The following is a 288,358-nucleotide window of genomic DNA, read 5'->3' as shown; positions in this document are numbered from 1 at the left end:
AGAGCGTGGAGCTGCTGTCTCAGGCTAGCCGAGGGCTGTGCTTAAAGGGACCCGACCCCCACCCCGGACAGACAGTTCTCAGGGGTTCCCCGCTTGCAAAGCAGTCCTGGCTTGGAGTGCCCTGAGTGCCCACACGCGGAACATCACAGCACTCGGCCATCACCCCGGCTGCACTTGCCACAGGCTGCCATCCGAGGGGAGGGGGAAATCGGGGGGCTGCAGGAGAGCTTTGTAGCCAGACACAAAACCCCATCTTGTTTTTCCACGAGCCCCATCTTGTTCCCCCCCCCCCCCCAGAGAGCAAGAGAAAGGCAGTCAGCCTTTGATGCCCTGGGAACACAGGTTTGCTGCCTGTCCCTGACTCTACCATAAACAGAAACCAGACAGTAAATGGGCTAGCTGACGACCCGGGGCCTCCCGTCGCCCTGATGGCTAGTACCAGTAATTGACACGCCTGCACTGTCCCAGAGAGGAATCTTCGCCCATCACATACCAGAGGTGCCCATTGTCTGCATTTTCCCAGGTGTGAATTATGCTTTGCACCCTTCCTGGGAAACTTGGCATTCAAAGCCATTTTTCCTAATTGGCCACTTGAGCCTAGGAAGAAGCCTTCATGACCCAAGGGGTATGAAAGAGGTTCAGCATCCCACCCCATTTGAGCTCCAATCATCTATACCTGCTGGCAGGTATTGATTGTCTCCCGAGGTCTGTGGGACGCCCAACCTCGCCCTACTTCTTCCCGAGGGATTGAGAGAAAGACGCTGGCCACGCCAAGTCTGGAACGCAGGGGTGAGAATATGTACCTGCTATGTGTCTATTTTGCATGCATTTAATAAGAGCTCAGAGAACCAAAGGGTTTCATGGTACCTGTAAGTGACTTATTAGTGTAATTTCTGTCCTGTCCTTTGTAGTGGCTGTGTTATCTGTAACACAGTAGTAGCATTTAACAACTAAGTTTACCCTGTAACAATAAAATAGTAACTGTTTAAGCTTTAACCTGACTCCTTCAGTTGCTGTAACAGAACCAAGCACAATTTAAAAGAACTTCAGCCGGTCATAAGGGACTCACTGCCCTGACCGTCGGCTGACAGAATTGGCGTAGTCGGCAGGATTGTGCTACTGGTTCACATACAGCAACATGAAGCCTGTCATGATAGACATGGATTTAGTGGTATAGAGAAAGGGTTTGCCCAGGAAGGTTGGGGCAACCCAAAATTGGATAGAGAAATGTTAGAAGAGGATTGGAGAAATCCTGAGGAGTTGTGGGTGCAGTTCTGTAAGTATAGAACTGCCTGCAAGCTAAAGAATGGGACAAAGCCTGAGTCTGTGGAAAGGAGCCACTTTCCATTTAGCAAGGAAAACAGGATCAGGCCCAGACAAGCAGGCAGAAACGAAAAACAGGATCAGGCCCAGACAAGCAGGCAGGTAACAGATAAGATTGAAAGCCTTGTGGTAGAACTGAGAAAAAGGCAGTAAGTACTGGAAATCTAAACCCTTAAAGCATACTTACAAGAGTAATATCTGAAACAAGTCGAGTTTTATTTTAGAGATAAGAAAGTGTTTTAAGAAAAGAAAACACAGAGAATTTAAACTCTGCAGAGAATGGAGAGAATTGAGCAGTTGTGCAAATGCTAAAATGGTATAGATAGAAAACTGTGGTTTCTTTACAGTCATTCTGAAGGAAAAATGGGCCCTTTTTCCAAAGGAATGTCTGTAAATAATCCAGGCAAATTTGACTCGAATCTGTACATTTGATTAGAGAGTCTGCTAAAAGAACTCTAAAGGGAGGGGGTTCTATAGGAACTGAACTACCCCAATGAATAAAAGGGAATGTAATTGTTGTATAGCTATGTAGAAATAGTGTAAGAAAGGTTCAGAGAGAATGTATGTGTATCTGTGTGTAGATATATATATATATAGTGTAAATAATATGAAGTTTTCAAGGTCCAGCAATCTTGTTTGTAGGTTTAAAACAAATTGGTTTGGTTTACTTTTAGTCCAAGTTGTTTAATGAAAGTACAGGAAAACTGTAAGCATAAAGAAAGAGTTACACTCTATGCAAAGTTTAATGTGGCTAAGTAGTGTTGTAAACAAAGATTGCGCATTTTCCTGTAAACTATAGAATGAGTAAAAACTGCAAACAAACTAAAATGCTGTGAAAGCTCCAGGAGCCACAACAGGTTGTGATTTCCTTTGTGGTGTAAATACCCTAGCTGGCAGCACAAAGAAGCTTTGCAGGTAATAGCTAAGTTTGATTAGCAAACTACCTAATATCAGAAAGTTCAAATTGTAGCCCTCCAGAAAGAAAGAAAGAAATAGGAGGTTGGGTATACTAGGAAAAGTTTAAATGTAAGCAGTCTTTTAAGAAAGCAGAGAGAAGACTGAGAAATTGGCATTTGTAAAAGATGTTACCCCTTTTGAACAAAATCTTGCAAAGGTTCGGGCATAGCCCTTGGTCTGATCAAGTGTTAACTGCTATCCATACAATTTCAGACCTACAAGACAAATTGGCTAACTGCTTGTGTATATGTAAACCCTCAACTCCAATGAAGAGGGAAACAGCTGCAGCTTAACTTCTATGGAAAACCTGTAATGAGGTGGTCTTCAAAATTGTCTGAATTTAAGAATACAAATATGAAACTGCAAAAATGTAAAAGCCTCTGCTGCAAAAGTGGAGAGGTAGGAATGCATGTCCCTCAATACCCAGACAGAGCTAGATTCCCTTAAGGATGGGTGCTGAGAGTTAAAGCACCTCTCAGATTTATTTTTTTTCTTCCCTCAGGAATATGTTTAAGAAAAGGACCAGGAGGTATAAGGCTTAGTAAACAAGCTCACCCTCCTTACCAAATTAATAGTAGACAAACCTGTCTCATTGGGAAAAGTCATTTAGCATGTGAAAAAGGGAAGGCAAAAAGTTTGGAGCCCTATATGGGAATGGTTGAAGGAATAAGGAAAGTAAAGCAGACATTGGAAAGTTACTAGGAATGAGACATTTTCTTTGAAAGGACAAAGCAAGTGATTTGAGGGAATGTAAAGATAAAAGGTGGACTCCATGGGAGTGTGGAAGGAATTAAGTGATGGTTGTAATATGTGAAGGGAAATCTTGTTTTAAAAATGACACCTTGTTTCTTTGCAGCCTCTTCCTTAAGCACTGTGCAAACGATCTATGCAAAGAAACAATCTAATGTAAACATTTTGTCTATGGACCCCTTTGTTAAATCTGCAAAGGAAAATTAGGGATTCTACTGAAACTTAATTGGCTAACTGCATAAAAGAATGAGCTCTATATATTGTAACTATTTTGTGGATTTCAAATTGACTAGTTTTATTTTGTTTTGGATAATGTCCTCTTGCTTAAAATTGCAAACTGACAAGGCACAAATTGGTTAGTGCTTCTGTTGGGCATTCAACTTTTAAGGACATTTAACTTTCTAAAAACCAAATTATTAGTTTAGAAACTCAAGCTTTAAAACTTAACTGTCTCTTTCAAGGCTGAGTTGATAACACTTTTGGCTTGCTTTTAAATTCAACATTATATGTGAATACAGGCTGCCTGGTTATTTCAAAGGAAAGTGGACAGGGAAGGCTGTTGCTGTTTCAGCAGACACATCCACTGCACCCGTCCACAAACAAAGAAGGAACAGCTCAGCTTGCAGAGCTGGCAGCAATCATTTAGCTTGTGAGGCAGGGGCCAGTACCATCTACACTAACTCCTATGCTGTATGGGCTGGAGCCACCCAGTGGATAACTAATTGGAAGAATAATAACTGGGAAATAGGAAAGCCTGTTTGGAGATTGGAATATTGGAAATGGATATACCACTATGCAACCCAAAATGCCTTAAGCATAGGTCATGTGGCAGCTCACCACAAGAATAACACCCTGACTGCACAGCTAAATAACCTAGCAGATGCAGCAGTACAAATTTTTGCTGCCCAGGTGGATTGGGAACGCCTGTACATTTGGCTACATGAAACCTTGGGACACACAGAGAGCGATAAGCTGGTGTGGCAGGCACATGCCAGGGGGTGGCCTATCACCCACAAACAAGCCAGAGATCTGGTACAAGCTTGCACCCTATGTGCTGAACTCAGGAAACATAACAGAAAGGCAATGATTTGCCAGGCTAAGAGATGGAAAAATACTATGGGCAACCTGGCAAGTAAATTATATTGGTACACTACCCACCAGTAAGCAAGGGTGGAAGTATGTTTTAACTGGAATGGAAATTGTTTCAGGAATTGGTTTTTGCTTACTCAACCCCAGTGGCAACAGGGTTGTCTACGATCATGGGACTAAACCACTTAATAGCCCTTGTCCCAACACCCCAGTTTGGGAACACAAACCCATGTACTGCACTCCTATAAGGGAAAAGGAGTCTGGACCACTGCAGATGCTGGGCTAACACCAATAACTATTACTGAGGCTTGGATTTTGTATCCAAGACCAGCAAACCTTATGTTTTATTACAGGAAACTGAGGCAATAGCCCTGAACAGTGCTCTAGTGGGATGGATCCCTCCCAGTGCTGGTGTGGATCCGGGAAACCACCATGAACTTTTGTATATATATATATATATATATACCGCTTGCTGTTGTAGCGCTTGCAACCACTGTTGTTAGTTACAGACTATTGAAATGAGACATGGCACTCCAACTCGCCATGGTCTTCTTCCTCATCCCAACTGCTACTGCTGTACCAGAACACCTTACTTGACTCCTCCATTGGACTGGGAATCGAGTTTGTCCCTCTCAGCCCAAATGACTGGTGAAACAAAGTGACATCTTCAGATGGGGACCGGTATGGTTCAATGACAGCGACTACCGCAATCCTCTAAATAACTCTGGGGGGAGGTCAGTGGGGAGGCAAGGGAAGTGGCAACAAACGGTATGGGATAACACATGCTATAACTAAAAATGTAAAGCCTCATGGCTAGATTGTCTAGCCCAACACCTAGGACTTTCGTTAACTCCCTTCCTTCACTCTATTGTAAATACTATATTAACCATTTTACTTGTTGTAATTGCTTGCTGCATGCTTCTATGTATTGTTAGGCATTTTGTGTACACTGCTACCTCCTCTGCACAAATCTGGTATATGGCATTGGGAAGTGATCCTAATCAATCCCTTGATCCAAATTATCTGATCAGACCCTGCTGATAGGGCAATTTTAGCTTCCTCCAAGGAGGGCAAAGGGTGCTGGCATCACCGCCATCTTGCGTTCTGGGACATAGTGAGGCGTGTCAAGGGGGTGGAATGTAGCCAGACACAAAACCCCATCTTGTTTTTCCACGAGCCCCATCTTGTTTCCCCCCCCCCCCCCCCCCCCCCCAGAGAGCAAGAGAAAGGAAGTCAGCCTTTGATGCCCTGGGAACACAGGTTTGCTGCCTGTCCCTGACTCTACCATAAACAGAAACCAGACAGTAAATGGGCTAGCTGACGACCCGGGGCCTCCCGTCGCCCTGATGGCTAGTACCAGTAATTGACACGCCTGCACTGTCCCAGAGAGGAATCTTCGCCCATCACATACCAGAGGTGCCCATTGTCTGCATTTTCCCAGGTGTGAATTATGCTTTGCACCCTTCCTGGGAAACTTGGCATTCAAAGCCATTTTTCCTAATTGGCCACTTGAGCCTAGGAAGAAGCCTTCATGACCCAAGGGGTATGAAAGAGGTTCAGCATCCCACCCCATTTGAGCTCCAATCATCTATACCTGCTGGCAGGTATTGATTGTCTCCCGAGGTCTGTGGGACGCCCAACCTCGCCCTACTTCTTCCCGAGGGATTGAGAGAAAGACGCTGGCCACGCCAAGTCTGGAACGCAGGGGTGAGAATATGTACCTGCTATGTGTCTATTTTGCATGCATTTAATAAGAGCTCAGAGAACCAAAGGGTTTCATGGTACCTGTAAGTGACTTATTAGTGTAATTTCTGTCCTGTCCTTTGTAGTGGCTGTGTTATCTGTAACACAGTAGTAGCATTTAACAACTAAGTTTACCCTGTAACAATAAAATAGTAACTGTTTAAGCTTTAACCTGACTCCTTCAGTTGCTGTAACAGAACCAAGCACAATTTAAAAGAACTTCAGCCGGTCATAAGGGACTCACTGCCCTGACCGTCGGCTGACAAGCTTCCACCCCGAGAAGCCCGCAGAGACAGCCCAGTCCTCCCCATCGGGGGCGCGTACCTCATTCCTTCCTCACATCCTCCACTTACCCTTCCCTAGCCCCCCCTTCCTGATGTACAAAATAAAGAAAACGTGTGTTCAAAAATAGAATCTTTCTTTATTGAACAAAACTGGGGGAGACTGGGAAAAGGAGGTGGGAGAGGGGAAGAGAGAGGCTGGGAGAGGGGAGGGCAACTAAAATGATCAGGGGTTTGGAACAGGTCCCATATGAAGAGAGGCTAAAGAGACTGGGACTTTTCAGCTTAAAAAAGAGGAGACGGAGTGGGGACGGGATAGAGGTCTATAAAAGCAAGAGTGGTGTGGAGAGGGTGCATAAAGAAAAGTTCTCCATTAGTTCCCATAATAGAAGGACTAGAGGACACCAAAGGAAAGGAATGGGTAGCAGGCTTGAAACTAGTAACAGAAAGTTGTTCTTCACAAAGCAAAGAGTCAACCTGTGGAACTCCTTGCTGCAGGAGGCTGTGAAGGCTAGAACTAGAACAGAGTTTACAGGGACGTGAGATCAAGTCATGGAGGTTGGGTCCATGGAGTGCTATTAGCCAGGGGGTAGGAGTGGTGTCCCTGCCCAAGGTTTGTGGAAGGCTGGAGAGGGATGGCATGAGACAAATGGCTTGGTCACTGTCTTTGGTCCATCCCCTCCAGGGTCCCTAGGGTTGGCCGCTGTCGGCAGACAGGCTACTGGACTAGATGGACCTTTGGTCTGACCCAGTACGGCCATTCTAAGCTCAGGGCTCAGGGTCGGGGGTCTCAGTGGACCACCTTGATTTTCATGCAAATCTGCTCCTGGGTGGCCAGGCTGGCTGCTCTCCTGCCCTAGACGGCCACTTTCCTGTGCCTAGTGTGGAGTTCGTGGACGAGGTCCATGATGTCCGCACTAGACCAGGCGGGTGTCTGCCTCTTGCGGTCCTGGGCAGGCTCCCGGGAGCCGCCATCCTGGTCCCGGGAAGAGGCGGAGGGCTGGGGGGCATCGGGTGGCTGGCTCATGGAGTGCCAGGTGCAGGGTCTGCTGGCTGGGTGCTGGCAGGCTTGCACATGGCACGGGCATCGTAGCCAGTCCGGGCTCCGGGGCCGGGAGGAGGGCAGACGAGTTTCCCTGGTGGTGCCCTGAGTGGCCACCAGGGAAAGCTGGGGAGGGTTAGCCTCCCACTAGTTCAAATTAAGGGGCTACACAGCCCTTAATTCAAACTAGTAAGTTCGAACTAGGCTTAGTCCTGGTGCAATGAGGTTTACCTAGTTCGAACTAAGCACTCCACTAGTTCGAATTAAGTTTGAACTAGCGGAGCACTAGTGTAGCGCCTATGAAAGTTAATTCTAACTAACGGACGTTAGTTCGAATTAACTTTGTAGTGTAGACATACCCTATGATTTTTAAGCTCTTTATGGTGACATGCTGTTTGAACACCTGGGATTGATGGGATAACTGCAGCATGCACCAATTACTTCATTCTTCAGCGAAATGCAGCCACGTGCAGAACACAACAAAGCAACTCTTCAAGAGTGGAGAGAAGTTAAGGTGCAGAGGGAAAAAGACTACCCTAAACAGGGGAAAGGAATTAACCAGACTGGAGTTTAGTCTAGAATATCAAGGCCAACACATACCTAGTCTTGTGAAAAGTGCTTGCCATGAGATTTTCAATGACCACAAGTGGTTCGGATCTCAATTTTATCCTCTTTTATGAAAGCAGATGGGTAATTCCAGCATTACAGTGCCCCTGACATCATGCCAGGACATTTATTTAATACAGATACCATACTGACTAGGCCCTATTTGCTTAGTTTGAGAAGTCAGATGAGACCACATCCTGCAGCATTATGGCTACAACTCAAATGTGGAATAGAGAGGTTCCAATACTAATCACTCAGCCAATACAACATATGATGGATGTCTCACACCATAATAAAATCTTCTAGGCTTATACAGAACATCCCCTTAGAGCAAAAGGTTGACATGGTCTTCACCAAGTCAAGCAGCCTTGGTGGGTGGTATACTCCTATATATTTTGTTCCCATTCAGTAGCTCCAGTGTCCTTCCACAACTGCTGCTATGGTTTTTGTTTTCATAGGATGCAAATCATTATACAGTGCATATAAAACCACATCATCTTCAGTCAAAGAGAAGCATTTCTCATTTAACTCCAGAAGTACATGCTAACAAGGAGGTGCCTATTCAGTAACTTCCTTTCAGGCTGTCCCACCAAACTGGGTGAACTGCTGGGTAGTCTTAGGCTGAAATCCCTTTATTCAAATATGTGCAGTCAGGTTCATTGTCTGGTTAGGACTCATGCAAAATTCAATGCAGAATCCTCATCCTAACCCTAGTATTGCGAACCCCAAATGTACAAAAATCAAACTCCCCAACAATCGTGAAATTGGCTTTAAAACCATGAGATTATGTAAAAATAAGAGTCAGTGTCCTTTTTGTTTGTCTTTTGCTTTTCAAGCCTTTATGGTGCACTGGGGGTCACCTTCTGAAGTGTTCTCCACAGGCACAAGGGATAGAAACTTAACTCTATCTTTAAGAGGAAAGGTTGAAAACATCACGTGTGTTTTCATATGTCAGTGGGGCCATGTGACTTCAGGAGCTTTAGCTTTAGGAAAGCTAATTACAGTGAGACTCATGACAAAATCATGAGAGTTTGCAATACCATAAGCCCCTGACGTAGATATTTGCGCACATCAAGAAATCATCAGAGACTGGCACAAGTGACAGACTCTTTTCTGTACATGCCCAGCACTGGAAATGGCAGGTGTGGTGAACTTTGGAGAGTAGAAGCCTAAACCCAGGAATATTTCTTACTGAATGCATAGTTTTCTTTGAATTTTCCTATAATTGCACTACCCTGATCTGCATTTTGCACACATGTGCACCAGCGGTACTGCATGTGCAAGGTTTGCATGCCGCCAGCCTCACCCAAGGCTTGCCCAGGGAAGTCAACAAGGAATTCTTTTAATTGACTTCAAGGAGCTTTGAATCATGTTCTTCGTGTTTAAGAAAATAAAAATCACATCCAATTTGTTCATCGAAGAACTTATAGCTGAGACTGGGGAATCTGATGACTAGGCCATATCAACGCTCTGGCAATCAATCCTCCGAGTTTGATTTAGCAGGTCTAGAAAAGACCCACTAAATTGAACGCTGAGGGTGCCCCCATTGGCACTGGTACTCCTCGCTATTGCAAGGAGTAAGGAAAGTCACTGCAAGCTTTTCTCTCATCAACCTCCCGCTCTGGGGCTGCCCCAGAAAAATCAGTGCAAGGTATGTGAATTCACGTAGCTGGAGTTGCATATCTTGCGTTGATTTTCTCTGCCAGTGTAGACCTGGCCCAAGACCTTTCTTACCAGAGACTCATGAGGCACAGATATTTCAAGAGGATCTGAAAGATCCCTCTTAGAATAAATTAATGAAACCACAGAACAGAATGAAACCATGGATAGGGCTCCTAGGCTCTACTACAAAACAAATAATAATTATTATACAGTAGCACTGGAACAGTTTTTGGAGTGTGAGTGCTGAGTTGTAGCCACTGACCTCTTTCTGTGTCCCTCACAATCCCCTAGAACTGAGACTGGTGGCTGAAATCCGAGGGCCAGCAGCGGAGCTCCCATGTGTAGGACCCCAGGCCAGGACCTGGGCAGGACCCCAAGCCAGGGGCTGGAACCTTACATGCAGGGCTACAGGCCAGGACACTGGGCCAGTTGCAGAGCCCCCAGGAGTGAGAATGGTGGCTGAGCAGGACCCTGGGGTCAGAAACAGAGTCCCTAAGCAACAGCAAGCTGGTGACTGGGACCTTGGTGGCAAGCGTACGGGGCTGGCGGCAGAGATACAGGGCATAAAACATGGGGGTGTTACAGCATCTCACAGACCCCTAGTTCCGGCACCTATGTAATTATATCCATCTTTGAAAATGATCCGATACCAACCTGAGTCTCCTTAGCTGTGCTGACAGATGGCATTAGATAGCACTCCTCACTAAAGCAATGTGCAAGCACAGTTTTACAAACCCCTATGAGGGAAGACTGGCCAGTCGGATGTTATTTTTTGAGGGGCTTGAATTCTGTAGTGCTCAACATCTCTGAAAATCAGGCCTTAGGTGATTTATCCACAGTGGAAGTCCGGGGTAGGGGGAGGGGGAGGAGGGCTGGCTCTAAGGCTGTCATTTGGCCATGCCTCTCTCGCATGCCCTCAGCTCTGCCTTGCACACGGATTCCACATCTGGACTTTTTCCAGCAACTACGTTCAATATTCAAAAGTAAATCTTGAATTGATTTATTTTATATGCTTCTGTAGTGCACAAAGTTCTAACCGGTCCTACAGGTTAACAATTTCAGGATGCAATAGTTCCCTCTTTTTGTGCCCTTTCCACACACAGAAATTCTTTATACAAATCAAAATTCCCCCCAGCCCCAACCCTAGTAGTATGCATGAGACCTCTGACAAGCGATCAGTACAAACAGCATGTGAATGATAAGCCAACAGTACTGTCAACTCCCTAAAATACCAACATAGGATCATGCTTTCTGCTTTACACAGTTCTCCCAGCATTCGCTGTAAAGTGCTTATACCATGCCACAAAGGTCACAGAGCTGCCCCACAGGGGCATAGGGAATCATTACACAAAAGGTCACAGAGCAGCAAACAACAGAAGGAAAAGAACATGGGAATGGGAGTCTCCCTTTTACCCAAACGCAGCATCAGCACACAGGGGGACGCTGGAAATCTTTGGTTTCAGTATGCATCTCAGTGTGCTGCGGGCCCAACTACGAACAGGTTACACTGTTGAGCAGTTAATACAGCGGGCAGCATCAACGGTTAGAATTAGGGATGTTAGTGTTTAGTCGTTTACATGATTAACTGATAAGCCTGGGCTCGTCAGTTAATCTTATCGACTATATGGATCCCCTTCTTGCTGCCTCCGTATCAGAGGCAGCAGCGTGAGGGAGGAGAGGCTCAGATAGAAGTCAGTGTTTGGAGACAGCCAGCTTTTAAGTCACCTGCCCCCTGTGCTGCTGCCTCCGATCAAGAAGCAGCAGTGTGGGGAGAGGGAGCCACGTGGGAGATGGTATTTGCAGGCAGCCAGCTCCCTGCACATACCAGCTTCCGCAGAGCCACATCCCTCTTCCCCCCCCTCCCCCCCACACACACACGCTGCTCCCTGCTGCCTCTATCAGGCAGCAGGGAGAAGACGAGGGACAGATGGGAGCCAGTGCCTGTGGGGAGCTGGCTTAAAAGCTGGCTCCCACCTGCCCCACTGCATGTAAACACTTGCTAACATCCCTACTTAGAATCAGGTCCCTCTGTGGCCTGGTTTTCACAGTTGAATCAGGGAGTATGGGAGCATACGGCATGTCCTTATTTCCCTGTGCTCGTTACCAACATCACAGGGAGAAGCACAGAGGTAGACATCGTCTCTTGCAAAGCTACTATTGCTTCTCCAAGACACAGGGCCAGGCAGTGGATGGAACTTCACCCCACAACATGTTGTCCAAGTTAGCTACACTGGGGGAAGTGCACTGCACCAGATACAGGGAAGATGTGAGACTCACAATCTCCCTCCAGGTCTGCTCCTCAGGCATTGCAACAATGTGCTGCCCGTTGCTCTGGGTGTGTAGCATAGTCACAATTTAGCCTCGAAGAAAGAATCGCACTTGCCTAATCCCTGAAGGACAAGTGCCGATACCCTTATTCACACTTCAGTGGGACTGCTTGTGGAGCAGGCTGTGCATTATAAGAGTGTCAGAATTAGGCCCTGCATGCTTAACAAACTCACTGCCCATGGCCTGTGGATTCCTGCAGGTCTGCAGTCTATGTCTAAGATTTCCAAAGGGGTCAGCACCTTCATTCAAAAATGTTTAGGGATCAGTAGATGAAAGAAGTTTGAAAACCACTGCACTATGTAATGGACTTTATTGCTGCCAGCTTCCCCTGGCTTGACCCAGCTAAAAGTGAGGAGCCACAAGGCTCCCCAACAGGAGAGCAGTAAAAATTAGACTTCGGGAAGAGAGAATGTTGGGAAGAGCCTCATCCCAAGATGAGCTACTTTAGATGTTTTCGTGTAGGTAGGGCACATGATTTTGAAAGCTGAGTCACTGATTTTTCTGAGGCTTAAATTCTAATGGGGATGCTACTCAGACTTAGTTGGAGGGTCTGTAACATCCTGAGTTTACACAAAGCAATAGCAGAGGCAGTGAACAGGAAATGCACACTGTTTCAAGCTAGAAGCACTCCACTGAAAGGAGATATGTATCACAAGGATGTATTATTTCCTACTTACAGAGGAGGTAGATGGATAAGTACAGTAAAAACTTTATTGTCCCACATGCTGTAAGAATGGGGGGTGCTTGTTAGTCAAATATTCTGATTAACTACGAGTTTGGAGTCTGGGAGGGGGTATGGGCTCTGAGCTAGGAGTGCAGACTCCAGAGTGGGGCCAGAAATGAGAGGTTCAAGGTAAGGGAGGGGGATCTGGGCTGGGGCAGGAGGGGTTGATGGTTCCAGCTGGGAGTGCGGACTCTGGGTGACGCTAGGGATGAGGGATTTGGAGTGCAAGCAGGGGCTCTAGGCTGGGACCTATGGGCTTGGTGTGCATAAAGGGGCATGGGGCTTGGGGAGGAAGTTTGGGTGCAGGACTGGACTCAGGACTGGATCTTGGGTTGCAGGAGGGAGTTTAGGTGTGGGAGGGGGCTCAGGAGGACTCCTAGGCTGCTGGACCCAGGCCGCGCTCACCTCAGCACAAGTGATGACGTGTCCCTGCTGCTTCTTGGTGAAAGCACAGCTAGATGTCTCTGCACACTTCTGCCTGCAGATGCCATCCTCGCAGCTCCTACCGTCCACAGCAAGCGCATGTCACTGCTTCCAGGAAGCAACGCTAAGCCAGATAGGGAGCCTGGCCCTCCTCCTCACCCCATGCCAAACGAACTACAAACCAGACTTTCAATGAAGATCAGACATGCCAGCTCATAAAGCACTCCGGTTGGTGCAGGGCCAAATAACACAGCTTTTACTGATCTGTGCTACAATATAAGTATAAACCTTCACGTATTTTAGTTAGCTTTCCAAAAGGCCTCTGCTAATACCACTGAGTAAAGTGTCATGAGGAGCCTTTTCAGCAAGACTATTAAGATAGAAAAATCACCTCTAAAGTGCCACACAAAATGCTCTAAAATTCATATGCATGCTCTCAGATTAGCCTAAGCATTGCTATGCCAGTCGAGGGTTCAGGGCCGGGGCAGGGGTGTATATTTGGGGTCACTCTATCAGGTTTTTTGAGATATAGCCCTTTCCTCCCTTCTCCTCCCTGTTGTCCTGCTGCCCCCCAACCTAATTTTAAACTTTGGTGGTGCCTATAACTTTCCTTGGGTCTTGCCCACAAACATAGGGGGAAATATAGGTAGAGTCCACATGAAACCGATCTCAGTGGAACCCCGATTTCAACTGAGGAATGCCATCAAGATCCAGATACACAATGGCTGCATCTAGATTGGCATGATTTTCCGGAAATGCTTTTAACGGAAAAGTTTTCCGTTAAAAGCATTTTTGGAACAGAGCGTCTAGATTGGCACGGATGCTTTTCCGCAAAAGCACTTTTCCGCCATTTTTGCGATCGGGGCTTTTTTGCGGAAAACAAATCTGAGCTGTCTACACTGGCCCTTTTGTGCAAAAGCTTTGCGCAAAAGGGACTTTTGCCTGAACGGGAGCAGAATAGTATTTTCGCAAGAAGCACTGATTTCTTACAGTAGGAAGTCAGTGCTTTTGCAGAAATTCAAGTGGCCAGTGTAGACAGCTGGCAAGTTTTTCCGGAAAAGCGGCTGATTTTCTGGAAAAACTGGCCAGTCTAGACACAGCCAATGCGTTTCAGAATGCATATGCAGATTGCCTTGAAAATAACTATCCTACTTCAGGCACTGTGGAAGACTTACTGTGCAAACTAGAAGATGTTTGCTCAAGGGGTTCCCATGATTAAGACCCAAAGGCATAAGGAGACACCCTTCTACCAGGATAAAATATGTATCAGCTGATTGCTGTACATTTCCAGTAGATGGCAGTGGTGCACATGCACAAGATCCAGTACAATACATATTCCTGCCACCCCTCCACAGTTCTACAACTCCCCACAGTTTGTCCAAGTGTTAAAAGCATTAACTCATATTAACAATATCAGTCCCACAACAATCCCAGCATCTATCTAGTGAGCTAATGTAGCTTGCTTGTTTGGTCAATAAAATAAACTACCTTTCAAATGAGCCATTCCATCCGACAGCAGTGAGCCACTGACTGCATACCAATAAAAAAAGTCTCAGGCAGGTTGCAGACCTGTTTACTAGCCCAAAGTGTAATCACTGGTGCCAATGGAAAGACCACCCCGCTCCCACAGACTTCCATGAGCTTTAGCTCAAACCCTGTGTTCACTGACTGTCCTCCAAATCTAAAGTGACAGTGGACAATCTCCTGGGCACCAGCATGCTTCTTCACTGCTTGGACAAATTGGGGTCATTTAGTTTTACTTACCTAAGAGAAGGGAGAAGCTTAATTGGGTTATGCTTGTTCAGAAGCCAAACGCAGGTCTTCACTCTCCAAAACTGTCAATCTACAGCCTTTCCCCCAGAATTTAAATCTACACACCCACCAAAGCTCCAGTTGTTCTCCGATTGAAGTCAACAGAAGAGACTCATTTCAATGGCAGAAATGGGTCCCAAAGGAAAAGGAATGGCACCTTAGGCAATTCCTAATAGGGTCCCCGATCGCTCTTCAGTTTTCCCCCTAGAGGGAATTACGGTTTGTATATGTTCTCACTGTGCAGGCTGCGGACTCTGACTCACTCGGAGAGTCTAAGTTCTGTCTTGTTTGCTCAGAATCAGAACTGAACTTGCTCAGAAGACACTGAGTGCCAAACTGAATTCCCCTGAAGGACATGCAGGTCTCCAGGTAGCCACACATTTTAGATCATGTTCAAATGTCTTTCATTTGCCTGTCAATAAGAAGTAATACACAACAATGAAAGGTGACCCCATAAAAGTGGGGAATTTTGATTTCATTCTCAGCACAACCCAGAAGTTTAGCTAGTACAAATGCTTCTTGCGTCTGGATAGGCTGAAACTGGAACCAAAAATAACCAAACCCAAATTGAGGGTAAACATTTATCTGAAAAAACGCAGCTCCTGCCCAATCTGGGAACACCGGGTTAGCTGTCCACACAGATCTTACATCTGGAAGTTAGTTCACAGGGATCAGGGTTTCCATCTATCACTGTGAATGGGTGGCAGGCATATATATTCCATACTGGTCTATGTTCTCAGTTCCTTCAGTATGGCAGTATCCCAGCGGCAGAGCGATCTCTGAGAGCAGCAGCTTATACACTGTCAGTGTATTCTACCTTACAAACTCACAGAAAATCAGCGGCTTTGTCACCTTTTATAATGAAATAATATGCTCTAAATATATCCTAGATTTTTTAAAACCCTAAAGCATGGGAGGGAACGTGTTAGATACATTGAGAGATCATACAGAAGTGAAAAGAGTGGACAGGGAGGACAAAATATTTTTCAGGCCTAGGGGAAGTAACGGAAGTATGTGGAGAGAAAATGTGAGACTAGGGCTGAGATTTCAAAGAGCAAGAAGAAGGTCAATCTGAGCAGTTTCTATTCACAAATTCTTGCCTCAGGGACAAGGATACAGAAACAGACATCCAGTACTGCTCCCATTGAAACTAATGGGCATTTTGCCATCAGCTTCAATGGGAAAAGCAGAAGGCCTCAGGGAGAAACTCATACTTAAAACATGATGTGGATGTGGAACCCAATGAGGTATAAATGCAGAGATCTGCAAAGATCAGTGGAAACAGAAAGAATGCAGAAGCCCTGAGTGTGAAGGAAGGCAAAGAAAAATAACTCAATCTTGATACTGTGAGAGTAGCTGAACTTAACTCAATCTAGCCATTCTTCTCTTGGCCACTCTACAGCATTTGATTATATTCACTAATGCATCAACAGCTTGCCGCTATTCCAGGTGATTTCCCAGATTTCCACAGCATTAATTCCTCAGAAGCCTGATTTGTTGGACAGAAGTCAAGATTTTAGCTTTCGGATCTTGGGGCCTATTCTTTACAAAATATTAACTTTCCAAGTATTCCCACGTTGCTGCCTTGACAAGATTTCCAGTCTGTGCCAGAAGTTTAATCTCTCCTAGGTCATCTCCGTCCAGGCTCAGTTATGCTGCAAGGCCACAAACGAGGGGTTCCCCCTCAGTGAAAGCATGGCTGTGGCTTTGCCTGGACTACCAAAAGTTATGCTGATTGCTTCCCCCTCACTAGATTTGCATCCACACATGAAGCTATTTAGACTGCAGTGTACACCTACCTAATGTTACCCTGTGCTTCCCCAGTCTGCTTGTGGAATCCTTCCGATTCTTCTCCTCTCATTTAGATTGTAAGCTCTTTGGGACAATGACCATTTTTTCTATATATATATATATATGTGCCTAGCACAATGTGGGAGTGGGGCCTCTGATTTTAAGCCAGTGATTTTCAACCTTTTTTTTATTTGGGGACACCTAAAAATTTGCAAATTAAGGTGCAGAGTAAATGAGCAGTCAAGTACTCTGACTCGCTTCCTCTGCCCTTGATGCCTCCATATGAGAGGAAGCAAGGGTGGGGAACAGGAGCCAGTGCTGGGGGGAGCTGACATAAACCTGGGACAGAGCACCTTCATTTATATCACCTAATCGTGTAGTCAATATAAATTGTACCAACTACATGATTAGTCAATTACCCACTTCTTAACCTCTTCAGTGAAAACCCCTTTCAAAATCCATGGATCTCTCGTGGTCTGTGGACCATAGTTTTCAGTAATAATGACAATATTTCACTGACCTCTTAGATATAGTCTGCAGACCTCTACAGGTCCATAGATCACAGATTGAAACCACTGCTGTAGGCACCTTTGTAGTATAAATAACTGAGATAAATAAAATAAGCAGCAGCTATAGCCCAGTTGGTAAAGGAATCTAGAGAGACTGCTTAGTAAAATGGAGATGTAAGCAAACAATATGGAGTAACCACCAAAAGACTGATATAAATATAAACTGCTGGAGGAATATGATGTGTACTTGGAGAAAGGTATTGTGGGAGGCCACAGCTGCCTTAGCTAATTGAAACGAGGAAGATGGATCTAGAATGGATAGCCATGTCTGCTTCCAAGCAGAAATCCCCTATGTTCCCAAGAGAAAAAAGGAGCACATTTCTCTCTCTTACTCATGCATACTTTGCAAACCTCCAGAGGCTATTCTATAAACTGGAACGATAAAACAAAATGTCAAGACAATAAATGGGGCATTGAATCTCTGTTGTTTGTTAGAGGGAGGCCCTGTTTGAATTGAAGGGAATAACATGTTTTCACTTCATAAACAGCAAAGACTTGCAGAGGAAACGTCAGCTTCTAGAATCATCTAAGGAAAGATAACATAATAGAGCAGCACAAAATTACTTGGCCAGACCACTATTTTCAGAAACTGCAAAGCGAAATCCATGCAACTATAGGCATATTAGGGTATTTTCTTTACATGGATTCTCTATGTCATAACAAATACAGTGATTTAGTTTTTCTGTGGACTGCCAGAAAGAAATAGCAGAGATCAATCTGGTTAAAAAAAAAGTCTGCTGGTACTATACAGGCAGTCCCTGGGTTACGTACAAGATAGGGACTGTAGGTTTGTTCTTAAGTTGAATCTGTATGTAAGTCGGAACTGGCATCCAGATTCAGCCGCTGCTGAAACTGATCAGTTTCAACAGCGGCTGAATCTGGACGCCAGTTCCGACTTACATACAGATTCAACTTAAGAACCCCAGGCGTCCCCAAGTCAGCTGCTGCTGAAACTGATCAGCAGCTGATTCCAGGAAGCCCGGGGCAGAGCAACTCTGCCTCGAGCTTCCTGTAGTCAGCTGCTGGTCAGTTTCAGCAGCGGCTGACTTGGGGACGCCTGGGGCAGAGCAGCTAGGGTGCTGCTGGGTTGGTCCAGTAGCGCGGCCACTCCTCGGCACTACTGGACCAACCCGGCAGCACCCCAGCTGCTCTGCCCCAGGCGTCCTGATTCAGCCGCTGCTGAAACTGATCAGCAGCGGCTGAATCAGGACTCCTGGGGCAGAGCAGATGGGGTGCTGCCGGGTTGGTCCAGTAGCGCCAAGGAGCGGTGCTGCGGGACCAACCGGCAGCGCCCCACCTGCTCTACCACAGGCCCCGGGCTTTGCTCCACATCTCCCTGGTCTGCTGGGGGGGGCACTAGCTGGAAGCGCTGCGGTCCAGCCTGGATCCTCCACCGCTTTGCTCCGCGTCTCCCTGGTCTGCTGGCTCCCCCAGCAGACCAAGGAGACGGGGAGCAGCTTTTCTCGCCCCGGAGGAGGCGGGCGGCGGGACCAGGCGTCCCACCGCTCCAGTCCTCCGGGGCGAGAAAATCCCCGTTCGTAACTGCGGATCCGACGTAAGTCGGATCCACGTAACTCGGGGACTGCCTGTATTCCCATAACATATACCACAAATCCAAACTCCTCCCAAAATACCAAAATCACTGGACAGTTCTGCACAATGATCAGCAATGAAATCACTAACAATGTTGCCTGTTAGCTTTAAATTACAGCCTTACCATGCCTTTCCTTTGAATGGGTGAAATTCACAGCTATTGTTTCTCTGCAGACTCGAGAAAATCAGCCTTGAACAGGTTGTAGAAGTGGTAAAATTGGCTACTTGGAAACTGTGCTAATGTACTAAACTGAGAAACAGAGGGTATGTCTACACTACAAAGTTAGTTCGAACTAACAGACGTTAGTTCGAACTAACTTTCATAGGCGCTACACTAGCGCTTAGTTCGAACTAGGTAATCCTCATTCCACGAGGATTAAGCCTAGTTCGAACTTACTAGTTCGAATTAAGGGCTGTGTAGACCCTTAATTCGAACTATTGGGAGGCTAGCCCTCCCCAGGTTTCCCTGGTGGCCACTCTGGCCAACACCAGGGAAACTCGTCTGCCCCCCTCCCGGCCCCAGACCCCTTAAGGGACACGGGCTGGCTACGGTGCCCGTGCCAGGTGCAAGCCTGCCAGCACCCAGCCAGCAGACCCTGCACCTGGCACGGATCGAGCCACCCACCCGATGCCCCCCAGCCCTCCCCCACTTCCCGGGACCAGGATGGCGGCTCCCGGGAGCTTGCCCGGGACCGCAAGAGGCGGGCACCTACCTGGTCTAGTGCGGACATCGTGGACCTCGTCCACGACTTCCGCACTAGGCACAGGAAAGTGGCCGTCTAGGGCAGGAGAGCTGCCAGCCTGGCCACCCAGGAGCAGGTGTGCATGAAAATCAAGGTGGTCCACTGAGACCCCCGACCCTGAGCCCTGAGCTTACAATGGCCGTCCTGGGTCAGACCAAAGGTCCATCTAGCCCAGTAGCCTGTCTGCCGACAATGGCCAACCCTAGAGACCCTGGAGGGGATGGACCGAAGACAGTGACCAAGCCATTTATCTCGTGCAATCCCTCTCCAGCCTTCCACAAACCTTGGGCAGGGACACCACTCCTACCCTCTGGCTAATAGCACTCCATGGACCCAACCTCCATGACTTGATCTCACGTCCCTGTAAATTCTGTTCTAGTTCTAGCCTTCACAGCCTCCTGCAGCAAGGAGTTCCACAGGTTGACTCTTTGCTTTGTGAAGAACAACTTTCTGTTACTAGTTTGAAGCCTGCTACCCATTCCTTTCCTTTGGTGTCCTCTAGTCCTTCTTTATGGGAACTAATGAAGAACTTTTCTGTATGCACCCTCTCCACCCAACTCCTGCTTTTAGAGACCTCTATCCTGTCCCCCCTCCGTCTCCTCTTTTCTAAGCTGAAAAGTCCCAGTCTCTTTAGACTCTCTTCATATGGAACCTGTTCCCAACTCCTGATCATTGTAGTTGCCCTCCCCTCTCCCACCCTCTCTCTTCCCCTCTCCCACCTCCTTTTCCCAGTCTCCCCCAGTTTTGTTCAATAAAGACAGATTCCATTTTTGAACACAATTGTCCTTTATTTTGTATATCAAGAAAAGGGGCTAGGGAAGGGTAAGTGGAAGGAGGTGAGGGAGGAATGGGGCAGCCAGATGGCAGCCTGCGGCAAGTGCAGCCGGGCTGATGGCCGAGTGGTGTGATGTGCCCAGTGTGGGTACTCCGGGCAATCCAAGCCAGGACTGGTTTGCAAGCGGGGCACCCCTGAGAACTGTCTGTCCGGGGTGGGGGTCGGGACCCTTTAAGCGCAGCCCTCGGCTAGCCTGAGGCAGCAGCTCCACGCTCTAAGTCCTCCTCTGATGCCCTGCCGGCACTGCTTCCGGCCATCCTTAACCCCGGTTCAGGGTCCACTTAATGTGGACATGCTAGTTCGAATTAGCAAAACGCTAATTTGAACTAGTTTTTAGTTCTAGACGCGTTAGTTCGAATTAGCTTAGTTCGAATTAACTAATTCGAACTAAGTTAGTTCGAATTAGCGCTGTAGTGTAGACATACCCAGAGAGGTCCAATAGACAGAACACTGGTCCAAGACTAAAGAAATGCCAGTCAGGCTCTGCAGTTGGCCTGCTAGGTGAACTTGGGCAAGTCATTTCGCCTCTTTGTGCGTCAGTTTTCTCACCTATAAAAATGGGGATCGTGATTAGAAGTGACCATAAGATGACAATTCTGATTTGTAGTCACTGTCAGGGTTTCAGTATTTTTTTGTGTTTCACAAGTTTGCAGAGGCAAAAGTGTAATTAACCAAAGCAGAATTTGGATAGGATGCAGAGCTTCATGGCTGTTGGTCCAAAACTCTCTAAATCTGATCATTTTCTGGGCATGCTTCAAAAGGCTTTAGTTTAGGAGAAGCTAGAGAGGGTGAAAAGGATCTGTTTGATTCACTAGTTAAGTTAATTGGTGAATGTTTATGATTGTTTAGTGCTGCTGTTGGCAGGCTGAGTCTGTTAACCACAGATGACATATGAATGCTTCTGGGCAGTCATTATTTCATTCCAGTAAGACTAGTAATTGTCAAGATGCCTGGAACTCGGTTAATTATTGTTTAAATCTAAAAAACAACTACAGAGGCTCAGTGCTGTAGCTTAGCCCTGACACAGAATTACCTTGGAAGTCCCTGTACACAAGGGAACCACACCAATACTGCTTAGTTCAAATAATTTGTATAGGATCCTGCACAAAATAGCACAGCTTCTCACACAACACACACCATCTGCTGTCCATACTAGGTCAAGTCTTTGGTCTGGAGACATGAGCCATTCTTACACAGGCTGGATTCTCCACTGCAGTCATTTGCATGCAAAATCGGAGTGAAATACCACCCTTCTGATGTGATGGCATGTATACCTCTTGGTACCCATTGCAGTAAATAACTATACAAGGCTCAAAGGAGTGGAGAACTGGGCCCTCAGTCCTTACGAAGGTTAAACACTCATTAAAATCACTGTCTAGAGACTGTGAGACGCAGCCGTTTGTTAGGTAAGAGCACTGTATGCAATCATTTACCTCTAGCCTATGCTACACATTATGTCAGTATAACTACATCTCTGGGGGGTGTGGAAAATCCACTTCCCCAAGTGATATAGCTGTACGAGCCTAACCTTTGACATAGACAGTGTGTTGTGTTGACTGGAAGACTTCTGTCAACCTAGCTACCATCTCTCAAGTTACTTCTAGACTGCAATCTTTTTTCGGAAGAAGCTTTTCTGGAAGAGATCTTCTGGAAAAGCTTATTTCAAAAGAGAGCATCCACACATCAAAAGCACCATGAAAAAGCGATCTGCTTTTTCAAAAGATAGCGTCCACACTGGACGCTATCTCGCATGTAAGTTGTTATTAGACTGGATGAAGCAGCCACCAGGGCACCTGTGTTATTTCCTGGAGGCCTCTTCTTTCGAAAGAACTCCCTCTCTGCGACCACACAAGCCTTTTTCCAAAAGAGCTTTTTCGGAAAAAAGCTTCTTCCTCATAGAATGAGGTTTACCGCCGTCAGAAAAACCCCTCTGTACTTTCGACTTTCTGTCGAAAGAACTTGAAGGCCGTGTGGATGCAAGTATTGTTTTTCCGGAAAAACGCTGCAGTGAATACATACCCTCAGAAAGGTGAAATATCTGCACCAACAGGAGAAGCTCTCCTGTCAACATAGGAGCATCTGCACTAAGCAGTACAGCTGCACTGGTGCAGCACTGAAAGTGCAGACTAGCCTCCAACCAACAGCATCTATTTCCCTAATGCAGCTACTTCCAACAATGAACAGCCTCCTAGGCAAGCGAAGCAGAGACCCGGAGCATTAACTTACTTAGAGCTGCACGCTCATGGGAACTGGGCTTTCTCCCTTCCCACTTTAGTCCACGACGAGACTAAAGGAAAGTATTAACAGTGGAAAAAATCTTCATCCCTGTATTTTATGTCATGGGCTGCCGAAAACTGTCAGTAGCTCAAGTTTCGCAGTGGGAAAATCAGAAATCCTAGGAAAACCTCACTTGGTTTTCACAAGGCATTTAATCTTGTTTTATTTAACTGCTTCTCCAGGCCTCCTTAGAAATATATTGTCATTGTGTTTGTATTCATCTGAGACACTGGCATTTTGCTAGGCTAATTCAAATATATATACACCTCTCAAAACTGACTTTCTTTTGTACTTTTTGGACTCAGAGGGTGGACGGTTTTCTGCAACAAATATACAGTTGGCATTTGGACTTGTCTGTATGGATCTGGCCAAAGCAGCCCCAGGCATGAGTTAGTGCTAGGGATAAGTCTGACAGATTGCTGCATAGTATGCAGAACATTTTCAGGGACAGGCCTCCTCCAATCCTAAGTAGGAACAGCAGCAAGCCCAGAAGCCACAAGCCAGCACAGCTCCTGCCAATCACCCTGTCCACAAACTAAGACAGGGCTTCTTCCCATTTAAGAATATCCTCTCTTCCTTCATCAGAAGAGGTAGGGGCTGAGACTGCTGCACTAACTTGGCTCCAACCTAGCCAATCTCTCGCCACAGGCTAGGGCAGTGTCAAGGGAAAATGAGAATGTCCACTAGAGTAACTAAAAGTTTCATGCTGGCCCTGAACAGCTGTTCAGTATGTAGAATGAACCTGGTTGGGCAATCATCAGTCCCAGCCCTGCCTTCTCCATATCTCACTTATGGAGCAGATCTCCTGGATGGAGGAGCTTCCAAAGGATTAGGGAAGAGGTCGAAATGGGCCGGGATGGGGAGAGAATCCACACAGTGCTGCCTGATTTCCTGCCCATTCTATCCCAGTCCACATAGGCCAGGTTTTCAGGCCCTTCCCTAGCTGAATGGAGGGAGCTGCTCTGGCTCAGGGTGCACAGTGATTTGGTAATAAGACGCCTTAAAACAAAACAAAATGCCAACAGAGAATGGCTCTGAGGCTTGATACAATTATCTTAGCTTGCTCTTCATTCTCCTCTTGTTGTCTCTATTTTATCCAGGCTGATTGGCAGTTTGACCCTGAGTAAGATGTTTCCATACTGTGAAAACATAGTATGGTAAGATTTTAGTTACATGGGAATGAAGTCATTGCAGCATAATAATAAAAGTACAAAAATAACAAACGATTCCCACAGAATCCGGAAAACACTGAAGTGATCTGATGGACTTGGAAGAGAACTTTACATCTAAAAATGCAAATTAACTGGAGAGTAAAAACTTTCTAACTGATGTACAATTTTGTATAAGGAACTCATTCTGCAGATTAATATATTTAATAAAGCAGCACAATAGATATTCGAACAGGATACATGAGGCCCTCTCACTCCTTATGCTTGAAATTAAAATATAGCCATGGTAAAAGTAGGGCAGGTACAATTAATCAATTACGAACATGTTTTCAGTGACCAATGAAGAAAATGCATGACTCTTGATGAACAAATTATTACAATGGCACCCTTCATGCTGCTTCACACTTAGGGTACGTCTACACAGCAGCGTTATTTCGAAACAACAAAGTGAGCATCTACACAGGAAGCCCGTTATTTTGAAATAATATAAAATAACAGGCACCTTATTCTGAAATCTGTAGCCCTTATTTCATGAGGAATAGCACCTATTTCGAAATGGGGCATGTGTGCACAGCGCAGTGGGAGTTATTTCAAAAGGGCTTCCCACAGGTGCCTGGCTGGCCACTCTGTCCACACCCATCAGAACTCTATAGTTCCCCTTCTCTTGCAGCCCTTAAAGCTGTAGCTACAGGGAAAAGGGGCTGTGACACAACGCAGGCCTTGCCAGCCCTGTGCCACAGAGCAGCAGCCTTCACAGCTTTGGCTGCCACCGTAAGCCCCCCCCATGTTCCATCTGAGCCTTCCATGGCTGCAGCGGAGCAGGCAGGCAGCTCCCAGGACCCTGCCCAGGGATGAAAGTGGCGCACGCCTTACTGGTCTGGTGCAGAGATCCTGAACCTCACTGAGGTCTGGGGAGAGGAGGCAAACCTCCATGATCTCCACAGCAGACACAGGAATGCCAACATTTATGGTCAGATGGCCAATAGCCAGGGCCACAAGGGCCACGTGCACACCCAGGAGCAGGTGCGCATGAAGATCAAGGAGCTCAGGCAGGTCTATGCCAAGGCCAGAAAGCATAGCTCCTGCTTTGGGGCGGCACCCCACTCCTGGCCCTATTATGATCAGCTCCACCGCATCCTGGGGGGTGGGTCAGTCCCTTCCCCCTGTAACAATATGGCTTTTCTGTAGCCATGTTGGAAGGCCTGTGCTAGGCCTGAACCAAAGCCACCTTCTGCAGCCAGACTGAAGAGCAGCAGCCAGTACTATAAGACCTGGAGTCACATACTCACAGTTCCATCTAAATTGTATTAAAAAGAGTCATACCAGGTTGTGAGGAGGGATGTTGCCCTGATAGCTCCTCCACTGTCACCAGATAAAGAAACAGATCTCAAGATGGTTAAAGAAATTTGTGCGTAACACCATTCTGTCTGGCAAGAAACTGCTTAACAATAGAGGATGTTGTGGAATCCTCATCCTATGAGCATTGTCACTACACTTTTCTATTGTTTGACTGTGTGATCTCTGTCTGGTTTGTAACTATTTCTGTCTGCTGTATAATTAATTTTGCTAGGTGTAAATCAATTAAGGTGGTGGGGTATGATTGGTTAGGTAATTTTGTTATGATTGGTTAGTAAAATTATACTACAATAATTGGTTACGGTACAGCTAAGCAAGACTCAGGTTTCATTATATAAACTAGGGTTCAAGAAGGAGAAGGAAGATCATCAGAAGTACTAAACGAAGAAAAGGCTGGAAGAGGACCAGGAGGAGGGGGGGAAGACCTGGAAAAGAACTCGCCTCTGAGAGACAGCCAGAGAGACTGATCTTGCCTGACCAACAGGGGAAGTCTGCCTGCCTTTATCAGGATTGGTGAGCATGACACTGTGTGCTTAGCATGTGCATTCTGCTTGTGTGGGAATTGTCAATAAATAGAGGATAAAGATATTACTGTGTGAGAATCTTTCAAGTGGCTAAAGGTCCTGCCAACCGTGGGTTGTTACAGCCTGAACCTTAGGAACTGGGTAAGGGTGGGTGTGTAAATTCACAGGGTTGCACTTGAGCCCTAGGAATTGGGTAAAGGTGTGTGTCCCTACAGTGTGGAAGGGATAGAGAAATTTGTGCGGGTAACACCCCCTACTTGTTGTGGACTCTGGGCAGGAGACGCCTGTCATTGCCCTTCTGGGGGCACAGCTGGTGTGGAGCAAGAGGAGGAGCTGGACAAGGCCAGCACCAACTCGATGCCTGCCAGCCAGGACATCATACTCGCCCGGAGCTGGTATCCCCCTCCCAGGATGTCTCCCAGGCTTCGTCCGAAGCTGGGGAAAGCCCATCAGGTGAGTGCTCTAGACACACACAGGCGAAGGCGGCAAGGGGCTGCTGCATGCTCCTCACTTGGCCTTCTCGGCCTGGGGGTTGCACCGCAGCCTGTGGAGCTCCAGTCCAGGGCACAGAGTCCCAGAAGGCTGCAGCAGACGGCCCTTGTGCTCTGGCTCACAGGGTGTCTGGAGAGGACTGACTTACTCCCAACACAAGCCACCCCTAAAAGGAGGCTGGGGACAAGGTGACACACACATGCAGAGCAGTGCTGCACATAGCACACCGACATGCCCACACTGTCGGGGCAGCATCCGCTCCCAGGGCAAGCACAGCGAATGCGCAGGACACTGAGCCCCTGCCAGGGGAGCCTGCTGGAAGGGGAAGCATATGTAGGGGACCTCAGGAGTACCCTCCCTAGCAAGCGGCATCTGCTGCTCACACACACCTGCCCCCAACCTCCTGCCCCCTCTCCTCCAGTGGCCAGGGATACAAGTCCTCTCTCTGTGAGGGATGCCACCACTGCTGCACCCAGCGTGTATGCAGCATGGAAGGAAGGTGAGCCGCCCTGTCCCTTCCTCCTGCTCTGTCCACAGGCTCCTGGCCTGAACAGCACATTCCCATGCCTGAGGGTAGCGAGGCTCCCCCTGGGACATCTGTGTCCTTGCAGGAAAGGGCCTGCTGCCCAGCCCTCAGGTGGCATTGCTGGAAGACCTGCAGTTGGAGCACATCGCCTGCCTGCATGGCCTGCAGCACTCCCTGGACTGGCAGGACTGCAGACTGGAGGTGGACCTGAAGCTGCAGCAGGCTGGATCATGTGCTCCGCCTTCACTGTCACCCTTGACTGCCTGGTGGCTGCTCCTGCTGCACTCTTGCCCCTGACCCCCCTTCTTCTCCTAGCTCCCCCCGTTGCTACCAAGGGCCCTGCACAAGAGGTTGTGGGACCACCCAAGGCAGGCGCTAGTCCCACTCCCATCCCTGAGCCCCTGCTCCCCCCTCTTCCACCTATTAAATAAAGTCTGTGAGGCCAATGTTTCATTTATTCTGCTATCATCATGTCAGTTATCAGTAATATTAAGTTGCATATTGTCAGTCATGCAAATGGACATTCTTACATGGCTACATGAACAGCAGCAGCAGACGACAACTTTTTTTCCTCCCCATGCAGCACCACAACACTTGAGTTCAGCCAATGCACTCTGTTACATTTAAATGGAAGGGTTTGAGACCTTTTCACCATAAAGCCCTTGGCTCTAGAATCCATGCCTCCCTTTGGTCTTCCAAAACCCTTGTTTGCTAACCATTAGGCACAGCATAAAGCCTATCTGTCCATTTAGGCTGGGCTGGAGTATATGTCAGGTGGACAGTCAGTATTTTATTGCATTTAGTTTTGTCTGATTTGGATTTGTCCATTAGCCAGAGGCCACAGCTGGGCAAAAGGTGAAACAAATATTTATGGAATAATTTGTGTGAAAAATATTGCAAAAAGAAATGAAATAATTAATATTATTCACCCTGTTCTACTGGAGACAAGGTGATGGGCAAATCTGTGATATACTGACAAAGAAATAAGCATACAAACAGATTTTGCGAATTCTATTAGTTAAGTAAACAGTCGTATAAATCTGGGTAACTTGTGATTTTATGACCATTTTAAGTCTTTTTTTTATCATTTCCTTTTTTTCACCTAGCAATGCCCCTTTTTAATTGGCTCTCACCTCCTTTCTGAATTGTGCATTTCTTACACAGGCATTGTTTCTCATCCCACCCAAACTCTCTGTCCACAAACATGCTAGATCTTTATGTGGTAAGTGCTTTCTGCAGTGAAATTACTGACAAATCTGCTCCCTGGGACGGGAAATCACCATGTCTCATGATTCAGAGACAATGCGTTTTACAGTCACATAGGAGTTTGGGAAGCAACTTCATTGCTCCAGCACTTCAAGCCTTAGCTGACCTGATGTAACTTGAAAGGGATATTCTTGATCAAGGGAATGAGAGCAGATGACTGCAGCTTTTAGACAAAGAGCAGAATAAAGAGATGAGACGCCAGAATTCCCCCAATTCCAAGTGAGTATTCCCATGCACACAGACTTTGCCTGACCCACTTTTCTCTTGAGCACGTGGAAAAACAATGACATTGGATCAGCCTCTGTTATTTTTGAAGTGATCTTGACACTAAACCCTTCCACCAGAACAAAAGTTCAAAATCATTGGAACTTCTCTTTCATTTTACTCTGTCTTGTAAGAACCATTTGCACGCACCTCCCCCCCCCCCCAAAGAAGAAAAAAATGTGATAGCAAAAAATGTCAAGAGACATTTTGCCAATTATGTCTCCTGACAGGAAGCATTTTTCAGATAAATGTAGGGAGTGCGTGCTCATCTAGAAAGTTTGCTTACAGAATTTCACTTCTTGCTCTGTTATGCTCTTCTTGTGATCAATGCTCATTGAAAGGAAAATTTTTGTGATTTTCCCTGGCAACTGGCATCAAATATTTAGAACTTGGTGCTAAGTCACTTAGAATGCCAGACAGAATTTAGTATGATGCTAATCAGTTTGCATCTGTCTCCTCCTGTGACTGTGATGTTCCATGAAGACAACTAATCCTTTTTTAGGGAAAAAAATGCAAGCTGTTAATTCAGTGTGGTGACCTTGTCAAAATACTGAAATGAATAACAGTAACAGAACTTTACACAATGGGTATTTTTAATACCATGGGAGTTAGGAAATAATGCTAAATGCTTAAACTCAAAGACCCAGTTTCCTGTGTTGGCACCAGCTCTAGCATTAAATGTTCACACATCAGGCATTTTTAAATCTCAGCTTTAAATAAACTTAAGTGACATGCATTTGAACTTAAATAACATCCCATTTCTTTTGTGGGTGGCTGCAGTTCAAGCAAAAAATTACTGTGCCCTCCATCTGTCAGGAAGAACATTTCTGTCTGCACATAATCCATTTAAGTCTCAGCTGCATGGCTGTAGTTTATGGGTTCTCTGAAGCAGCAACTGATTCATATGAGTATGTCTTCATTTTTACACCATTTCTCCTTGCTTGGGATAGATATATTTGTTGCATATACTTCAACTAAAATAATATATGCCCCCAAAATTTCAAGCCTTTTTTCTCTACCCTACCAGTTTAAATACAGCCCAAAGCAGCAATAACTAGTGATGGGCCTGAATTGATCTGTAAAATAAGGTAGCTTGTACTCAGTCCATGTCTATGAAAGATGATAAATTCAAAAATGTCCAAAAACTTTGGGAAGTTTCAAATACAAATACAGATCTCCACTCACACTGTCTCTAGTAATGATAGAGCTGTTACCAGTATCTGATGGGTGTTCGGTGCCCTACTTGAAATGAATTGATGGCTTATATCCAGGTCTTCATAAACAAGTATCCTCCTCATTCAAATCACATTTCAAACTGCATTTCTGTCCCCTCACCTACAAGAACCAAAGGGCTGGGAGAGGTAACAAACAAGGAAACAGACCCCTGAAGCTGGGCAAATACAGTAATGAGCAACAATGTAATCCTATTTCTGTCATTCTAGTGTGTGCTCTTTCTTAAGGTTGCCAATTATAGTTGGATGTATTCCCAGAGGCTTCATCACATGACATAATCTTTAATTAAAGATTAACCTATAATCCCTGGAGACTACTGGACAATCCTCCCCCTCCTAACCACAGATACAGTATATTTATGATCTTCATTTTGAATTTACACTGTGTTAGGCCAGGTCTTTGACTTTGTGAAACACCCAGTACATCTTGAGAGGGGACTCAAAAAAAAGCCCACCCCACAACTAATAATCAAGTTAAACATAAAAATAACCAACTGGCTGGGAACCAACTGGCTAAATAGCAGTTCTGTAGAAAAGGACCTGGGGATTAGAGTGGATGAGAAGCTGAATATGAGTCAACAGTATGCCCTTGTAGTCAAGAAGGCTAATGGTATATTAGTTTGCATTAAGAGGAACATTGCCAGTCGATCCAGAGATGTGATTATTCCTCTTTACTCGGCTCTGGTGAGGCCACATCTGGAGTATTGTGTCCAGTTCTGGGCCCACAATTACAGGAAACATGTGGATGCGTTGGGAGAGGGTCATGGGGAGGGCAACCAAAATGATTAGGGGAGTGGAGCATATGACCTACAAGGAGAGGCTGAGGGAGTTGGGTCTATTTAGTCTGCAGAAGAGAAGAGTGAGGGGGTATTTGATAGCAGCCTTCAACTTCCTGAAGGGAAGTTCCAAAGATGCTGGAGAAAGGCTGTTCACTGTAGTGATGGATGGCAGAAGAAGGAGCAATGGTCTCAAGTTGCAAAGGAAGAGGTCCAGGTTGGATATTAGGAAAAACTATTTCACTGGGAGAGTGGTGAAGCACTGGAATAGGTTACCTAGGGAAGTAGTGGAGTCTCCATTCCTAGAGGTGTTTAAGTCTCAACTTGACGAAGCTCTGGTTGAGCTGATTTAATTGGGATTGGTCCTGCCTTGGGCAGGAGTCTGGACTTGATGGCCTTCTAAGGTCTCTTACAGTTCTATGATTCTATGAATTCAAATTGAAACTGAACAAACCTAGAGGTGGACCCTGTGGACTAGAGTTGAGGCATACGGCAATATAGGGAAGCTGCATTTCTAGAACCTGTGCACATGCACCTCATCTATGAACAGGATTTCAGTCACCATGGAAGTCAATTTGGCAAGCATTAGCTGCTTTCATAAAACACCAGGTGTAAAGGAAACAAGGAACAAGGTATGTTAAAAGAAATGCTGACAATCAATCAGATCAGGGTGAGTATGCTGAGCGTCCAGTCTCAGGAGGAAGCCATGTCCAAAAAGTATATCCAAAATCCTTCCCAAACAGAAAAGTTCAGGTTAGAAAAGAGAGGGAGGGAGGAGGACGGTTCTGCAGAGATTGGCAAGGTCTCCCCTAACCTTACTGAAGTTTAGTATGACTGGGAGTATTTACAAGCTCAAGAACTGGGCCAAACTGAGAATGTAAATATTTGGTTTCAGTTCCCCAAACTTATCTGTATCTGAACTGCCAACCAAATCCCAACTTCAAACCAAAACAAATGAAAAGCAACAGTTACATACAGGCCATCCTCGCTATAAGTCCAAGATATATTCCAAAAAACTTGAACTTACAGCAAAACAACTTAAAATGGGGGATTTTTTTCCCACAGCTGACTTTTATTTGCGCAATTTGTTTTTTTGCATGACTTAAGAGCGGGGAATGGGAGGACTTAAATGCATCAGTTCCTACAAATATCAACGACTTTAGTGTGGAATGGATGTATACTCGGGTGACTGATAGTGGGGAAGCCCTGTACACTGTACATCCTAGAGACAAAATTAACACACAAGGTACTCGGTATGAGAAAATGAAGTAACTTGTAAAGTAAAATGAATTTGGTTTTGCTTGAATTGGACAAAACTTAGGGTGTGTCTAGACTACATGGCTCCATTGACGGAGCCATGTAGATGAGTTTACTAGACATAGCTAAATGAAGTGGTGATGTATGCCTCGTGCAATGAGGCTTACAGGATCTGACGACAAAGGGTGCTGGGGTCGGCTGATCGCCGTCTAGACTACCGCGCTGTGCTGACAAACAGCTGATCGGCACAGTGCGGCAGCCATTTGGATGTAAATGAAGCAGCGATTATTTAAATCGCCGCTTCATTTTGCTATGTCTAGAAAACTCATCTACATGGCTCTGTCAATGGAGCCATGTAGTCTAGACACACCCTTACTGAAGAAGCTTGGTTTGAAACCTGATTTGGCTCAGTGATCACATGGGATGTTTCAATAGCACAGTCAAACCAAGGAGATGCCCCCACATCCTACCCCCCACTTCAAAAAAATACTGCTGTGGACACCTCACAAAATGCTGAGTATAATAAACCATGATCACAAATGCAGAGACACCACAGTCATTAGCAGAGATCAAACCCATCAACTTTATCACCAAAAGCAAATCCCATGGAATTTAGTAGTAAAGGTAACATTTTCAAAAGCTCTGAAGTGACTAAGTCACTCATTTTCAAAAATGACATAGGCACTTTAGACCTACATCCTACTGATTTTTCAATGAGACTTAGGCTCCTAAGGCCCAGATTTGCCAAAGATATTTAGGCACCTATCTTCAAGTGAAACCAATGGGAGTTAGACACCTAAATACCTGAGCATCTGGGCTCTAAGTACCTACATCTCTTCTGAAAATGGGATTTAAGCACCTATCTGAATTGAGAATTTTTGAAAATTTTATCTTTGCTCCTTTAGTTAGCTGTGCATAAGCAAGAGGATGTTATAGTCACTGGGATCATCCACAAGAGTGAGACATGACCACACACATTAAACCAGTATAGGATAGCCACACTTCCTCTAAAGCAGTGCTCATCCCCAACTGAAGATGAGTGCTCAGTACCTCAAGAAAATGTTCAGCATCTTGAAATCCTTCCTGACGTATATTCATTTGAGGGCTTCAGAGGAGTCATGCTCTTTCCTCCAAGGGTGAATTAAGCCCACCAAGCTTCTTACAGAAGCCACACAGAAAATTTCCAGTGCAGCCAGAAACAGAACTCAGGTTCCCTGACTCTCACCAAAGTACATTAACTAAAAGCCCATCCTTTCTCCCCAAATCAAGAGAAAGAATTGCAATGCAAGCTCTTTCATAGACTCATAGACTTTAAGGTCAGAAGGGACCTGTGACGCCCCAAGCCGCCTCGCGGCGTTTGCCCTGAGGGTTCGCAACGGTCTTTGAGTCTCAGTTCCCGAGGTCCCTCTTGTTCGGACGCTTGTCTTCGGTTTCCCCCCTGCGGCAAGGCAGGAGGGGAAGGGGGGCCCGGGCCCGCCCACTCTCACGGGCCCCAACCCAGGGCCCTAAGGGTTCTGGTCCAAGCGGCCCGAACCCGGCTGACGGGGTACGACCCCTTAACTCGCCAGCCCACCAGTCATCCCTGACTCTGCCCTGGGCTGCTTCCTTCCCCTTCTGCTCCCTAGCTCACCAACTCGCTGCGGTCCGGTGTATCCGCCAGCCGGACGGTGGGCGGCTGCTGACGCCGGGGGGGTTCGGGCCGGGGTTGCGGCGCCTCCCGTGGCCCCTCCTCGCCCGGTGCTGACCTCCCTACGGCGGTCCATCTCCGCTGTCCTTCCCTCTCGGGGCTCCTTCTCCTTTGGACTCCTCGTCCAATGTCGGTACGTGGTGAGGGGGCTGCTTTTCGCCCGCGGTCGCGCCCATCGGCCCGTTCGGCTGCCTCATAGTCTGTCATTAACTCCACGGCTTCCTGGAGGGTGGAGGGATGATGTCTGCGGACCCATCGTTGTCCGCCAGCGGGTAGGATGTTAACAAATTGTTCCAGGACGACCTGTTCCGCGACCTGGGGTCCCGTGTGCTGCTCAGGCTCCAGCCAGCGCCAGGCAGCCTCCCTTAGTTTCTGGGCCATGGCCCGGGGACGGACCTCGGCACTGTAGGGCTCACCCTGGAACTTCTGGCGGTGCGTCTCGGGCGTGATCCCCATTTGGTCGAGTATGGCTTCCTTCAATCGATAATAATGCAGGGCCTCGCGGTCACTTAGACCCCTATAGGCTAACTGTGCCGGGCCTGTCAGGTATGGGGCCAGCAGCGTAGCCCAGTGGGATTCTGGCCACCGAGCTACCGTCGCCACCCTCTCAAAGGTGGCGAGATATGCCTCGGGGTCGTCGGCCGGCCCCATCTTAGTTAGCCTGATGGGCAGGCGTGCCACCTCCCCCTCTCCTGCTGGCCCCTCCTCCTCGGGGCATGTTGGACTCAGGGGAGTCCCCATCGTCGGTGGATATCGCCTCATCCACTCTTCCTGCTGCGCCTTCATTTGTTCGGCTACCTCCCGGATCAGTTGTTTTTGCTGCTCTTGTTGCTTGGTGGCGAGCTGCTGGATTAAGGCTGCCTGCTGCTGTTGGTTCTGCCTTTGGGTCTCTTTAACCCATTCCATAAATTGCGCCGGATCCATGGCGGGTCCCAACGTGGTCACCACTTCCCTTCTCGAAGAGACCACAAAACAAACCCCTCTGTTAATGTTCCCTATGCTTTCTCGCCCCCCTTCCTTCCCCGAGGGTTTTTTTTTTTTTTTTCCAAAGCCCCTTACGTCCGGGGTAGGACCCCCACTATGCCCATATTCTCCACCACGTGTGACGCCCCAAGCCGCCTCGCGGCGTTTGCCCTGAGGGTTCGCAACGGTCTTTGAGTCTCAGTTCCCGAGGTCCCTCTTGTTCGGACGCTTGTCTTCGGTTTCCCCCCTGCGGCAAGGCAGGAGGGGAAGGGGGGCCCGGGCCCGCCCACTCTCACGGGCCCCAGCCCAGGGCCCTAAGGGTTCTGGTCCAAGCGGCCCGAACCCGGCTGACGGGGTACGACCCCTTAACCCAGTCATCCCTGACTCTGCCCTGGGCTGCTTCCTTCCCCTTCTGCTCCCTAGCTCACCAACTCGCTGCGGTCCGGTGTATCCGCCAGCCGGACGGTGGGTGGCTGCTGCCGCGTCGCTCCTCTAGCCGGGGGGGCTGTGCTGGGCTGCGCTCCGCTCCGCTCGGCTCGGCTCCGCTCGCAGTCCGGCTCTCCCCCCCCTTCCTTGGGGCCGCGGGCTTCATTTTAAAGTTGGCGCTGGGGTCGCGACCCCGGCGTCCTGCGCCGTCCCCGCCCCTCACGCCGGGGCGTCTGCCCGTTGCCGAGGCGACGGGGGCCTGGTCTCCGGGGCGCCCGGATGACGTCCCCCGGCGCGCCCGAGGCCGACACCTTCCTCGCCGCCGCCGAACAACCCGGACAGCGAGGGGAGGCACTCGGCCTCCCGCCGTACAGGGCGGCCGAGACGGGGCTCTCCGCCACGGGCGGTGCCGCCCCGTTACAGGACCATTATGATCATCTAGTCTGACCCCCTGCACAGTGCAGGCCACAGAATCTCACCCACCCCTCCCAGAATAATCCTCTCACCTATATCTCAGATATTGAAGCCTTCAAATACTTTGAAGACCCCAAGATGCAGAGAATCCTTCAGCTGTGATCTGTACCCCATGCTACAGAGGAAGGCGAAAAACCTCCAGGGCCTCTGCCAATCTACCCTGGAGGAAAATTCCTTCCCGACCCCAAATATGGCGATCAGCTAAACCCTGAGCATGTGGGCAAGACTCATCAGCCAGACACCCAGAAAGTTCTCTAGTAACGCCTATCATCCCTCCATTGACCTATTTCCCACTGATAATGAATGGTCAATTAGTTACCAAGATCATGTTATCTCATCAAACCATCCCCTTCATAAACCCATCTAGTTTAATCTTGAAACCAGATAGATCTTTTGCCCCCACTACTTCCCTTGGAAGGCTGTTCCAGAACCTCACTCCTCTAATGGTTAGAAACCTTCGTCTAATCTCAAGTCTAAACTTCCTACTAGCCAGCTTATATCCATTTGTTCTTGTGTCCACATTGGTATTAAGCTTAAATAATTTCTCTCCCTCCCTGGTATTTATCCCTCTAATATATTTTAAAAGTGCAATCATGTTCCCCCTCAGCCTTCTTTTGGTTAAAGTAAACAAGCCAAGCTCCTTGAGTCTCCTTTCATAAGACAGGTTTTCCATTCCTCGGATCATCTTAATGGCCCTTCTTTGTACCTGTTCCAGTTTGAATTCATTTCACACAACTGCAGTAAATTCAGCTGTGCTTTACAGTTCAAAACCAACCCTTTGATGCACTGAAGCTGACCTTTTTACAAGGGGTTAGCATCATTTCTTCGAATACCCTATCCCTAAAAATAGCTTAACTTCCTAAACATACTGTAGCAGTTCCACACACTCCCAGAGCCTATTCAACTCTTTTTTGTTTTTTAACTGGCAACATGTATTTAACCAGCTATTAAAAAAGGAGGCCCAGATGCCCCAAAGATTCTTCCCAGTGGGTCTTAGATGTTTGTGGAACACAATGAAAACAATAAAATCATGCTATTCCATCAAGATCCTGGCAAGACTTCTCAACACAGGGTAAATTGGCATGGCACTTTAAAGTCCACATATTACACAATGGTTTACAGGGTCACCTATAAGGAGGTCACAAGCTCCTTAAAAAGATAATGTACATTTTAAAAGTCACTCATTTAAAGGAAAATTGCAGGGATTTGTTCTAATTTTCTTGGAACAGACTGAGGCTGGACTGTGAGTCTGCATGCACACACAAAGGGAGAGAAGGATAAAGGGAACCTCCCCTCTTGTGTCCCATACTGGCTATGATTACAATGACCACATCAAGTCAAACCCCAGGGCTGCTTGTGACTAATGGCACTACCCACCCTAAAAGAAGTGGAGAGAATATAAGGCCCTGGCCCTTCCTCACCTCTGCACAGCAGCTAGCCTGTAGAAGAGGGGAACATGTTGTACAACTTTTAAGATGTGCAGCAGCATCCATACTCCCTTAAGTGCATGGGAGACTTAATGGCTCCTGGATCACACAGTGCAGAGAGACCACTTTCAGATGTCCCCAACCCTAAAGGCACAAATGATCCCATACATGAGTATATAATAGAGAGCTAAAGGGAGCTAACACAGTGACATTTCCAGATCACAGAACTGGGCCTTACATCAACATATCAAAACAAGATGGCAGCTTCCAGCTACTTTAGTAATTTCTATTAATATGATGTTTATCCATTAAAAAAAATCTTTGTCAACATATGCTTCATTAACCAGACAAATGGATAATCATATTTTAATTAATTGCAATTTTCCTTTCAGTAACAGCAATCATATCCTGAAGTTGCAAAACTAAAGGAATTTTAATGATTAAAGCCATTCTCCATATTCAATCCTCCCCCCACCCCAATCTGCTTTGTATTCTGATAATATGTAAAACAAATAATGACACCTCAATTACATACTTCACCAACTCAATGTTATTCTCAAATCTGAAATCCCACCATTCCTGATCTGGGTTAATTTAGCCCTTCTTCAGTAAGAAATTTCCCCACACAACTACTATATGTTAATCTTAAAATAATCAGAACATGCTCTCAGGTTTCCAGCTTAACTCAATCACTATTTAATACAGTCTATTTCATTTGAGGAAAAGCCCTAGAACTAGTTTACATTAATAACACAAATTCTCCCTTTAATTTCCATCAATTTTGATCACTTGAGGTGGATATTATTAGATGGCTCAATCATTAGCTGTATACATTCAAATACAGTAAACTTCCGATAATATGGCACCTTTAGGACCCAGGAGGTGCCGAATTATCAGATATGCCGGACTATCAGAAGGGGGGGCTATGAGGGGTCTGGGGTGGGGTGGGTGGAATGCCACCCCAGATCCCTCATAGCCCCCCCTTCCGATAGTCCAGCTCTGCCCCAGGCGTCCCCCAAACTGACCAGCAGCTGAATCAGGACGCCTGCGGCAGAGCAGCTGGGGTGCTGCCAGGTTGGTCCGGTAGTGCCACCCTTCGGCGCTGCGAGATCAACCAAGCAGCACCCCAGCTGCTCTTGGGGATGCCTGGGACAGAGCAGCTGGGGTGCTGCAGGGTTGGTCCCACAGCGCCGAGGGGCGGTGCTACGGGACCAACATGGCAGCACCCCAGCTGCTCTGCCCCAGGCGCCCCTATTCAGCCGCTGCTGAAACTGACCAGCGGCTGATTCCAGGAAGCCTGGGGCAGAGCAGATCAGTTTCAGCAGCGGCTGACTCCAGGAGCAGCACCCCAGCTGCTCTGCCCCCGGCTTCCCCGATTCAGCTGCTGGTCAGTTTCAGCAGCGGCTGAATCGGGGAAGCCGGGCGCAGAGCAGCTCCAATTGCCCGGCTGCCCCGAGCACTTCCGGGTTCCTGATGGTGCCGGACCATTGGATGCCGGACTAATGGAGTTTTACTGTAATGAGACTGCTCTGAACTAGACATAAGGTAGCCACGTTAGTCTGCAACTAAAATTTTTTTAAATGGTCCTGTAGCACCTTAGAGACTAACATAGATAGATAGATAGATAGATAGATAGATAGATAGATAGATAGATAGATAGATAGATAGATAGATAGATAGATAGATAGATAGATAGATAGATAGATAGATAGATAGATAGATAGAATCATGAGCTTTCATGGGCACAACCTACTTCTTCAGATGACAAATATGGAGTAAGAGGCACAAAGCTTCAAATAAAAAGCAGAAAAAAGGGGGCGGGGGAAACAAACAAAAACCTGTCAATTAATGAGTGCCCGGGAAAGTTAAATTGTTCTCCAACAGGTTTCTGTGTGCTTCAGGGGGTAGCTGAGTAGTGGGCTGTGCCCACGAAAGCTCATGATACCATCTACATGTTTTGTTAGTCTACATAGTGCTACCAGACCATTTGTTGTAGGTTTCTGCGTGTTACTATTTTGAGTATCTCAGATATTCAAAATGGTAACACACAGAAACCTGTTGGACAACATTTTAATTTGCCTGGGCACTCATTAATTCAGTGGTTCCAAACTTTTTTTACACTGCAGGCCATTCACACACTTCTGGCAGACTGGTAACATTTTATTTGCATATTCATTATGCAAATAATGAATGTTTGAATACTCAAATAAAATGTTACCTGTCCACCTAGTGCCAACCCAGCCCCTTGCTCCCCAATGCCTAATGCCCTTTAACCTCCACCCCTACACTCTGTGCCCTTTAACCTCTGCCTCTTACAGCCCATGCCAACACCCTCTTGCCCATGACCCCACCGCACCCTCACCCAACACCCCTTTGCCTCCACCCAAGCCCTGCACTCCTCAGAGCGAGGCTTCCCCCCTAGGGAGTGTGGCCATTATTGCCGCACAGGCAGGCGGAGCAGCCATTGGTGGTGTGTGCCCTCCCTCCTCCTTCATGCCCCTTTCCTCCCCAAGCGCATCTTGCACTCCCATGGAGGGAGGGAAGCGTGGAGCCTTGGCCAGGCCACCATTACCAAGAGGACGGAGGGATGGAAGGGTATCCTGCTTCTCCTCCTGCTGCCGCCTCAGTCCCAGCACCACTGCCAGCAAAATCAGCTACATGGGAGGGGGGGAGATGAGTGTGGAGCTACAGCTGGGGTGCCATTACCAAGGGTGAAGGAGGGAAGGAGGCACTTCCTGCTCCACCTCAGCACCACTACTGGCAAAATTGGCCACGCAGGCAGGGAGGGAGGGAGCGCGGAGCCCCAGCCAAGCTGTCATCTTATCTGGGTGACTCCTGCTGCCCCTCCTCCTGTTGCTGTCTCAGTCCCAACACAAAAGTCAGACACCTCAGCTTCCAGAGCTGAGCCACTGCAAACAGCCGGCTTCAGCTCCGGCAGCTGCCATGGCCCAGCAACCAGCGTTTTGCAGAGCAGCACCGGACCATGGACCAGTGGTTGGGAACCGCTGCATTAATGGATTTGAAGGTGGCTATTCTCTTACAAAGTAATTTCAGGAATCAACTTACGAGGCCAGGGCTACTCAACATTGGAAGCCCCAGGAGCCACAGTGATACTCACAGCACATGCTGAAGGCAGCAACTTAAATGTGGTTGCATATACATGCAAATATATGCAAATAGCTTCTTTCACACTGATGGGCACAAATACAAAGATTAAGGCAATACCACACAACACACAGACCCCACTGAAGTTAGTTCTGCTGATATTAATAAAATGCATTTTCTACCTGATTTCCACCCATATGACAGCCCTTTTAATGAGCAATGAAAGTGCAGTAATTTTACTACTAAAATGCCTATCAACAGAAGACCATTATATTGACTACTTTTTTGTGCTGGCTTCACAACAGTCCAGGAATTTAACTACTAAAACACATATCAACCCAAACTGCACCACGGGCCACAAACAAATGGGCTGCAGGCCACATGTTGAGTGCTCTGTACTAAAGAGAGAATCTGCAGAACAGGCCTTCACATACAAATCTAACACTAATTCTCTCTCATGGCTAGAACAAATACATGAATAGATGGGCCATTATATACAATGCTCAAATAACATCCAAGCTAAATATCAGGCACTTGCAGCCCACTCTATTAGTTTCATTTAGCACAGACACTTTGAAAGGTTTTTTTTTACCTCCCCTATCCCCTCTTTCTCTGCTTTTATTTGAAGCTCTGTGCCTCTTGTTTCATATTTGTCATCTGAAGAAGTGGACTGTGCTCACAAAAGCTCATGATACTGTCTATATATTTTTTGGTTAATCTCTAAGGGTATGTCTACATTGCATTCCTCTTTCGAGAGAGGAATGCAAATGCAGATGAACAAAATTGAATTTCCCGTGCTTCGTTTGCATAATCGCATCCGGGTGCTATTCTGAAATACCCTATTTTGAAAAAAGAAATGCAGTCTAGATGTGGTTATTTCAAAAGAAAACCCTTCTTTATAAATAACCCTTAAACTTCATTTTATAAGGTGAGGGAGAGGAATAACTCTTGCGCAAAAAGCCCTCTGTTCGGCCCTTTTCTGTAAATGTACTTGTGCAAGAACGCGCGTGCAGTGTAGATGCTCTGAAAGTTTTTGCGCTAGCGCAAGAAGCCTACAGTATAGACGTAGCCAAGGAGAAAGATACCTAAAAAGCCCAAGTGATAATAAAAGATGACTACAGCTAAACATTGTGTTATTTCAACATTATTATTGACATGTTCTGTACAAGCATAATAGGCACCCTGGTACATTTAGACTGGATAACAAGATCAAGAGTGCATTTCAGTAGTAGGCCTCAACTCACAATGAGAAAGCCCTATATTTTGCAGCTATTCTTTCAATAGTGGTAACCTCCTGCTCCTTAGTGAGGTAAACATTTGGTTACAAGCCAGGAGAAGTACATCTGATTTTCCCACCAAACAAACTATTGAAGCAGTTCCCTAAGCTCCTCAGCTCAGCCTATCTTGGGATCAGAAACTTTTCCATTCAAGTCCAGGTGGCTCATCTACTATTTCTAATATGTGTGCAACCATTGAAGTCAGCTGGATAGGATGTATGAATGAGCACAGAGGAGACAAGAGGAATGACCACGGTTGTCCTTACTTCTATGGATCAAGGCAGAGAAGCAACAATGTAAAATAGATTCTAAAACCATGGGCCACATCTTCAGCCAGCACACATTAGAGCCACTCCAACCAAGTGCCCAGGGCAATTTACATCAGCTGGAGACCTGATGTCTCCCAAGCAGCGAAAGCTCTGGCTTTTATTAAGTGCCCACACTGCACAAGGCTCCATCCTTATGCAAAGGTGGTTATAACTTATAGCGGATACCTCTGTTTTCCCCCAAAAGGCAAAATTAAAATGTCTTTGACTTTATTTACAAAAGAAAGAGGACTGGCCACTGGTTGGGTGACACAATCAGTCGGTCTTTGAGGAGAAACACGACACCCGAAAAAATCGTTCCGGTAAGGGAGCGCAGCGTGGAACATGTACAACCAAAGTGTCGCACGCGCGCCCCCTGCCCACTGCACCGCGCACTGCAAGCGAACCCCGCGGGAAAGTTTCTTTCCAAAGTCCCTCCCGAACTCCATCCGAACCAGCGAGAGGGGTGCTGCTTCCCACGCACAGAGCTCCCAGCCGCCGGCGGGGCACCAAGAAGCTGCTGGGTACTGGTGAGGATGGTTCATCAGTCATCCCCTTCCACACTTTCCCGACCCTCCGCAGCCCCGCTGCCCACCCAGCCGCTGCTGGCTATTGTTCCGCACAGCCACAAAGCTCCCTGAACGCACACACTTCCTGCCCCCCAGCCAGAGGAGAGTGGAGGAAGACTCGTAGGGCTCAGAGACAATGAATCTTAGCAGCGAGTCGCCCAGCCCCAGAGCTCTGCCCCCGTCTCGACGCAGAAAGGAGTCGGTCTCCCACACGCCGCAGCGCGGGTCAGAGCTCCTCTTACCTAGGCTGCTGCCCCAGCCGAAAGAGCTCAGATGCAGATTCCAGCTGTTGCAGCGCGCTGGACGCCTCCAGGTCTGATCTGCGAGCCCGGCCAGAGGCAGCTTTTTGGAAAAGCTGGGAAGAGGGGGGAGGGCGGGAGAGAGAGAGAGAGAGCGCGCGAGGGAGAGAGCGAGAGAAAGAAATATGCAAAGGCAGGAAGTGGAGACGGCAGCGGCCAGTGCGGGAGATTAATGGGAACCAGTAACCCAACAGCCAACAAAGGAACCTGCTTCCTAATCACAGCTTCCCTGGCTTCTACTGCAGCCAACGCCACAAGAGCTGCACAAAGGAGAAGTCGTTGCCCTCCTCAGCATGTCACACACACACTCCAAGCTGATTTTCAGTCCCAGGGTGGGAGACGCTTTACATTGTCTGCAGAGAGCATGTGGATCGCGGCCAGGCGGAGAGGACCGATCCCTCCAAGAAGTAGCAAAGGGCAATACAGAGTGGCCCTTGGGGGAGAGGGGGGTTATATTGAAATGAGGCAGACATGTAAACTATTGCCCCGATTTGTTTTTAAGTGGAATCATGTATTTTGTTTGTATCCTTTATATCTTAAAAAACCCTCTTTCCTTAGAGAAGCCACCTTCTGTGCTGTCAGGAGAGTAAGACAAACTGCAACCTGATGTCATTTTCTGTCTTTCATACATAGACACTGATTCTCTTAGACCATATGGTTTTAATTATGGGAGAAGTGGATCTGATAGTATGCATGGAAACTGAGAGAGCTTGGGGTGAGAGAAACCACTGTAACAAAAACCTAAAAAGTTCTCTAAACTCATAATGAAAGAGTTGTAAGGTCCCGGTTTAAATCTCCAAAGGATGGGGAGGAGAAAGGAGAGGAAAAGGCATGCATATGAACTTCATTAATCGTATCTGTTGTGCAATTCTAGTCTGCTAGGGCTAGCCTTACTTATAACCATACTGTAATGAACACCTCCCTACTGGATGGGAACAGAACTGTTCAATAAGTCCCATAAGTCTCATAAGTCCCATAACCACTAACAAACAAAACAAATGTGAAGCCATGATCCGGCCCTGATCCCACACTGATTCAGCTGTGGGATTAGGAACACACCAAAACTTAAAGGAACATAAAGATACTGGAATGGTGTACCTGGCAAAGAACACATGGTGCCACTTTTCTAGATGTCTACTGACTGCCAACTGAGCACACCAGCACCACGTCCTTAGTACTGTTTTCAGTGCAGCTATGCCAGTTTACCACTGAGAACCTGATTCACATTTAATGTAAAATAAGTGTGGATCACTCTCACCCCATAGAAGACACACATTGCCAGCAATTCTCTGCAATAGTCAACTGATTCATTTGTATCAGAGGGGTAGCCGTGTTAGTGTGAATCTGCAAGAACAATGAGAAGTCCTGTGGCACCTTATAGACTAACAGATTTATTGGAGCATAAGCTTTCATGGGCAAGGACCATCTGACAAAGTGGGTCTTTGCCTACGAAAGCTTATGCTCCAATATATCTGATTTATTTGTGAAATTAATAGGGGGTGATAAAAATACAAAGGTCTTGCAGACAGAAATATACTAAGGATGTTAAGGACTAGTCTATTAGTCGACTATCTGATAGAGGCAGCAAAGTGGGGGAAAAGAAGGGGTACTTCAAAGCAGCAGCACTGCACAGCTGAGCTAGGGATCAGCTGTGCACTTCCCCTTTGAAAGCTGCTTCAGCATTTCAAAGGGGCAGCCGCACAGCTGATCCTGGGCTCAGATGTGTGGTGCTGCCCCTTTGAAATGCTGAGACAGCACCACATAGCTGAGCCCGGGATCAGCTGTGCAGTGGCTCCCCCTTTGAAACACCGCTTCGGCATTTCAAAGAGGCAGCGCCATGGAGCCTGGGGTCAGCTGGGGACTCCCCAGATGATCCCAGGCTCTGTGCGGCATTTCAGCTGAATCCAGGATCAGCTGGGAACTCCCGGGTTCTGGGGAATTGCCACAGGGAACCCTGAGTCAGCTGGGGAGTCCCCAGCTGATCCCGGGTTCCACTGAAATGCTGCACAGAGCCTGGGATCAGGTGCAGAGTCTTAGTCTCTCGCTGACCCCAGGCTCCATGGCTTTGAAATACACAAGAGCCCCCACTGGAGACTCTTGTACATTTCAAAGCAGGCACGCTGCATGCAGCCTCGAGTCAGTGGGACTTTCTGCTGCCCTGGGGCTGCATGCAGAGTTCCACATTCCTCCTTTGAAATGTACAAGAGCCCCAGTAGGAGCTCTTGTACATTTCAAAGGAGGAATGAGGAAGTGCCTATCGAGTAGTCAAATGCCTATCGAGTAGTCAAATTATAACATAATTTAAATTTAAATTATATCATAATGTATTATATGAACAACAGAAAAATAGAGAATGGTGAGCGGTGAGAGAATATATCCCATGGCTGGGCAGTGACCAAGCCAGAGAAAACATCAGTAAGGCACAGAATCAGAAAAACACAAGGACCACATTTGTAAAGCTATTCAGGCACTTAACTCAAGAGGAAATGGGCACCTAATACCTTTATAATTTTGGCCCTATGGCATTTGCTTAATGTTATGGCTGTGCTTCGGTCTAATTGACTTCAGTGGGACCTAATCACATACTTAAAATCAAGCACGTGCTTTATCTGCTTTCCTAGCTAGGGATGCTTTCCTGAAACAGGACAGAGGGAACAAAGATTTTCTTAACTTCCACAGCACATACATAAATAAGTTACTGGTGATGAATCTTGCTATCTCAAGACAATATAGTTCCACATGACAAGGAAATATGATACAGCTGTCTGGCATGTCTCATACCCAGTTACAGTTCTGAGAATGAATATAAAGGAAATAAGTGCAACATTCATCTGGTTTCTAATGCTAAAATTTATTTCAAAGCAAAAGCTATTTCAGCTGTCAGCCTTCTTGTAGCATACTTATTTACTCAGCTGCAAAAGGTGTATTGTGTCACTGTACGTCAAAAATGGAGGGAGTGTAAGTTGCAACATTCAGAGAATAACAGCACTATTGTTTAAGAGGCTGCTGTTAAAATAGTCTGAAAAATCATGGTAGGAACAAAAATGAATAAATTGATCTTTTCTAATCAAGGAAAGGATACAGAAGAAACTTTTGTTAGTTCCATCACACATCTCCACAAATTATGCCCATGAAGTAGTATTTCAAAATGCAGCATACTGAGATGAAAATAGATATAACACAGTGACCAACAGAGTGAGAAGAAGCAGTCCCTACTCTAACACCGACTCATTGTGTCACCTTGGTTACATCACATAACAATATGTGCCTCGTTTTACTCATCAACAAAGGAGATATATGTGCATTGCAAGACTTTAGTATTTGTAAAGCACTTTGAGAAAACTCAGATAAAAGGCAATAAGTACAATGTATTTAAATATTAAATGAATTGTTATTTTATGTGCACTGCAGTTTATCTCTTGCTCAACAGAGGTTGGTCCAATAGAAGATATTATCTTGCCCACCTTTTCTCTTTGTTATTTTTATGTGAAGCCTTATATGTACTTATATCCCTAGAGGTTTTTAAGTCTCAGCTTGACAAAGCCCTGGTGGGATGATTTAGTTTGGGATTATCCTGCTTTGGGCAGGGGGCTGGACTCAATGACCTCCTGAGGTCTCTTCCAGCCCTAGGATTCTATGATACTAAGCTAAAAGGCTTATGTCTACTAAGTTTCTTCTGAACCAGAATCAGCCTATAGTCAGACAGGGTATGTCTAGACTACATGCTTCTGTCGCCAGAGGCATGTAAATTAGACTACCCGACATAGTCAATGAAGCCGGGATTTAAATATCCCCGGCTTCGTTAAAATAAAAATGGCCACCATGCCATGGCGGCTCAGCTGATCATTGGCACGGCGCATGAGTCAAGACGTGGATTGGTTGACAAGGGAAGCCTTTGTCAACCACTCCCTTATGCATCATGAAACGAGGTTTACAGGAGTGGTCGACAAAGGCTTTCCTTGTCGACCAATCTGCATCTTGACTCATGCACTGTGCCTACGATCAGTTGAGCTGGCATGACGTGGTGGCCATTTTTATTTTAACGAAGCCGGGGATATTTAAATCCCAGCTTCATTGACTATGTTGGGTAGTCTAATTTACATGCATCTGGCAACAGAGGCATGTAGTCTAGACATACACACAGTGAGCCAAGACTGGGTGTCCCAAAAGAAGGTATCCATGCAATTGGAATTAAATATTCAACTCTCGGGTGAAAACCCATGGTGCCATATGGGGGTAATTCAAAAAGTCTAAAAGAGCCAAAATGGCTGAAAATTTAAAATTAGGAACAGACTACTAAACCCCATGATGACTGAACCTGGGTCATACAGTAAACAGAAGGCGCTTTCAGCCTTGTTTGCAGCTGGGTTTTTTTTAGCTTCACACTGACTAAACCGACATCCTAGGCTTCAGAACCATGCACAGAATGATGCACAATTCCTTTAATCCTGGAATTGTTAGACATATAGGCTGTGTCTACACTGCACCCCTTTTCCAGAAAAGGGATGCAGATGAGACAAGTCGGAATTGCAAATGAAGCGGGGGATTTAAATATCCCCCGCTTCATTTGTATAAACATGGCTGCCGCTTTTTTCCAGCTCGGGGCTTTGTTGGAAAAAAGCGCCAGTCTAGACGGGGATCTTTCGGAAAATAAAGCCTTTTCCGAAAGGTCCCTTATTCCTGATTTTAAGAGGAATAAGGGACCTTTCAGAAAAGGCTTTATTTTCCGAAAGATCCCCATCTAGACTGGCGCTTTTTTCCAACAAAGCCCAGAGCCGGAAAAAAGCGGCAGCCATGTTTATACAAATGAAGCGGGGGAAAATTTAAATCCCCCGCTTCATTTGCAATTCCGACTTGTCTCATCTGCATCCCTTTTCCGGAAAAGGGGTGCAGTGTAGACACAGCCATACATCTAAGGGACACCTTTAGTAGATGAAAGCTAGGGCAGCCACACATCACCCACCTTTTAAGTTTCCTCGAAAGTGGTGAAAAAATGTAATTTCACAAGCACTTACATTGTCCTTTGAAAAAGAAACAAGGTACTGATGTCTGAGACTCTAACTTCAGATTTTCAATGTTCATTTTGGACACCAATAGTCTCATTTGGTGTCTACAATAAGCGTTGACTATCCAAAGAGAGAAGCCCAGCCTCTGGGAACCAAGACTGAGGAAGATCTTTCTTGGCTCTCCTTGCCATCATGTAAAACAAATGAAATAGATACCCTGAAAAAACACCTGAACCAACTTGTTTTTCATCCTGTTTGCCAGGGTAGGCCCCAATTCAGCAGAGTGACTAAGCACATGCTTAAATGTGTGGCAGAAGAGGAAAAGACTGAAGTTTGTGCTTAAAATTCTCTCTTCAAGCAAGCTGGGAAAGGCTTGTTTATCACAGAGTGAGTATCTGGCAAACAGCTGGCTGATGCTCTAATGAAGCAATTAAGAGATGCTAATAAAATGTAAATTAAGAGAGGTCCTTTTCTTCATTGCTGGATACATCATAGCTAGCACAAGCAAAGCCTAAAAGAGAGATATGGATGATTGAAAGTCAGGGCCTCTGCACGTGGTTGTTGGCTCCAGCCAAGCTGTGTTCAGCACAGCAACTGAAAGTAAAGAAAGTTGGTATGCTGACTTTGCTCCTTCCCAGATGCCCCCCAATAAGTTAGAGAGCTGCAGAATTGCTCTTTGCTGTAACAATCTCCAAGAAACTAATAGCTGAGAATAGCCAGAGTACAGCAACACTGTGGCTATGACCCTGTAAAATTGATCTGAGGGAATGGTGCAGCCCTGATTCCAGATGGCATGGAGATAATCTGAGTCTCACTACAGTGGGTGTTCCCTGATGGACAGATATGCCTATTTTACAATCTTTTTGCTACCATCTGGCAATGTATCTTTGGCCCCTGAGTAGAAGACAATCAGGCCTCAGGTTACGTTACCATCCTTCTAGTTGCTTATAGCAGTGTCTTCAGTGCCACAATGTGCCTGTAGTGTGGATAAGGTCCAATTTTTTTAGGTAAGTGACTGGCAGTGATGTCATATAAATGACAGGTTTGAGGGGCTTGTATCTCAGTAACAAACCAAAACTCTTTACCTTTCCTGTGCGTTTGCTAGTTCCAGTGCAGTCCTGAGAATTAATATTATTTTTGGTATGGAATAGTGGTAATATTGTATTCTCAGACTCTGAAATGCCACAGCAAAAGTAACTAGTTAAATGTCCTTGAAAGTGTTACTGCCTTGTTTATTTTAAATGGCAACTTAATGCAAGGGCAACTTACATTATAGTTACATTTTTTTGCTGAACCATGACTTGAAATTGTCAGGCAAACACAATGGCAGTAATGCTCCAAAACCGGACAAGGATCCTGTGTTTTTTAAGTAGATGTGAAACTTTGTAGCCCTGGTATTACGTAGCAACCCCTACCTGCATGAAGTGTGGTTATTTTTCATTTCATTTTAAACATACCACCAAAGAGCAAAAGATGCATGGAAAGTGATTTTGCAAGAAGTGTAGCTGTAGCTATGATGTGTCACACTGATTTATAAATAATGTCAGTATTCTTTCTAGCATATAATGTCACTGAAGTCTGAAATGTAATATAATTGTACTGTAATACCCCTTATGTAAAGGATTCCTTTTAAATCACTGTATAATATTGCTTAAATGAGATTAAAGTCTTTTTACATATAAAGGACTCAAGGGGTATGTCTACACGGTAGTGTTATGAACAGACATTATTCCAAAATAACATACTAGGTGTCTACACAGCAAGTCCATTATTTCAAAATACATTCAAAATAACGGGCTTCTTACTCTGACTTCTGTAAACCTCATTATATGAGGAGTAAGGGAAGTTGGAGAAAGAGTTCTGTTTTGAAATAAATGCTGTGTAGATGTGTGCAAATTTGAAATAAGCTATAAGTTGTGTTACTTATTTCTAGTTTAGCCCTGCTATGTCGACGTACCCAAGGAGTTAGGTTTGTTTACCTTACACAAACAGGGGCTGAAGGGAGTTATGACTGCGCTCTATAAAAAAGATATGAGTGATAAATGCCAGGGAGGAGTTATTTAGGGTTAAGTGCTAATGCTGAGACAAAAATAAATGGATTTTAATTGGCCATCTACAAGCTTAGGCTTGAAATCAGACCAATGCTTCCAATCAACAGATAAGTGATGTTCTGGAATAGTACAGGCAGTCCCCGAGTTACGCGGATCCGACTTAAGTCGGATCCGCAGTTACAAACGGGGCCCTCTCCCTGGTCTCCAGCAGACCAGGGAGAAGAAGCAAAGCGGTGGAGCACACGGGCAGCGGACAGCCCCGGGCTTCCTGGAATCAGCCGCTGATCAGTTTCAGCAGCAGCTGACTTGGGGATGCTTGGGGTTCTTAAGTTGAATCTGTATGTAAGTCAGAACTGGTATCCAGATTCAGCTGCTGTTGAAACTGATCAGTTTCAGCAGCAGCTGAATCTGGACGCCAGTTCTGACTTACATACAGATTCAACTTAAGAACAAACCTACAGTCCCTATCTTGTACGTAACCTGGGGACTGCCTGTACTTCAAGAAGAGGCAAAAACAACCTAACTTATTTCAATACTGAGTTTGATGAAATTATAGAAAGGATGGTATCATAAAATTGCCTACAATGTTATGTGGCTCATCTGTGATTGCTAGCAGCAATCCCCAAAGGGCCAGAGATGAGAAAGGCTACAACTTAAATTTCTGAATACCTTGCTTTTTATTGCATTTGTAGCCTGCTTTATGACTTGGATGCATAATTTGCACAAGCATAACTTATTTATCATACAAAACAATAAATCTGCAAGCTAGAATCTGTAAATCTATATTCATACTATATGTAAGCAAATAAAAAGTAATTTTATCTAAGTTTATAGACATTTTTAAGTTGTAACAATAACTGCAATGTACTAAGATCAAGAATTTGAACTGTGCACCAACTAGGGATGTCACTGGTTAATCGTACCTGGCAGCTGCTCCAGCTCAGCCAGGTCCACTGGGAACACTCCAACCATGCCTTGTCCATGGTTAGTGGACAGCTGGGATGGAGCAGTTCCCCACCCACCAACCCACAGTGTGGTGCAGTGGGCCCAGCTCAGACAGAGCAACCCCCATCCATAGTGTGGTGTGGCAGCTGGGCCTGGCCCTACCTGAGCAGCCACAGCAGTGTGGGTTTGTTAGTTTTTTTTCTTCTCACTTGTATGCAGCCCAAGTGATGTAGGAGATGGAAAGAGCATTGTTTAGCTCTGGGAGCCCAGATGCATTTACATGTTTGATGATTAAATATTAATTTTATTTGTAAACAGAACACCTGTAGTCTGCATTCACCTCACAGCAACAGCTCTCACCCTTTCCAGACTACTGTACTGCTTGCAGGAATCTGATTTGTCTTGTGTATCTGAAGTTTCATCTCCCTTAACAGCACTTGCTTACAAAAATCAGACCTAGAACTACAAAAGCCTCTCCCTGCAGTTACTGAATACTAGCTTACTTTCTCATTTTTACCAAATAATCATAAAACCAATCATCCGGAATGTAAATGTTGTACTTACATGTCAGCATATAGCAGAGTATACCCAAACCACTGTCTCTATGGCGTTTTAACATGTACTGATTTCACTAGTGCTGTTCACGTAGCTGGTTAGAAATCTAGGTATAGCATGAAAACCTCTGCCTGCCCCCGTGGTACATGAGACCCACTAGCCGCCAGCCCACAGAAGGAAACCGACACAGGACTGACGCTGTTTGCAGGAGCTCCACTTAGCGGGGCGCTCCTATCGCTAGAACGCCAAGAGGCGGCTTGGGAGCTGTGCGCAGCACTGTCCTTCCCCGCGGGGAGCAGCTCCCGACAGCGGGGAGTGCGTGGCCCCCGGGAGCCGCGCGCGGCCCTGGGCAGAGACACGGCAGGGCCGCCCCGGCCCTGGGAACAGGCTCGGAGTGGGCGCGCGCGCACCCCAGGGCAGCCCGCGCCGCCGGGAAAGCAACAGAAGCGGGGCCTGCCACCACTCGGCGCAGGCGCATTGTGATGCACGAGCAGCGTTCCACTCACACGCACTGCAAGCCCCCCCCCCCCGGGAGGCCGCGCCGCCTGGTCCGTACAGCCGGCGCCTTGCTGCTTCCAGCCCACCTGTCGCCTCCCCCGCCCAGCCTGCGCGGAGACAAGGTGAGCGCCCTCAGTGCGGGGAACCACCGGCTGCTGGGCGCCCGAGGCCCTGCCTAGCGGGGCAGAGGCTGCAGGAGCCCGCCCAGCCCTGCCTGTCTTTGGACTCCGTGGTGGACTGGCTGCCTGGCAAGGCCCGTGCTCTGCCCCGCTGAGCCTACAGCAAGAGCAGCCTCAAGGGAGATGCCTACCCCTGCTTCCCAAGCCCGGGCTCAGTCCCCTGCGGCCCTCAGCCAGCTGTGTTCTGACGAGTCTGCCTGTGTCTCTCCAGCCCGGGGCCTGAGGAATGGCGAGCGACCGGCCGGCGAGGCGGACCTGTGGTATCGCCCAGCGCACGGCAGGGCTGGCTCAGGAAGTCCTGGAACGGGCTAAGCGGCGGAAAGTGAGCTGGCCAGAGCCTGTGGTCAGTGCCTGGAAACAGCAACTCCTCCCAGTCTTGCTTTTAGTAATGCACCCCTCGGAACACGTAGTGTGGCTTTCCCTTCAGCTCCAGAAAGAGCACGGAAGTAGTTAATCCAGAGCCATGCGTAAACCTAAGTAGCCGCGCAAATTGAAGGGTTGATTTACACAGGGCAGTTATGGATTTGGGGAATGCTGCCTCCCACTTGAAAGTCTTATTTACTGAACCAAACAAATCCATGTGGCTATATTAGTAGAACCTCAGATTTTCGTTTCTGGTTATTGTGCAAGGTCTTTAACTGCATTGATGCTGCTGCTTATGGTGCTATAACATAATGTTATGGTGGGAAACCTGGCAGCCTTCCACAGACAAGTTATCACTTGAATACTGTCTCTAGTGCCCATACTTCTTATTTCTACCATTGTGGCTGAGAATGTAAGGTCATTCTCCCTATTTAGGCAAGAATGCAAATAGAAGATTAAGTTACAGGTCAGAAGAAACTGGGAGAGTCCCATCTGTCTTGGCAGACAGCTCTTGGGCTGGCTTTGAGTTCAACATATGCCATGATAAATATCCCATCACTAGCCACTTATGTTTGCACATCTGTTGAATTGCATTTTTGCTTAATATAGTTCTGCATTCTTTCTATATTAATAGTTAAATGTAATGTATATAATCATTTGATACATACAACTACATTTTTATCTTCAAAGCACTATGGGGATCTAAAATACGCAGTTACTGTATATGACCATGTAACACCCCTGACTATATTAAGTTTTAATGTGCAAGATGATTTGAAAAATAAAGTGAGCAGCTGAGACTTTGTTGAGGAAAAATATCCACCATTTGGTGGCATATTCTAGTAACACTGTGCTTTAAGTAATGGCACTATTTGAATTATGGTCCCATAACCCATAGCTTTTAAAAATAAATGTTGTAAGGAGTCAGTGTATGTTGACTATAGCTAGGCTTTTCAATAGCACCTAAGTGACTTAATAGCACAAGTCTTTTTAAAATCTCACCCTATGTTCCTTTGGGTATTTGGATGACCTGCTTAGGGCATACAAATCATGTTTGTTTCCAACACCATAAAATCTCTTCGGAGTAATTAAGGAAGGCTAACTTGACTGCAGAGCAATAATGTTTTAAATAGTCAAATCCTAGTCTTGCACAGTGGTGTTAGCTCCCTAAAAAATCCCCTTGAAATTTCAATAGTGTAAAATAGTGTTTTGTTCCTACCTGGAAATGTGTGCTGTCACATCTAGCCATGCAGGTAGCTGCGTTTTAGTGATGGATGAATAGATGCCAAAATACTGCAGTAATTTATACTTTAGTTTATTAATTATGGTTTTAATTTTTTTTAAATATGAAAAGTACTTTAAACAGCGTCCTCAAACTGTGTATTTTCTAGGTGGTGGTTTGGTTAATTTATAGTGCTAGAGAATTGCATAACACCTTCAAGACAGGTAAAGAAACTGGGCCCATCTCTGAATAACTTAAATAGCATTTTTGTATACAACTGCAGCCACTTAAATTGGAATAAGGTGGCACATTCTCTGTTCCTCAGTATGTTCTCCATAGTATCAACCAAAATAAAATCAGTGGTGCCATTTGTCCTTTCCCCCAATTACTCATAATTTCTCTCCTAAGTCATTAGATATAACTTATTTTAATCATCAACATACTGTATTTGGACAAACAGTCCCTGATGGAAAAGATGGCAGTAGTCAGTTCAACAAAGAATAAAATATCACAAGAAGTGGTAGTGACCCCTTATTACTAGACTAACTAAAACCACAATTACAGTAAACTTCCGATAATACGGCACCTTTAGGACCCAGGGGGTGCCGGATTATCAAATATGCCGGACTATAAGAAGAGGGGGCTATGAGGGGTCTGGGGTGGGGTGGGGGGGATGCCACTCCAGACCCCTCATAGCCCCCCCTTCCGATAGTCCGGCTCTGCCCCAGGCGTCTCCCATTCAGCCGCTGCTGGTCAGTTTCAGCAGTGGCTGAATCAGGGAAGCGGGGCGCAGAGCAGCTCCAATTGTCTGGCTGCCCCAAGCACTTCTGGGTTCCTGATGGTGCCAGACCATCAGGAGTTCCGGAGCATTGGATGCCGGACTAATGGCGTTTTACTGTAATTGGAATACTTTTCAATCAAAGTGTGACATGGGAACCATCTTTACAGGATCAGAGATCTCTGATGGTATTCAGGGTCAGCCCTATTGCTTGGAGAGTCACAGACTGAAAGAAGGGGCAGTGGGTTGGCTCTCCTAGTTTTTCTGCCTTGTGGAGTTAAGTCAGGCTGCTTTGTAAGTTGCAGAATCAATATAAGACAGAGGCTTGCAAAAGCGTTGAAACCCAACTTGCTGACTTAGCATTGTCCCAAATCAAGACACTGCTAACCTTGAGCTTTGAAGGTGACATGTTTAAATATTGTAAACCCTTTGAAATGGAGGCAAATTGAATATAATGAAAAAGAGAGAGCTGTATCGTATAGAAGGATTTAAAATACCAGTGATTATAAGCTAATTCATGTGAAACTCCATTTCAAAGAAATGTTATATTTAAGGCTGGTCTGTACTGAAAACTTATATTGGTATATATGCTTTTCTCATTGATATGAAAAATCCATAGCCTGAGAGACATAACAATAGTGACCTAACCCCAGGTGTAATTCTTCAATCAAGCTAGCTACTGTCTTTTGGAGGAGAATATAGTATATAGTGTCTATCCTGAATAACTACAGTTGTACCAGCTCAGTATTATAAATATAGACATGTTCATAATGAGTGACTCTATCCTTGTTCCATAAGGGCCTGATATATGAATGTCCAGGAATTACACATGTACAGTGTTGACATTTTAATTAGCTATAACACATGAGGACACTATAATATCCCGTAGTACAGTGTCAAACTTGGTTACCTTTCCATTTGATTAGTAATTCGCTAAGCACTTTTGAAAATCCCATCTGGCTTGTCTTGTGCTTCTGTTTAGAAGGTAACATCCAAATAATATGATTTGTCCTTTGAATGGAATGGGATTGGATTTGTCATAGGTGTCATATCATGTGGAAGTGAGTTCCATAGTCCTTGGATCAGCCTCTGAGAAAATTGTGCCCTTGCAGAAATGGGCTTTCCACTTCAGTAAGTAGTCCCATAATGCTGAAGGAGTGCAATTCCATTTTTTGTAAGGATCCAGTGGCTGGACTCAAGCAAGATAAAATCAGACTGTAAATAAGAGAGTGTATTTTTAACTGTGAGAGTAATGAATAACTGGAACGGTGTACTAAGGGTGGTGATGGACTTTCCATCACTGTCAATTTTTAAATCAAGAGTGGATATTTTTCTTAAAGATCTGTTCTAGCAATTATTTTGGGGAAGTTCCATTCCTGCATTCAACTGGAGGTCAGACTAGATGTCCACAGTGTTCCCTTCTAGCTTCGGAGTCTATGAATTCATCCCTTAAGTAAATTAAATTCATCAAAGTTGGGGGAACAGAATTTGGCCCAACAAGCGGATGGCTGAATAAATGGATGATTCAATGATGCAAACACCTTATAAAGCCTAAAATGGCATGTTCAAATGTGTTCTGTTCAAAACAAACAAGAAGTTATCTCTTATATTTGTGAATTAACCTCTGTAAAGCACCTTAAAAAAACCAAAGTGTTAATGATTAAGTATGGAATGATCCCAAATCAAGTGACGTTTTCATTTCAAATGAAATTTAAATTAGGGTTATTTGTCTAGGGCAAACTTATTTTCAATATTTGTGTTAATGGCAACAGTGTGATTAACTTTATATCAAACTTTTATTCCTCACCAGCCCATTCTACTTTAATTATTTTTAACAGAAAACAGCAAAAATAATATATATTCTTATATAGAATTATCATTTCTAATGGGTAATAACTTAGCCCTCAATCCAGCAAACCACATAAAAATGTGTCTAATTTTATAGTCCCATTGTGCCTTAAGTTAAACACATGATCATATGCGTTCATGGAACAAACAAAAGGAGGTATTTCTTCACGCAGCACACAGTCAGCCTGTCTAACTTCTTGCCAGAGGATGTTTGAAGACCAGGACTTTAACAGGGTTAAAAAAAAAAAGCTAGATAAATTCATGGAGTTTAGGTCCATCAGTGCTTATTAGTCAGGATGGGTAGGAATGGTGTTCCTAGCCACTGTTTGTCAGAGGTTGGGAATGGGTGATGGGAGGATCATGTGATAATTATGTGTTGTGTTCACTTCCTTTGGGGCATCTGCCCAATATTGGCCACTGTCAGCAGACAGGACACTGGGCTAGATGGACCTTTGGTCTGACCCAGTATGGCTGTTCTTATATAATCAAAGTGAGAATGAAATCTCCAAGGCTGCTTAACAAATAAATTAGTGTCTAACTTAGTGCTTAGTCCAATAATTGTTTCATATAGTATAGAAGTAGGTTGACTGAATAATCCCATAGTAAAGATCTTCACTGCTTCTGATTTATTTTACAAGGGCTATGGTAAAGCCAGTGTCGCATATTTTTAATTGACTATTTAACACACAGTAACAGGCTACACAGACAGTTCAGTTTCACTGTGAAGAAACAGCTCATCAGCATTTTGTTGTGTAAGCTGCTAGCATCACTGCAGTAATAATGTCCAGCTCAACTGGGTATTTTGAATTAAAACCAAACAAGGCTTAAGCTGCAGAGGTGCCTCAGAAGGTTTTTTGCTTTGAAACAAATAGCATTACATAATGACTGATACACATTTGTTTAATCACAGGAAGAAGATTCTGAACGTCTCAATGTAGCATTTGCTTCAATAGTGGAGTTCATGAGTCAAACCACAAAGGAATGTGAGGTAAATTTTATATTGCAAGGGATGGGGGGAAATATCCATGTTGTGCCTGTTAGTGGCTCTGTTCCAAAAACCAATAGGAAAACTATGAATTAATTAGAGATTCAGAGCAACTTCACAAGTCTATCAATAAGAGCTTCGGTAGTAACTTCTAGTATGGATGTGAATAGTTAACTGGTGCTTACTGGGTAACTGTTACCCAAGAGTATCCTGCAGCACACTACAGGCAGAGGGCTGCTTGAGCCCCATGGGGCTGCTGGCTCCCAACCCACATGGGCTGGGAGTCAGCAATCTCACAGGAGGGAGAATGGGAGCAGAAGTAGGGGGAGGAGGGAAAGGCTTCCAGCTGCCAGCCCACACCGGCTCCCCTCTGCTCCACAGGAGGCTGCCAACTCCCATCCCACGAGCCTGTGCGGGAAGGGAGCCAGTGTCCTCTCCCTTCCCTCCCCCTGCTGCTGCTTCCGGCCCTGTGCAAGGGTGCTGACTCCCAGCCTGCATAGGCTGGGAGCCATCAGCCTCATGCCAGAAGCAGCTGGTCTAGAGCGGGCTGGGAGGAGAGAAGCGCTGCAGCCCAGTGTCCCTCCCACCTGGTCCCATTTAATCAGTTAATCAGTCAAACTTAACATTTAACTGCTTAACTAGCTAAATAGGATTTTACATCTCTAACTTCTGGGGGCTTCTCTAAAATGAGAAATCTAGGGACATTTCCCACCCTCACCAATAGCAGCTGTGTGAGATCAAGTTTAGACTGATGATCAGTATTTTTACCACTGACTTTTAAGCCTGCTCTGAGTTGGTTTAGATAATATGTTGGCATATGCACCATCACGTGGCCTGTACTAGCATTCCCACTGTTACTAGCATCAGTGGAATTGTAATGGAGTCACAGCCTAAGGTGGTTGCCCATTTCTTCTGCTCAGCTGGAGGAAAGATTTGATTATAGGGTAATGATGACATGCTGGGTAGAAAGAGGAACTTCAAATGGCGGGGCTAACCAGTGTATAAATCTTACCTGTGTTAGGGAAATAGCTCTTGTTAACAACTATCAGCTGTTGTAACATGCCCATGCATCTGTACACACAGTTGTTTCTAGTGTCACACATTTATTCCACCAAAGGAGTTTTGATTTAGACAGCATCTTTTATAATTTCAAAGCATTGTGGAAACATTAGTTTAACCATCAAGCACTACAGGAAGTTCTCTATATTACAAGAGAGAAAAGTGGTCAAAGTCCTCAATCTGGCTGCATCTTAATGGAATCAGGAATCAGCAGCAGAGTTGGGATAAAAATTTTAATCTTAGGCATCTACCCTTTGGCTCAGTCCACTAGACTGTGCTATACCATGTGTTCTCTGGGAGGGGGAAATTCTGTTATCCACAAATCTAGGATCAGATTCGCAAAGTGTGTAATAGTAATTGCGAATCAGTGGAATTTGGATTCCTTAGTGACTAACTGACTTTTGAAAATGTGGCTTAAGCGGCTTAGTCATTTAAGGACTTTGGAAAATTTTACCTAATGTCTAAAGTTTTTCTCCCAGACTTTACTACAGAGAGTTCACTCTGACTTTTATGATGCAATGATATGTGACATGTTATCCGTTGTGTCAATGTAGCTCTTCTATTTTAATGTAATTTTTGGCATATGTGCAATATAAACAAAAAAATGTAAACTACTTCCATTTATAACCTCCAGGAGTAAATAAGATAGTAGAATTGGAAACAAATGTGTGTTGGCCACACGTCTGTTATGGACTATCCGATGGAGGAAATAAGTAAAATGGAGCAAATCTACACAAGTTTCGTGTGTTTTGTTTTACTGGGAACAGTAGATGGCAGTAGAGTCATTCTCAAGTGCTTTATTTGAAGGGGTTGGTTTCAAATCATTTGGCCCTTCAGGGTATAGTCCTGTTTATAACATGGGAACAGATCAGCTGATTTAATTCAAAACGTCAGCAACAGTGCGTTTCCACTCTTTTTAGTTGTAATTGTGAAAGAAGGGACTTCCTAGATAAGTTGTGAAGTTTGTGCTTTTAACTGTCTTTCAGAAATATTATAGCCATGTGCCTGCACGCAGATGCCAAGAGAATGAATTTAAACACGTCTGCAGATACCACAGCACACGAGCAGCAGAAAACTTGCTACAGACATTGCAACAGGAGGTAATTGTAGTCCTCATCCAAGACATAGTGATCATCTGCCTAATATTCTCTGGGCTCTCCCTGTGCCTGCCTCCTCTCTGGGCCCTTTGTTACGCTACTCTGAGTTTCAGTTTAAGTGCTCATATACGACAGTGATGAGTGTATAAGAATAAGTATAAGAATCTTGAGAGATATGATCTTTCCCTCTAGCTGAAAGGGTGGGAGGAGACGCAGGCAGTGTAACTCCAAATGCCTGCTAGTAAGAGGGAAGGGAGTCAGTCCTTGAAAGTGGCTGGGTATGCTGTATTCCCAACCCTTGCCTAGCAAAGGAACAGGATCCCAAATGCAGATCTCTGCATGGCCATGTGACACACTGGTATAACACACATCTGTGGAACACATATTCAGCTCCTAAGGCACTTTCACTCTGTCTTTACATTCCCTACAGTGGACAGTCCACTCTTCACAGATTATCCCTATGCCCCCACACAAGCCTGCTTTCCTGCATGCCCTCTACACCCTCCCTTGTCCACCTGTCCCCTCCAGAGTCTGTACCCCTGCCTCATGCCCTTTAGATGCACGTCCCCTATGCAGCCAAAACAGACTTACATGAAGTGGTGATATCTTTGTCCAGAAGGTCCCTAGAAAACAGGACTTTCAAACTTTCCTTAAAGATGAACATGTCTTAGACACTTCTGTGAACTTACTGCCACGAAAAAAAATTTCCTGTTACCTAAAATCTATTTCACTACAGGTTGAAACTCCTTAATCCAGACTTCCATGGGCTGGCTACACTACTGGTCCGGTGTCCTCAGGTGATCCCATGAGAGAACTCCCGGGATAAGCCGTGAGGCTAGGCCCAGGAGTACTGCCAAACTAGTGGGCCAAGATGGAGGCTTGGGGGCAGCAGCGCCACTGAGAGGAATGGAGCATGGCTGCTGGAGGGGAGCACAGAGTTCCCACAGCCATAGCGAGGGTGCTGGGGAGGGAGCGCAGGGCTGTCGGGAGGAGCAGGAACCCCCCAGGTGTTGATTTGACAAGATTTTAAACATTTTATTAATCAGAAACTCTGATGCTCCTGGAGGGAGTGCAGAGCCGCAGGCAACTGTGGGGTTGCTGGGGGCAGTGCAGAGCTGTCAGGTGGAAAACACAGCCCTGGGGGAAATACGGAGCCCCAGGCAGCAGAAGGGTGCTGCAGGGAGCATGAAGCTGCCAGGTAGTAGTGGAGCTCTGGGCAGCAGCAGAGCCACTGTGTGGAGAGTGGCACCTCCACTAGGGATGTTAAATTTCAATTAATCAGCTAATGGAGTAGTCAATGTAATTTCCATCAACTACTCGATTAGTCGATAAGGGGGGCGCTGGCTAGCCTGCTGCCCTTCTCCCTTTGAAATGTACAAGAGCTGCCCATGGCCTCTCCTGCAGAGATGGTGCTGGGGCGGAACCAGCTTTTAAGTTCTGGCTCCTCCCAGCACCGGCTCCTGCTCCCCCCATTTGCTGCCTCTCTCTGATAGAGCAGCAAGAGGTGGGAGAAACGACCAGTCAAGTGACTACTCATGCTTATCGGGTAGTCAACTAGTCGTTTACATTCCTAGCCTCCCCCAGGGAGAGAGTAGAGCTCTGGACAACAGTGGAGTCCCTGGCCACTGCAGAGAGAGTGGAGCCCCAGCTGCAGCTTCAACCTCCTCTGTTCCAGCAAATTCCCTGGTCTGGGACCAGGCAGGTCCCGAGAATACTGGACCAGGGAGGTAAAACTGTACTTTTAGCCTATATCTAGTCTTAACTGAAAAAATTCTGAAGACAAAGACTGGAATATTTTGGAATATTGTTTTTCACTTACGATATTACAGCAAGATCCCAGAAGGTAATGTCCATAAAACCTTTATTACCCATTACCAAGATAGCTTCCCCAATTATCACCTCTAATACCATTAACTCACAAACATCCCACTCTCCCCACCTCTAATATCATCAATTCACAGACACTTACCTTCCTTCCTTCCCCCCCCCCCCCCCCCGCATCCCCCTCCTGTTCTGAAATGTGATTTGTCCTTTTCATATGTGTTCATTTTTTTAATTGTATCCTTTGGTATATATGGTTGTGACTATTTTCTTCCACTATTTGATCTGAGGAAGTGGGTCTGGCCCACGAAAGCTCATCATCTAATAAACCATCTTGTTAGTCTTTAAAGTGCTACATTGTCCTGCATTTTGCTTCAGCTACCCCAGACTAACACGGCTACATTTCTATCACTTTATTACTGTATACATTCTTAGTATGTTACAACAGAATCAGTTTAGCAATCAGTTTCCACTCAGATTTTTCATTAACATCTCTTATACGCACTCATTGCATGACTATTTTGAACTCCTTTATATTTTAAAAAATTGCAGTCCACATTTACAAAAAAAGCAGCCCTCCCCCCACCAATCCTGCATACAGGCCAGCACTTAATGAGGCTAATTGCATTGGGACAGCAGCACTGGAAAGGAGCACTGCCAAATCATGACTGATTTTGACTTTAAAATTCAAACTTAGTCCATGTTATTCAGAACTTCCATTTCTCAGTGTGTTATTAAACAGCACCTGGCTTTGTTTTCACATTTTTACTAAAAATCTTCCCTGCAATTTATATCATTTTCCTATTCTGGGTCCTTGTCAGACTCTCCACAATAATGTATCATGTTGTAGAGCTCTATTGAACAGTGGAATCAACAGCATTTAGTGAGTTTGCATGCAAGGCTGATTTAATTTACTGCCTGGCATAGCAGATTATGAGGTTCATATTGGGATAATTACATTAAAATAATGAAAAAAGAGGACTCTAGTTAAGGACCTAAGACTAAAGTTTTAACCAAGACCCAGTTTTAATATTTTAGGTGCTATATTGGGTAAATTCACAGTTTTAGAACCTTTTGCATTTTGGAAACAAGGCTATTTCACGTTTCTCATGCCCTCCCTTAAGGGGACTCCTCCAGTTCCATTTTGGACCAAAATACAGGTTTAGCCAAGTTTAGGTTTTGCAGAACTTATAAGTAATGTTTCTGTGATTTTTTTTTAAATCCAATTATATCAAAATGTCCCTGTCTTTCTTACTCTCTATAGCAAGATATTTATTTAGAAAAGGATGCTTCAGGGCACAAGCTAAAAACTAACTGACAAAAGATCCTCCAGAATGGGACATTATACCGAATCCAGAACTGGTAAGCTCTGGAAGTTAATGAGTAATGACCACTTTCCTCTTTTGCAGAAAAATGAAACCTCTCCAATGTCGAATGCAGCTGAAACCCCCAAGCAACGTGTAAGTATTTAGAATTACTTAATCAATGAATGAAAATTCTGCTTCCTTCTGCATAAAATTCTACTTCATACTCTATATATAGTCAAGTAAAAAGACTTAAGGACATTGCAAAAAACATTTCGTCCTATCGCCTGCCCTCACATCTGATGGAATGTACATGTGCAAAATGTCCCTCCCCTGCATGTACATGAGAGTGCTGGAATATACACAGAAATGGAAACCAGATTCTCAAATTTTGGCATGTGATCAGTGTTCCCGCTAACATTTTCTATCATTGGGTGGGTTGAATTTTCTTTTCGGTAGGTTGAAATTTCTTGTGTGCACCACCAATATTGAGTGTGTGTGTGTGTGTATGTGAATGTTCACCACTAATACAAACAAAACACATACACTTTTTTATATATATTTTTGCAGTCCATATGTATGGAAAAATATTAAAATGAGATATTTAACACGGAGCAATGCTTATGATATTTAATATGAAATCACATAAAAATGAAAATTAACACTACCCTTGGAGTATACATATCATCAACCTTTCTAACAGCTCAACTAGTACTTGCAACTCATAAGAGCCAAATCTCATCTACAACATAGCAAAGATCTGGCCTTACTGCATACAGTACACCCCACCAACGCACTGATTGAGATCGACTAATCAATCACAAGGGCTCAACTCGTCAATCGCGAGGCATTCGAGGGGCCTCCTCATTTCCCCCCCACCTCCAAGAAGCCCCACTACCTACCTCCAGTGACAATGGAGGTAGTGCCAGCTTCCTGCTGGGTGGACAGAAGTCCTGCAGCTGAGCGCCACTTCCGGGGGTTCCGGAAGTGCACTGGCTGCTCCCCTCCCGCAGGTCTGTGGCATGCCGAGAACTTGCAAGGGATGGGGGGAGTCCCCAGAGGATGCGTGCACTGGGGCTTCCCTCCTGTGTGGGAGGGGGGAGTCAGCCCTAGAGGAGGCGCGTGGCTGGGCTTCCCTCCTCAGTCCAGTCTAGACTGGTCAAATGTTGGAAAAACCTCTTCCTACAGAAGAATCGGAAAAAAAAGCGGCAGTGTAGACTAGAGTATATAAGGGTTGGGGATAGCAAGTGATGGAGAGAAGGAGAATAGAGAGGGTGGGGCTTCAAGAAAGGGGGAATTTTGGGGGAAGGATGGGGCAGTATATCTTGGTTTGTTCTGACATTTAAAAAGTGATCTTGGGTGTAAAAAGGTTGGAGACCACTGCAATACACCATGTATTAATTAGTAACACAGTATTTTAAAAAATCATTAAGATTTTTAAATCAGAATTTTAGATATCTGCAACATTCCAAAAAAAATCTGTTAAAATGATCTTTTTCTTTCTTACCTGAAGCCATTAACACTTATGTAAACTTTGTTTGAAATGTAATCATACAAATGTCCTGGCACATGCACACACCTCTTGCAGCCTGCTTTCCTTCCCCTCCCTCCAACCCAGACAGAGAGGACCGCAACAGGTGAGTCAGGCACTTGAAACAAACTCCCCCCCCCAACTCACTGCACAGATTTCAGCACTCACCCACACCCTCTTCCCCCACCTTCCCCATGCAGTCAGCCCCTTGTCTCCCTCTTCCCAGGAGACTTGAGAGTGCTGAGTTTCTGCCTCTCTGTCCTTGTGCAGACAGGACTCTCCAAGCCCCTGTCTCCTCTGATCTCCCCTCCAGCCACTCCCTTGCTACATATTCTCTCCTTATCTTCCTTTACCCTGGGAGCTGCTTAGTTTCAAGCATGGAGCGACTCTGTTTAGCTGCTTGCTCAGTGAGACAATGCCTTTCCCCCACCAGTCAGCTGAGCTCCCTGCCTACATAGGAGTTTTGAACTTCTGAGCAGAGCTCTGAAAACAGCTATGCAACCATATAGACACACAACTTATAGTGAACTTAGCACATGACTATTGAAGGTGACCCATGTCTGGATTTTGGATGGATGTGAAATGTGTGAGGAATGGTGAGTGGATGATTAAATTATTTTAGTGATAGAAATGTAGCCGTGTTAATCTGGTATAGCTGAAACAAAATACAGGACTATGTAGCACTTTAAAGACTAACAAGATGGTGTATTAGGTGATGAGCTTTCGTGGGCCAGACCTACTTCCTCAGATGAGATAGTGGAAGAAAATTGTGACAACCATATATACCAAAGGATACAATTAAAAAAATGAAAACATATGAAAAGGACAAATCAAATTTCAGAACAGAAGGAGGATGGAGGGGGAAGGTAAATGTCTGTGAGCTAATGATATTAGAGGTGATAATTGGGGAAGCTATCTTTGTAATTGGTAAGATAATTAGATTCTTTATCCAGACTCAGGTGTAAAGTGTCGAATTTAAGCATGAATCACAGTTCAGAGGATTCTCTTTGAAGTGCAGTCTTAAAAGCCTTTTGAAGCAGGATGCAGGTAATTAAGTCGTTGAGACAATGTCCTTTCTGGTTGAAATGGCAAGAAACTGTTTTTTCTTTGTGATCCTGTCTAATATCTGTTTTGTGGGCATTGATCCTTTGGCGAAGTGTCTGAGACGTTTGTCCAATGTACATAGCAGACAGGCACTTTCGGCACATGATAGCATAAATTATATTTCTGGATGTGCAGGAATATGTGTTCTTGATCCCCAATTATCACCTCTAATATCATTAGCTCACAGACATTTACCTTCCCCCCCTCCCCCATCCCTCTTCTGTTCTGAAATTTGATTTGTCCTTTTCATATGTGTTCATTTTTTTAATTGTATCCTTTGGTATATATGGTTGTGACAATTTTCTTCCACTATCTGATCTGAGGAAGTGGGTCTGGCCCACGAAAGCTCATCACCTAATAAACCATCTTGTTAGTCTTTAAAGTGCTACATAGTCCTGTATTTTGTTTTAAATTATTTTAGTCATTCTCTAACTTACACCAGCAGTAACAGTCCAGCAGTCTTTCAGCCACACCTTGGTGTACTTCTGGCACCTTTCCTGTACTAGAGCAAAGCCAGTCAGGGATAACTTTGAATCAGTTGCGCTGTCTGAGAGGTGCAAAGGAACCATGTTGAGACCATGGATATGGCCTAGAAAATTCCACTGTGGAAGGAGGACAGGTGGTGTTTCATAATTCTCTTTAAAGACATTAACTGCTGATAGTGCTATCTGCTGCAACCTTAGGAAGTTAATTTTGGTTGTGGGCATCAGTCTTTGCACTACGTTGATTGAGAGGTATAATTCTGATGCAGTAGGTTTAATCGTTGGCCTGAAGGAGAGAAATACTTTATATTTCTCAAAGGGTAATTATTGAAGCAATTTTAGCAGCCAATTGCTATGGCTTCTGGGCCACAGAAATTGAGCAATAAGGACTTATCAGAACCCCAAACAAGTTTTTTTTCCTACTAAATTTGTGTCAATATAAGTAATATGCTTATTTTTGACAACTCTAGTTTCCCAGTGTTAGAGGATAGCTGGTTAACCTATGCATTCTTACCTATGTATTCTTTTTTTAAAAATGAAAGGATTTGAATATGAGGTTTTTTTATAATCACAGCTTGCTACTTTCTAATGTTAGTATTAAACAGAAAATGTTTTTGCTACTATTAATGTCCATCCTGACCATATATTTTGAAAAATGTTAATAGGTCATTAATTGAAGCGTAACTATATAAGCTAAAAAATTACATCTCTGTGAGCAGTTAATACAGCCACAAAGTCTTACTTATCTTTTTTTTCTCCATTAAGGCTAGAAAGGCTTCCAAAGATCTCTACATTGAAGTTTCCCCTGGCACCTATTCTGTAACAGCAACCTCAGAGGATATGGCTAAACAGACACATGTGGTGGATGTTAATGCAGGACAAAGTATTGATTTAACTTTCAGCATATGATATATCTATGATTGCCAAGAGAGAGATTAAAAACAATACCAAGGCCTCCTAATGAATTAATATAACCACCAATGCATACCTTTTTCTCTTTAGCACTTTAAGAACTTCTTTTTCTGGATCTCTTCTGTTTTATTCACTTGGTCTACTTATTGCACACTGAATGCTATTACAGCCCATTGTGTACGTGGGCATTATGAATGTTTGTATAAATATGCCTTAATTTCAATTATGTGACCTGTGTCACCCACAGTTTGAGGTTATTTTTAAGTAAAAGAAGCAATCAGTGGAATAAAGGACAAAAATTAATATTTGAGATGAGAATTAATTTAACATCTTTTTAAAATAAAGAACTAAAGTAATGTATGTTGTATTCATATTTGCTTTAATATAAAGAACCCAATCAACTGATGTACATGTAGTTCCACTGAAGGCCATGCCAATTTGCACCAGCTGAGGATCCGGCTTACAGTGTGCCATGTCACTGTGGTTGATAACTGGTCACACTGGAGCTACCATTCAAGACTAAAGGTGCACATGGTTGCAGTTTAAAAAACATTAAGCCCAGTTAGTGTTACATAGATACAAGTTTCACCAGTACTGCTCATTTTCACTTTCAATAATCTAAATGCCACTTGAACAAAACACTTGGGTCTATCTTTGACTCCCACTTAAGTTCATTATCTTTAAGGCTTTAATTCAGCAAGACACTTCAATATGTGCCTAATTTAAGAACATGAGTAATCCTGCTAAAGTCAGTGGGTCTTCTCATGGACTTGGTAACTTGCTGAATGGAAAACTATGAATAAAATGGGTGTCATGTTTTAGTATGCATATCCAAATTTTACTTAGTTATTCTAATGAGATTCTAGTTGATTTTATTTGGGGGAAGCTTTAAGTGTGCTAGCAATAATGGGGCTAGGATTCTACATAAATATTTGCTGTTTATATCTCTGTAGCATTTCTTTTGTTCTGTCCTGTCTGGTTATTTTCTCTTCTGCTTTTCATCTTGAAAGATCTTTTCTGCCATTAACTTGCAGTGTATCTCCGCTCTTCTCCATCTGGCTTCCTGCAAGAGAGACCATCATGCTGAAATCCCTGTCACAGACCTTTTTTGAAACCATGAGAACAAATGGGAGGCTTATTAAAACCTTGCCCTCTCACTCTCCAATTGTTCAGGTTTTCAGTGCTATTACCTGTTTTTTCACTCTTCCCAAGATGATATGCTTCTAGTCCAGCACAGTGGTAATTTAATATGGAAAGACACTTTTTACCTGGACAGGGGAATGAAGGTGCTTAGATTCCATTTAGATGGAAATGTGAGTATTCACTTGTTTACAATGATGCTACTATCCAAAAAGCTATTCTGGCTATATACATTTTGTTTGCTTAAAAGAGAAAAGCAAGGCTTTGTAGCAGAGAGATTTACAAGGAAGGTATATTTTATTCACTGTATACAAATCACCCTATATAGATGGGTGCTTTACCTGAGATTGTATCTCTTTAATTTCTTCAGCTATACACTTATTAAATTCCCTCTGATCGTGTGTCTCTCTGACTTGTTGCAGGTGAGCTAGTCTTTGCTGTCCTTTCTGCCTGTCCTCTTCCGCCGTAGCCTGCATCTTCAGGCTTGTCCTCTGCTGTGTAAGTTGCTTTGTTTTCATGGTCAGATTCTGCTTTATGTCTTGTTCATTTACCTTCTTATCTTCATTCTCAAGATATTGCAACTTCTTGTTCCTAGAGAAAGAAACCCCAGTGAGGTAAGAATTTTTGTGAAAATATTTTTTTCCCTGCTCTTTTCCTATCCTCAAAACAAATAGACCTGTCTAGTGTACATGTACATAAACTCTTCAGTGTAATGTAAGTGTTTTAAAAATGATAAAACCTTCAGATAGAGTTTCAGAAGCACTGAACTTCTGAAGATAGGCCAAAGCTGAGCACTTAAGAAAATCCACCCTAAAGGTTTATTTGGCTGTTACAGCTGTATATTTGTAAAGAACATGGTCAAGAAGTTTAAGGCGCCATCTAGAGTACAAGTTAGAACTGTGCTTTAGCTGCATTCAGGGACAGTCACATTGTACAGGGCATCTCTGCTACAAGTCGATCCCATGTACATCCATTCCATGCTAAAGTTGTTGACACTTGTAGGAATTGATGCATTATAAGTCCTCTCATTCCCTGCTCTTAAGTCATGCAAAAAAAATATTTGCACAGATGGAAGTCAGACGTAGGAAAAAAATTCCCCGCTTTAAGCTGTTTCACTGTAAGTCCAAGTTTTTTGGAATGTATCTTGGACTTAAAGTGAGGACTGCCTGTAACTTGGTCTTAGGTTATTTGAACTGTAAATTGTGACTGTCTTTTGGGGAATGTCCAATGGAGTAAACCCTTTCAATTTTTAATCATTCAGAGAGGGAATTTAATTTCTGTTACTGGCACCAATACTGCAGTGAACAGCATGGTCATCCACTGATACAACTCAGTCTTTTCATTTAGTTTCTTTCTAGTTCTTATGAACACACAGGGCCTAACCAGGCAGTCCTTCCACATGGAAATCTATTGATGTCAGTAAAAGAAACTAGGGAGGAGGATAAATATATTACTCAAGAATATAGGGGAGTTATCAGGATGGTGAAAGTACAATTAGAATTGCAGCTAGCAAGGGATGTGTAGAGTAACAAGAAAACTTTTTACAGGCATGTTAGCAATAAGAGAGTGATCAGAGAGCGTGTGGGGCCCTTACTGCATGAGGGAGGTAACCTAGTGACAGATGATGTGGAAAAAGCTGAAGAATTCAATGCTTTCTTTGCCTCTGTCAACACGGACAAAGTCATCTCCCAGACTAATGTACTAGGGAATGCAGTATAGGAAGGAGATGGACAGCCCTTGGTGGGGAAAGAACAGGTTAGTAACTATTTAGAAAAGCTAGACATACACAAATCCATGGGTCCGGATTTAATGCATCCGCGAGGGTACTGAGGGAGTTGGCAAATGTCATTGCAGAGCCTTTGGCCAATATCTTTGAAAACTCATGGAGATTGGAAGAGATCCTGGATGACTGGAAAAAGGCAAATGTAGTGCCCATCTTTAAAAAAGGGAAGAAGGACAATCCAGGGAACTACACACCTGTCAGCCTTACCTCAGTCCCTGGAAAAACCATGGAGGGGAACTTCAAGGAATCCATTTTGAAGCACATGGAAGAGAGGAAAGTGATCAGGAATAGTCAATAAAGGGCAAGTTGTGGCTGACCAGTCTGATTAGCTTCTATGATGAGGTAACTGGCTCTGTGGATATGGGGAAGTCAGTGGATGTGATATACCTTAACTTTAGCCAAACTTTTGATACTGTCTCCCATAATATTCTTGCCAGAAAGTTAAGGGAGTATGGATTGGATAAATGGACAGTAAGATGGATAGAAAGCTGGCTAGAATGTTGGGCCCAATGGTTAGTGATCAACGGCTCACTGTCAGGCTGGCAGCTGGTTTCTAGCAGTGTGCCCCAAAGATCTGTTCTTGGACCAGTTTTGTTCAACAGCTTTATTAATGACCCGGATGAGGGGATGGATTGCACCCTCAGCAAGTTTGCAAATGACACTAAGCTAGGGGGAAAGGTAGATATGCCGGAGGGCTGGGATAGGGTCCAGAGTGACCGGAACAGATTCGAGGATTGGGCCAAAAGAAATCTGATGAGGTTCAACAAGGACAAATGTAGAGTCCTGCACTTGGGATGGAAGAATCCCAAGCATTGTTACAGGCTGGGGACTGAATGGCTAAGTAGCAGTTCAACAGAAAAGGACCTGGGGATTACAGTGGATGAAAAGATGGATATGAGTCAACAGTGTGTCGTTGTGGCCAAGAAGGCTAAAGGTATATTTGGGTACATTAGGAGGAGCATTGCCAGCAGATCTAGAGAAGTGATTATTCCCCTTCATTCAGCTCTGGTGAGGCCACATCTGGAATATTGTGTCCAGTTCTGGACCCCCCACTATAGAAAGGATGTGGACGCATTGGAGAAGGTCCAGCAGAGGGCAACCAAAATGATTAGGGGACTAGAGCACATGATCTATGAGGAAAGACTGAGGGATTTGGGTTTGTTTAGTCTGCAGAAGAGAAAAGTGATGGAGGATTTGATAGCAGCCTTCGACTTCCTGAAGGGAGGTTCCAAAGAGGATGAAGAAAGGCTGTTCACAGTAGTGACAGATGGCAGAACAAGGAGCAATGGTCTCAAGTTACAGTGGGGGAGGTCTAGGTTGGATATTAGGAAAAACTATTTCACTAGGAGGGTGGTGAAGCACTGGAATGGGTTATCTAAGGAGGTGGTGGAATCTCCATCGCTAGGGGGTTTTAAGTCTCAGCTTGACAAGGCCCTGGCTGGGTTGATTTAGTTGGGATTGGTCCTGCCTTGGGCAGGGGGCTGGACTTGATGACCTTCTGTGGTCTCTTCCAGCTCTATGATTCTATGAAAAGTGACACATCATGTAAGGCAGTGGTCCCCAACCATTTGGGGTTGCCGGGCGCCAGGGGGCGTGGCCGTTCACCCGCCGGGCGCCCGGGGGGCGGGGCCCCCCCCCATAGCCGCATTCCCGGGGCTGGCGCTGGCGCTCTCTTCCCCCTCTCCCCCAAGCGCCGTGCGCCCGGGGCCGGCGCTGGCGCTCCCTCCCCCCCCGCCCCCTTCCCCAAGCGCCGCGCGCCCGGGGCCAGCGCTGTCGCTCTCTCTGCCCCCCTCCCCTAGGCGCCCCCGGGGCCGGCGCTCACAGTGCATCACGCGCCCCCGGGGCCGGCGCTCACAGTGCACCACGCGCCCGGGGCCAGCTCCGGCACCGCGCATGCGCCACGTACCCGGGGCCAGGCCAGCCCTGAGCACTTGGCGGGCGCAGACAAATGCCCCCGCGGGCACCGTGTTGGGGGCCACAGATGTAAGGGTTTGTGTTCAGGCTCTGTCCATTGGGATCTGACTTCTTAGTCACTTATTCCAAAACTAGTAGAATCAGATAGCTGACATGACCCATCCATTAACTATTAAAGCACAATGTTCTTGTGTCAAAGAAGGCTACAAACTACAGTTTCATAAGAAAGGTATACATCAGTTACAACAGAGCACAATATGGACATTTATTGATCATTTAAGCTACACATGCATTCTGGTCAGATAACAGAAATTGCTGTGCATATTTTCTGTTAGGAATTCTTCACTGGAATTAAAGCACCAGTGTGTATAGAGCAGATTTTCCAAGATAGCTCTTTCTGTTTTGTTTCTGTTCTAAAGAATCATACCATACTATGAGCAGATTTGTCCTTTTAAAACAGAAATCATAAGTTTGGTGTGGACAATGCTTTACACTCTCTTCATGGTCCATAGAACCAAAAGAGGGAAGAGGCAGGATAGCTAATACTTGACCTGCATGTTGTACCTCCGGTGTTCCTGGGCAGTGCAGTACTTCTCCTCAGCCTGCTGTTCTCTTTCACATTCCCACATCTGTTGCTGGATTTTTTTCTTCCTTTTGTGCTCCATGCAGGCGTTTCTCTGGTGTTCATATTCTATTTGATTTTCTCCAAGTTTCTCTAATAAAGGAGTGCCCTGTGTCTGGGAGAAATGATGCATGAAAACTAAGACCTTAGTCCTCTTACTTCTGACTTGATTTCAGCATTTTGCAGCCTGTAGCTGAACTCTAGAGCTGTATTCTCTCTAAATTGCCTGCTATTTTGAAAGGGAAAAAATTATTTCAAAATTAGATCTACAAGACTGATTTCTAAAAAAAGAGCCACGAGTTTCAGGTTTTGCAGCTGATATCCAGAACCTTGAATATTATAATACCTAATTATAATACTGTTTCACCATAGATTACTTACCCCTAGTGATGGCTTGAAATCACGGTGGATTAAGACATCTTTCAGTCCGAGATATTGTCTTGGTGACTGTTCAATAGTTTCAAATATTGCACTCTGGTTGGTTGATGCAACAGGGTATGTGTCCAAGGAGAAAATTGTTCTAGATTCTGTTTTCCCTTTTGTACACTTACTGCTAGGAATGCTGATTCCTGGGGACATAGATACTATATTTAATGTGCATAATCAGATTTTTACATTAAAAACAAAAAATGGTAGTTGTTTGTAAAGAAAAATGTAATTTAAATCTAAAAGGAACTCTTCTAGATGCATGATTTCTGGTTCTAGATATCAGTTACTAAAGCAGATGTTAATTGTGTGGATGGCACCTTGAAAAATGTGGTGGGGTAGCTGGGGAATTAGGAATTTAGAGTTACATATATGTGTTCCTAAATATGATTCCATTTTTGTGTGACTTTCCATGGACACCGTACTGGAAAAAAGAACCCTTTCATGTGATGAAGAGAGCAAAACATTGTGCAGATTTTGCATTTATAGAAACTAACAAAAGGGATTTTTAACCACTGCTCGGTTTAGGCCCCAATACAAAGTTTTGCTTTACCCTTTTAAAAAGGAGAGTGGGGCCACAAAATATTTAATTCTTAGTAGTCATTAAAGGATTAATGATATATGGTCACATTTGTTTTCTGTTCTCCATGCACAACACATGATTTGCCTACCATGGTTGAAATAAGATAAGTTGGATATTTACAAGTACATCTATGTCACTACTATCAGAGATATGGGCCCGCATTGAAGTCTAACCCTGAATGAGATACGTCAGCCTAAAACGGTCCATCAAATCTTTTCAGTGAAGAAGTGCCTGTTGACAAGTCACCAAGGAAGGGGATGAAATATACCTGGGTTCCTAGGCTGTAGCTTGGGGTGGCTTCTCTTCCAATAATTCCACTCAAGTCTTGCACCATCTTCCCGTTTGAATTTGTTGAAAAGACAGGGTTTTGTATTAACAGCACTATCCACTACCATGCTCTTAGTTAGACACCTCTCCCCCTTGCTTTCTAAATCAGAAGAGGAGGAGGAAGTGTCAGCAGCAGGAGCTGCTGGTTCCTTTTCTTTTGGACTTTCCAATTCCAGAAGCTGTGCAGTGGGCTGCTTGTTGTTCGACTCTTGCGCTGTAGTGCTTCTTTGAGGGAGCAAAGCTGTGGCTAGCAGGCGCCACCAGACACTGAATTTGGGATGGGAACAGCAGATGCACCCTACATGTACTGGTGACCAGCATGCACTGTAACAGAGACCATGAAAAGGGGGGTGAATTAATGTGCATAGCCAGGCACACCCGTACCTATTTTGCCCAGCTAAAGAACATGAAGGGATGGGTGAAGTGAGAGGTCTGCACAGACAAGTGTAAGAGCTAGTGGTGCTGGGGGCATTCATGAGTTTTAATCTGCTGCTGATGGGCATGTGAATCATCTCTACTATTCTTTCCCATGTATCTGGTGAAATCCACAAGGCCACACCCAATGGTACTTTGACTTTCTTGCCATTCCAGGAATAAACTGTGATTTCTTCATCCTCTGAGGCTATTGACAAGAAAAAGGTAAGAAACCATTAGCTAGTACTGGTTTGCTTGGGAAATACTAGTGTCTTGACTAGGGATGTGAATGGTTAACCAATTAACCAGCAAGCATCACCCTTGCTGTGGGATACTTACCAGTTATGGTTAATTGGTGCAGGCTGAAGCAGTTCCCCACCTGCCAGGGCAGGAGGCTGCTCCAGCTTAGCCAGAGCAGCCTCTGTCCATGGCAGGTCAGGGGTATTCCAGCCCAGCTGTTTAACCAGTTAATTGATTAAATGGGATTTTTCATCCCTACACTTGACTGATCTCTGTAATTGAATATGCATTTCCTACCTTTGTTAGAGCAGTAACCCTCTCATGTCCTACCACCATTTCCTCATTTACTGCTAGATTGGGCAACAGCTACTGAATTTGCCATTGTTATCATAGACCTGGCAGCAGTTTTCCTGCAAACCTATTCCAATGTGAAACAGCCACAAATGGTAACTGGGTAACTTTTGTTACTGCAGTGATAATTCAATGACATTTTACCAGTGTTTTGATAAGCAAAACAGGGCAGAATTGTGAAACATGGGTGCATTATTAATCTGTCTAAATTCCACATGGTTGTGCTCAGATCAGCACTTGTATATACAAATAACCCAGTGCCAATTTGAGCATTCCAATATGCACCATCATCGTAACGCTGCCCCCTTTGAAAACTAGGCTTCCTTGTGCATCAGGTCTCAGGAATGGAACGCGTTACCCTTTCCCCTACCTTTGTTTCAGTAGGAAGTTAAACTGAATAACTGCTAAAAGAGTAGAGAGCACAGATGGCAAAGGTGCAAAATTTAAAAGTCTATTTTTAACAAAAGATCAATCTGAAAGTAACTTTCACACTCAAGATATTGCTAAGGAGCACTCTGTAGGAATCTCACTACTTCCCACTACGTCCCTGGCAGCCTGTGCGATTTTTAAAGTAAACATTGCAAACTGTACTGATGCTTCTGATGTTGCAACAGTACCAAAAATACTGTCATTTTTACCATTTTAGGGGCTTCCTTCTTACCTCTGAGGGGATCCCTTGTTTCAATGCCCAGTAGGGTAGTTCCAGGGCCATATCTGACCAGGTCAGGTTCCCAGGGTGCCAGCACTTTGTCTCCAGGGAGTATGGAGTGCCTCATTCCATTGACATACTCAAGGATGTCATCCCTGGCTGTTTTTTGTACACAGACTGTGTACTTGTCACCCAGGACAGGTGGTTTGTCAAACTCTACCAGAAAAGTTCCTCTCTCGTCCTGCTACTGGGAGCAAAAGAGAATTACGAGGAAGTCCACCAGGTAATACATTAAGGCCTTGGAATACAGGCAGCAGTCCTTCCACGGCAGGGACTAGACTAGGCCTGAACTCCAGGGCAGCAAGCAGCACTTGCTATGGTAGTCTGCCATATGGAGAGCTGGAAAGAACTAGAGGGCTATTTGTGTTCAGCAGCCACAGTCAAATACACCCAGTCTCCACCACAAGTCAGTCTGTATTTCCCCCCCACTGTAAAAGACACTACAGGCTTGAGACTACGTGCCCAGCTGTAATTCTGCTGCTGCTGCTTTCACTAACTCCCCTGTATGCAGAGGGCAACACCGTATCCGGATGCAGTTCAGAGCTCTTCTCTATTCATGTATGAATCCTTTCCTATTACATATTGGCTACGTCTAGACTGGCATGATTTTCCGGAAATGCTTTTAACTGAAAAGTTTTCCGTTAAAAGCATTTTCGGAAAAAAAGTCTAGATTGGCACGGACGCTTTTCCGCAGAAGCCATTTTCACGATTGGGGCTTTTTTGCAGAAAACAAATCTCAGCTGTCTACACTGGCCGTTTTGCGCAAAAGTTTTGCGCAAAAGGGACTTTTGCCTGAACAGGAGCAGAATAGTATTTGCGCAAGAAGCACTGATTTCAGACAGTAGGAAGTCAGTGCTTTTGCGGAAATTCAAGCGGCCAGTGTAGACAGATGGCAAGTTTTTCCAGAAAAGCGGCTGATTTTCCGGAAAAACTGGCCAGTCTAGGCACAGCCACTGGGTAACAGGCATTTTACCTTTTAAAAAACGGTTAAGGAGCTTTGCATCAGCAAAGTGAGGCAAGCCACTCTCCTGCTCTTCAAAAAGAATAGGCCTTTTTTCTTTTTGAAGTGCTAACCACAGTCATTAGTGGCTATGCAAAGACATGCTGTGCCTTGGGTTGCAGAGGAATAAAGCTGTAAGTGTATACACAACACAGGAACAGTTTCCCTGCGGTATTGATGTTTATCTGTCTATTCACAGCAGTAGCTGGGGCGCTGTCCCTGACAACACAAAATACATCTCACCCTGGCTCAGTGCCTAGCGGGATTGGCATAGAAACAAGCCTGCCCTGCAAGCTGCTGAGAGTCCTGACGTGTAGCAGGCACCAAATTTTCTTCCACTTTGCAGGGTGGGTCCAACTGGGACCATGTGAAGTTCCAAAACAGGTAAGTGCGGGAGGAAGCCTGGCAAGCCAAAGTGAGGCACTGGCGTGGTACTGTTCACAGCAGGAGCTTCCCTGAAGAGCTCAGTCTGGTAGGCCCTGTCTCCCAGGTAGCTGCCTTGTTTTCTGAGTAACAGACAAGCTCCACTTCCCACAAACCAACAGTCCCAAATGCCAACTGGGATAGCTGCGGGCAGGTGAAGAAAGCCCAGCACAGAAGGCGTAGAGGCTGCAGAATAGCAGCTAGAGAGGCTGCATACAGGTGTCATGTCAGCCAATTGCTTTGTTCCCCAATCTGACACATGCAATACACCATACATAGGGCTAGGAGGATGGGCTGAACCACTGTTCGGTTAGTCCACTGCTAATCCAATGGCATTTTACCAGTATTCTTCTGCTAAGCAAATAGGGCTGAATTGTGAAACACGGGTACATTGTTAAGCTGTTTACATTCCACAGTTTGGATCAGCATCTGGCTGTACAAATAACCCAGTGCCAATCTGTGCATCCCAACGGGAACCATCCTCTGAATACTGCCCCAGCTGGAAACTAGGGGTTCCTGTGCATTACATCTCAGGAATGGAACATGCTACAGCCCCCAGAGATGGCCTTTCAGCCACTGGAGCTGCACAATCCCAAATGCAGATGCTCTTTTTGTGACTTGTCTCCTGACTTCATGCAATGGCCTACATCAGAACCAGCACAGCCCCCCCTGTATGATGCATAGAGCCCACTGCACAGCTCATCTGCCTATGCACTCCCACAAGCCAATTCTGCCCAGAGTGGGCATTCAGGTGGTGGAGAGTTAATAGTGGGAAGAAGTATTCTGCAATCCCAGTGAATCTTCTGTCTGGGGAAGAGTCCCCTGGGTGATCCATGTGACTTCCTACAATGAACAGGTCTCAATGTGTGTGTGTGTGGGGGGGGGGGAGGGTTTGTCAGTGCATAGAAAATAGCTACCAAAGAAAAGGGAGCCAATAATCACTTGCCTCTAGCTCCTGTTTTATCATACCAAGATAATAAAACCCATCCATTTCCCTTCTTGCTAGAACAGGAACATTAGCAAAGTCCACTGTTTTTTCCCACATCATCAGCTCCTTACATGCTGTGTCACGTAAATGGGGACAGTGGCTGATCCATGGGCAACTGGAATAAAATGAAAAGGGTTAGTGGTGAGAGTAACAGATTCCATAAGTCAAGCAAAAATAATCTAACTTTCAAGGGACATCTGGTGGACTGTTTTGTTCCACCCCCTGGTGCAAAGCCGGGAGGAACTCGCTGCTTGCTTGTTCAGAAGAATCCCTCACTTGTTTAACACCAACACAGCTGACTTAATTTATTCTTGGATCTGACTTTTAATACGCCTATCATCTGTAGAAGTAGGCTGTGCCCATGAAAGCTCATGATACCATGTACATGTTTTGTTAGCCTTTAAGGTGCTGCAGAACTATTTGTTGTTTTTTAAGTTTTTCCAGTTACAGGCTAACTCAGCTACCCCTCTGAAGCTTTTGAACAGCTGACTCAGACAGCCCCTCTCAGCCTGACACCCACTGAGCGGTTTGGTGGTTGTGGTAAGATCTCACTGTGACCCTGGATTGATATACCCTACAGCAACAGTTGCTCTTATTTGTGCTGGGAGCCAAACTAGCTTCAAACTACTAAGATCAGGTTGAAAAGAGTAGCCCAGGTCCCCTTGAATCATCCCCCTGTGATAGCCAGCCCCTGCTATCGGCTATTCTCAGAAAGCCCAGCTCCTCTGCCCTCAAAAGAGCAGTGTGCCCCAGTTTACCACTTTTACGTTCTCATCACATCTGTACAGCAGCACTTATAATAAAATGAAAGAAAGTTAATTTAAAAATAGAGATTCCACTAGACAAAAAATAGCGCTGGAAATGTCTAGTTACAATACAAAACAAAGTGCAAGTTACAACCTACGCTTTATAACCAGTTACCTTGCCCTGCTAATAAGTTCCCCCACCCAAAGCTCAGTTTGTTACAGAGCTAGCTAGCAGCATAGGAATTGGGATCCAATTTTTTGTGACCCACCCTCAATCAACATGTTTCCCCAGTGAATGGGTACAGAGTCTTTTTTCATCCTGTGGATACTGAAACTATTTTTTCCTCTTTATTCACAGACATGGAAATCCCCTGTCTGTTTTAATGGTCCTTTTATTTCCAAGTGGTTTTGATTATTTACAGTAATCTTTGATAGATTTCCAATTACACTTCTGGAATAGGGCATTATTAGACAATTGAGCCTTGTGTTACATTACCAGCTGACTAGGGAGGGGTGCCAACTTCCTCCTGCTTGAATGGGCCATCACCTAGTCATACAATTCCCTGGTGACTAACTTTACTCTAAGACCATCTGATAGTTTCAATATGGTTATATATTGCTTAACTATTTCCCGTACACCCGTCTCATGCTGGTTACGAGTGGTGATAAGTTACAAGCTTTCAGTAGAGGGCTCACCTGCTACCTTTCATGGAAAAACACCATGAAAGAGATGTATTAGATGTAGTGAGTTTGTTAGAACTAGGAAAGGAGTTGTTTGTAAAGGACAGGGAGCCCTTTTCTAGTTGGCACCAATTGGCCTTGTCAAAGAGCATTTCCTTAGTTCGTAGGCTTACGCCATCAGTTATTTTCTGTCATCTACAGTGTTGCAAGCAATTTTAATCAGTAGTGGTCTATGAAGCTAACAATTAACAAATTATGGCCCTACTCAAACTATCTTCATTTTGCTAATTTGTCACGAAGGGCAGAGACTTGTGTAGCCCAAGGTCCAGTGTGCTTCAACAGCAGCCCTGGGAACTACAAATTGTGGACTGCAAATTGCGGCATGTTGGGAGAACTTCCTGCTAGGATGTATCCTCTGCCCTAAGCAGGATCTGAGCAAGGACTAAGCTAGAAGCAGCAGGCAGGCTGCATGTAGAGAGGAGGAGCTGCTGAATTGTGATCCTGTTCTGTGTTTTTTTACAGGTAGGACCAAAAAGGGCTACAAAGCACCCTGAAAGGAGTTTAAGTGATACAAAGGGAGAACATGGCCTTGGTTGTTGTGGGGCTTAGTTCCTGTGGGAGTTGGACCATGTTGGAAGGGGGCTGTATTGTATGTTGTAACCTCTGCCCCCAGCAGGGTCTCAGCAGGGACTGAGCTGGAAGCAGCAGGCAGGTTGCATGCAGAGAGGAGAGGCTGCTGAACTGTGATTCTGTTCTATATTTTTTTACAGAATAAAGCCTGTTCCTGGTGGTTTGTCTGAGTGGGTCTGGTCTGAGGTGCGTACACACACAGTACACAACACAAAGCACGCCAAGTAGCCTCAGGCCTGGCCTCCCACAGGTGTGTAAAAAGTCACAAGGCTTCCCTTATGCTGAATAACCTCACACTGGGCTAGGGAACAGGAGGAGTTGCACTTGGCATAAGAACGCAAATGACAGACACAATCGTTTATTGTTACCTTTTGGGGATGAGCGGTCTGGTAACCCAAGCAGGATACACTGTGAAAGAACCTCTGGAGAAAGGATTGACATTCCTTAAGAAGTTGCTACAGGGCAGCTTTTCTAGTGCTGTCACTGCTCTGCAGTACTTGTGCTCTGTAAACAAGGGGGTTCCTGAATGCTCCATGCCCTCAGAAGCAGTTACCTACAAGATGGAATTGTGATAATTTGGTGTTTGAGGAGAACAAATGATATAGATAGTTTTAAGCTAATGTGCTGAGTAGGTAAATTATGACCATAATGACTTACAATTTCTGGTGAACCCTAAAGGACTTTAAAACATTTATGAATGTGTTTTACATAAGACAATGGATAAAAACTTTCCCTACCACTGAAATGCAGCCACTTCTGGTGTGAAATATAGCAACTATTGAACAGCGCAGGGCAATAGGAACTGAAGATATGCCATTGAAATTACAGGGGGAATTTAGGTAGGAGGAAGATAATTCACCAGTTGACTTTGGCCAATAGAAGGCAGTTTGATTAACACGGTTATACTATCAAAACCTACTGATAGCAATAGGATCCTTTCCATTGAAGTCAATGGACTCTGAATCAGACCTTTGGATAAGGTGATAGGCACCTTAAAAATATAAGATAAATATAAGATAAATTAGGAAATTCTTTGGGAATTTTGTTTTAAATCAAGTCCGCAGGACAAGTGCCCTTAAACACCACTGAGAAACTCACTGTTGTGCCACCTCAGGAATCACTCACTGCACCAGTCGTCTTCTTAAAAGTTTCCTATCCGCATCATGTCCTACCTTAATGCTATATATGTTATAAGCTATGACAAATACCACAGCAGGAGACGATATTGCCAAATAAACCCTGACACAGCTTTTGAACAGTGTGCAAGATTAGTGTTCCCTGTTAATCGTGTTATAGTGATGTATTTTAAGGGGAAATATTTTGATCTTGCAGCTGTTCTGTCATGTTTTATGATGACAGGTTATGCTTTTAGCAAGAGAAAGAAATCGTGCTAAGATCTGACAAGTGAAGAGATAACTGTTCGGTGGCTGTCAAGTTGAAATTTACAGTGTGATTGCTATCTCCAGTAACCTGGGCAAGATTTAGCAGAGACACTTCTATTCTAGCTAGATTAATTTTCAGACTGAAAGTCAATGGGTTTATGCTCCTAAATTACATTTGCAAATGGAATTTAAGATCCTATGTTCTTTAGTTGCATTTAAAAATATTACCTGTGGACCTTACTCTCACATTTTCTCTGGTATAAAAGACTATCACTTGGGTAATCTCTTATGTAACAAACTGGTGTTTGACATAAACATCAAATGAGACCATATATTGCAAAAGGATCACAGATTGCAACAACTGTAATAGTCTAAGCAAACTTGTGTCTGCAAATGAGCAAAATGTCAAAGATATTGAGAATTTACTTTACCAGCATACTGATTCTCAAGTTATTACATACCAGCATTAATGAAATAATAATGTAAAATTAGACTGTGTGGATTTTCAAATGAGTTTTATTTTTAATTTTCTGTTTTAAAAAGCTTTAGAGTGAAGTTAGTGCTGGGGAAAGGTATTGGCCAGAAAGCCCTTAAGAGCAAAGTCCCTTCTTATCCACAGAACAGATTCTGTATGGGCTGAGGAGAGCAAAGACAAAGGTGACTAGTATAAAATTATGTTTACTGAGCAGCTTTAGTTATTTATATACAATGGTTCTGGAAACCAAATATATTGAATTTACCGTATATTGCGAGAGCTCAATCTTGTCATCTTAGAACTGGCTTGACTTCAGAAATCCTGCCCTTTTGCATGTTTGGTGTGAAAAGTCCTCTGGTGCTAGTGTTTTCCAGTTACTAGACTGGTTGCCATAGCTTCATTACCAACAGGAAGTGACTGTGCTGAAGAAAGCCACACGTGCATACATGAGTGTTTCAGCTAACTGCCAAAGGAACAGCACTGCCAGAGATGATCATTTGTCTACCACATACCCATTCTATTTTAAAAGTGACAGACATAATCCTATCACAATACTGTCTTAGTTACAGTGGTGGGGTCAGAATGTAGGAATGCATTGTGTTTAGCCAGTCTATTTTGGACCCTTGAATGACCAAGTACAATTTTATTGTCACATATACCTCCAGGATTAAAATACACCCTCTCCCAATTGGAGTAACAAAAGTGCTGCTGAGCAATTAGGGTAAAATGGCAGTGGTCGAGCTGGTGTCATAGCACCTTACAAACCAGCATTCACTAAGCCTCACATCCATCTACCAGGTAGAAAATACAATACACTGTGTATTACAGTAGCAGCTCAAAGCCCCAAAAAAGATCAGGACCCCATTGTGCTAGGCACTGTATAAAACAGTGAGAGGAAGTTTCTACCTCAAAGAGCTCACAGTATACACTAGACCGGTGTTTCTCAATTGGTGCTCTGGGGAATCCTGGGGTTCCGCGAAGCAAAGTGAAGGGTTCTGGAAGGAACCAGCACTCCCTCGCCCCCTCTGAAAGAGAGAGAGAGCTGGCTAGCCAGCAGAGGCATGGGCGGCAAGTTGTATGGGCTCGTGGTGCCCATGCTCCACCAATATTTGGAGCTGGAGCAGGCCCCGGCCCTTCCACGTGTCCTTCCACCCCAGTCCCAGAGTGTCTCTCCCCTGACCCCGTCCCTGCCGTGCGCAACCTTCACTGAGTTCCCCCTTGCCAGCTGCTGCTGCCCTGTGCAGCGTGCTCAAACTAGTGGGTGGGGAGATGCCAGGGCGTGATGTAACGTCACAGCCCAGGATTTTAAAACTGCTGGGTGCTGCATTGCACTGCGCAGCTGAGTTGTGGGTTCCGAGTCTGGGGACGGAGTGCAGACTCCAGCCCCGCAAAGTGGAAGGCAGAAGGTAGGGGAAGGGCTGCGAGAGGAAGGGGCTTGTGCAGAGGAGGAGGGGAGAGGGGGAAGAGAGGGGAAGGCACCAAAGGGACAGGGTAGAGGAGAGACAAATGCCAGGGGGCCAAGTGCAGACAATAAGGAAAAAGGCAGGAGGGGAGGTGTCAGTGGGAGGGGGACAGGGTGATGCTGGGAGGGGAGAGGGTAAGGGCATCGGGGGCTAGAGCGGGGAGGGGGAGGTGCTGAGAGAAGGCTTGAAAGAAGGGGTGGGCATGAGGAAGGCCGGGATGGAGCAAGTCATGTGTGAGGGCACAGGGGCATGAGGGGAATGGGGGCAGAGGGTGGTGATGGGGTGGGCATCAAGGGAAAAGAGGGTAAAGGAGGTAGGGGCAGTGAGGGAAGAGGGGCAACAAGAGGGTGCAGGCGTAAGAGAAGGTGCAGGTGCCAAGGGATTCTTGGGGTGAAGCAGAAGGGCAGACACCTGCAGGGAAGGGACCAGCACCAGAGGAGAGAGGCAGGGCAGGTGTGCAGAGGGAGGTGTTGGAAGAGGGGATGAGAATGGGTAGCTCACATGATCAGAGTGGGGCTACTGGAGGAGTGGGCACAGGGGGGAGAGAAGGGCTGGTGGAGGGGGGCAGGTTGCAGGAGGGCTGAGGGCAGTGAAAAGGGCAGGAGTAGAGACAGCAGAGGAGGGTGAGGAGTTGGGAGGCAGCAGGCACCAGGGGAGCTGATGGAAAAAGGAGAGGAGACATGTCAGCAGAGAGAAAAGGTAAAGGTTTAAAAATATTTATTAATAACTTGGGTGCCACAGTGGCACATCCACACAAGCCACATGAACTCAGTACAACACAAAATTCATTTTGCTCATGTGAGGAAACTCTTAGGCTATGTCTACACTGGCGGTTTCTTGTGCAAGAACATCTTGTGCAAGGGTTCTTGTGCAAGAACACGTCCACACTTCATGTGCGAGCTGTGGTTTTGCACAAGAGCATCTATGGCAGTGTGGACGCTCTCTTGCCCAAGAAAGTGCTGATGGCCATTTTAGCCATATGGTTTTCTTGCACACGAAATTCATGTTGTCTGTCCACACTAACCTCCTGTGCAAGAACAGTTGTCCAAAAAGGCTTATTCCTGAGCAGGAGCATCATAGTTCTTGCACAAGAAGCCCTGATTTCATACATGAGAATGTCAGTGTACTTGTGCAAGAACACACGGCCAGTGTAGACAGGAAGCAAGTTTTTGCATAAGAGCGGCCGCTTTGGCGCAAGATCGCGCCAGTGTAGACACAGCCAAGGGGAGGGAGGGAGGGAGTCAGGGGCAAGGAATCAGCGCTGGCTCAGCATGTCTGCATGGTTTGGGGGAAGGTGCAGGGGAAGGTGCATCTCAGATGGGTTGCAGAGTGGGGATGTCCGGGGAGCTGGGCTGGGCTGGGCTGCAGGGTGGGAGGCGGCGTGGAGCTCAGAGCTCAGTTTGGCTGCAGGAGGAGAGAGGTGCCAGGAACCGGGGCTAGACTCAAGGGGAGGGAGGGGCAGGGAATTGGTGCTTGGCTCAGCAATTTTGCGGGGATTGGGGGAGGTGTAGGGAAACGGGTCTCATCTGTGCTGTGGGGGAGGCATGCAGGGAACCAGTGCAGGGCTCAGCTGGGCTGAGGTGGATGGGGGAGGGCATACTGAACAGACGAGCAGCTCAGCTGGGCTGTGAGGGGCTGCAGGGAACTGGTGCTGCACTCCCTTGGATTGTGGGGGATGGTTTTGGGGGAGGTGCAGGGAACCAGCAGGGGTGGGCAGCTCAGTTGGGTTGCAGGGGATAGAGGTGCAAAGAAGCCTAGTGGGGAGGGGAGGAGGCAGGAGCCCTGAAATAACCTCCCCTGGTCCAAAAATCCCTCATCTGGGACCGCTCAGGTCCAGAGGGTGCCAGACCAGGAAGGTCCAACTCCTACCCAAATCCCCTCCTTGCACCCTCCCTCGTAGCCCCCAATCTGCTCCCTCCCCCTGGCAGACACCCTACATCAAGCCTGCTTCTGCACCCTACCTACCACCCAGACCTTGTCTCCTTCCGCCCCCACCTCCCTCCCAGATCCTGCACCCCATCCCTATCCCACTTCTTGGCAGCCCTGCCATCCACCCTAGCACCACCCTGGCCCTGACCCCAGCACCTTGCCATCCACGCTAGCACCCAGCAGCACCCTGTTCCAGCACCCTGCCAGTCACTCTAGTGCCCAGCAGGACCATGTCCCTGACCCCAGCACCCTGCCACCTGCCTGCCCCAGCACCTTGCCCCAGCACCCCGCCACCTGAGCCAGCATCCTTCCACCCAGCAGCACCCTCTCCCCAGCCCCCGCCCCCACCAGCACATTTGGGACCACATTAGTGAGGCTTGGGGTTTTTTGGATAGTTGGGGGTTTTTTTTTTTTTTTGCATCTTACTTGTGTGGCACCAACTGACTTTTCTGTGGGTCAGTGATGCTTGACTTAAAACAGGTTCCTCACCCCTCATAAATAAAGACAATGCTAAAACCTTTTGAGTTTGACAATATTTTATTTAAAAATGAAGCCAGGCCAACAACCCCCAATTGGGGCCAAACCCCCATCTCACTGCAGCATCATAACACTCCTGTACCACCTGACCCCAAATCTGAGCCTATCATACACTGGAACCCCCTGTCCTGAGCCTCTTACATCCCCAAACTCCTGCATCCCCACATCCTCAGTCTTCTGCCACAACACTCCTGCACCATCCACACATCACAAATCTGCGTCCTGAGCCCATCATACTCACAACCTTCTTGCCCTGAGTCCCTCACATATCCAGCCCAAACTCCTGCACCATCACATCCATAAGCCGATGGCTTGCTCAGCACCCCAACCTTCCACCTGAGCCCAACACTCCCAAGCCTCAAGCTCCCTCCCCGAGCCAACATCCCCTTCTCCTGCATCCAAATTCCCTCCCAGAGCTTGTACTTCTCACCCCTTCCCACATCCAAATCCCTCATTCCCACCCCACACTTCCTGTCTCAACCTAGTGAGAGTGTATAAGGGCTGAGGATAGCAAGTGATGGAGAGGAGGGAAACAGAGAGGATGAGGCCTCAGGGAAGGGCAGTGGGGAGTCTTGGGAAAGGAATGTGATTTTCATGCATTGGTTGGTCCCTCTCTCTTTTTTTCTTTCTTTTTTTTTTTTTTTTTTTTTTTTGCTTGACAAACCTAGGGATTCTTTGAAATTCTGAAAAGCTGAAAAGGGTTCCTCAGCCAAATAAAATTGGGAAACACTGGACTAGACAAATAAGTGGGGGGTGGGTAGAGGAGACAGATAGATTGAGTGGTTTATTTTTATTTGCACTGCAGTAACACTTAAGAGACCCCAGCCACACTACATTAGGCAGTGCACAAAACTGTAAGGCTATGTCTACACTCACGGCTTTTTGCGCGAGTAATATGCAAATGAGGCTAAGCGTGGAATATCGCTGAGCCTCATTTGCATACCTAATGAGCCACCATTTTTTTCAGAAGAGGCTCTTGCGCAAGAAGGAGCATCTACACTGCCCCTTCTTGCGCAAGAAAAGCCCTCTTGCACAATGCTGTTCTTCCTGAAAAGTAATAGGTGTAACAGCATTGCACAAGAGGGTTTTTCTTGCGCAAGAAGGGGCAGTGTAGATGCTCCTTCTTGCGCAAGAGCCTCTTCTGAAAAAAATGGTGGCTCATTAGGTATGCAAATGAGGCTCAGCGATATTCCATGCTTAGCCTCATTTGCATATTACTTGCGCAAGAAGCCCTGAGTGTAGACATAGCCTAAAGGTATGGCTACACTACAGGACAAAGTTGAATTAAGTTACACAACTTCAGCTACATTAATTGCACAGCTGAAGTCGAAATAGCTTAACTCAGCTTTAGGAGCTGTCTACACAGTGGGAAGTTGAAGTAAGAGCACTCTCCCTTTGACTTTCCTTACTCCTCGTGAAAGCAGGGTTACCTGCATTGGCTAGAGTGCCCCTTTCAGGTTGAATTAGCTCTCAACTTGACCGCTAATTCGAACCCTGGAAGATCGACACTGGCAGCCTCTGAAGCAGTGGTCCCCAACCTTTCCAGGTTGTCGGGCGCCAGGGGGCATGGCTGTTCGCCCGCCGGGCGCCAGGGGGCGGGGACACTTGCGCCCCAGGGGCGGCCCCCTCCCCATAGCCGCATGACCGGGGGTGGCCCCCCCCATAGCTGCATGCCCAGGGTCGGCGCTCCCCCCGCCAGCGCCGCGGGCCCGGGGCCGGCGCTCCCCCCGCCCAGCACCGCGCGCCTGGGGCCGGCGCTCCCCCCGCCATGCGCCCGGTGCCAGGCCAGCCCCGAGCACCTGGCGGGCGCATGGAAATGCCCCCGCAGGTGCCATGGCGCCCACGGGCACCGTGTTGGGGACCATGGCTCTGAAGTGTAGACATACCCTAAGAGACCATCCTTGCCCCACAGCACTTCCAGTCCAATTTTCCTCAAGGTCACTCAGCAGGTCATAGTGCCACCTGACACGTAACCCTGATTTCCATCCTGAGTTGTAGTCAAGGGGCCATCCTCTGGCTTGATATTGCCTCCCTCCTATTTTCAGGAGTGTAAACAGGGATTTCTTAACTTGAAATAATATACAGGTTGAAAGCCATGAGCCTCGCCACAGGATCTGGCTTGTGCACGGGAGCAAATAGTTCCATGTGCTGTCACTCCCTCTCACCCCACCATGATGCACTGCTTGGAGGCTTTCTCTGCAGCACCCATTAGCCAGAATCTTGGGAGCAGTGGGATGTGGGGCTGGAACGTGGTGCCTGAGAGCGGCAGAGGACACAAAGCCAGGTAAGCACCCCAGTCCCTCTCATGCCCAGACCCCAGGCCCCCAGCCCGCTCCTGCTCCTGCACCTTCCCTGCACCCTCCTTTGCTCCTGTACCTGCTCTCCTGGCTACACACTGCACCCTCCCTTGCTCCTACACTTTTCCCCCTGGCCAGACACCCTACCCCCAGCCATTACTTCATCCTGCCTCCCTTCCAGACCCTCCACCCTCAGCCCACTCCTGCACCTTCCCTTCTGGCCAGACACCCCACCCCCAGCCTGCTCCCTCAGGGCCAGGCCTCACACCCTCACTCCCTCCTGCACCCAAACACACAGCCAGCTCCAGCAACTTACCTCCCACCCAGATTCCCCTCCCTCTCCCCTACTTGTACCTCCATCCCTGACAGCTGCCTCCTGCACACTGAGCTCATTTTTGGCTTCCCAGAGCCTAGGGGGCAGGAGGGGCTCACAAAATATACTAATCCCAGGACTCCAAAAGAGCTAATCTGGCCCATGGGAAGCCCTGAACCTTGGTCCTGGAGCACCAGAGGAGTGGGGTGTTTCAGTTGGGGGCCACATCAGTGAGGGTTGAGGATTTGGGGTGGGAATTGCTTTTCACGTTTGTGTGGCCCCACACTGATTTTTCTGTGAATCAGTGGCCCCCAACCCAATAAAGGTTCCCCACCCCACCATCAATAAAGACAACATTGAAACCTTTTGCTTTGGACATACAATAAGATTTTACTTTGTTCTAAATAAAGTTTGGAAAACTAAAATGATAAAGTTAAAGCGCTTCATCTGTTTAATTATTTTGATTAATATTTCCTTTCTTACAAGTTATATACACCCCCTTATGTTATAGGTGCAGTAGCCTAATATGAATAGTTTAGCATTTAAGGTATTTAGAGATAAGCAAAGCCTCTCTTTGCTCCAGCACCCTGTCCCCTACCCCAGCATCCATTGGCACCCTACCCAGCACCCCATCCCTTGTCCCGGTCCCCCCTGGCATCCTTCCCCAATACCATGTGCCCTGCTCCCACCAGCACAGTTGGGGCCACATTAGTGAGACTTGTGGGGGGTTTGGAGGAGTTTTTATTTTGTGTCTCACGTGTGTGGCCCCAACTGACCTTTCTGTGGGTCAGTGACCCCTGACTCAAAACAGGTTCCCTGCCCTTCTCAGAAATAAAGACAATGCAGAAACTTTTTGTGTTTGACATAGTATTTTATTTAAAAATGAAGCCTGGCCAACAAACCCCCATCTGCCCACAGCATCATAACACTCCTGCACTCCCCCTTCCTCCAGACCCTTGAGCTGAGCCTATCACTGGAACCCCCTGCCCTGAGCCCTCACATACCCTAACCCAAATTCCTGCACCTTCATATCCACAAGCCTGTGGCTTGCTTAGTACTCTAACTCTACATCTGACCCCAACACTGGCCTGCCTGAAGCCCCGGCATCCAGCATCCCCTTCTCCACCTCCTCCTGTATCCAGATTTCTTCCCAGAGCTTGCATCTCTCACCCCTGCCCACACCCAAATCCCTCATTCCCACCCCAGAGCCTACACATCCTGCTTCAACCCAGCAAGGGTAAGGCTAGACTGCAGTAGTTTTTCAGGATTCCGGAGATATCCCAGAAAAACTCTTCTGCATCCAGGGATGCGTTTGTTCTTCCACTTTTTTTAGTGGAAGAGCAAACGTGCTCTTTTGGTCACCCCTGTATTCCTCTTTCCACGAGAAGGTTTTTTTTCTGACATTTGGTCCAGTCTAGACAGGCCAAATGTTGGAAAAACCTCTTACTACAGAAGAATTGTGAAAAAAAGCAGCAGCATAAGGGTTGTGGATAGCAAGTGATGGAGAGGAAAATAGAGAGGAAGAGGGCTTCAAGGAAGGGGCAGGGTGGTAGATCCTGGCTTGTTCTGTTATTTAAAAAGAGATCTTGGTCATAAAAAGGTTGGAGACCACTGGTCTAGACAGTACTGAGTCCTGCCATGAGGGGTGGGGACTGGACTCGATAACCTCTCAAGGTCCCCTCCCTTCCTAGTATTCTATGATTCTAAACATAAATATAGAATGGTTCTCGCATTCAGGTATTCTCAACTTCTCACCACTGCTGGAGATAAGCCACATCCATTCTGATTTAATTAGTACTGATGTCACACTCCCATCTCTGTATCTTTTTTTTCCCTTTTTCTCTTCAGCATCTGAGGAAGTGAGTTGTAGCTCATTAAATCTTATGTTCTAATACAGGGGCGGGCAAGATCCGGCTCACCAGCCCTGATGGCATGGAGCAGCACCACTCAAAGCAGCTAGCTGCTTCCCCACCCCCAGCAAAACTGGCCAATAAGAGCAGAGATATTTTGCTGGGGTGGATGCAGCGCACAAAGCCTCCCATCTCTCCTGTAGTGCAGAGAGCCAGTTCCCTACCCCAAGCTCCCTTCTTTATCCAACCACCATCCCAGACCTCCCACCACATAGAAGTGAGACCCTTGACCGATTACAGAAAATCTTGGGAGTACCCCTCCCCCCCCCCCCGCAAAATTATTGCCCATTCCTGCTCTAGTACCATAATAAATGTGTCAGTCTTTAAAGTGCCATTGGACTCCTTGAAACAAAATACAGGACTATGTAGCACTTTAAAGACTAACAAGATGGTTTATTAGATATTAGTCTTTAAAGTGCTACATAGTCCTGTATTTTATTTCAGCTACACCAGACTAACACGGCTACATTTCTATCACTGGACTCCTTGGTTTTGCTGAAACAAACTAACGTGGCTACCTTCTGAATCTTAAGGGAATGAACGAAAAAAACCTAGATGATGGCAGAATTACCTCAATCTTACAATCCTGTGGTCCAGAAGTTTAAAAAATAAACATGCTGCCTTCCTTCTCCTGAGGAATTCAGGTATGAAGTCACTGGAGGATTTTGGTGCTCAGCTGTTTTGAAAAATAAGGCTACTTAAGGAACCTGAATGTGGATTAAGAATCTGAACCTGAAGAGCCGATTTTTGAAGCTCTTGACCTTCAAGTTTTGTTTTCATTCAGAAAGGCCAAGGTCATGACCAGGTCCCAAGGTGGGCTGTAGCAGCAATAAAGCTTTTAAGCCTTCAAAGCTAACAGTGACGATTTCAAAACTTCAACTAGAATGGAGAGAGATACATACACATCTGTGTACTAGAAGGCCTGTCCCACACTTAAAGGGTATTGCAAATAGTGATTAGTAGACTAATGTTTCTTTTCTGTGTCAGGTAAGACTAGATTTTTGCTTCCATAAACCCAGTAGTATATAGATGACTTATGGGCCCAATGGAAAAAGCCTAATCTATTTTAGGTTAATGCCATTTTCCTCAATATTTTGCTGCCTCCACGTTACAGCTGCTCTCATTAAGATATGTGGAGAGCCTTTTCATTGAATATCAGTAAAATAGAACTATAAATAATACAGGAGCTGAACCCTATAGCTCTCTGCAAACTATGGGCTAAACGTTTCACATCCTTCTCACATGAGTAGGCCCTAATTAGAAAAATGTTTCTGAAATGCAGACAGTGATAACGGAAACTGCCAGTGATTTAAGAGTACAGAGCAATAATTTAGGACAGGAAGTGAAGGAAACATCCCAGTGAAAATGCTGAGGCATATAGACATCCCAGGGCCAGATTCTGCCCCCTCCTCTTCATAGTATTTTACTGTGTCAGTACATGCATTCATATTCAGTGATTGTCAACAAGATAACTCATGAACTAACTCACTGACAATATGGGTGACAGAACTTCATTCACAAATTGGAATTTGGCCAGGAAAAAAGAGGTTTAAAGCTAAAATAAGAGTTCTAAGTTTCAAACACCAACAATAATTGGTTAGCAAAAAGATAGACCTGTATTTCCAAAAATAATGTATTTTTCCACATTCAGGTAACTATTTTGAAAAGCATTTTACCTCTTTTTATTATTATTAATAATATTTAGCATTCATAGTGCTTTACACAAGTACAGCTGCAAATGTTTAAAAAGGTCAGTATCCTCATTTTATAGTTGGGGAAACTGAGGCAGAGTAGCCCACTGACTTACTGACGTTCACTCAGTGGGCCTGTGGCAGAAGTGGAGATGCAGGCTAGTGCAATACATCAGCAACATGGGGGGGGGGGGGGGGAGAAAACAGCTGCCCTCTGTATTTTAAGTAAGAGAGTGGCAATTAGGGCAGAGGGTCTTTGGGGAGGCATGGGTGGGATGTACCCATTAAGTTCCTGGGAATGAAGAGAAGCTGAGCCCCAATGATCAGAAGGTTATGCTTTATTTAAAACGGGCAGATTGAGATGGCGTTCACATTTGCTTCTTTCTGAAAAATTACAGATAGTCATACTTTTTGTTTCCAACAAAGTTAAAGGCGTTTTTCTAGTTTCCATGTGGTAACTAAAATAGTTTAATCTACAGGAAAATGAAGTGTAGTATTTCTAATCTTAATGTAAATCCCTATAGGTTAATTTAATCTCCTTCCTCAATAGTCTGGCAGGGATGTGTGGTTTGTACAGTCCATAAAACATATCTGTTTCACAAAAATATTTGTGTCACCAATAATCTAATTATTAGCCTCAGCTGTGATTATTTTTTCTTTCCCGGAGCAGTTCAGATAGTCCTCAAAACTGGATCTCCCTGGCAATTGCCTTAGGAGGATGGCCCAGTTCCAAGCTATTCTTCTCTGTTACTGCAGAATCATGGTACAGAACAGATTGTAGATGGTGAATGTATTTTATTGCAGCTCGAAGAGTTTCTACTTTGCTGAGCCGTTTCTCTAAGTATTCCTCAGGTAGGTGACGGCGGAGTTTGGCATATCCTTCATTGACACACTTAACCCTCTGCCTTTCTCTTTCATTCCTTTTTCTGATGAAAGCCGGACCATAAGAGTAGTCACCTCTGCCATAATTAGCCTGGGTCACTTGGTAAGGAAAGTTGCAAGGATCAGTGTAGAAGTTCTCTGGGATCAACTGCTCAGATGTAAAAGGAAGTAGTGGCAAATCCTCAGAGCAAGTGAACTGGGTGGGTGTCTCAGGGTACATATGAAATGTGACAAAAGATTCCCCACTGAAAGGCCTAGTCAGTTGTACATGCTGAGAGTCGCAGATGGACAACTTGTCCATAAAGTTACAGTAGCTTTTACTATCCATTGGGTTTTGTGTTTAACCTGGAAATGTACATTTGCATATTAATTGAATGATTCATATGCAACTTAAATGGGTTAGGTTCTATTACTGGCAAAGAGTAATTACTATTGGGGCAGGGATTATCTTTTTGTTCTGTCTGTACAGTGCCAAAAACAATGGGGTCTTGGTCCAGATCTTAGGGCTCATTGGTGCCACAATAATACAAATTATAAATAATTTTTCCATAAAGAGGGATTTTAACAGATTTCTGATATTATGGAATGATGTGGGAGGTCGTCACCTGGTCTTTAATAATGTCCTATTTGAATAGCATCCTTCACATATACACAAAAGGGTATAATCATCAGCGTATAGTACAGACATTTACTAAGCACTGGCTAAAGGTAAAGTAATCTCTTCAGGCCTCCTAAAGGAAATCACAATCAAGCTACACTAAGACTTCACATTTGGAACACCTGACCCTCTTAATTTCCAAACATATGTCCAACTCAGTCTAAAATTGACAAAAATACTTATTGATACCATTATATAAAACAGAAGGGGCTGAATTTTTGTTCCGTCTTCCCGCGCCTCTAGTGACTTCAATCTCTTTCAATTCCCTCTTCAACCCTCACCACTTTCAGTTAGCATTCGGTCTACTCCAATAGATCCAGGCACTGCTGTGCATGCATCACTCCCTGCAAAATTAAACATCTTCTCTGTCCCATCATTCCCTCCCCCCAAAACCAACATGACAACTGAAGTGCCTGTATCTTTCACCAAGTCAAACAAAACATTCACCGGGAGTTTTAAACTTTCCCCTTATTTTGTCTTTTCAACCTACGTTTAATGTCTTCACTCATTGTATTGCGTTGCAATTAGATTGAAAACTCCTTTTTGCATAAACTCTGATCTTATTTTTGTCTATAAAAGGGGAGACTGGTTCCACATAAAAAATACATCTTCTCTGAAGGAGACTCATTGGATTCCTGTACCATTGGTGGTTTTGCAGAGTCCCCTTCCGCTGATAAGGAATCAGCTTAATTGGCATTAAATAATGATAATGAAAGTTACTCAGATTATGTTCCAGCTGTAAAGGGTTTTATTTTAGTTTTGTTATGGAAAGGAGTTTCTATCTGGTAAATAAATGAGCTAGGGATGTTAAATTTTGATTAATCAATTAATTGAGTAGTCAATGGAATTTCCATCAATTACTCTATAAGGGGGGTGCTCGCTATCTCGCTGTGCCTCCGCCTTCAAAATGTACAAGAGCTGCCCACGCCATTTTCCCGCTGCGCCTCTGCCTCCCTGCCTAACCATGGAGACAGTGCTCGGGGGAAACCAGCTTTTAAGCCAACTCACCTCAGCACTGGCTCCTGCTCCCGCCTCCTTGCTGCCCCTCTCTGATAAAGGCAGCGGGGGCGGAAAGCAACTAGTCGAGTCATTATTCAACTACCCAATAAACATATGCTTATCGGGTACTCGATTAGTCACATCTCTAAAATGGACTTCTTTTTGGAGTACTGCTTATAGCCACACTACCTTTAATTCACGGGGCCCATTGGAGTACCAAACTCCCCCTGTACATCTGTCTAGCAGCAGATGTATGACAGAACAAATTGTTAAGGATTTATATTTAACCAGTCAAATCACACTTGGAAGTTTGAAAGAGACAGGAAAATCATCTAATACAAAGTTATTTTGTTCTGCCATAGCATCAAGGCACTATAAGAGACATTCAACCTCAACCCTCCAATACTGATTTTTTAAAAATGCTATAATTTAAAAAAAAAAGCTGCTAATTCATAAGACCAGTATTTGTTTCCAATATTTGTGTACAACCCTGGTCCTAATACACACCAGCCTGATTTTCTTTTGCTACCATCCACATCATCTAGGTGTCACTCACCATCTAAGTAATCACGCTCCATCATGCTCCCTAAGGAAAGACACAGGATGACTAAAAAGCATTCCTATAAATGCCAACCTCCATTATCCATTAAAATACTGCAAGGTACTTCAGAGGGATTGTCTGCACCATTGATTCAACTCCTTCACAATGATTTGGGGCTATTGTAACAGATTTTCTAATACTTTCATCCCTTGCATGTCTCCAAGGGAGGGAATAGTGTGATCAAAGTTTGGGTCCATCTTCAGATTATTCCCATGTGTAAAGTCATGTTCAATCAAAATGTGCGTGTACTGTTTTAATTCTGTTTTGATTTTATTAAAACTTTCACTGAATTGAGAATCCATATTCACCAAAAGTTCCTCAAAAATAGAAGCTAAATATGTTCTAGAACAAATATTTTCATAAGCTAGCTGCTAGCAAAAACATTCACTGAACACAAATTCATGTTCTGTTCCAGAAGACAAATTAACTTGCTATACATGGGAAAAGGTTGGAGGTAAATGTATCTATTATAGAAAAACTTAAACAACAATGGTCCTGTAACACCGTAGAGACTAACCAAAAATATATATAGATAGTAGCATGAGCTTTCGAGGGTACAACCCATTTCTTCAGATGACAAATATGGAGCAAGAGGCACAGAGGGTCAAATATAAAGCAAAAAGAGGGGGAAGGAGGGAAAAAAACCCAGTCAATTAAAGTGTCCGTGCTAAATTAGGTTAATTATCTATATATTATAGAAAATTCAAAACAACAAATGGTGATTGTTCCTTTTGTTAATATTCGAAGAGAATCATTTTATTCGATTATATTCTACTAACACGTGAATGTTAAATATTACCCTAAGCTAAAATCTACATGTGCGCTTTAATAGCAAATCAATTTCTTTTTAAATCACACATTCATAGCACTGGCACTAACATTTTTGCTGTGCATCAGAATTACACAAAACATTATCTGACATCCTAATACACAAGACAAATACAAAATCAAAGAACATGAAAATTGTTTCATTGCTAGAGATACGCACCTGCTCTGAGATGGAGAAAAATCTCAAATAAACCAAGGAAATAGAATTTCAGGCTGCTCAAAATGTCTGTAAAATATCAGAATTTTGTATTGAAAAGTTTTTAAATTAGTATTTTCAATTCTTACCCTCCAGAGTAACTTATTTTATCAAATGGGTCTTTTAAAATACACATTAAAATAGAGTATTGAAAGTACTCATTAAATAGCTGGTTATTTACATCAATTTTAGTTTATATTTATTCAAGCCATAATGCTATATATTTTCAAAGACCTATTTCTTTCTCTGATGTCTCCTACCTGAATTATGTAGTTCCAGTACTGTTTGGTGGAGTCAAAGACTGCTGTAATTTATAGTCAATTGACAATATGCAAAGTAGCTTACACTTAGATCTGCTCTTTTCTGGTTTAGCTTTTTCCACCCACACTGTAGCTATAATGGCAACAAATATTAGAATTATGGGATAGAAAGTTTACATGTATTAGCTACAACTGAGCTACCTTAGAAAATAATCAGCAATATTCTTTATGTATACGCCTTTGATCCATATGCTATAGCAATTTGCTGTAATAAATGCCCATTTCATTCAGTAGAATTTTACATCCAAATATTTAATAGAATAAAAGCCAGTGAGCACTTCAGTTAGATTTCCATTGTTAAATAGAGACATGTCAACATATTTGAGCAAGAGAATATACCAAGTGGGTAGCTGCAACTAGATTGATTTTATGGTAGTGTCACAGATGGTCACGTAGCTGTTTGCGTAGCTGAAGTCACATAGATTAGCTCAATGGCAGGGGGTTAATGTAGACAAGCCTTTAATCTAGTATCAGGATAGAGCCTGAACAAAGAACCAGAGAAATCTAATAGATTTTTAGCATTCTTACCAGCAGGTACAACTACTGTGGGCAGCTACTGTTACCTATTGTGCCAAATGACTTTATACAAAAAAAACTTACACTAAGAACTTGTGTATAATACTAACTAAAATACAGTATGTATAAATTAACTCATTTTGAAAGCCTCAATTCTAGAGTCTAGTATAAGGAGCTGACCTTTTTTTAAAAAAAATTCCGGAGCCATTTACTAATCAGACCTTATATAGATCATAAGATTGCAGTCTCTCATCTTGAATACTTGAAATACATAGTCAAATTAGTGACAGCTAATCCACTACTCAGAGACACATGCATACACATACTCCTCTTTCCTGACAGCAAGTAGTCCTTGGGCACGTTAGAGTGTAACGAAAATATATAGTACCATGAGCTTTTATGAGCAAAACCTACTTCATCAGATGAGATGGACTCCTACAATTGACTCCCCCCCCCCCCCCACACACACACCCTAGTTATAAATAACTTGGTTTCTGTTATTTCTACTCCAGTTCATCATCTGATGAAGTGGGTTTTGCACACAAAAGCTCATGATACTATATGTTGGTTAGGTTTCTAAGCTGTCACAGGACTACTTGTTTTTAAAATTACAGAATAGCATGGCTACCCCTTTGAGTCTTCTTTCCTTGTGCAGCCCATTCAAGTCTTAAGAGAACACATTCTGCTTGAAGCAGTCCTTGCATCAGAACAAAGATTAATCTTTGAGATTCAAAGTGTCCTCATGCTTTCACACTAGGGACCCTTCATGTAACTTCACTTCTTGATGGCTTGCAAGGGAAGGCAGGCAAAAAGCAGTGCTTCTGCCACAGCTGCTATATGAAGAGACAGGCAATAGGCATCCTTGCAACAAGAAGTTGCAACTATTTCTCCTCTATGGACGTCAAATGCATCATTATCCCAACAAATTTTGAAGTCACCAATTTGGATCCTGGGGCAGTGGAAGGGTAGGGAGGAAGAGGTAGACTAATAGTTCCTGAACACGGATTACTTGTGCTGCCTGCCAGCCAACTGCTGTTAACCATTAATTGGTTAGTGGCTACAACATGTTGCTGAGATTTCCTTTTTTGGTTTGGATTTAGGGTTTTTGTACATACCCATTATGATTCTGCTAGTATTGAAGTGTGTATTTGTGAAGTCAGTACTCCTGAAAGGGACTGAAATAACGAAAGACTGCAATCTCTGTCTGCAAAGGGTAAGAGCAGTGCAAACATCCGTATCTGGCCCTCCTAATGCGTTTCGAGTGCTGATATGGATGGACTAGCTCTTTAGGTGTAACAGACAGTTTATGTTTCCATGCCCATTCAGTCCTCCACCTTGCTGTCTAATATGCCAAGAATACCATTCAGTACTAACTGATGATTTTATGTGAATGCTCACTAGAAACTAGACAGAGGGAACCCATTTCACATAGCCCAGAGCCCTCAAAAGGATCAGCCTGACTGAGACTGGATTTGAATCAGATGTTAGAGGCACTCTGTATACTAGCAGTTTGAGGACTTCAATATTTGAGATATAGATGAGAGGATTATTCTAGAAGAGGGTGGGTGAGATTCTGTGGCCTGCATTGTGCAGGGGGTCAGACTAGATGATCATAATGGTCCCTTCTGACCTTAAAGTCTATGAGTTTACTGAACCATCCTATGCCTTGCCCAAGCACTGAACATTCACAAACAATGCACATCATTTGTAATTGTAAGCACATTTTGCAAAGTTATTTTAAATATGAAATTTACATGCAGTGCGATGAGGGACAGAAATGATGAAATACAGACACTGCAAATAGGTTTTTCAAAAATCATGATAATCTTTAATTGTTCCATTCCAAAGAGGATATAAGAAAGTTGCCCTTAGCCAGTAGCTGTATACCTCAGCATCACAGTTAAAAAAATACACCTAACTCCCAAGACAACAGAAGATGCTGAAGAATGTGCGCCTTATACCATCAATCCAGACAAATACAGAGTTAATTTTTTAAATATATACTTTTTCATACACTGACTCCTGAGACTTTATCCATGAAGAGACAGGGATGAGATTTATAGATAGCGTACACAATATACTAAATGGCCAAAGCAAAATGGTAAAGCACTGTCTTCATATGCATGGCATTAGTTTACTTACATCACGATACCTTAATTGTGCAGCTTATCATCAATGGTCATTGTCCATTTAAGTTTTGCCTTCAGAGTGCAAAGATCAGCTGCCATACAAACATCTTCAAAATAACAGCAGAAGAAACCAAATGATGAACACTACTTGCCAATGTCTGATAGGAAAACTACACTGCAAGATTTAGATTTCCAATACATCGCATAAAACAGTGAGGAGAAAAACCAAGTATATTTACAGAAGTTCACTGGGTCAAGTGGTTAGTGTGTTATAACTGATCTTTTGTTACAGTATATGCTCCCTGGTGCTTTTTAAATTGTATAAGTTACATTTAAAAACATCTTAAATCATAATAAATATGATACCATGATTACATCCAAATATACCTTAGTGAAGGATTTTTTTTTTTAGTTGTTAGTAAACGTCATTTTTAAAAAATGTAAAGAATTATCAGCTGTTGGCTAATTAACTTTATTTTGTTTATTTTTGATAGCTTCCACTCCGGTATATTCTTACAAAGTTAACACTTGTTTGTTGCAGTAACAAACTATTCAAAAGAACCTTCAGAAGTGGTAGAGTCAGGAAGACATAAGTCAGTTCTTTCTGTTAGTCCATTTTACTTTCTTCTGGTCATCACTGAATTAGACAATTAACTGAGCACAACATGACGGTCAAAGACAGATTTGCGCTGCTCTTGGACCTGCAGCTTCCAGCGTTGCTGGGCATACTCCACTTTATTCAATACATTGGCCCGACTCCGAGAACGTGCCAGCACATCGTGAGCATTTGCAAAAGGTTGGTGATCCTGGAATTGCAGAAAGCAATATTTATATTTCAGCAATTTTAATGCATAAGTATTTGTTAGTTACAATATTCTTATGGATAAAAGGTTATTTAAGTTTGGTAGGCAGCAAGACTGTAAACTTAAATTGTTTTCTAAAAAATGTTGATCTGGATTACCTATATAAAATAAATTAGTGTTATGGTTTGCAGTACCTTTCAATATGGTTAGTGTCCCAAAGTACTAAGTTATGGTCATATGGAATCTGATCATACATTAGTGAAGTCCCTGGGAATTTAAATCACCAAGTTCAATGGGAACAGTCACTGCTGACTTGTAGGCAAGCAAGAGCACCACCACAAACTCAAAAATAACATGCACCCAGCTTTACATACATTAGCACCTGTTTGAACACACAGCCTGAAATAGCTGACCAAGACACTCAGATGCTCCCATTTGTTTTATGGTGGTATTTCAATTTAAAACTGAACTGAGGAGTCTTTCCTTAGCCAGCACTCTACCAGATCCTATCCTGTTATCCTAAAGTAATTTTGGATAGTCATACAAAGATGCCATATAATACCTAAACACTGATGTTTACTGTCACTAAACCAAACCCATTGTGCTACGAGCGTAAATACAGCTGTTTAAGTGACAAAGAAATGAGCAACTGAGTGTTTGTTTAGCATTTAGGCTGTCCCTTTTCTAACAGTATCTGCAAAGCTGAATTTATTTACTGGAAAAAAAACCCAAGTCATAAACAAAGACATTTGGAACAGAAACTTTTATTTGGCTACCAAAATGTTTTGGACAAAGAAAATTATGTTTTAAAAAACTACATTAGAAAAGGTCATATGTATGGTGCGTTTCAGATGAAAAACACTATTACAAACGATGTCCTGTATTAACCCAGCAAAAAAGAGATTCAATTTTGAAGCTTGAGTATTTCTATATCTTGCCTTGTTTTATTGAAAAGAAAGTTTTCACAAGTGGCTATTTTGTGACCTGATGTTGAATACAGCAACTCCGTGATCAGCTATACATTTCTCCCTTAAATGGATTATTATTAATTATCTATATTGGGGTAATACTTAAGATGCCCCAGTCATAGACCAAGGCCCCATTGTGTTAGGCACTGTACAAAACAAAACATTTCCTTCCCCAAAGAGTTTACAATCGAAGTATTAGAGAAGAGACAATAGATGGATATAGATGAACCAATGGGGGAGCAAAAGACACATTAGAAAATACTGGTTAGCTTGATAGAAGGTCTCAGCACAGCAGATGACTAACAACTTTATTAACAAAACGAAAGATAGTTTTATGGAGGAATTCAAAGGAAAACACTGGAGAGGCTTTCTAGACTTTCCCTAGGAGCACCCCCGTCCATGAGGGGCAGCACACGAGAAAGCACAGAGGTGCTTGTTTGAAAGTTTAGCAAGATGGAGATGAAGCCAGGCATCACTGACCAATTGAAAGCAAGAGATGACATCTCGACTGAGAGGTGATGATAGGTATAGTGGAAGACAGCTTGCAAAGGCCTTGAAAGTTGAAACAAGTAGCTAACACTTGATTCAGAGAAGGGGAAAGCCAGTCAACCAATGAAAAGGGAAAGGGGAACATGGTGATAACCAGGAATGATGAAAATTATTCCTGCATCATTCTGAATGGATATAAACAGGCCCATTTGTCAAGGCCAAAGATGATATTGCAGTAGCCAAGACAGGAGATAGAAGCTTGGACAAGAGTTTTGGTTTTCTAGGTGGAGAAGTAAGGCCGGGTTTTAGAGATGTTATTCAAAAAGAAGGAGCAAGAATCTGACATAGATCTAGATTGGGACAAACTGAAGAGGTCATCTAGGTTACAGGTACCCATGGCAGCAAAGATGGAGGTGTTGTCAACAGTGATTATGCTGCAGAAAACTTCTTACTGCATGTGGTCTACTGGGCATTTTAAAAATTCCTGATATATAATGCAGCTTCATAGTGCTACTTGCAAATAACAAATACTCAGTGGTGCCTCTTATTACAGACTTTAACAGGAGCAGATTAATGCTGAGCACTTCTGAAAATCCCTCCTTTACAAAAAAAATCTTTTCTGCCCCAGCCTGGTCATGACATCTGCATGGATGGACTCCTTGGTCCATCCAAAACTCTGCTGACTGATAGAGGCTGACCACCTAGACGGCCATGCAGAATCAGAGCCTTAGACTCTAGCTCTGCATTGCATTATAAAAGTCAAGCTACAGTAAACAAATACTAAAACATCTTTAGTATCTAACTGAGGTAATCAGGCATATTTCAAACCCCAAGTACACTGTTGTGAAAGTTTTGTATTTTCAGAAATTATAAATTACCAGATAGTTTTATATTGCAATTAGGTATGCAACAAAGTTCATACAGAGGTTTTTTTCATATTAAATGTTGCTTTTAAAAAAAGAAAAGAAAAAAGAAAAATACAGGGGCAGAAGATTTGTAAAAATGTTGGTCTAAAGTGTGTTTTCACTGCCTGGAGTTTAAATGCACCACACACAAATAATGATGACCATCCCAAACTGACAGCAAGGAATTCTTGTGTGCAGGATGTCAAACTGAATAATCACAATGGTCCCTTCTAGCCTTGGAATCTGTGGTTCTGGTCCTCTTATGATTAGAGAAAACAGTTTAAAGATTTTAACATGACATTGTTTTCATGATTATCAGTTGTACGTAAATGTTTAATGTTGACTACTGTAGTTATTTTTCCAGAATAGAAACATTTATAATTGTTTACATCTTTTAAAAATAAGATTGCTTATCAACATGGCAGGGTAGTAAACCAATATGACAGAATTCTGAGATCTACTTTTCAGTTTATGCAGGATGACAGTAGTTCTTTCTATATTAAAAAGTGTTCAAATGACCACACAAAGTATGATGGAAGCAAGTTTCTCATGCACTATATAAATAACAAATACAGAGCATGAATGTAAACCAAGTCTAATTCATTAGGGCTTGACTATTGACCAAGTTTGCTATGGATTTAAAACTATTAATGTGACTGCCACACGACACTTTTGGGTTTTTAAACAGACTTCACTATAAACAAAATGGCCATGAGTTCCCTAAGTTTCTGACACACCTTTTAGTGTCGCTGCATTGTTAACTTACTATTTACTTTGAAGCAATGTTAATATTCTTAAAGGTCATGTTTTAATGGCATAACAAGCACCTTTTAATCTTTTTATTCTGTTTCCTATTTTGTTTTTTTTTTAAACCGCACTAAACTGGACTTTAAGTGGTCACAGCTGCTGGCAGACTTAGATAAAGCAAACTAAAATCCACCTGTTTTTGTCCCCCCCCCCCCCTCCCTTTAAATTCCTTTAAAATTACAGTATGCTCAAAAATGTGCTTTAATTCTACTGTCAATGTTGTTTGGTTGTACATTATGGTAAATAAATCAGTATATTTTATAGACTTGATAAATTGTTTTATACATTTAGCAGTTACTTTAAGCATGGATTAGAAACCTTACATACTTAATAGTTCTTAGACTGTTTAAACAATTATGTTTGCAAACTTCCCGTGAGAAATTTAAAAAACAAATAGTCTTGCAGCACCTTAGAGACTAACAAAAAATGTAGATGGTATCATGAGGTTTCATGGACACAATCCACTTCTTCAGATGAATGGAGTTTAAGGGGTCCAGTTTTCAAATAAATAGCACAGAGAGGAGATAGTGGTGAAGAGGAGGAAAAAGAAGGGGGAAAGAAATTGTCAGAGTGTCCATGCTAAATTAAGCTGATAAGATCATTTCATTTCATCCTGTCTGCCACCAGTGCCAATACTAGATGCCCCAGAGGGAGGGAACACAACAGGAAATCCTCACATGATCCCTTCCCTGTCATCCATTCTGGAAGTGAAGAAATGGTCTTGGTGATGACACACTACTTTCTACAACAGAGGAGATTTTCAGCACTCTCTTGAAAGATAGCTGTTTTTCCATTAAAAACTCTTCACAAGTAAGTGTTCAACTGCATTCATTCAAGTCAACTTACCCCAATGTCTTCATCACTTTGTATCAGTTGTGAATGTCCAAAGAGACGTCTCTTCAGTATAGGTTCTACCAATGTAAGGTACACCATATACAGTAACAGCAGGCCCAAGATGGACAAATAGATTATTATTGTAACCTGCACACAGTGAAATACAAGCACAATTTACACTACTACTGAGAACTTACTCCACATAATACTCTCAAGACCAGGGCAGCCAGCCAAAGCAAAAGAACAAGATACACAAAATGCCTATAAATCAGTCAGTAGGTCTGCTTTACAATAGTTAACCTTGACAATGTTTCTAAATTAAACAAAAACCCTCAAGAAATTACACCATAGACACGTTGACCCAAATAATATTAACATGTCTGGCATGAATGACCCCCCCCCCCCCAAAAAAAAAGGAAGTTCTCAGTTTAAGACAGAATTTCATCTTAAACTAGACTTTCTTGAGATCTCAAGCTCCTGCTCTGAAAAAGAGTGGTGAGAAAAACTTCATCTCAAAATAAGACTAACATTCAAGTTTGGGTTGTGAGCTGGTGATTCAGGGGGCTCTCTTTACAGTCAAGCTTGTTTGCCTCTATTCAGTTAAATTAGGCTTGTGCAAGAAACACACTACAGGCAGTCCCCAGGTTACGTACAAGATAGGGACTGTAGGTTTGTTCTTAAGTTGAATTTGTATGTAGGTCGGAACTGGTACATATTGTAGGGGAAACTCTAGCCAAACATTTCTCCAGAGCTCAGTTTTATTCTCCCACACCTCACTTCCCTCAGTCCTTTATTCTCAAGCTGAGGTGTCTGCTAAGAAAAGCCGCTCTGCGTCTCCCTGGTCTGCTGGGGAGGGGGGCGCTAGCTTCGCGTCTCCCTGGTCTGCTGGGGGGAAGCAGCTAGTGCAGGGTTACCTCACCCCGTTTGTAAGTAGGGATCGGATGTAAGTCGGATCCATGTAACCCGGGGACTGCCTGTAATAAGGTCAATGGGAGCGGGGTGGCGGGGAGAGGAGACTCAGTTTCAGTGCATAACAAAATTTAAAATCCATGCTTCAAAACCCACTTTAAAACCCTCTCCATAATCTGCTCTCCCAAGAGAGAGAGACAAAACACATGCAGGGGAGGAAAAATGAAGGTATGAAGGAGGCAGACAGAGATCAGGTTTGAGGACATCCTAGAAGTTGGTTGCCTGCCCAAACATTTTGAGCTCATTTTTACAAAATTCACCCTTTAAAGCTAGCACGGGTGATTACCTAATTTGATTTATAAGGGTCTGGCATCACTATCAACACACCGGAGAATAGTTAGCCAACTGTGTTTGCCAGGCTAGCAAAAGATTCAGTTTAGTAACCAAGCACCCCCCCCCCCACACACACAAGATACTAAACCCATGAACTGATAAAAATACCCAGAATGCTTAGAACAAGAAGAATCCCCCTTTGCAAACGTCATGAATGGTAAGTTGAGACTAAGCCACTCAACAGAGTTCCTTTAAGCCTGACAATTCAGCCTTAACTATTAGTGCTACTGCAGTTCTGAGTAGGGATGTTAGCTGTAATTTAATTTAATAATCGTGTAATCGCACCAAATCTTAGCAGTTACACAATTATTCGATAGTCTCCGGGGGTAGGGCCAACAGCTAGTGCACTCCCAGACCCATTCTCAAGGAGCCCCCGACATCTCACGCTGCTGCCTCAGCTCCCCCCAGCTCTGGCTTTTGCCTGCCCCCCCTGCCTCTGTGGAGTCAGCACGCATGAAGAGCCATCTTAAAAGCTGTCTCCCCACGTATATCAGCTCCCGCCTGCCCCCTTACCCTCTGCATAACCAATAAACCTAGGGCTAGCAGTTAATCGTTTACATGGTTGTATGATAACATCCGTAGTTCTGGGTTTGGGAGATTATGTGTTTTAATTATTATAATGCCTCCACAATGCTCAGAATGTTTGGGTTTTAAAGATACATGTACCATCTTTTATAAATATATTAGCTATCTGAAATGTTTTATATATAGCAGTGGAATGGCAATTTTACTTTAATTGTGACAGAGCTTCTCTCTTCATATTTGCATTCACAACGTAAGCAGTATGCCTCCACATCAGGTCCAGGGACAGGCATAGGCTCGACCACATGAAGACAATCGCTGGAGAAAGAAAAACAGCTTAGAGTCAGTTTGGTTAATTTTACCCCACTACTTAAACAGTTTTCACTGCTCTGAAAGCATGCAGATTCCACAGCAAGGGGCAAGAGAAGCTGATCTTTGCTTAAGAGTCAGAAATTCTACAGATTGAACCTCCAAAATCTGGGATTCTCTGGTCCAGGAACATCCATGGTCCAGCAAGACCACAGATGTTGCTGGATCAGAGAGCCCCAGTGCCTGTATGTGTGAACCCTATCCCCGGGGAGCCCTGGTCGGGTGGGGAAGAAGCAGAGCCACGCGGCTGGGGAGCCCCATCCCCAGGGAGCCCAAGCCGGGCAGGGCAGCATCCGGACAGACAAGCCCTGTCTCCAAGGATCCCTGCCGGTCGGGTGGGGGAGAAACGGGGCTGCAGAGGCTGAGGAGCTAGCAATGGTACTGGTGAGTGGTAAAAGTGGGGCAGCTGGCAAGCCCTGTCCCAGGGGAGCCCCGGCAGGAAGCGCAACAGCAGGCTAGCGGCAGGGGACCTTCCCATATCCAGCATTCCTTCATTTGGAACAGGTCCCAAGGGTGCCGGATAAGGGAGGTTCAACCTGGATCTCAAAAAGTTTAAGATTTAACTTTTAAACACTGAATTTAGTTAAGTGAGACAAATGAAATAGCGACTCAGCTGCTCAGGTTTAGTAAGCCAGCTAGAAAGTCTTATTAAAGCTAATACAGATGGTCTATTCCAAGGGTGCCCAATCTGTGACCCAGAGCCCACGGTCTCCTTCAACCCAATCTAGTTATTAATGTCCAATTCATTATCCCCGCATTTCTCAAACTGTGGGTCCCGACCTCCTGGGGGGTCGCGAGCAATTTAGAGGGGGGCCGCGGTATCACAAAGTTTGAGAACCCCTGCATTAGCCTTTTGACATAGTGTTCACATTATTTTAGTCCACTCAAGTGTGTACAAAGACAATACTATACACAGAAATATGTATGAACCAAGCTGAACTTAAAATATAATTCAATACAGATGCCTTTACATCTTATTGAAGTACATGAAAGCTATTGTGGTCCACACAAAGCTTAGCTATATGTGGTCCTCCTGTGCAATAACGTTGGGCACCACTGAGAGATATAAATGAAGATGCCACAATTAAATTGTGCAGCAGATTTTACTTCCCCCTCCCATAGGTCAGCACTTCCATTAGTTTTCTCAACATCTCAAAAACAATAATGGAGAACAAACATTTACTTCCCTGATTTTTAGCCATAACCAATACATAAGGAAAGCTCATGAACAGATCATTTCACATTCAGTATAACCAAGGAAGGAAACTATAGGAGGAGTTGTTTGTATTTTTTTCTTTTAAGTAACAAAAGCAATCTTGGACCCTAAGGGACAAAGTGTACTTTGACACAGACATCATAGCAAGGTAGGAGTCACTTTGCCAGCTTCTGTCCCTTTCTCCCTTCCTCACGTACATCAAACAGAGATTGTTTTATTCCCTTACCCATCTATTCAGGTTTAAGTCTCTTTGAGCAGAGACTATATCTTCTTACTGATCTGTATAGCACCTAACATTTCAGGAACTATTTAGAAAAGTTGAGAACTAAGTAACATCTCGAACTGTCTGAACAAAAAAGTTTTTAGTCTGGTATGTGAACAGAACTTCCATTTTTGCTAATGTGCATTGCATACATGTATCAGACACAGAATAAAGTTAGTCTTTTATTTAAATTAACATAAAGATGAACATTTGGGGACATGTTCAGTAGAAAGAAAAATAAAGGGTCAATCCCACACAGTATTTGGTTAAAAAATATAAAAAATATAAGGCTAGATCTTTGGGATGATCAAACTTTGGGCATATGACCCACAGTCATTACAAGTTACAGCACTGGACTCCAATTGTCCCAACACGATTGCTCTCTGCCAACACATTGTGTAATTCTAGGTCTTTCATTTAGTTACTGTTTGCTCAGAGTTCTTACCCTGACTCCCTTTTGGTGCATAACACTAATTTGGTACATAGCTTGAAATCACAAGAATCAACAGAATTGAACTGGTAAGGGAAAGTTTCCTTGAGTCCAAGACAGACTAGACTAGAGTGAAATTTCTCTATATAAAATGTATGCTAATTAATAAGACACAGATTTGGTCATGGACATTTTTTAATAAAAGTCATGGAGTGGTCAAGGACAATAAAGAAAAATTAAAGGACATCCATGATCTGTCCAAGACTTTTACTAAAGTTATTAACTCAGCTTTGGGGCAGGGATGTCATGGTGTAGACAACCACATGATTAACCAATAAGTCAAGGCTTATCTGTTAATCTTATCGACTACATGCATCCCCACCCCCAAAGAGCACTGGATCCACCTTGCCTCCCCCTGCACGTTGCTGCATCTAATAGAGAGCCAGCAGCATGGAGGGTGAGGGGGACAGGCTCAAACTGATAACGCAAGGGGAGCCATCTTTCAAGCAGGTTCCTCTCACGTGCTGGCTCTGCAGAGCCAGCTGCCCCTCCCAATGCAGCCTCCTACAGAGACAGTGGGATGGAGAGGCAGGCAGGAGCTGTGGGAAGCCATCTTAAAAGCCAATTCCACCCAGCACCAGCTCTACAGTGTGCCCTCCCCCTCCCTCCCCCCGCCATGCTGATGCCTCTAACAGATGCAGCGTGGGGGTGGGAGATAGGAGAGGCAGGCAGCAGCTCCTGTCCATGTGGGGGTTCGAGCTCCCCATGGACAGAGGCTACTCCCCATCCCAGAGAGCATCCTCTGTCAGTAGGGAGCTTGGACTCCCCGCCACAAGCAGGTGCTGCTACCACCACGCTTTACTGCCTCTGTATCAAGCAGGTTCCCCTTGAGGACTGGCTCCGCCTGCCACCCCGCACTGCTGCCTCTGATAGAGGCAGCAGCTCAGGGTGACAGGGGGCTCCCCAGGAGCATGGCCAGAAGCACACTGGCTGCCGCCCCTGCTCCTAGGAACTATCGAAAAGTTGTGTAACCATGAAGATTTCATACAGTAACACGACTATTCAATTACATGGTATTTAACATCCCTACTCTGGGGTCCCACCACCACCTACAAGGTCGTGGGGGGTCCCCTCCAGCTCTTGGCCCCACAGGCATCAGGGGGACTCTGCAGCTGCCAGATGCTGATTCTGAAGTCACAGAAGTTGCTGGAAGTCACAGATCTTGTGACTCTCTCAAGCTCCATGAAAAAAATTCTAGCCGTACTCATTAGGCCAGAAGAGTGTTAGATGTCTGCCCTTCATCTCAGCACTAAATGCCAACCTACTTTGATCAGTCTTTCAGGCACTAAAACCCACTCAAACATACTTCCTTCAAAAGGTTAACACTTTACTGACATCTGAAAGCAGTATATTCAATTACTCAATTCAAACACTCCTTATGCCAAGCTAGTGCATTAGTCTTTAGGGCTGAATGTTATGGGCCTGACCCAAAAACCAGTGAACACTTTTGGTGAGCTCAAAATAGCCCCAATTCATACTGACATCAGCACCTTGCACGATCATGTTCCAAGTCTGAACCTGGGACAAAAATCCTGGCAAGACACTCTAATGGTAAGTTCATCATTATCACATTACAGACATCACAATGGACATAAAATTTAATTTACTGTCTGGATACTCCAGCTGTAAGCGGCCACTATATGGTAAATAATGTATACAAGCACATTAATTGATCTGGTTCTTTAGTATGATGTAACTAACTCGCTATATATCAAATGAGTGCAGTATATCACTGTCCTACTCAGAAATAAAACTAACTCATGCAGATGGAGAAGTTTTAGTTTCCAGCTTTCTTACACATGAATGCACTCTCCAGCCATCATACTTAACTGAAAAAGTAGATCAGAAATTAGAAATAGCATCAAGACATTTCAAATGAAGCCCACAAATCCATAGACTGTTCTCAAATGGTCTGATTACAAGATGACATTTAAAAGTTGGAAAGTAGGTTATCTATATCCAACCTCCTTTATATACTAGCTTTTCTTCTCATACAATTTATTGTTCAAGTTTTTTAAGCTAATTTTTCCTTCAGTTCATCTCAATACTTAAGAACCTTAGGTTCAATTCTGCTCCAGCTGAATTCAGGGAAAATGTCTACTTAATGAAATAGGAGCAGTAGGCATTCTTCTAGATCCTAGATCACGCAAGTCACTGAGAAAGCATTTTTTAGTTACAGAGAAGTGAAATAATGGGTAGTACAAAAATAAGCAGTAATGCTTGTACCAAACAGTTTTATCAATGTACTGCAACTGACACCGTCTCAGTCTGTTTTATCACTGCACCATGACAATATTATTTCTATTGTGACAAATTAATTTCTGTTCTGTTCAAAATATATTCAGATCACCCAATTCCCAGCCAAATGATCATGCCTTCTCTCTATATTTATACAAACAATTCAAAGAAGTCAAATTAAATTATGTCAACCCCACCAAAAAAACAGGGAAGAAAGAAAGGGTTCCTCCTTGCTATAGGTGAACTTTGGTGTATCTGAAGAAGAACCTCAGTTACCAATATATGGGATAAAATTTCTCCCCATACTACAACAAAAGAAACAACTATGTCCTACATAATCATTAATGAAGGGTGACTCAAAGAAGTACAGTATAACACTAATGAGAATACACCTTCCAATTTGTGAATGCCATAAACTCACCAGTCTTTCTGTGAAACATTTTTGTTGTAAATATTGCCAGGATGATCTTTGTAAGGAGGACATATGCATTTACATCGGACATCCTCAAAATTCTGTAAAGAAAACACATTCTTAGAACAAATCATTACCAACCATCAAAAAAATCTTTTAAGGAAATATATAGTTGATGCAATACATATTCTATATTATACTACAACATATGTCCATTGCACCCAGGCACTTTTTCTTAAATGTAAGAACTTTTAGCAGTTTTGGGGACAGATGACAATTTCTAGAAAACAGACCAATTTCCCAAGCAACTGTATTTACTTTGGACTGCAACAGTAGCTTGCCTTTTCTATTTTGCTTTGGAAGAACAGGCTGAATTTGTAAAATATACTTTGTTTTCTATAAAAAAAATTCAAGAGTTAAATAGATATTCCTGAATTAATCAATTTGTGATGGTATCTATATAATGAAGATACAGAACAGTTTAAGAAGAATTATGGAAGAAATATTCATCTTGAATGAAGAATGGTAAAGACTTGGACAAATCTTTCTTCACTGACTACTGTTCTTACTTGAAAAAGAAAGGCTTGTAGGGGAAATTGTTAGACGGATCACCAGAATGCTCTAGTTTTAGGTGGATGAGAGTGACAGTGGCAAGGAGGTCACAGTGGAAGGTGGAAAGGGGAAATATCAAAAGACATTCTGCTCCCCAAAGAAAGGGGAAATTGGAATGCTTGCAGAAAAAATGAAACGGAGAAAGTAGTAATAAAACCCAAGGAAGCACAAGAGTAAAATTACAAAAAGAAGGGAAATAAAATTAAGTTTACTATGGCACGGGGCAGTTGTAACTGAGGTTTTCATATTGTAGTTTATTATTACGTTGGGAACACAAAGCCTCCCGTACATTACCTCCTATTCGCTAATATACATAGGGAGGAGAAATCCCTCAAATCCATACACACAAAATTTTGAATGGGTCAGAGATGATATCATTTATAAATATCTCATAAGTATATCATGCATAAACACAAATCAGATGAATTTATTTGGGAAAGTGACGGGAAGCCAGCAAAAGCAAAATGGGTAGTTTGCTTGAAAAAAAATTACTTGAATTTCAAAAGTATTGCAGAAGAGACTACTAGCTAAAAATAATTGACAACAAACATGTACAATGAATAAAATCCCAGTTTGGTCAATGACCTCAGAGTAATGGTACATTAATTTAGCTTGATTGATCAGAAAGGCATAAAGCATGCTAGAGCCAATCTTGATCAGAATGCAGGCCAGCCACCTGCAAAAGATAAGAAGTGCTGCATGTTTATCTCTCATTGCATGGAAGTTGGAGGACTAACTAATATAAAAGGCAAAATATCTGGATAAAATGGGAACCCTTGGCTCACAAAGAGTATTCACAGCTAGATAAAAATGACAAAGATTAATGTTATAAATGGTCACCTGCTAGAAGATACTAGCCATCAGCAGAGCACCTAAAGAAACTTAGATAAAAGAAAATCAAGACAAACTAGATCAAAGAAACAGCACAAGATGGAAGAGATCACAATGGAATCTTAGAAGACTAGAGAGCTTATACTCGGAATAATGCATAAAACTAGTACACCAAGATACAAACAAATATTGAAATAAGAGGTATGTGAGAGACACCTATATATATCTTTATACTCTTTGATAGATATGCGTCCACTTGTCCTCTTATTTTTGACAGATTCACTTTGGCACTGCCTCAATACAGAATGTCAGAGCCAACTAATTTATTAAATACAATATTTACATGCAAGATTAACTCAAGCTTAAATTTTATGACAGGTAAACAAGAAGAAAATGTCTATTAGTCTATTATTCATGTCAAACTGAATTTTTCTGGTCAGTACACCAGAATATAAAAAGCTTCATTTAAAAAGCTAAAGCCATCCATCATTTTACCAGTCTTGTATACAGACTGTAATGAAGAATCAGCTTGTCTACCAATTAAATGATGGCAAATTTACTTTCTTGCTTGAATAAGCTCAAGTCATCTTTTAAATCTGATCTGGTGTGCACAACAAATTCTTCACATCCTAGTTCAGGTTTAGCCAAGACCCTTCCACCAGAAAAACAAATATAAGCACTTACTCTGGTAAGGAGACCCATATATCTGTTTGCCTGAGCATGTGGTTCAGTTACAGACCAATCAATTAGCTGGCAATGGTTCTCTGCCAAAGGAAACATCTCTTCACACTAACTCAGTTTTCTATGCCTTCAGCGAGTTATGCTGGTTTAATAAAAATTAAGATTAAAATTTACTCTGGTTTATGCCTACATAACCATACAAGAATACAGGTCATGATGTAGAACCTGATGGATACAACTAGGTTAGGAAAACTAAGACAAACTGAAGACAGGAAAAGGAGATGGGTGTCAAAGATTTCAACGAGAAATTGTGTAATTCAATAATAAAGAGGGAACAAATAATAACGCTTGATTGTAAGGGTGACTGAGAAAAAGGCACAGAAAATGCAACAATCAAGACTTTTGAGGGGAGTGTAGGGAGAGAAGACTGATTTAGTGTCTGATATCAAAAGCTATTAGGGATGGAGTGAATCATGCCGCTCCATGGGTGCCCTCAGATAGTCACTCCAATGCACCCCAGCTGTCCAGAGGCTCGCCCCACGCCGACACTTCCACATACTTGACGCCACCTTGCCAGCCAGCGCCCTGACTGAAGAGGTCAGGCTTTGCTTCCCTGCACCACGGCAAGGCAAACCCAGGCCCCTAACGCCAGGCTCCTAGGCACAGGGCCCCATCAAATCCCGATACATCCACTCCGGCCCCTGCTTCGAAAGCCCCGCCCCCATCTGCGGCCTCCGCGGCAGCAAGAGCCTGGCCGAGCCAACTGAGAGTTCCGCCCGGCCACTGGGACCAGGGGCAGCTCCTAGAGCCGCGGGCGGGCGGGCGAATCTATTGCAGGGGGCGGGGAAGGGGCAGGGCCGCTCCACTGCCAGTCATGGGGGAGGCTGGTTCCGGCGGGGAACAGCCGGTAGCCCCGACGCCTCACCGCTCCGCTCACCTTGGCCCCCGTCACCAGCCCCACGAAACCGGCCAGGGCCAGCGCCGAGCCGAGCAGCCCGCAGAGCCGCGCACACGCCGCCATGTTGGGCTCCGGGCCCGGCTCCTCAAGGCCGCTGGACCAGCCCCCAAGGCCCCGTTCGCAGCTCCGCTACCATCACTTCCCGCTTCCGCTACGGGTTGGCGTCACGTGACGCCGAGGCCTTGGCTACGGCACCCCCGAGGAACTACAGCCGCGCGCGCGCGTTCCGGACGGGGTCTGGCGGACTCGGTGCACTCGCCAGAAGGGTCCGGCTGGAGCGGAGCGGAGCGGAGGCGGTTAACGATCCGCCCTGCGGCCCTCTCGCGTCACCAGAGGAGGGGCCTGTCCGGCTAATGGCCCATGGGCCCGGCCAGCGGTGGCCCCTCAGAACACCCCTTCCCCGGGCGCGCCCGTCTTCGCTGCCTGGCCCGGCGCCTGCCTGGCGTGCGGGTGCCACGTCCGGTTACCTGGTGCCTGAAATGATTCATCTAGAGCAGGGGAGGGGAACCTGAGGCCCCGACTTTCCTGGATCTGGCCCCTAAGGCCCAGGCTCCCCGGCACTGAGGAGCCTGCAGTGACATTTCACCGCCTCCTGGCGGGGCTGGAGCACACGAAAGCTACAAGCCTGGCCCCACTAGGCTCTGGGTGCAAGGGAGCGTGGGCAGTGTCTTTCTCCTCAGTCAGGGGCATAGACTCCTAGGGCTGGAAGAGACCTCAGGAGGTCATCAAGTCCAGCCCCCCTGCCCAAAGCAGGATCAACCCAATTAAATCATCCCAGCCAGGGCTTTGTCAAGCTGAGACTTAAAAACCTCTAGGGATGGCGATTCCACCACCTCCCTAGGTAACCCATTCCAGTGCTTCACCACCCTCCTAAGGAAATAATGTTTCCTAATGTCCAACCTGGACAATCCCACTGTGACTTGAGACCATTGCTCCTTGTTCTGCCATCTGTCACTACTGAGAACAGCTTTTCTCCGTCCAATCTGGAACCTCCCTTCAGGAAGTCAAAGGTTGCTATCAAATTTCCCCCTCACTTTTCTCTTCTGCAAACTAAACAAACCCAAATCCCTCAGTCACTCCTCATAGATCATGCTTTCCAGCCCCCTAATAATTTTGGTTGCCCTCTCCAGTGCGTCCATATCCTTTCTATAATGGAGAACCCAGAACTGGACACAATACGCCAGGTGTGGCCTCACCAGAGCTAAATAAAGGTGAATAATCACTTCTCTAGATCTGCTGGCAATGCTCCTCCTAATGCAACCGAATATGCCATTCGCCTTCTTGGCTACAAGGTCACATCAGTGAGGATTTGTGTGTGAGGGGAGAGGTTCCTGCTTCTCACTTGCCTGTGGCCCATGACTGATTTTTCTGTGGAGCAGCAGCTCCTGACTCAAAAAGGGTTCCTCACCACTGATTTTTGAAGCATTGCTTGCAGGGCGGGGGCAGAGCAGAGAAGGCTTCTGGCGTTCCTAGGGTCCTAATTGGCCTGGGGCCGGAGGAGCAACAGGGCCTCCACGGGCTAGATCCAGCCCACGGAGGCCCTTTACATCACTTCTGATCTAACTGAAAAAAAATCTTCGGGAGTCAACTAGGGATCTTAAGATGTGGTTAACTGGCTAATTGAGTAGTCAATAGAATTTTTATCAATTACTCAATTAGTGGCTAAGGGAAGGCATCCCAGCTCTTACCACATTTAAACTGCAGAGCCATGGCAGGGGTAGATCCTGGACCTGGCTCAAAAATCAGGACTGAGCCTAGCTGCCTCCTTGCCTGGCTGTTAGTATGTTTAAACTGCAGAGCCACAGTGGAGGTGATGGCGTGGTGGTGTGTCAGGAATGAGACTCCACTAGCCAGTAGAATAGAGAGGGTTTATTGCTTCTGCGAGGTACAGAACAGCCTAGGTTCTATGTGAGCATCTAAGCGAGGGGCCAGGTAGTTACAGACCCCTTGGGGTAGGGGTCCACAGGCCCCCGAACCCCCAGTACTCAGCTTAGTCTCTTCTCTCCATGTTTTCCCAGCAAGACTGACTCTTCCTCAAATCATACCCTTCCTTTGTTCAAAGTCCTTCCCTCTCCAGTGAGAACCATGGTCTACACATCAGGGTCCTTGGGGCAATCCGCCCCCCCTCCCCCCCGCCTGCTGGGCAGTGCTTATAGACAGATGCCAGTAGGAGTCCTCCACAGCCCACATCCCAAACATAGTGCCCAGCGAGTAGACCGTACCCTCACTACATCACAGGGAGTAGATCCTGGACCCAGCACACTCCAGGACTGAGCCAGGCTGCCTACTTGCCCAGCTCTTACTACATTGAAACTGCAGAGCTGCAGTGGAGGTGGGTCCCAGACCTGGTACAAGCTGGGACTGAGCTGGGCCGCCTGCCCAGCTGGAGCAGCCTCTGTCTGCAGCCAGCCCGGGCCATCATGGACAGTGGCTGCTTCACAACAACAGCCTCTGTTGGCAGGAGTCCCAGTGGACAGGGCTGCTGCTGAAGCAGCCTCTGCCTACGGTGGGCCTGGGCCCACCACAGGCAAAGGCTGCTTTGCAACAGTCTCCCCTACTCCCCCCTCCACTGCGGTTCTGCCTTTCATAGAAGCAGCAGCACAGGAGGGGGGCAGGCAGTGCTGCAGAGATGCTGCTAGGGGGAACCGGGTTTTAAGCTGGCTCCCACTTTCCCTACCTCTGATAGAGAGGTGGGAGGGGGGAGGGAGAGAGAAGCGAGTAGTCAACTAGATTAACTGATAAGACTAGGTTTATGGGTTAGTTAACTATTTGCTTACATCCCTAGAGCCAACTCACAATTCAAAACATTTTGTTCAAAATGAAACATAGAGGCTACGTCTAGCCTTGCATGATTTTCCGCAAATGCTTTTAACAGAAAAGTTTTTCCGTTAAAAGCATTTGTGGAAAAGAGTGTCTAGATTGGCACGGATGCTTTTGCGCAAAAGCACTTTTTGCGGAAAAGCGTCCATGCCAATCTAGACGTGGTTTTGCTCAAAAAAGCCCCGATCACCATTTTCGCCATTGGGGCTTTTTTGTGCAAAACGGTTCTCAGCTGTCTACACTGGCCCTCTTGTGCAAAAGCATTTGAGCAAGAGGGCTTTTTCCCGAACGGGAGAGTCATTGTATTTGCAGAAGAACACTGACAATCTTACATTAGATTGTCAGTGTTCTTGTGCAAATTCAAAGCGGCCAGTATAGACAGCTGGCAAGTTTTCCCACAAAAGCAGTTGCTTTTGCGAAAAAACTTGCCAGTCTAGACGCAGCCAGAGGGTTTATTTGTTTAAAAAATTATGTAAACAGTAAATTAAAAAAAAAAGTCATTTTGAATCACAAAATCAAAATCTTCAGAGGGGTAGCCAAGTTAATCTGTACAGGATAAACTTAAAAAACAACAAATAGTCTGGTAGCACTCTAAAGACTAACAAAACATGTAGATGGTATCATGAGCTTTCGTGGGCACAGCCCACTTCTTCAAAAGTGTGTATTTCAGGTGAAATGTTTATTTAAAAAATTTAAAAGAAAAACAAATGTTTTTGGCTGCTGGTTTTGTTTAACAAAGGATCTGGCAAAATGAAAAATAAATTAAATATTTAATTGTACCTAAAACGTTATTTTTTGGCAAAAAAAGTTCTCCACATTTTTTTTGCCCAACTCCAGGCAACATCTTTCTGTGGCTTCCAGCTTCCTTTTGGAAATATCTTAGAATCTGGTGACATCTACTGAGAAAATGGAGGTTGTTAGTATCAAATTACCGATAAATGAAATGGAGTTGTGGACAATTAGACTAGTTAATTATCTTCGGAAACTGTTATATAACTAGCTAGCTATTTATAATGTATTTGTTTTGGTTATGCCATCCACAGAAGGAAGTTAATTAATAAGCAGAAAAACGGCATGGAATCACTGCAGTTCTTGTACATTTGGTCCTCTGTCTTAAGTGTACACATAGACTTAGAGCTCTTTAAAGATTAAGCTGTCACTTGGTACCATTATTTCTATTTTCTATCTTTATTTTCTTTGTAACCATTTTTAAGATCTATATTTGCAGTTAAGAAATAGAGCAATAGCCATTGTAACCATATGATTTATAAGCTTCTTTAATAAACCTGTAACTGTTCAAGTTTCAACCTGACTCCTTTAGTTGCTGTAACAGAACCAAGCACAATTTAAAAGAACTTCAGCCGGTCATAAGGGACAGGTATAGGAAGAGCTTGGGCATTTGGATCGTGTCACTCCCAGGTGACAGATCCGTTGGGGCATCTCTCAGTCTTCCCTAGACTGCCCGCTGCGAAGGGATCCTGTATCTTAGCAGCTGAAATCTGAGATGTAATAAGCTCTTCCTATAAATTCTGGGGCGTCTGTCAGCCTGTTGGCTGCCCTCTGCGACGGGACCCCGGTCCTAGCAGTAAAGTCACTGACGTTAAACCTTTTCTTGGGTGTAACACACACGCACAGTGCCCTGACCATCGGCTGACAACATGTATTCCCTGCTGTACCTAACCCCGCTATTATCTTGTCCTCTATCCCTCCGGAGGCCACTCATTTCTCTGTTATTGATTTGTCTAATGCATTTTTTAGTATTCCCATCCATGAGGACTCACAATATTTACTAGCCTTTACGTTCCGAGACCTGGACCAGACTCCCACAAGGACTGGCTGTCTCTCCTACTCTCTTCAGTCAATTGTTGAAAGCTGACCTAGATACCATTGAGTTACCTGGGAAGTCTGTGTTAGTCTAGTACATTGATGATTTGCTTGTCTCCTCCCCTTCTGAGTCTGTTTGTATACAGGATACCCTCCACCTCCTGAAGGAGCTTGCCCAAAAGGGTCACCGTGTTTCCCGTAACAAACTGCAGTTCTGCCAGACTCGGGTAATGTACTTAGGACATTATCTCTCACAAGGGGAGCGGGCCCTGACCACAGACCGTGTCCAAACGGTCTTGGATATCCCTAAGCCTGTCACCAAGCGACAAATGCGAGGTTTCCTAGGTTCTGCAGGCTATTGTCACCAATGGATCCTCAATTTTGCAGAACTCTCTAAACCCCTGTCTGCTATGGTCACTAATTCTACCCCCGAATCTCTATCCTGGGACAATGCCACCTCCCAAGCCTTTGACTCACTCAAACAGGCACTGTCCCAAGCCCCTGCCCTTGGGCTTCCCGACTACCAGAAACCATTCCAGCTCTTTTGTCATGAATCAAATGGTTGTGCTGCTAGAGTCCTCACCCAACCCCAGGGTGGAGGCTACCGGCCTGTTGCCTATTACAGTGCTGTGCTGGACCCGATGGCAGCAGGATACCCTCCATGCCTCCAAGCTGTGGCAGCAACAGCACTCCTAGTTGAAAAATCGGCAGACATCATTTTGGGCCATCCCCTTACTGTTACAGTACCCTACAGCGTCTTAGCCCTCCTTCAACGTGGTAAGACTCAGCATATGACTTCTGCTCGCCTCACAAGGTACAAGAAAATCCTTATTGCAGCTGATAATATTACTCTGGTCCATTGCTCTCCCCTTAACCCTGCTTCCCTTTTGCCTGTCTCCTCTGATGGGGAACCCCATTCCCTTCCCCATGATTGTCAAACTGCTGTGGATACTGTCCTTACCCCTTGCCCCAACCTGTCTGATGCTCCTCTTTCCAATCCCGACCTTGTCTTATTTGTTGATGGCTCTTCGTTTTGACTTTTGGATGGGTCACAGGGTATGCTGTTTGTAGATCCCATTCTATGATTGAAAGTGGCCGTCTGGAATTCTCTGGAGCCCAGCCTGCTGAACTTTATGCCCTAACCCGCGCTTGCCATCTTGCCTCTGGAGTAGCTGCTAACATCTATACTGATAGCAGATATGCCTTCGGTGTCTGTCATAAATTTGGCATGATTTGGGCTCAGCGCAGATTTCTTACCTCTTCTGGCACGCCTGTTGCTCATGGTCCTTTAATTTCAGCTTTACTTGATGCTATCCTCTTGCCCTCCTCGGTTGCTATTATTTGGTGTAAGGCTCACACCTCTTCCTCTGATTCTGTTTCCCTTGGCAAAGCTGCTGCGGACGCAGCAACCCATCATGCAGCCCAACATGGACCCTGGGCTTCTTGGGCTCCCCAAGCTGTCCTCTCCCTGGAGCCTCACCGCTCCTTCCCCCTTCCTGCCCTCCAGGCTGTGGCTTCGGACGTGGAACATAGCCTTGGTTGTCAGCGGGATGTTCTTCTGATACATCCCGCTGTTGGCGGCACCCGGATGGCCGCCCTGTAGCTCCCAAGTCTCTCCTACCTCTTTTGGCAGGTGTGGCTCATGAGTTCACACACTCTGCCAAAGGGGGGATCATGAAGAACATTCTGCGTTTTTGGTTTGCCCCTGGGATGTCCACAGAGGCCCAGCAGGTGGCTGCGCAGTGCCCGACCTGCCAGTCCCACAACCCAGGGAAATCTGGGAAAGTCAGCCCACGGCATGGGATAGTGGGAATTGGGCCTTTTTCACACTTGCAAATTGATTTTATTGATATGCCACCATCAGGGGGATTCAAACATGCTCTGGTCATGATTTGCATGTTCTCTGGATGGCTGGAAATGTTCCCTTGCAGGCAAGCAGATGCCACCTCTGTGACAAAGAAATTTCTTAATGAGGTAATTCCAAGGTTCGGAGTGCCTCTTAGTATTGAATCGGACCAAGGCACACACTTCACAGGAAGGGTTATGCAGGATGTCTGCAAAACCCTCTGCATTCCCCAAAGATTCCACACACGCTATCACCCACAAAGCAGTGGTAAGGTGGAGCATATGAATGGTCAGGTTAGGAATAGGCTGGCTAAGATATGCCAGGAAACTGGCCTCACCTGGCCGCAAGCACTTCCTCTGGTTGCCCTACAGATTCGGACCACTCCAGTCAGGAAGCATTCTCTCTCCCCTTTTGAGATCCTGATGGGGAGGCTGTATCACCCTACAGTAATGCCAGCAACCACTGACATCTTGGAGGTACATTCCTCTTTGGTGGCTTACTGTAAGGGTTTAACTGATGCTTTCAGTTCCATCCACTCCAGGGTCAAAGACGCCCAGCCTGGGGCCCTGACAGGACCAGCACATGATTTCCAGCCTGGAGACTGGATCTATGCAAAGAGACATACGCGGAAGACCTGCCTTGAACCCCGCTAAAAGGGACCCATACCAAATTCTCCTCATGACAGACACTGCTGTCAGAGTTGCAGAGATACCTTCGTGGATCCACGCCTTGCATTGCAAAAAGGTGCATCTGCCAATGAGAGAATCAATCATGAACCCTCAGGCTCCAGAGTTCCAACCCACTGACTCTTGGAAGTGTCAGTGGACTAGAGACACCAAAGTAAATATACAACGGATTAAAGATCACTCTCAGGAGCTGAGAGACTGGACTTAAAAGCTCAGCAACTTCTGGACTAGGCTTTGGACCTCCAAGCTAGGGATTTGTTCTAGACCAGCAAAGACTTCTACCTTCATAAAATGTGGCTCACTCTCTTTCTCCCCTTCTTAGCCATCATCTCCTTGAGCTACTCGAGCGCTAAAGGGTCAGCAGAGAAAGTGCTTTCCACCTAACAACACCTTCATCTCCTTAGTTGAGTACTTCCAATCCTCCTATAACTTGAATAAGTGTTGGTTTTGCTCTGTAGCCCTCCTTACAGTTGGTGCTGGCATTCCCCTGGTTGGAATCAGTTGGGGTAAGCCTGAATTTTGTTGGTATTTCCAATACCAAAATGTGACCAATTGCTCTAACACCAATTGGAATAAAACATCATTTATGAGAGGATCCTGGAATGCTTCTGATTATCCCTGGGATAATACCCACTATCCTCCAGCCCTTACCTTGACCCATACTACGGGGGGTTACCTGTGTTATCAGAACAATGGCACAGGGAAAAATATGGGTTCTAGTAGATGTAATCTTACTATATCATGTTATAACAATGGTTCAAAAGATGACCTAAATTTCCACTTATCAGCCAACTGTAACATGAATGGTGGAATGCATATACAGGCAGGATCCCCAGATAGCCCCACCCCTTACTACATTTGTGGAAAAAAAGCCTATCCCTGTTAACTGGAAAGGCACCTGCTATGTTGGAATAGTTATGCCAGGGATCCAAATAAGACACCGACTCGGTAATTGGGTTAGGACAGACAAGGTACTGTCTCAATACCTGCAGACCTCCCTTTCATTACTGACATTCAGGGCATATTCGGATCAGGCTTCCCCTGGTATGGAGCAGCAAAAGCCATGTGCGGGTGAACGCGCTTTCTATAGCCTTTGAGAGGTTTGCTAATGAAACCATAGGTGCCCTAAGGGGAATTAACCAAGAGCTATGGGCAGTCCGCCAAGTCACCCTACAGAACCGTATGGCTCTAGATTTTATGCTGGCCTCTACTAGGGGAGTTTATGCCTTGGTTGGGAAAGAGTGCTGTGTCTATATTCCCAAAAACCATCAGGAAATAGGGGAACACATAGACTCTATGCAACAGGCCCTTAATGAGTTTGAGGAAGAGAAACGGAAGTCGGCAACTGGGTGGTGGGACTCCTTCTGGTCCTGGCTACCAAACTGGTCAGGTTGGGCAAGGGAATTGATAAAGGGTCTAATTTATTGTACCATAGTTATTGTAGTTAGAAGCTTATGCTTTTGTTGTATAATGAACTGCATGTCCTTGTTATGTAAGAAATCTGCGCAGGTTATAACAAAGGGTGAGATGAGAATGATGGTAATGAAGGAACTAGAACATAGAGTATGGGAGAGGAAGGAGATTGTGCAACTTATGTCTATGGAAGTGTGATGGCAAACCCTGGTTGGGGTGCCATCAAAGGGGGGACTGCGGAAGCAGGCCTTTAACATAAGTAGAGGGAGGTCAAAGGGGAATACTAAGTGGTGGCAGGATAAGCATGTTTAGGCGGGAAAAGAAAAAAAAAACTGTAACATGTTTGGCTCTCAGCCAAGCATGATAGCTGCTGTATCCTGCCCAGCAACAAGTTTGAGCATGCCAAGTAGTAGTTGTTTACTGCACTGTATAAAAGAGTTCACCTGGCTGCGTCCAGTAGAAATCCCTTTGTGATTTCTCCACAGCGCTGTGTAATAAAGTTCGGTTCATCAGGTCTCCGTCTTGACTTTTCTCCAACATTGTGCTGGATTGTTTGTTGCCCTGCTCTGACTGAGGGCCAGGGCCCCTTGTACTGACTGTTTGTTGACTGTAATTGTGTTCTGCCGCCCCTGTACCAGGGCCTGGCCTCCACTTTGATAGCCTAATTGTGCTGGCTGCTACCATGCCCTGAACCAACGGCCTGGCCCAGTTATAAACTTACCGTGTGTGTTTGCCGCCATGCCCTGAACCAGGGGCCTGGCCTGTAGGTAAACTTGATTCTGAGTGGCCTGTCGCCCACCCTGAACCCGGGCTTGGCTTACCCCCAGAAAGGGGCTGGGTGGACTTGCAGGCCCCCCCCCCCCCCCCCGAACCAGTCCGGGGGGGGGGGGTCTTGGATAGATGCACAGATTTTGTTGGGTGCTGCCCACCTGAAGGAAGGTTGGCACGGACTGGTGACCTGGGGGCTTTGCTTAAAGGGGCAGTACAGTGGGCTGGAGTGGCCGCCCACTGAGCTGGAGGAGGAGGAACCCCTCTGGGCAGGCAAACCAAATACAGCCTTTAATAAGGCTTCTTTAAAATACTACCTGTTCTCCTGGACTCCTTTTCCCTTCATGTAAGCATCCCAGGGAATCCTGCCCATCAGTTCTCTGAGGGAGTCAAAGTCTGCTTTTCTGAAATCCAAGGTGTGTATTTTGCTACTTTCCTTCCTTTGGTCAGGATCCTGAAATCTACCATCTCATGATCACTGCTTCCCAGGTTGTCACCCACCTGTACTTCCCCTATTAGTTCCTCCCTGTTTGTGAGCAGCAGGTCAAGCTGTGCATGGCCCTGGTTGGTTCCTTTAGGCCTTGTACCAAGAAGTTATTCCCGACATTCTCCAAATACTTCCTGGATTGTCTGTGTACTGCTGTATTGGTCTCCCAACAGATGTCAGAGTGATTAAAGTTGCCCATGAGAACTAGGGCCTGCAATCTGGAAGCTTCTCTCAGTTGTCCAAAGAAAGCCTTGTCTACCTCATTCACCTGATCCGGCGGTCTACAGCAAACACCAGCCACAACATCACCCCTGTTGCTTCTACCTCTAAACTTAACCCATAGACTCCCAACAGTCTTTTCTCCCTCTAAATACTGGAGCTCCGAGCAATCATACTGCTCTCTTACATACAATGCAACTCCTCCTCCTTTTCTCCCCCACCTGTTCTTCCTGAACAGTTTATACCCTTCCATGACAGTGCTCCAGTCATGCAAGTCATCCCACCAAGTCTCCGTTATTCCAATCAAATCATAGTTCTTTGACTGGGCCAGGGCTTCTAATTCATCCTGTTTGTTTCCCAGGCTTCTTGCATTTGTGTACAAACACCTTAGATAGCCAGTTGATCGCCCTCCCTTCTCCATCTGAATCAGGGGTCCACCTTGGTTGCTTGTTCCTCCTTATGATTCTTCCCTGCGTCCGACTTCTGCACTTACCTCAGGGCTTTGGTCACCGTCCCCCAATGAACCTAGTTTAAAGCCCTCCTCACAAGGTTTGCAAGCCTGCCTGCGAAGATGCTCTTTCTGCTCTTGGTTAGGTGGATCCCATCTCTTTCTAACAATCCTTGTGCCCGGAACAGAGTCCCATGGTCGAGAAACCAAAGCCCTCTCTCCGGTACCACCTGTGCAACCACGCATTTACCTCCTCAATTCGACGATTCCTACCTGGACCTTTTCCTTCAACCAGAAGGATGGACGGAAACACCACTTACGCTTCAAATTCCTTGATTCTTCTTCCCAGCGCTTCATAATCTGCTGGGACCTGCTCAAGGTCATTCTTGGCTGTATCATTAGTTCCTACATGAAGAAGCAGGAAGCGGTAGCAATCCGAAGTTTTAATCACTTTCGGAAGACTCTCGGACACATCCTGAATGCGAGCTCCTGGTAAGCAGCACACTTGTTGAGATTGCAGGTCTGGACGGCAGATGGATGACTCAGTCCCTCTTAAGAGGGAGTCCCTGACCACCATCACCTACCTTCTTCTTTTGGGGGTGGTGGTTGTGGAACCCCCATCCCTAGGACTGCACATCCCAGGCCTTCTGGTAGATGGTGTTCCCTTCTGATTTCTTCCCTGAGAGGTCCCTGCCAAAGCATTCTCCACCCCAGTGCCTGTGGAGAGAGCCTGATAGGAATGGGGGATACGTGAGGTGGCCTTCTTCTCCTTCTAGAGGTTACATGCTGCCAGTTCTCTTCCTTGTCCTGTACTGCCCTGACTGGCCCTTCAGCCTGCTGTGCCTGCAGGATTAAACGCTGCCTTCTATCGAGGAAGTCTTCATCCTCTCTGATGGAACGTAGGGTGGATACTTGGGCCTCAAGTCCTGTAATTTTTTCTTTAAAAATGGTGACGAGTTTGCACTTAGTGCAGATGAAATCCCTTCTTTCTTCTGGGAGCAAGACAAACATGGCAAATGCCGTGCAAGTAACAACATCAGACCTCTCACCATCCATACCTGGCTTCCTTCTGAGAGATTCCTCAGTTGTTATTAAATGCCTCTTTGAAGGGCAGGAGTGTAGTGAAAAGATTTTAAAGAATGGTGAGTGTCTCTCTTCCCTTCCCAACTCCCTCTCCAAACTCCCTGTTAACAGCCCCTGTTCCCAAGCTCCCTGGTTGCTGACTTACTCCTTTATAAAGCTCTGGACTGCCTGATAGCCCCTCCCCCTGATTAAGGCTCAACCAATGAGCAGAGACTTCTAGATTTCAAACCCTGATTAGAAGCTCACAGCTTTCACCTGTCAGCCACAGCACACACTCTGGGAGGGGGAAGAAGGGAAAAAAACCCAGCCAAACACAAGCTCAGCACACAGCAAGGAAACCCCAAACACAAATACACACCACAGACAGCCACTTCCCTCAATGGTCCTGTACTAGCTTCCTCCTTTATCTGGAGGACTCCTTCTCCAAACTCCCTGTTAACAGCCCCTGATATTAGGATCTGCAGCAGAAATGTATGCTGCTCATTAGTAATACTATTTTTGTATAATTATATACAGAGAAAGAGATATCACACACACCATGAACATATTTATATGGAAAAGGTATGGAATTAGAATATGTGTATGCATTTGGATATATTGTTTATTACACAAATCAGCTGGTACAAGGTGCTGAGAGCCTGTATATTGTACATACACCCCAGTACGAATGTATGAACAGAGCCATGCACATCTGCAGCTCTCCACTTTATAGCCATAGACCAGGTTTACAGATCAGCTGTGGATGCAAATTTTATATCCACACAGGGCTCTGTGTTTCAGCTCTTCCCTGTCTTATCTGATGATGTCCACGGTTCTCCCCTTTATTCCAAGAGAAGTTTGTATCTTCTTGTGGTAAAGCATAGCATTCCCAGCAACTGGCCCAAAATTTCACAAGCCGGTGAGGGATACAGTGGACAAACTACTATATTGATTAGTGACCTATGGGATTCATTTAACAGCACAACTACTAGCGTATGCCCTTTTCTTAAACAGGACAACCATGCTGTAAGTACATGCTGTAAGTAGGTGAAAAGGTGTATTCAGCTAGCACATACTAGACTGTACATTTAAGATTCTGATCTCATTCCCCGCAACAAAATGAACTCCTGCTTTTGACAATAGTTTCCTCATCATTTCATGCTTCATTTCACAGTACCACCAGAATTATTCTAGTGAATCTTTCCTCCCTGCTATATCACCTCCACATCTTTCCTGGAAATTCATTGCTTTTGTTGTCTGTTTCAGTCAGAGTTTGGGCTGACAGCACTATGAATCTGTCAGGTGTTCTAACCAGTGTTGGCTTTGGTTAATAATATTGATCTCATTCAACTCTTTGCCACAGCATGCATAAAAATAACAAAATATAAGAGCAACATCAAGCTGAAATTGCAATAGACATTTGGTTTTGGGTTGAATTTCAGCATCACTATTGTCAAGCTCAGTGTTTCCTAAGAGAATGGCTTAGTTTAATCAATGATGCTCTTGCTTGGGAGCTCACGTCTTGTAGACTATTTTCTTACACTGCTGGCTAGAGACCTGTTCTTCCAAGGTGCATGTCAAGTTCCTGTTGCAAAGATATGAGCACTTTAGCTCCTAAGTGACTTCACGGAGTGGTGAAAATAGCCTCAGTCTTCAGCAGAACCATAGTTGCACTCCAGCTGGCAGCCTAAATGAGGAAGAATGTATTTCCATTGACAGATGGCCGTGTAAAATGAACATTTCCAGACTGTTAATTGAGTTTTGCCCTTAACCAAATCCAACACCTTCCCCAGTTCTGACTCCTCAACTGCATTTTGATTTCTTTGGGTATCATTTGTGGTAAAATGATTAAACTCTTTGGTGGAAATACATATTTTTTTCCAAGCTATGCAATTCTTTATTTTTAACTAACACAGTCAGACCTCGTTACACTTGTCTTTATCTGGTGGCAATTATTATAGTTATGCATAGTTGCTCCTGCAACTACAGTACCAAGTGATTTTTTGCTATAAAACATTCAAATTCTAAAAATCCTCCCTATTCTTGCAGGTAGAATGTAGGCTACTTATATAGGACACCATATACTATCCAGTGAAGGCAAAGTAGGTACTCGGGGTGACTATGGTATTGAATTTACAGAAGTATTTCCTAGTCTTAGCTTGTGTACCACAGTGAGATATTAATATTATTTGAACATAAGAACAGCCATACTGGGTCAGACCAAAGGTCCATCTAGCCCAGTAACCTGTCTGCCGACAGTGGCCAGCACCAGGTTCCCCAGAGAGGGTGGACCGAAGACAATGATCAAGCGATTTGTCTCCTGCCTTCCTTCTCCAGCCTCTGACAAACAGAGGCCAGGGACACCATTTCTATCCCCTGGCTAATCGCCTTTTATGGACCTAACCTCCATGAAATTATCTACCTTCTCTTTAAACTCTGTTATAGTCCTAGCCTTCATAGCCTCCTCTGGCAAGGAGTTCCACAGGTTGACTACACGCTGTGTGAAGAAGAACTTTCTTTTATTAGTTTTAAACCTGTTACCCATTAATTTCATTTGGTGTCCTCTAGTTCTTCTATTATGGGAACTAACTTTTCTTTATCCACCCGCTCCATACCACTCTTGATTTTATATACCTCTATCATATCTCCCCTCAGTCTCCTCTTTTCTAAACTGAAAAGTTCCAGTCGCTTTAACCTCTCTTCATTTGGTGCTAAACCCTGCTCTTATTGAGATTATTTAGTGTATGTTTCAAAAGTAATATTCATTTATCCAACCAACATTTAAAAACAAATTGAGAGAAGAGGATGACAATTCACTGTTGTCCGTCTTAAACAAGCAAACTAAATAGCTGTAGTCACAATTTTTTAAAAGAAAGTTTAAATGAAGTTCTTGTTTTACTAGGTATTTTGTACTTAAGCCATTGGCTCTAAAATGTGGCACAAGATCTCAGCTGGTGTAAAATCCGTTTAGAATAATTGAAATTAATGGAATTTCATTATTTAATTTAACTCCTGATGAGATTTGGCTTCTGGATTTTAGTCCAAACTGAATCTCTGATAAAAGATCTCCAATAGCCAACTGTCTTAATATTGCCAGGGAGCTTTGATTTTATGTCACACTGCTAGAGTTCGTGCTGAAGCAGGTGATAATACCACGAATGCCCCAGTTGCTCTGTTTCCATGACAACAATCTGTAACAGTTCCCTTTGAATTTCCTTCTGACTGCTTCATTACATTTGTACTCTGAATGAGACATCTCCTCAAGATGTCTTCTGATTAACAAAAAATGTTTTATGAAAACATTGAAATAATTGTGATTTTAGTTTACTGAACATGGATCTCAAACACACCACAATCCAACTATTATTACGGCAGACAGTTTCAGTTCTCCATGGACATCACACGTAGTTGACTGGTAATATATGAAATTAGGTCTGGCTTTTTGCTCTCAGCACTATATTTGTTTTTATTATTGCTGAGCAGGGTATGCTTGTTAATAGCATTTGTGAAACACACAGCAGTTTTATTACTGAGTGTATTAAAAAAGTAAGCTGCACTTGATGTTACAACTGATTTCATGTCACATTTGGTCAACGTTTAGCTGGCACATATATATATATATATATATATATATATATATATATATATAATGATATAAATCCATTAGCTCCAGTGTATTTACACAAGGGATGAATTTGGCTTGTTCAAGATAAATAATTACTTCTGCTACTCCATCTCCAACACATGTATTTTGATATGTTGGATTGGTGTATTTCTTCCGACCCAAATAATTCTGCAGTCTTAATGCTTGCTAGTATGTTGTCTTGCACTTAATTCAATCACAGATCATTTGCTTCTCCATTTTATTTGAAAGGAGCCCCTAGAATGGAATCATGCATATTGCAACTGACGCAATTTCCATCCCTCATTTTGATTGCTTCAAGCAGAATCTATTGAACAATTTGATCACTACCTATAGAAAGCCCACCTTAAATTAACATGAGGCGAGGCAATTCTAAATGAGCTAAAAGTGGAGAGCCTTATGACAATCCACGGGTTGTTATTGAAAGAAAGCTGTAACAAAATGTGTTAAATATTATTAGAGGCATTACAAAGATGCCCCATACCATATTCTGTAAAAGCAGCAATAGGCTTCTTATGGTACTATCACTAATCAGAGTGGCCACTTCTTTAAATTCAAGTGGTAGAAAGGAATCTGTCTGAACTGAAAGAAAGGAACTGTATTTGAAGGCTGTGGCTTATTTTGTTGTGTCACTTTTGGGCCTGATTTTTCAGAGCTCCTGAGCACCTACAATTTCAAGCAATGGGAGCATATATCAACTGTAATAACTACATAGCCAAGTGTTTCCAGTTGTCTTGCTTCTTTAAAATGGAATACAGTTCTCTGAGCAGGAGCTCTTGTGGTTTTTTAAAAAACCTTTCCTTTCTATAGTTGCATTGGTTTCACAAATACACAGTCCTGCTGAACAGACTATCATTGGTTGCTAGCCACTGAGACCACTGTTACAATTAATTTCTGCAGACATCTGTTTCTGCTATAAACTTTGCTTTCTCTCTCCCCCTTTCTCATCCCGCTGTCTCCTGTTTGTCTTTCATGCACCTGTCACTTTATCTGAATCTTAGCATGTGCTTTCCTCTGGGTCATGAATTACCTTTGTATTATTTCTTTGCACAATATTTATTATGATGAAGCTCTATTATAATAGAGCTATATCATTATTCAAATGCAGGGGCCCAGGGGCCACCATTCCTGGTACTGGAGCCAGGTCACTCTGAGGACAATTGATGCTGGTGGGGGATCCAGGTGGTGTCCACTGCTAGTGGGGAGTGCAGAAGAAGATGGGTGGCTCTGGCTTTGAACCCATCACCCTAGGCAGTTGCCCAATCCCCTAGCCATTTCAGAACCCACCCCACCTCACTGCTATTGGGATGTCCTTTATCCAGCCTTCCTACTGCTGGAGCCAAGTCCATCCAGGAGGTGACCAGTGCTGGTAGGGGGCATGGGATTCAAACCCACCACCCTACACTCCCCAGGCAGTTGCCCAAGCCCCTAGGTCACTCCAGAACCCACCCCATCTTCCTAACTTAGGGACATCCCTTATCCTGCTTTCCTAGCAACAGATCCAGGTCCATCAAGGAGGCGACTGCTGCTGGCCGGGTTCGGGGGTTAGCCTGAGATTTGAACCCACCACCTTGCGTGCTCCAGGCAGTTGTCAGAAAAGGATAAATACAATGGATTTGTGTGTCAAATTTATTAGTCATTCAGATCATGGCCAGTGGTTATAAAGAGAGGAAATAAAAGAATAACGATAAGATATAACAGCATGATCTTTGACTTCCTGTAGTGTGGACAGCACCAAAAGTCAAGTTAAGGTACTTTGGGTATGTCTACACTACAGCGTTATTTCGAAATAGCTTATTTCAAAATAACACATCTATACACAAAATGCATTTCGAAATAGCATTTTGCTGAGTGCATCTGCTGAGTGGACTCTGAATCACATTCCTGGTTCCACGAGGAGTAAGATGCAGCAGATGAACGTGATGATGACCATACTGTAGCTCTGTGAGAGCATTAGCGTTTGGATCTTTTGAGAAATGATCAGAATTACTTCTTTGTTACATAACTGGTCCTGATGCTGAGAAGGAGCAGGCCTTAAAGAAGGTGAAATCTGAGTCAGTGTTAGAGCACTGAAAAGTAGGCACTTACAGGGTGAGAATCACAGCTAATTCTGTATGACTTTGGTGTTAGGCGTGCCTTATGGAAGGCCACTAGCCTTTGACTCAACAGACTTGCAGCGAAAACCTGTGGATTCTAAGAGCCTACTCTCTACTTACAAACAACCTCTGCATCGGAACCAACACATCCTTATCAGTTTAAGTTTAAATGCAATACTTTAGGGTTGTTTTCTTAATGTAAAATGGTGTGGGGAAAGCCACTCAGTTCCTCAGTATGGAGAGAATCTATTTTTAAAATCAAATTCTACCTGAGGATGGATTAATTTGGCACTTAAAGCAACTGACTAACTTTGTGGGTGAATTTGCTCATATTTTATTCCAGAGGAAGCCCCTCAAATCAGTCTCTGCCTGCCTGCTGTTTAGTATGCTGAGATATGAAGGTCGTTAGCCATTTTCCTCATGTCCTTCCAATTAAGTTAAATAACAAACTGAAGATTGCTTGTGTCACTTAGCCATTGCATCTCTGTGTGACTTCATACCACACAGGATAACCTTTTAAGAGCTACAGAGAGCCTGCTGAGAGATACAGGAGTCCATCCTCCCAGGAGAGAGTCAGCCACGGAGATGTGATTCGCAGAGGCAGATGCTGATGCTTGTGATTCAGTTTAGTAGAAAAGTTCTGAAAAATGTGGAACAAACAAAAGAAGGAAAGTGTGACCAGGTGTCCACTAGCCCAGCGGGGGGAGGGACGGGAGAGGGGGGATGGGAGGGGGACGGGGAGGGTTAATGTGAGGCAATTAACCCACCTGGTTGCTAACAACCTGTCCAATTACATGACACTGAACTAATGGGGATAATATAGGCACTAATTTGGATCAGAGATGTGTAACCAGCTGCTCCTCTGACTAGGAAGTGAGGAAAAAGCAACAGGGATCCAGTATGTGCAGCTGCTGCAGCCCACCCCATCCCCTGAAATGCCACCCTTCCCCCCCACTCTCCAGCCCCCTGTCCTGAATCCTGCATCCCCATATCTCGCTTGCTATGAGCCCCCTCAAGCTCCCAGCCCCAACCCTCTATCCTGAGCCCCTCCTCAATCCCCCAAACCTGACTCCTGCACACCCACACCCCCAACCCCCTGTCCTAACTTCTGCACCCTACATACCGCCCAACTCTCTGCCCTGAGGCCCTCCCCCACTCATGGGCAGTCAGTGAAGGTTGGGCTGGGAGAGGCAAGCCCCCAATCCCACTCCAGTACCGCCCCTTCCACTAAGGCCATGCCTCCAATGGGAGCCAATCCACCTTCCTGCCCTCCATCACCACAGGAAGGAGAGGAGAGTGACAGGTGCACATGCCCCAGCCTCCCTGGCCCCAGAGCTGTAGTTTTATTTGACTCCTTGTTAAGAATAGTGACGATCAGAGCAGGGACTTCAGAAAGCAGAAACATCACATGTGAGATATTCCTAACTATTAAAATAATGCGAGCAGGTATCTGTGTAACAATAGCATGGACTTCAGTGCAGATTGGAATAGCTAGAAATGAACTGGCTGACAAAGCAGCAGAACATCTTCTAAACAATGAGAATGTGGGTGTTCTGATACCCTTAAGCAGACATGAATTTAAAAGTGAGTCATGAAAGAGTTTACAAAGGATTGGAGAGTATTCTGTCATATACAAAAAAGTTTATTTTCTTCCTGGCATAACTTCCTGGCATTGCTACATCCTTGTGACTTTTACTACATATTTTTGATTGCTAATTGATGTATGTTGCTTTGACACCTATGCTGATAATGATAGCTCCAGCCAAGTAATGGACTTCATTATGTCTCAACTGACTTTTTGGCTAATCTGTTTCTATTGAAAATAATTACTGACATCTCCAGTGTAATTTCTAAAGTCATGCGCTATCTATGGTTATGTTGTCAGGGGGGAGAGAGAACTAGAACACAAGTGTATGGAAAATGTAGTTAAGAAAAGTCAAAGGGTTGGTTTGCATAATGACATAACCAAAAGGCAGTGTTTAGTTTATACTTCATTGCTCATTAAAAACCAAAACAAAGCAGGAGTCAGATTTGAAAAGGAGGATGACAGCATAGCACAATGAAAAAGAAGAACATTTTGGCTACGTCTAGACTGGCATGATTTTCCAAAGCACTTTTTGCGGAAAAGCGTCCATGCCGATCTAGACGCGCTTTTCTGCAAAAAAGCCCCGATTGCCATTTTCGCGATTGGGGCTTTTTTGCGGAAAACAAATCTGAGCTGTCTACACTAGCCCTTTTGCCCGAACGGGAGCAGCATAATATTTCCGCAAAAAGCACGGATTTCTTACAGTAGGAAGTCAGTGCTTTTGCGGAAATTCAAGTGGCCAGTGTAGACAGCTGGCAAGTTTTTCCGGAAAAGCAGCTGATTTTCCAGAAAAACTGGCCAGACTAGACACAGCCATTGAGAAAGGTGTGTTGTCATCATGGAATTAGAAATTAATAAGAGTTGAGAGTCTTGGGGCAAATTCTGGCCTCAGTGAAGACAAAGGCAAAATTGTCACTGTCTCTTTTTCTTTAGCTGTTCCTCAGTAATAACTAACCTGGAATTCAAGAGCCCCCAGTGGTGTTTTGTATGAGTTGTACATCTTCCTATGAATGTTGCCAGAAAGCCAGCAACAAGGGGCTGTCATAATTGAACCTAGATATAGTAAGGGCACAAACGACACTGCTTCTCTCCCAATGGGAGCAAAGGTGCATGCTGGCAATGTACTGAAGGAGACAGAACATTCAAAAGAACATTTGAAGTCGCAAGCGGCGTATCCCTTCAGGGGAAGCTCAGAGTCTATAATAACAAGTAGATTTTCATCTGCCGAGAGACAAGTACAACTCTGCAGCCATCTCTTAAATGGCAAAGTGATAGAGGGACATGGAATTCAGCCAATGTTTGGCCAAAATAACAAATCCCAAAAAATTTTTGCTTTTATCATATTCTAGTTTAAAATAAAGCATCTAGTTATTTCCTTCTGAGTGTCGGGGGTAGATCAGGAAATAGAGTATTCAAGAGAGAGCCCTAGTGAAGGCCCTAGAACAGTGGTTCTCAAAGTGCAGTTGTCCACAGCCGCCTCCCAGGTGGTCCGCAGCTCGAGCTCAAACTCCCTCCTCCCTCACGCAATGTGGGACGCAGTGGGCTCTTGTGGGGGCTTGTCCATGTCCCCAGGCTTCAGGCGAGGCTGCCCTCCCCACCTCGTTCTTTGTGCTTAGAGTCTGCAGCAGCAGCCTCAAGCCTCTTGTGTGTCCCCCCTCCCTGTCACCATGTTGCTAGGAGTCAGTCTGGAGGTGGGATTCGCCAGTAAGAAGCTGCTAGCTGTGCTTCCCCTTGCACCGTGCCTGCCTTCCCTGTGTGTGCTGCTGCAGAGCGCGCCCTGCTCCGACCTAGCCGCCCTTCCATTGGGCCGTACATGTCGACAAGGTGTGGCCCGGCCTGGGGAGGGGGTGCTGCCTCACAGGACCCTAATGCTTACCCAGGCAGGGAGGGAGAGGAGGAGGGAACCACCACCCAGCTCGGCGGGTGGGGGGGGGAGGGTCAGTACTGTCTATAGCCACCGGCGGTAGGGTTGCCAGATGGTTTCAAGAAAAAAACTGGATACACTTGACATTACATCACAATCTACATTATGTCTTATTTAGAAAATACCGGACATTTCTGTTTTCTCAATTTGTTTCCCAAAAAGAAAGCTCAAATACTGGACTATCTGGTTCAAAACCGGACACCTGGCAACCCTACGGGGAGGACCAGGGCCCGGGCTGGGGGGGGCATGCCTGTAGGGGAACATGGGATGTGGCAGGCTCTCATGTGGCAGGCTTGTCCCCCTGACAGAGCCAGCAGCTGCCCCGGCAGCCTCCCGTTGCCTCCTCCCCCAATGTAGCGAGGAGCCCACGAAGCCAAAGCTGGAGCACCATAGTGGAGGGTGGGGGGGGGAGAGGGAAGAGAAAGCCTTGGCCTTCTCTGCCAGACCTGGCTCACAGAGAGCAGCAGATGAGTGCTCCATGCGCTGCCGCTTCCCCAGCGGGGTATCGGGTAGGGGATGGCAGCGCGCGGACCTGCTCCCTCTGCCAATCTCCACAAGCCAGGTCTGGCGGGTAGGTCCGGACTTTCCTCACCTCTCCGCACCTCCCGCTCTCCGAGCCAGAAGCCAGAGCTGGTGTTCTAGCTTTGGCCTCACAGGCTCTCTGCTGCATGGCGGGGGGCTAAGCTCCCTCCCCATCCTACTGGGGGAACAGCAGCACGGTGACATGCTGGCCAGAGGCATTCCCCTCTGAAAGGGGGCGTGAGGCCAGGTAGGCATCCCCCAGACTCCCAGACCCCCACCCCAATCCCCCTCACTCACGTCACTCCCCCCACCAAGACCCTGCACACCCAGCTTGCTCCTACACCCTCCCTTGCTCCTGCACCTTCCCTCCTGGCCAGACACCCTGCCCCCAGCCTGCTCCTGCATCCACCATTGCTCCTACACTCTCCCTCCTGGCCACACACTGCACCCTCCTTTGCTCTTGCTCCCTCCCCTTGGCCAGACATCCCACTCCCAGCCTGTTTCTGCACGCTACCTCCCACCTAGACCTCACAACCTCTGCCTCTTCTGCACCCCATCTCCCTCCCAGATCCTACACCCCATCCCTATCTCACTCATTAGCAGCCCTGTCCTACACATGAGCCCCTCATTTTTGTCCCCATCCCAGAGCCTAAGTGGTTCCATAAAATCCACAATCTCCAGAACCCCAGAAAAATAAATCTGGCCTCTGGGAAGCTCTGAACCTCAGTCCTCCCTCTCCCTTCCCAATTGCCATGGAGTCCCAGAGGGGTGAGGTTTCTCATTTGGGGGCCACATCACTGAGAGTTGAGGGTTTTTGGAGAAGTTTTTTTTTTTTGCTTCTCACTTGTGTGGTCCTCAAGTGATATTTCTGTGGGTCAATGACCCTCCGACCCAAAAAAGGTTTCCTGCCCCTGCCATAAATAAAGAAAACATTGAAAATTTCAACACTTCTTCAGTGATTTGAAATCTTACATTCTATTTTCAGCAATGATTTGAGCAGGTAGGAATCAATCCTAAGGAAGTGCCTAATGCAAATGAGAAAATGGAACTCGGGTATCTTGGAAAAGCTCTGCTGTATCCAGGGAATGCTTCCGCTTTTTTGGAACACTTTCCAAAAAAGCAGACGCATTCTTTTGGCATCCCTGTATTCCTCATTTTATGAGGAATAAGAGATGTTCCGAAAGAAGAGGTTTTTCTGAGATTTGGCCCTGTGTAGACGGGTCAAATGTCAGAGAAGCCTCTTCCAAAAAAACAAGTGGAAAAAGGTACACACGTTGCAGTTCACAATTTGCGTATCTTTTTCCGAAACACCCCCCTCTTCTACCTGCAATGTAGACATAGCCTCGGGTTCTTAAGTTGTCTCTCTCTGCCTCCGATCCCCATCTGTAAAATGGGGATAACTACAATGAAGACTGTGAGGAATCCAAATATTACAGAAATGAGAGCCAGAGAAAAAAAAGTACGTGAATGCAAAAAAAGGTTGAAAAAAAATTGTAGATTGCTAAGTGACATGTACTTACCCTTTCGTACAGAAGATGATGGATATTGGGCTCAGATACTCTCCATTCAGTGACGCTTCCTGACTCATTGGGGAAAGTAGAATCATAGAATCCTATGGCTGGAAGAGACCTCAGGAGGTCATTGAGTCCAAACCCCTGACCAAAGCAGGACCAATCCCAACTAAATCAACCCAGCCAGGGCTTTATCAAGCTGAGACTTAACAATCTCTAGGGATGGAGATTCCACCACCTCCCTAGGTAACCCATTCCAGTGCTTTACCACCCTCTCGGGGAAATAGTTTTTCTTAATGTCCAACCTAGACCTCCCTTCTGTGTGCACCCCCGTTCTACATCACTCAGCCCATGTCCTGAGTCCCTCATCCTGTGGCCTCTTTCATTAGTCAGGAGCTTCAGCATCTCTCTTGTGTGGCTTAGCCACCTGGCCAAGTCACACTGAAGTCCTCCCTCCTAAGATATTTCAAAGTCTCTTTCAAAGTTATTCCCAGCAGCCCCTGAACAGACTACTCCTATTTGGGGGCTGGTGGGAATGGTATATAGTGTGCCATTCCTGCACTGATATTTAGTGGGTCCCAGAACTGCTCTCTACACCAACTTCCAATCCCGTGACCCTAAACCCAGCAGCTCAAGTCTTTACTCTCCCTCAGGGGCAGATGAGAGTTTTGCGGGGCCCAGGGCGCAAGGCCTATTGAAGCATGGGGCCCGGGGAAGCACAATTTCGTACATGAACTACTGCCACAGCCGATAGGTAGTAGTGCATGCGCAGGGCCTATTGAAGCACTGGGCCCAGGGAAGCCGCCCCGCTCGCCCTGCCCTATATCCGCCGCTGCTCTCCCTTATTGCTCCTTCCTTAGGCCCCCTTTTACACTGCCTATTACAGGCTCCAACTCTACCACAGGTAATGGGACTGCAGCCCCCTCCTCTCTTGCCAGCTTCATAGAAATCTGACTTGCTTCTGCCCATAGGAGCTTCATCCCCAGTTAAGCCTTCCTGTGGTCAAACTCCCCAGGGATGCACTTTATGACTAATTGGCTTTTCCTCCTATATTAACTCCTCTGGCACTAGCGTGGGCTGAACATCCCATCACGAAAAGGAGAACACTTGACCTGAGGAAATGAACAGCGAAGGACATTGTGAACATTATACTCCCACCTAAGAAACAATCTTATTCTGCTAGTACACAGAAATGTGTATGTCATTACAACTGTCTTCCCTTTCCCCATGCAGTCAGATGGACAGGGGGCTGTTCTTATACGCTCCCTGTCCAAGCAGGAGAAAGACATACCCAGAGTCACTCAAAGATCATTTGCAGAACTCAGCAAAATGGCCTCTCAATGTGTCTCTCTCTCCATTCAGGAACAGGCTTTTCATCTTGCTGCACAAAATACAGGCAAGTCCATGGGTAACCCGATTGATTACCTTGCCCATTCAGTCCTGGCTTCTGTGCCAAGACTGCCACACAGAGCGCTGAATTGCACCAACTGTGCTGGTGGGGTTTAGGGATGTAATAGTGCAGTTGATTAACTGATTAACCAATAAGCAAAAGCTTATAGGTTAATGCTATAGACTACATGCATTTCCTCCCTCCCCACCCGCTTTGCCAGTACATTTTTAGAGGGCTGGCCAGCAGCCTGACTGAGTCCTGGCTCGTGCCAGGTTGGGGACCTATCCCTGTTGTGGCTTTGCATTTAAAACATATTAGGAGCCAGGCAGGTAGGCAGCCTGTCTCAGTTCTGGCTTGCATTAGGGTCTGTGAGCTCAGCCCTGCCCCTCCCCCCAGACAAGGGCTGCTGCCACCCTGCGTGGCTGTGTCTGTATCAGAGGCAACAGCACAAAGTGGTAGGGGGCTCCTCAGAAGTGGGGATGGAGTGGCTGCCAGCCTCGTCCCTGGGGACAATAGAATAGTCGAATAACCGATACAAATTCATGAGATCAATTGACTATTCAGTTGACCAATATTTAACATCCCTAGTGGGGTTTGTGTTGTAGACCTTTTCGCATTAGAAAATGGCCTGAGACCAGCAATCCAGCTCATGTAAGCCACCAAATAGCTGCCATCATATGTGATAACTTGGTCTCTTCTGCCCTGATTTAGGTTTGAAGCAGCTGTATTTAATCCTTGGCCAAAAACCCGTGGTTGGCAGATAAATCCCATGCAGACTTAACTATTCAATTTGCTGTTGGAGGTGGAGAATTTATGTCCTGGGAGCAGCCACCAGGGGGCAACAGACTCATATCTTTGATTCAGCATCTTGTAGAGGGCAGTGGTACACAGGTACATCGAGCCACTCATTATTTACTCTCCCAAATACACAAAGCTGATCACTAAATACCTCAGGCCCACAAGAGTTTGGTTAACAATTAGTAACTATTTCTCAGCTATAAATACATGGCTGCAAACGGCAGGTATCAGAACTACTAGGCAAGTTGTATAAATTGTGATATCCACGGCACTACTCAGCTTCTTCTGCTCCAGAAACACAGACCTATTTCATCTGAACTACAGAGGAAATTGTACTGGCTGTAGTAGCACTAGGGTAGATGACATCTTTGGGCTGCAGTCCCTAAAACCAACACTGAATGACAGACACATCTGAATATGTCTGACATGCCACAATACAGCACTTAGATGTGAGAGCCTCTGCATTCCCACCTGAGGTTTGCAGCCATGTATTTATAGTTATAGTTAAGTATGCACTGAAGTCTTTGTAGATTCAGGTCTGTAAACAAACAGGCCATCTCATGCCGTCAGCTTTTCAACTGAACTCTGCATCGAAGTCAATACAGCATTCTGCTTAAAATTAATAGCATGATCTAGTTGATGTGTGCTTTTGAAATGATAGGCGAGAATATTCATGTGAGCTGGCATCTGCAAAGATACAAACTACTGCATAAGGAGCCTTAAATCTAAAATATGAATAATAAGATGTTTATACTTTGCATATTCTGGAAGCTGTAGAGAAATTGAAAATCATTTCCTCTTGTTAACTAACCCAACCACACATAAAAACATTTAATAATGTTCCATTATTAGTACAATATAATCAGAGAGCCAGGGGCAGCTTTATTCGTGGCCAACAACTACTACACCTGAGTCTCAACAAAGGATCTAGTTATCTTACCCATTACAAAGATAGCTTCCCCAATTATCACCTCTAATATCATTAGCTCACAGACATTTACCTTCCCCCCCATCCCCCTTCTGTTCTGAAATTTGATTTGTCCTTTTCATATGTGTTCATTTTTTTAAATTGTATCCTTTGGTATATATGGTTGTGACAATTTTCTTCCACTATTTGATCTGAAGAAGTGGGTCTGGCCCACGAAAGCTCATCATCTAATAAACCATCTTGTTAGTCTTTAAAGTGCTACATAGTCCTGTATTTTGTTATAGCTTTTAGGATATTTATACTGGGAGATTTAGCTCTGTATCAAAATGTTTAAACTGATGACAGGTTTGAGGAAACAATGATCTCTCCCACTTTTAGAGTGTTTAAAACATTGATTATATTAATCCTCACTTTTGAGGTCTTTGTCTGAAGTATGATATTTGCTGGCAATCATCTTAAATAATTTGGTGTTTTCTTTTGAAATTGATTTCCCAGAAATGGAATTTTTGACTAAGTTTATATACCCATTTCTCTCTGGAATTAAAAGGATTTCAACTTCAGATTTCTTTCTGCTGTGAAATGCTGTCTGCTTGGGGCAATGTATTTCTTAGCCATGCACACTTGATGAGACATTGTGTAAAAGATGCTAAGGGCGCTATTGCAAATGGTGATCGCATATGATGCGTTGTGCAAAATTGCCACTAACCCTGATCCAGTGCAAACTAACTGAAGCAGAGCACTCCCTCTATGTCTACACTGGCTGGTTCTTGTGCAAGAATGGTTGTTATTGCGCAAGAACCTGCAGAGCGTTCACACTGCCCGCCCAGTCTTGTGCAAGAAGATTTACAGTACAGCGTCAGAAAAGAGGGCTTCTTGCGCAAGAGCTACTCTCTTTTCTAACAGGTGTAAGCCCTCTTGCGCAGGAGCTCTTGTACAAGAAGGCAATGTGGACACACGGCAGGGGTTTCTTGCACAAGAAAGCCCTGTGGCTAAAATGGCCATCAGAACTTTTTTGCGCAAGAGAGCGTCCACACTGCCCTGGATTCTCTTGCGCAAAAGCACATGGCAGTGTGGACATGTTCTTGCACAAGCGTTCTTGCACAAGAACCCTTCTTGCACAAGAACCCGCTATTGTAGACATAGCCCCCCTGTTCCCAATCATGTTGCTAAGCTAAAGGGCTCTGGGTGAGGATTGCAGCACAGGATCGCTGTATACTGGCCCTGCACTACGTTTATGCTGGGGGTCATACCTGACAGACAGTTAAGCTGGTTGTGCAACCTCATTACAATCACTAAGCCATTCAAAGAGGGGCCACAGCAAAGCTCAGCATCAGGATTTGAGACATTTCTAAGATAGTCTGGCATAAATGGGTGGCATTAATAGCTGGCATAAATGGGCTCTGACCTCTCCACTTAACTCAGTTTGCTTCCTTCCTGACGGATGGTCCCCCATGTTGGTTTTATTGTGCAGAGGTGACTTAGCCTGTTACCCACACACATTTCTCTATCCCTTCCATCCTTTGGGGCATACACCTTTACCCAATTCCTAGGGCTCCTTTGAGGAGCTGGGATTAAATGACTTGCCCAAGGTCGCACAGGAGACTAACTTCCATGGATTTCAGTGTTAGGAGAGTGGTATGGTAACGATAGAAGCCTAAATACCTTTCAGAATCTGCACCTCACCCTCTCTGTACCTCAGTTCCCATCTGTAACCATAGGGATAATAGCCCTTCTATCACACAGGACTATAAATACACTAAGGCTGTGTCTACACTGGCAAGATATTCCAGAAAATCAGCCGCTTTTCCGGAAAAACTTGCCAGCTGTCTACACTGGCCGCTTGAATTTCCGGAAAAGCACTGACAATCGAATGTAAAATCATCAGTGCTTTTCTGGAAAAACTATGCTGCTCCCATTCGGGCAAAAGTCTTTTTCCGGAAAATTGTTCCGGAAAAGGGCCAGCGTAGACAGCACAGTAGTGTTTTCCGCAAAAAAGCCCCGATGGCGAAAATAACGATCGGGGCTTTTTTGCGGAAAAGCGCATCTAGATTGGCCACAGACGCTTTTCCGGAAAGAGTGCTTTTCCGGAAAAGCGTCCTGCCAATCTAGACACGCTTTTCCAAAAATGCTTTTAACAGAAAACTTTTCCGTTAAAAGCATTTCCGGAAAATCATGCCAGTGTTGACGTAGCCTAAGGGTTATCAAACAGTCAACTATTATGGTAATAAGGGGTTTCTTAATGCTTTTGATAGATACAATCATTTGTTACTACATGATCTCTATTACTGTACCTATAACCTATTTGGTCTGTCTCAGAAATGCAATCCTTACAGGCTGGGCTAGAAAGGTCTGCTTTTAATGAATATGCAGCAGCGATGTGGGCTACAGAAGAAATGCAGTAGCTCAAGTTTAATGGGGCCAGAATGTGAGGCATCCTATCAGAATGAGTGCAAAACAAGATGGCACACAATGGTCGAGTGGCATAAGCACAGAACTTTCAATTCTAGCAGCAATTACAAGGAGATATGGTCTCTGGTGCATGCAGAACATGGATGGTACCTGGCTATATCTCTCCATTACAGCTAGTGTTGTTGGTGCAATAGATAGGATGACCCAAGAGCTACACGATGTTTGGATTTGGATTTGGATGAGCTCTAGTTGACACAGGCTTAGTTCAGACAAGGCAAAGCTATTACTAGTAGACAGGGGAAAGCAATTGAAAGAATGCGCCGGAATTATAGTAGCCTTACCAGTCAAAGATGTTCAGTTATCTGTGAATCACCTGTACACACTGTACACACATCTTATTTAAGACTCACTGGAAAATGGGAATCATTTCCTACGCGAGGGAAAAGTGTTTTTTAAAACAATTTTGCCCAAATTAGGACAAACGATCAAAAATATAAACATTTTTGCGTGGAGAAATTTAAAGAAAAGTTTTATTTAGAAAGAAACACAAGTGATGTTGTCAGTGTCCCACATACCTTCCTGGGAAGTGTGTGTCAGTTTTTCTTGCAGGCTGGGCATTTCCATGTGTACCTGGTAAGGTGAATGCACCTCTTTGTTTCAGACATCCACCTAGGCTGTGACTGTCCTGCCATGATTAGGTTCCTGAAAGGCAGTGGTTCTTAAACTTTTTGGCCCATGGCCCATCCCGCTCAGTGCAGACCTTTCCACGGACCACCAGCCAACCATCCATGATGACAAAATGGCTACAGGAGGGGGTGGGGTTATAGGGGCTGGCCAGGAGATTGGTGGAGGAGCAGGCTGAGAGTGGGGGGTCTTGATGGGAGGTTGGGTACAAAAATGGGCTAAGGTTGGGGGGGTCTGGGAGGGTTTAGGAGCAAGGTCTAGGTGGGAGGGAGGGTGCACAAGCAGGGTAGGAATGGGATTGGGAAGGATGGTGCAAGAGTATAGGGGGTGGGAGTATCTCAGTGGGAAGGGGGTGCATGAGGGCAATGGAGCTTTGGGGTCTGGGCATAAAGAGGGCGGGGGGCACTTACCTGGCTCTGTGCCTCCCAGTACCCCCAGGTACCACTCCCCACCGCTCGCATTGGCCATGATTCTGGCCAGTAGAAGCAGTGGGGAAAACCTCCATGTGAGTGGTTTCCTGAGCTCCCATTCCCCCAGCTGGGGAAGACGGAGAGTGGCAGAATCTGGAGTTGCTTTCTTCCCTGCAAGTCGAATCTGGCCCATGAGGCTTGCCTCCCTCCTCTCCCTGCAGTGGGAAGTTGGTGCTGGCCCTCAAGCCCCGAGCCCATGACTCACCTATAAGACAGTTGTGGATCAGTAGGGGTCCATAGACCACACTTAGAATCATAAAATCATAGAGCCATAGAGCTGGAAGAGACCTCAGAAGGTCATCAAGTCCAGCCCCCTGCTCTAGGCAGGACCAATCCCAACTAAATCAACCCGGCCAGGGCTTTGTCAAGCCGAGACTTAAACACCTCTAGGGACGGAGACTCCACTACTTCCCTAGGTAACCCATTCCAGTGTTTCACCACTCTCCTAGTGAAATAGTTTTTCCTAATATCCAACCTGGACCTCTCCCACCACAACTTGAGACCATTGCTCCTTGTTCTGCCATCTGTCACTACTGTGAACAGCCTTTCTCCATCTTCTTTGGAACCTCCCTTCAGGAAGTTGAAGGCTGCTATCAAATCCCCCCTCACTCTTCACCTCTGCAGTCTAAACAGACCCAACTCCCTCAGCCTCTCCTCATAGGTCATACGCTCCAGCCCCTTAATCATTTTGGTTGCCTCCACTGGACCTTCTGTAATGTGTCCACATCCTTTTTGTAGTGGGGGCCCCAGAACTGGACACAATACTCCTGATGTGGCCTCACCAGAGCTGAATAAAGGGGAATAATTACACCTCTGGATCTGCTGGCAATGTTCCTCTTAATGCAACCTAATATGCCATTAGCCTTCTTGGCTACAAGGGCACACTGTTGACTCATATCCAGCTTCTCATCCACTGTAACCCCCAGGTCCTTTTCTGCAGAACAGCTACTTAGCCATTCAGTCCCCAACTTGTACCAATGCTTGGGATTCTTCCATCCCAAGTGCAGGACTCTGCACTTGTCCTTGTTGAACCTCATCGGATTTCTTGTGGCCCAATCCTCCAATTTGTCTAAGTCACTCTGGACCTTTTCTCTGCCCTCCAGTGTATCTACCTCCCCTCCTAGCTTAGTGTCATCTGCGTACTAGCTGAGGTTGCAATTCATCCCCACTTAGAGAACCACTGCTGTAAGGCTACGCCGTGGGACCATTCAGAAGCTGTTGCGAGCCTGAAATGCACAGGGTTCTCATTGAATAGCACTTCCCATAGGATGAATGTGACACCAGCACTCTGGGTGAGGCACTGTCTGTCTGTAGCTTCCAGCTGAAATGCAACCTGACGGTTTTGGCTTTTAAAAACTAACATGGTTTGGGCCTGGGCTACCAGGAAACACCTTCTGCTGTGCTGCATTGTCACCAATGCAGACACCAAGGGGTTTGCCACATAGCTGCTTTGATTTTAGAAGAGGGAACTGTTGGCAAGCTATCCTCCACACATACCCCCCAACTCTGGGACACACATCCAGGTCCCCTTTGTTCACGTTCTTTGCCAGAAGCTGTGAATGGGTCACAGGGGATGGATCACCGGCAGGAAGATCCAGCAACCTGTTCTCTTCACTCCCTCTGGGACACCAGGCATTGGCCACTGTCGGTAGACAGGATACTGGGCAGGGCCATCCTTAGGATTTATGGTGCCCTAGGCAGGATTATTAAACTGGTGCCCCTATGCCTGATTTGCTCTTAGCAACACAAACATAAGCTTACAGTATTGGAAAACTTGCCACATGCATGTTATTAAAAACTGAATTAAGGACACTGTAATGCCGATGGACTAGCACTAAAGAAGTAGCACTATAGAAAAAATTCTGATTTATTGACAGAATGATGCAAATAATATAATTTTTAAAATTTGTCAACCTTTTATTAGAAATTTATATGAAGAACCCTGCCCTCCCCAGCTGCAAGATGGGGGCCAGCTGAAGGCCAGGGTTGGCCCATGGAGCTTTGCTCACACCAGACAAACTTGAGGCCAGGCCCAGCCCATGCAGGTCCTCTCCCCCCTCAGAAGAGCCGCTGACAGGAAAGCGAAGCTCTGTCCCCCCGGGAGGAGTCATCAGCACAGCATTGTCACCCTTGTAAGCCCCGTAATCTCTTCCAGCTCCCTCCTGAGTTCTGCACCCTCTACCTCCTGACCTGACTCCTGCTTCCCCACCTCCCTACCCTGAGCCCCGCCTCCACCAGACCCTGTGCCCTGAATCCACCCCCCCTGCCCTCACTCTATCACCTTTTGCCCTGAGCTGCCCCCACAAACCTTCCAGCCCCCTGCACACACATCTTACCCCTATCCCTTACCAAGAGTTCCCCATATCTCTGCCCTGACTGCAGGCTTGCAACCTTATACTCCTACCATAATGCCCCACATCAAACCCTGTGCCCTCAGCCCCCTACCTCCTGCCTTCGCTCCAGCACCCTTCAACCCCTGCCGAGTTCCCCAACTCTCCCAGCCCCCTGCCCTTACTCCTGTACCCCCACACCTTTCTGCAAAAGACAGAAAACTTGCAAATACTGTCCACCAAAAAACAATATCTGATGTTTTAATCACTTTCCTTCTGATGTTAATACAAACTTCCTTTTTCTCTTCATTTTTGAAAAATTCTATCATATAAATAAAGCATGTACAATTTCCTTTCATTTTGTAACCTCTCCCCCCCTCCACTCCCCCCGAAATTACCTCTTAAAGATCCAGATACGCTCATAGGGACATAAATATGTAATCACAACATGCAGAATAGCGCCTCTCGAAGATTTTCTCTTTAACCATGAAGCTTAGAAATGTTTGAAGAAAACGGAGAGTGTCACGTAGTAACAGGACTGCAGGAGCTGGGGATTTACGGACCCAGGGCTTCCCTCGCCCCCAAAACAACCAGCCCCTACAACGCAAATTGACAATGGGGCAGGGGCAGGGGCAGCCTTCTTCCCTCCCCTGCTCCTCAGTACTGGGAGGGGTCACTGCGCAGCTTTCCCAGCTGTGCCCGTCCCCGCGTTGCCCTGTAAGGTTCGCTCCGCTGGAGCGGGCACCTCCCACCATCACTGCCCACCCAGAGCTGCAAAGCAGCGCTGCCTTTGCCACCGGGTGAAGCCAAAAGGTGCGAGCCGCGGCAGGTGGCCCCAGCCAGCAGCGGGGCAGGCGGCGGCCGAGTGCTGCCAGGCCCGAGCGAGGAGGAGCCAGGCGAGGGCAGCGGCGCTTGGGCGGGTGAGCAGCCGGAGAGCGCAGCTTACTCCTCCCGGATCCCGCCCGGGCTGAGTGCTCAGCGCCCCCTCCACCAGACCCAGCCCCGCCTCCCCGGCAGCAGCGTCCAGGTGCGGAGCTCAAACCAGCTGAGGGGAAATGCCCGGGCTTCTCCCCTGTCCGCTGCTGCAGTGCTTGAGCTCGCCGCGCATGCGCTCCCTCAGCCCCACACCGTGCCCCGGCCGGCGCCGGGGAATTTAAAGTGCCGGGCTCAGGCTGTGGCACGCCGCCACCCACGTCACAATCCCCTTGCGGAAGCCTCCAGCCGCCCCTTCGGCGGACGGCCCATCGGGAAATTCCCGGCATCCCGCCTTCCCCCTAGCACCTCACCCTACCCAGCCCTGCCGGAGGAGAGGGGGAAAGGGGGGGTTGCTCCGTGCGGGGAAGGGAGAAGAATGGTCGTTATGGGGTGCAAAAAAAAGGTACTACCAGAGCCACCCAGCCTGCCTCACCTCACGTCAGGGGAGAGTCACACAGGCGAGTTCCCCCCCCCCCCCCAGAGACCCCAGCAGCCAATCCCCTCACTCAGACTGGTCTGTAGGCAGCGCATTCGGCTCTCTCTAGGATCCAGCAGCCCTGCTGTTGCATGTTCCACTGCTTCCGTTCCTCCCAGCAGAGCGGTGCCCCAGAAATACTGGTGCCCTAGGCAACAGCCTAGTCTGCTTATGCCTAAGCACAGCCCTGATACTGGGCTAAATGGATCTTTAGTCTGACCCAGTATAGCCATTCTTATTAGTACACAAGGGCCAAATCTAACAAAGAGCTTAAGCTCTTTGTGACCAAAGGAGAGGTTATATCTGAAGGGCTAAGTAAAGGACCAAAAGTAATTTCTAAACCAAGTGAGAAATCTCTTCACTCAGCACACCATTAGATTAGAGAAGCATAATGGTATATATGTAAATTAGTGTGACAGTGAATCCTGTAAGTGATGAGCAATATCTCCTACTAAACATTTTCTGACACGAAGTGTTTTACCTAGTTTACTCTTATGCCTCAGTATAACAAACTGGTCAAATAAAAATTAAAAGTGCGGGGAAGGCTTAATTCCTAGGTTTCTGCTATTTTATTGTTGATACCTTGCAGGTGATGTCCCCACTAAACATGACTTTTCTATCTTTTTCACCTAATTATTTAGCATTCCAGGTTTCTCGGAGTATGATTATTGCAGTGTCTGAAAATCACAAAGTCTCCTTGATATTAATCCTACTTCTTAGGAATGTTAATGTGTAATTGACAACATGATTAACCGAGAAACCTGGGCTTATCGGTTAATCCTGTCAACTACATGCATCCCGCACCCCTTGCTGCTTCTGTATCAGAGGCAGCAAGGTGCAGGGGAGGCAGGAGATGGTGCCCATGAGCACCAGATCCCCCTATCCCCGCGCTGCTGCCTCTGATAGCAGTGCGAGGGGGCAGGAGCTGATACATGCAGGGAGCTGGCTTCTAAGCTGGCTTCCCGTGTGTGTCAGCTCTGTGGATCCACCTGGTTCCCCCTTGCTGTCTCTGCAGGTGGGTGAGGGGAGACAGGCAGGAGCTAGTGCTGGAAAGAGCCAGCTTAAATGCTCCATGGGACAGTGAAGCATCCTCTGTCCACGGGGAGCTCAGACATCCCATGGACAGGGGCTGCTGCCACATTTTCAGATTTTGGTAGGTGGGGGACCTGTGCATGCTGTGATGGGAGGGAAGAGCATTTAGAGGGGCAGACTGAGGACTGAGGCTTCAGCAGTGTTACTGAGCATGCTCAATACAAGCCAAGCACTAAATGGGGGAGGGGAACAACCCCATTCGCCCTCCCCTCACACACACACACACACACACCATCTCTATCCAGGGGGTTACTAAAGTACAGGAAAACTCTATTCATTTTGGTAGATAACTTAGCAATTAGCTAACAGGATCACTGCATCTAATTCCTATATAAAAGAAAGAAAATTATGTGAATATTAGACTCACTCAGTTCTAGCATATTCTGACATCTTGTGGCAAGTCACTTAAGGAACATTGGTTAACCTTCAAATGATAATGTCCAGTCTTACTTTGTTACCCTGTCAGGACTCCTGGGCTCACTCTCAGCTCTGGAAGGGGAGTGGGGTCTAGTGGGTTACAGCAGGGGGCAGATACATTTCAACTCTATATAAAATCATCAGAATGGCCACACTGGGTCAGACCAAAGGTCCTTCTAGCCCTGCATCCTGTCTGCCGACAGTGGCCAATGCCAGGTGCTTCAGAAGGAATAAACAGAAGAGGCAATCATCATGATCCATCTGTCACCTATTTTGTTTGTTTGAAATCTACTGCCTATACATTTAATTGGGTCAGTCCTTGTGTTGTGTTAGTGAGGGAATGAATAACATTCCCTTATTCTATTTTTCCACACCATTCATGGTTTTCTAGACCTCTAACATATCCCCACACCTTTTAGTTATTTCTTTTCAAAGCTGAAAAGTCCCAGTCTTGTTAATCTCTCCTCATATGGAAGCTGTTCCTTACCCCTAATCATTTTTGTTGCCCTTTCTGTACCTTTCCCAAATCCAATGTACCTTTCTTTAGATGGGGTGACCAGATCTGCATACAGTATTCAAGATGTGGGCATCCAACGACGTTCTATAGAGGCAATATGGTATTTTGTCTTATTATCTATTCCTTTCCTAATGATTCCCAATATTCTGTTAGCTTTTTTAGTTTTTAGACTGCCACTGCACATTGAACAGATGTTTTCAGGGAAGTGTCCACAAGATTTCTAAGATCTCTTTCTTAAGTGGTAACCACTATTTTAGACCCCATCATTTTTGTATCTATTGTTAGGATTATATTTTCCCATGTGCATTACATTGCATGTATTACACTGAATTCCATCTGACTTTGTGTTGCCCAATCACTCAGTTTTGTGAGACCCCTTTGTAATTTTTTGCAGTCACCTTTGGATTAGTCCCTGTTAGCCCTTTTTCAAGAACATTTATGAGAAGTTTAACAGCAGTGATCCAAATGCAGGTCCCTGCAGCACAACACTCATCCCTACTCTTTCCCTCCCTATTTTTTTAAGTGGAGTACCCAGCAACATTTTCATGATGATACTTCAATTGCTTAAATGCCAAGCCTTTTGTTACTCTTAATCACCCTACCTTCCTCTTTTTATAACAAACTCCCTGCCTCAAAGGCAAAGCTGCAAGCAGCCCAAACTCTGTTGCATTTAAGAACTGCCTCTGGAGTCAGGACATGGGCTTTAAGCAGACCTCAAGTATGAAATCCAGGGGATAAGAATTGGGGGGAGGGGCTGCTGCCCCTCCAGATGCTCATAAATGGCACTCTTGGCTGCTGCCACCCTACGCTGCTGCGTCCGTATCAGAGGCTGCAGCACAAGGTAGTAAGCAGAATCAATCTGCACATGAAGCCAGTTTTTAAACTGGCTCCTGCCTGCCATCCCGCGCTGCTGCCTCTGATACAGGGGGTTAGAAGTGGGCTCCTTTGGAGTGGGGCCAGAGCACACTGGCTACTGGCCCTGCCCCCAGGGCCTATCAGATAATCATGTAACTGGTAAAATTTGATGTGATTACACAACTATTCATTTACACACTGTTTAACATCCCTACTATTTATATTTGTTTCAGTGAGGTGGGGGAACTTATGTACGTGAAGAGCTCTTTTTTAAAAAAAATATAAAATTGAAACAAACAAAATTCATTCCAAACATCTTATTGCAGTCCAATATACAGTGAAATAAGAAGTTCCAGCATTATTACTTTACAACAAAATGCTACATTCTATTTAGCATGTTTGGAAGCAAGGGATCACAAAGGGATTTATATCCTGGTAAGAGGGTAAATGACTCATGTGACCGATTACTTCAGGGAATAAATTCTAGGCAGAATTACAAAACTACATTTTAGATTATTCAAGATAGAGACCTACATTACATATTTTCAATGGCTGTAAGTTTAAATCTTGTAAAAACACATCATTGAAGAATTCAGGAGACAAACAAACAAACTGTAATAGAAGCTTAAACATTATTTAGACTTTAATTTGACATTTGGCACAGTAACACACACACACAGAATAAAGTACCAAAATACAAAATTCATGGCATATATGTTTCATCAAATATATTCCCTATTTAGTGAAAGATATTTGTACAACACAGTGTCAGGATTATACAGTGCAGTCCACCCCTCTCATACACAGAGCTGTGTTATATAAAATATTGTATGTCCAGGAGAGTACTGCACCACATCACTGAAATAGAAAATAGCCCAAACCACTAATACAGGCAGACCCTACTTAAGAACGGGGTGAGGGAACCCCGAACTAGCTGCGCGCCCCCCCCCCCCAGCAGACCGCTGAGACGCGCCGCGGCGATTCCGCCATCCGCGTCCTCCGCGGCGAGAAAAGCTGCTCCGCGTCTCCCTGGTCTGCTGGGGGAGCCCCCCCAGCAGACCAGGGAGATGCAGAGCAAAGCCACGGAGGATGCGGGCAGCGGGACCGTGGCGCGTCTGGTCGGTCCTGCCGCCCGCGTCCTCCGCAGCTTTGCTCCACGTCTCCCTGGTCTGCTGGGGGCCCACCCCCCCAGCACCCCAGGCTTTTCTCTCCACGGAGGTCGCGGGCGGTGGGACCGCTGAGACGCACCGTGGTCCCGCCGCCCCGTCCTCCGCAGCGAGAAAAGCCGGTCTGCTGGGGGAGGGGGCGCAGCTAGTGCGCCCCCGCCCCCAACAGACCAGGCTTTTCTCGTCGCTGGTCAGTTTCAGCAGCGGCTGAATCAGGACGCCTGGGGTAGAGCAGCTGGGGGGCTGCCGGATTGGTCCCACAGCGCCGAGGAAGAGATGGGATCCACCTAACAAAGAGAGGAAGGAGTATCTTCGCGGGCAGGCTTGCAAACCTAGTGAGGAGGGCTTTAAACTAGGTTCGTCGGGAGATGGTGACCAAAACCCTGAGGGGAGTGGGAAAGTCGGATACCGGGAAGAAATGCAGAGAGGAAGGGACAAGAAAGGAGGACCCATGTTTCGAATGGAGAAGATAGGACGATCAACTGGTTACCTGAAGTGTTTATACACTAATGCGAGAAGCCTGGACAACAAACAGGAAGAACTGGAGGCCCTGGCCCAGACCAAGAAATATGATTTAATTGGGATAACAGAGACTTGGTGGGATGACTCGCATGACTGGAGTGCTGTCATGGAAGGGTATAGACTGTTCAGGAAGAACAGGCAGGGGAGAAAAGGAGGAGGAGTTGCACTATATGTAAGAGAGCACTACGATTGCTCTGAACTCCAGTATAAAGAGGGAGAAAAACCTGTTGAGAGTCTATGGGTTAAGTTAAAAGGAGCAAACAACAGCAGTGATGTTGTGGTTGGTGTTTGCTACAGGCCACCGAATCAGGTGGATGAGGTAGATGAGGCTTTCGTCGGACAACTGAAAGAAGCTTCCAGATCGCAGACCCTGGTTCTCATGGGGGACTTTAATCACCCTGACATCTGCTGGGAAACCTATACGGCAGTACACAGGCAATCCAGGAAGTTTTTGGAGAATGTTGGGGATAACTTCTTGACACAGGTGCTGAAGGATCCGACCAGGGGCCGTGCGCAGCTTGACCTTCTGCTCACAAACAGGGAGGAACTAATAGGGGAAGGGGAGGTGAGTGACAACCTGGGAAGCAGTGATCATGAGATGGTAGATTTCAGGATCCTGACCAAAGGAAGAAAAGAGAGTAGTAAAATACACACCTTGGACTTCAAAAAAGCAGATTTTGACTCCCTCAGAGATCTGATGGGCAGAATCCCCTGGGATGTTAACATGAAGGGGAAAGGAGTCCAGGACAGCTGGAAGTATTTTAAAGACGCCCTATTGAAGGCACAGAAAGAAACCATCCCAACGCGTAGCAAGAGAGGCAAACATGGTAGGAGACCGGACTGGCTTACAGGGGAAATCCTTGGTGAACTTAAGCACAAAAAGGAAGCTTACAAAGAGTGGAAACTTGGACAAATGACCAGGAAGGAGTTTAAAGGTATAGCTCGAGAATGCCGGGGGGTTATCAGGAAGGCGAAAGCGCAAATGGAATTGCGACTGGCTAAGGATGTGAAGGATAACAAGAAAGGTTTCTACAGGCATGTTAACAAGAAGAAGGTGATCAGAGAGGGTGACCCTAATGGATGAAGGAGGTAACCTAGTGACAGTTGATGTGGGGAAAGCTGAAGTACTCAATGCTTTCTTTGCCTCTGTATTCACGGACAAGGTCAGCTCCTGGACTTCTGCACCAAGTGACGCAAGATGGGATGAAGATGGACAGCCCATGGTGGGTAAAGAACAGGTTAGGAACTATTTAGAAAAGCTAAACGTACATAAATCCATGGGTCCGGACTTAGTGCATCCGAGGGTACTGAGGGAGTTGGCAAATGTCATTGTGGAGCCTTTGGCTATTATCTTTGAAAAGTTGTTGAGATCGGGAGAAATCCCGGATGACTGGAAAAAGGCAATTGTAGTGCCCATCTTCAAAAAAGGGAAGAAGGATGATCCAGGGAACTATAGGCCAGTCAGTCTTACCTCGGTTCCTGGAAAAATCATGGAAGGGATCCTTAAGGAATTCATACTGAGGCACTTGGATGAGAGGAAAGTGATTAGGAATAGTCAGCATGGATTCACAAAGGGCAAGTTGTGCCTGACCAATCTGATTAGCTTCTATGATGAGGTAACTGGCTCGGTGGACATGGGGAAGTCAGTGGATGTTATATACCTTGACTTTAGCAAAGCTTTTGATATGGTCTCCCACAATATTCTTGCCAGCAAGTTAAGGGATAGTGGATTGGATAAATGGACAGTAAGATGGATAGAAAGATGGCTAGAAGGCCGGGCCCAGCGGGTAGTGCTCAATGGCTCGATGTCAGGATGGCGGTCGGTTTCTAGCGGAGTGCCCCAAGGTTCGGTTCTAGGACCGGTTTTGTTCAATATCTTTATTAATGATCTGTATGAGGGGATGGATTGCACCCTCAGCAAGTTTGCGGCTGACACTAAGCTGAGGGGAGAGGTAGATACGCTTAAGGGCAGAGATAGGGTCCATAGTGACTTAGACAAATTGGAGGATTGGGCCACAAGAAATCTGATGAGGTTCAACACGGACAAGTGTAGAGTCCTGCACTTGGGACGGAAGAATCCCAAGCATAGTTACAAGCTGGGGACCAACCGGTTAAATAGTAGTTCTGCAGAAAAGGACCTGGGGGTTACAGTGTATGAGAAGCTAGATATGAGTCAACAGTGTGCCCTTGTAGCCAAGAAGGCTAATGGCATATTAGGTTGCATTAAGAGGAGCATTGCCAGCAGATGTCATCATTCCTCTTCATTCGGCTTTGGTGAGGCCGCATCTGGAGTATTGTGTCCAGTTCTGGGACCCCCACTACAAAAAGGATGAGCACGCATTGGAGAGGATCCAGTGGAGGGCAACAAAAATGATTAGGGGGCTGGAGCATATGACTTATGAGGAGAGGCTGAGGGATTTGGGTCTGTTTAGTCTGCAGAAGCGAAGAGTGAGTGGGGATTTGATAGCAGCCTTCAACTTCCTGAAGGGAGGTTCCAAAGAGGATGGAGAGAGGCTGTTCTCAGTAGTGACAGGTGGCAGAACAAGGAGCAATGGTCTCAAGTTGTGGTGGGAGAGGTCCAGGTTGGATATTAGGAAAAACTATTTCACTAGGAGGGTGGTGAAGCACTGGAATGGGTTACCTAGGGAAGTAGTGGAGTCTCCATCCCTAGAGGTGTTTAAGTCTCGGCTTGACAAAGCCCTGGCCGGGTTGATTTAGTTGGAATTGGTCCTGCCTAGAGCAGGGGGCTGGACTTGATGACCTTCTGAGGTCTCTTCCAGTTCTATGATTCTATGAGGTGCAGCGCTGCGGGGACCAACCTGGCAGCACCCCAGCTGCTCTACCCCAGGTGTCCCCAAGTCAGCTGCTGCTGAAACTGATCAGCGGCTGATTCCAGGAAGCCCGGGGCAAAGCAGCTCTGCCTCGGGCTTCCTGTAATCAGCTGCTGGTCAGTTTCAGCAGCGGCTGAATTGGGGACACCTGGGGTACAATATGTACCAGTTCTGACTTACATACAAATTCAACTTAAGAACAAACCCACAGTCCCTATCTTGTACGTAACCCGAGGACTGCCTGTAATACAAATTGGACTGCAATATAAATACCCAAGACTACAAATGGATTTTTTTCAAATCCACTGCAAGAGCCCAAGCTGGTAAAATACAGGCACCCATTTGGTAAGGCCAGACCGGCTATTGTAGTCATAGGGCAGCAGAGTACAGCCATCAATGTTATTGTGAATAAATCAGCAACCTCAGGACAAACCTATACTATGGGTCAAATTCTGTGGGCTGTGGCCCTGATCTCATTCCCAATGAAGTCAATGAGAGCCCTTAATCCTTATTCAGGAAAAATTCCCAATAGGCCAATTCTTAACAGGTGCTGAGTCCCATTGAGTTCAGTGGGTACTGCAAGAACTAGGTCTAGCAGGATTCTACCAGCTGAAGCCCTGATCTAGCAAAGAACTTTAATAAGCACATTTATCTTTAAATACACTAATAAGCTCGTTGATTTCAGCAGGCGTACACACTAAGGATGTTAAGGACTAGTCGACTAGTCAACTATCTGATAAGCAAATACTTATCGGATAGTCAATCAACTAGTCGATTCCCTCCCCCCCTTGCTGCCTCTATCAGATAGAGGCAGTAAAGAGGAGAGGGGGAGGGATGAGGGGATATTTCAAAGCGGCATCCCTGCACAGCTGATCCTCGGCTCTGCGCAGCATTTCCGCGGAACCCAGGATCAGCTGGGGAGTCTGCAGCTGACTCTGGGCTGCGCGTGGCATTTCAAATCGACAACGCAACATGCTCAAACAAGAGAGCAAAAAGGGGCTAAATGTTGGGCCCAATGAAAATTTCCAAATTCCTTCTGGGGGAATCAGGCTTGGTCTTGGACTTTTAAGACATGCTGGGGATTTTGCAGATAACCATACATATCGTGCATTAAAGGTAATGATGCTGAAGTACAGGGCTTTAAAACCAATTTAGCTGTGGTGTTGCAAGTGTAATTTCAAGCTCAGTCTGGTGCTGTAATACTGGTATGGGCTCAGAGAGCAGCACATGGATGGGGAGAAATGTAAAAGCATCCAAAGTAAAGTTAGATCACACTATCCTGGTGCACAACTAAATCAACAGGCCAAATTGTCTATCAGCAGCATTGCTGCTTTTTGGACAGTACAACTTTGTGCTTGTTTCTTTTGTTATGGCTCAACATGCCAATCCAGCAGAGTGGAGAATTTTCTAGAATTGCTGTTATTGAACTGTGGAATAGTTCTAGTAACAATCTTCTGTAAACAGAGGTCTTGAAGGCAAATTCCATCAGTGAATAATCATATGATTGTTCTTCTCAGACTCCACATGGCAAAAACATTATTACTGTTGAGATGATGTGTACCAGTATGTAATATTTCTGTTGATATTTTAATCTGAATAGCTTCTTTTTATGGCTATTTGACCTGGTGTTGTCAATTTAGTGTATATAAACATTAGCTATTGAAAAAATCATTAGTAAAAATCTAATTCTGATAGCTTCTAATCACAGATAAACAATTATTTCATTTGAGGCTGCTATAAAAAGGTCTTTTCTCATCATTAAATTATGCCCATCAGGTCTGTGAAATCATTCATAACAGGTGGGCATTGCAGTAGAGTCTGGAAAATAGGCATATATTTATATCTCAAAAACATAGATAAACAAGACAACATTGCTAAGTTACTGGCTACTGAATATGATTTAATTTAGCTTTACAGCTGTAGCCTATAGCATAAGTGTTATCAATGTTACATGTTGCTATTTTTTTCTGGAGCTTTTCTTTGATGTCAGGGTTTCTCATTTGTGGATGTTTCAGTCTTTAATCCTCAGAAAAGCTGGAATGGGAAGAAAGAAACACTGTAATACAATAGGAATGTTGTAAGGTCTGGGCCTTTTTCTGCAGCCGTGAGCCAAGAAGCAGAAAGCCAACTCCTCACATTTTTCAGTTTTATCAAAACAATGTAACATCGGGCTGTTAAAGAAGATGCCCCTCCTAATAATACCCACCATCACCAGATAAGCAAGGAATCTGTTAGGATGTTCAAAGAAAACATCCTGTCTGGCAGGGAATCACTTATCAACGGTTATGATTGTAAAATCTATACTTCTAGGGCTCGTCTACACTGGCCCCTTTTCCGGAAGGGGCATGCTAATTTTTCAGATCGTAATAGGGAAATCCGCGGGGGATTTAAATATCCCCCGCGGCATTTAAATAAAAATGTCCGCCGCTTTTTTCCGGCTTTTAGAAAAGCCGGAAAAGAGCGTCTACACTGGCCCCGATCCTCCGGAAAAAAGCCCTTTTCCGGAGGATCTCTTATTCCTACTTCAAAGTAGGGCTTTTTTCCGGAGGATCGGGGCCAGTGTAGACGCTCTTTTCCGGCTTTTCTAAAAGCCAGAAAAAAGCAGCGGACATTTTTATTTAAATGCCGCGGGGGATATTTAAATCCCCTGCGGATTTCCCTATTACGATCTGAAAAATTAGCATGCCCCTTCCGGAAAAGGGGCCAGTGTAGACGTAGCCCTATTGTTTTGCTTCTTGGTCCCTACTTCTCAATTGTTCATCTGCATGGTCTCTGGTTCTTTGTTTCTCTCTGTGCATAACTAACTTTGCAAGGTTTAAATCAACTAGCATACTGGATCTGATTGGTTAAAGAGTTATTTTGCATTGTTAGGATTAGTCAAATAATTATTTTGTGATATTATAGTAAAATGATTTGTTACAGTGTAGCTAAGCGGCACTCTCATTTCATTATATAAACTGGGGTCCAAGAAAGACACCAGTGGGGGGGGAGGGGAGGCAGAAATAATAATAAGGAAAGGCCTGAAAATATTTCTCAGGGAACATTCTAAAAAATAATCAGAGGAGTAGCCGAATTAGTCTGTGACTGGAAAAACTTTAAAAAAATGAATAGTCTAGCAGCACCTTAAAGACTAACAAAACATGAGCTTTTATGGGTACAACCCACTTCTTCACATTCTCAAAGCAGAGTGCCAGGACTTGGAGTCAGCTAGATGACCCCCCATTAATCTCAAAAAGAGCCAAGTGGCTACGTCAATCCCTTAGGTATCTCTCTGAAAATGACCCCTCTAGTTTTTGAAGGTAGCTTACATAAATGTGACAAGAATTGGCTGGCAACATTCAATCTAGTGGCCTAATTCAAAGCCCTCTGACATCAATGCAAATATTTCCTTTTCTATCACTGTGGTAGCCAGACCTGCATTCTTGGCTAAAATAAGTGTACATACATGAGATTCAACCAGAGCTTTAGCATTACATACTTACTTATCTCCATTTTTGGAGATGTTATTATCAACAAATGGGATTTCTTCTCTCTCTGTCTTCCCCAGTACAAGGTGATGCTTTTCCATATTTATGACACACTAAAATAATAATAAATACTAATGTAAGAGGTGAAATAAAAAATCCATAATGATCCCCTCAGGAATAGTAAAAGTACAAAAGGATACACACAGAGATATCCTACCTTCAGAGATTTCAAGGTCTGAAGCCCTAGGGAGAAATGTTTCTCATTGTCTTCTGTTTTAAAACAAAAATCAAAATTAACAATGATCTATTGTAGTCTTTGCAAATATCTCCACTTTTTATGGAAAGACATTCAGTAAAATACAGATAATTTACTAGAGGGACTGAATGAGTCTAGAGGGAAGTAGACTACAGAGCTTCTCCCCTCTAGGTCTCCGTTTGACAGTGACCCAAAGTGGAGTGACTTAAAGTTGCTACTGCCTGCTCAGGCCCTGCTGTGAAATGGGTTTGGTGGCTTTCATCCAATTCCTAGTGACTGGATTTTCACAGCACAAAAGAATCATCTTTGTTTGGCAGTCACAACATTGCCCCCAATGATAGACTACACCGTGAACGCTGAACTATTCCCAGGCCAAAGACAAGATACGTTATTAGCAGGGAAATACAGGGAATCTTACATGCTGCTGCTGCCTTTAGGGTACCTATTCTGTGGATACACAGAGTCCAGCTGTTGATCCAGCAATAAGTTCACTTTAAACATAAGAATGAAAGTTTTTTTCTCTTCTTATTAAAGATCTCTATTTTTAAAATGGACAAACAGCTTCATATTTGTTGTTGATGAGCAAAAATGAGCACGCTACCTACTTTGTAGTAGGGATGTGAAAGGTTAACTGGTGGGAGCTGGAGCAGCTCCCTACCCACCGAGGGCAGGGGGCTGGTTCAGCACCACAGGGCTGCCACGGGTACGGGGCTGCTCTGGGCATCCACAGCAGCCCTGGTTTGTGGCGGTGGACTGCTCCAGCCTGACCCTCTCCCCTTAATTGGTTAACCAGTTAAATGTGAAGCAAACATCATGTTTACATGACATTGAACCAGTGTAGCCAGACAGGAAGCCCCCCCCCCCCCCGCTTGTAACATCCATTTTTGCTTGCCTGGATATGCAGGCTACTGTGACCGTGAATGGCTGTAAACAGAGATATGCCAATTGCTGACCAAGAGGCTGCCAAGGAGTGCCCTTGACTCAAACCCATATTGATACGAACACACAGCCGTCCACGGGGGGAGGAATCTCTTGGCCAGTAAAGAATATCCGGCACTCCTAATTTAGCTATCTTCCTCTCTTGCAAGTGTAAATTAACTTGAAACTTGCTTGTAAGAACTGGCGCCACAAAATGGACCAGTACAATTTGGCCTCTTAGATAAGAAAGAGGATACGGGCCCCCAGGGGTATAAAGATGGGTCCAGCAGCACATTTACTCTGAGTGTCAATCTACCATCTATCTGCTGGTCGGGTTAGGTGTTTGACCTCCCGAGGTTCCAAGGGGACGCCCACCTCGTATTCGTCTTTCCTAGGAATTGAGAGACCGGCCCTGGCCTGACACGCTGGAGTCGAGAGGCACAGAAGGGGGTAAAAATTGTACCTGGATGTGGTCCTCTGTCTTAAGTGTACACATAGACTTAGAGCTCTTTAAAGATTAAGCTGTCACTTGGTACCATTATTTCTATTTTCTATCTTTATTTTCTTTGTAACCAGTTTTAAGATCTGTATTTGCTAACAGTTAAGAAATAGAGCAATAGCCATTGTAACCATATGCTTTTATAAGTCTTTTTAATAAACCTGTAACTGTTTAAGGTTAAAATCTGACTCCTTCAGTTGCTGTAACAGAACCAAGCACAATTTAAAAGAACTTCAGCCGGTCATAAGGGACAGGTATAGGAAGAGCTTGGGCGTTTGGATCTGTGTCACTCCCAGGTGACAGATCTGTTGGGGCACCTTTCAGCCTTTCCCAGGCTGCCCGCTGCGAAGGAACCTTGTGTTCTAGCAGCTAAAATCTAAGGTGTAATAAGCTCTTCCTATATAAAGGGGCGTCTGTTGGCCTGCTGGCTACCCTCTGCGACGGGACCCCGGTCCTAGCAGTAAAGACACGGATGTTAAACCTTTTCTCGGAAACACACACACACACACACACACACACACACACTGCCCTGACCGTTGGCTGACAATCGGTTACTCCATTAGATGGGATTTTACATCCCTACTTCATTGCATACAAATATATATGGAATTAGTTTATAACACGCCTCCCACATTGGAAAGATACTGCCCGATAACTTACCTGTGACAACTGCAGAACAGTCCACATGGATAGTTCCCAATATAACAGCTAAATGTTCTATCTGGCCAATCACTTTCATATTGCATGGTAATGACATCTTCTCACCTTCAGTCTTGTATGTTTTGACATGCCCCTTTAACCTGTACATTGAAACCAGTAACTGTATTAAACAGTGGGTGTTCAGTAGAGAGGACAGTAGAACTATAGTCTTTGAGCTCTGCAGTTCATTCCTATTAAGTCATTGTAATCTGGAGCTTCTTTTGTGGTGACCTATTTATGATGATACTGTATCCTGATCCTGGTTAAGTAAATGGCAAGAGTCTCATTGGTTTCAAAGAGACAGAATCAGGCTCCATATGAAGAAATTATTTTGGATTATATTTCAAAGCTTTGTTCTGAAGGAGTCTGTTCCTTAGCGATCACTCCCATTTCCCCAGGAAGGAAGAATCTGTTAGTTGAAAGCTTTCTTCTAGCAATAATGGTCCAAATTCAGTCCTGGTGGAAGCATGTGCTGCTCCACATTGAATTCAAAGTGGTTGAACCAGTAGCCCCACATCATCATTTGGTCCATAACGTCTCCAAATAATCGTACAGCTAGAAGCATGTGTGTGATTTTTTTTCATTAGCAGATGAGGACAGGTTACTTCATGGGAAGTGGTGACATAAATAAAATATCCAGCAGAAGAGGAAAGGATTGTCAATGAGACGTTATATTTTAACAAGTACAGTATTTTCCTTAGCTCACTATATTTAATAAACTATCCTGATAACATGTATGGATTAGAAAGATGAATGGTTAACCAGTTAACTGGTTAACTAGTAAGCATCCCCCTTGCTAGATGATACTTACTGATTATGGTTAACCAGTGGGCTGTAGTGCCCCCCGCCTACTGTTCCACCGTTAAATATAATTTTTAACCAGTTAACTGATTAACTGTGATTTTATATCCCTAGTATGAATTATTTAAGTACATTTTTTATATTTTATATTGAACTGAAATTAAGCAGAAATTCCAATACCAAGTGATAACTCTTGCCTGAGATAATCCACATGCATTTTTTTAGTTTTCTAAGGCATTTCCCCCTACAAATCTGTTTTGCAAGAGCAGTCACCCCCCAGAGGAACCAACTCTGAACAAGGCACTTTGAGAGTGGCTCCATTAATAAAAGAGCCATTTTATTAGAATATTTCAAAGCTTTGTTCAGAAGGAGTCTGCTCCTTAGAGGTTACTCCCATTTCCCCAGGACACAAGGATCTAAAAAAAGAGACAATGGATTTCAGGAAGGCAGATGTTAGTAAACTCGGAGAGCTGGTAGGTAATGTCCCATAGGAAGCAAGACTAGGAGGAAAAACAACTGAAGAGAGTTGGTATTTTTAAAAAGGGACCTTATTAAGGGCTCAAAAGCAAACTCTATTCCACTGCATAGGAAAGATAAAAAGTATAGCAGGAGACCACCTTGGATCAACCAGGAGATCTTCCATGACCTAAAAATCAAAAAGGACTTGTATAAAAAGTGGAAACTAGGTCAAATTACAAAGGATGAATATAAGCAAACAACACAGATATATGCAGGGGCAAGATTAGAAAGGCAAAGGCCTAATCTGAATTTAGTTGAGGCATAAAGGGTAACAAGAAAATGTTCTACAAGTATATTAGGAGCAAGAGGAAGACCAAGGACTGCGTAGGCCCATTTCTTAGTGAAGAGAGAGAAACAATAACAGGAAACTTGGAAATGGCAGGGGTGCTTACTGATGTCTTTGTTTTGGTCTTCACCAAGAAGTCTGATAAGGAAGCAATGCCTAACATAGGGAATGCTAGTGGAAATAAGGTAGGTTTAGAAGTTAAAATAAAAAAAGAACAAGTTAAAAATTACTTAGAAAAGTTAGATGTCTTCAAGCCACGAGGGTCTGATGAAATGCATCCTAGAATACTTGAGCTGATAGAAGAGGTATCTCAGCCTTTAGCTAACATATTTGAAAAATCATGGAAACTGCAGAAAAGGATCTAATGGTCATAGTGGGCCACAAGCTACATATGAGTCTACAGTGTGACGCTGTTGCAAAAAAAGCAAACATGATTCTGAGAGGCATTAACAGGAGTGTTGTGAGCAAGACACAAGAAGTCATTCTTCCACTCTACTCTGAGCTGATTAGGCCTCAATTGGAGTATTGTGTCCAGTTCTTGGCACCACATTTCAAGAAAGATGTGGAGAAATTGGAGAAGGTCCAGAAAAGAGCAACAAGAATGATTAAAGGTCTAGAAAACATGGCCTATGAGGGAAGACTCAAAGAACTAAGTGAGCGGGCAACAAAATGGCAAATTAAATGTAATGTTGATAAATGTAAAGTAATGCATATTGGAAAATATAATCCCAACTATATATATAATAAGATGGGGACTAATTTGGCTACAACTACTAAGGAGAGATATCTTGGAGTCATTGTGGATAGTTCTTTGAAAACATTCACTCAGTGTTCAGCAGCAGTCAAAAAAGCAAACAGAATGTTAGGAGTCATTAAAAAAAGGGACAGAGAATAAGACAGAAAATATCTTATTGCTCCTATATAAAACCATGGTACACCCACATCTTGAATACTGAGTACAAATGTGGTTGCCTCATCACAAAAAAAGATATATTGGCATTTGGAAAGTTTCAGAAAAGGGCAACAAAATGATTAGGGGTTTGGAACAGGTCCCATATGAACAGAGATTAAAAAGCTTTGGACTTTTCAGCTTAGAAAAGAGGAGACTAAGGGGGATATGATAGAGGTCTATAAAATCATGACTGGTGTAGAAAAAATGAATAAGGAAAAGTTATTTACTTCTTCCCACAATATAAGAACTAGGGGTCACAACATGAAATTAACAGGTGGCAGGTTTAAAAGAAACAAAAAGAAGTTTTTCTTCACTCAGTGCACAGTCAACCTGTGGAACTCCTTGTCAGAGGATGTAGTGAAGGCTAGAACTTTAACAGGGTTCAAAAAAGAAGTAGGTAGATTCATGGAGGTTAGGTCCATTAATAGCTATTATCCAGAATGGGTAGGAATGGTATCCCTAGCCTCTGTTTCTTCTTTGGAGGTGAGTGACATGGGAGGGATCACATGAGGATTACCTATTGTGATCCCTCCCTCTGGGGCATCTGGTTTTGGCCGCTGCCAACAGACAAAATACTGAGCTAGATGAATCTTTGTCTGACCCAGTATGGCCGTTCTTATGTTCTCATGTTCTTAACTGGGCTTGCTTAGTTTGGAAAGGAGAAGACTGAGAGGGGACATGATAGCGGTTTTCAAATATCTAAAAGGGTGTTATAAAGGAGGAAGGACAAAAATTGTTCTCCTTGGCCTCTGAGGATAGGACAAGAAGCAATGGGCTTAAATTGCAGCTAGGGAAGTTTAGGTTGGACACCAGGAAAAACTTCCTGATTGTCAGGGTGGTTAAACACTGGAATAAATTGCCTAGGGAGGTTGTAGAATCTCCGTCACTGGAGATATTTAAGAGCAGGTTAGACCTGATCTAGATGGTGCTTGCTCCTGCCATGAGGGCAGGGGATTAGACTCGATGGCCTCTCGAGATTCCTTCCAGTTCTAATGTTCTAGAATTCTATGATTTTCCTGTCCTATAGGACTATTTTGCGGAGTGAAGGACCAAAGAGCTCCAGTTTCTTAATTTTGTTGATTTCCATTTCACTTGATCTTTCCATGTGTTCTGGTTTACCAAGTGCATTAACAGTAGTGAAGCAGAATATATTTCCCCCGCGTTTCCTTTTAGAATCGCTAAACCGAATGGAATGGCAAAACTACTTTTGCTGATGTCATTAACATTCAGCATTCTGATTAACTGTTGTAATTACTCAGAGAAATATTACCCATAATATTTCTACCAGACACACATGCCTAAGCAATGACCTCCACATCTCAAAGCTGATAATCCATGCAGGAGAAGAAAATCTGGTTTGCCACCAGTATTTGGTAGCAAATAAAGGGGCAGATTCGGCCACAAAGGAACTCTCTTCAAAGAGGTCTCTTGTCCAATTGCCATAATTAGCTATGATATCACGTGTTGTATTTACTGTATCTGCATTTGCTCAATTTATTTCTGTCTGGGCTGTGTTTATGGGGGTGTAGGTGTTCAGGTACTCTGAGTGCAGGGTAAAAGCCTAGCCAGACAGATCCAGCTTATAGTAAAGTATAAAGCAAAGAGATGCACTTTCTCTTGCCCCACATGTCAATGGATCTCTTAGCTGGGATAGACGCAGAGCAAGAGTCTTCTCTGCTACCTCAGTCTGCAGACATCATCGCCTGGCTGAGTTAGGACCAAATAATTCGTCAGAAGATGGTGAGTAATGTAGCTAAAAGAACAAGGAATTCAGGCTCCCAGATCCATGATGCGTGAAAAGATCAAACAACCTGAGCTTCCCAATAGGTGCCGAGTACTTTCAACTCCCACTGACTTCACTGGGGAAAAGAGGGAATCAGTATCTTGCCAGGTCAGGACCAAAGAGTCTGATTTTTCAGAGAAGCTCCCATAGACTTCTGTTGCAGTTCTGGGGAGCCAGCAATTTGGAAGATCTGGCCCATGGTACTCAGGAGGCTCTCTGGGCTGTTCCATTCTCCCTTTAAGAGAATCTCTACACCCTACAGAGTTTTGTCAGAAAAACGGCCATTTTTCCAACAAAATCTGAGTTACGTCTACCCTACAATCACATTCTTCTGAAAGTAAATCTAAAGAACAGAAGGGTTTTTCTGACATTGGTAAACCTCTTTCTATGGGGAAGGAGCTTCTTTCCGAAAGAGCTCTTCCGGAAAAAGGCGTGTGTGGACGAGGAAAGAAGGGGTTCTTTTGAAAGAAGAGGAAAGAGGAAAAAGCACAGGTGCCCTGGTGGCCACTCCATCTGTAATAATCACAGTTTAAATGCGAGATAGTGTCCATTCAGTGTGGACACTATCTTTCGAAAAAGCAGATCACTTTTTCGATGCATTTTTGCTGTGTGGACGCTCTCTTTTGGAAGAAGTTTTTTCAGAAGAACTCTTCCAAAAAAAGTTCTTCCGAAAGAAGCCTGCAGTCTAGACATAGCCTGAGAAGGTAACAAGCCGGGGGCGGTGGGAAGAGGGGACTTTGACATTTGCAATTTACTGTTCAATGTTAGGGGCTCGTATAGAAAAAGTAGCTCAATTTCTTTGCCAGAAATTCCATGAACATCTGTGACATTAGCTAAAATCATTGGCCTAGATCCCAAGCTGCTCCAGTCTCTGATGGGAACAGCAAAGTGGGTGGGGAAAGGCATCAGGTAGCCACTAGCTGCTCCTTGAGCTTCAGACTGGCTTTATGCTGATCCTGGAAAAGTTCACAGCAGGGTGCTGCTGGGCACTCCATGGCCTGGTGAGAACAGCTGAGGAGCTGTCAGCCAGTACCTGGCACCTCTGTTATCCTTCCTGTCCCTGAAATAGCACCTGTTTTGAGGGCTGCCAGGAAGAAAGTCAGTAGGAGCCAGCTATGAAAGCACAGCTGCCTCTCACCTGCGCTTGATTCCTGCCCACTGTATGCCACTAGAGCAGTATGCAGGAGGCAGAGGGGGAGCCAAGATCTGGCCCATTTTTTCCAATTTAGCCTTAGTTAGGGCCTGATCCCCTTCAAACTCCTCTTGACTTCAACAGGGTTGCATATTTGTGCCAAGGTCTGGCTGTGGCCTGATCCGCGTGGGGCAGAGTAGGAGAGAGCAATTACTTGGAGGAGGGCAGATATTTGCCTTTTCTAAATTGCTTCTGGTTGCAAGTCAGAGCCAGAGTCAGTTAAGAAAAGCAGAGCAGTGGCTGGAACATGCCAGGCAGACAGAACCTCAGCACCAGATGGATGCATGGAGACAGCTCCCTGAAGGCGTGCAACGAATGTGCTCATTTGTGTTCAGTCAGACAGAAAATCAGCCCAAAAGCAGGCTTGGGAAGTAGGAAGGCTCCAGCCCTAACCCACAAAAGGTGAAGTTTAAATGGTGGTGAAGTGGTTTCCTTGTTATCCTCTCTGCAAAGCGATCCCATTGATGCCCCTCACTGCCAGGCACAGGCTTTGTTAGAAGAGCCCGTCAGGCTAATTAAATTGATCTCTTACTGCACATATAAGGAGAGTATGTAGAGTGGCTAAAGACCTATGTTAGGAAAATGCAGGACAATGTAGCACTTTAAAGACTAACAAGATGGTTTATTAGATGATGAGCTTTCGTGGGCCAGACCCACTTCCTCAGATTAAAGTGCTACATTGTCCTGCATTTTGCTTCAGCTACCCCCGACTAACACGGCTACATTTCTATCACTATGTTAGGAAGGATGAAAAAATGTGATTTCAGTGTGAATATCACGGACAGTCAGGTGCTGAGATCCCTTAGGCAGCGATGGAGTCAGGAGTCCAGCGGGTACTCCTTTCCTGGGATCTCCAACACCAGCCTGCACAAAGTAATTCTAGATGAGGTACTACAAGCACCTTCCTGTACTGGCAGAGAAATGGATGTCATTTTTTAATAGTTATTTTCCATTTCTGATGCCAATGGCCATGTGAAATACAAAAGCCTATATTAAATCATCCTAATTTTTTCAGTGTTGGTCCTTGCATCATCTATGTCATTTTGAAGTAAACTGTGCTGCTGCAGCACAAAAACATCAGCAGGCACCCGAACTGAATGGGTTGGCTGTCTTGGTTTAAACCAGGAGGGAGAACCTTTTTTGAGCCAGTCGGGGGCCATACGCAAGTGAGAAGCAAAAACAAAAAACAAAAAAACTTTCCCTCACTGATGTGGTCCTGAACTGAGGAGAAAGACATGCCCCACATTCCCCTTGCAACACCAGAGCCTAAGGGGCCCCAGCCTAGTAGATTATGTGTGCTCCAGCCCCACGGTGGGGCAGCAGAGGGGCAGGAGCACTAGTGCAAGCTCCTCAATGCTGGGGAGGGGACCCTGAGCCTCATGCGCCGGATGTAGGCAAGTCAGGGGCCACATCTGGCCCCCAGGCCTGAGGTTCCCCACCCCTGGTTTAAACTAACAACAGCTATAGTAATTAGTCACGCTGTAGGACAACCTCCTCATATTTTATGTCACTGAAAACATAAAACTGAATGGCCCAAAAGGGTGGTTGAGAGAAAGAATGGTCTTTTGGTCAAAGCAATAGCAAGAGACTCAGGTCCAGATTCAAGCTTTCAGCTCTGCCTTAGGCTTCCTGAGTTGGCTGAGGACCTCTGTGCCTCAGTTCCTCATCTGTAAAATGGGGTTAATAATGGTCTCTTTAATTTATTTATTTTTATTTTTTACACTATAACTCCTTCAAGCCAAAGATCATCTCTTAGGCCTAGTCTACACTAAAGGGGAAGGTCAACTTAAGATACTCAACTTCAGCTACGTAAATTATGTAGTCAGAGTTGACATATTTTAAATCAGCATCCACACAGCAGGAAGTCAACGGGAACAAATGCTCCTGCCGGCTTCCCTTTCTCCTCATAGGAGCAGGAGTACAGATGCTGACGGGTGCATCCTCTTCGTTTGAACTAGTGGATCTTCACTAGATCCGCTACATTGAACCCTGGAAGATCGACTGCAGCAGTGTCAATCTTTCACGTAGGGTATGTCTACACTACATGGCTCCATCGACGGGGCCACATAGATTTGTTTACTGGGCATAGGGAAATGAAGCGGCTATTTAAATAATCGCCGCTTCATTTAAATTTAAATGGATGCCATGCTGTGCCAATCAGCTGTTTGTCAGCTCAGCGTGCTAGTCTGGATGCTCCGCGGTCGACATCAAAGGCATTTGTCGACCTCCCTGGTAAACCTCATCCCACGAGGTATATCGGGGAGGTCGACAAATGCCTTTGATGTCGACCGTGGAGTGTCCAGACTAGTGCACTGAGCCGAAAAACAGCTGATCGGCACAACGCGGCAGCCATTTAAATTTAAATGAAGCGGCGATTATTTAAATCGCCGCTTCATTTTCCTATGCTGGGTAACTTAATCTACATGCTTCTGTCGACAGAGGCATGTAGTCTAGACATACCCGTAGTGTAGACATGGCGTTCGTGTGTGGATCGGTCTAGCACCTGGCACTGTGAGGTCCAGATCTCAGTTGGTGCTTGGAAGTGCTACTGTAGTACAGATAAATAAGAATTTAGGGAGGCGGGGTCAGCTTTACTGTTGAATTTCCTGATGTAGAGCCCAATACAATGCATGGCTACTCTAATACTTAGATGTGTTTTCTCTTCCTTGGGCAGGGAGGGCTTTTGATACTGAAGCCAATGGGAAGTTTCCCTTTGACTTCAGTAGGAGCAGAAATTGGCTGAAGTACTGATGTAAGTCAGGATGTGAGACTTCCTCCTTGAAGGCTGGAACTTCTTTTTCCAGCGGGATTGAAAATAGAGCAGGAATCAAATCGGACATAAAAATGGGCAAGAACAGATACGGCGGTCGCCAAAGGATATGGAGAGACATTGAGCATGTCAACTTCCATTGGCTTCACCAGGAGGCCAACATTCGCCTCTCCTCCCAGGAGTGCTCAGCACCTCCCAGGACTGCACCCTGAATGCATAATCATCACTTCCAGTGTCAAAGCCATGTGACTTCCTTCCTTGCTCGTAGCCGGTGCAGCTGCTTTGCAGCCATTAAAGACTATTGTGCAAACAAACAACAGACTTCCAGAGAAAATGGGTATTATTTACCTAGTGGGTGTAATGGTCCTGGGGGAGCAATTACAATTGTTTGCATAGTCCTGCTAAGCTGATTTGGAAACCTCAGTGTTGCTGAGGGGGAGGGAGAGCATCAACAGGTTTTTTTGATTAATTATCCACCCAGAGAATGATCCCACTCCACTGAAGTCAATGGGAGTTTTGCCATATATGATTATAAGTCAGTTCTCTAATATCACTAAACATATTTCCTCTCTCTTGGGTGGGGAGAACTTTGGCCACCAACATCAGTAGGAATAAGAACAGACCCCTAATCACCATGGGTATGTCTCCACTACAAAGTTAATTCGAACTAACGGACGTTAGTTCGAATTAACTTTGATAGGCGCTACACTAGTGCTCCGCTAGTTCGAACTTAATTCGAACTAGCGGAGCGCTTAGTTCGAACTAGGTAAACCTCATTCTACGAGGACTAAGCCTAGTTCGAACTTACTAGTTCGAATTAAGGGCTCTGTAGCCCCTTAATTCGAACTAGTGGGAGGCTAGCCCTCCCCAGCTTTCCCTGGTGGCCACTCTGGCCAACACCAGGGAAACTCTATTGCCCCCCTCCCGGCCCCGGACCCCTTAAAGGGGCACGGGCTGGCTACGGTGCCCGTGCCAGGTGCAAGCCTGCCAGCACCCAGCCAGCAGACCCTGCACCTGGCACGGCTCAAGCCAGCCACCCGATGCCCCCCAGCCGTCCCCCTCTTCCCGGGACCAGGCTGGCGGCTCCCGGGAGCTTGCCCGGGACCGCAAGAGGCGGGCACCCACCTGGTCCAGTGCAGACATCGTGGACCTCGTCCACGATCTCCGCACTAGGCACAGGAAAGTGGCCGTCTAGGGCAGGATAGCTGCCAGCCTGGCCACCCAGGAGCAGGTTGGCATGAAAATCAAGGTGGTCCACTGAGACCCCCCGACCCTGAGCTTACAATGGCCATACTGGGTCAGACCAAAGGTCCATTTAGCCCAGTAGCCTGTCTGCCGACAGCGGCCAACCCTAGGGACCCTGGAGGGGATGGACCAAAGACAGTGACCAAGCCATTTGTCTCGTGCCATCCCTCTCCAGCCTTCCACAAACTTTGGGCAGGGACACCACTCCTACCCCCTGGCTAATACCACTCCATGGACCCAACCTCCATGAATTGATCTCACTTCTCTTTAAACTCTGTTCTAGTTCTAGCCTTCACAGCCTCCTGCAGCAAGGAGTTCCACAGGTTGACTCTTTGCTTTGTGAAGAAGAATTGTCTGTTATTAGTTTGAAGCCTGCTACCCATTCCTTTCCTTTGGTGTCCTCTAGTCCTTCTATTATGGGAACTAATGAAGAACTTTTCTGTATGCACCCTCTCCACCCCACTCATGCTTTTATAGACCTCTATCATATCCCCCCTCCATCTCCTCTTTTCTAAGCTGAAAAGTCCCAGTCTCTTTAGTCCCCTCTCCCACCCTCTCTCTTCCCCTCTCCCACCTCCTTTTCCCAGTCTCCCCCAGTTTTGTTCAATAAAGAGAGATTCTATTTTTGAACACAAGTGTCCTTTATTTTGTACATCAGGAAGGGGGGTTAGGGAGGGGTAAGTGGAAGGACGTGAGGGAGGAATGGGGTACGAGCCCCCAATGGGGAGGACAGGGCTGGCTCTGCGGGCTTCTGGGGGTGGAACCTCTCCTGCAGCCCCCCAATTGCCCCCTCTCCCCAGATGGCAGCCTGCAGCAAGTGCAGCCGGTCTGATGGCCGAGTGGTGTGATGTGCCCAGTGTGGGTACTCCGGGCAATCCAAGCCAGGACTGCTTTGCAAGCGGGGCACCCCTGAGAACTGTCTGTCTGGGGTGGGGGTCGGGTCCCTTTAAGCATAGCCCTTGGCTAGCCTGAGACAGCAGCTCCACGCTCTAAGTCCTCATCTGATGCCCTGCCGGCACTGCTTCCAGCCATCCTTAACCCCGGTTCAGGGTCCACTCAGTGTGGACATGCTAGTTCGAATTAGCAAAACGCTAGTTTTTTAGTCTGGATGCGTTAGTTCGAATTAGCTTAGTTCGAATTAATTAATTCGAACTAAATTAGTTCGAATTAGTGCTGTAGTGTAGACATACCCCATGTTAGGGCACAGCTTACAAACACTACAGATGAGTCCCAGGGGCACCAGTCTTTCTTTAAAGTCAATGGGACGAGGCATGGCAGAGAGTACTATGTCCTGCATTAAGTATCTGCAAGGTCAAGTCCTTAATTTTAATGTCTTCTAAATCGTTCTATACAGGGTGGCATCACAGAACATCAAAGGCTACCATACTTCTGAGAATACACAACAGACCAGGGAGCCTTTCATTAAAATTTCATTACAGAGATATAAAAATGAGCAAACTGGGAGTAAAAAAAATATGAATAGGTCCAAGCCTGACAAAGGACGTATTCTGGAGATGAACTGGTTTAGGTAGAAAGTCCCCTTTACCTTCCCAAAAGGCTATTGGTTTTTTAATTCACAGCACTGCTGTGGTAGGTTTATTTCAGTGGGAGTTCTCTGGACTTGTAGGATTGTGCCCGCAAAAAAATAACCCCATACCCTTTTCAACATTAATTGTACATTTGTAATGAGTGAGAAGAAATCTCTTTCTCTGCTGGGGAATGCCACTGCTATATATGACGGTAAGGTGGAGTTACATAATGAAGGCAAGGATATAGGCCCCTCCCAGCAGAGCTAATGGATCGTCATCATATAGCAAGTTATGAAGCACAATTGCATAATTCTGATTCCATCCAGTAAGGGCAGTGGCTTGCATACACACTAGCGAGTATGGTTTTTATTTCCTCAAAATGAAGACTCTTGTGCTGAGAAGCACAAATTCCAGCTCAACAGACTGTTTCAGAAATAATTTGGAAAGTCTGAAAGTTTTCTTCATTTGCTCAGAAGCAACGATAGTATGTGTGAGTACTCAGCATGCTGCCTTGTACTGGGAGTTCATTTTAAACAGGCCACTTACCCCAGCCTATCCAAACATGCAGATGATAGGAGATTATACTGACAACTGGTGTCAATCAGAGCTTTCAAGTCCTTTCCAGCACACTGCAAGGAGAAAACAGAGCATGTGAAAAGAAGAAGAGAATTCAAGAAAGAAATCCAGTGTTAATTGCATATGTGCTCAGGCGCATGTACATGGAACACAGCACTCGGCTAGCACTTGCTATGTCGCTGTTGAGGTTTCATTGTTTCAGCATTTTCTTTTCTATTTCCCTCAGCTTCTGAACTGCGGGGTTGATGCATGTAAGGATGTCAAACTAATGGTTAAGTCAGGCAATAAGTGACCCATAGACAAGATGTGGTTCACCAGGATTAGCCCCTAGCAGGCTGCCGGTGCTATATTTACCTGCGCATCCACAGGTAAGGCTTTTTGCAACTCTGATTGGCCACAGATCACTGTTCCCAGCCAATGGGAGCTGCGGGAAGCAGCATGAACTGAGACACTGCTTCCAACAGCTCCCTTTGGCTAGGAACGTCAATCTGTGGCCAGCGGAACTTGGAAGAGGCCATGCCTGTGGATACACTGGTAGCAGTGACAGCCCATTTGAGGCTAGCCCTGGCAAACCACTTCTAGCTCACAGGCCCCTTATTGCACACCCCAGTTTAAGTGAATAATGCAGATGTAGAGTTGGATCCTGTGAGGTGCAGCTGCAACTCCCACTGAACCTTTTGTCTGTAGATATTGGGCCAAGCAGGTATGTAAAGAAATAGTTCTCACTGTAGTGTCCTCGGGCTGCCCCTTTCCCAAAGGTCTCACATCCCATTTCTTGGCCGGCAAAGTTTCTCAATGGAGAGTGATAAAGGCACAATGCAGAGAGAAGACCACAGGCTACCAATCAAAACTTCCTCATCCCCGCCAGAAATTACAGGCCCAGTTCCTCAGTTGATGTTAATCAACATCACTACACTGACTTCAGTGTAGCTAAACCACAATAGAGCATCTGTGGATCTGGACATATATACAACACTGAGCATCTTGTTGACGCTATATACATAAGCATCTTCAGCTACCTCCAACCTTCAGAGATGGCAGGAAGGGATTGCCGCATGGAAAGGGAGAAGGGACCTGCAGGGACTAAGACAGAGAGGCTACGCAGGAGGTGTCTATCACAAAATAAAATGATCACAACTTTTAAAATAAACATTCCCCAGATCTGCTATCCTATATGCTCAGATGTCAAAGGGAATGGCATGCAGGCCATTCCCACAGACAGATCCTGCCTACAAAGGAGGGCTTTAGGGTTTGATGGTGATGCGGATGATGGAAAGATTAATTATACTGGGTGTCCTAGGACCACAGGAATTCCACAGCCCCAGGAAACTTATGTTTGCGTCACCCAGCAGTTAGTTGTACAACAGTTGTATTTGAAGGCTAATGGAGCCTTTGTTTTGCCAAACTGCTATTATATCCATTGCATTAAAGGGTACAGTTAGCAGGAAAGTAACAATGCATTTTTTCAGGGCTGTCAACATTGGAAAAGGAATGAAAACAGACACCTATCAAAAGTAATATCCCATCAGCAAAATCATTGGACTTCATAACACTGACTCTGGAAAACAAGGAGCTTAGCTCTGCCTTTGTTATGAGGGTGGGTTCAATTCCTCCTGCACTGTTGATATAATAAAAGGGTTTAGGAAAATCTGGTGAAGAAGTCAAAGCAGCATTACCTGACAGCACACAAATATTAAGTCTTCTTCCTCCTTTTGCTTTGGGTTGTCTGGGTTGGTTTGATTCAGCTTATTGGTCTGTGCTAAGATGTCATTTTTTGGAGTCCATGTCCCTCGGTTATTTTGTAATTTTGATAAATTTGTCTCCAGTAAACGTCTTTGCAGAATGTTATGTGGTTGCTTTAAAACAAAACAAATATTAAAAATACAATAATAAAATGATAATCATGCCGTTGGGCTCCATTGGTCAGTGATTAGTCTCAACAAGTCTTCTATATAAACATCAAAGGCTATAAAACTTGCTTGACTTCAGCTACACTTAATAGGAATTTCTAGACCAAAGGAACTGGAAGTATAATGTATTAGCCAAGGGAAAATTCCTCCATGATATCAAAATAGATTTGAAGAGCATTATTTCACCTTCCAAGAGGATAGCCAAGCTGGGGGCATGATGTTAATATGGGAATCAGAACAGATTTAAGAAAGACTTAAGAAGAGCTATTTGATTCTTCAACTATTTAGAATCTTCACTGGTAATAATTTGGCCTTTGTCTAAGTGCCTTGTTTATTATGTGGAAGTTCTATGTGACCTATTGAGTAGATAGATGCAAAGACCTTTCATCTCTCAAGCTGGAGATAGATCATTTATGAAATAAGCATGTGTCTTAATGTAGTGCCTGCTTTCTACACTTGTTTGACATGAATCATCACAGATTCAACCAACTGATTTGGGTGTACTACACAGTCACCTAAATGTGAAATGAAATTGGATATGCACAATTGTGGAAAGACGACTACACAAATATTGTCTATGTTCACATAGAATTCAACCCTTTGGATAAGAATTTGGTCCAAATTAAACTTCATGCTCTGTAGCTCTTTTCCCTTTACTCTTCATGTACTCCTTCATGCTGTTCTTCACCTCTCCACAGCTTCCCACTTCCTGTGCAACAAACACCCCTGCCTCTCTAAGCCTTTCTTGACGGCACACAGCTTTCACAAAGACTTTCTGCATTGGCCGTGGAATGGTGCATACACTCACAGGCACTTAGAGGTGGAAGTGACCTGTTAGGTCCTATAGTCCATGCTTCAGCCAACAGAGGATTGTGCCCTCTACATTTTTCTAATGAGCTTCGTCTCCTCACCGGAGATACCTTCCCACCACCTCCAACCTGAACATTTGCCTGCATATTGTTTATTTGCAAAGGTGAATATCACAGTGAGACACCTAACTCTCAATGGAATTTCATTTCAGTCTGGGTGCCTAACTCCCTTAGGCACCTTTGAAAATCAGCCTGTATTTTTTAAATTAGTTTGCAAACTCTTTGCTGTGACATTCTTTTGTTTTAACATTTTCAGTGAAGCATGTGAAATAGTAAAGATTTCAAGAGACTAATGTAACATGGCATACAGAAAGTCAGACGATAAGAAAACACAAATACACTGTTGGCATTTCATGTTTGGGGTCATCACATTTGCAGAAGAAGTTAAACTATATTACATTGATAAGAATCAGATAGACATGGTAAAATACTGGTTGCCATTCAAACTTGTAATTTCTTTTTTCATATTTATTATTTTTGTATCGAAAGGAAAATAAAATGTCTCGATCTGCTGATGATGTTTTGTGTGATTAGCACTCAGAAGAGCATGCTCTGTATAGTGAGATAACATACTCAGTTCTGTACCCAGCAGTCAGTAGCAATGAAAGATTGGAATTCTAATTATGCTGTCAACATTATGATCAAATAAGTAATGGGGCCAATTCTTTCACCCTTATTTGTAGTGAGCAATATCTTATTCCCAGTGAAATCAATGGGACTAATTTCACAGCAGGGTATTATATAAGTGAAGGTGAGAGAACTTGTTCCGCTTTTTAAATTGTGTAGATACGCTACACTGTGGCATGAAGAAATCACTTAAGAAAAGAGTCCTCCCGTTTCAAGCAGAAGCATTAGGAGCAGAACCAGCACTGTGATCACAGGGAAAGCAATCGAAACAAAGTCAGCTGCACAACACACCATTCTGTAAATAGAAGGAGCAGAAAAACCTAACAGTGCTAGCACTTCCTAGAGGCAGAAGGGAAAGTGGTTTGAAGAGGATTGCAAACCTTCAGTCCTTTGGTTTTTCCTACAGTACAACATGCATTTTTACAAGCACTGAATCCACACCTAAAATTCACCAAAGATGAGGACTTGATGGCTCATGTTATAAGTTCCCAGATAGGGAGCCTTTCACATGTAGGTCATCAGCTCACATCCAGCCCAGGTCAGCAGTGGTAGTGATTAGAGTTTCCAAACATTCAGAAGTCAATGTCAGTCTGGACACTTTCCCAAACCAGCAGTTCCCAAGCACCCCCACCCATTCCCTGTGGAAGAAGTTACTACAGAAGCAAGAGAGGGCCATGCTGGCGCAGAGCTTTGCCCCCTTGCTTCACAGTCTCACATTGATTTCCAGAGCAACGGGTCTTACAATGCACTTGTGACAAGCTCCACCAGGAGTCATCAGTGGGCGTGGACCGTGGATTTAAAAAACTAAGCTCCCCAACCAGCAGCTGTACCACACTCTTTAATCTGTGTATGGACCAGCCACTGAAGAGCCATCCTGTGGGAATATGGGTTACAAGTGCAACTGAAAACATCTTTTATTAATACTAGTTCCTCTGAAGTCTGAGGCCAATGCTACCTTCAGTAGGACAAGCAGAGTTTGTATGTTCCAATCCATTGTATATGTTATCTTTAAAAAAAAAAAAGTTGAAAAGTCTCCCTTCAGCATCATTCCAAGGCTATTATTAAATAATCTGTTCAAATTTTTATTTTCCTTGGCTTTCTTGTGCAATACAGAGTGAGGAGCATTAGTCAGAGAGATGAGTCAAATGCTGGAAAGAGACACTGAAAATCAACTAACTGTTGCAAAGATCTTGTTGGAAAATGGCAGCCAGATCAGTTAAAGAAAGGAAAAGAGGAAAGACCTTTTCAAGCAGAGTAATCATCTTTCGCAGTGTCCTCCCCTCACCGCCTCTTGGCGGAGTGCCCAGTAAATTGTTGAAAACAACAGAGCATGAAGACTCGGTTTATACTGTAGTAGATATCATCTCTCCAGTCCTCAGACTGAGCTCCACAGACTCCTTCTGCAGGGTGAGACATTACCTAGCAGCAGGAAGTGAAACAAGTATGCTTTGGGGCAGCAGTGATTTTCCTCAAGCACTGCCAGAGAGCTTTGTGTTTTGCAGACTAGCCAGAAGACACAAGAAAGCAACACATGGGGCAGATCTTAGTCCTATTTCCTGAAGCTTGTGACTATCTCCAGTTTGGACCCTACTTTAATGTAATGTAGTCATCTGCATTTTGGGCAGGCCCTCCCTTCTGCCTTGGCTTCTGGCGCCTAAAATGACAGGAAAACCCAAAAACCAGTTTAATTCAGGATACTGAAATGAGGCCCTCTATGGAGAATCTAAGGTCTGCCTATTCCTAGATAGAACTCGTTGTGTCCTATTTACGTCATTGTGCCTAGATACTACAGCAAAGGCTTTTTGAGAGCAAGACAGAATTTTTATGTGACAAGCAACTTTTCTCTCTTCCTGCAAACCACTCGTCAAAATTCACTTCTCATATGGCTCATCCAAGAGTAGGTTTTCCTTTTCCATCATTTTCTGTTATTCCCACCTTCCACTTTCTCTCATCCCCTTGGTCCATTGATATTTCTTGTGTCAGCTGTCTAATTTTGTTTGTAAGCTCCTGGGAATATTGCTCTTGTATTCATGTATTTCTATAAGGTGCCAGGAACACACCAATGGTACGTCTACACAGCAGTGTTATTTTGGAATAACTGATGTTATTCCAAAATAACATAGTGCGTGTCTACACTACAAGTTTTATTTCAAAATAATGTCGAGTTGGAAGACTTCTTACTCCCACTTAATTCATGAGGAGTAAGGGAAGTCGAAGGAAGAACACTCTTCCTTCAATTTCCTGCTGTGTAGACAGCACCAAAAGCCAAATTAAGCTATTTCAACTTAAGCTATACAATTGATGTAGCTGAAGTTGCGTAACTTAATCCAACTTTACCCCTGATATGTAGATGTATCCCTAAGGTAGTAGGATAGTAATAATACAGAAGCCCTTTCTTTAGTCATCTTCGAAACCTAGAGAACTGGATATGGGGTATTGCTTACTGTAAAGATTCAGCTGGGGAACAGGTGACCTGCCCTGACAACTAGACTGCATTGTTTCCATGGAAATGGGTAAGAACAAAAATTACTAGGGCAGCTATAAAAGCTGCTTTTATTCTTCTACTCTCCAAAACATCCTGTAGCATGTCATACCTGGGATACTGAGCAATAGCTGAGTAGTACAGCTGGCCCCCACATATGGCTAAGATACCCAGCATGCTATCCAAGATAACCAACAAAAAATAACAGGAACTCACAAGCTGTATTTTTATGTGAACATTGGACATTTATGTAGCTAACAAGAATATGAGAGCCATATGATACATTGTCAGGATTATAAAAGGACTAGAAACCCTCATGTTTCAGGACATAAGATATCATTTTAACTAATGGGAGTTTAGGAAGAAACGGGCCTTGGGAGTATACAGAGGCATACCATAAGGTTTCTTGTACTTGCCTGTGGTACTAGCCACTGTGAGAAAGTGAACTGGACTAGACAGACCACCGGTCTGATCCAGCATATCAAGTCCTATGCTCCTATTGTCAAGCTATACTGACAACATTTTTTTTTTTCAAAAAAATAGATGCATCCCTGCTGCTTGTACAGAGAAAAAAAAAGGACTACATTTGTGTAAAGCTAACGCATGTATCAAAACAGTGTGCTACAGCCAATATATTCCAAATTCTTTGGGGTAGATCCTCAGCTGGAATTAACTGGTGTAGTAGCTTGATTGAAATCAATGGACCTAAGCCAATTTACAGCAGAGAAGAGTCTGTCCCAACAAAGGAACAGGAAAGAGAAGCAAATACTGTGTCTTTCCAGATATTTTTAATGAGGACCATTATTTGCAATGTTTCTGAAGCATCCAGCTGCTGTGCTTGAGAGACACTAGATTGAGTATTATAATGAGTGAAATTGCATTGAATAGTGTGGTGTGCCTGGAAGAGCCACTCAGGAATAGGGTGGGAATTGTATGTGTGAGATGAAACTGACAATGTGAAGATGGTTTGATTCCATGAGTTCCCATTCAAATTGTGCCTAATATGTGAAATCTGCAAGTACATCAGCCTAAGTACCGTGGCCTGTAACTTCCTGATCACATTCCAGCCTCCTGCCAAAAATATACTCCACCATGGAGTTCGTGCCTGGCAAAGAAACCTGCCAGAACAAGGCTAAGGAGCCCCTCAGGCACATCATGAGCCAAGTGCTGATTTGGGAGCTCTGCCCAGTCCCTTTCAGGGTTGGGTGGTCCCAATATGTGCTGAACAAAGGAAGAATGAACCACACCTGACAGATATTAGTCATTTGCAGTGTGGTAGCCAGGTTGGTCCTAGGGGCAAGGCTATTGAGATAATATCTTGTATTGGATCATTCTCTTCAGGTCCCAGAGATCTTTCACCATCAGAAGTTGGTCCAAAAAAGAGATTAGCTCACATGTGCACTCATGCATACACACACACACAACTGTGATTCCCTCAGCTATCTGCTCGCCTCTCACTCCATGGCCATGTGCTTTCCCCTTTCTCCAGTCCAGGCCAGGAAGACCCTGAGCTCCTACAAAATGGAGTAAAGATGTGGCCTGTTGCTTTTCTAGGGACTGGGAGTGAACTACCAACAGGCGCAGCCCCTGGAATGCCCTCTCCAGGGGAGGGAGGAGAGGCAATCAGTTTCTATTTGTGTTCTTGGCTTCTTCACTCTCTTCCTCAGGGCACGGGCTTCAGTTTCTCATCCCGCAGGGCTAGAGCTGAGTGGAAAGCCCAGTGGAGCTTGGGGAAGAAGGATTCAGCTCCAGGGACAGAGGGGAGCCCGAGTGCAGGAGACACACTGAGCTGGGCATTTGGAAGCCAAGACAGGAGATGACTCCACTTCCTAGCTACTCCAGCAGCATCTCATCTTCCGTTCCCATGCTGGAAAGTGACATGGAGATGTGCCCTCACATGCCGGGCCAACTCCTTGGAGAGTTATGACAGGACGGGGTGTTTATCATCTTAGGGCAATGTGGTGCCAATATAGAAACTTTGAGACAACACTCCCTCCATTTGAGAGTTAATATGCTTAGTACTCTGCCTAGTAATGTCCTTTAAATTAACATGTACCTTCAGCATGTAAGTACAAATTATTCCACATAAATTCTATGGCATTTTGATTTTTTTCCTCTGGCACATACTTACTTTTACTCACACAGAGTGTGTCACTGGAAAGATTTCTATGGGCCTAATCTTGAAAGATCCTCCAGGGTTCAGTCCCCTAGGGGACAGCTAGCGCCTCAATTCCTTTTTGATGCCATAACGTCGGTCTCCCTTCACTCATCCCCTTCCATACACTGAAGCCCACCACTGTTCAATGCTGCTGGTCTAATTCAGTGGAGCTGAGCAAGGCCCCTCCCACGTATGTGCTCTTCTGGTCTACAACCCCTCCTCATGCTCCACTAATGCCTCACCTTCATCAGTCCCACCGTGCTCCTCCTCACACCATCCCCCCTTCTGCCTGGACACAGCTCCTCTTTCTCTACATCCAACCCTGCCCCATCCTCTTCCCCACAGCCTTTCCAGGGCAGCAACCCCATGACTCCATGCTTTCTGCACTACCGCAAGCCTGCCCCCTCAGCTAGTGTACCTTTATCTGAACTGTTTTGCCAGGATGTAACGAGCCTGTACACTCCTGGAGGCGAGGCCTGTGTAGCCTGGCTGACTCTCACAGGGTGGAGCATACCAAAAAACTTGACAAATAATAATAAGGATGAGGAAAGTATTTTTAGTGCTGTTTCATCCCGGAGGCCAAAGAAGGGAGCTTAATTATAATAATGCTTCTTTCTGCCAGTGCCCAGCATCTCATTTACTCAACAGGCTCTACATTTCCCCTGGCAAGGCAGGAATGACACTTCACATGTTGGGTATTATTCAGTACAGAGGCAGAGTTGTGGGAGGCACACGTCCCTAAGCACAGGCTGAAAAGGTTGGGCCAGGGAGCACCATGTTCCCAGACACCCTGAGAATCTCACACTCATCATCAATCACCATGGCACAAGCCTATTCACATACCGCTTGGTCATCTGCGCTTGTGCTCATTGGCATTACATGGCTTCCTCCCGCAAGGCAGGGAGATCCTTGTCCTAGTGCCTGTCAGTGAGTTTACAATGGGTTGAGAATGGCAGGAAGGGACCATAATGTTAGGATTAATCCTGAAAAACTCCAAATTCTAGCTTAGAAAGGAAGGTAAGGCTTGAGGGAATTTATTTTTAAAGTTTCCCATGTCCCACTGCTGTGTTATCCATGTGCTTTGCTACTCCTGGTGACGTACTGGCCAGGCAGAAATCCCATGGCTCGAGCTTTCAAAGTTTTCTGAGAGGCACCTTGCAAGTAAAAAGATTTTCAAATGGGCCACTTGAGCGTATCCCTTTGCTACGGGGGAAGAGCCACAGGAGAGCCTTTTGCCTTTTACCGAATAATGCAATAATATTGACGCAACACAGCAAAACAGGCTCCTGCATGTCACATCAGCTCTTGCGAGTAAAAAAACTTACTTTTGATTTTTTTCTTCTCACATGTAGAACTTAGCTTTATACACAAACAGCACCAACTTCTAACTCTTAAAAACTGTGCTTCAATAACTGGGTATTTGAGTAAGTGAGGGGAGTTTGATTACATCCCTACTTTACTTTTAAACAGGTCCTTCCCAAATACTGGCCTAGCTTCTCTCTTGCACTCTTTCCATGGAGCTAAGCAGGGGGTGTAGCCAGAAGGGTGCACTTGGGTGGGCCCCAGCTGCAGGTGGGTGGGAAATAGTGGGGGTGGAGGTCAGCTCCTACACTTTGGTCCCACTGCCCCAGCTGCACCACCTGGCAGAGCAGGGTAAGCCCGAGAAGCCCAGCCCTGATCCTCAGCTGGCGTAAAGGTGGGGAGAGGTGTGGGTGGGCCTGGATGCAAAGTGGATGGTCCACAGCCCGCTCAGGCCCACCCCTGGCTACGCCACTGGCAGGTAGGCCACCAAGCAGCTGGTTACAGCTACTTGATTATTGATTAGATGTGCCCCACCTTACACCTCTAACCTGCGCATCAGCTAACGATCGCTGAACACAGTGCACTTGGCCACCTCTCTCCCTGGAGGCCAGCAGAGTGCAGGATTTGGGATGAATTGGACAAATGCTCCACTGGTCCAGTCTGCCTGCCTTCCTGCTGGTGCCTTTGCTCTGCTGTCACATACCATTAGTGACTCTGTCCCACTGTTCTGATGCTGCCCTTTGGTGTTTGAGACCACTTGCTGTCCGGCAAGAGGAGCCTTCATCTCCGTGGCCCAACACGCCACCAGTCAAAGATGACACCAGGAGAGACGATTATAACTAGTGGCCTAAATGGACCATAAAAGGATCCACCAAGCAAGCTGGTTCTCTGTCTTTCATCCTTGTTAAAGGGTGGGAGCTCGTCACCCAAATCCATGTACGTTTGATTCTTTTGGAGGAATCTGCCCCAATGGTATTGGCAGTCAGCGTTGAAAGCTCTGCTCCAGGGCTTTCCAAGTGGTGGGCCCCAACCTGGTTAGGGTTACCAAATGCCCAGTGTTCGACCAGAGTGCCCAGTCAAAAGCCATTAAAAGTCTGGTGAGCACAGCAGGGCTAAGGCCAAAACAGCACTATCTCTCCCTTCCTGTTCCTATGCATAAGGACAGCCAGGGGACTTTGCATGCTTCCCCCACCCAAAGGACCCATTGGCTGGGAATCCCAGCCAATAGGAGCTGCAGGGGTAGCGCCTGCAGATGGGGCAGTGTGAGGCACGGCCAGACAGCTCTACAAGGTAGGAGCTGGAGGGGGAAGCCAGGCCATTGCTTCTCGGGAGGTTAGCACTGCCCAGAACCTGCATCTCTGAGAACCCCCTGCACTCTGACTCTTTGTCCCAGCCCCGATCCTCCTGCTGCTCTCTGAATCCTTCAGTCCCAGCCAGAGTTGTCCCCCCTCTCCCCTGTACTCCAAATCCCTCATCCCCAGCCCTACCTCAGAGCCACAACCAGACCCTTTACTGCCCCCACCCAGTAAAACTGAGAAAGTGAAGGTGGGGAGAGCAAGCAACAGAGGGAGGTGGAGTGGGGCTGTGGAGGAGAGGAGAGGAGAGGTGCAGTGGGGCAAGGGTGTTTGGTTCTGTGTGAGTAGGAAGTTGGCAACCTTAATCCCTGTGGTCATAGCAAGGTTCTAAAACTGGCTGCGGGGCCCTAGGCGAGTGAACAAATCTACCAACTTGGTGCAGAAGGCAAGCAGTGGGATGGAGGTAAAGGGGCACTAAACAGTAAGTCCACCCCCCTAGAGGTGAATCCTGACCAGCAGGGCTGGGCCCAGCTCCCTGCGCTAGGTCCTGGCACACGGGGATGCAGTGCCATTCAGGTCTGGCCTGGCCGTGCTGCTGGGGTGTTGCACACCGAACCACTGTGCCATTCGGTTCTGGCCCAATGGCCTCTCCTTCGTAGCAGAGGGGCAGCTGCACCACACTGGAGTGGTGCTCTGACTGAGTCAAAATGGTGCTGCAAGATGGGCGCAGGATGGGCTCATTGCAGCCTCCCATCTGCACCACACAGGACTAGGATGAGATGGCGGAAAGGCTACGCAGTGAATGGTGGGTCACAAATAACGAAAATGCAGCTGCTGAGTCATCTTAGTAAAAAGTTTTGGAACCAGTGCTTCCACTCCACACGCGGGCCTCAGGACTTTGCATGGTCCAGTGCATGGTGGCCACTATGCTGGTTTGCTGGACTTTCGGTGCTCAAGAGAATTCTTGCTGAATGTTTGTTAAGAGGATAAAATGGAGCCGGTAGTGCACAAAAACTACTGTCTTATAAGTCACAATTAAGCTGTTTGGAAAGAAAACTACCCAATACATGAAAGTTTCCTGTCAATCTCCAGGCTTACCATCAGGATGATGGTGACAATTTATTACTGGCAAATTAACTAATACTTAGAATATTACATTTAAATATACCTGCCAAAACCCAATGTGTGCTGAGATACAGTCAACCTTTTCTTATATGAATGAAATAGAGGATACAAAAATAATTTGGATTCACTGGCTATCAGGTACCAATAAATGGACATTTTCCGCTGTATTGGATACATGCTATTGAATAGGTCAGGTCCAAATAAATGAGGTTTGATCATATGTGAAGGGCAAAACACAGAGAAGAAATCTATATTCTTCTAACACACTTGCAGATGTCAGATTAAAATCACTTCCACCTATTATGCATTCATTTTCTGGAGGTAACACTGCCATCCATTAGAAGCAGGCCCGTTCTAAATGTATGTACATTACATACTAGTTTGAAGCCTGCTACCCATTCCTTTCCTTTGGTGTCCTCTAGTCCTTCTATTATGGGAACTAATGAAGAACTTTTCTGTATGCACCCTCTCCACCCCACTCATGCTTTTATAGACCTCTATCATATCCCCCCTCAGTCTCCTCTTTTCTAAGCTGAAAAGTCCCAGTCTCTTTAGCCTCTCTTCATATGGGACCTGTTCCAAACCCCTCATCATTGTAGTTGCCCTCTCCTCTCCCACTCTCTCTCTTCCCCTCTCCCACCTCCTTTTAGCAGTATCCCCCAGTTTTGATCAATAAAGAGAGATTCTATTTTTGAACACAATTGTCCTTTCTTTGTACATCAGGAAGGGGGGCTAGGGAGGGGTAAGTGGAAGGAGGTGAGGGAGGAATGGGGTACGAGCCCCCGATGGGGAGGACTGGGCTGGCTCTGCAGGCTTCTGGGGGTGGAACCTCTCCTGCAGCCCCCCAATTGCCCCTTCTCCCCAGATGGCAGCCTGTGGCAAGTGCAGCCGGGCTGATGGCCGAGTGGTGTGATGTGCCCGTGTGGGTACTCCGGGCAATCCAAGCCAGGACTGCTTTGCAAGCGGGGCACCCCTGAGAACTGTCTGTCCGGGGTGGGGGTCGGGTCCCTTTAAGCACAGCCCTCGGCTAGCCTGAGACAGCATCTCCACGCTCTAAGTCCTCATCTGATGCCCTGTCGGCACTGCTTCCGGCCATCCTTAACCCTGGTTCAGGGTCCACTCTGTGTGGAGAAGCTAGTTCGAATTAGCAAAACGCTAATTCGAACTAGTTTTTTAGTCTGGACGCGTTAGTTCGAATTAGCACTGTAGTGTAGACATACCCTATCAAACTCCACCATAAAGGACTTAAGAGGCTGTTGCTTCATCAGTGTAAGAATCGCCAAACAGTGTTATGTAATAAATGGCTGGAAAGGCTTTCTGACAGCAGACAAAATTAGGATAGTAATGCAATCTTGGCTTGACTTTAACATGTACTCAGCACCTCTGAAAATTAGGCTCTCTAATATCAAATGCAGAGTGGAGAAGAACTGCACTATAATATTAACAGTTGAAGTTTTGGTCTGACCTCTGTGGAAAAAATTCTGAGCTGCCACTAGAAATGTTCACCGGTTTGTAATAAGAGTGGATAACATCTAGCTCCACTCCACCCTCAATCACCTTTTCTTTTGGGTTGCAGATCACCCCTCTTTCCATCACCACCCCCTTTTTATTGTTTGTCTCTTTGTTAGCAAACCAGTGAAAAGCTCTTCCAAGCAAGTTGGTATTACTATGGTTAGCCAGTTACATGAAAACCTGTGAAATAGTACCTTGTGTTTGATCACTGCCACTGTTCTTTTTCAGACCTGAAACAAGAATATTCTATTTTATTACATAATTTATAATAATTTAACCTGTCAAGTTTTCAGCTGCTTGTATAAATGCCCTGGGCAAATAGTCCACATCGGACTCCCGCTTCTGACTGGTGGACTTTGAAAGCCTTCTCCCGAGCTCCTTGGCAGGGGAAGGTATCAAGGTGACGACCCACTTTCTCAAAGTGGGGCAAATGCCAAAGCGGATCTAGCTTCATAGGCTGTTTGTATTTCTTCAGCATAGTGGAATGTGTTTCGTATATCTTCCCTGGCTGCACGATTTTCTGTTTTGCCTTATGATGATCCTGAGTCGCTGTTCTCTGTGCCTCCATCCAAAGATCCTTGTATTTGTGCTGGAGAACATCTCTGATAGGGGTGGATGGGCGAGCTGGCATTCCATAGCTCATGGCATCAGGGAGGCGTGGTGGGTCCCTTTTAAAGTGACGCTCGTCATCTTCTGGACAGTGGATGTCGTGGGTTTGGCGGTACCGGTAGTGTTCTTTGGCTGTGACAAGACCAGCTATGACTGCTCCACGGTTCATGGCAATAAAATTACGCGGCAGATGCTTTGGGGCCTTGATAATGCGTTTTATGGTGTTCCAGTGGCCTATGGCTTCAGGAACTCCCCCATCAGCTCTACGATAGGTGAGTCCATACACAAAATCAGATCCAGGCAACTGTGTGCATCTGGGGCGAATCTTTCCTAACTCAGCCTTGAGGATGAGGTGGTTCTGGAGCATGGTGTCCCTCACAACTCCAACCCTCTCATTTTCCATCCCAGGCTGGACCTCAGCCATTCTCAAAGGCAGCAAGGGAGGGGGGCAGATGGCATTAGCACAATACCCCTTTTTCAAACTCGGAAAGGTCTTTGGACTCCTAGATGTTTCCATTGCTGATCACCGAGAAACAAGCAGAGAGTGTCGCTCCCAGCTCTCCTGTCTGTGGAGGACAACTCAGCTTGTTAGTTCTGTAAGTGTTACTGGAGGCTCTGGTGACATCACAAAGATATAGCCTATATTGTTATGATTTAATAGGTCACCAGCCCCATATATTTATTGCTTGCTCTTCAGTCACCATTTACAGCAGTCAGATGTAGCTGGCTGTGTGGGTGAATGGCTAATGCTGCTCACTGAAGGGGTGTGAAAGGCTTTGCCGGGGCCAGCATAACAGAAAGTGATGACAAAGAGGAGTCCTGTGGCACCTTAGGGACATACACTTTCATGGGTAAAACCCATTTCATCAGATGCATTGGAGTGGAAGTTACAAAAGTGAGAGTAGATGTATGGAAGCTACTTAAGTCAGGGTGGAGGAGGGTCATTCATAGCACTTGGTCTGGAGAAGTGAATATTCCAGTACTCCAATGCATCTGAGGAAGTGGGCTTTACCCACAAAAGCTTATGTCCTAACAAATCTGTTAGTCTCTAAGGGTATGTCTACACTACAGTGTTATTTCAAAATATCTTATTTCAAAATAGTTAATTCGAAATAAGTTATTTCGAAATAATGCATCTACATACAAAATGCATTTTGAAATAGCGCATCTACATTGATGGGACTCTGAATCGCATTTAAGGGCAGCTGAAACCAGTTCCAGCAGGGCATCCGGTCAGTAGTTGCTTTGTGTGGCTGCTGTCTGAGGCTATCTGAGGCTTGTGCTTAAAGGGACCCCCCTGGACAGCCGGTTCTCAGCTTTTCCTGCTTGCTTGCCAACCTCGCCGAGGGACAGCAAAGCATTTTTTTTCTCTGATTGCCTTGGTTGCCCTGACTCGGGACACCACAGCACTTGGCACCATGGAGCCAGAGCTGCCTCTAGGCACTCTGGTGCTCATTTTGGATGTCTTGCTGCAAGCCTGGCAGCAAGTGCTGGAGACTGCCTGGCAACTTCTGCAGCAGCCCAACCCCCAGGTCCTCTTCCAGACCCCCATGGGGGCCATGGAGGAGCAGCAGCTGGATGCCAGCGTGCCTCGCTCATCTGGCATCTGGACACCAACAGTGACTGGTGGGACCACATCATCCTGGAGCGCTGGGGAGACCAACAGTGGACCCAGAATTTCAGGATGAAGGACACCTTCCTCGAGCTCTGCGGCAACAGGACATGCACGAGGCACACCATTCCCCTCCACAAGCGTGTGGCCATCACCCTCTGGAAGCTCTCCATGCCGGATAGCTACCGATCCACGGGGAACCAGTTCGGCGTGGGGAGAGCCACCATTGGAACAGTGTTCATGCAAGTATGGCAGACTCCGGCCACTGTGGTGGGGAGGGGTGGGTGTGAGGAGGGGATGGGCTGCCCTAGGGAAAAGAGGGGGAGGGGGTGCAAGTCCCCTCCACAGGAGGGTTTTGTTTGTCCCAGCTGCACTACAGACTGCCCACGGTGGCCAGGATTGCAGGGGGGTTTGCTCCTGGGGAGGGGCACGAGGCAGTGGCAGGAAAGGAGCACTCTCAGCTACCCTGGCACCCCAGTGAGACTCGGTGGTTTTGTGTCCCTCTCTGCAGGTGGTCAAGGCCATCAACGTAGTGCTGCTCCGCAGAGTCATCCGCCTCACCAATGTGGACGCGGTCATCGAGGGCTTTGGCACCCTGGGCTTTCCCAACTGCAGGGGGGGCAATCGACGGGATGCAGGGATGGAGCCCCAGAACACCAGGCCTCCCTCTACATTAACCGGAAGGGGTACTTCTCGGTTATCCTGCAGGCCGTGTCTGACCACCGGAGCCATTTCCTGGACATCAATGTGGGCTGGTACACAAAGCTCGGGTGTACTGCAACTCCTCCGTGTGCCAGAGACTGCATGGCGGGACCTTCTTCCCCGACCTCCACATTAGGTTCGGGGATATGGATATGCCTTTGTGCCTGGTGGGGGATGCGGCCTACCTGCTACAACCCTGGCTCATTAAGTCCTACATGGGACACCTCAACCCCTCCCAGCAGGCCTTTAATGCCAGGCTCAGCAGGGCCCACATTGTGGTGGAGGGAGACTTCGGCCAGCTGAAAGCCCAATTTCGATGCCTCCTCACCTGCCTCGACCTCTCCGAGAGGAATATTCAGCATGTGGTAGCGGCGTGCTATGTGCTGCGCAATTTGTGAGAGTGGAAGTGGGAGGCTTTCCTGCCAGGCTGGATGGCAGAGGCCGACCACTTGGCTGGCCTGTACGCGCAGCCCCACATGGCTGTCAGCCGGGAGGCCCATCGGGAAGCTACCAGTATCCAGGGGGCCCTGTGGAAGAACTTCCAGATGGAGGAGGAGTGAAGTCTCCGTGGCATGCCCCACTGGGGCCTTGTGTCTATTCCACCCTCACATCCTTCCACTTTCCCCTCCCTAACCTCCCTTCCTGATGTCAAATAAAAACACACGTTGCCAAAAAAAACCCCTCTCTTTATTGACCATAAATGGGAGGGATGAGGGTGGGAGGGGGAAACCTGGGAGCAAGGAGCTGGAATGGGGAGGCAAGGGGTGGAAGGGGGAGGAGAATCTCAGGGCTCAGGGTCTTGCCAGCCCACCTGTTTCCCAGCACTGCGGGTGCAGGGGCCTCAGCATCCCCGGGGGGGAGCGGGTATGGAAGGGGAGGAAGGAAGAAGCGGGAGGGGGAGCAGGAGTGGGAGGAGGAACAATAGCTGGAGCGGCAGCAGGGGCTGGAGCGGCAGCAGGCAGTAACCTCTACACCATGGTCTGCAGGTGGTTGCGGATGGCACAAGGCCCTAGTCACGCAGCTCCCGCAAGCTCTCCCGCGGCAGCTGGAGGTCTTCCTGTACCCAGTGCTCCTACTGTGGACCTGCCTTTGCAGTAACCCCAGGTGCTGCTGCTGGTATCCCTCCTGGTTCCGGGTGAGCCTGCTGGCCCGGGTGCAGGAGGATGTCCTGGCGGAGTGGTGTGCCTTGCACTCGCAGCTGGTACAGCTGTGGAGAAACCAGAGAGGTGGTGAGTTATCCCTGGAGACTCAGTGGGTGAAGCCCAGCCCCCCTCTGCAAGGTGAGGACAGCAGGTCTCTGCACCATTATGTCCTGCTATCCCCAGGAGTGTGAGCTGGCCCAGGACTGTACCATGCCCCTGTGCTGTATATAGTGTGGGTGTGGGGAGGGGGCAGGACGAGGATGTGCCATGCCTCTGTATAGAGGGGGCTTGTGGAGGGAGGGCATTGTGCAGTGTCTCTCCCTGGGGTACGGAGCATGTCATGTGCCTTCATACATACATGTGTGCGGGTAATGGGCCAGGGCCCCTGTGTGGCAGCCAGCAGGGGCCACGTGCCCTGGCTGGCAAGGCACATGCACAGGTTGCTGTGAGATCCATGGTCAGCAAGGCCCATATGCGCGGTCCCTGGGCTCCCTCTCCCACTCCTGCATAAGGGGACAGTGATGGAACTCACATTTTGAGGCCTCCCTGGCCTTGGAAGATAGTGCTGAAATTGCTGCTGGTAGGCCTTGGGAGTCCAGGGTGAGTGTCACGCTCCCTCCAGGCTCCTGTGACTCCTTGCCATCGTCGTCGTCCTCCTCCTCCTGCTCTGTGCCCTGGTCAGGGCCCTCTGCCCCAGGGTCAATGACCATCTGGGGGCACGGACCATCCAGCTGCCCAAGACACGGTTCAGGACCTCAATGTAAGGGAAGGGGTCTGGGTCTGCCCCTGGTTGGGAGCTGCCCCCTGTGGCCCTGGCATAGGTCTGCGTCAGCTCTTTTATCTTCATGCGCCCCTTCTTCTGGTTGCACATGTGGCCTTTGGGCTGCCAGCCATCTGTCTGTAGACGGCCACGTTCCTGTGTCTAGTGCAGAGATCATGAACATTGGAGAATTCCCTCCAAACCTCAATGAGGTTCATGATCTTTGCACTGGACCAGGAAAGCGCCCGCCTTTTCCGGCCCCTGACAGGTTCCTGAGAGCTGCCAGCCTGCTCCTGGGGAGCAGCAGAGGGCTGGCTGACACTGGCTGACTCGCTCATGTTGGCAACTGGGACAGGGGCAGCGCCTGTGGGCTCTGGGCTGGCAGACCTGGAGCTGGCACAGGCCCTGTGGCCAAACAGACACTACCCCTTTAAGGGCTGGGGGTGGGGGGAGAGCAGAAGAGTTTTCCTGGTTTGGCCTAGAGTGGCCACCAGGGTACCCTGGGAAGGGCTGGAGGCCCCCTATTTCGAAATAAGCGTCTACACAGCGCTTATTTCGATTTAGCTATTTCAAATTTTGCATTATTCCTCATAGAATGAGGTTTACCAAATTTGAAATAAATGCTCCACCATTTCGAATTTATTTTGAAATAGTGGTTTGCCTGTGTAGATGCTATTAAAGTTAATTCAAAATAATGGCTGTTATTTCGAATTAACTTTGATGTGTAGACATACTCTAAGATGCCACAGGACTCCTTGCTGTTTTTGCAGCTGCAGACTAACACAGCTACCCCTCTGTGACGGCGAGTTGGGGGTTCCCTGTCTCCTGCACCCCGAAATGGCACAAACAGACTGCACCAGCCAGTGGAATTGAGGGTGGTTTATTGCTCCTCCAGCACAGCACAGCACAGCACAGATGTAATCTGGTTACAGGAACTGGGGCTAAGAGGCCTCAGTGCCCCCCCCCCCCCTTGAGATAGGGGAGTCCCAGCCCCCTCCCCAGCTCCTTATTCCCTGCCTTCCAGCCAGGAACTAACTAACCCTCTATCAGCCCTGCCCCCCAGCCAGGGCAGCATCCACCTTCCTTTGTTCCTCTCCATGGGGGGTGTCTGGCCACTGGTTCAACAAGTTTGGCATTACCTTGGCCTAGTGAGGCTTTCCCTGCTGGGTCTTGCTCCAGACAGCAGGGGTCACCACAGCCCAGCAAGTACCCCCACTACGTCACACCCTCTGAGACATAATTCTGGTTTGGAATGAAGAGAGGGAACTTCTCTATCTCTAGAGAAGCCCATTTCTGCCCTATGGATGTTGCTAATCCATCCCTGACAACGATTTACTAGACAAGAGTGGGTCTGAAGAGCAATATTTTCCCTTCTTTTGCACATCAAGGTAAAACAATTGCTACTGAACGTATCAAAAATCTTCTAGAGCAGGATACTTCAAATGCCTCTGAAAGGCCTGACTTTCACCAGCTACATATTTCAACCATTGACAGGCATGGCACTACACACAGCAGTCAGCAGATCTGGGTTCTGTCCTTGCCTCTGTTGCTAACCTGCTTGTTTAGAGCCATAGTTCAGTGCCTCCATCTCCCGCCCATTGTGGCATTGGTCTGTTTAGACCAGGGGTCTTCAACCTTTTTTAGCATGAGATCACTTTTGAATTTAAGTCAATCCAGGGTCTACCTCAAACCCAAATATCCCTGCCCCGCCACGTTGCCAAAGCCCTGCCCTCCTTACTCTCAGAAGATGGGATACAGGGGAGTGGGGCAGTGACATCAATGGCCCCCTCCCCTGCCTCTGTCTCCCAAACCCTGCACAACAAGCAGGAGGCTCCCAGTGGGCAGGAGCAATGTGGGGAGGGGCCGCTCGGCAGGAGCAATGTGGAAAGGGGCCGCTGAAGTGCCAGCACTTTATAGCCTTCCAGCCAAACCAGTCAGAGGCACCAAGATCTACCGTAGATCCTGATCTACTGGTTGGTGACCACTGGTTTAGACTGTCCATTTTCTGGACAGAGACTGTCTTTCAGTGCCTAACATTACAGGGGTCTAAATGCAGCAGCAGTTTCTAGACTCTATTGTAATACTACTAGTAGTACCACAATGCGAGGCTGAAATAAATAATACCACAATTCAGTGTTAACTTGGGAAGCACTTTCCAAGTGTGGGGCTGTGTATACCCCCTTAGGCAGGAATTTGTCTCCCTGAATTGTGCCCAACTGTGAACTCTGCAATGTCAAACAAATCTCTGCTATGCACAATGCTGAGAACATCAAACTTGTTCCATAGACACCTATGTATGGCTCTAAACCCAAGCTTCTGAGCAGAAATGTTAGGTTAGAACAACATTCATTTGCCAAAATAAGAAGGAAGTTCAGTTTCTTCAGTTAACCTAGTGAGCAGCAGTCAGACATACTGTATGTTATATACTCTAGTAGGAAAGTGATAAGTAGCTTTTACATTACATGGTGGGAGTTTTGTTCATTACACCAGAACTTTAAATGTTCTATTTTATCTTTATTCCTATTCAGAGCTAACAGGAGAGTTTGGAGAGGGAGTTCTCCAGGTAAAAGAGGAGTAAAAACGGGACCTTTGTGGTAAGTGGCTGTCTGGAGTGTGTGTTTGTGTGTGGGGGAGTTATTTGCAGTGTGCTGAGCTTGTGTTTGTCTGTTTGGTTTGTTTGGCTTGTTTGTTTGAAGGAGCTTCTAAAAGGTTTGAAATCTAGAAGCCTCTGTTAATTGGCTGAGCCTCAGTCAGGGGGAGGGGCTACCAGAGCTATATAAGCCTGTGACTCAGCGACCAGGAACAGCTAACAGGAGAGTTTGGAGAGGGAGTTTAGAGGGGGAGGTTAGAGGGCACTAGTGACTTCTGTCCTTCTTTAAAACCTAACTCTTAGAATAATCTATACTCCAGAAGTTTAAAAAGAATCCCAGTTTATACTTAAACTTATTCATTACAAACATGGAGACAGAAGCCCAGCAGCAGAGTGGGGGCTATCCTGTTTATTGCGTCAAGTGTAACATGTATGATTACCTGCCCTGTGGGCGGGTGGCGTATGTGTGCACCCGTTGCAAGGAGCTCCTGACCCTCAGAGACCGAGTTCGGCTTTGGAGGACAGGGTGGCTGAACTGGAGGAGCTAAGGGAGGTAGAGAGCTATGTTGATGAGACTTTCCGGGACACTGTAGTACTGTCCCACGTCCAGTCTGAGAGCCCCAGTGCTCTTAAGGAGGATGAATGTCTCAAGGGAACAGAGCATTTAATGGGAACAGAGGGAAACCATCCCGTAGTTGGGACCCTCCTCCCAGAGGATGTTGCGGTATCCTCTCGCACTGAGGATACCTCTGATGGGGAGGGAATGCCAGTTAGGAAGAGACAGGTGTTAGTAGTGGGTGATTCGATCGTTAAAAACATAGATAGTTGGGTTTGTGATGACCGGGAGAACCGTCTGGTCATTTGCCTGCCTGGTGCGAAGCTTGCAGATCTCTCGAGGCATCTAGACACACTTATGTGTAGTGCTGGGGAGGAGCCGGTGATCGTGCTACATGTAGGTACCAATGACGTAGGGAAGGGTAGGAGAGATGTCCTGGAGGCCAAATTTAGGCTGCCAGGAAAGAGACTGAAATCCAGGACCTCTATGGTGGCGTTCTCGGAAATGCTTCCAGTTCCACGCGCAGGGCCAGGTAGGCAGGCAGAGCTTCAGAGTCTCAATGCGTGGATGAGACGATGGTGTTGGGAAGAGGGGTTTAGATTTATTAGGAACTGGGGACACTTTTGGGAGAGGGGGAGCCTATACAGGAAGGATGGGCTCCACCTAAACCAGGGTGGAACCAGACTGCTGGCACTAAACATTAATAAGGCCGTAGAGCAGGTTTTAAACTAAGAGATGGGGGAAAGCCGATTGGTGCGGAGATGCACGTAAATCGGAGAGAGACTTCTCTTAGAGGAGAATCCGTTGATAGAGATTCTCTAAGCTGTAGTCGGAAACAGAGGAGGGGAGAGGGCAAACCATGGGCCAGAGCTGACAAACAACCGCATACAAAGGAATCCAATGCATCAGGGAAGGGCAGACAAATAACCAGTGGCAAATTTTTAAAGTGTTTGTACACAAATGCTAGGAGTCTGACTAATAAGATGGGTGAACTAGAGTACCTGGTATTAAATGAGGAGATAGACAAAATAGGCATCACTGAAACCTGGTGGAATGAGGAAAAAACTCAAAAAGAAATAATAAAATGTTTTTTAAGTACATTAGAAGCAGGAAGCCTGCTAAAAATCCTGTGGGTCCCCTAGATGATCGAGCTATAAAAGGAGAAATCAAGGACGATAAAGCCATTGCAGAGAAACTAAATGATTTCTTTGCTTCAGTCTTCACGGCTGAGGACGTTGGGGAGATTCCTGAATCTGCACCTTCCTTTGTGGGTGATGAATCTGAGGAACTGCCCCGGACTGAAGTGTCATTAGAGGAGGTTTTGGAACAAATAGAAAAACTTAATGTTAACAAATCTCTGGGACCGGATGGCATTCATCCAAGGGTTCTAAAAGAACTTAAATGGGAAATTGATGAGCTATTATCTGTGGTTTGTAACCTATCCTTTAAATCGGCTTCCGTACCTAATGACTGGAAGGTAGCCAACATGACACCAATATTTAAAAAGGGCTCTAGAGGCGATCCTGGCAATTACAGACCGGTAAGTCTAACTTCAGTACCGGGCAAAGTAGTCGAAACAATAGTAAAGAATAAAATTGTGAAGCATATAGAAGAACATAACTTGTTGGACAAAAGTCAACATGGTTTCTGTAAAGGGAAATCCTGTCTTACTAATGTGTTAGAGTTCTTTGCGGACAAGGGGGATCCAGTAGATATAGTATACTTGGATTTTCAGAAAGCCTTTGACAAGGTCCCTCACCAAAGGCTCTTGTGTAAATTACATGGCCATGGGATAAGAGGGAAGGTCCTTTCTTGGATTGAGAACTGGTTAAAAGACAGGAAACAAAGGGTAGGAATAAATGGTAAATTTTCAGATTGGAGAGGGGTAACTAGTGGTGTACCCCAAGGGTCAGTCCTGGGACCAATCCTTTTCAACTTATTCATAAATGATCTGGAGAAAGGGGTAAGCAGTGAGGTAGTAAAGTTTGCAAATGATACCAAACTGTTTAGGATAGACAAGACAGAAGCAGACTGTGAGGGACTCCAAGAAGATCTCACCAAACTGAGTGATTGGGCAACAAAATGGCAAATGAAATTTCATGTGGATAAGTGTAAAGTAATGCACATCGGGGAAAAATAAACCCAACTATACGTACAGTATGATGGGGGCTAATTTGGCTACGACAAATCAGGAAAGAGATCTTGGAGTTATCGTGGACAGTTCTCTGAAAACTTCTACACAGAGTGCAGCGGTGGTCAAAAAGGCAAATAGGATGCTAGGAATTATTAGGAAAGGGATAGAAAATAAGACCCAGAATATCTTACTGCCCCTGTATAAAACTATGGTACACCACATCTTGAATACTGTGTACAGATGTGGTCTCCTCGCCTCAAAAAAGATATTTTGGCCTTGGAAAGGGTTCAGAAAAGGGCAACTAAAATGATTAGGGGTTTGGAACGGGTCCCATATGAGGAGAGGTTAAAGCGACTGGGACTTTTCAGTTTAGAAAAGAGGAGACTGAGGGGGGATATGATAGAGGTCTATAAAATCATGAGCGGTGTGGAGAGGGCTGATAAAGAAAAGTTATTTATTAGTTCCCATAATAGAAGAACTAGAGGACATCAAATGAAATTAATGGGTAGCAGGTTTAAAACTAATAAAAGAAAGTTCTTCACACAGCGTGTAGTCAACCTGTGGAACTCCTTGCAGAGGAGGCTGTGAAGGCTAGGACTATAATAGAGTTTAAAGAGAAGCTGGATAAATTCATGGAGGTTAGGTCCATAAAAGGCTATTAGCCAGGGGATAAAATGGTGTCCTTGGCCTCTGTTTGTTAGAGGCTGGAGAGGGATGGCAGGAGACAAATCGCTTGATCATTGTCTTCGGTCCACCCTCTCTGGGGCACCTAGTGCTGGCCACTGTCGGTAGACAGGATACTGGGCTAGATGGACCTTTGGTCTGACCCAGTACGGCCGTTCTTATGTTCTTAGAGAAAGCTAGGAAGTGTTTATTTATTAGCTTTTAGAAGGAAATTTGTTCTTCTGGATATGGGAGGTAATATTTTACACTGTACACCACTTACTCAATAATACAGGGTATCATAAATATGTATTTATAGCCTGACTATGAAATCTCACTGAAAAGAAATTACACTGAGCAAAGTTTAATCTCAACAATTTTCAAATTTTAAATACCAATGTGATTCTATGTGTTATCAAATTATATATACATATAAAAATGTGAAGCCATTTTTCTGTACTCCAATACAAATAAAGCATTCTGTACTGGTAAAATTGTATCTATTTTGTTAAAATTGTTTTTAGATGTGAAATATAGACTTATAAAAGAGATTAGTAGCGAAAAGGCTAACAACCGCACTAGGAACAACTAAAATTGTATTTTCATTTCCTTTTTCAATTTACAAAAATCTCATGGTCTTGTTTATTTACCTGTTTCCACTGGCAACCAGCTTCATTATTGCCTTAGCATAAAATAATGTCTAAGGACAGCAATAACAAGGGGAGAGGGAAGAGTACTCCATGCTAGGCTCCTAAATAATTTTTTCCCTTCATTGATTAAAAAAAATCTTACAGTGTCTTTGGAAGTCCCCAGTTTCTTCAGTCCATCCAGAGGTAGCAGATCAGCTGAATCCTTGTGAATAAACTGCACTGCTTGCTTCATTCTTCTCTGCTGTCGGAGAGATGCAGCTTCCCTCATCTCCACTTCCTTCCGGCTAGGCTCGGTGAGGATACCTGAACAGAACATCTTTCCCTCCGGGAGCCTCACTCTCTATCTCTGAAGATGCTGACCTCCTGTATAGAAATGAGCAGTGAAGGGGTCTGTTGTCTGCACTTATAACTGATGCCTCGTGACGTTTGGGGACCAGCTGGCACTCCAGCCAGTGCTGTTTGGTAAAGGAGGGGCTAGGCACATTGCAACATGCTGCACAAACACCACGGGTTAGCTCCGACTCAAGACTAGATGACTGATCAGCAGGCTCCTTCCTCACTGGCAAGGAAGAGAGCTGGAAGGACAAAGGACCTTTAGCCACAGCTACCTGTCTTTCACACTACGTGTGGCTGGGTGACTCCCAGGGGCTGGCAAAGAAAAGAAACATTGCACAAAAGGAGAGTTTGCCAGTGGAACAACTTTTTTCCTAGAAAAACAGAGGTGGGTCTTTTAAAAAAAAGAAACCAATATCATGCAAGCTCTTTACAGCTTGCCAGGAGTCTTTGCTAACTAGAGGCCACATTATACCTATATGCTCTGCCCTGGGCAAGAGGTGAGGGGCAAACCATGGGCAGTGAGGGAAGCTAGGGATGGTGGAGGCCAGCTCCCAGCCTTGCCCTTGCCATATGATACCCTGCCCTTGCCACCTATGTCCCTTGTGGGAGCCATGGCACAGGCAGCGCGTGGCCCGGCCCCTCTGGAGCATGGCGCGGGCTGGCAGCATAGGACTGAAGCTCTGGCACCTCCAAGAGTAGGGTTGCCAGGTGTCTGGTATTGACCCAAACAGCCTCGTATTTTCACCTCCTGTCCGATAAAAAAATTCAGAAAATATCAGACACCTAAAACGTCTGGTATGTTCTGATTTTTTTCCTGGCCAGGAGGCGAAAATCCCAGGTGCTTACCGGATTCCGCAGGGGAGCTGTCTGGCCCAGAGCAGGCAGACAAGAGAGCGGATGGCCACCAGCAGCCTGTTAGGCCCAAAAAGCCTCAAACGCATTTCTTAAAGGGACCATGCTGGTTTTATTATTATTATTATTATTATTTGCTTAATAACTCTCGGGGTCCTTTTTTTTTTCTCAACAACTTTGGTCTCCCCCTTTTTTTCCCTCAATAGAACTTTTTCCCTGGTGGTATTTTTTGGGGGGGGAGCTATGTTTGGTATTTTTAGTTAAACCATCTGGCAACCCTATCCAGGAGACTGGGAAGCTGTGCTGAACCAGGGCTCAGGAAGCCTGAGGGCAGAGTGTGGGTGGGGTCAGCCAGGCAGTTTGGGAAGACATTGCCTTCCCCTGCCTCTTACTCCCACTGCCCATGGCGCAAACAGCACAACCCCAGATGTTGCTTTAGGAGACATTCAGACAAGGACACCCTGTGAGGCTCAGCCCCTCCCTTCCCATGCTGCAGGCAGCATCTGAGACAGCCCTTTACAAGTGACTGCTGGTTGGCACCATGTGGGCAGAGCCTTCCCCTGCCCAGGTGAAGGGAGGGCTGGAAAGGAGTGGAGGCACACAGCTCTCTGTGCCTGAAGTTGTTATCTGGGTGGGTCTCATGAGGTCATGCTGGGGTGCGGGGCCCGGCTTTAATCCTGTGCTGCCATCTTAGTTACTCAGGGTATGTCTACACTACCCCCCTAGTTCGAACTAGGGGGAGTAATGTAGTCAAACGGAGTTGCAAATGAAGCCCGGGATTTGAATTTCCCGGGCTTCATTTGCATAAAGCCGGCTGGCGCCATTTTTAAATGCCGGCTAGTTCGGACCCCGTGCCGTGCGGCTACACGCGGCACGGATTAGCTAGTTCGGATTAGGCTTCCTAATCACTGCCCAGCTGATTAGCAGAGCGCCCACAGCCAGGTTTTTTGTTTTCACTGGTGGTGTAGATTGGCACATGCCTCAGTGCACATAAAAAGCTGAGTTATGAGCAATGTTCCCTCTAATCTTTCTCATCCGTGTGTGGAATAAATTTTTATGCAATCTACACAATTTAGGCAGACCTCATAGGGATGTTACAATTTTCATAAAAATAATTCTGCCACAGTTTAGCAGTGAAGAGGAATAGGGGAAGCAGAGAGAGATAAACCCAAAAGTGACCAAAATAAGCAGAGAAGTAATAAGAAGTAAAAAGTGATTAAGAAGGGAAAGGCAAGTTATCGCCTCTTGAAGAAACTGAGCTAATTTTTTAAAAGAAGAAAACACAGGCAGGTAGGCAAACGGGCTCTATATCAGAGGGGCAGATTCTCGTTCCAGTGTTGCCACTGAATAGTGCCTCACTCCCCCATAGACTCATTACAGCAAACGCAGTGGGTGCCATGTAACAAGCGGGAGGGAATCTGAACGTGGGAGCAGCAGCCCCCCCCCAGCCCTCCTCATATTGATTTATAGTAGCACATTTAAATCTCAATGCAGTTTCACTGCCAGGACGTTGCTGAGCGGGCACAGAGCAGCAGACAGCTCATTCAGGATAGCTCCTCGCCGATGAGGATGGGAAGAACAACTGTCTCCACATTTACATCAGCACCCCCGGCCCAGTGACATTCCGTAAGTCATGTGATCCCAACAAGACACAGATGCTGCTTCCAAGGACATCGTCTCTCTTCCAAGACAGTGACGCTGATGTCGAGAGCCTCCTGGAGGCATGCTGCTGACATCAGCATGCACCACTGCTCTGTGCTGAGGCTCGGCAGGAGTAGCCCCTTGGATAAGGTCGTGCCTCTGAGCTCTGTAACCAATTTAGCACCGTGTATGACTGTACAGGCAACTCCCTCAGCCAGTTGATAACACGGCCACATGCTCTTAAAGGAGGGGGAATAAAAAGCAGAGGCAAAGACATGCAAGACTTTTTCCTATTCTTGCCTAAAAGGGCATTAAAGTGGGACATGACCTGAGTGTTCAGCAATTCTGGGTCTATGCTGAAGGAGAACAACCATAATACCCACAAAGGGCAAAACAGTTTGAACATGGATGTGGTTTTGTTTGTGGCCTATTACACAATCAAATAGATTTTTCACCTCAAAACCCATTTGGCACAAAGCCAATTGATTAAATAAAGATGTTAAAGATGTTTAATGATCTCGATGCCATCCCTAAAGCGAGAGAGGGCACAGTAAAAGAAAGGCTCATACTAAAGGCAGTGTATGAATGCTATATAAAAGGAGCCACACAGAGCCATTCTGTGTCTATCTGTATTGCCCAATGCCCAGTTAGCTCTCACTCATGGCAAAAAAAGCATCTGCATCAAAGCTGAGATACCAGGTGGAGTACTACAATAAAACTGAATGCCATAGCTCCTAGTTTACATATCAATCTGGCAAACAAATAAGTCTCACAAATTCACTTACACCATCCACGTGTTATAAATATACACCTTAGAATCGTGGAATCCTAGGGCTGGAAGAGACCTCAGGGATCATCAAGTCCAGCCCCCTGCCCAAGGCAGGACCAACCCCAACTAAATCAGCCCAGCCAGGGCTTTGTGAAGCCGAGACTTAAAAAATCTCTAGGGATGGAGATTCCACCACTTCCCTAGGTAACCCATTCCAGTGCTTCACCACCCTCCTTATGAAATAGTTTTTCCGAATATCTAGACCTCTCCCACTGTAAGTTGAGACCATTGCTCCTTGTTCTGCCATCTGTCACTACTGAACAGCCTCTCTCAAGCTTCTTTGGAACCTCCCTTCAGGAAGTTGAAGGCTGCAATCAAATCTCCCCTCACTCTTCTCTTCTGCAGACTAAACAAACCCAGATCCCTCAGTCTTTCCTAACAGGTCATGGACTGTAGCCCCCTAATCATTTTGGTTGCCCTCTGCCCACCTTCCACCAATAGAAGAGCTGGAAATGTGCCCAATATGATTAAATATTTGTGTGTTAGGGCAATTTACAAAATAAAAATGGTCTTTGGATTGACCCCCTTTCCTAACATCATCTCTGCAATCAAAATATCCTGTATCCACAGCAGCACATCCATTTTTCTCTGTGTTTTTAACACACTGGTTAGCTTTTGTTACAAATAAACAGTCAACTCAGACTAGCCAAAGGTATTCCTTCCTCCAAGTTTGGGATGTTTAAATCAGAAAAAGGCTTTAGCAAAGGTCCCTTTCTACTGGACAGAGGTGTTTCCATGGAAGACCTAGCCTTTATGGGAGTAAGGCCTCAAAGGTCATTCAGATCTTTCTTCCTGTTTTGTGATTCCGAAGTGTCACGAAAACCAAAGATGCCATCACCAGGAGACTTGAACCATGCTGCTATTGGACACGTTCTCTTCTAATTTGGGAACAGTTCAGCCCAGCTTCCATGAAGCTAACAGGGGTCTGGTCAAAACAATGTGTGCCTCTGTATAGTGTGGAGAATGAATGACAAGCCCCCGGTGTTGATTTGGGGTGTTTGTAGCAGGGCTAGGAAAGGGTCTTAGGCTACATCTTTCCCAATGAACAACTGTTATTACGTCTATGGGTAACAGGCCCACAGAAACTGCCAGTCAGAACAGTTTTGCTGCTTGGCAGATGACTAGGATATGATGAGCAAACTCTTTTCCCCTTGTCACTCAAAGGGTGCTCTATTTTCTCTCTCCGTTACTACAGATATTTGTCTTGCAGCATAGGCAAGTTCCTCACAGCCTTCCTTTATTGGCTTGACTCAGAGGTGAAGTCAATTCTGTGCCTATGACATAAGAATGGTAATGGCTGATATCACAATTGCAGCACAATGACTTCACTTCAGAATCATGTGAGCTGCGATGAGGGAAACCCATTTAACATGAACTGATTATTAGCATGAACTAATCATATACTGATCATTAGCATTAACATTAACTGATCATTAGCAAAGAAGAACACACAGAAGATTTATAAGAAAATACATATGAAAACAGAGTGGAGTTAAGGTGGCCAAATTGAGGCCAGCTGTATAAGTAGTTGTAACTCCATTGTATCAGCTTACAGCAAGCCTCAATTTGGCCTAGAACTTCAAACAGAGCTGGGGAAAATTGTTCAAACACGTAGATTATTCACTGAAATTGTACTTTCGGCTCCACCACTGAAATGATTCAAGAATTTGGGTCCAAATCAGCAAAGAGTTTTGGTCAAAAAAGAATAATGAATACTCATTTTAAGAAGTTGAAATGCTTTGGCTTTTCATTCCTAAATAGTTAAATTTCCAAATGAAACATTTGATTTATTTAAAAACATAAAAAAATAAAATATACCCAAACACCCACACAAACCAAAACAAAACAGATGAAAAACAGTTTCAGTTCCAACTGAACATATACAGGCAGTCCCCGACTTACGTGGATCCGACTTATGTCGGATCCCTACATACAAACGGGACTTTTCTCGCCACAGAGGACGCGGGCGGCAGGACCACCCAGACGTGCCGCGGTTCCGCCGCCCACATCCTCCCTGGTCTGCTGGGGGGGGAGGGCGCAGCTAGTGCCGCTCCGCATCTGCCTGGTCTGCTGGGGGCCCCCCTCTTCCCCAGAAGACCAGGGTGATGCGGAGTAAATCAGCGGTGAGAAAAGCAGCTTTGCCTCGGGCTTCCTGCAGTCAGCCGCTGGTCAGTTTCAACAGCAGCTGAATCTGGACACCAGTTCCGACTCACATACAAATTCAACTTAAGAACAAACCTACAGTCCCTATCTTGTACGTAACCTGGGGACTGCCTGTAGTTCTACACAAAGCTTTCGGATTTTTCAAATAAAAAGTTCCACATTTTTCAGATTGCCTAACAACTCCCCACCCAAATCTTAGAATCATAGAGCTGGAAGAGACCTCAAAAGGTCATCAAGTCCAGCCCCCTGATCTAGGCAGGACCAATCCCAACTAAATCAACCCAGCCAGGGCTTTGTCAAGCCGAGACTTAAATACCTCTAGGGATGGAGACTCCACTACTTCCCTAGGTAACCCATTCCAGTGCTTCACCACCCTCCTAGTGAAATAGTTTTTCCTAATATCCAACCTGGACCTCTCCCACCACAACTTGAGACCATTGCTCCTTGTTCTGCCATCTGTCACTACTGAGAACAGCCTCTCTCCATCCTCTTTGGAACCTCCCTTCAGGAAGTTGAAGGCTGCTATCAACCCGCCCCCCCCCCCCCCACACACACACACTCTTTGCTTCTGCAGACTAAACAGACCCAAATCCCTCAGCCTCTCCTCATAAGTCATATGCTCCAGCCCTCTAATCATTTTGGTTGCCCTCCGCTGGATCCTCTCCAATGTGTCCACATCCTTTTTGTAGTGGGGGGCCCAGAACTGGACACAATACTCCAGATGTGGCCTCAACAGAGCCGAATAAAGGGGAATAATGACATCTCTGGATCTACTGGCACTACTCCTCTTAATGCAACCTAGTATGCCATTAGCCTTCTTGGCTACAAGGGCAAACTGTTGACTCATATCCAGCTTCTCATCTACTGTAACTCCCAGGTCCTTTTCTGCAGAACTACTACTTAACTGGTTGGTCCCCAGCTTGTAACTATGCTTGGGATTCTTCCAAGGATTCTTCCAAAGACTCTGCACTTGTCCTTGTTGAACCTCATCAGATTTCTTTTGGCCCAATCCTCCAATCTGTCTAGGTCACTCTGGACCCTATCTCTGCCTTCAAGCGTATCTACTTCTCCCCCTAGCTTAGTGTCATACGCAAACTTGCTGAGGGTGTAATCCATCCCCTCATCCAGGTCATTAATAAAGATATTGAACAAAACTGGTCCTAGAACCGAACCATGGGGCACTCCGCTAGAAACCGACCGCCATCCTGACACCAAGCCGTTGATCACTACGTGTTGGGCCCGGCCTTCTAGCCATCTTTCTATCCATCTTACCGTCCATTTATCCAATCCACAATCCCTTAACTTGCTGGCAAGAATATTGTAGGAGACCGTATCAAAAGCCTTGCTAAAGTCAAGGTATATCACATCCACTGACTTTCCCATGTCCACAGAGCCAGTTACTTCATCATAGAAGCTAATCAGATTGGTCAGGCACAACTTTCCCTTTGTGAATCCATGCTGACTATTCCTGATCACTTTCCTCTCTACCAAGTGCCTCAATATGGATTCCTTAAGGATCCCTTCCATCATTTTGCCAGGAACCGAGGTAAGACTGATCGGCCTATAGATCCCTGAATCGTCCTTCTTCCCTTTTTTGAAGATGGGCACTACATTTGCCTTTTTCCAGTCATCCGGGATTCCTCCTGATCTCCACGAGTTTTCAAAGATAATGGCCAAAGGCTCCTCAATGACATTTGCCAACTCCCTCAGTACCCTCGGATGCACTAAGTCCGGACCCATGGATTTGTGAACATTTAGCTTTTCTAAATAGTTCCTAACCTGTTCTTTACCCACCAAGGGCTGTCCATCTTCATCCCATCTTGCGTCACTTAGTGCATTAGTCCATGAAGACAGAGGCAAAGAAAATATTGAGTACTTCAGCTTTCCCCACATCATCTGTCACTAGGGCTGTGTCCAGACTCAGGGTTTTTTTCGAAAAAAGTAGCCTTTTTTCGAAAAAACTTCACCTGCGTCTAGACTGCAGCTGCGTTCTTTCGAAATTAAATCGAAAGAACGCGGCTTTTCTTTCGACGGTGGTAAACCTCATTGCACGAGGAGGAACGCCTTCTTTCGAAAGTTCCTCTTTCGAAAGAAGGCGTTCTTGAATGTAAATAGGGCTTCTTCGAAAGAGAGCATCCAGACTCACTGGGTGCTTTCTTTTGAAAAAGCAAGCCACTTTTTCGAAAGTTCCGCGTGCAGTCTAGACGCTCTCTTTCGAAAGAGGCTTGCAGTCTAGACATAGCCAAGGTTACCTCCTTCATCCAGTAGGGGCCACACACCTGCTCTGATCACCTTCTTGTTAACATGCCTGTAGAAACCTTTCTTGTTATCCTTCATATCCTTAGCCAGTCACAATTCCATTTGTGCTTTCGCCTTCCTGATAACCCCCCGGCATTCTCGAGCTATACATTTAAACCCCTCCCTGGTCATTTGTCCAAGTTTCCACTTTTTGTAAGCTTCCTTTTTGTGCTTAAGTTCACCAAGGATTTCCCGTAAGCCAGTCTGGTCTCCTACCATGTTTGCCTCTCTTGCTACGCGTCGGGATGGTTTCTTTCTGTGCCTTCAATAAGGCTTCTTTAAAATACTGCCAGCTGTCCTGGACTCCTTTCTCCTTCATTTTAGCATCCCAGGGGATTCTGCTTATCAGGTCTCTGAAGGAGTCAAAATCTGCTTTTTTGAAGTCCAAGGTTTGTATCTTACTACTCTCTTTTCTTCCTTTGGTCAGGATCCTGAAATCTACCATTTCATTATCACTGCTTCCCATGAGAACATAAGAACGGCCGTACTGGGTCAGACCAAAGGTCCATCTAGCCCAGTATCCTGTCTGCCGACAGTGGCCAGCACCAAGCGCCCCAAAGAGGGTGGACCGAAGACAATGATCAAGCGATTTGTCTCCTGCCATCCCTCTCCAGCCTCTGACAAACAGAGGCCAAGGACACCATTTTATCCCCTGGCTAATAGCCTTTTATTGACCTAACCTCCATGAAATTATCTAGCTTCTCTTTAAACTCTATTATAGTCCTAGCCTTCACAGCCTCCTCTGGCAAGGAGTTCCACAGGTTGACTACATGCTGTGTGAAGAAGAGCATTCTTTTATTAGTTTTAAACCTGCTACCCATTAATTTCATTTGGTGTCCTCTAGTTCTTCTATTATGGGAACTAATAAATAACTTTTCTTTATCAGCCCTCTCCACACCACTCATGATTTTATAGACCTCTATCATATTCCCCCTCAGTCTCCTCTTTTCTAAACTGAAAAGTCCCAGTCCCTTTAACCTCTCCTCATATGGGACCTGTTCCAAATCCCTAATCATTTTAGTTGCCCTTTTCTGAACCCTTTCCAAGGCCAAAATATCTATTTTGAGGTGAGGAGACCACATCTGTACACAGTATTCAAGATGTGGGCGTACCATAGTTTTATACAGGGGCAGTAAGATATTCTGGGTCTTATTTTCTATCCCTTTCCTAATAATTCCTAGCATCCTATTTGCCTTTTTGACCGCCGCTGCACACTGTGCAGAAGTTTTCAGAGAACTGTCCACGATAACTCCAAGATCTCTTTCCTGATTTGTCGTAGGCAAATTAGCCCCCATCATACTGTACGTATAGTTGGGGTTATTTTTCCCGACGTGCATTACTTTACACTTATCCACATGAAATTTCATTTGCCATTTTGTTGCCCAATCACTCAGTTTGGTGAGATCTTCTTGGAGTCCCTCACAGTCTGCTTCTGTCTTGACTATCCTAAACAGTTTGGTATCATCTGCAAACTTTACTACCTCACTGCTTACCCCTTTCTCCAGATCATTTATGAATAAGTTGAAAAGGATTGGTCCCAGGACTGACCCTTGGGGTACACCACTAGTTACCCCTCTCCAATCTGAAAATTTACCATTTATTCCTACCCTTTGTTTCCTGTCTTTTAACCAGTTCTCAATCCAAGAAAGGACCTTCCCTCTTATCCCATGGCCATGTAATTTACACAAGAGCCTTTGGTGAGGGACCTTGTCAAAGGCTTTCTGAAAAATCAAGTATACTATATCTACTGGATCCCCCTTGTCCGCATGTTTGTTAACCCCTTCAAAGTACTCTAAGGGTATGTGTATACTACAAAGTTAGTTTAATTCAAACTAACGGAGCGCTTAGTTCGAACTAGGTAATCCTCATTCCACGAGGATTAAGCTTAGTTCGAATTTACTAGTTCGAATTAAGGGCTGTGTAGACCCTTAATTCGAACTAGTGGGAGGCTAGCCCTCCCCAGCTTTCCCTGGTGGCCACTCTGGCCAACACCAGGGAAACTCGTCTGCCCCCCCTCCTGGCCCCGGACCTCTTAAAGGGGCATGGGCTGGCTACGGTGCCCGTGCCAGGTGCAAGCCTACCAGCACCCAGCCAGCAGACCCTGCACCTGGCACGGATCGAGCCAACCACCCGATGCCCCCCAGCCCTCCCCCTCTTTCCGGGACCAGGCTGGCGGCTCCCGGGAGCTTGCCCGGGACCGCAAGAGGCGGGCACCCGCCTGGGCTAGTGCGGACATCGTGGACCTCGTCCACGATCTCCTAACTAGGCACAGGAAAGTGGCTGGCTTGGGCAGGAGAGCTGCCAGCCTGGTCACCCAAGAGCAGGTGTGCTTGAAAATCAAGGGGGTCCACTGAGACCCCCAACCCTGAGCTTACAATGGCCGTCCTGGGTCAGACCAAAGGTCCATCTAGCCCAGTAGCCTGTCTACCGACAGCGGCCAACCCTGGGGACCCTGGAGGGGATGGACGGAAGACAGTGACCAAGCCATTTGTCTCGTGCCATCCCTCTCTAGTTCTAGCCTTCACAGCCTCCTGCAGCAAGGAGTTCCACAGGTTGACTCTTTGCTTTGTGAAGAACAATTTTCTGTTACTAGTTTGAAGCCTGCTACCCATTCCTTTCCTTTGGTGTCCTCTAGTCCTTCTTTATGGGAACTAATGAAGAACTTTTCTGTATGTATCCTCTCCACCCAACTCCTGCTTTTAGAGACCTCTATCCTGTCCCCCCTCCATCTCCTCTTTTCTAAGCTGAAAAGTCCCAGTCTCTTTAGCCTCTCATCATATGTGACCTGTTCCCAACCCCTGATCATTGTATTTGCCCTCCCCTCTCCCAGCCTCTCTCTTCCTCTCTCCCACCTCCTTTTCCCAGTCTCCCCCAGTTCAATAAAGACGGATTCCATTTTTGAACACAATTGTCCTTTATTTTGTACATCAAGAAAAGGGGCTAAGGAAGGGTAAGTGGAAGGAGGTGAGGGAGGAATGGGGCATGAGCCCCGGATGTGGAGGACTGGGCTGGCTCTGCGGGCTTTTGGGGTGGAACCTCTCCTGCAGCCCCCCGATTGTCCCCTCTCCCCAGATGGCAGCCTGCGGCAAGTGCAGCCAGTCTGATGGCTGAGTGGTGTGATGTGCCCAGTGTGGGTAGTCCGGGCACTCCAAGGCAGGACTGCTTTGCAAGCGGGGCACCCCTGAGAACTGTCTGTCCGGGGTGGGGGTCGGGACCCTTTAAGCGCAGCCCTCGGCTAACCTGAGACAGCATCTCCATGCTCCACTGCTTCTGGCCATCCTTAAGCCTGGTTCAGGGTCTACTTAATGTGGACATGCTAGTTCGAATTAGCAAAACGCTAATTCGAACTAATTTTTTAGTCTGATCCGTTAGTTCGAATTAGCTTAGTTCGAATTAACTAATTCAAACTAAGTCAGTTCGAATTAACGTTGTAGTGTAGACGTACCCTAATAAGATTAGTAAGACAGGATTTCCCTTTACAGAAATCATGTTGACTTTTGTCCAACAAATTATGTTCTTCTACATGCTTTACAATTTGATTCTTTACTATTGTTTCGACTAATTTTCCCGGTACTGAAGTTAGACTTACTGGTCTATAACTGCCCGGATCGCCTCTAGAGCCCTTTTTAAATATTGGTATAACGTTGGCTATCTTCCAGTCATTAGGTACGGAAGCTGATTTAAGGGGTAGGTTACAAACCACACGTAATAGTTGAGCAATTTCCCATTTGAGTTCTTTTAGAAACCTTGGATGAATGCCATCCGGTCCCGGAGATTTGTTAACATTAAGTTTTTCTAGTTGTTCCAAAACCTCCTCTAATGACACTTCAATCCAGGAAAGTTCCTCACATCCATCACCCAGAAAGGACGATGCAGATTTGTGAATCTCCCGAACGTCCTCAGCCGTGAAGACTGAAGCAAAGAAATCACTTAGTTTCTCCGCAATGGTTTTATCATCCTTGATTGTTCCTTTAATAGTTCGATCATCTAGAGGACCCACAGGTTTTTTAGCAGGCTTCCTACTTCTAATGTACTTAAAAAACATTTTGTTATTTCTTTGTGAGTTTTTGGCTAGCTATTCCTCAAAATATTTTTTTGCTTTTCTTATTACGTTTTTACACTTGATTTGACAGTGTTTATGTTCCTTTCTATTTATCTCACTAGAATTGGGCTTCCACTTCTTAAAGGATACCTTTTTGCCCCTCACTATTTCTTTAACATGGTGGTTAAGCCACGGTGACTCGTTTTTAGGTCTCTTGCTATGTTTTTTAATTTGGGGTATACATTTAAGTTGGGCCTCTATTATGGTGTCTTTAAAAAGTTTCCATGCAGCTTTCAGGGATTTGGCTCTAGTCACTGTGCCTTTTAATTTCTGTTTAACTAACCTCCCCATTTTTGTGTAATTCCCCTTTTTGAAATTAAATGCCAGGGTGCTGGACTGCTGAGGTGTTCTTCCCACCACAGGAATGTTTAATGTTATTATATTACGGTCACTATTCCCAAGTGGTCCTGTAACGGTTATTTCCTGGACCTGATCCCGCACTCTACTCAGGACTACGGGCATTCCCCGGGTTACGTACAAGATAGGGACTGTAGGTTTGTTCTTAAGTTGAATCTGTATGTAAGTCGGAACTGGCGTCCAGATTCAGCCGCTGCTGAAACTGATCAGTTTCAACAGCAGCTGAATCTGGACGCCAGTTCTGACATACATACAGATTCAACTTAAGAACTCCAGGCATCCCCAAGTCAGCTGCTGCTGAAACTGATCAGCGGCTGATTCCAGGAAGCCCGGAGCAGGGGCTTCCTGTAGTCAGCCACTGGTCAGTTTCAGCAGCGGTTGACTTGGGGACGCCAGGGGCAGAGCAGCTGGGGTGCTGCTGGGTTGGTCCAGTAGCACCGCCGCTCCTCGGCGCTACTGGACCAACCCAGCAGCACCCAAGCTGCTCTGCCCCAGGCGTCCTGATTCAGCCGCTGCTGAAACTGACCAGCAGTGGCCGAATCAGGACTCCTGGGGCAGAGCAACTGGGGTGCTGCCGGGTTGGTCCAGTAGCGCCCAGAGCGGCGCTACGGGACCAACCGGCAGCGCCCCAGCTGCTGTACCACAGGCGTCCGGAGCAAAGCCGCGGAGCACGGCGGCAGCGGGACAGCCCAGATGCGCCGTGGCTGTCCTGCTGCCCTCGGGCTCCATGGCTTTGCTCTGCTTTGCTCCCCGTCCCCCTGGTCTGCAGACCAGGGGGACGGGGAGCAAAGTGGCAGAGCAAAGCCGCGGAGCACGCAGGCAGCGGACAGCTCAGACACATCTGGGCTGTCCGCTGCCCGCGTGTTCCGCCGCTTTGCTTCCTCTCCCTGGTCTGCTGGAGACCAGGGAGAGGGAGGGCCCTGTTCGTAACTGCGGATCCGACATAAGTCGGATCCGCGTAACTCGGGGACTGCCTGTAAATCGAGAATTGCCTCTCCCCTTGTAGGTTCCTGCACCAGCTGCTCCAAGAAGCAGTCATTTTAGCCATTGAGAAATTTTATCTCTGCTTCTCTTCCTGAGGTGGCATGTGTCCAGTCAATATGGGGGTAATTAAAATCCCCCATTATTATAGAGTTCTTTATTTTGGTAGCCTCTCTAATCTCCTTCAGCATTTCAATGTCAGTATCGCTATCCTGGTTGGTGGTCGGTAATATATTCCTACTGCTAATTTCTTATTATTGGAGCATGGAATTACCATCCATAGCGATTCTACTGAACATGTTGATTCACTTACTATTTTTATTTCATTTGATTCTACATTATCTTTCACATACAGTGCCACTCCGCCACCCACCCGGCCTGCTCTATCCTTTCGATATATTTTATATCCCGGTATGATTGTGTCCCACAGATTTTCCTCATTCCACCAGGTTTCAGTGATGCCTATTATGTCAATCTCCTCATTTAATACTAGGTACTCTAGTTCACCCATCTTATTAGTCAGACTCCTAGCATTTGTGTACAAGCACTTTAAAAATTTGCCACTGCTTATTTGTCTGCCCTTCCCTGATGCATTGGATTCCTTTGTATGCAGTTGTTTGTCAGCTCTGGCCCATGGTTTGCCCTCTCCCCTTCTCTCCTTCTGACTACAGCTTAGAGAATCTCTATCAACGGATTCTCCTCTAAGAGATGTCCCCCTCCGATTTACGTGCATCTCCGCACCAATCGGCTTTCCCCCCGTCTCTTAGTTTAAAAACTGCTCTACGGCCTTATTAATGTTTAGTGCCAGCAGTCTGGTTCCACCCTGGTTTAGGTGGAGCCCATCCTTCCTGTATAGGCTCCCCCCCTCCCAAAAGTGTCCCCAGTTCCTAATAAATCTAAACCCCTCTTTCCTACACCATCATCTCATCCACGCATTGAGACTCTGAAGCTCCGCCTGCCTACCTGGCCCTGCGCGTGGAACTGGAAGCATTTCCCAGGGTGTCACCCACCTCCACTTCCCCTATTAGTTCCTCCCTGTTTGTGAGCAGAAGGTCAAGCTGCGCACAGCCCCAGTCGGATCCTTCAGCACTTGTATCAAGAAGTTATCCCCAACATTCTCCAAAAAACTTCCTAGATTCCCTGTGTACTGCCGTATTGGTTTACCAACAGATGTCAGGGTGATTAAAGTCCCCCATGAGAACCAGGGCCTGCGATCTGGAAGCTTCTCTCAGTTGTCCGAAGAAAGCCTCATCTACCTCATCCACCTGATTCGGTGGCCTGTAACAGACACCAACCACAACATCACTGCTGTTGTTTGCTCCTTTAAACTTAACCCATAGACTCTCAATAGGTTTTTCTCCCTCTTTATACTGGAGTTCAGAGCAATCATAGTGCTCTCTTACATATAGTGCAACTCCCCCTCCTTTTCTCCCCTGCCTATTCTTCCTGAACAGTCTATACCCTTCCATGACAGCGCTCCAGTCATGCGAGTCATCCCACCAAGTCTCTGTTATCCCAATTAAATCAAATTTCTTGGACTAGGTAACCAGTTGATCACCCTATCTTCTCCATTCGAATCAGGGGTCCTCCTTTATTGTTCGTTCCTCTCTGCATTTCTTCCTGGTATCTGACTTTCCCACTCCCCTCAGGGTTTTGGTCACCGTCCCCCGACGAACCTAATTTAAAACCCTCCTCACGAGGTTTGCAAGCCTGTTCGCGAAGATGCTCCTTCCTCTCTTCGTTAGGTGGATCCCATCTCTTCCTAACAATCCTTGTGCCCAGAACAGAGTCCCATGGTCAAAGAAACCAAAGCCCTCTCTGTGACACCACCTGCCAACCACGCATTGACTTCCTCAATTTGACGATCCCTATCCAGTCCTTTCCCTTCAACAGGGAGGATGGACGAGAACACCACTTGCGCTCCCAATTCTTGGATCCTTCTTCCCAGTGCTACATAATCCGCTGTAACCCGCTCAAGGTCATTCTTGGCCGTATCGTTAGTTGCCAGGGGTAGCGATCCGAAGGTTTGATCAGTTTGCTAAGCCTCTCAGTCACATCGTGAATGTGAGCTCCCGGTAAGCAGCACACCTCTCAAGATTCCAGGTCCGGACGGCACATGGATGGCTCAGTCCCTCTTAGGAGGGAGTCCCCGACCACCACCACCTCTTGTTTTCTTTTGGGGGTGGTGGCCGTGGAACCCCCATTCCTAGGACTATGCATCCCATGCCTTCCAGTAGATGGTGTTCCCTTCCGGTTTCTTCCTTCTGAGGTCCCTTCCAAGGCATTCACCACTGCAGAGCCTGTAAGCAATTACTTACCTCTATAGCATTGGGCGATTCCCATGCTGGCCTTTTCCCCCCTTCTAGAAGTTACATGCTGCCAGTTCTCTTCCTGGTCCCATACTGACCTCTCTGGCTCCTCTGCCTGCTGTGTTTGAAGGATTAAACGCTGCCTTCTATCGAGGAGGTCTTCATCCTCTCTGCTCGAGCGTAGGGTCGACACTTGGGACTCCAGTCCTCTATTTTTCTCTTCCAAAATGGCGACAAGCTTGCACTTAGTGTAGATGAAATCCGTTCTTTCTTCAGGGAGAAAGTCAAACATGGCACACGCTGTGCAGGTAACAACAACAGACTTATCACCATCAAACACTGCTGTCCTGGAGAAGGGATTTAAAAAGAAAGGCAGGAGAACTTCACGCCCTTCCCTCTCCTGTTCCAAATTCCCTCTCTAAACTCCCTGTTTGCAAGCTCCTTGGTCGCTTGCCCACTGCCTTATAAAGCCCTGGAGTGCCTGAAAGTTCCTCCCCCTACCAAGGCTCAGCCAATCAGCAGAGGGTTCTAGAATTCAAACTTTAATTAGAAGCCAACAGTTTCCACCTGTCAATCACAGCACACACTCCATGTAGGGGAGGGGGAGGGCAAAGGGGAAGTGGAAAAAAAAGCCTCACTCTCAAACACAGGGGAAAAAACAAACAAAAACAAACAAAAAATACATACCAACCCTCACTCACAAACACAAGCTCAGCACAAAGCAAGAAAGCCCCAAACACAACATACACTCCACTCAAGAGTCCTGTATCTGCTTCTCCTCTACCTGGAGAACTCCCTCTCTAAATCATTTGCTCAGCTATAATTCCAGAGTCCAACATGAAAGGCCCCCCCTTCAAGGAGTGCTACACACACTATGAATGTGTACTCCATTTAACATTTGCTGCCTTTTGGATGGGGTTGGTATGGTACAGGTTGCACCTCTGACGTCTGGCAATATCCATGGTCTAGCAGGACCCCAGATGTTCCTGGACCACAAAGCTCAGGTACAGGGAGGTCTGGCCATGGGGCATGAGTGCGGCAGGAGGGGCCAGTGACTCAGCAAGAGTGTGGCGGGGAGGCAGATGGTGCAGCGGGGAGTTCTGGCTCTAGTGGCTGGGCAGTAATGGGGTGCCAGAAGCAGCTATGGTCCTCCAGCCCTGGCTGTGCAGCTTCAGCTTGGGCAGAGGCCAGAGAGCTCAAACCTGGAGAGCTGGCACCAGCCAGGCAGCAGTGGGACTGGCCTGGAGCAGCTTTCAGCCCAGACCATGAGAGAAAGGACCTCCCCTGATCCAGCAAATCCCCGCATTCAGGTCTTGAAGGTGCTGAACTAGGGAAGTCCAACTTGTATTTGTAATATGTTCTAGCCAAGTATAAATCAGCTGCAAAGGTTATTTTCGTTTTCCAAACGCTGTTGGATGTTAGTTAGATGATTTGTGATAGGAACAAGCAGGCTGTTTCTTCCAGCCTGATTTAGAATTTTTAACAGCCTCTATAACATTGTGGCAAAGTTAGAAAATATGAAAATACAACTATTCAGTTTCTGAAGCATAGTGAGGGTACAGCCCACGATTTTTACTGGGACCCTGCTTGTTAAAATCAATTTTCTGGGTGGATTTGTGTATCATTTTTGTGCATTTGGTCCAGTTACCTGAGATTACATCATAGGATTAGAACCTAGGAACTTCCCAGATGCTTTGCTAAAACCCTGAAACCAGATGTTTCTCACCAAAAACTGATGGTGGCTTCTCCTCCAGCCATAGCACTATTGTATATATCTTTTAAAATCAAAACTTGAAAATATTCCACCTCCCAAAACCAGTGGCAGAGAAGATTTAATCTGGCAAGTATTTTCTCCTTCTCCTAACTCCATTACTACAGCAACATCCATCCTTCCTTCAGAAAGAGCAGAAAAGGGATCATCATTTTTGATATGTCCTTCACAGACTTGGAGGGGGGTCAATTTCCCAGTCAATCCCCCCACCCCTAAAACAATCCCAAGTTTTGAATCCTGAAATTACCCTGACATAGTAAATCAAAATTTGAGCTTGAGCTATTTGCCAGTATCCACTTAGGATAAAAATACTTTGCCTAGCAATAGAAGAGAAGCAAACATCACAGTATTAATCAAACACAGGATCTCTCACCTAAATGGCACTGTGATGTTTACTTTATGAGGCCAGACATCCAGAATTCCCAAATGGTGCAGTATTAGTGAGTTATAGCACACACACTCTCACACACACACGCACGCACGCATGCACACTCTGGATTAAAAAATGTAACAGCTCATAACCAATAAGACTGAGTGCATATTCAGTGCTAGTATTTGCAATGCACACATTTGCCAACAGTGTGCCAAGTACTCAAATGTCCTGGAAGGTAATTTTACTGAGTAGTGATGTTTGCCATATTGTGGTTTTAGTAAAATACCTTCACCTTCCTGTCTAGCGAATCTTGAGCAGCGGCGGCAGGTTTGTAGAAATTTTTGTGGTGCCCAGAACCTGCACCCTTTCTCCCCAAACTCCCCACACACACACACACACTGTGGGTGCTAGCTCTGGGAGGGAGTCTGGTGCAAGAGGGGCTGAGGTGTAGAGCTCTGGGGCTTTGTCTACACCGGCATATGCAAATGACATGCTGAGTAGCATTTTGTCATGCTTCATTTGCATAACCTATTCGAGCTATTATTGTGCAAGGGGGTTTTGAGCAAAAACAAGCAGTGTGGAGGTTTCCTTTGTGTGCAAAAAGGAGTTTTTGCACAAGATCCTTATGCCTCTCCCGACAAAAGTATCCGAAAAAGATAAGCAAAATGCAGAGTACATTTTGCGTATCTTTTTCCGATAGATCCTCGCAGTCTAGACGTACCCTTTTAGATTAAAGCCCACTGCCACAGTGGACATAGAACAAAGCCTCTGGTTGCTGGGCATGAGGTGTTGTTTTAATAGCTGTTTCTCTAGAGGCCATATGCTGCCCTCTTGTGGAAAAATCATGTGTTAAGAGCTACATTTATGCTAAAACTAGGGAACTGAAGTGTGATAATGAGCACTGTAGCGGTACGTCTACACAGTTGAACTATTTAGGGATAACGTATGTTATCCCAAAATAATGTTGTGCGCATCTTAACAGCACACCCATTATTTCAAAATAACTTCAAAATAACAGGTGGCTTATTCTGGCTTCCTGTAAACCTCATTGCACGAGGAATACAGAAGACACCGGAATTGCGCTCTATTTTGAAATTTGCCACTGTGTAGACAGCACCAAATTTTAAAATAGTCTCTCTCGAAATAAGTTACACAATTTGTGTAGCACATATTGCATAGCTTATTTTGAGCTACACACACCTGTGTAGACACGTCCTAGGGATAGCACATGATCCACCTGCAAAGCATCTCTCAAAAGCATGGCAAACGTGGCCACCACAGAGAGTCACATCCTGTGAATATCCTGCAGAGGTAGTTAGTTGCATAGGAGGGGGAACCATTACTTGTGCTTGCTGTGAGGGAGGAATGACAGTACATGTATCTGAGTCTATAAAGATCCACACCCTCCCAATTTCACTGGGGAGGAACAGTCCCATAAGCTCCTAACACTGCACACAAGGATCTAAGCTCAAGCCTGTATGCAGCGGAGGGTGCGAAGGATTTGAAGGCACCCCTCGCCCCCATGGCACCCAAGTAAGCATGCTCCGGCCAGCCAGCAGAAGGCAGGAGCAGCTGCCCACACCTCCGTCCCCCATGCTCTAACCAACCAGGGGAAGGCTGGGGCTGATTTCCCCACTTACTTGGGCGTCACAGGGGGGAGCATTCACACCCTTGTGGTCCACATTTACACAAAAGCATTTCCCCCCCTCAGAAATTCCTGCATAGGGGCCTGACGCTGTTACAGCAAGGTGCTTAGATGACTGAACACAGGCCATAATGATTCCTAACTAATGCTGCTGTTAAAACCAAATGTACTTCACCATATTGCACATAGTAATGCACTAGGGGCAGAGGAAGGCCATGTACCCGCAGATCACATTTCCATTCATAGCATCCTTCTGTCACCCTAATGCACAAGCTCACGATCTCCATTGCATACTACACAGAACTAGCAATGGCTCTAGTCTTTCGTGTCCAGTGACTAGCATTCAGGCTGGTTATTAAACTGAATGAAACCACTGTTCTCAGGGTGGATAAAAGCCTTTTCACAACTTTATTTTTGCAAGTTGGCTGACAGAATTAGCACCTAAGCGAGTGACAGTGTAATACATACGCTGCTCGAGCCAGGCAAGCTGCTCAACCACCTCCGTGCCATGATGTTTGGCTTCATTTGCAACATCCCTGCCCTGCTTTTCCATCCCTTCCCCCCAGTCAGTATCACAACAGCAAAGACCATTAATATCAAGGCAACACAGGAGAATGAGGCAAGGAGCATGCTTTTTATAGACAGTGACTGAAATGGCCAGTTACCCCTAGCAAAAATTAACAAAATCCAAATATCCATACTCATTTTAACATAAGTCATTTTCTGAAATTGTAATCAAAATAAACTGAGGATCAAATTTACCAGTGGATGATTTAAATGGAAGGCACTAAATAGGAATTATTTTTATAAGAGGATTTCACAAATCAAATAAAGAAAGGTACTCATAGTTCATCATCACAGAAACCATAGGGAGAAACAGTAGTTTTAAACTGTGTAACAGACAATGAGATTATTTATAATTTCTTCTGGCCTAACCCCAGTTTAGGATATTGTTAAAAATCTGCATGATTCTTTGGCTCCATTGAAATTACCGATAAAATACCACACACTTCACAGAAATTAGGGGTTAGCCTTAAACTCATTATACAAACTGTCAAGTATCAGAGGGGTAGCCGTGTTAGTCTGAATCTGAAAAAGCAGCGAGGAGTCCTGTGGCACCTTATAGACCAGGCATGTCCAAAGTCCAGCCCGCGGGCCAATTGCGGCCCGTGTTCCGGTTTAATACGGCCCCACAGGTAATTTGGCAATATCTATCTTTTATGGCCCCCAACGAATCCATATGTATTGAGATGAATACATTGTAAAATCTCAGTTAATGTCAGTTGGTCTAAATCAGTTATAAATATATTTGGACACAACATGTATACTTGGTGTTATGTTCCTGTTCATATTTTTTGAACTTAAAAGTTGACAGACAACCTTTATTACCAATAATATGTAATGTACTTTACAATGTTCCTGACATATATTTCAGCTTCCTGGATTTTTTTTTTCATCTGGCCTTTAGATATGAAAGGCAGAGTGATTTAACACCTGTTTAGATTTGTCATCCATGTGACGAAATGAAAAGTATGCCGTTTGCAATAAACTTTGCATAAAATAGTTAATTTGTGTTTAATTTTAATGGTTCAAAGAATGTCAGGCAAAATGGTCGGCCCTCACGCATGTTCACTTCATAAAATCTGGCCCTCTTTGAAAAAAGTTTGGACATCCCTGTTATAGACTAACTGAAGTGTTGGAGCATTAGCTTTCGTGGGCAAAGACCCACTTCGACAGATGCATCTGACGAAGTGGGTCTTTGCCCACGAAAGCTTATGCTCCAGCACTTCGGTTAGTCTATAAGGTGCCACAGGACTCCTCGCCGCTATTATACAAACTGGTTAGTTTTTTATTATAGTAATGATTGTCACTGGAATTTTTAAGATGAATAAAATGTTTATCCAGAGATATAATAACTAACGAAATGTTTTGTAGCTGTTACCTATAGTTCATTCTTTGACACATGCAGTTACTAGTTTACCCAATTCCTTTCTACATGAACATATTAGTCTGTTTCAAGATAAGCCCTTCTGAATTTACTCATTGGATTATCATACTTAATACCAACGTAAAACAGTTCTGTTCTTCAGAAATATATACAGTTTTGTATTACTGGAAAAATGAAATCACAGAGAGTATATTATAAAAGGTAACATATGTTCCGAGGATATGAAGTTCATCTCCTGTGAGATAACTTGCTACACAGTCTTTAGTTGGAGCAAAAATACTGTTTTGGTAACCGAAAACATTATCCAGTGTTTTTCTCATGAACTAAAAAGTCACTGATTTATTTCTTTTATTAAGAGTATCACCTGCAAAGCATCTCTCAAAAGCATGGCAAACGTGGCCACCACAGAGAGTGGAACTTTTTACATAATGTACAGTCACAAGAACAATCCTCATGAATCCACTTCATACAAGAAATGATAAGTTATCCAGTTAGTGCTAATTTTTTTTTAAAGTTAAAGCCTGTTTTATAAGGTTACACGTTTTCAGAATTCTTTCTTGCTGGAAAAATGTCACAGTTTACAAACACAATGTAAAACTCAAATTAAATGTCTACAGCACTATATCTACAACTACTGGCCTCACTATGGAGTTAAAATTCCAAGCACTATTTCACTCTAATAAAGTGATCAATACTTTCTATAGTGCAGTGGCAAAAATGATTTCTAAGGGTAAGAGTTCTCTATCCATTTTACACTGCAAAACAACAGTGAAATTGATGGTACAGATCACAGAGAGGAATTCTGCTCATACTGTTTAGCACAAAGGTCATGCTAAAGGTAAAAACAAAAATTGCCATGGAACAAACTTTCTTTTTCTTCTTCAAAAAGGGCAGAATTCTCCACTCAGTTCAGCAACATGGATCTTGCCTCTAAAACTATTATTTCCCTACAAACTGGAGATATCCATTGACAACAATGGAAATCTCCATACAACCAAGGGGAATAGAATATCAGACTTCATATCCACAATGTGGGTTTCAGGAGAGAAATTTGCCATATGGAAACAATATGCAAGTGGAAATTAATTTAGACAGATCATGAGAAGCAGTGCTTAATGGGGGAACAGAGAAAGTGGGAACTTTTCCATTCTCCCAACACTGGAATAGGCCCACCAATTCACCAACATACAAACACAACACATGCACATTTCAGAACTTTCTATTCTTCGTCTCTCTTTTAAATCAATCATTTTGGTTGATGTCTAACAGGGAAATAACAATGAATTGTTTCAGCTGTTTAGGTCAATAGAAGTTGTATGAATTGTGTTTATATTCCCAAGGCAGAAAAAAAGCCACTTTGGAAGGGCATGGTCTTGAATCTGAGCTAAGGGGAGTATAGAAATCTAACACTACAGTACAGGTATTTTGTGCACAGAAACCAGTGGAAGTTTGTATGCTGCAGAACTACAGCACAGAGCTCTTATTGCATTATAATTCAAGTAGACATTCATTTACTCTTATAAGGGAAGTAAAAGGTTTTGAATGTATTTGCTTTGCACATTAGTTTCATCCATCCCACTGTGAACATGGCATTATTCTCATATAATAGTTATATACTGCACACTAGTGCAATACAGCCAAATGAGTGTTACTGTCTTTGCAGGCAATTCCTTGATTCCAAATATAGAGTATTCATGGGGTCACCAAATGATATTAAATTGAGGCAAATAGGATTAAATTTAATAAGGACAAATGCAAAGTACACTACTTGGGAAGGAACAATCAGTTTCACACACATAAAACAGGAAGCAACTGTTTAGGAAGGAGTATGGCAGAAAGGGCTCTAGGGGTCATAGTAGACCACAAGCTAAATATGAGTCAACAGTGTGACACTGTTGCAAAAAAAGCAAACATGATTCTGGGATGCATTAACAGGAGTGTTGTGAGCAAGACACAAGAAGTCATTCTTCCGCTCTACGCTAATTAGGCCTCGACTGGAGTTATTGTGTCCAGTTATGGGCACCACAATCAAGAAAGATGAGGAGAAACTGGAGAAGTTCCAGGGAAGAGCAACAAGAATGATTAAAGGTCTAGAGAACATGACCTATGTAGGAAGACTGAAAGAATTGGGCTTGTTTAGTTTGGAAAGGAGATGACTGAGAGGGGACATAGAATCATAGAATACTAGGACTGGAAGGGACCTCGAGAGGTCATTGGGTCCAGTCCCCTGCCTTCATGGCATGACCAAATACTGCCTAGACCATCCCTGATAGACATTTGTCTAACCTACTCTTAAATATCTCCACAGATGGAGATTCCACCACCTCCCTGGGCAATTTATTCCAGTGTTTGACTACCCTGACAATTAGGAACTTTTTCCTAATGTCCAACCTAATCCTCCCTTGCTGCAGTTTAAGCCCATTGCTTTTTGTTCTATCCCCAGAAGCCAAGATGAACAAGTTTTCTCCCTCCTCGTTATGACACCCTTTTAGATATCTGAAAACTGCTATCATTGTCCCCCCTCAATCTTCTCTTTTCTAAACTAAACAAACCCAATTCCTTCAGTCTTCCCTCATAGGTCATGTTCTCTAGACCTTTAATCATTCTCGTTGCTCTTCTCTGACCCTCTCCAATTTCTCTTCATCTTTCTTGAAATGCGGTGCCCAGAACTGAACACAATACTCCAACTGAGGCCTAACCAGCGCAGAGCAGAGCAGAAGAATGACTTCTTGTGTCTTGCTCACAACACACCTGTTAATGCATCCCAGAATCACGTTTGCTTTCTTTGCAACAGCATCACACTGCTGACTCATAATTAACATAGCGGTTTTCAAAGGGTGTGACAAGCAGAAGGGAGAAAATTGTTCTCCTTGGCCTCTGAGGATAGGATAAGAAGCAAGGGGCTTAAACTGCAGCAAGGTAGGTTTAAGGTTGGACATTAGGAAAAACTTCCTGCCTGTCAGGGTGGTTAAGCACAGGAATAAATTGCCTAAGGAGGCTGTGGAATCTCCATCACTGTAGATATTTAAGAGCAGGTTAGACAGATACCTGTCAGGGATGATATAAACTATAGGTTCCCAAACTGGGGGGCACGCCCCCCTGGGGGTGTGTGAAGAAATTCCATGGGGAGGCGGCGCAAGGTGACCCAGCCTCTCCCCACCTCCTTCCCTCCCCCCCCAAGAAAGAGCCCGGTCCATCCCGTAAAAAAAAATCAGAAAATACCATTTGAAATGTCTAGTATTTTCTGTTTTTCTTGGCTCGGGTGTCTGCTGGAACATGTGCCGCTTGGGCTGGCAGGGGCTGGGGGAAGATGGAGCATCCTGGGCAGACTTCAAAATGGCCACATTAAAAGGGCAATGCCTGCTCTGCTCTTTTACCCTGGAGTACTGGCACCTTTTTTGACACTGATCAATTCCTTTTATTTTTTATTACTCAACAAGTTTTGCAAAAACTTGAGGGTTTCTCAAAAATCAAAAAGGGGGTGTGATGCCAAAAAGTTTGGGAACCACTGGTCTAGACAGTACTTAGTCCTGCCGAGAGGGCAGGGGACTGGACTCGATGACCTCTCGAGGTCCCTTCCAGTTCTACTGTTCTATGATTCTATGATAATAGGTAGCAGGTATAAAAAAAACAAAAGGAAGTTTTTCATCACACAACGCACAGTCAACCTGTGGAACTCCTTGCCAGAGGAAGTTGTGAAGACCAGGACTTTAACAGGGTCCAAAAAAGAGCTAGATACATTCACAGAGGTTAAGTCCATCAATGTCTATTAGCCAGGACAGGTAGGAATGGTGTCCCTAGCCGCTGTTTATTAGAGGCTGGAAATGGATGACAGGAGAGGGATCATATGATAATTCTCTGTTCTGTTCACTCCCTCTGGGATACCTGGCATTGACCACTGTTGGCAGATGGGATACTGGGCCAGATGGACCTTTGGTCTGACCCAGTGTGTTCATTCTTATGTTATTATCTCACTACGGGACCTCATTTTTCAGGGTCCCAGGCCTTTCAAAAAGAAACACACAGTAAAAGCATTTGGATCAAAAATTCTCACTGTTTCCATCTCACAGCACTTCCAATGACTAATTCCTAGAGAGAGATACTGGGGTCCTCTTCGGAGTAGAGGAATTTGTGCACAGCCTCCTACACAGAGCAGCAAGAGCATTTTCTGCTGACAGGATTGTGCACAACCACAAGATTATGACGTAATTTACACTCTGACCAGACTGCATTCAGACAGCCAAAGAGTTCCATTGGGATCCTTTCAGGATAACTTTCTATCCTGGTATCATGTTTGACATCATTCCATTACAGAAAACAGTGCCAGTCTCTAATCCAACAGACACTTGGTCTGCAGATCACTCTTCTATGTAGATAAAATGGGGCAGTGGTTACACTGCTAGCCTGGGACTTGTGGAATCTAGGTTCAATTTCCCCCACTATCAGACTTCCTGTGTGACTGTGGGCAAGTCTCATGGTCTCTCTCTGCCTCAGTTTCCAGCTGTAAAATTAAGATTATAGTACATCCCTTTGTCTCTGGAGTGTTGTGAGGTGCAGTATTATTATGGTAATGGGGGTCAGAGACAGTTGTAAAATGATGTGTGAAAGGTCAAGCGACTATTCAAAATGGAATTTAGGGGTTAATCTGCAGTTACCCATATAGGAACATTCATAATACTCCATTTTCAAAGGGCCAAAGTCTCATTCCTGGTCAGAACCTAAGGACAGGGACTGAGTGGAAAGGGATCTCGAAGAGAGAAATTACATACCCATGTCTGCAAACTCAGGGCGCTGGGAGCTGTTGCACCTAAACACGCAAGGGAAATAGGCTGCTGCAGTGCTCCTGTTTTACTCTATTATAACACTACAGAAATCAGGAGAGAGACATCAGCAGGAACTAGAGCAATGCAGTGGTAAATCTGGTCAAGGAGTTCCAGTTGAAATGCCAGCCTTCGTTTCGTATTGCCATGCATAGGGGTTGCACCTACTATGACACTGACACACACACACACACACACACACACACACACAGAAAGACACATTTTGTACAAAACTTGGCTTCCCTGGTTTGTGTAAAGACCATTTCAATCTCTGCTCTGAATTTTCCGGCAGTGAAGGTTGGAGGGGGACATTCAACTTGTTTTCACTTTCAGCCAGACTGAATCAGAGTCCAGCCTTCTGGAGGTGACAAGCCTTAATTATAGTCCAGAACCACATGGCACTACTTAGCCCAGTGGTCTCCAACCTTTTTACACCCAAGATCACTTTTTAAATGTCAGGACAAGCCAAGATTGACCCCACCCCTTCCTTGAGGCCCCACCCTCTCTGTTCCCCTTCTCTCCATCACTTGCTATCCCCAGCCCTTATACACTCTCTGGGTACAGGTCCACTGCTGCTTTTTTAAATCCTTTTGGAAGACATTTTTCTGACATTTGGCCCATCTAGACTGGGCCAAATATGTTGGAAAAAAACCTTTTTTTGGAAGCCCCCTCATTCCTCGTGGAACGAGGAATACAGGGGCTGCCAAAAGAGCATGTTTGCCGAAAAAAACCCTGCAGTCTAGCCTCACTAGGTGGAGACAGGAGGTGCAGGTTCTGGGGGGTGAACAAGGAATTTAGGTGTGGGAAAGGGTGAGAAGTGCAAGCTCTGGGAGGGAATTTGGATGCAGGAGGAGGTGGAGAAGAGGATGCTGGCTCAGGGAGGGGGCTCCAGGCTGGGGAGTGTTGGGCTCAGATGGAGGGTTGGGATACTGAGCAAGCCACAGGCTTGTGGATGTGAGGGTACAGGAGTTTGGATTAGGTGCATGAGGGGCTCAGGGCAGGGAGGTTGTGAGTATGATGGGCTCAGGACACAGATTTGCAGAGTGTGGATGGTGCAGGAGTGTTGTGGCGGAAGACTGAGGATGTGGGGGCGCAGGAGTGTGGGGATGTAAAAGTTCCAGTGTATGATAGGCTCAGATTTGGGGTCAAGGTGGGGGGTACAGAACTGTTATGATGCTGGGGCCAGAACTGTTATGATGCTGGGGCCAGATGAGGGGTTGGCTCCAGTTGGGGGCTTGTTAGCCAGGCTTCATTTTTAAAGAAAATATTATGTCAAACACAAAAGGTTTCAGCGTTGTCTTTATTATGAGAGAAGCGGGGAACCTGTTTGGAGTCAGGGGTCACTGACCCACAGAAAAGTCAATGGGGGCCACACAAGTGAGATACAAAAACACAACACCTCCAAACCCCTCAAACCTCACGAATGTGGCCCCAACTGTGCTGGTGGGGGCAGGATGCTGAGGCACGGGACAGGGTGCCAGTGAATTCCAGGGCAGGGGACAGAGTGCCAGTGGGTGCCGGGGTAGGGGCCTGGGGCAGACGACAGGGTGCCAGTAGGTGCTGGGACAGGGTGCCAATGGGTGCCGGGGCAGGGTGCCAATGGGTGCCGGGGCAGGGTACTTGTGAGGGTCTGGGCGAGGGGAAGGGACAGGGACTGGTACCTGGGGATCCTGCAGCTGCGCGCCAAGGCCCAGGAAGTGCGCAGGCTGCTCTCTCATCCCCCAAACAGTGGCGTGATACCTGAAATGCTGGTCTGTCAAGCGCCTGATGCCTTCCTGCACGGGGGAAGGGGAAGTCCCAGACTGCGCCAGCTGGAGCTGGCATGCTGGAGACTTTATTCCCCTGCTGCCTTCCTGAGTGGCAGGTGACGGGGAGGGGGTAGAGGGGAAGTTCTGGACCGCACCAGCCCCAGCTGCTCGGGCAGCACGCACCTTGCTCTTTCGCTCCCCATGGCAGAACGCATCGCCTGAGCAGCTGAAGCTGGCATGCTGGGATCTTTATTCCTCTGCTGTCTTCCTGCGCTGGTAGTAGCAGCGGAGAGGTGGGTGGGAGCAAGGGAGGCTGCAGCGAAGCAGCCTGTTCATAGCCAGCTGACGGGTTGGTGACCATGGACTTAAGCTACTACATGTGGATGGGCTGTGTGTTACTAAGGCAGCAACAGGGCAGAGCTCTAAAGATATTGCATCTGGTATCATTTGATTACGGAAAACTTTGCCAGTCTCTGCTCCAACAGACCCTGAACCCGTAGAGCATCTTGTGACCTAAAAAGGATCCTCTGAAAAGGAGTCAAAATTTCATTTATATTAGTGGTGAAAGTCAAATCTGCAAAAGAGCTAATGGGAGAGTTTCCTACAGTCTCTCCACCGGTGTGACACATCCCCACCCATCAGAATGCTCTGACGCATCATTAGGAGCTGTTTAGTGTTTTAAATGCAGGACCAGTTATTTGTAAGGCCTCAAAAATCTGGAAACTTTAGAGCGCAGCAGACGAAAGAAGGATCGTGGGACCATCTGTCTAGACTCTTGTGTACTTGAAGTAGTTCTGCGGATGTGCTAAGACATCAAACAACGCCTTAATCAGCTTCTTATCCTGAAAAGGGGAAGGCAGATGTTTACTGTCAAAGAACAGACTAATTACACTGACACTTAATCATCAATGAGTCCATAACATTGTTTTAATAGAGGCAAAGGCTTGCACATTTTACTTTCCGGCCACTACTGTGGGCTCTCAGATCTGCACAGCTAAAGTGAAAAGCTGGTAGAATCTTGCCACTGATTTCACCCCTCCTGGTCTTCATTTCAATGCTAGCAGATTCAAGTATGTCCAGAAAGAGTTGAGTTCTGACAAGAGAAATGTGCTTTTCACTCCACTTGTCAGAGTACGTGGGGTCTGTGCAAGGTGGAATATAACGTGTGTCAGAAAAGCAGTTAGCCTCTCCAATTCAGGGCTAGTAACTGCAGGACTCTCCCTCCCTCCCTCTCACAAGGCTGCTATAATGTATGCTAAAATAGCAGCATTGTCTCTCTATTCCAGTTGGGCAAGGCACTGAATCCAAACAGATGTGAGACTATGTCCCCACACCTAGCTTGCTCCCACTCTTCCAAGGCGACCTATGTGAGGCCAGCCTGGAGATCCTATTCCTGGTGATTAAAAAGAGATGTACAGGCCCCTTTGTGTAGCAGCTATATCAACAGTTCTCCTAGGCAGGGGGCTTCACTGATGCTGAGTCCTGGGAAGGGATGTGGCCAGAGATGAGCATGCACTGATTTAGCTTTTTGCTGCAGTGGTTTGTACTTATTAGCTAGCATCAAGATCATGAAAGGCCTGAAAGACGCTCATGCAGACTCCCCCAGAGAAGGCCTCAGTGGCATGAATCCCATGTTGGGAAGTAGCTTCACTAGTACAAGGAAGTGTGATTGTCAATTTTGTATTAATCGCTCCATTAATTCTCATACTAAAGATATGAGAGAGGAAATTTACCTTAAGTATCTCTTGATGATTTTCAGATGCAGAGTCTACCATCCCGAACTATGTCTTCTATTAGCTCCTGGTATCCCTCTGTTGGGGACACAGAGTATAATCATCTGTCAGACTCAGCAGCATAATAAGGGCCAAATTCTTCCCTTGACACACAGGTAAGAAGCTGCCCACTGGATGGCAACAGGAGAGGTGGCGGACGCGTTGGTTCACATGTAATATCAAACATCTGGCTCTCAGATGAGCAATCTTTGGTATTCCAAATGGCCATCTCTAACTACACTGTGCTATGTATTAAGAGGACACAAGCACAGCTGTTCATCATTAATCAGGGAAAGGCAAGAGAAAGCAGCTGCCTGGGACAGCTCTATGCACTGTAAGCACGTGGCATGCTTCAAACTCATTTTGTTGCTACAGACATCCACACAAAATCCATCTTCACAAATGTTGAATCTTTTTCTTTCTTTATATAATCAAAAACTTCCTTAAAGGGAAGGTACAGCTGGTCCAGGACAAAACTCTCCCAGGCAATAAAAGCCTTAAAAGGAAGGAAACTCCAAACTTATAGCAAGTTCTTCTCAACCAATGAATTACCCACTACTGGTGAGATGCTGCAACACACCACCTCCCTCCCCCAAAGGGTCTACTGCTCCCATTGGGTACAGAAACATGACAAAGCCTTGACTCCAATCTCACCATATTTGGCCATTTCAGGGATGAAGATTTCAGTGCATAAGTCTTTATGTGGAGAAATGTCACGCCAACACATTATTTATTTGTACTGTAGCAGAGCTTACAGGCTGAGACCTTTCTGTGCTAGGTACTTGCCAGTCATGGAATCATAGAATCCTAGGGCTGCAAGAGACCTCAGAAGGTCATCAAGTCCAGCCCCCTGCTCGAAGCAGGACCAACACTAACCCTAACCCATCCCAGCCATATAACAAAGAGACAAGAGCAAACCACCAAAGCATCAGAGCAGGACAGGATATATACGGACAGGTTGCACAAGGACACTAAGGCCGTGTCCAGACTCAGGGGTTCTTTCGAAAAAAGTAGCCTTTTTTCGAAAGAACTTCCCCTGCGTCCAGACTCAAGCCGCGTTCTTTCGAAATTATTTCGAAAGAACGTGGCTTTTCTTTCGATGGCGGTAAACCTCAATTTACGAGGAAGAACGCCTTCCTTCGAAAGTTCCTCTTTCGAAAGAAGGCGTTCTTCAATGTAAAGAGGCCGTCTTCGAAAGAGAGCATCCAGACTCGCTGGGTGCTCTCTTTCGAAAAAGCGGATCTCTCTTTCGAAAGATCCGCCTGCAGTCTAGACGCGATCTTTCGAAAGAGGCTCTTTCGAAAGATGCTTTCGAAAGAGCCTCTTTCGAAAGAAGCCTGCAGTCTAGACATAGCCTAAGAGACAACACAGGTCAGAAAAACCAGAAGTGGGTCACAAGCCAGCTGCCTAATTGCTGTTAAGTTTCAATAGGCAACTGGCAGACGGAAGTTTTAAGCAGGGATTGAAAGGACACTGAGATAGCTTTGTCATATTTAGAGAGAGCAGTTTCCAGGCATAAGGGGAGAAAGTACAAAGAAGCTAGTTAGGAAATTTTACAAGCTGACAGACTGCCATAATCTGTAATACAGAGGTGGGAATTGATGTAATTGCATATAAACAAGTCTTCTATTTATCTAACCGCCCAGCTAAGTGAATGTAATGTCCCCAGTTACAGTCAGATAAGCATAGCAGCATATATTCTGGCACTAGACGTACACAGATTTTTACAATGTATACATATGCAAAAGGGTTCTATGTTAGATGCAAAGTGCACTAATAAGAAAGAAAAGCAGATTATAATAGAAGTAAAATCAGTCTAACTCAATGCTTTGATTGTCACACTTTAAGAAATACTCAGAATATCATGCAGGCATAAGAACATAAGAACGGCCGTACTGGGTCAGACCAAAGGTCCATCTAGCCCAGCATCCTGTCTTCCGACAGTGGCCAGCACCAGGTGCCCCAGAGAGGGTGGACCGAAGACAATGATCAGGCGATTTGTCTCCAGCCATCTCTCTCCAGCCTCTGACAAACAGAGGCCAAGGACACCATTTTATCCCCTGGCTAATAGCCTTTTATGGACCTAACCTCCATGAATTTATCCAGCTTCTCTTTAAACTCTATTATAGTCCTAGCCTTCACAGCCTCCTCTGGCAAGGAGTTCCACAGGTTGACTACACGCTGTGTGAAGAAGAACTTACTTTTATTAGTTTTAAACCTGCTACCCATTAACTTCATTTGGTGTCCTCTAGTTCTTCTATTATGGGAACTAATAAATAACTTTTCTTTATCAGCCCTCTCCACACCACTCATGATTTTATAGACCTCTATCATATTCCCCCTCAGTCTCCTCTTTTCTAAACTGAAAAGTCCCAGTCGCTTTAACCTCTCCTCATATGGGACCCGTTCCAAACCCCTAATCATTTTAGTTGCCCTTTTCTGAACCCTTTCCAAGGCCAAAATATCTATTTTGAGGTGAGGAGACCACATCTGTACACAGTATTCAAGATGTGGGCGTACCATAGTTTTATACAGGGGCAGTAAGATATTCTGGGTCTTATTTTCTATCCCTTTCCTAATAATTCCTAGCATCCTATTTGCCTTTTTGACCGCCGCTGCACTCTGTGTGGAAGTTTTCAGAGAACTGTCCACGATAACTCCAAGATCTCTTTCCTGATTTGTCGTAGCCAAATTAGCCCCCATCATACTGTACGTATAGTTGGGGTTATTTTTCCCCGATGTGCATTACTTTACACTTATCCACATGAAATTTCATTTGCCATTTTGTTGCCCAATCACTCAGTTTGGTGAGATCTTCTTGGAGTCCCTCACAGTCTGCTTCTGTCTTGACTATCCTAAACAGTTTGGTATCATCTGCAAACTTTACTACCTCACTGCTTACCCCTTTCTCCAGATCATTTATGAATAAGTTGAAAAGGATTGGTCCCAGGACTGACCCTTGGGGTACACCACTAGTTACACCTCTCCAATCCGAAAATTTACCATTTATTCCTACCCTTTGTTTCCTGTCTTTTAACCAGTTCTCAATCCAAGAAAGGACCTTCCCTCTTATCCCATGGCCATGTAATTTACACAAGAGCCTTTGGTGAGGGACCTTGTCAAAGGCTTTCTGAAAATCCAAGTATACTATATCTACTGGATCCCCCTTGTCCGCATGTTTGTTAACCCCTTCAAAGAACTCTAACAGATTAGTAAGACAGGATTTCCCTTTACAGAAACCATGTTGACTTTTGTCCAACAAATTATGTTCTTCTACATGCTTCACAATTTTATTCTTTACTATTGTTTCGACTACTTTGCCCGGTACTGAAGTTAGACTTACCGGTCTGTAATTGCCAGGATTGCCTTTAGAGCCCTTTTTAAATATTGGTGTCACGTTGGCTACCTTCCAGTCATTAGGTACGGAAGCCGATTTAAAGGATAGGTTACAAACCACAGATAATAGCTCATCAATTTCCCATTTAAGTTCTTTTAGAACCCTTGGATGAATGCCATCCGGTCCCGGAGATTTGTTAACATTAAGTTTTTCTATTTGTTCCAAAACTTCCTCTAATGACACTTCAATCCGGGACAGTTCCTCAGATTCATCACCCACAAAGGACGGTGCAGATTCAGGAATCTCCCCAACATCCTCAGCCGTGAAGATTGAAGCAAAGAAATCAGTTAGTTTCTCCACAATGGCTTTATCGTCCTTGATTGCTCCTTTTATAGCTCGATCATCTAGGGGACCCACAGGCTTTTTAGCAGGCTTCCTGCTTCTAATGTACTTAAAAAACATTTTGTTATTTCTTTGTGAGTTTTTGGCTAGCTGTTCCTCAAAATCTTTTTTTGCTTTTCTTATTACATGTTTACACTTGATTTGACAGTGTTTATGTTTCTTTCTATTTATCTCACTAGGATAAATAGTTCTATTATCACTAGGATACATTTCCGGGGCAGAAACCCTGGAAATGCCCAGACATGCAGACGGAGACAGGGCACTACTTCCTTCGGAGGCGACATCTACATTGCAGCTTTTGTTGGCAGAGACAATCAAATGAAGCGCTCATTAGCATTTCTCGTGCTCTCATTTGCATAGTCTCTTCCAATCTGTTTTGTGGAAGAGGTTTTTGCACAAAAAAACCGCAGTGTAGACAGGGCAAAAAACCCTTTTGCGCAAGCTCCTGTATACCTGCTTTTTTGAAGGAATAAGGGTTCTTACCCAAAACGGTTTTTTGTGCAAAATATCCCTGTCTATACTGCATTTTTTTGCAAAATCCTCTTCTGCAAAACAGATTGGAAGAGACTATGCAAATGAGAGAGCGAGAAATGCTAATGAGTGCTTCAAAGGCCGACAAAGGCTGCAGTGTAGATGTAGCCAGAGAGACTCCAAGTTTCTACAGACTTATCCCATACTGACTCAAAGAGTACAAGTATTCAGGGAGCAAATCACATCCAACTTTGCATCTTTACTGGGTACCAAGTTAACTAACAAAAGTTTACTCCTCGTTACTTCTGTAATAATCTATTGCAAAGGAGCATCTTTGCACATTTGTTTGTCTTTTACACTATTTACTCTATTATGAAACTGCCCCCTCTCCAAAGGCTCCAAAAATGTTAATTTGCAGTTTGTGAAACGGGGCAACAGTAAGCCTAGGAGTTTGTATACACTGACATTTTTGCAGCTCCATCAGTGCTTCCATTCATAGAATCATAGAATCCTAGAACTGGAAGGGACCTCAAGAGCTCATCGAGTCCAGTCCCCCGCCCTCATGGCAGGACCAAGCACCATTGAGATCATCCCTGATAGATGTCTGTCTAACTTGCTCTTAAATATCTTCAGTGATGGAGATTCCACAATCCCCCTAAGCAATTTCTTACAGTGTTTAACCACCCTGACAGTTAGGAAGTTTTTCCTAAAGGGCTGTTAACCTAAACCTCCCATTGCTTCTTGTCCTATCCTCAGAGGCCAAGAAGAACAATTTTTCTCTCTTCTCCTTGTCACACCTTTTTAGATACTTGAAAACTGCTATCATGTCCCCTCTCAGTCTTCTCCTTTCTAAACTAAACAAGCCCAGTTCTTTCAGTCTTCCCTCATAGGTCATGTTCTCTAGACCTTTAATCCTTCTTGTTGGTCTTCTCTCGACCTTTTCCAATTTCTCCACATCTTTCTTGAAATTAGGTGACCAGAACTGGACACAATACTCCAACTGAGGCCTAATCAGTGCAGAGTAAAGTGGAAGAATGATTTCTCGTGTCTTGCTCTCAACACACCTGTTAACGCATCCCAGAATCAAGTTCATGCCATGCTGGCATTAGCATACACCAACCAGAAGTGTTTCAGCCATTTAATTATCTTGTCTCTGAGCAGAGTTTGACAAAACAGTAGTAAAAATGCCAATGACCAATCTACGCTAACATTCTCATGGTGCTCATATTAGACCAGTAATAGACAGACTAAGTGTCAATGCCTCAAGCTGGAAGGGTTTTTTGAATGTTTCCTCAGTTTTATAACATGCTCCACCTACCCTCCAGGGATTGAAATGTTCATGGCCCCACTATAATATTCTACATTATTTTTCTCCTGTTAATAGCACTTACCATCATATGTTACATAGGGCACCTGGAATCCTTTGGCACTATTCCCTTCATTTGACTTGAACTGGATCCACAGTTTTTTAGACCTAGATGTGAAAGCTATAGGACGTTCATAAGTTTGGCAGGTTTCATATGTGGTCACAGAATTGGAGGAAGCTTCCAAAGAAAATGTACAATAGGCAGCTGTCAGACAACTCTTCATGTTACTTAGCAATTAAAAACACATCCAACCTATCATAACAAAAATGCTTACACGGTAGGAGGCCAAGCAGAATAAAACAAGTTAAATAAGTGCAGTTTTACCCCTTATTTTACAAGCATTAGCGTGCTGAGATTTTGCTGTTGGTCTAGATGGTTTTGAGCAACAGCCAAAGTGAAATGCTGCTCAGAGCTACAGGAGGCCAACTTCCACCCCAAGAGTCTAAGCGAAAGGACGACTGGAGTTATTAGTTGAAATACTTTCAGGCTCTTTGCACAGAAAATTCATCTGGCTTCTGAAGGCACACTCTCCCAGACGAAGTGTGGCAGGATGACCAAAACAGGAGACAGCCCAGCTCAGTGCCTAAGAGTATGTCTACACTGCAAAAAGCTATGCATTTACAAGCCTACCTCAGCTAGCCTGAACACAGGCCCTGCTAGCACAGGTAACAAGCAATGGAGACAGTCTAGCGTAGGGAGTACAAGCTCACTACAGGCTCTGGGGAGATGTTCCGGGGGCTTCCTCTCCCAGAAGCCTGCACTGTGACGTGTTCACTGTTATTGTCACCTGCACCAGCTGGATTCAAGCAAACTTGGGGAGGCTGGCTTCTGATGCCTAGGCACAGGGAACCCGAGCTGCAGGAATTGTGGAGTTTGTTGACAGCATGTTCATGGCTGATCTCCACAACCCCTTCACAGAATCACATCAATTCTCAGTTCAAGCTTTTTATCCCAAATGGCTCTGTGAAAAAGCTTTTCCTAATATCTAATCTAAATCTCCCTTGCTGCTGATAAAACCCATTACTTCTTGTCCCACCTTCAGTGGAGATGGAAAATGAATTGCTGCGCTCTTTGGAACAGCCTTTAACATATTTGAAAACTGTTATGATTCCCCAAGTCTTCTTTAATTCAAGGCCACAGGAGCCCAGATTTTATTTTTTAAATCTTTCCTCACAGGTCAGAGTTTCTAACCCTTTTACCCTCTGGACTCTCTCCAGGTTATTCACATCTTTCGGAGAGTAGCACCCAGAATTGGACAGCACTCCAGCTGAAGCCTCACCAGTGCAGAGCTAAGTGGGACAATTACCTCCTGTGTCTTACATAACATGCCCCTAGAATGATATTCATCTTTTCCCCAACTGCACCACACTATTAACTCATATTCAGTTTCTGATCAACTATAACCCCTAGATCCTTTTCAGCAGTACTACTACCCAGCCAGTAATACCACATTCTGTAATTGTGCCTGGCATTTTTTTTCCTAAGTGGTACTCTCCACTTGTCTTTATTGAATTTGATCTTGTTGATTGGTACAATGAACCTCAATCCAGATGGCATAAGTATTCGATCCAGACCAGAGCAACCATAACTCTCTACCATTCATCTACCCTTGCAAATGCTATGAGAAGGTTTCTCACAGAGATCAAAGGCACATTTCAGATTTAGGCCCTCAATTCATCTGGACCCAATTCAACATGAAGATGCCGTTGGAAAGAATTTCCAAATTCATTGTCAAATGAAACCTATTGCTCTACTCTTTAGAGCTGGGTTTTCAGATGACTGGTTTTTAGTTTATGCACCTGGCATGGAGTTCTGTACTGCACACTGAGATGGCAGAATTCTGCACTAATTCCTGGAATTCGTGGAATGAGGAGTACAGCTAGTTTGGATTAGGAAGCCTAATCCGAACTAGCTACTCCGTGCCGCATGTAGCCGCGCGGCACGGGGTTCGAACTAGCCGGCATTTAAAAATGACGCCGGCTGGCTTTATGCAAATGAAGCCCAGGAAATTCAAATCCCGGGCTTCATTTGCAATTGCGGATGAGTACATTACCCCCGCTAGTTCGAACTAGAGGGGTAGTGTAGACATACCCTGAGAGATTTGCAGCCATCTCTACAGTCACTGTCAGTGAGATCAACGGACAGATGAATCCATTCCTGTTTCTATATGAAACAAGTGCACCCCTTTGCTGTGCATCAAACGGGTTCCTACTTGTGCCTTTGTTTTTTTAAATCATGTGAGCCAGGCTGAAAAATTAAATGAGCAGAACTAATTACTAACCAAGCCCTATGGTGGCTATGAGGTGACAGCCACTGGCAAAGGGGATGTAAAACACGACCATGTGAGAGTTCTCCACTCACGCATGTCGGGGTAACTTTTTTATACACAGTTGTGCTCAGGGGTAAGTAACTACATAGCGTGTATGGTATAAGAAATTCAAATACATAGTGCCCAACTCCAGCACGATGTCTGCAGCAGCTCATGACAGACTGCCTTCTGCCCCATCCATTCAGAGGGGACAGTGTTCATGGTCCTTACACCGGACCCACTCTTTTTAGGTTACAGCATGTGCTATGACTGCAGCACTTGGTCCTTATATAGCTGCAACTACCAGAAGCAGACAAATACAGTCAGGGTTTCTTCAGAGGATTTTCTTTTCCCCTCAGTCTCCCTTGCCTTTTACCCCGCCCTCATCTTCCCACACTGCAGCCACCACTATTTAGAAACCAAAAGGGACTCCCTATGTTCTGTAATAAGAAGGGGGGTTACTGTTAAGAAGCCCAGAGAGCAGATCAAGTTACCTGAGCAGCATTCCTCACTCTGCTAGTCCAGGAAGAGAAAAAGGAGACTAAGACTCAACTAAATCTTTTGCATTACATCGCAAAGCCAAAGTCTACCCCTAGTATCCAGGTGTGGCCCAACACTTCTGTAAGTGAATCTTTCATGTGCTCACTGGAAAATTCAGCTACTATTGGCACAATAATACTTACAAGCCTGATTCACAGAGCCTCAATAAGTCATCTGGGGATGTAACTCACCTGTGGTGTAAATAGGTACAACTCTGGTGACTTCCCTGCAGTTATATCCATTTGTACCAAAGCTGAATTCAATCCCTAAACCCCTGATTTTGGATGCTAATGTCTCTGGCCTTCTTCATTTGTAACTGGCTGAGAAATCCATTTGTGATACTTACTTTTACACTGTGTTATATTTGTAGTGGTGTTTAAGGGGCATGAAATACAATAATTTTGACCAAACTCGGGTTGGTAGGTCGCAGCTGTGCAGCGAATACACCGGTGCATTGTGGTATTATAAAAATGACCAGGTGAACATTGAACTGTAGGGGTTTGCAAACATGGAGCAGTTACAAAAGTGCTATAATGACACTGGAAAGTATGTCTGTTTTGTGTATGTTTTTATAAACTAATAAATGACTAATGCTGCCCTTGTGTGGAACTTCACTAATAAAATGAAGGCGTATGAGGATGACTGGCTTCTTACTGCATTTCCAATACATTAGTGCTTTTCGGCTGCGTCTACACTACAAAAAAAGTTGGAAAAAGATACGCAAATTGCAAACTGCAATTTGTGTATCTTTTTCCACTTTTCTTTGAAAGAGGATTTTCTGACATTTGGCCCGTCTGCATAGGGCCAAATGTCGGGAAAAAACCCCACTTTCGGAACATCCCTTCTTCCTCATAGAACGAGGTTTACAGGAATGCCGAAAAAATGCGTCTGCTTTTCCAAATTTTTTTTTGGAAAAGCAGACGCGTTCTTTGGATGTGGCAGAGCTCTGCACTGTAGACATAGCCTTAGTGAGACCACAAGTATAGCTCACAGTGCCACATGCTATTTCCTGTCCAGAAGTCAGAAACAACAAAGAGAGAGAGAATTTGTGTCTGTTTGTTTGTCCGTTGGGTTTCTTCAGCAAACAGCAATAGAGAGAGAGAAAGCAATAGATAGTGAGAAAAAGAACATGTCATTGAATGGCTCAGCCCTGATAGTTTTACACGTGGCAAATCGACTGTACATACTTATATCAACTGAACACTTCTGAGCAGTGTTCCCTCTAAGATGTGTGGCAGCCCAGCTTCACAGGCGACTAATCAGCTCCCTGTAGGGAGCCCTGAGCCTCTGACTGGTTACACCTGGTTACTGCTGTAATCACCTGTTATGCAGCTTAGAGGGAACACTGCTTCTGAGGCACTGATTTCTACTGAGCAGTACTGTACTACATGAATAGTCTGTCTGAAATTCATTGTCTAGTATGGCACTACTCACTAGGATTATGAGGTACCACAGAATCACTCACTGTAATCCATGCCTCCTGGTTTCATATGTCTCCTGAACTTGTAAGGATGTGAGGCAAAATCCTGCATTGGACTTACATCCTGGGCATCCCCATTAGAATCACTGTGTTTATTGTTAAAAAACCCACAATGGTGCTCACATTAAACCTATGAGTTTTAATAGAAATGTTAAGAAACTCCTTTGCTATTAAAATACCATCAGCATAGGATTCTCATTGTAGGTTACAGATATTGGGGCTCCAGTGCCAATTATGGGGGAGCTCTCTTAACTCAAGTTTGGGGGGGGACTTCTGACAAGTGCTGCCCATTCATCCTGCTCCAGAGCATCCCAGCAACTTCTTTTTTCAGTCTGGTCATAAAAGACTCCCTTCCCACAGGGGATAGTCAATGGTTCTGGCTGCTGCAGAACCATCCCTCAGAACCTACTGCTGTTTAGCCAGACCCTGGGTTCTTTTAATCACTTCCCTGGTCTCCCATCAGCACATAGTCAGTCTAGGGCAGCGTTTCCCAAACTATGGGCTGCAGCCCAGTATCGGGCTGCAGGAAAAAATTACCGGGCCTCAGCATGGTTGCCGGAGTGTTCTGGGCTCCCAGAGTGCCTGTGTGGTGCCAGGTCCCCCAAGCCCTTGGCCGGCCTAGGCGGAGTCTGCAGCTGGATCTTCCAACTCCCAGCAGATGCGTACCTAGGGGAGGTTGGGGAGGGGGGGAAGGAGGAGGGGAGAGCTGGCCATCAGAAGCAGCACTGGATGGGAAAATCAGGGCGGGCCAGGAAGATTGTGGGAGGGGCAGCCAGCGGAAGCAGAGCTGGGCAGGGGGCTGGCCGGAAGAGGAGTAGGGGAGAAGCGGCCGCTGCAAGCAGGGCTTGCCTGGGGCATCGGGACTGTCGGTGAGAAATTGGGGGGCTGGCGGAAGCAGGGCTGCCGGGGGGCGTGAGATCGGGGGTAGGGAGCTGGCCAGGGAAGATGGGGGTGGGGGGGAGAAGCGGCCGCCGGAAGCAGGGCTGGACGCGGGCAGCAGGACTGGCCAAGGGAGATTGGGAGGCGAAGTGGGGGAGAAGTGGCTGTCCGGGAAGGGATTGGGGGAAGTGGGGTTGGCCGGAGGCGCAGCGGGGGGAGCGAATCGGCCAGCAGGGAGTGGGACTGACCTGACCATATGTGGATCTCAGGGTGCTGGGCCCTTCTCCCCCCTTCCCCCCGCAAAGCATGAGTGAGTCTGGCCCAGGAATTCTATTGTGCCCCCCACCCCACCACACACCTCCTCGAGTAGTTGCGAACTGTCTGGCTGGTAGACACACTCATGCAGTCTGAGCACATTTACCAGCCAGGCAGTTCGAAACTACAAACTGATACATCTAGTAATAATACAACTTACCTAATGAGAAAATACCAGACATGTTATATGTCTGGTATTTTCTCTGTTTGTTTTTTATGTGTTTATATTTTTGGGCTTTAAAAAACAGTACGGAAAAAAAAGGGTTTCAACTAAAGTAAAAAGTTTGGGAAACCCTGGTCTAACCAGCTTTCTGTCTGTCTTACACTCCATTTATCCAATCCATAGTCCCTTAACTTGCTGGCAAGAATATTGTGGGTGACCATATCAAAAGCTTTGCTAAAGCTGGCACTGGGGGCTTTGGGAGGACCAGAAACAACCTATTTGAATATTCATCCTTTGATTAATGAATATGCAAATATGCAAATGAATGTTACCAGTCCTCCAAAAGTTTGTGAATGGATTTACTGGTCCATGTGTCAAAAAGTTTGGGAACCCCTGGTCTAGGGCACTTTGCTTCTGTGAGGTGATGCTGCTCTGATGGCATGATTCCCTTTCTGCATGCTTCCACCCTGGTACTGATGGGACCATCTTGCCATCACTCAGAGATGGTCAGCTCTCCTTGGCCCTTGAGAATACTACCTGGGTTTTCCTGTGCTCTTTTTTATCTGTCTTCAGAGATCACGGTGACACATCATGAACCAAGTTCTAGGTATCTGCCAGACTATCCTGCGGTCCCAAATTGCCAATAAACTTGAGCTGTAAGAGTTCCCACATGACTTGAGCCAGGGGCATGACACTCAAGTGCAAGAATGCAGGGACACAATAGCTTTGAAGAAGGGATATATTTTGCCCTCTGAAACTTTAGGGTTTCTCACAAGAGGGACTGTTTTGTCTCTTAAAGCAGTGCACTGAAGTTCTCTTCATCTCTTCTTGATCTTACCTTTCATCTCGCAGTCCTGAAACATCGAGGCACGGCTGTATTTCGTTGTAAGGCCTCCTCCACATGGAAAGCAGAATGTCCGGCCCGCTTCCGGCTGGTATGTTCCAAAGGGACATAGCAGACAGGGCCTGAAGCCATCAGAGGAATATTCACCCAGTGAGCACTGACCTAGAGGATGTAAATGCACGTTAGCATAAACCTGAACTTTAGGAACGCTGTATCATCGCTGAAGGTGTATTAGGCACCTGCTCCTCAGCTTGGTGCAAATCATTTGAAGATCTGGCCATGAAGCACAAAGAACGAAAGTCTGAAATTTAATAGCACAAAGCCTGGATTGAAATAAGATCTCAATATGAACATGGCTGGAATCATTTACAGGCTTTAGTACAACGATGTCTGGAATAAAATGAGTTCTATTTTTGCTACATGTTGTCTCAAAATTGAAGGACAACATTTTAACCCTTTTTCTTTTTGTCCCCAAAATTGACTCAAATAAAAGCATGTGAAATTCAGTGTTATTTTGCACCCATTTGCTTTCAGTCCTGATTGCCTGCACTGCACAGAACTCTCTCTTTGGGCATGTGACGCAAGTAATCAAGCAAGGGAGACTATGGCGGTACTCCAGAACAAAGTCCCATTCTGATTCACAACTTCACCAGGGAGAGGCCTGCTGTGCTAACACGCCATAGATTTTGGGGGGCCAGAATGAAGATCCAGTAATTACAATTCCAGTACATCACAGGTCCCCTGCTGCCTGTGGCTTTTCTCATTTCAATGTAAGCAAGAGACAGGGGCCAGAGAAGTTGCCTATTATGATATCAAAATGGACACTGGCTCACAAACATGGGTGAACTCCTCAATGAACCTGGTGTGAAGAGTTCCAAATTTCATTATAAAAAAGAGTCCCACCTGGGGCTAGACCCCAGTAGCATGTTTAAGTCATATAGCTGCGGATTATGGACTCTTCTGCAGGGACAACCGGCGCCTGCGGAGTATGGGGTGTAGGGAGGACCCACCCAGAGGGGCAGCAGGGAGGAGCCATTTAGCAATTAAAATTTTGGCAGGGACTTAGGAGGGGCAGTATACTTCCCAAGTGCTACCACCAGTCACCTACCATTTTATTAATGACACAGGAGTCTATAAACTGCAGATGAACGAACCTAGAATTGAAACTGTAAGTAGCAAAAACCCAGGTTTTGTAGAAATCAGAATTTATTTTTATTCTATTAAATGATTAATATTAACAACAATTATTACTCCATCACTTTAGACCTGCAATCTGCCTCAGGGGTTGTGCTGACAAACACATATTACACCACAGGCCATGCCTCAAAATACTCTTTCCCTTCTTAGACTCTGGGGTCTTTGACATGATCTCCATTCTGAATTGCTTTGCTCTGCTATAGTACAAAGGTAGGGTTTACCTTTTAGAAATGATTCGCTATACACCTCATGGATTCTTTTATGGAAACCTCTGAAAAAAAAATCTGTCTTCAAAACTTGAATCAAGCAATTGATTTCAACAACAGTAGTTAGTAAAGACACTGTTCTGGATGGGACAGAGTACTGATGCAGTTGTTCAGTCACTCTGAGAAATTCTGTCCTTTTAAAGTGCTGCTGCGATCATAAACAGTTGTTAGTTTTAGTTTATAGCTCCAATAAATTATTTAGTGAATGTCTGTTTTGTTAGGGAATTAAATTGGCCTTGGCTTCATTTCAAAATATTTGACTAACAACTAAAAGGGCATTAACTACTGGTCATGATCAGCAATGAAGAATTTTGTATATGGCTAACAAAGGTTTAATAGCAAGTTTCTCCTCAGGTTAGTATAAGCAGCAGGTATAATAGTGCTATCCGCTCATTACTGATAGCGAATGAAGAAAAATCTCATCCTAATTCTTGACTAATTTCTCTAACACAAGATACTATTTGCCCACCTTCTGCACTTTGGGGATACACATTCATTTGTTCCTGGCTCTATTTATTTATTTTATCCTCTTTATTTTATAAGTATTTTTGTGGCTCATTTCTGTAGCGTCAATGAATTAAGTCTCAGAACATCCCTAAGAGTAAGAAGTAAAAATACAATTTTCATTTTAGCGACACGAAAACTGAGGTGCAGAATGGATAGTAAGGTACATTTGGAAAAGTAGCTAGCAAATTCTGGCATCCAGAATCGATGACCACTTTTGAAAGTCAGGAGAAGTCACTTGCTAATATCTCGCAGGAAGTCTATGGCAGAAACATCTGAAACTGAATCAGGATCTCCTGTATTTCAGTTTCATGGCCTAACTGCAAGAACATCTTTCCTCCCTTGTGCCTCGCCTTTACTGGGCTTTCTTGCTGAAATAATTTTAGTGATTTGTATTTTTTTGTGTGACGTTTTATTTCCAGATTTTTCTTAGATCTCTAGCTTCACATTATATGCTCCCTGGGCAAAGTAATGTCTCAACACAGTCTTTAGATATGCAAAGAAGCTCAGTGAGAGCCTCCTGCACTTATCCAAAGGCAGAAGCTAGGCCCTGGGATCCCACAATGAAATCTACTCCACTGTATCTCTCTCAGGAGCTTTGCGATGTGCATATTACTTGTCTTAACAAAATCACTTGGTCTGTACTTGTGTGCTGTAAAACCCTCTTAGTTGAATTCAGTAATTCAAAATCACATACGAAAAGTAGGGAAATTCTGAGTCACAGCTGCCACTCCATTCTTCACCTACCGGCTGTTCTCAGATACTGCGGGGGTCTTTGAGTGCTGGGTGATTTTACTCAGCACACATGGTATTTTTAAAGTGAAGTAAAGAGCAGCAGCGTTTATGTGCCTTTGCGAGCTCTGTGGGGTGGAACAGCCTTACCTCCACATTCAGCTCTATCACGAGCGCCAGCTAATTTTTGGTGTCCCGGGTCCTGAGAACTTGGGCAAGGTTCACAAATTATTTGTCCTTCCTCATCTTGGTATGTTCCATTAGGGCATAAAACACAGAGTTCTTGTTTCCTGTCATAGTACGTTCCAATACGGCAGCTAGCTAACGACAGGAAAAAACACCAACATTCAATTTCTATGCTTCAAAGCCGGTGAGTTAAATTGGCAAATACCAGCTTGCTGAATGATTTGCAGAGTGATGCCTTGTACCTCTAAGGCAAAACCACTACAGGTTCTACATCCCTAATCTGGCACCGTGGGAACCTTTTTGGCCTCAAACCTGAAAAATTGCTGTGCTAGGGGAAGTCAGTGCTGGCCCCTCTGTGGCAGGACTCTACTCTGGCAGTAGCAGAGGATCCAGCACTGACCAAGCAGGGACTGGGGGAGGCATTAGGAAAAAGAGGCAGGGTGGCTGCAGAGCCTCACTGCCGGGGGTCAGGAGCACAGCCCCATGGGAACCTACCAAGTCCAGCATCCATTGAGCTGCTCTCCCAGCTCCCACCTCCAGCTGTGGTGCTGTGCTTCTAGCCAGGGGGCTTTGCAGCCACTCTGCCTCTTCCCCCGAACATCCCCCATTCCTCTTTGAGCTTCAGTGCCTCAAATGAGCTATTTGTGGCACTCCAGAAGCTCTGGACGGGCAAGGGAGGAGTTGCTGAGCACAGGGCCCGGCTTTTCCCCAGGAGCAACCACAGGGATGCTGGACCATAGATGTTGCTGGGCTATCGAAGACCAAACCATCGAGGTTGAACCTGTAGAACAGAACCATGAAAACACAAGGGGCAGAATGTTCCATTCATGAATTTTGCAGAGTTAAATGTCCCCTATAAAGAGAACAATGGGAATTGTCATATGGGGTCAGACTCATGGTCCATCTAACTCAGTGATTTTTAAACTATGGGTCATGACCCAATACTGGGTCATGGGATGCCAGGTATGGGGTCACCTTGCCACAGGGTGACTAGAGGAGGTGCGAGAGCAGCTTCCTGTCTGTCCTGGCACAACAGATTGTGCTGTGCCCCAGAAGTGGTCAGCAGTATGTCCAGCTCCTAAGCTGAGGTACCACAGGGCTCCATGTGCCACCCCCGCCCTGAGTACTGCTCTGCTCCCCCATTGGCCAGTTCCTGACTGATGGGAGCTGCGAGGGGCAGTGCTGTTGGCTGTGTGGTCTGTGATACCAGGAAAGTCAGGAAGCCTGCCTCAGCACCCTCACTGCACCACTGACTGGGAGCTGTTGGAAGCAAAGCCATGCCCCAATCCACTATCCAAACTTGAGCCGCTCCAAACCTGAAGCCCCCTCCTAAACTCCAAACCCCTCCTCCCCAGCCCTACTCTGGAGCCTGCACTCTAGTCAAAAGATAGAATTATATTGGGTTGTGGGCATCAACACGTCTTCAACTGGGTCGCAAGAAAAAATGTTTGAAAACCACGGTCTAGCCCAATATGCCATGTCTGACAATGCTCCTGAGGTGCATAAGGTGAGTTCAGAAGGAACTATATCTACCTATCCAACAGCTGCACCAATATGAGCGGTTTGCATTAGAAATGTAAGCGAGTAGTTGAGTAGTCACCTACTCAATTATTCGCTCCCCCATGCTTGCTGCCTCTGTATCAGAGGCAGCAAGGGTGGGGAAGCAGGAGCTGGGGTAGAGAGCTTAAAAGCCCCCTCAGCACCAACTCTATGGTGCCATGTCCCACCCCTGCAGCCGCACTGCTGCCTATATCAAAGGCAGCAGCAGTAGTGGGGGGGGGAGGGCGGAGGAGGCAGTGGAGGCTGTAGCGAAGCAGCCTGTTCATAGTCAGCCCCGGCCACTTTGTTTGTTTTTTTAGGATTTTTGTCATTAGGATGTGAATGTAGCAGGCCATCCAGCCAATGTCTTAGTTTAGACTTCTGTTGTAGGAATCAAACTTGTAAATGAAATTAAGTTCTCTAGCTTTCCTGTTGAGCTGTTTTTGAAATTGGTTTGAAATAATATGGTGACTTTGGGATCCATTAAAGAGTGCCCGGGCAAGTTAAAATGTTCCCCAACAGGTTTCTGTGTGTTGCCTTTTCGGATATCTGATTTGTGTCCATTAATTCTTTCTCGTATAAACTGTCCAGTTTGGCCAATATCCGTGGCAGAGGGGCATTGCTGGCACTCAATGGGATAGATCACATTAGTGGATGTCCAGTTGTACAAGCCTCTGATGTGGTGGTTTATGTGGTTAGGTCCTGTGATGGCTTGTATAGATCTGTGGACAGAATTGGTATCAGAGTTGATTGCAGGGGTAGGTTCCGGATGAGTATGATGAAGGTCTGCTGTGTGGTTATTGGAAAAAATTTGTTTGAGGTTAAGGGGTTGTCTGAATGTGAGGAATGGCCTGTCCCACAAGGCATGTGAGAATAAAGAGTCATTTTCAAGGATAGGTTGTAGAGCGTTGCTAACTGTTGGAGAGTGAGGGGTCATTTTCCAGGATAATTGTAAACAATACAGGTATATACAGGGGCAAGATTAGAAAGGCAAAGGCACAAAATGAGCTCAAACTAGCTAGAGACATAAAGGGTAACAAGAAGACATTCTATAAATATATTAGAAGCAAGAGGAAGACCATGGACAGGGTAGGCCTACTGCTCAGTGAAGAGGTAGAAACAATAACTTGGAAATGGCAGAGGTGCTTAATGACTTCTTTGTTTCGGTCTTCACCAAGAAGTCTGATGATGAAGGAATGCCTAACATAATGAATGCTAGTGGGAAGGGGGTAGGTTTAGAAGATAAAATAAAAAAAGAACAAGTTAAAAATTACTTAGAAAAGTTATATATCAACAAGTCACCAGGGGCTGACGAAATGCATCCTAGAATATACTCAAGGAGCTGAGGAGGTATCTCAGCCTTCAGCTATCATCTCTGAAAAATCATGGAAGTCGGGAGAGATTCCAGAAGACTGGAAAAGGGCAAATATAGTGCCCATCTATAAATAAGAACAACCCAGGAAACCACAGACCAGTCAGTTTAACTTCTTTGCCAGGAAAGATAATGGAGCAAGTAATTAAAGAATTCATCTACAGATATCTGGAAGAAAATAAGGTGATAGGTAACAGCCAGCATGGATTTGCAAAGAACAAATCATGTCAAACCAATCTGATAGCTTTCATTGATAGGATAACAAGTCTTGTCAATAAGGGAGAGGCGGTGGACGTGGTATACCTAGACTTTAGTAAGGCATTTGATACAGTCTTGCATAATCTTCTTATCAATAAACTAGGCGAATACAACTTAGATAGTAATAAGGTGGGTGCATAATGGGCTTCATAACCATTCTCAGAGAGTAGTTATTAACAGTTTACAATCATGCTAGAAGGGCATAACAAATGGGGTTCCTCAGGGGTCTGTTTTGGGACCGGTTCTGTTCAATATCTTCATCAACGATTTAGGTATTAGAATAGAGAGTACACTTATTAAGTTTCCAGATGATACAAAGCTGGGAGGGGTTGCAACTGCTTTGGAGGATAGGGTCAAATTTCAAAATAATCTGGACAAACTGGAGAAATGGTCTGAGGTAAATAGGATGAAGTTTAATAAGGACAAATGCAAAGTACTCCACTTAGGAAGGAACAATCCATTTCACATATACAGAATGGGAAGCGACTGTCTAGGAAAGAGTACTGCAGAAAGAGATCTCGGGGGTCATAGTGGACCACAAGCTAAATATGAGTCAATAGTGTGACAGTGTTGCAAAAAAAGCAAACATGATTCTGGGGTATATTAACAGGAGTGTTGTGAGCAAGACATGAGAAGACATTCTTCCGCTCTACTCTGCGCTGATTAGGCCTCCATAGGAGTATTGTGTTCAGTTCTGGCCATCACATTTCAAGAAAGATGTGGAGAAGGTCCAGAGAAGAATAACAAGAATGATTAAAGGTCTAGAAGAGTACATGAGCTATGAGGGAAGACTGAAAGAACTGGGCTTGTTTACTTTAGAAAAGAGAAGACTGAGAGGGGACATGATAGTGGTTTTCAGGTATCTAACAGGGTGTGACAAGGAGGAGAGAGAAAAATTGTTCTCCTTGGCCTCTGAGGATAGAGGAGACAAGAGGATAGACATGAAGCAATGGGCTTAAACTGCAGCAAGAGAGGTTTAGGTTAGCAGCCCTTTAGGAAAAACTTCCTAACTGTCAGGGTGGTTAAACACTGGAATAAATTGCCTAGGGAGGTTGTGGAGATAAATTGCCTAGGGATATTGGAGATATTTAAGAGCAAGTTAGACAAACATTTGTCAAGGATGGTTTAACTCTAGACTGTGCTTGGAATCCTGCCATGAAGACAGGGGACAGGACTCAATGACCTCTTGAGGTCCCTTCCACTTCTAGTGTTCTATGATTCTATTGTTCTATGATTGTTGATAATGTGCTGAGGGCTGCAGATGACAAAAATATTGTCAATTAGAGTGTCCACGTTAAATGAGCTAACAGAATGGGCTCTAAGTCTTCTAGGTACCTGGCATTTGGCTTTTATTTTATCCTTGACTAGGACAAAGGATTAATGGACACAAATCAGATATTTGAAATGGTAACACACAGAAACCTGTTGGGGAACATTTTCAACTTGCCCAGATACTCACTAATGCATCTAAAAGTGTCTGTATTTTCAAAGCAATTTGAAAAGCCAGCTTGAAAGGGAAACTGTGGAACTTGGTTTCATTTATAAGTTTGACACCTTGAACAGAGGTTTAAACAAAGACCTGACGTGTATGAGTCGCTACATTCCACATCCTAATGACATAAAAAGCCAAACACTGGGTACTTAGACTACTTAGAGCCCACTATATTAGCCTCATTTTGCATGGACACTCTAATTGACAGTATTTTTTCTCAATTTTTCCCCCCTTTTCTGTCCCTCCCCATTCCCTTCTCTTTCTCTGGTATTTATTGGTATCCTGGACCCCTTAATTCCATCCATCTGAAGAAGTGGGTTGTGCCCACGAAAGCTCATGATGCCATCTACATGTTTTGTTAGTCTCTAAGGTGCTGCAGGACTATTCATTGTTGTTTTTTTTAATTTTTCAGTTACAGAGTTACACTGCTATCCCTCTAAAGCTTTTGTACAGAGAAAAGGTCTTTTGTTTCCAGGGTCAAACATGTGTTTCTAGTTACACAAATATTAGATCTGGTCAACTAGCAAAATTTCCATCCTGTGTTAAAAATTGTGATATCTCAAAATTTGTTTTCATCCCAGATTGGGACAAAATGGCATCAATTTTTTTTTTCATGGAATAAAAAGGTATGAAAAAAATTAGTTCAAGGTATTTCTGACCAAAACAAAACCTTTCAACTTTCTCAAATGTAAATATTTTATTTCTGTTTGTTGAACTGAATCAGAAAGCTTAATTTCAATTCTATTTTATGTTAATCTGTGCCCTACCACTTCTAAAACACTGCCCTGAGGTCCCCACTCTTCTCTCTTGGCTAGGTATGCTAGACTACATCTCCCATGATGCAGCATCACCACATAACTTCCATGAGGGACCCTGTTGTCTCAACCAGGGGAGACATTGTGGTGTGTCAGATCAGATATAGTCCATTTTGAAAGAAAGTAGCCAACCAGCTCTAATGAACATGCTTTTTAAATTGCATATGCCATAAAGAGGAGAGACAGGGAACATTGTTAACATCCAATCCTTCCCCTAAAATAACAACAGGCCAGGCAGTAGCTCACTGAGAGCCAAAATCTGCTTTGGGACACACTCTTTCAGTCTTCTCACTGATCTCAATGTGCTACTGCAGGAGTGTCACCAAGAGCAGAGTTTGCCCTCCACTCCCCTCTCCTCTCCCCCGCCATCTAAGCTCTGAAGTAATTTCCTGAGCACTCATTCCTGCTGGGGGTATCAATTTCAAAATGGCATCGCCAAATCAGCCTTGCACCTATATGCTTAATCCTATATGCAGGGCTCGCCAGCCACGCTGTCCGGCGATCTGCGCATGCACAGATCGCCCAAACCCGGCTCTTCCGGGTTACAATCTACACACCACGGGCGAGTAGATTGTATAATTTGTCGAGCCCTGCCTATATGTGAAGGATAACAAGAAAGGTTTCTACAGGTATTTTAGCAATAAGAGGGTCATCAGAGAGGGCGTAGGGTCCTTACTGGATGAGGGAGGTAACCTAGGCTACGTCTAGACAGCAAGCCTCTTTCGAAAGAGGCTTTTTCGAAAGATACTTTCGAAAAAGCCTCTTTCAAAAAAGAGCGTCTAGACTGCAACCAGTACTTTCGAAAAAGCAAGCTCCTTTTTCGAAAGAGAGCACCCAGGCAGTCTGGATGCTCTCTTTCGAAAAAGAACAGTTTGCATTACATAGTGCCTTTTTTCGAAAGAGCACTTTCGAAAAAAGGCGTTATTCCTCGTGCAATGAGGAGTACCGCTGTCGAAAGAAAAGCCACATTCTTTCGATTTAATTTTGAAAGAACGCGGCTGTAGTCTAGGGAAAAGCTGAAGGACTCAATGCTTTCTTTGCCTCTGTCTTCACGGACAAGATCAGCTCCCAGACAAATGCACAATGCAACGCAGTATGGGAAGGAGGTGGACAGCCCTTGGTGGGGAAAGAACAAGTTAGGAACTATTTCAAAAAGCTAAACATACACAAATCCATGGGTCTGGACTTAGTGCATCCGAGGGTACTGAGGGAGTTGGCAAATGTCACTGCGGAGCCTTTGGCCATTATCTTTGAAAACTCGTGGAGATCAGGAGAGATCCTGGATGACTGGAAAAAGGCAAATGTGGTGCCCATCTTTAAAAAAGAGAATTAGGACAATCGAAGGAACTACAGACCAGTCAGCCTTACCTCAGTCCCCGGAAAAATCATGGAGGGGAACCTCAAGGAATCCATTTTGAAGCACTTGGAAGAGGGGAAGTGATCAGGAACAGTCAACATGGATTCACGGAGGGCAAGTCACGCCTGACCAATCTGATTAGCTTCTACGATGAGGTAACTGGCTCTGTGGATATGGGAAAGTCAGTGGATGTAATATATCTTGACTTTAGCAAAGTTTTTGATATGGTCTCCCACAATATTCTTGCCAGCAAGTTAAGGGAATATGGATTGGATAAATGGACTGTAAGATGGATAGAAAGCTGGCTAGACTGTCCAGCCCAACCGGGAGTGATCAATGGCTCAATGTCAGCTTGGCGGTCAGTTTCTAGCAGAGTGCCCCAAGGATCTGTTCTTGGGCCGGTTTTGTTCAACATCTTTCTTAATGACCTGGATGAGGGGATGGATTGCACCCTCAGCAAGTTCACAAATGACACTAAGCTAGGGGGAGAGGTAGATATGCTGGTGGGCAGGGATAGGGTCCAGTGTGACCTGGACAGATTAGAGGATTGGGCCAAAAGAAATCTGATGAGGTTCAACAAGGACAAGTGCAGAGTTCTGCACTAGGGGTGGAAGAATCCTAAGCATTGTTACAGGCTGAATGGCTAAGTAGCAGTTCTGCAGAAAAGGACCTGAGGATTACAGTGGATGAGAAGCTGGATATGAGTCAACAGTGTTCCCTTGTAGCCAAGAAGGCTAATGGAATATTAGGGTACATTAGGAGGAGCACTGCCAGCAGATCTAGAGAAGTGATTATTCCCGTTCATTCAGCTCTGGTGAGGCCACATCTGGAATATTGTGTCCAGTTCTGGGCCCCCCACTACAAAAAGGATGTGGACGCATTGGAGGGGATCCAGCGGAGGGCAACCAAAATGATAAGGTGGCTGGAGCATATGACTAGTTAGGAGAGGCTAAGGGAGTTGGGCCTGTTTAGTCTGCAGAAGCGAAGAGTGAGGGGGACTTTTGATAGCAGCCTTCAACTTCCTGAAGGGAGGTTCCAAAGAGGCTGGAGAAAGGCCGTTCTCAGTAGTGACAGATGGCAGAACAAGGAGCAATGGTCTCAAGTTACAGTGGGAGAGGTCTAGGTTGGATATTAGGAAAAACTATTTCACTAGGAGGATGGTGAAGCACTGGAATGGGTTACATAGGGAGGTGGTAGAATCTCCATCCCTAGAGGTTTTTAAGTTTCGGCTTTACAAAGCCCTGCCTGGTTTGATTTAGTTGGGATTGGTCCTGCCTAGGGCAGGGGGCTGGACTTGATGACCTTCTGAGGTCTCTTCCAGCTCTATGATTCTTGCCCACTCCTTAATTTTAGTATTCTGCGGAATGTTTTGCTAAATAAGATGGAGACAGAGAACACAGGAAGTGCTCAGCCCTTTTTGGAGTGGAGGTAAAGATTTCTCAAAACAAGTCACAAACCTCATCACTCAACTCTCCATCTCCGAAGAGTCTCATCAATTAAATGGCATGGCGGGAGGCCCTTCCAGCCACAGAGGGACCACAGAAGGCTGATGTTCTGCAATATTGTTGTAGATCTGCTATACTCAAGGTCACGAAGTACAAAGCTGCAGTAAGCGATTCCAGAACCACTGCCCAACAGGGAGGTTGTAGACACACCTTGGAGTTCCAGGGGCATTGCCACTGCAACTGCAAGCTGCTTAAATCTGCTTATAAGCCTCATTTGGGAGGGCTCACAACCTGTAGTCTATGGTAGTAGCTTCTACTGGTCATCTTCTTATAGTGGCATCCATCCATGTAATAGCAAACAAACCCCAATTACTCAGGCACCCCACAGCATGCCTACCAGCTTGGGGTGGTAGAGGATGATTCCCTCCCACACCTCCTGCACTGGGGCCTGTGCAAAATCCATTTACACAGAGGACAAGGATTCCCCAGTTATGCATATCTGATGTTACTGGTAACAGCTGGCTACAAAGCAACCCCCTTTGCAACAGGCTATGCTGAAGATGTGCTTGAGGCTGAGGATCCCCAGCTCTCTCTACGCACTGACAGTTTTCAGCATCTCGTGGAGTTGGTTTCAATAGCGGCAAAGAATGTACCCAAAATCAAAGACTGGGAGAAAACCTTGGCACAGTGGCTGAAGAAAATTCATCTCTATATTTCCATTCACTGTTTCCTATAAAACTTGTCATATGATGCAAGACTGAAACAGCTCCTACTTGTTTATAAAAGTGATCATCAGAATATTACATTTTCATGCATCTTTAGCTATTAATTATTGTGACAGCTGCTAATTATGACATCTAAATATTAGAATTAAAGAAGCACCAACAGGTTACAAAGATTTGTGTCTCCTTGCTTAAAAATCAAGAGTTTCCCAGCCCTCTCCAGTACACAAAGAGTATTTATTCCAGATAGCTTCACGTCAAGGGATGGTGCACACATAGATATTCACTATGGATCGTTAAGAGGACATAGCCCATACTCAATCCCATCTCCTGTTTACAGATTGTTCAAACATGAGTCACTTATCTACTACCCAACAAACTGAGTATGTAGCTAAACAGAAAGATGTGTTATCCAGGGGACACAGATCTTTCTTTAAGCTCAATTATACATTCCTTTCTCATGGCAATTAGCACCTGCCTACAAAGTTACCAGAGAAAACTGTGGCACTAGGGATGGCATAGATACCCTTCTCTAAGCAGGAAACCTAAGAAAAATATTAAACTCAAATTCTGTTGTGACATCATTTGTTAAAATAAAGCTAAAAAGTTTGATTCTCTTCTAACAAAACCACAAAATGCAAGATACCCCACGATACATGGGAAATACCCTGTTTGAAACAAGGTCTAAAGAGTTGCAAACAAGGCAAAAATCAGAAATTCCATCGGCCTTTTTTTGCTTCCGCTGCCCCGTCCAGCAACCTGCTTGTTTTTCTTCAGATAAACAAAAGAAGCAATTGCCCCCAGTACACTTCATTTTTGTAGCCACTGTCTTTGTTTGTCTTCAATGCCCATTAAAATCCCATTCTTGAATCTCATGCAGCTGTTTTTTAAAGTGAGATCTTTTCTGATGGGAAAAAAAGAGGGGAGCCCTGTGCCCCAGGGAGCCAGGATTGCTGGTTACAAAGACATTTAAATGTTCTTACCCTCTTTTCAACCCTTTTGTCTTTGAGCATTTGACCGTATTGACAAACACTATGGTATCTCAGTGACTAAAGTGCACTTCATAAAAGAGGTCATGATCCAGCATCTAGCCATTTCCTTACAATTCATTCCTTGACTTTATAGGGAAAACTCAAAAATAACTGATGCAAAGAGATTCCTAAGTAGCATTCTTGAAGTTATTGTTTTTAACTGTTTACAGCTGTTAAGCTGGTGGTCACATGGAGGGGTGATGTGTCTTAGGGATTTATGTCTATTGTTGTGAAAGCAAGCAGGTTAGCAATACGAAAAACACTTTCCTCTTTCACTTGAGAATTTATTTCCTGTCAGCTTCTCAATGTGAAAAAAATTGTTAGCTGGCAGACAGGCCTTTGTGTTTCTTTTTAAATGTTTTTCACACTTTGTCTTTTAGAGTCCTAGGGCCATACAACATGGAAACCATGGGAATCCTTGAATGGATAAAAGGGTTTGTGAATTACTGAAAGGAGAAACTGAGGCAGGGGGCTGCTCACAGAACCAACCCAGGCCAAATAGAGGTGCTTGAGAGGTGACTGGTCCATAGACATTGATTCACTCCACATGCAGATGTGCTGATTCAGGAATAAGAATGCATTATTACCAATTAGCTGTTTGAAATAAGACATTCATTATCAAAGAAGAGAATCCTCACAAGGACTGAAACAGGAAGGGCTACTCCAGAATAACTTCCTGTGTAGACAAGACCATACTACTTCCTTGAGAAGATGGGAGTAGAAATCTGATCGTTCACCTCTAAGCACTTTATTCCTCAACCACTTGAGCTAGAACTTCTACAGCCAGTAGTGGTAGTAGGTCTCTTTCTTGGCCTGCCACCAGAGCAGTCTGGGCACTGTGTATATCCAGCTCTCTTGGATTTGGCCTCCTTGTAAATGTATAATAATTACGTTTTCTTAACTATCTAAAATTGAGAGTTGCATCCAAGTTTGACCAGAGTTTGCACATCCAGAGCAGAAAATCTATTCTGTAGTTTAACAGGCTGTTGCTAACAAAATATCAAATTTAGTTTCACAAACATTTTAAAAGGCTTGTTGGTTTGCTCTCATAGTTACATACTGCATACGCTATGCAACTTGAATTAGCTGTTATACTCATTAGGCCCTTATTAACATAATATCTGACCTTTAAACCTTTGTCCTTTGAAAGCATTCATCGCTGGCCTCACAGTGTCACCAACCAATGCCAGGGTCATTAGGATTTGGTTGGTGTTCCACTATAAAAATCCTGTTTTCTGTGAGTTTATAACACAGCTGTAAAGCATCTTGTCACACGAGGTCTCAACAAGCACAGAGAATGTGACTTCATTAAAATCTGCTTTCGGTTGTTGGGGTTTTTTGTACTAGTCAAAGATGACAGGTTTGCATATTCAGACACTAAGTGAAAATTAAACCAAAATACATTAACTTCATAATTTAAAATTATCTTTGGTAAACTACAAGGACAATTAAAGATAAATACTATCCCCAGTTCCTAATGTTTTATAAGCAATATGTCATCTACAAGACAAAGTAGAATAGAGAACTTGCTTTGTTGCCTAAATCATACATGCTCTGACCCAGAGATAAATTCCTATTTGTGCAGAATATCTCACACATCCTTATACTGTGTTCTTTTTCAGTCTGGTGAAGTTCCCTCTCTCTCCATCCTTCAATGTTCACCAGTCTTGAGAAAGATACTGAAACTGATGCAAAAGGATTTGTCCCAAAATTAGGTTTGTCCCACATTGTACTTACCGCATCTGTTATCCACACGCATTTGTCCCATGCCACAGGACTCCTGTGGATCTGAGAGCCCGGGAGACATTCTGGACATTTCATGGTCCATGCCAGAGACACAAACATGGAATTGCTCCCTGCTGATTGCCTTCCTCAAGATTCTAATTGTTTTGCGGAGTTGCTTCTCGGTCCTTTTTCGAGCACAACTCAAATCACATGTGTCTAAAAGGTAACAGGGGTGAAAATTAAGGGCAGAGAACTTCAGTATAAATGACACCGTGTAATAATACTTGGGTTAAAATACAGATCAACGCAAACTGAGAATGCAAACTGTGTGAAGCAGGCATGAAATCTTTCACCAGCAGGCCAGGAAAAAAAATGAAATGGACAATTTTTAATGACTGTAGTTTTCTGATCCTGGGAAGCAAGCATATATATTATATTTTCCAAATCAATAAAATGAAGCTTCAAAAACAGGAGATACTTTTTCATTATTATTTTTTGCATAAAGATGAAAATGAAAGAAAGAAATTAAGGATCAAACTGCAAGAAGCTTTCCATTGCATCTTGGATTGTTTTCCAACCAACCTGTCATCTCCTTTTGGTTTGTTTCAAGCTTCAAGTCCACTGTGATAAACATTTCTTTAGCTGTTGTAGGTTTGCCGAAGGCTCCAAAATCTTTCTTGCCAGAGCTGCACTTTAGGTTTACATAGCAGAAGCTCTCCATTACTGAGTTATGATTATCTGTATGAACAAAAGTAAAGAAAGCAAAAACTTGGCTAAAGATGTTATTGGACATTCACTACAGCTCAGTAAATATTTTGTTATGAAGACTGCTAATGGACTAAATGATTAATTCCAGATGCTAATAAACTACAAGCAACTGGACTGAATCCTTAGCTAAGGGACTTCGCTGTAGATTGAGTGACTTCAGTGGACCAATAGAAATTTATATCAGCCAAACATTTGGCTTCACTGTATGTAAGGTACTGTCTACACTGAAATTATAACCTTGCTAAAGCTGCCAGGCATGACTGCTGCTAGCAGGGCCCTAATGTGTCTTCTTTGGCCTGTGTAAATATATTAGAACCATGCTATTCCCTGTGCAGAATGTGTTAAACTTTAGTTCAGTTTTCAAGGGGAAATCCCTAGCCTGCTCTAGTCTGAGAATGTGTGAAAACCATGATAGCTCACCACAGTGTTTCCACACAACTGGACCTGGTCCCAGTATGCACAGGACTTATGGAAATTATTGTTTAAGGTTTCCCTAAGGAAACAAATTAAATTTAAGAAAACATCCTGAGCACGTTTTGATTCTGGGATAAATATGTGCTCTTGCTAAGTGTCTCGTACCAATGATCACACCTATTCTTTCAAAGCCAAACAAACTGACATGTTGATTTATTTGGTTCTTCATGTTCAATAAAGTAAAAGATTGGCCATGATGTGTCCACATGCCAAGTCCTCATTCTGCAAGGACATCTTCTGTGATTTATAAAGAACTAGGAGATTTACTCGGCATTGCTTGGATCCTTACTCAATTAAATTTGGGGGTGGGGGATGGGGTTGAGAAAATAAAATGAAAATGTCCATGCTTCATTTAAATCATTGCTCTGGGATGGGGAAGAAGGGTTCATATGCAGGCTGTCCTGGGGAGAAGACCAGCCCAGATCTCCTTCACAGCAGCAGCTTGGGGCCAGAGTAAAAGAGTCTTCATGGCTGCTGCAGCTCCAGTGGGCACAGCCAGAGGAGGGGTGCATGTTCCCCAGCTAAGGCAGATTCAGATTCATCTGTCTTCTGCACCACCCCTGCCAGAGCGAAGAATGCTGCAACTGTGCACTTTCCCTCTGCTCTCTGACAAAGGGGAACAGCCAGCAACATTCCTGTACAAATGGGGGGGCGGGTTTCACTCCACTCCTCCCCCCCCCACACACACACCACCTCCCCCAAAGGATGGCTGAGAGGTTCAGGGCTGGGACAATTCCAGCCCCTTTCACCTGCCTGCTGATTCTATCTCTTTTCTGTTTGGCTTTATCAGAAGCCATCCCATTCTAGGCACATCCCTTTTTTCTGACACAACCAGACCCTGACCTTGCTTTAAGTTATGACAAGAGGAAGCTGTATATCGCATTGGTGGTCATGGCTCTTACTGTGGAGGAGCTCTAGAACACACAGACAGACAAACTCTCTCAAATATACAGTAGACATTCAGGCTCATCTCAAACAGGGTCCTGTGAGCAGACTTCATTTCCAGCTGCTTTTACAGGTTTCCAGGCTCATCTTTCCAGCAGAAAGAAGCTGGAAACAAGTAGGAGCCAACCTTGTATCCATTAGGCCCTACTGTTAAATAAGTGGAGGAAAAGAGAACCAGGAGCCAAATTTGGAGACCCCAGTCATCAGCAGGAGAAAAGCCAGGAGCTTCTTCAAAATGGCACCAGTGAGACAGTATGATCGCAGGACGGAGGAGACAGAGAAGGCAGGAGATGTGTCTGTTTAGAGAAGCAGGAGAGAAAGGGATCAAGGGGCAGAGTAGCATATGCACTGGGAGATAGGAATTGAACAAGGGATAAGGAGAGCAAATAAGGAGGGTTATCAAAAGGAGGCATTATGAGTAATTTTACTCCACACACACACAACACATTAAAGATGATTTTAAAAAAATACAGAAATACTTCACTAGTATGGCTTCTCCATACAATTGCTGCAAGTATTGCCAAGAAGCTGGGTCATCCAAAAAGATGATGACTGGGAAGTGATACGTTTCATAGGATCACAAAGGTGAGGAGAGATAGTCTGCAAAGTTCTTCTGACTATTAAGAGGTAGCCCATGCCATGAAAACGTTTCGGAACCCCTGAACATTCAGAATCCCTGAACTTAAACCTGCTTACATTCATCTATATAACCTCACCTGGTATTATCCATTGCAGATCTTCTTGAAGCATCTCAGTCTTTTTCAAACTACATTTTCCTTCATTAAACTTAACGATTACACTTGCCTTGAGGGTTGAGGTATCTTCAGAGAGAAACAAGGATGTGTTACTTTCAAAAGGGGAAAGGACTAGAAATACTAAGGGGAGGTCAAGCAGGTCACTAACATGACATTATAACCTGTACAATTTTCCATCACTAAAATGCTGCACATGTTTTGTGCAGAGCTGGCATCATTGGAAGGTCCTAGGAGACATCAGTTTTATTTTGCTGGTAAGTTAGTTCAGAACAACAACTGGAATAACAAACTGTGATATATTTTATTTAACACCCAAGGAACAATAATGATCATAGGGCATGAGCTTCACTGAACACAAAGGAGATCAGTCAATTAACATTAGCTGAGGAGCTGTCTCCCTACATTCATCTATCTAGAATAGCCTATATCATCCACTTAGCCCCCAAATGCTTTATAAGTGTTACTACCCAACTAAACAAGCTGTATATATTACAGATAACCATAATATTTCAGTCTGGGTGCTTGAAGAGAGGCACCTAAATCCTGAGCCCTGCACTTCAAATTACCTAATGATCCTTTTCTGTATTCACATTTTCAGGGCTCAGAAATGCAGAGATGCTGGTGAAGCAGCACACAGACTTTGAGGGGGGTCACAGTACATACATAGTACACGCTTTGGTAGAGAACAGGGAGAAAAAATGAAGGTTATAAACTGAGGGAGAGGAAACCACAAAACGTGAACAATATACCCCTTCGTTAGTCTGCCCTACTAAAAGAGGTGAGACAAGTCATGCAGCATGTAAATCGAGTAATTACCCAGGTAAGTAGATTCACTCATATTCTGCTGTTTCTTCTTAGGCTGAGAAGGGCTGCCACAGGTAAGAGTGTAGGCGTCTCGCATTCCTGCAGACAGATTACACATGCAGACATTAAAGGCAAGATGCAGACTACACACAGTCTGCAGACATCCATAGGTCTTAAGTCTCAGAGGGGGAACTGTGTTAGTCTGCAAACAAAATGGGGAGTCCTGTGGCATCTTAGAGACTAACAGAATTATCAGAGCATTGGGACAGGCAGTAGCTTGCCTCGCAGCAGGCCGCTAGGTCTATCCAAGATAGTTTGCCAGAGGGCAAACTACCACCTGTCCCAATGCCCCAATAAATCTGTAAAATAATCCTCATAAGAATGGCCATACTGGGTCAGACCAAAGGTCCATCTAGCCCAGTGTCCTGTCTGCTGACAGTGGCCAATACCAGAAGCTCCAGAGGGAGGGATCACAACAGGTAATCCTCACGTGATCCCTCCCCTGTCACCTACCTCCAGAGAAACAGAGGCTAGGGACACTGTTCCTACCCATCCTGGCTAATAGCCACTGATGGACCTAACCTCCATTAATCTATCCAGCTCTTTTCTGAACTCTGTAGAAGTTCTAGCCTTCACCACATCCTTCGGCAAGGAGTTCTACAAGTTGACTGTGCGCTGAGTGAAGGAAAACTTCCTTTTGTTTGTTTTAAACCTGCTGCATATTAATTTCATTTGGTGACCCCTAGTTCTTATATTGTGGGAAGAAGTAAATAACTTTTCCTTATTCACTTTTTCCACACCAGTCATGATTTTATAGATATTTATCATATCCCCCCTTAGTCTCCTCTTTTCTAAGCTGAAAAGTCCAAGACTTTTTAATCTCTCTTCACATGAGATACATTCCAAACCCCTAATAATTTTTGTTGCCCTTTTCTGAACCTTTTCCAACGCCAAGATATCTTTTTTGAGATGCAACCACATCTATACATAGTATTCAGGATGTGAGTGTACCATGGTTTTATATAGAGGCAAAAAGATATTTTCTGTCTTATTCTCTGTCCTTTTTAATGACTCCTAAACATTCTGTTTGCTTCTTTGACTGCCACTGCACACTTAGTGGATGTTTTCAGAGAACTAGCCACAATGACTCCAAGATCTGTCTCTTGAGTAGCTGTTGCCAAATTAGTCTCCATCATATTGCATAAGGTGCCATAGGACTCCTCATTATTTTCCCAGGTATTAAGACAGTAGTAATTTGCTGCTCTTTATTGCCTTTAAAGGGAACACTTATGTAATTTCCAAAGTTAGAGTTTGGGTAATTACCTGCATCTTTCTAAGTAATTAATTAGAAAAGAGGTCAGGTATAAATATGGCTTTTCCCTCTTGTCTCTTAGGGTATGTCGACACTACAGCACTAATTCGAACTAACTTAGTTCGAATTAGTTAATTCGAACTAAGCTAATTCGAATTAGCGCATCTAGACTTAAAAACTAGTTCGAATTAGCGTTTTGCTAATTCGAACTAGCATGTCCACACTGAGTGGACCCTGAACTGAGGTTAAGGATGGCCAGAAGCAGTGCCGGCAGGGCATCAGATTAGGACTTAGAGTATGGAGCTGCTGTCTCAGGCTAGCCGAGGGCTGTTTTTTAAATTAAATTAAATTAAATTAAATTAAATTAAATTAAATTAAAGGGACCCGACCCCCACCCCGGACAGACAGACAGTTCTCAGGGGTTCCCCACTTGCAAAGCAGTCCTGGCTTGGATTTCCCGGAGTACCCACACTCGGCACATCACAGCACTCGGCCATCAGCCCGGCTGCACTTGCCGCAGGCTGCCATCGGGGGGGGGGGAAGGGGGTCAATCAAGGGGCTTCAGGAGAGCTTCCACCCCGAGGAGCCCGCAGAGCCAGCCCAGTCCTCCCCATCGAGGGCTCGTACCCCATTCCTCCCTCACCTCCTTCCACTTACCCCTCCCTAGCCCCCCTTCCTGATGTACAAAATAAAGGACATGTGTGGTCAAAAATAGAAACTCTCTTTATTGAACAAAACTCGGGAGACTGGGAAAAGGAGGTGGGAGAGGGGAAGAGAGAGGGTGGGAGAGGGGAGGGCAACTAAAATGATCAGGGGTTTGTAACAGGTCCCATATGAAGAGAGGCTAAAGAGACGGGGACTTTTCAGCTTAGAAAAGAGGAGATGGAGGGGGGATAGGATAGAGGTCTATAAAAGCATGAGTGGTGTGGAGAGGGTGCATAAAGAAAAGTTCTTCATTAGTTCCCATTATGGAAGGACTAGAGGACACCAAATGAAATGAATGGGTAGCAGGCTTCAAACTAATAACAGAAAGTTCTTCTTCACAAAGTAAATAGTCAACCTGTGGAACTCCTTGCTGCAGGAGGCTGTGAAGGCTAGAACTAGAACAGAGTTTAAAGAGAAGTGAGATTAAAGTCATGGAGATTGGGTCCATGGAGTGGTATTAGCCAGGGGGTAGAAATGGTGTCCCTGGCCTCTGTTTGTGGAAGGCTGGAGAGGGATGGCACGAGACAAATGGCTTGGTCACTGTCTTCGGTCCATCCCCTCCAGGGTCCCTAGTGTTGGCCGCTGTTGGCAGACAGGCTACTGGGCTAGATGGACCTGTGGTCTGACCCAGAACGGCCATTGTAAGCTCAGGGCTCAGGGTCGGGGGGTCTCACTGGACCACCTTGATTTTCATGCAAACCTGCTCCTGGGTGGCCAGGCTGGCAGCTATCCTGCCCTAGACGGCCACTTTCCTGTGCCTAGTGCGGAGGTCGTGGATGAGGTCCACGATGTCTGCACTACACCAGGCGAGCGCCCGCCTCTTGCGGACCTGGGCAGGCTCCCGGGAGCCGCCAGCCTGGTCCCGGGAAGAGGCGGAGGGCTGGGTGGCAGCGGGTGGCCGGCTCGAGCCGTGCCAGGTGCAGGGTCTGCTGGCTGGGTGCTGGCAGGCTTGCACCTGGCACGGGCACCGTAGCCAGCCTGTGCCCCTTGAACGGCTCCAGGGCCGGGAGGGGGGCAGACGAGTTTCCCTGGTGGTGCCCAGAGTGGCCACCAGGGAAAGCTGTGGAGGGCTAGCCTCCCACTAGTTCGAATTAAGTGGCTACACAGCCCTTAATTCGAACTAGTTAATTCGAACTAGGCGTTAGTCCTCGCAGAATGAGGTTTACCTAGTTCGAATTAAGTTCGAACTAGCGGTTTGCAAGTGTAGCGCCTATCAAAGTTAATTTGAACTAACGTCTCTTAGTTCAAATTAACTTTGTAGTGTAGACATACCCTTACTTGGTCCTGTAACTAAAGGCCAGTCCTGTTTTCCTGCTCCCTGGGACACAAAGGCTGGGAGTAGCATGCAGCCAGCATGTTCATTCACAGACAGTGCCTCACATCACTGAACAATCTTGGCCAGCTGTGGAATGGCATGGACAACACTAGGATTTCTATCAGATCCTGTTCACTGGAGAAGACAACTGTTATGATCTGGGAGATCTGAGGGTAGAGTCATTATAAAGACATTATAAAGGGGATTTCTAGTGCTTTGGCAGAGATATAAAGAAGAGAAAAAGGTTTCTTTTGTTCCATTACTCATTATAGACTTCCAGAAGAATATGCATTCTTATTCCTAAATTCTTTCTCTAATGGCCTTGTGTTATATTTGTTTTGTTCTATTTGACTTACCAGAAATCAAATGGACCTCAGAGGGACAGTTTAAGATGCACCTATCACTCCCACCATTCTTAATGCAGGAAAGCAAAACTTAGGGTGATATAGTACCAGGCAGCCGCCCCTCTTTCTCTAAACAAAATAAAACACAAACACTCATGGAAGAAGTAAAACATCTGCATTCAATGTAGACACACACAAACCTTCAGCTACATCTGCCACATAACTGGTACCAAACTCTGTACATGCAACTAATGGTTCTGTACAGAGAGAATTGGAAGGAAAGAAAATAGTCACGCATAGATCACATACCATACATCATTTCCTTTCAAGTAAAACTATCCCAGAATATTTTTGCATGCAGGCAAACACAATAGTGAATGGAAGAATAAGCCTATATAAAAGCATGGAAAAGAAAGCACCAAGCAAAGCCCCTCAAAGTATCTCCTGTTTTTCATCTGTTTCAACAACGGCCATGATGGCTAACTAAAAGCTAAGGCAGAAAGCTAAAGAAGGAAATTGTGATCTGTGTCTCTTTGCGGGATTGATCAAGATTTTCAGCACTGCCTTGAGCTGCGTAGCCTTCAAGCACACCCAAAGTACAAAAACGTCTTCTATGTACCTTACCAATACAGTCTTTTTTATTCCAGTGTAATTTGTGGCTGGAAAGACACTGGCATTCATAACCTCCCAGTGTGTTCACACAGATCTGCTGGCAGCCTCCATTGTTGATGCTACATTCATTAATATCTAAAGAGGAGGGTGAAAAGGCCTTTTAATATTAATATTAATGAAGCATCATTTTCACTCAGCACTGAATTCACACAAATAAAACTCTGCATAGAAACACTGAACTGTGTGATTTTGATCTGGTTCTATGGGAAGCTTCTGAAAATCTGACCTGATATGCTTCTGCATTTCCTGCTGTCCTTTAGCTGATCAAGATGGTTTAGCTGTGTGTTAAATATATCGCCAAAATTCCAGCCTCAACAATGTGCTTCAGAAGTTCACAGAGCATTATTGGTAGCTATTTATTAAGTTTGGAACAAAAATCAGATGATGGGATACAGCAGTTATCTCCAACCTTTTCATACCCAAGGTCACTTTTTAAATGACAGAACAAGCCAAGATCTACTGCCTGACCCCTTCCTTGAAGCTCAGCCCTCTCTATTCTCCTCCTCTCCTTCACTTGCTATCCCCAACCCTTATACTGGTGCTTTTTTCCCCAATTCTTCTGTAGGAAGAGGTTTTTCCAACATTTGGCCTGTCTAGACTGGACCAAATGTCAGAAAAAACCCTTCTTTTGGAAGCCCCCTTATTCCTTGTGGAAAGAGGAATATAGAGGTGACCGAAAGATCATGTTTGCTCTTCCACTAAAAGAAGTGGAAGAACAAATGCATCCCTGGATGCAGAAGAGTTTTTCTGGGATATCTCCGGAATCCTGAAAAACTCCTGCAGTCTAGCCGTAACCTTGCTGGGTTGAGACAGGATGTTTAGGCTCTGGGGTGAGAATGAGGGATTTGGATGTGGAAAGGGGTGAGAGTTACAAGCTCTGGAAGGAAATCTGGATGCAGGAGAAGGTGGATAAGGGGACACTGACTCGGAGAGAGGGCGCTAGGCTGGGCAGTGTTGGGGTCAGATGTAGGGTTAGGGTATTAAGCAAGCCACAGACTTCTGGATGTGAGGGTTCAGATATTTGGGTTGGGGTATGTGAGGGGCTCAGGGCAGGGGATTCCAGTGTATGATAGGCTCAGATGTAGGTTCTGGGGAAAAGGGGAGTGCTGGAGTGTTATGATGCTGTGGCCAGATGGGCGCTTGGCCCCAATTTGGGGGGTTTTGGCCAGGCTTCATTTTTAAATAAAATATTGTGTCAAAAAAAATTTCTGCATTGTCTTTATTTCTGAGAAGGGCAGGGAACCTGTCTTGAGTCAGGGGTCACTGACCCAAGAAAAGTCAGTTGGGGCCACACAAGTGAGATGCAAAAAAACCCTCCTCCATCCCCTCCTACCCCCCCAAGCTTCACTAATGTGGCCTGTAGCCAGATATGAACCCCATCTTGGTTTCCGTCCCCCCTCCCCCCAAGAGAGCAAGAGAAAGGCAGTCAGCCTTTGATGCCCTGGGAACACAGGTGTGCTGCCTGTCCCTGACTCTACCATAAACAGAAACCAGACAGTAAATGGGCTTGCTGATGACCCGGGGCCTCCCGCCGCCCTGATGGCTAGTACCAATAATTGACACGCCTGCACTGTTCCAGGAGAGGAATCTTCGCCCATCACATACCAGAGGTGCCGATTGTCTGCATTTTCCCAGGTGTGAATTATGCTTTGCACTCTTCCTGGGAAACCTGGCATTCAAAGCCATTTTTCCTAATTGGCCACTTGAGACCAGGAAGAAGTCTACGTGACCCAAGAGGTATAAAGAGGGGTTAGTAGCCCACCCCATTCGAGCTCCAATCATCTATACCTGCTGGCAGGTATTGATTGTCTCCCGAGGTCTGTGGGACGCCCAACCTCGCCCTACTTCTTCCCAAGGGATTGAGAGAAAGATGCTGGCCACGCCAAGTCTGGAACGCAGGGGTGAGAATATATACCTGTGAGGTGTCTATTTTGCATGCATTTAATAAGAGCTCAGAGAACCAAAAGGGTTTCATGGTACCTGTAAGTGACTTATGAGTGTAATTTCTGTCCCGTCCTTTGTAGTGGCTGTGTTAAATGTTACTACTGTGTTACAGATAACAGCTAAGTTTACCCTGTGACAATAAAATAGTAACTGTTTAAGCTTTAACCTGACTCCCTCAGTTGCTGTAACAGAACCAAGCACAATTTAAAAGAACTTCAGCCAGTCATAAGGGACCCCGGTCTCAGCAGTTGAAGTCTCGGGTGTATAACACACACACCACTGACTGCCCTGACCATCGGCTGACATGGCCCCCAACTGTGTTGGTGGGAACAGGGGACATAGTACTGGGGAAGGGTGCTAGTGGGTGCTTTGGCAGGGAGCAGGGTGCCTGTGAGGACAAAGTTCTGTGGCTCGGGACAGGGGAATGAGGACAGAGTTCAGAGAGTGGGGATGGGAATGGGGACAGAGTTCTGTAGCTGGGGACAGGGGAGTGGGGATAGTAATGGGGACAGTTCTGTATCTGGGGACAGGGGAGTGGGGAGTGGGAATAGGGCAGTGGGGACAGGGGGGCAGTGGAGGCAGAATCCCCTGCATCTGCCTCCTCCCAGGATTCTCCTCTCCCCCCGCCCCCCTCCCTGGGAAGCCAGCACGTGCCTTCTCTGGGCCCTACTCACACCCGCCCACTCCGCGCAGGGAAGCCCCATGTGCGCCTGCCCCAGGGCTGACTCACCCCTCCTGTGCGGTGCAGGGAAGTCACTGTGCTCCTCCTCTGGAGCCAATGCTCCCTCCCGCAGTACGCCCAGCAGAGCAACTAGCGCATTTCCGGAATCACCGGAAGTGGCGCTAAGCTGTGGCACTTCTGTCCATCCCCGGGAAGCCGACACTACCTCCATTTTCACTTGAGGTAGGTAGTGGGGCTTCTTGGGGGTGGGGGGGGGAAATGAGGGGGCCAGGCAGGACGCCTCATGATCGACTGGTCGAGGGTCGATTGCGATCAACCTGTTGGTGACCACAGGGATACAGGATTCACAGTGATCATTTGTCTTAAATGTTTAGGTGCATAAATACGTTGCAATGCATTTTATCTTGCTGTTAAAGAGTACATGGGAGCAATACTCTCTAGCATATTGTTACCCCTTTTGGGTGAGTTCTTAGTGTGAACAAGGGTGACAGAATCAGGCCCAGTGTTGTCAGAAGAAAGTTCACATAAGACTGGATTAAGTACAAAAGGGAAGTTAACTTGTTCCTGTTTGTCCACATTGCAAGATCACTACAAAACTGATCGTCTGTCTCTGCCTAAGTAAGTTCCAGGACTGAAATGGCAGAGATGTAGCAGGTTGAAGGGCATGGAGAAGAGGAGGGAATAGCAATACTGTGTGAGGAAGTCTGAACATTATCTGTCTTCATCAGACAAAGCTCAAGCCAACTGTAATTAGCCCCTCAAATTAATTATCAATGATGCTGGGCTTTTCAAAGGAGATCTTGGGAGTTAGATGCCCAACTCTCATTGAAATGGGTGTGGAGTATCTAACTATCGTCCTTAGGCTCGCCTGAGAATCCCTGCCTAAATTCATCCCCATGGTTAGAAACAGCCAATATGATGCAAAAGAGAATTGTGAACATGCATCATGGTCCTCAAGGTTAAGCCTGCCCAGTCTGCCTCGCAGTCATATATGCCTATAAGTGGATTGTATTCAATACATTTCACATGAACACAGTTTTGTTTTCATTTAGTGTCAAATAATTCAGGCTACTTTTAAGAACATTCTGCAAGTTTCCACTTGCCTCAGACATTAAACCAAGGTTCATATCAACATACTGGTCTCTTTCACTGCAGGTTTCCTTGTGAATCAGAAGTAAACACTGTAGGGCCAAATTCTTAGCTGGTATCAACCAGTGTAATTCTATGACTATAGTGGAGCTACGCCAGTTTAGATCAGATGAGGATCTGGCCTTTAGGCTTGTCAGTAATAGGCATGTATTCTAAAGACAGCCTACAACATAGCTAACATAATTCATCTGAAGCCCTGTCTTGTATGTGCAATTAACGTTCAGAGCTTCACTTGAAATCAATGGGAGTTTTTTCATGTGGAAACACTGTTGAATGTAACCTTCATTTCTACATGTGGAATGCATCTGTTTTAATGATCCCTGTTGCTTTCCCATCCATAGATGGAGGGAGAGAAACCATTTAAACAAAAAGACATAGCCAAGGATAGAGGATTGAATTTCATTTTTGAACTGTCTTCCCTTTGGAAAAACTGCCTGGAAAGACAATGGGTAAATCTGCTATACAGCCTGGCTCCTAGCCACCTGGGACCCTTTGACATTAATGAGCATTGTTCTAGCCTTCTGACAAACATATACACTAGCATCTCTTTATACTCACCTCCACAACATGTGAAGCTATAAAGGATGTATCCTTTGTTACAACTACACTCAAAAGAACCTGGATGATTGATGCACGTATGGTCACATGTCCTTTCAAATGAACATTCATCAATATCTGTAATTTGTAAAAAGCTACATTAGTATCTCTTAGCATGGTCTAGGAAGCATTTATGAGCTAGCAAAATTGAATACAGAGAGACACAGATTTATATGACCTAAACAAATTTTTTTAAAGCTATTAGTCTGTAACACATTGAAGTAACAACTTTTAAGAGAGCAGTTAGTTTGCCAAGTAAGATATTTCTTGGCAAGTGAGTAAACAGAGGTTATATTCCTAATATCAATGTTTAAAATAAATTGCTGCAAGGTTCTCTTCCCTGCAAAAGACTGTTGGCAGGAAAAAAATGCTTCCAGGCACGGCAATGCAGAGTCAGTAGGAAAAATATTTTCAAAGTAACTTTCCATTTCCTTCTGCATTTGGCAAAACTGAGAAGCCAAATGTTTACCTCAACTATGCATGCCTCCAGCTTCCATCCAAGACACATTTCTCAAACTATTGTATACAGCCAAGCCCTAAGATACAACTGGATTTGCTCTGATTTTACAGACAGAGACAAACACCTACAGGATCTATATAGAGCAGTGTTTCTTAAACTGTGTTCCGTGGCACAGTTGGAGGTGTGCCGCAGAGAACAAAAGAGTTCAAAATGGCCGCCCCTAAAGGGGCTGGTGAACTTTTTTTTTTCCTCAATAACTTCTCTCCAGCCTTTTTTTTCCCCCCCCTCAACAAAAAAAATCCACAGTGTTCCCCATAAAAAAAATTGTTTGGTGTTCCTTAGTCTTAAAAAGTTAAAGAAACACTGATATAGAGCATTCCTAAAACTGAAATACCCACCTGAAGAAGTGAAAAAACAGACTGACAAAGCCAAAAAAGTATCAGACATGAACTACTTCAAGACTTGCGAACAGGTGAGCGCTAACAGGAATTTTAGAGAGGGAGTTCTCCAGGTAAAGGAGAAGCAGATACAGGACTCTTGAGGGAAGTGGGTGTTGTGTTTGGGGCTTTCTTGCTGTGTGCTGAGCTTGTGTTTGTGAGTGAGGGTTGGTGTATATTCTTTTTTTGTTTTTGTTTTTGTTTGTTTTTCCCCGTGTTTGAGAGTGAGGCTTTTTTTTCCCACTTCCCCTTTGCCCTCCCCCTCCCCTACATGGAGTGTGTGCTGTGATTGGCAGGTGGAAACTGTTGGCTTCTAATTAAAGTTTGAATTCTAGAACCCTCTGCTGATTGGCTGAGCCTTGGTAGGGGAGGAACTTTCAGGCACTCCAGGGCTTTATAAGGCAGTGGGCAAGAGACCAAGGAGCTTGCTAACAGGGAGTTTAGAGAGGGAATTTGAAAGGGGAGAGGGAAGGGCGTGAAGTTCTCTTGCCTTTCTTTTTAAATCCCTTCTCCAGGACAGCAGTGATAGATGGTGATTGGTCTGTTGTTGTTACCTGCACAGCGTGTGCCATGTTTGTCTTCCTCCCGGAAGAAAGAACGGATTTCATCTGCACAAAGTGCAAGCTTGTCGCCATTTTGGAAGAGAAAATTAGAGGACTGGAGGCCCAAATGTCGACCCTACGCTTGAGCAGAGAGGATGAAGACTTCCTCGATAGAAGGCAGTGTTTAATCTTTCAAACACAGCAGGCAGAGGAGCCAGAGAGGGCAGTATGGGACCAGGAAGAGAATTGGCAGCATGTAACTTCTAGAAGGGGGAAAAGGCCAGCATGGAAATCCCCCAATGCTATAGAGGTAAGTAATCGCTTTCAGGCTCTCTCCACAGACTCTGCAGTGCTGAATGCTTTGGAAGGGACCTCACAAGGAAGAAACCGGAAGGGAACACCATCTACTGGAAGGCACGGGATGCATAGTCCAAAAGAAAACGACGGGTGGTGGTGGTGGTTGAGGACTCCCGGCTAAGAGGGACTGAGCCATCCATGTGCCATCCGGACCTGGAATCTTGAGAGGTGTGCTGCTTACCGGGAGCTCGCATTCACGATGTGACTGAGAGGCTTACCAAACTGATCAAACCTTTAGATCGCTACCCCTTCCTGCTTCTCCACATGGCAACTAACGATACGGCCAAGAATGACCTTGAGCGCGTTACTACGGATTATGTAGCGCTGGGAAGAAGGATCCAAGAATTCGGAGTGCAAGTGGTGTTCTCGTCCATCCTCCCTGTTGAAGGGAAAGGACTGGATAAGTATAGCCGAATTGAGGAAGTAAATGCGTGGTTGTGCAGGTGGTGTCACAGAGAGGGCTTTGGTTTCTTCGACCATGGGACTCTGTTCTGGGCACAAGGACTGTTAGGAAGAGATGGGATCCACCTAACGAAGAGAGGAAGGAGCATTTTCGCAGGCAGGCTTGCAAACCTAGTGAGGAGGGCTTTAAACTAGGTTCGTCGGGGGACAGTGACCAAAACCCTGAGGGGAGTGGGAAAGTCGGACACCGGGAAGAAATGCAGGGAGGAACGAGCAAGAAAGGAAGACCCCTGATTCGAATGGAGAAGATAGGGTGATCAACTGGTTACCTGAGGTGTTTGTACACTAATGTGAGAAACAGGAAGAACTGGAGGTCCTGGCCTAGTCCAAGAAATATGATTTAATTGGGATAACAGAGACTTGGTGGGATGACTCGCATGACTGGAGCACTGTCATGGAAGGGTATAGACTGTTCAGGAAGAATAGGCAGGGGAGAAAAGGAGGGGGAATTGCACTATATGTAAGAGAGCACTGAGATTGCTCTGAACTCTAGTATAAAGAGGGAGAAAAACCTGTTGAGAGTTTAAGGGTTATTGAGGGTTAAGTTTAAAGGAGCAAACAACAGCAGTGATGTTGTGGTTGGTGTCTGTTACAGGCCACCGAATCAGGTGGATGAGGCAGATGAGGCTTTCTTCGGACAACTGAGAGAAGCTTCCAGATCGCAGGCCCTGGTTCTTGTCGGGGACTTTAATCACTCTAACATTAGTTGGGAAACCAATACGGCAGTACACAGGCAATCCAGGAAGTTTTTGGAGAATGTTGGGGATAACTTCTTGACACAAGTGCTGAAGGATCCGACTGGGGCCGTGCACAGCTAGACCTTCTGCTCACCAACAGGGAGGAACCCTGGGAAGCAGTGATAATGAAATGGTAGATTTCAGGATCCTGAGCAAAGGAAGAAAAGAGAGTAGTAAAATACACACCTTGGATTCAAAAAAGCAGATTTTGACTCCCTCAGAGACCTCATGGGCCGAATCCCCTGGGATGCTAACATGAAGGGGAAAGGAGTCCAGGACAGCTGGCAGGATTTTAAAGAAGCCTTATTGAAGGCACAGAAAGAAACCATCCCGACGTGTAGCAAGAGAGGCAAACATGGTAGGAGACCGGATTGGCTTACAGGGGAAATCCTTGGTGAACTTAAGCACAAAAAGGAAGCTTACAAGAAGTGGAAACTTGGACAAATGACCAGGGAGAGGTTTAAATGTATAGCTTGAGAATGCCGGGGGGTTATCAGGAAGGCGAAAGCACAAATGGAATTGAGACTGGCTAAGGATGTGAAGGATAACAAGAAAGGTTTCTACAGGCATGTTAACAAGAAGAAGGTGATCAGAGAGGTTGTGTGGCCCTTACTGCATGAAGGAGGTAACCTAGTGACAGATGGTGTGGGGAAAGCTGAAGTACTCAATGCTTTCTTTGCCTCTGTCTTCAAGGACAAGATGGGCTCCCGTACTAATGCGCTAAGTGACGCAAGATGGGATGAAGATGGGCAACCCGTGATGGGTAAAGAACAGGTTAGGAACTATTTAGAAAAGCTAAATGTACACAAATCCATGGGTCCGGACTTAATGCATCCGAGGGTACTGTGAGAGTTGGCAAATGTCATTGAGGAGCCTTCGGCCATTATCTATGAAAACTCATGGAGATTGGGAGAGATCCTGGATGACTGGAAAAAGGCAAATGTGGTGCCCATCTTTAAAAAAGAGAATTAGGACAATTGAAGGAACTACAGACCAGTCAGCCTTACCTCAGTCCCCGGAAAAATCATGGAGGGAAACCTCAAGGAATCCATTTTGAAGCACTTGGAAGAGGGGAAAGCGACCAATCTGATTAGCTTCTACGATGAGGTAACTGGCTCTGTGGATATGGGAAAGTCAGTGGATGGAATATACCTTGACTTTAGCAAAGTTTTTGATATGGTCTCCCACAATATTCTTGCCAGCAAGTTAAGGGAATATGGATTGGATAAATGGACTGTAAGATGGATAGAAAGCTGGCTAGACTGTCCAGCCCAAAAGGGAGTGATCAACAGCTCGATGTCAGCTTGGCGGTCGGTTTCTAGCAGAGTGCCCCAAGGATCTGTTCTTGGGCCGGTTTTGTTCAATATCTTTATTAATGACCCGGATGAGGGGATGGATTGCACCCTCAGCAAGTTCACAGATGACACTAAGCTAGGGGGAGAGGTAGATATGCTGGTGGGCAGGGATAGGGTCCAGTGTGACCTGCACAGATTAGAGCATTGGGCCAAAAGAAATCTGATGAGGTTCAACAAGGACATGGAAGAATCCTAAGCATTGTTACAGGCTGAATGGCTAAGTAGCAGTTCTGCAGAAAAGGACCTGAGGATTACAGTGGATGAGAAACTGGATATGAGTCAACAGTGTGCCCTTGTAGCCAAGAAGGCTAATGGAATATTAGGGTACATTAGGAGGAGCATTGCCAGCAGATCCAGAGAAGTGATTATTCCCCTTTATTCGGCTCTGGTGAGGCCACATCTGGAATATTGTGTCCAGTTCTGGGCCCCCCACTACAAAAAGGATGTGGACGCATTGGAGAGGATCCAGCGGCAGGCACCCAAAATAATTAGGGGGTTGGAGCATATGACTAGTGAGGAGAGGCTGAGGGAGTTGGGTCTGTTTAGTCTGCAGTAGCGAAGAGTGAGGGGGGATTTGACAGCAGCCTTCAACTTCCTGAAGGGAGGTTTCAAAGAGGATGGAGAAAGGCTGTTCTCAGTGACGGATGGCAGAACAAGGAACAATGGTCTCAAGTTGTGGTGGGAGAGGTCGAGGTTGGATATTAGGAAAAACTATTTCACTAGGAGGGTAGCGAAGCACTGGAATGAGTTACCTAGGGAAGTAGTGGAGTCTCCATCCGTAGAGGTGTTTAAGTCTCGGCTTGACAAAGCTCTGGCCGGGTTGATTTAATTGGGATTGGTCCTACCTAGAGCAGGGGGCTGGACTTGATGACCTCCTGAGGTCTCTTCCAGCCCTATGGTTCTATGATTCTGTAAAAGAGAAAATAACAGAATTCCACTTGTCATTACCTGCAGTCCACAACTTAAACCCCTCCAACACATTATCCTCAATCTACAACCTATCTTGGAAAATGATCCCTCACTCTCAGATGGCTTGGGACAAAGACCTAGTCTCGCTTACAGACAACCCCCCAACCTGAAACAAATTCTCTCCGGTAACCATGCTACACAGCTACATCATAAACATCCAGGAACCCAGCTCTGCAATCAGCCCTGACGCCAACGTTGCCCATATATCTATACAAGCGAATGGATTACTGGAGCCAACCACATAAGCCACCAAATCAGAGGTTCATTTAACTGCACATCCGGGAATGTAATCTATGCCATCAAATGCCAGCAATGTCCCACGGCAATATATACTGGACAAACTGGACATCCATACAGGAAAGAATTAATGAACACAAATCAAATATCCATAAAGGGAACATACAAAACATGTTGGGGAACTACAATCTACCTGGGCATTTATTAACAGATCTTTAAGTGGCTGTTTTGTTACAGACCAATTCCACAAGCCAAATACACAGGGAAGGACTGGAACTACAATTTATTCACAAGCTTGATACACATGCTAATGGATTAAATAAAGATACCGGCTAGCTGGGACATTATCAGCCTACCAAACAATGAAGGTGCCAATGATTCTTTGTTTGTATAGTATCTGGTGTTAGTACTCTTCTTCTCCAATTGCCTACTAATGGTTCTTATCTGCCTCTTTTGACTATCCAGTCTTTAGATGTTTATAGACTATTTGTTTTTCCTGTTACATTTCAGCTCGGCTTTCCCCTTGATATTTTTATACCCACTACCTCTTCTTCCCCCCCCCTCCCATTTTTTTCCTTCTCCCTCGCCTCTGCCTTCTTCCCTATTTATTTTAGTTCTGGACATCCAACACTCTGGTCATCTGAAGAAGTGGGTTGTGACCACAAAAGTTCATGATCCCATCTACATGTTTTGTTAGTCTTTAAAGTGCTACCAGACTATTTGTTGTTTTTTCAGTTTATCCTGTACAGACTAACTCAGCTACCCCCTGAAGCTTAATCTTATTTGATTAGAGATGATAAAGTCATTCATCCTTCTGGAAAGCCAGACCCTTAAACTAAGCTGTTTAATTTTTTAACAATTCTCTCTCTCGCTCTGCAGTTCAGCAATTACCAACAGAAGAGACCTATTGGGTCATTTTTCCCTGCCCATGCCAATGTCTGATTCTCAAGTTCTGTCTAATTCTAAATGCAATTCTAAATACAGTAAATACTACAAGTCTAAATTCTAAAAAGGGACTTCATCACTTGTTTGGCCCGCTGTAAATAATTCTACTCAAGTCTTGATATTTACACCCTTCAAATGCTTGTTCTAATAAATTAGACTGAGGGCCTGAGCCTTGCATACCTTGCTTCGTGGATTAGCAGGCTACATTTATCTCCATTGTACCACTAATGCATTACTATCTCCTGATTTAAAAAAAAGAGGCCATACTGGAGATAGGGAAAGGTATCAAAGGCAAAGCATAGATACTTTGTACTCGTATGCTCCATAACTAGGGCTGTTGTTACAGTGACCATGTGGAATGGGATTGTGATGCTTTTCCTGCCTTCAATGCTTCCTCAGTGCTCTCCAATGGCCAGAAATATATGCACTGGCTTTTTCTCAGGATGCACTAGTTTCCCTTTGAGATTAGTGTATTTGCCTAGCTATGTATACAGGTGCATTGCCAAAAATACAAAAATTACCTTTACACATCTTCCCATCAGACTGGAGTGTAAATCCGACAGGACAGCTGCAGTGAACTCCAGTGCGGTCACAGCCACCGTTACTTACAGCGCATGTTTCTAACAGAGAAAATAAAGCTAATGTTTGTACAGAAATGTTGTAAGGGAAATAAAGAAGCATGTGGCTCTAGCTGTGGCCCACTCCATTTCTATTCAGCCGTATTATATATTTAGAGAGGGAAGAAAATATCTGTGTTTCTTGTACGTTTTCCTGTCTAATTTATGTATATACCAGTTTTAGCAAGACACCTGGCTGGGGACCAGCAGCCACAACCTCTCCCCAAACTCCATCAAACTTACAGAGCCTTGAGGAAGCCTCACAGAACTTTTATTCTCCATATGCACCTTATCTCTGGAAAATTTCATCCAGAAACACAAATTAGGCTACCATTTCTAGGCTCTCTCTCTCTGCTCCAGACCAGTCTCCTGCAAAAATAAACTCTTGGCCTGTATCTCCAACTTCTCCTCGTGAATGCCATCAGCTCAAACAGCAGATAAAGAATTCCTAATGCTGCTCCCCAAAGGTCTCTTCACTACTTTCTCAGTCACTGGGGGTATGTCTACACTACAAAGTTAGTTCGAACTAACGGAAGTTAGTTCGAACTAACTTTCATAGGCGCTACACTAGCGCTCCGTTAGTTCGAATTTAATTCGAACTAAAGGAGCGCTTAGTTCGAACTCGGAAAACCTCATTTTACGAGGATTAAGCCTAGTTTGAATTAGCTAGTTCGAATTAAGGGGTGTGTAGCCCCTTAATTCGAACTAGTGGGAGGCTAGCCCTCCCCAGGTTTCCCTGGTGGCCACTCTGGACAACACCAGGGAAACTCTACTGCCCCCCTCCGGCCCCGGATCCCTTAAAGGGGCACGGGCTGGCTACGGTGCCCGTGCCAGGTGCAAGCCTGCCAGAACCCAGCCAGCAGACCCTGCACCTGGCATGGATCGAGCCACCCACCTGATGCCCCCCAGCCCTCCCCCTCTTCCCGGAACCAGGCTGGCAGCTCCCAGGAGCTTGCCCGGGACCGCAAGAGGCGGGCACCCGCCTGGGCTAGTGCAGAGATCGTGGACGAGGTACTAGGCACAGGAAAGTGGCCGTCTAGGGCAGGAGAGCTGCCAGCCTGGCCACCCAGGAGCAGGTGTGCAAGAGAATCAAGGGGGTCCACTGAGACCCCTGACCCTGAGCCCTGAGCTTACAATGGCCGTCCTGGGTCAGACCAAAGGTCCATCTAGCCCAGTAGCCTGTCTGCCGACAGCAGCCAACCCTAGGGACCCTGGAGGGGATAGACCGAAGACAGTGACCAAGCCATTTGTCTCGTGCCATCCCTCTCCAGCCTTCCACAAACCTTAGCAGGGACACCACTCCTACCCCTTGGCTAATACCACTCCATGGACCCAACCTCCATGACTTGATCTCACTTCCCTTTAAACTCTGTTCTAGTTCTAGCCTTCACAGCCTCCTGCAGCAAGGAGTTCCACAGGTTAACTCTTTGCTTTGTGGAAAAACAACTTTCTGTTACTAGTTTGAAGCCTGCTACCCATTCCTTTCCTTTGGTGTCCTCTAGTCCTTCTTTATGGGAACTAATGAAGAACTTTTCTGTATGCACCCTCTCCACCCCACTCATGCTTTTAGAGACTTCTATCCTGTCCCCCCTCCGTCTCCTCTTTTCTAAGCTGAAAAGTCCCAGTCTCTTTAGCCTCTCTTCATATGGGACCTGTTCCCAACCCCTGATCATTTTAGTTGCCCTCTCCTCTCCCAGCCTCTCTCTTCCCCTCTCCCACCTCCTTTTCCCAGTCTCCCCCAGTTTTGTTCAATAAAGACAGATTCCATTTTGGAAGACACGTTATCTTTATTTTGTACATCAAGAAGAGGGGCTAGGGAAGGGTAAGTGGAAGGAGGTGAGGCAGGGATGGGGCACGAGCCCCCGATGGGGAGGACTGGGCTGGCTCTGTGGGCTTCTGGGGGTGGAACCTCTCCTGCAGCCCCCCAATTGCCCCTTCTCCCCAGATGGCAGCCTGCGGCAAGTGCAGCCAGGCTGGTGGCCGAGTGGTGTGATGTGCCCAGTGTGGGTAGTCCGGGCAATCCAAGCCAGGACTGCTTTGCAAGCAGGGCACCCCTGAGAACTGTCTGTCCGGGGTGGGGGTCGGTGCCCTTTAAGCACAGCCCTCGGCTAGCCTGAGAAAGCATCTCCATGCTCTAAGTTCTTCTCTGATGCCTGCCGGCACTGCTTCCGGCCATCCTTAAGCCTGGTTCAGGGTCCACTTAATGTGGACATGCTAGTTCGAATTAGCAAAACGCTAATTCGAACTAGTTTTTTAGTCTGGATGCGTTAGTTCGAACTAGCTTAGTTCGAATTAACTAATTCGAACTAAGTTAGTTCGAATTAACGTTGTAGTGTAGACATACCCTGGGAGAACTCCTGGCTGTCACTCCGGCTGTAACCTGGGCCTCATCTTTGACTTTCTTCCACAAGCTCAGTGTCAGGAATCAGACCCATGGCAGAACCACTCTCCCAACACAAGCACAGCGGGCCTGTAACAGGCAGCCTGATTGGCTACCTCACCTGACTGTCTGGAAGAATCAGCTAGGAGACTGAGTTCTAAAACCAGCAGCAGATCAGTGGCTGCTCAAAGCATTCACCGATAGTTGTGACAGCTCCTAGCTCTGCTCCTGTTTCAGCTCACTCTAGGTAACCAAGTTATGAACAATGGGTCTGATTCCTGACTTCCTAAGTTTAGCTCTGATTGTTGGCTCTGGCACTTGGGAACTCAAGCACACCTGCAGTCTGCCAAACAACTACACCAACACCAAGCAGATCAAGACCATCAGGTTGCTACTAATCTGGTCACAGAGGACGAATATGTGGCTCCTGGCCAGAAAATAGGTAAAGGCTTCCTTCCATCATCCTTTTTCAAAATATGTTTTCTGTGTAGTGACAGTATAAAATGTAGAAAAAACATATTTATAGGGGGAACTGGAGTCAATATTTCATGAGCATTTAGTTACCATTTTAATCAGATAATTAATTTGCATATTATAGTCTTGACATCCGTTTTAGACTGGGAAAAGCTCTCCACCAAGAATCAGGTGCAGACATAGGTGTAAGCAACTGATTTTGCCTTTTGATCCAGCAGACAATACTAAATATATGTTCATCTTGGTGAGGAAACACAAACAGAACAAGACTCGGGACTAACTCCGGACAGACCATTGTCAGTCCGCACCCCGAGTCCACTAAAGCCTGTCGCGGCACCCCTTCCACCCATATTTGGGTGGTTACTCTAGCTCGTGGGTCGCGACAAGGGGGCACTCCCAAAGAGACCCCTTGCCAGAATGAGCAATCCATGAAGGGGCATTTGCGCTTGAAATGTCCCTCCTGTCCACACTCATAACACCGGGGCCGGGGGATCGTAGCTTCCCCCGTCCCTGTGCCAGCTGCCTCTGGTCGATGTACCCCTCCACCTGTATTTGCTGGGAGTCCCTCCTTTCCTATTTCGGGCCTGCTTCTGGCCACCCCTCGACCTAGGCCCCAAGTGCCCTCTCCACTGGAGCTAATTCCCCTTTCAGGACATCCTCGGCCCTTCGGCGGTCGGTCCGTCCCACCCTCTCTGTCCCCTCTCCCGGGGCCTCTGGGCGTCTCGGCCGCCCTGTAGTTCTCCATCAAGGCGACCGCGTCCGTTAGGCCTTGGGGGCAATGCCTGCGCACCCATTGCTGGGCCCCCGGGGGAAGAATCTGCAAAAACTGTTCTAATGCCACAATGTTGGTTATCTGAGCGCTCTCTCGCTTCTCTGGTCCCAACCATCTCCATGCCAGCTCTTTTACCTTTTGTGCCATGGCCCGAGGTCGGGCCCCCTGGGGGTATCGCTCAGCTCTAAACCGCTGGCTGTATGTTTCAGGGTTCACCCCCATCTGGTCTAATATGGCCTCTTTGACCTTATAATATTTCAAGGCCTCCTGGGGGCTTAAGCTCTGGTAGGCTAGTTGCGCCGGTCCCGTGAGATAGGGGCTAGCAGTGTGGCCCAGTGGTCCTCGGGCCACCGGGCCGCTAAGGCCACTCTTTCGAAGGTCACCAAGTACGCTTCGGGGTCATCCAGCGGTCCCATCTTAGTTAGCCTAATTGGTAATTGGTCACTCCCCCAAGTCCCTCCTCCCTATCCCCGACAGGCCCGGCCCTGATTCCCTGGCTTACCCCTTTTTGCAGCCACCCTTCCTGCTGCTGAGTCATTTCCCTCACCAGCTGGCGCTGCTGTTCTTGGCCTTGTGCGGCCAGTTGCTGTAACAACTGCACCTGATGCTGTTGTTGGAGCAGCTGTTGCTCCTTGAGCCACTCAAACATTTGTGTTGGGTCCATGACAGCAGCTTTCCTCCGCTTCTCTTGCGGACGGCGCCTTCTACCCCTTGTGGGATTCCCTGCCGTCCCGTGCCCGGTTGGGGTTAATCGACAACAACCAGTCTCTCTCTTCCCCTTTTTTTTGGGGGGAGGGGATCACCCCCTTTTAGTCTAGGGGTTCACTGCCCACATTCTCCACCACCTGTAATGATCCCGGCCCCTTCCCCGGGGTGAGGGGATGTTATCTTGCACTGCTTCGTCTCTCGGGCGTTTCCCCGGTACCTGACCGGGGCGGAGGGGGACCTGGGCCCACCACCTCTCCAGGTCCCAGCCCAGGACCCTAAGGGAGTGCGTCTGAGACGCGCTGCCCGACCGGGGGAGCTACGGCCGCAACGCACCGGTCCCTGGGGTTCCTACCCTGTCCTGGGCTACTTCCTCCGCCCTCTTAGGTCTGCCAGTCCTGGTCTGGTTCAGCGGGGTCTCGGGGTTGACTCACCCACTCCAGTCCTAGGGCGCTCGGTCATCGGTCTTGGTCCGTGCAACAGTCCTGCCGCCCCGCCGCCGTCCGGCGCGAGTCTCCGCGCCCCGCTTGCCGGGGCTCCGTCCCTTTTCTCCTCTCCCTTTGCGTCCTGGCCACCCGGCTTTTAAACCTGGCGCCCCTGCTCAGGGATGCCGGCGCCTGCGCCCTGCGGGAGGGGCCGGGTGTGTGCGTGGGCGGCCCCTCCGGGCGAAGACTCCTGCGCCTGCGCCAGCCGCCGTTCCTGGGCCGGCGCATTAGAGCCGCTTGGGCGTCCCCACAGCGATTTCCCACGGCGCCCCTGGCGCAGGGCGCAGGGTTGGGGCTTGCGATCCCCGCCGCCCTGCCCCCGCCTACGCCGGCGGCTGCCACCGAACAAGCGCGGCAGAGCCGCTCAAGCGTTTCAGCGCCTGTCTCCCGCGGCGCCCCAGTCCCTAAAAAAGGCCCCCTATATTCACATACCTAAATCAGTAGCCTGATTTTCCAAGACACTCACCATCTACCATGCTCACTGAAGTTTTTGGCAATTAGAACATTTATTAGTACACGCGCAAATATAGCTTACATGTGGCTAGTGTTAAATTAAAAATTTGACATTAGCCTACAGCAAGTGCACTCTGCCAACCCTTGTGTCATCTGATGGGCCCTGGTTGACTTTTCTCATTTTAGGGTACAAAAGACCAATCCTAAAACACATTGTGGACTTTTTGAGAGGCACTAAAATCACTGGTACCAGCAGCCATGCAACTAAACAGAGAGGTGGGGGCCCACCAGGAATTAACCCTGGTGGACCAGATTCGGGAGCTGCGACTGCCTGTACCCTGCACACTCCTAACCAATGTGTAGGGCTCTTCACACGAGCAAATAAAGTACAAGAAGAAGTTGAAGCTAGACAAACTCATAGCAGAAATAAGGCACTTTCTTCTCCTCTTCCATGTCAGTGCTTTTCAAAAAGGTAACTTCCATAACTCTGTAGCCAAAGTAAATCTAAGGAGCTGGACAGAAATAATGGCTGCATTTGTTGTCTTTTTAAGATTGGCAGGGCGGGGGGGTTAAATCATACACAAATATATAATTAAGTTTTTAATTTAGCAAGTTCCTGGCCTACATATATGACATAAGGAGTCAACAGCTTATCACAAATATTCTCATAGAACCCCTTTTGCAGTCCTACCTATGAATTAAACAGGAACTGGTGATAGTACAGTCTCTGGCACACATGCTATGGCCAAATAGCATGGAGTACTGCTGTCAATTTACCTTCACACATTTTCCCTTCACCACTGTAACCTAGCTTGCACATGCACTTGTATAGCTTTGGAATGTTTTGACAAATAGCATCTGGAGGACAGTCATCAGTCCCTTGGCACACTCATCCACATCTGTAAAAAAAAAAAACCAGATTCAGGAGAAATGTCAGAGAGTGCATGAGAATGTTTGGTTGCTTGCTGAATAGCCATGTGTGTGTGCGCATGTGCATGCTCACATGCATGTGCATGCTCACATGCATGTTCAAGATACACACACAGACATGCTACATGATGGTCATATATGTGGATGTGTGCATGCTAGCCTAAGTGTGCATGATTGTGTATGTGCATATATTTGCACAAATATCTACATTTATACATAATGGGCAGATCTTCAGGTAGTATTATTTGGCATAACTCCATGTACTTACACTGATTAACAGCAGATGATTCTGTGTATGGAACTAAGAATCAGATACACAGACAGAATTAATCTATAGACACCCCCCACTCCAAAAAAAAAACGCAACCAGTAATTGGGAAGCATGACATTCTTCAACAAAAAGGTCCAACAAAAATTGAACACTTGATCTATCAAGAGTTTCAAAATCACAACCCCAGACCCATTAAACTTTTATGTACCATTAAACAGATGGTTATTCACATGTTTTTTATTGCTCCCAAATTAGCTTTTTTAAATAAAAAATGAAAGTCTGCTGAGCAATGTTGCTGAAACACACAGCAGGCAGTCGCCTTTCAAGCAGCACATAGTGTACATAGTTAAAGCATTTGGCTGGAAACTTCAGTGCAGGAGCAGTGAGGAATGAGGAAAAAAAGCAGCAAAATGAAGGAGCTATAGACAGACATCAGAGAAGAATGACAGGGAGAGAAAGGCATCATCAGAAAGGGAGCTTCTAGGGCAATTGAAAAGGATGAAAATCAGCACAAACAGAATGAGGTCCCATGAATGATCAAGGGGAAGGAGATCAGCAGAAAAGGCAAATCAGAAGGCTAGATTGGTAGGAAAGGAAATCCTAGGCAGGAAGGATTTGAGACTGCAGGCAAATCAGCAGAGTGAAGGTCCTTCTTCTGGAGTCTTAATACTGTATTTAGGTGCCCAAGCTTCCATCCACCCCAATTGGACCATGTTGTAACAGAGAGATTATAAATGGAAGATAAGGTGTTCCATGAGACAATCACATGGATAACCTCTTTCTTCCACATATTATCACCTACCATTCCATAACAACTACAGCAGTTACTTATAAGGAAGAATATTAATACAGTTTTAGTTTCTCTGACTGCATTTTAGAAGCAGGGAACAAGACAACAGACTAACATCATGTAACCAAGCAACTCAAGTAGCCTATGATCAGCCTACTGAGCCTCAGACTACGTCTATACTACGAGTTTCCTTGGCAAAAAATGTGCTAATGAGGGACTCATTTGCAAGAATTGCGATCTCATTTGCATATTTTCTGCCGATCCGTTTTTCCTCTGGGGTTTTTGCTCAAAAACAAGCAGTGTGGACGTTTCCTTTTTGTGCAAAAACCCCTTTTTCCACACAGATCTTTTTTTTCTGAGAAAACTCGTAGTATAAACATTGCCTCAGTGACCCACTGAACAGAGATCGCACATCTTTGGACTAGATAATAGTGATGGATGTCTTACCAAATACCTCTGATCCAGATCATCAGGAAATGAGAGAAAGACCAATGCTGGAGTGGCAAGATTACCATAAGGTAGGATCTTGGGATAAGATAAGGAAAACCATTTTAACAGGAGTTTTTTATTCTTAGTAGCTGTCAGCAAAGAAGGTTCTGGAGACAAGAGCAATTACCAGTCTACCTTCAATTTGATATGGGTATATGTAGGACTGAAAAAGAACACTGGCATAGGACACAAGAAATTAGTGGTCAACAAACCTTAAATGTGTAAAAATAAAGCTCATGCATCTCAAAGTAACTACTACCACACTTCTCATCCATACATCTGCATGCTGGGGTGTTTGTAGATGTGCCTGTCCATTGCAAGCACTGTTACAGAGAGGACACACTTAAGAGTGTTTTTATTTCAAAACAGATACTGTGCCTTGTACATAATGCCTTGTACATACTGGTTATGGGGCATTAAGGGGGATTTATTGTTATGTATTCCTTTGATCTCCAGAATATACATGAAGAACAGGTAGCATTAATGTATGTTGCAGAATGGAAGCCAATTTATTGTACACATAGGCTGAGATTTCTGCTGCTGAAGGTAGTCACAGCTGGAAAGAGAGGTTTTGGGTAAGGAAATAAAGAGCAATCACTGAAATCTCAAATTGGCAGCAAAAGTTTGGAGGGAGAAGATGAATGAAAAATTATTAGGCTTATTCTACATTTAATAGAACACAGTTTATACTGTGATGCATCAACCTTGTACTTCTAAAATTTTTAAAAAACACTAAACATCTGTTTGCTATATGAAGTCCTCCAATGGGGAAACAAAAATTTTAAATAACCTCCACCTTCAAAATAAAAGTTGTCACAAATATTTACCACTGCCCATATTACAAACCAACTAAAGCAATCTAATGGGTGCAGCGTTTTACGTTTCACATTTTAATTCAGTTAAATTATTTTTCATTTCATATTCTCTTATTTGAAAAATGCCAGCTGGTGCTGTAGAACTACTGTATTCATCTTGGTCAGGACTTGTCCAGCTCCCTATTGAGAAATTAGCATGTTTTAAAAAATAAACCCCGTGTGTTTCACAACTTTCACAACGCAAACGAAAACAGAAAATAATAATAGGGAAGTGCAGCTGCGTATCTGAGCTCTCCCCATCTTTCTATAATAATAATAATTAATGGAGATTGCCTATCTCCTAGAACTGGAAGGGACCTTGAAAGGTCATGGAGTCCAGTCCCCTGCCTTCACAGCAGGAGCAAGTACCATCCCTGACAAATTTTTGCCCCAAATCCCTAGACGGCCTCCTCAAGGATTGAACTCAGAACCCTGGGTTTAGCAGGCCAATGGATGCTTTAGAGCTGGAGGTGGGTTCGAGCTCATTTCTAATAAAATAACTAAATAAATTGAAAGCACGGGAAAAGCACGTGTAACTTTAGAGAGACAAGGTGGCTAAGGAGGCAACCCCATTTTTATTGAACCCACACCATTCCCCACAACACATCTCTGAAGATCCATGGATCCTACACATGGCCACTAATTGGTGTCTCTAAGCCAGGGCACTATGTGCCCGAGGGTGGGCTGGAGAGTGAGGTTTCACCCCCGTGTCTCTAACACTCTCGGGCTGGCGGCTGCAAGCACGGTGCCTGCGAGTGTCACTCAGACATGGGCGCGGCCTTGCCGAGTCGCTGGGACGGCTCCGCACAGGCTGAAAGCTGCGCACGTGCCGAAGTGCCTGCCGGACCAAACCGCTGTTAACAAACACACGTCAGCAGTGCTGCCCCGAGCACCGGCTCTGAGTTTAACCCCCCCCCCGCGGTAAGCCGCGCTCATTGCTAAGCGCTGGCAGGCTCGCTGCGGGTACCGGTCTGAGTGCCGCCCGCTCTCCGCGGCACAGCCCGGCCGGCGCCTCGGTCACTCACCGGGCAGGAGCTCGGCCGCGCGGAGCAGGAGCGGCGGGAAGGCGGCGGCCGCACCCCATGGAGCTCGCAGCCGCCGGGGGCAGGCGCGTCCCTCGGCGGGACCCGGAGCAGGAGCGGGAGGTGGTGGCGGCGGAGGCGCCCAGCTTGCCTCGCACTGGCAGCCGCGCGCGGCGCGGGCAGGGGGTGCAAAGGGGCTGGCGGCGGGGTCTCCCCCCCATGGCTCTCAGGGGCCACTCCTCAGGCCGGCCCCCAGAGCCCGCAGTGCCTCTAGGCTAGCTCTGCCTATAGGCGTGTCACCCCCTTACACGTGCACAGCTCCCCCCCCCTGCGGCCGCGCCCCTCCCCGCGGCACAAATAGCTGCCACCCCGCAGAGGCCAGGCAAAATACTCCGCCAGACACACTTCCACAGACCCTACCCCTAGAGATAACCCTCCACTCCCACGTACAAGACACCACTACAGAAACACCTGCTAGGACACACATCCAGAAACCACACAATCATCCTGCACAGCCCTTCAGTTACACACACCCACATAATACCCATGCCCACATGCCAGCTCTCCTCCCCAAACATTCCTTGCTGGTATACTCAAACTCCACTCACCTCCCTGGGCCTTGACAATGGGTGTCAAAGAAATAGGTGCAGCTAAAATGGTGCTGAAAAGATTTCAGCTGCACATGTAGCCAGAGAAAAACTGTCTCCTCATTCATTTTCTGAAAGGCCCAAAATGTTGTTTCATTCCCAATGTAATCAAACCGATGCAAACATCCAAAAGGTTCAATGCACACACACGCTGTACCTATTCATGTTACATACAACTCACATCCATATACAGAATAGTGATAGAAATGTAGCCGTGTTAGTCTATGCGGGTACCCATGGCTGTGCCGCTGATCTGGAGGTATAAGTTGTTCTCAAACTGGAAATAATTGTGGGTGAAAACAAAGTTACATAGGTCTGCTATCAGGTTGGCAGTAGTGTCCTCTGGGATAGTGTTTCTAAAACAGATAGACAAGATCACAAAGAAAAAACAGTTTCTTGCCATTTTAACCAGAAAGGACACTCTCTCAATGACTTAACCACCTGCATTCTGCTACAAAGACCTTTTACATCTGCACTTGAAAGGGAATCCTCTGAACTGTCATTCATGTTAAAATTCGACACTCTCCAAAAAGGAATGAACAAACACTCAAGCTATCTTACCCATTACCAAGATAGCTTCCCCAATTATCACCTCTAACACCATTAACTCACAAACATCCCACTCTCCCCACCTCTAATATCATCAATTCACAGACACTTACCTTCCTTCCTCCCCCCCCCCCCCCCCGCATCCCCCTCCTGTTCTGAAATGTGATTTGTCCTTTTCATATGTGTTCATTTTTTAAAATTGTATCCTTTGGTTTATATGGTTGTGACTATTTTCTTCCACTATTTGATCTGAGGAAGTGGGTCTGGCCCATGAAAGCTCATCATCTAATAAACCATCTTGTTAGTCTTTAAAGTGCTACATTGTCCTGCATTTTGCTTCATCCATATACAGAAGCACTGCACATGAACACATGCACGCAACACATACACCCTCAGGGTTTTGTTGTTTTTATTTACATGCTAACTATGCTCAATCAATCCTGTGCAAAATACAGAGGTAGACCCCTGTTGCACACAGATTGTAATGAGGCAGGCCCCCATACATCCATAACCCTTTTACTAAACCAGAGATTACTGACACCTTCCCAGAGCTGGTTCCCTCTGCAGTCAGAAGTATTTGGAAACAAAGACTTATTTGGTCAAAAAAAATGTTTTTTTTGTTCTTCCTTTTACCTCTCTATGCCCAGTGAAGGCAGGCAGACAAGCTGTATCTCCTTCTTCCCCCTCCTCTTTCCTTTTGTTCTAGAAATGACCCGGTATTTCTCCCAGTTGTAAGTGTGTTTTATATACATTGATAAATCTTCGCTTAGTGAAACTTTCCCTCCATCTTTGTTTTTGTCTCCTTAATGGTAGCCATAAAGTACTGCCTTCCTTTCTCACTGGAGCATCAGGCTTCACTGCTTTTGAAATGATCAAAGTTATTTTCTTTTAAAATCCAGCTAAAAACAACCTATTGTACATCATGGACATTTTTAGCTGCAGTCAAACCCATCTATAAATGCATAAAACTGACCATTAAACACTTGAGGGATCCCTATGCTTATTTTATCAAATAGAAAGGTGTGGGAAGTTAAATTAAAGGACATTGTGGCTGCTGGTGCATTGATTTTCGTGAGCTTGTAAATAAAATAATGTTACATAGCATTGTCCATCCAAACATCTCAAAGTGCCTTATATCCATGAATTTAGAAGTCAGAGAACTAGCCTTGACAGAGAATACAGCCACTGTAGACCATCTCATTTAAAAAAAAAAATAGTGCTTTGCACTTCTGTGGCACATCCATTCCAAGGTTTTCAAAGTGCTTTACATACATTAATGAGTTAAGTCTCACATCACTCCAGTGAGGTGGCAGGGTAGGCAAAAACTTACATAGAATCAAGTCCATTAAAGATATAAGCTACAAGCCACATTTTAAGGCACAATAAAAGCAAAGGGTCTTGACAGTATGAAAGTAAGAGACCATTGGAGCCCAAACAGAAAGCTTAGACTATACAGACAACTAAAACAACTTCAGTGGTATGCAGAACTTTTTGTTTATAGATCTCTCAGTGCTTTGCAAAGGAGACTAAATATAATGCTACTGTGATCATCAAGAAACAATGCTAGAATGTTTCCCTTTATACAGGTCCCTCCCCTTTGTCCCTCATTCAGAGACACACAAATCAAATCCAATTTGAAGTAATAAGCTCAACTCAGGCCAGCTTCTATAAACCTTTTTGGCATAACCAATTCTTTTAAATACAGAGGCATTTGTAAAACGGAGTCACAGTGGGAGATTAAGACTCAGAGCTGTAGAAACACACAGGGCATGATGAGGTCCTTTTGGAAGAAATGTTAGGAAAAAGCTGATGAAGTTCAGAGCTTCATGAATCTGGACTATAAGAGTGAGGAGAGAAGGAAAACTGAACTCCAAAAGTAGTAAATTGCCCTGAAAAGACTGAAAGCAAGAAGTTGTAAAAAGACTGCCCCCCCCCCAAAAAAAACAGGCTACAAACCAATGGTTGATACATCAGCCAACAGATGTGTGTGACCAGAAAAATATTGATCCTAAAATCAATTGTTCAATGGTTAGATGGGTGTTAATATTTTAAACCTGAAGCTGAATGGTTAATATTTTCTGTGTATACCTATGAGCTACAAACTCATGTGACTATCATGCAAAAGGGTCTTATGTCTTCAGGGTTCCTTTGTAATTAAGTTTACCTTAATTCTTTCAGGGATTCTTTCAGGCAGCTAATGGACACAGACAAGACAATGTATGTTCTCCCTATCTCTAGCTCCCAGACTAAATACAGTTTTTGCTGCCTAGTATCAATCACAGTGGGTCTTCTTAAACTCTAGCATGGGCTAAGCAATCACAAAACAACTGTAGACAACACTGGAATCAACACTAGGTTGAGCTGAACTAAGTTGTCTGGAGCCTTAGACTTGAAAATACTGTTTTGCACTCTTTATTCCTTGTAGTCTTGTTTAATAACAGCCCAAGTCTTTTAAAGAAAATCTGGTTAAAGATACATGACAGAAGTGAACAGAGATTCACGGTGGGAAAGAGATAGTGCATCAATTTGTTAATTCAGTACTTTGAGCTTAATTGGACTGTAAGATGACACAGTGCTTGAGGGAAACTGAAGCTACCACAACCAACAGAGAGATTCCTGCAGGTAGAAAGACAGAGGGACAAGGGAGAAAAAAGATAATTGAAGGGACCATCTTCAACATTTCATTTCCCAAAGTTACATTTGTCTATGTAGGTACTTGCATGTCCCTCATCCCTATATGACCTTTGCCCTTTTCACCTATATACGGTTATCAGGCTTTACTTAGTGTTATCATGAGTTGATCTCTGGAAGGATTTTGCATTGGCATGATGATTAGCCACAGTATCTGAACACCTCCCAGGTTATTAGAACTGGTAAAGTAAGCTCACACTGGCTATGTCTACACTGTGATCTTTTTCCGCTTTTTTGTTTTTTGGAAGAGGCTTTTCCGACATTTGGCCCGTCTATACAAAGCCAAATGTGAGGAAAAACCTCCTCTTTCGGAAGAGCCCTTACTCCTCATAAAATGAGGAATACAGAGCTTCTGAAAGAGCATGCCTGCTTTTTCGGAAACTCTTCCAAAAGTGCGGACATGTTCCCTGGACGTGGCAGAGTTTTTCCAGGATACCTCTGGTACCCCGGGAAAAACTCTGTAGTGTAGACATAGCCATAGTCGACTTCCAGAAGACAGTAATGAGTGGAGTTTGTAATTTAAAAGAGACTGATCCTGCTCCCACTGAAGTCACTAGCACATCTTGATCAGGATTGAATTCTCAGAGAATTCTCATGTACTGCCAGAGTCACCTAAAGGAGCTTGCGCCTGTAACTGAGAATCAGGACTTTTAGCTTTTCTTAAGTTGGCAGCTCCCTGAAATGAATTCAGCTCTGGAATAAGTTTCATTGTCACTGATGTCAATGGGGATCACATCCACTTACATAAGGACTGAATTTGGCAACTATTTTATTTACTTTGATTTTATCTACAGTAAAGTCTTGGTTATCCGACCTAAACGCGACCGGAGGATGGTCAGATAACTGGAAATGTCGAATAATAGGGACGGCAGCAGCGGCAGCTAGCGGTGGGGAGCCTCCCAAGCGGGCTCCACTCTTTGTCTTGGGGGCGGTTGGCGCGTGTGCTGCCCTCTCCCCGGTGGATTCCGGACGCTGCGTCCTCCCTCCTCCCCCGGCCCGTCCAGACATGCCCAAGGCCCCGGCGCTCCTGCCTCTCCTCAGCCCAGTGGTGGTCCCTCCCCCCGCCACCTCCTCCCTTCCCTTCCTGCCTCAGCCTGGACTCCGGGCCGCCCGGACATGCCCAAGGCCCCAGCGCTCCTGCCTCCCCTCGCCATACCCCCCCCTTCCCTTCCTGCTTCGGCCAGGGCTCCCTGCTTGATCCGGCCCAGAGCCGGGCTTGCTCCACAGGGGGGGCAAACTCCCTCCCTCTCCCCCCCCAACCTCCCCCTTCCTCTTCCTCCCCCGGATGAGCCCAAGGCCCCGGCGCTCCTGTCTCCCCTTGCCACACACACACCCCCTTCCCTTCCTGCCTCAGCCCGGACTCCTAAAAGCGGACCCGCTAACACTGCAGGATGGCCAGGATTGGGCCCCGAGCAGGACACTGGCCCAGCATACCTGAGCGCTGGGTGAGTCCGCAGCACGGGCGTGAGCTGCCCCAGGAGTGGGGTGGGGAGGTAGGGTTGCCGAGCCCGCACTGCGTGCCATGTGGTATGAAGTGTCCCTGGAGCCCCGTGCCGTCACGTGACAGGCGGCACTGTCGGATAAAACGGAAGGTCGGATAGTGAAAGTAGGATAACCAAGACTTTACTGTACCTTCAAGAGTTGGTTCCCAGAGCAGAAAGTACCTTTGAACATGGATAAATACGCTATCTTCATATTAGCTTTAGGCAATGATCTGCACTGTACAGCTTTCACTTTGAGATTTATAACCCTCGGAAATTTTTCAGTGGCTTTCAAAACCACCGCCAGTAAAAAAAACTATCATGCAATAACAAACAGATCATTTAATAAGATTTTAAGGCGCACTGTCTGTGCCAAGCAGTTTTATGGTGAATTACTCATCTCACAGAAGTTATGGACCTCTCTGCAGCAACACAGAATCAAAAAGTTTGTTTATGGCACTGTTCCATACATAAAGAACTTTAGTGAGGTAAAAGAAGTACTGTGGAGCCAACAGTCCCTCCCCATCCACATCCCTCCACCCCGCCTCACTGCTCTTTTTGATTTATCTACATGCAGAAGCAGCAGATTGCATTTAGACTCATTACAAAGAGGTCCAAGAAGGAAAGCTTTTCTAACATCCTTCTACCTAAGCAGGCCCTACTGTCACACCCCAGAAATTCTAAGAGCTAAGAACCTATAAGAAATCTAGGATGATCAATTTTAATATTTGAAGATATAGAGGAAGGGCAAACTAGAGGCCCGGTTCATAAAGGGATTTGGTATATTTGGTCTCCAATACATTAACCATAGCTCAAATGGTGAAACGTATTTCTTCAGAGCTCCAAGAACTTGTACAGTCTCAGATCAACAGCGCCATCTAGTTAAAGCATTTCACAAACTAGGATTATTTCACCGTACACAGTGAGTGAAATTCACCCTAATAGAAAGAATGCACATAAGGTACCAAGCTAAACGTAAGTTTGGTGAGGTTGTCTGTAACGGGGAGAAGATTGTCCAGGAAGATGGTAGCTTTTTATTTTGCTACTACTAAAATCCTTCAAAAAACAAGCCTCAGAAACCCTTCCAAATAATGAATATTGAATTCATATTTAATAATTGATAACACTAATTAATCATCATCTTTTGGTTAATATATTTTTAATAATTTGTAAACATTTCCCTTCTGAAACACCATTTATCAAAACTATGGAATCTTGAAACTGAATTCCATCCCTTGCCTAGTGGTTTGTTTTGATAACTCATAGCAAGGGTTGGTTTGGTTTTATCACATTAAAAAGATTATTTAGCAGTCTGATGAAAGGAGAGGCTGAGTGTTTGGGGGAGACTGAGTGTTTTTGTTTTTTAACTTTTAAAAAAAATCTGGAAGAGGAGGACACAAAAACCAGGGTAAATTTGAAGTCTCCCAACTCTGGCAGTGTTGTGTTAGGAATATAAACATTACAATGTGTGCCATCTCTCCCATTTCCTCCACCCAGTAGTCCAAGATGGGGACAAAACTATCCAAATGTGGAGAAGCCCACTCATTTGTTTATGATGCACATATGATGGTTATGCACATGAGATATTGCATCTATCAGAGATAAGCCTGCTGCTATTAGTTTATTAAAACAAATACCACAATTGTTAAACCAACCTGTCCAGGTAATACCTTAGAAAAGAAGTGGAGATGGTAATGAAAAT

The 288,358-nt window shown here is 45.4% G+C and overlaps 7 protein-coding genes and 1 long non-coding RNA gene across 30 annotated transcripts in view; 1 reads left to right on the top strand and 7 right to left on the bottom strand.

Moving 5' to 3' along the window:
- Positions 1-50,706, bottom strand: part of DENND2B (DENN domain containing 2B) — a 353,709-nt gene extending 303,003 nt beyond the window's left edge. For 3 of the 11 annotated variants that reach the window (XM_025189962.2, XM_025189963.2, XM_075927977.1), the window contains exon 1: positions 50,509-50,706. The gene's annotated coding sequence lies outside the window, so the exon portion shown is untranslated. Of the gene's footprint in view, positions 1-14,692; positions 16,623-41,885; positions 42,421-50,508 lie in introns of those variants that run through there. The other 8 variants (XM_025189961.2, XM_006133767.4, XM_075927976.1 and 5 more) reach the window with 4 other exon arrangements.
- Positions 41,765-66,038, top strand: AKIP1 (A-kinase interacting protein 1). 3 transcript variants are annotated; one of them, XM_075927989.1, is made up of 6 exons: positions 50,979-51,119; positions 51,388-51,519; positions 56,298-56,375; positions 58,418-58,531; positions 61,759-61,809; positions 65,536-66,038. In XM_075927989.1, the coding sequence occupies exons 2-6, from the start codon at positions 51,403-51,405 to the stop codon at positions 65,677-65,679; spliced, it is 504 nt and encodes a 167-aa protein (XP_075784104.1). In that variant the 5' UTR covers positions 50,979-51,119; positions 51,388-51,402; the 3' UTR covers positions 65,680-66,038. The 3 variants fall into 3 exon arrangements, with proteins under 3 accessions (XP_075784102.1, XP_075784103.1, XP_075784104.1); XM_075927987.1 differs by lacking the exons at positions 50,979-51,119; positions 51,388-51,519 and adding an exon at positions 41,765-41,956; XM_075927988.1 differs by lacking the exon at positions 51,388-51,519 and having other exon boundaries at positions 50,743-51,119.
- Positions 66,039-66,567: 529 nt separating this feature from the next.
- Positions 66,568-80,907, bottom strand: C4H11orf16 (chromosome 4 C11orf16 homolog). The gene is made up of 9 exons (XM_075927991.1): positions 80,782-80,907; positions 79,028-79,212; positions 76,561-76,717; positions 74,144-74,372; positions 72,419-73,099; positions 71,523-71,710; positions 71,084-71,256; positions 67,164-67,413; positions 66,568-66,745 (listed from the first exon to the last, which is right to left on the bottom strand). Exons 2-9 carry the CDS (start codon positions 79,192-79,194, stop codon positions 66,662-66,664), a joined length of 1,929 nt encoding a protein of 642 aa, XP_075784106.1. The 5' UTR covers positions 79,195-79,212; positions 80,782-80,907; the 3' UTR covers positions 66,568-66,661.
- Positions 80,908-89,434: 8,527 nt separating this feature from the next.
- On the bottom strand, positions 89,435-97,311 carry ASCL3 (achaete-scute family bHLH transcription factor 3). The gene has a single exon (XM_075927990.1). It carries the CDS (start codon positions 91,864-91,866, stop codon positions 91,339-91,341), a length of 528 nt encoding a protein of 175 aa, XP_075784105.1. The 5' UTR covers positions 91,867-97,311; the 3' UTR covers positions 89,435-91,338.
- Positions 97,312-97,457: 146 nt separating this feature from the next.
- TMEM9B (TMEM9 domain family member B) lies at positions 97,458-112,696 on the bottom strand. Of its 4 annotated transcripts, none has more exons than XM_025189971.2 (6): positions 112,464-112,615; positions 111,530-111,668; positions 109,412-109,503; positions 104,625-104,733; positions 102,604-102,738; positions 97,458-98,591 (listed from the first exon to the last, which is right to left on the bottom strand). In XM_025189971.2, exons 2-6 carry the CDS (start codon positions 111,623-111,625, stop codon positions 98,436-98,438), a joined length of 588 nt encoding a protein of 195 aa, XP_025045756.1. In that variant the 5' UTR covers positions 111,626-111,668; positions 112,464-112,615; the 3' UTR covers positions 97,458-98,435. The 4 variants fall into 4 exon arrangements, with proteins under 4 accessions (XP_025045756.1, XP_006133821.1, XP_006133822.2 ...); XM_006133759.4 differs by lacking the exon at positions 112,464-112,615 and adding an exon at positions 112,086-112,312; XM_006133760.3 differs by lacking the exon at positions 111,530-111,668 and having other exon boundaries at positions 112,464-112,696.
- Positions 112,697-149,325: 36,629 nt separating this feature from the next.
- Positions 149,326-264,522, bottom strand: LOC102452825 (nuclear receptor-interacting protein 3). 8 transcript variants are annotated; one of them, XM_075927966.1, is made up of 12 exons: positions 264,507-264,522; positions 260,126-260,248; positions 259,514-259,630; positions 259,115-259,292; positions 255,838-255,924; positions 254,983-255,087; positions 252,662-252,817; positions 252,092-252,295; positions 240,288-240,458; positions 237,433-237,600; positions 225,294-225,371; positions 222,997-224,402 (listed from the first exon to the last, which is right to left on the bottom strand). In XM_075927966.1, the coding sequence occupies exons 4-11, from the start codon at positions 259,185-259,187 to the stop codon at positions 225,316-225,318; spliced, it is 1,020 nt and encodes a 339-aa protein (XP_075784081.1). In that variant the 5' UTR covers positions 259,188-259,292; positions 259,514-259,630; positions 260,126-260,248; positions 264,507-264,522; the 3' UTR covers positions 222,997-224,402; positions 225,294-225,315. The 8 variants fall into 8 exon arrangements, 6 of the variants coding, with proteins under 6 accessions (XP_075784083.1, XP_075784084.1, XP_075784086.1 ...); XM_075927967.1 differs by lacking the exons at positions 222,997-224,402; positions 225,294-225,371 and adding an exon at positions 195,579-195,750; XR_012903631.1 differs by lacking the exons at positions 222,997-224,402; positions 225,294-225,371; positions 240,288-240,458 and adding an exon at positions 247,168-247,321 and having other exon boundaries at positions 237,466-237,600.
- LOC102453076 (cilia- and flagella-associated protein 77-like) lies at positions 172,416-185,194 on the bottom strand. Its single transcript, XM_075927973.1, has 2 exons — positions 184,248-185,194; positions 172,416-172,545 (listed from the first exon to the last, which is right to left on the bottom strand). The coding sequence occupies exon 1, from the start codon at positions 185,093-185,095 to the stop codon at positions 184,259-184,261; it is 837 nt and encodes a 278-aa protein (XP_075784088.1). The 5' UTR covers positions 185,096-185,194; the 3' UTR covers positions 172,416-172,545; positions 184,248-184,258.
- A 3,506-nt stretch (positions 264,523-268,028) lies between the features above and the next one.
- On the bottom strand, positions 268,029-281,283 carry LOC112545242 (uncharacterized). The gene is made up of 4 exons (XR_012903633.1): positions 274,380-281,283; positions 271,568-271,666; positions 269,648-269,804; positions 268,029-268,657 (listed from the first exon to the last, which is right to left on the bottom strand). It is a non-coding gene; the product is annotated as an uncharacterized LOC112545242 (long non-coding RNA).
- Between the last annotated feature and the right edge of the window lie 7,075 nt (positions 281,284-288,358).

The sequence above is a fragment of the Pelodiscus sinensis genome, chromosome 4 (assembly GCF_049634645.1).
Source record: "Pelodiscus sinensis isolate JC-2024 chromosome 4, ASM4963464v1, whole genome shotgun sequence".
In the NCBI taxonomy this organism is placed as follows: domain Eukaryota; kingdom Metazoa; phylum Chordata; order Testudines; family Trionychidae; genus Pelodiscus; species Pelodiscus sinensis.
This window is presented reverse-complemented; position numbering and strand designations above follow the sequence as displayed.

Bases quoted from the DNA above. Each gene is read 5' to 3' on its own strand.
- TMEM9B (XM_025189971.2), bottom strand. From the start codon at position 111,625: ATGTTTCCTTTGGCAGAGAACCATTGCCAGCTAATTGATTGGTCTGTA. The intron at 109,504-111,529 runs GTAAGTGCTTAT...TTTTCTTTACAG, and splicing joins ATATGGGTCTCCTTACCAGA to AATTTTGAGGATGTCCGATG. The intron at 98,592-102,603 runs GTAAGTTGACTT...CTGCAATTCCAG, and splicing joins AAAGTGATGAAGACATTGGG to GATCACCAACCTTTTGCAAA.
- AKIP1 (XM_075927987.1), top strand. From the start codon at position 41,780: ATGAATCTTAGCAGCGAGTCGCCCAGCCCCAGAGCTCTGCCCCCGTCT. The intron at 56,376-58,417 runs GTAAATTTTATA...ACTGTCTTTCAG, and splicing joins AAACCACAAAGGAATGTGAG to AAATATTATAGCCATGTGCC. The intron at 58,532-61,758 runs GTAATTGTAGTC...CCTCTTTTGCAG, and splicing joins TACAGACATTGCAACAGGAG to AAAAATGAAACCTCTCCAAT.
- C4H11orf16 (XM_075927991.1), bottom strand. From the start codon at position 79,194: ATGGAGCATTCAGGAACCCCCTTGTTTACAGAGCACAAGTACTGCAGA. The intron at 71,711-72,418 runs GTATATTTCATC...CTATGTCCCCAG, and splicing joins GCTACAGCCTAGGAACCCAG to GAATCAGCATTCCTAGCAGT. The intron at 67,414-71,083 runs GTACAACATGCA...TTCTTTCTCTAG, and splicing joins ACTGCCCAGGAACACCGGAG to GAACAAGAAGTTGCAATATC.
- ASCL3 (XM_075927990.1), bottom strand. From the start codon at position 91,866: ATGGATAGTAAAAGCTACTGTAACTTTATGGACAAGTTGTCCATCTGC.
- LOC102453076 (XM_075927973.1), bottom strand. From the start codon at position 185,095: ATGGAAACATCTAGGAGTCCAAAGACCTTTCCGAGTTTGAAAAAGGGG.
- LOC102452825 (XM_075927966.1), bottom strand. From the start codon at position 259,187: ATGCTACTCCCAGCCTTTGTGTCCCAGGGAGCAGGAAAACAGGACTGG. The intron at 255,088-255,837 runs GTAATTACTCGA...TTCTCTCTGAAG, and splicing joins GAGTGAATCTACTTACCTGG to ATACCTCAACCCTCAAGGCA. The intron at 252,296-252,661 runs GTTGGTTGGAAA...GTTACCTTTTAG, and splicing joins AAACCAAAAGGAGATGACAG to ACACATGTGATTTGAGTTGT.